This window comes from Oreochromis aureus, linkage group 7, assembly GCF_013358895.1.
Source record: "Oreochromis aureus strain Israel breed Guangdong linkage group 7, ZZ_aureus, whole genome shotgun sequence".
Lineage (NCBI taxonomy): Eukaryota > Metazoa > Chordata > Actinopteri > Cichliformes > Cichlidae > Oreochromis > Oreochromis aureus.
The window spans coordinates 25,229,406-25,477,859 of record NC_052948.1 but is presented as its reverse complement, the minus strand read 5'-3'; the positions used below and the strand labels follow the sequence as shown (position 1 = coordinate 25,477,859).

Genomic DNA, 248,454 nt, shown 5'->3' with positions numbered 1-248,454 from the left:
TGACATTTCTAGGGTATCTTTCCGATACATCCCAAAGTTAGCATCCAGGTTTCTCCTGCATGTTTACATGAAAGGAGTGTTCTTGGGTTTAAGTGATACCACAAAACATAAAAGTTGGAAATGCAAAGTGAGCTCTATGGGTTATTGGTGCAAGAAGTAGGATAGAAGTACAGCTCAAAAGATAGGGAGGGTGGTATGAGAACTGCAATAAGCTGTGGAATAGAAGATTTGTCTCCTGAAAAACCTGATACTGAAGAAAATGAATATATTTCTTACGGATAAGGGAAATAGAAAAACATTAGATGATACTGAAAAACCCTCCTACTATATGGACCAAAAAGGTCTATAATATGTGCTGTTTTTCAAGTTTCTGTGTCAAGTTTCCAAAAATGTTATTAAGATAACCTAAATCCAAGTGAGTAGTTCTGCTCGCTAAATCTGAACGAACTGCAACTGAAAAATGTTGAAAAGCAACAGCATCTTTGAGCTTCTTTGTTTTTGCCAGAAAACCTCTCCCAGCTTTGCAAAAACTTTATTTTGCAAAGCTATGTGTTCACGGCAAAGTGATTGGACAGTTTAAGTGTTCCTTGTGGAACAACATTAATTAAATCATAAATAGACTGTTTTCTATGTAGTTTTCCTATGCAAAACTTGTTTCATTCACCCATTCAAACACATTCATACAAGCACTATCCCTTATTTTCTCTCTCCACTGAAATGCTTTCTATCAAGGATACTTGGCATGCAGACTGAATCAGCCAGGTATAGAACCACCAACATTCCAACTAGTAGAAGACGTCCTGATACGCTACAGGCACTCGATAAATAATGATGTTAGGTAAATATAAATAATTATGATATTGAAACACAAACACATACACTGCAAAGCTGTGTGTATGCATGGACAGGTCAGCAGTCCACCACAAGGTAACGGAAAGTAAAGCTCTATAACAGTTTTATCAGTGTCAGTTCAACACTAAACACTAGAAACAAGGCAGTTTCTGGAACAGTTTGGTCCACAGCACCTACATTTATTGTGAACACGTTTTTCTGTGTCATGATCCCTGAGTCTCTCTCACTTGCCTGCTTCTCTGTGTCGGTGTTTGTGCACATTGTACTTCATTTTGGGTCTTTCTGTCTCTCTGTCTCCCTGTCAGCAGCTCACCTGTCAGTAATCAGCTGTCCTGACTCACCTGCTGCTCATCGTCTATTCGGCTGGCTACTCAAGGCTAGAACAAAGATTTAGTCATTGCCAGTTCCTTACGTCAGCCAGTTCTCTCTGTGATTCCCAAGCCTGTGAGCCCTTGGAAGCCTGTGATTCCCTGATCACCTCTCTTAGATCTCAAACATCTTACAGACACAGAAACAAAACCTAACAACTAGAAATCACCGAAACACTAAAGGATGACTAAATGAGCAAGAAATACAAACTAAACCATGAAAAACCACTAAATCACAGAATTCTAATAATCAGAACACATAGACACTGGGTCTCCAGACCCAGCATCATGACAGTAATGGTTTAAGCATTGGCACTTTAAAGGCCTGTGGTACATAGCCCTGTAATGAGGATAGACTCATCATATTTGTAAATTAATATGATCAGTCCTACCATTAATTCATGGTAGGACTTCTTTGAGTAGTCTTCTTTGAGCAGTGGGGGGGGGGCTGCCCTGTACACAACCATTTTATGGACTTAACACCCTCCTAGACAGGGTGTGAACATCCAGTACACAGCAATGACTGCACTTTATCTTTGAATCTGTTTTTGGCAAGCTTCAGCTCTCATTTCACTTGTTTTTGCAGCTCTCTGCTGTGAAAAATATCACCACTGTTAAACGCAACAGTCCTCTGGTTTATAATTTTTTTTCAAAGTTTTACACATCCAAGGTTTGATATTTGAAAATACGTGCATTTCCTCCTTTGGGATTAATAGGTCCTCACACATATGCTGTGACAGCCTGTTATTTCATTCAAGTCATAGCAAACATTTTAGAATAAGGCTCAGTCAATACAAGAAAAACATACGTATCTAGATACCCTCTGCTGACCACACCAGAACCAAGTGGACTTAAAACCATTGATTTCCAAGTCAGATTTTAAGCCCTCATTTTAAGTCCTTCCATCAGGGTAATGAGGCTGACACTCTTGTGCTTTGTTAAAAAACTGACATTTGCCTGAAGACATACAGTTTTATTGCGTAAAGATTGTGCATTGACATGGATGATTGTGACAAGAGGGATCCTCCAATGACCTTGCCATTGAAGTCTCTGTCTCACTCCGTGTCTGCCCCTCTTCCATTGATTTAGTTCTCCAACACCTAAGAAATCGTACCAAAAAATGTTGCTGGCTAAGGTCACTGTGTGCTCCATGTCTGACGTTGGGGTCCCATAGGAACAAAAGGGACTCTATATCAGAGAAACTAAGGATATCTACCTCTCAAAAAGTGATAAATCAGTGTCAGGATGAGGAGGATGTCAAACTAAAATGAGCCACAGAAAAAAGAAATCCCCCCAAAACAAAACAAAATATCATTTGCGCACATACATCTGTATGTGCGCAAATACTGGTGCTGCGTGTTGTCACATTACTCCCCCAGTGGTTTATTGTTTTTTGTGTTTCCTTACGTTCATAAGGTTTGTGATTATCACTCTCATCTTGGGTATTTGTTTTCTGTGGTTTAATTATTTGTGCCTTTAATCTTAGTTCCTTGGCTTATGAGTCCTCTTGGTGCTTCCTTTCTGTGCCCTTAGTCTTGTCTGCGTCCCAGTCTCCATGGTTGTCTTTCTGTGTCGAGTTCATATGTTTGAGTCCTTGTCTCTATTCATTTTTTCACGTTTTATTTTGGTAATACGTTTCCTATATGTTTAGTGCCCTGTTTTACTTACTACAGTATTTAGTAATCCTTGCTCCTGTGAACTCTTCTTGGATTATTAGTCTCCAATAAAAAGTTTTTGAGAGCAATCTTGGAGTAATTTTTTAAGTAAAATATGCCCTTCAATGTGCATATCAAATGAATGTGTAGGACTGCTTTCTTACATTTGTGCAATATCTCTAAAATGAGAAACTGGAACGATGCTGGAAAAAGTAGCTCATGCATTTACTAGTGCTAGGCTTGACTGCTGTTCATTATTACCAGGTTGTAATTTAGGCTGCCTGAAAGGCTTTCAGTTGATCCAGAATTCTGCAGTTTGAGTACTGACAGGGACAAGAAAGAGAGAGTATATTTCTCCCATATTATTATCCCATCTCTTTATTGGCTCCCTGTTAAATCCAGAACACCACTTAGGACCATATCATCCTAATAGAGTACTTTGTTCTTGGACTACAGGCATACTTGTGGTTCATGCAGTATTTAACAATAGAATGGAAGGCAGATGCAGCAAAGGGATTGGACTCAAACCTAGGTCACTGCATTTCAGCCATGTTGGCACGTCTTCACCTGCTCACACACTAAATAATGCTTCAATCGAGTTATTCCAGAATTCCTCTTGGCATCCAGCTTCTGGGGCATATGCTCCAAAAGAATTCAACATCAATCCATCCAGTTTCAATCTATCTAACAATCTTTTCACTTCTAAAAAACTCTTCATTAAAGATTACACTTCCTATCTGCACCATGGTCTGAATCAACCTCTGATGCCCCTGGCTCTGCTTCCCTTCCACCTGCTGTCATAATATATCTACCTTCCTTCTCTCCATCATATCTACCAGGTTACTCCTTTTCCCAGTCATAGTCACTATAATTAAAATCATGAGTCTCAAATCCACATTCCTACATGTTCCTCTCTTGTTGCCTTTGAACATGCCTTCCCCTTCCCCTGTCCTCTGTCTTCAGGCGACAATAGCCACAGTCCTGGTTTCCTGCCATTTCTCTCTCATTGTATTTGTGTTGGTTCTTTCTCCTTTTGAATTAATCTTGTTGTTTTAACTTCTGATGCATTATCTTTTGTTACATTAACTGTTTTGTTTGCTCAACTTGCCAAGCTCTGCCCTGTTCTGCATTCCGGTCTACTTTAAACCACTCATAACATGCTTCTTATATAAGACTCCTTTTGCACAAATAGCATTCTCAAATGAAGGCACAACTTATATGAACCTAATATACTGCAGAGCAGTTTTGTACATAACTGTATCCTAAAATAAACTCCTCCATCAGCAGTGGCAGATATTCCATGTTGGGGTTAGCAAAAAGTTATCTGGACTGTCAATAAATTACACTAAAATACAATCAATGCTTTTTTATTATGATGCTCAAGATGATGATGGCTATTAGCTTGAGCGATATTAACTTAGGCCTCAGTAAACATGGTACATTGTACCATTGTTTATACATTGTAGTTTACTGTGTAGTCTCCAACTGGCGATTAAACCCTTATAAAGGGTCTTCATTAAAAACAAACAAACAAATCAACTGTAAATACAAAAGTCTGCTGCAGGTAGTATTTTCAGCTTATTCAGACAACAGGATTAGAAGAACAGTAAAATGCTGCTTTTGTCCACAGCCATGCCAGCAGTTTGTATGCTCACATTTATTCTCCTTTAAGGTGAATACAACACATTAAGCCTGGTTTGATGAAGGTTTTATTCTCTCCTTAGGAAGTTGAATAAAATGAAGACATCAGTAAGACAACTTCACAGTGGATGGGGTAAACATAGTTCAGCCTCCTTACAGCATGGTGAATAAAGCTGTTCAACAGTGTAATGGTGCAAGCACTGAGCCTCTGATATCTCCTCCCTGAGGGCAGGAGGCTGAAGGTGAGGGGGTTGCCAGCATTGCTGATGGCTCTGCTGATGAGGCTGGTTTCAAAAATGTATATTAAGGAGGACAGAGGGACACCGATAATCTTGCAGACTGAGCCTTCTTCACTAGTGATGTTGTGTCGTTGGACCAGGAGAGGTTCTGAAAGATGTGCACCGCCAGGAACTTTGTGCTGCTCATTGTCTCCACAGCAGCACCGTGGATGTCATTGGGGGATGTTGGACATGTCTTCTCTCTATTGATTATCTACCATAATCTTTTTGGCCTTCTCCATATTCAGGAAAAGATTGGTTTTTTTACGCCACTGGAGAGGATGACTAATTTTATTCCTGTAGTTGCCTTCATCACTAACAGTTGTGCCATCAGCAAACTTGATAATGTTATTGGCGCTGTAGGTTGGTACACGGTCATGGGTCAGAAGGGGAAATAGCAGTGGGCTGAGCACGTAACTGTATAGGGCCGCAGTGTTCAGTGTGATGGCCCCGGAGGTCCAGTATCCAATTATAGACAGAGGTGTTGAGTCCAAGTATCAGAGTCTTTGTATTAGTTGCTGCAGAATGATTGTGTTGAATGCTGAAATCTAAGAACAGCATCAGCACATAAGAGTCCTTTGTGTCCAGGTGGGTGACGGCTGGATGGAGAGCAGCAGAGATGGCATCCTCTGTGGACCTGTTTACCTGTATCAGTATTTGCTCTCAGGGCCCCTCACCTTTGAAACAACTTGCCTAAGGCTCACAGAATGAGGGAGTTCCTTAAATTCTCCTTTAAAACTAATATCTAGGGACTTGCCTTTATTTAGGTCTATCACACGTGATGTCTTATTTTTTGATTATCATCTTTAAGTTGCCATGCCAGCTGGCTGCTTCTAGTCTTTCATTAATTTTGAAATATGTTTTAGTCTTTTAGTTTTATGCATGTGTATATCTGGGTTTGTGTAACTTTATGTGACTTTCTATGTCTGGCTTTCTGTTCTTTTCTTTTCCCCAACCATAAGTGAGTTCTTTCTCCCCACTCTCACTATTGCTTCCTCCATTGCTGGGGGTTGACTGTTCTCTTTATCACATTGTAGGGACTTTAATACAAGGCATATTGTTACAAGTGAGTCTGGGACTCTCCACCTTCTGACCCTAGAACTGAAGAAGCTTCTCGGATGAGGGGTGAAACGTCTTCAAGAAAACTTAAAGAAGTTCAGACGCTTTTCTTTCCAAGCTCCTTAGACTACGATGACCTGGATGACTGAGAGCCTTCACAGACACGCCAGTAAAAGCACTTATTCAACCTTTTTACTCAAGTGAAAGTGAAAAAGTACAGGCTCTGAAATGCACTCAGAGTAAGTAAGCAAAAAGTAACTCTTAGGAATACATTTCTTTGAGCAAAACTAAATGAACCATGTGCTATATTAATGTAAAAATAAAATACAAATTTTACTTCAGTTTACATTTTTATTCTAATCAGTATACTTAGCTTGAATAACTGAAGTAGAAAAAAGGCAGAGAAAAAAAGGAAAACAAAATAGCTCTTATTTCTGTTGCCTACATTGTAGAGAGTGAATTTGTACAGTTAGGGGTTAATGTGGAAGTCAACAGGTGGCAGAACCCTGAAACAGGTTGTAGTGGCTCAGCATGTGCAAAAGAATCAATTTCTATTATGGGCTCCAGCAGATTTTCTTTGTGTACATGCTGTGATCAGCTGAACTGGACTACCGTGCTGCTACTGCAGCTCTACTGCTCTTTGTGAATTTAACAAGATGTAAGCAGGTGTTATATGAGATGTCCTGTTCCATCTGCTACACTGACAGTACACTGTTCATGCTGCCTTTATACCAAACAGTATGAAGTGGAATTCAGTGAATGAATCTAAGCACCATCAGCTTGACTTCAAATTCATCTCTACTATACTTAATGTGATCCAACTCGGACCATGAGCACCACAGCCACTGTGCACCAGTCCAACACAGTGCTGCTTAAAAAAACATCATTCCCTTTATGCTTTATCCACTTTTGCAGCGCTAGCTAGATACTGGAGTATGGCAACTGCAACTCATGGACATCTGGACTCTTAGCAGAGTAAACCAGCAACAGTTTGGAGTAGCATTACCTCCACTGAATAGTCAGTGTTGTGAAATTGTTCTGTCATACTCAGTAATGGTTTTCAGGCTAATAAATCCACGTAGGTGAGATGCCAATGACTTGGAAAAGGGGATTTTTTCTGACTTGCTTGTGACAATTGTTTTAACAAAAGGCTTGATTTTAATATATGTAGACGACATGATGGAGTTCAGCTCTTCCATCTTAGCATGAAGTGAAGACAACATGTTAGATGACAGCAGGAGAGGACTGATGACTAATAACTGAACTAAAGGCTCCGGTGCAGCTCCAGGCTTCATCTGCACTGACAGATTCAGGACAGCAACTTCGCAGCATATCGTAATCTTCATTAGTAATACTCGGAAAAAAAATAACAACAACAAGAACTGCATGTTTTATTTTTGGTATTGAAGAGTTCAGGTTGTGAATAATCACATTTCATAATCTGTTTTGTCAGCTATAAAAAGGTAAAGGAGCTCTTGGTAATGCTATGAAAACATCATCTTTGCCCTGATAATTATCAAACAGGTATCTTAGCAAAGAGATAATGTCTTCATATTTTTATATATTAAATACTTTTATAGAGAGTTTGGTGGATTTAGAAAAGGCATATATAGGGACAGTTTGCAGCTTCGTATTGATAGTTGTCAGGATGACAGTTGTTATATTAGTTGTCAACACGTTCTGATCCCAACGTGTAACATACCGACGAATGTGACAAACTGTCAGTATGTTTGGAGGCAATGAATTTGATTCTAAAAAGAAAATTAGTACAGTTAGAGGTTAATGTGGAAGTCAACAGGTGGCACAACCTGAAACAGGTTGTAGTGGCTCGGTGTGTGCAAAAGAATCAATTTCTATTATGGGCTCCAGTAGATTTTCGTTGTGTTCATGCTGTGATCAGCTGATCTGGACTACTGCTGCTCTACTGCTCTTTGTAAATTTAACAAGATGCAAGCAGGTGTTTTATGAGTTCTCCTGTTCCATCTGCTACACTGACAGTACACTGTTCATGCTGCCTTTATACCAAACAGTATGAAGTGGAATTCAGTGAATGAATCTAAGCACCATCAGCTTGACTTCAAATTCATCTCTACTATACATAATGTGATCCAACTCTGACCATGAGCACCACAGCCGCTGTGCCCCATTGAAACCTTACTTTTTGAAACTAACCTGTCTTCTTCCTGTCCTGTGCTGTCTTTCCTATCTTTCTTCATCTCTGAGTGCAGTCTCATTCACTCTTCACTTTGCTAAGAGTCTCATTCTTTGCTAAGAGAAAACCCCAACAGTCATATGACCCCCTATAAGCAAGCAACAGTGGGAAACACTCCCTTTTAACAGGCAGAAACCTGGGCTCAGGAAGGGGTGGCCATCTGCCATGACTGGTTGGGGTGATGGGAGGAAGACAAGACAAAAGACTGAAGAAGAAATAGTCAATACATCATGTGAATCTCTAGCAGCCAACACCTAAATATAGTTCTGTCTTTTTTTTTCCCTTTTTCCTTTCCTCTCCTCCATTTATTGGCATAAACATAGCTAATTTTTAGTTCTACTGACTTTTCTGAAAAAGAAATACAAACAAAAAAACATGAGGCTATATTTAGTAACTCAAATCCTGGTTTAGGCATATGAACACAACAAGATACTAAATGTATCTTTTGTTTGAAGGTGTAACACAAGCAAGTTGGTGTCATCCCACCATCCTACCTGTGTTCCGCTGGTAAATTTCTGAACAATCAAAAATTTGCTGAACCTGTTTAGGTGTTACTCATCACACTTATCTGTCTGCAGCATATGTTATTCCTGGCTTCTGCCTCTTTCTGAATTCATTACTCAAAAAGGTATTCATCCCCTGTCAAACAGTATACCTGTATGCCCAGATACACTTCACTGTTTCCTTTCTATCCCTGCTCTATTTACATGGCCCACACTGTTTGTCTGATGAGGAAGGCCTTCAGCCAAGAAAGACTTAAAGTCTGTGCTGCTAAACATTCCTTAACATAGAAATATCATTAAAAAGAAAGATGTTTAAAGGTAAAGCATCAGTGTTAAGTTGCAAACTCAAGTTTATTGCTTCCTCTAATGAGTGTACCCACCAGCTGCAGCAGGAGTATTAAGGTAACAAAATATTTACAACCACCTACCCCCCAAAAACAACTCATACTAAGCAGAAAGCAGGAACTCATTAACTAACCATTATGGCAGAAACACAGAAAACACATCAAGAGGGAAAACTTAATAAAACTCAGTAAAACACCGCTTTCCCCTCCTGAGTCACTTGACAGTTTGTCAGAATTGTTTCGAGGCTGTTCGAAAGTCTTTTACCATGGCCTCACCAAACTCCTCCCAAACCACTGCCCAAGCCACATTCTGCGTAAGTGTCCAGAACATATGGTGGCACCTCTCATGATACAATTACAAAATTGATCATCGACCTGTGACCTAGGGTGTTTTGGTGCCATGTGCACTTATGGACACAAACATGGTTTTCATTATACAAAGTGTGGTTTGCACAGAAGTCCAATAACAGAAGAGGTCAGGCAGGCTGTGCCTCTCAATCACAACCCTTCAACTGTCGTTGCCCATTTGAACGTTGAAGTCTCCCAGTACAACGACAGAGTCTCCAAGTGGAGCACCCTCAAGCACCCCATCCACGGTCAACAACAAGGATGGGTACTGTGAATGGTCGTTTGGCGCAAAAGTGCAGACGACAGTCAGGACCTCCTCCCTGACCCAAAGGCGCGGGTAACAAACCCACTAATCCACTGGGAATAACTCCAACATACAGGCACAAACCTGAGGGGATACCCAGCCCACCGCCTCTCACCAAAGGCAACTGCAGACTGGGACAGAGTCTAGCCCCTCTCCAAGAAACTGGTTCCAGAGCCTAAGTCATGCTCTGGACACTTGTGAACTTTCCAAGTAGGAAGGATGCAAGTACAAACTGAAAAAACTGTACTCCACTATACTGAAATAAACAGGCTATTACTGAAATATAATCAACAGACTTAACATATCAGTAACATACAAGTGCTATATAAACTATGATTATAAACTATGACAATGACCACTTTTAATCTTCTCTTTAGATCTAAAGAACACTTTCCTTCTTTTCCAGTCTTATTCACCTTGTTGGTTCTCTTCTAAAATCCAGAGATCTGTAATGTGTTTCATAATGTCTGATAAGCCTTACATGACTGAAACACAAACATCATCTCTTTTAATGAAGATTATTCGTGTATACAGAGGTTGTGACGTGTTCATTTTTTTCTTAAGGAGGTACAGGAGAAATAATTTAATTGGCTTCAGCAGCTGAAATGACAAGTTAAAGCGCTGGACCTCGATGTGAAATCAATGTTCTGCTTTCAGAAAAAGGATGACCCTCAGAGTAGGCCGTACTGTTTTATACACAAAAAAACACGTATTATTATGACTTCTTCTTCCGGAAGCGACGTGGCAGTCCTGCCGTCTCCCTGCGGATCTTCTTTTCCCTCTTTTCACGTCTGACCTCACCTCGCGTCTGCTCCTCTTCCTGGAAAAACAGAAAAACACCTCTCTGGCTAGCCTTGATTATTAATATTATCTATTAGTCCTAAGCCTACTGATTCTACTTATCATCTAAGTTCGGGAGATTCTGTTCCACATGTCAATCACGATAATTCAATTCAGTCATAGTGCTGAATGAAGCTTTCAACTCTCATTTCATTCAGTGCGAACTCTTTATTGAGCACATAGCAATGTGTATATAAAAATGATTAAAAAAACAGCTTTATTGAATTATTTTATTCCTAATAGTCGCACTGATTTTTGAACAAAAAGCACAAAAATTAGATGTTGATCTGATTTTGTTGTTATCTTAAAATTCCAAATCTTACAACATACAGCTGGTGTTTAGAATGCAAATTAATAAATATTAAAAAATACTGGTGGTGGTCAGTGGTACCCCTCAGCCTCCCAGTAGATACACCTATGCTATAATTTCAAAACCCTACACCGCTTTGTTCTCCAGTTATTCACAAGGGAAGTAAAAGTCATGAACTCAGACTACTCTGTCAGTTGACAGTTAGCGAAGCTAGCCGGTTGCTAGACCAGCGGAAACAGACATCTCCGAAAATGTCACTCTCCTTTGCAACTAGGCTGTATCTTGATAAATTGACCAAAGAGATGTATCCACAATGTTTACTGCCACTAGCATTCAAAAGGGAATAAAATAGAACTTCCTTCCTATTTCTGTTATATTTCTTTTATTTTGTTAACCCCTTGTCTTATGTGTTTGGTATTTTGTTTTACTTTCTACAAACTCATTTCCCTGATTGTTTGCAACTGTGTGTTGTCCACAGATGGGATTACTTCCCTTGCATTGCCCCATGTATATAAGTAGCCTCGGTTTTCCCTCATTCTTTGTCACTGCATTTGTTATTCTTTCCCAGTTAGATTTGTGTGTGTTTTCCAGCTCTTGTAGTTTTATTGGAATGTGAAATTCGTTACCTTTTAGAATGCGTTTTCCTTTGAATGTGTGTTAGGCAGATGAAGTGTTGTGTAGCTTTGAGGCTTCTTCCTGATTGTACTGAAAAAAGATTTGAAGCCTCAAAGACTGACCCTACCAGTGACATCTAGTGGTTAGCTGCAATTATTGGAGTCATGAATCGTGTTGATTCCACTTCCAACACAAAAGCAATAAATTCAATCACAAATAGCTAGGTCTTCATTCTGAGACTGTCCACAGATGCAAGTGGAATTACTTGAAAAAAATCAGTTTAAAATTTGACTAAATGTTGTGCTGTTTAGTATGTATAATTACTTGAAACACAATTTAGACTGATATGACAGTCATCTCACTGTGAAGTGAGATGACTGGTTTTCTGACATCAGTTATTTGGAGCAATGACTGAAGGTTTGTGAGATGTTCGTATTCAGTGGAAACCACTAATAGTGGTATCTGCAGTTCAGTTCAGTTTTATTTATATAGTGCCAAGTCACAATAATAGTCTTCTCAAAGTGCTTAATATTTTAAGGTAAAGACCAAACAATAACAGTGGGAATAATAGTAGTCGACAGTGGGAAGGAAAAACTCCTTTCTGTCCTGATTTTCATTAAGAGAACATTATTGTAATGTAACACATAATATGATAAGATTAAAATTCAACATTGTAGAAGTACTTTTGTGGGAATGAAGGACTGCAAATGAAAATGAAATGAAATGATAATTTCTATCACAGTTGAAGGTCGCTGGAAAGTATTTTTGCACCTTTTTATAACAAATGAAACAGCACAAATGATTTAAATCAGTACCTTTATTTCCCTACTGCCTTCCTGGCAGTAGGGCGTGCCTCCTACTGCCAAGGAACTATATATATATATATATATATATATATATATATATATATATATATATATATATATATATATATATATATATACATACAGATGTGTTACCTTGACCAATCTGTCATGTTTTCTTCTGTGTTTTGAGTCAATACTTGTGTACTGAATAAATATCTGTGGTGTAAGAATACTGACTGTAACTTAGGAACTAAGGGAGTCATAGTAGAACACTTGGCAGCTTGAATGAAGGCCCAAGATTAAGATGCTAAGTGGGATGCAGATCTCAGTTGGTGGAAGACAACACATGCTCACATTTTTGTACATATTGTGTTCTCAGAGATCTCATAGTAAAAAAAATAAATATAATAGCATTCAGAGATTGTGACTAGCTGTCTTTTGCAATTTGAACTTTCATATTGGGTAGGTGCACAGATCCTTGAGATTTGTAATCTTTCCTGGGCAAAAATTCCTGCATGTCGTCACCACCCTAATACGCAAAGATATCAATGAATCAAGAGAAGGCAATTCTTTGTCGGCTAGTTCAGGCTCAACCAAAAACACAAATTTGGAAAAGATCTCTGAGTAGGAAAGATTCGGATGTGAATTTAACACAGCTTGTGCCCATCTTAGTGCGTGACCTTGCACCATGTTGAAAGCGATCTTTGCTCCATCCAAAGTATAGGTGCATCACTTTTGCCGAAACACAAGCAAGCACTGGGTCAGAAATTCTCCAACTGGCAGGGATCCTCACCAGGCTGTTCAGCCTCTCTCTGACTCATGCCACCGTTCCCACCTGTGTGAAGGCCTCCACCATCATTCCCATCCCTAAATAGACTGGAATAGACAGCCTCAGTGTCTACAGACCTGTAGTCTGTAGACATGAAGTGTTTTAAGCAAATAGTGTCAGCTTAAAACACTTCTCCACCGATCTCTGCCAATCTCATCTGGACCCACATAACCAACGCCCTGGTAAAGAAGGCCCAGCAGTGGCTGCACTTCCTCCGTGTCCTGAGGAAGAATAACCTGGACCAGAAGCTGCCTCTGACCTTCTACCACTCTTCAGTGGAGAGCGTGCCCTCCTACTGCCAAGAAGGCAGTAGGGTAATTAACACTGCTCACTGGTTGTTCTATGTCACCTCTGGAGGCTATTGCCAGCTGTCTCAGGAAAACCAGGGCCATCACAGGTGACCCCTTGCACCCTACCCACTACCTGTTTGACCCCCTGCCCTCTGGTCAGTGCCTCAGGTGAATCAGGTCCCACACCTCCAGACTTACAAACAGCTTCTTCCTATTGGCCATTCTGACTGTTAACAAACACTATTCCTCCACAACCCACCCTTGCCCACTCACCTCACCAATTTGAGCCATGGTCTGAGTAACCTCAATTTCTCAGGCCACTCACACACAGACTCTATTCAGACCAAGTCTTTTTTCTTTGAACTACTTCCAAGCACTTTGCAACTTGTTCTCTATTGTGTGCCTTTCTCTTGCTTTTGTATACATTTCTCTTGATTTGTGTACATATCCCTCCGGTGGGAGAAGCTGAAGCAAGAGGGGCTGGGTTAGCAGATGGATTCACCGTACCTTTAACTGAAGCGAGTTGCTTCATCAACTCATCTTGTTGGGCGGACATGTGGAGCAGCATGGCCTCAAGTTTGTGAAAAGTTTGAGCCCTGACCTATTTGCAGAATTTGTAGCACTGAACTCCCTATAATGACGTCTGCAGACAGGTGGTAGGATGGAAAGAAAGAAAATGAAAAGGACCTACAGCTATCATCACTGACGTGTCCTTGGTTCCTGAGCAGGTTTCTGTCTCCCACAGTCCTCGGGGTGTATTTCTGAATAAGCACGCTGCCTGGGAGCTATGCCTTAATGAAGAAAAATACGGCATTTCCTCCACAGCCAGAGCTAATGGTAAATAATAACAGGACAGCATGTGGCTCATTAATTTCAAGCGTCAACGATGGGTCATCTATGCCTGTAGGGAGCCCAGGGGGCCAGAGCTAATTATAGCCACTGCCCAGGAGGGAGATGAAGAGGAGGTTGTTAAAGCAAGAGAGTGTTTCCATCATGTATCGGCTTTATTATTCCTGAATGTGCAGGTGTACATCAGTGAGTGTGATTGCATGTGTCGTGCGCATTCAGCAAATAAATACATTTTTAGTTTAGTTTGTCTTACTGTGAATAATCTACTGGGTATCATTAACAATACAGTAATTTATTTGGCTTGAAACGGATGACTCTTTGACACACACACACACACACACACACACACACACACACACACACACACACACACACACACACACAGTGAAACAAAAACAAAAAACCAACTTTTTTTGGATTTAATTGGCACACTCTTGGTGTCAGAAATATTGTGCTGTTTAACAAAAATAGCTTAGAAGTTGATTAAATCACTGTTTCATAAAAAATGTATTCGTTTGCAAGATGGTGAATATGTTCTGCCTTGTTTCAAATTTAGTCTTTGACTCAGCCATTACATAACACCCCCATTTTTAAGTCATTTGTTGTGGATATGCTTGTGTGATTATTATCATGTTGAAAGGTCAGCTTTCAATTAAACAGCATTTTAGTACAAAGGATCTCACATTGTCTCTAATTTACTAATATGTGTGTGTAAATATTCTTATCCTAAAATAACAAGGACAGGCTAAAAGACTACAAAAAACCCCAAAACAAACAACCCCCCCCAAAAAAAAAAAAAAAACAGGCAAAGGACGAGATCTGCCAGCTCAGATGAGAAACTCAGTAATGGCAAACAAGAGAAAAAAAAAAGACCCAGATTCTTCAGCCTCTATGAGATAGTGTGTGACTGTGTGATCGTGAACAATGATTAGGCTTGGACGTTATAGTATTACTGTATACTAGGGTAATTAGAAAATCTGACAGTGAGATCAAAACCACCAAAAACAAACAAAACTGAAATGGAGATCACAGTTAGCTGACATCACTGAGCTAGGTGATGTCAAGTACTAGTAAACAAAGGTCAGTAAACTAAAAGTATTTCAAGTTTAGTCCCAGGGATAAAGGTGAGCCAACAGCATGACTCATCCTTTTTTGTAGTTTGTCATTTTCAGTGGCTCAAAAATAAGTGGTCAAACTAACATAGTTTTAAATATATAAGGATTGTTTTTATTAATAACATTATCAATTTGCACTGTCAAGTGCTGTGTGGTTTCCCAGCATTCGGCTGAATCTGACTATTGAGTACAAGAGTACACGTATACAATTCAAGAAACACTACTGGCTCAGTTCCATTGGCAGCAATATGTGTGCCCATACCATAACATTGCTTCTGCCATGTTTGACAGATGATGTGATGTGCTTCCAATTATGAAACATTCCTCTCCTTCTTCATACTTTCTTTTCCAATCATTCTGGTTCAAGTTAATCTTGGTTTCTTTTGTCCAAAATTTTTGTTTTTCAGAACTGCTTTCTTAGTTGTTTTCTGGCTAAATCTAATCTGACCTTCCTGATCAGAAAAGTGTTTTTAAGTCAACTGTTCAATTTCTTTTGAGTGTCTGAAAAAGGGGAACTATGTTGTAACTATCTTTAATTCCAAAGCGTGCACAAAGTTTGGTAAACCCCTTGAATTAAAGTTGAATGTCTATACTTCAATAATATATTAATGTAGTGTGGTGTGCAGAGGCAAAACTGCAAAAATTGTGTCTCATACAAATTATGGAGCTAATTGCCACCGCAGTCATATGCAGTTGTACATATGATTCTAAGCTGATCCATTTATCCAACACACACTTGAGGGATCACTATGGTCTTTTTCTGCTGTCTGTATGTAAAGAAATGAGTTGCTGTGTTTCTGCTTTCTGCACACTCATATATATGCATTAAAAAAAATTATTTCTTGAAGCAGTTTTCCATTCTGTGGTTTATAAATAGGCAACTCAGATGCCTGTGTGATGCCAGTGGCAGATTTCTCATGCTAATCATGAATTTGATTTACATGCTGATATGACGAGAATACCAGTGAATGATCTGTGACCAGCCTTATCTGAGTATGAATACGTCAGTTTATGTTTGCACTGGTATTATGTTCAGTTCTATTCTGTTCCAAGACTAATTTTCAAAGCCATTTCTATTAAAAAAAAAGTTGCTGATGGTGAGACTTAAAAAGATTATTTCTGTTACTTTAGACACTTCTGCTACTTCACTAAAGATGACATTTTGGGTTCAATTAAAACATATTTTATTCCATACAGGCTCAAGTCATAAATCAAGAATATTTCTGGGTTCCACCTTGAAAAATCCACAACTTAAAAGTTCTCTGTTCAGACTCATTTATTCAAAAATAAAAAAATACCTAGTCAAGGAAGACAATTTGAATTATTTATTGTGATGTACACTTTCACTTACATGCACTACCAGTTTCATAATATGATTTAGAGCATTTACCCAGCTGATGGCAGAAACTGGTAGAGAATTTTGCAGAAAATCTATAAGGCAAGATTTCAGGATGTCCTAAAAACTTCCTGAAAAGGCTGCGTTGGTCCAAATGCGGCAGCAGTGACTATAAAGAGAGCGTATTTCTCCTATACTTTTTTTTCCCATTAGTGTTAAATTAGGTTTAAACCTTTCCTTTTTGACAATGCTTATAGCTAGGGGTGGATCAGGTGACCCTGAAAGCTCTCTTAGTTACATTGCAATAGGTTTATTGAGTGTTTCTTCTTCAGTCACCTTTTTAACTTACTATATGTTGTTAGTACACAACTCTGCATGTAGTCAGTAGTTATTGTTAACGTCTGGCTCTCTTCCACAGTGTGTTTTGTCCTGTCATCCTCCCATCACCCCCAACTGGTCACAGTAGATGGCTTCCCCTGCCTGACTGGAGGTTCCTTTCTGTTAAAAGGGAGTATTTCAAAGTAGTATTTCTAAGGGGTCCAAATTATACCAAGAAAGTGTTCCACACATCTATACATTATCTGCACCAGTCTGAACTGTTAATACAATGCACGAGGCATCCATGTTGTTTATCCCAAGTTCGGACCCTACCATCTGAATGTTGCAGCCATTGCCAAAACTCCACAGACCAGGCAATGTTTTATTTCCAGTGTTCTATTGTCCAATTTTTGTGACCCCATGCAAACTGTAGCCTCAGTTTCCTGTTCTTAGCTCACAGCAGTGGGACTCAATGTGGTCTTTTGCTGGTGTAGCCTTTTTGCTTTTTTTCTTTTCTTCTTTTGCAATTTATTTGACTGTTGATATAAAATTCCCACTAAAGCTACTGCCTACTGATATCGCCTTTCTCCCTCTCTCACTGTGCGTGGAGTTTCCTGCACTGTCTGCCAATGGAGAGTTTTCTAAAACTTATGTCCCCACCTCACACATTTACAATGGACTGTTTGTCTTTGTAAACAATAGCCTCTGTTAGTGTTCAAAGAGTCAACAAATGAATAGGTTGATGGTAGGTGTTTTATTCTCTGCAATACAGCTTTAATGATTATGTCTGATTGCAAGCTCAAAATAAAATGACTACTACTAGCCTCAAGACAGGCTATATTTATTACAAGCACCATTATTACTAAAGGAAGCCGAGAAGTAACTAAACATCTTAGACACTGAGCAGGAAGGTGCAGAAGGGACAGGTGAAGAGGCCATGCTGCTAGCAAGTTGGCTATGAATTAAGCTAAGCTAGCGAACCCTAAAGACAGTGAATGAATATTGTGAATATTGTATAATATTGTTGATGGTGACCCTAGATTTTGCATGTTTGGCACTTGATTATTAACAGTCCACTGGCATAATGTAGCTTGAAATTACAATTGACCCCAGTGGATAGTTTGCCTGAGGCAAGCTAGAGTTTGCCTCAGATTATGTTTGGAATGACCTAGTGCAATGGCAAATGTACTGATTCTTGTATAATGCTCTTCTACTCTACCTGAGGTTAGTTCATAGACTGCAGACTGTTACACTTGATGGATAGCATTCACAACCCGCTAGCTGCAAATAATCATGTGCAGTTCTGAAAGCGGTCTATGAGCAAACCTCAGCGAACACCAGCTAACAATGATAGCTCGGTGGCGAGTAGCCTTCAGTAATAGTAAGAAATCACAGGGCAATAGTACATTCATGTAGTTGTAAAAAGCATTACAATATATTAAGTAATCCAATGTATTCAGAATACGTTACTCACAGTGAGTAACTTAACGGAATACGTTACAAACTAAATTTTGGGGAATGTATTCTGTAATATGTAGTGGAATACATTTGAAAAGTAATCTTCCTAACACTGCCTGAGCACTCACCACCAACCCCCCGGTTAGTAGATGGCCTGCTAACCCTCCTGAGCTACAGCCACCTCAGATAGTTCCAAATAGAAAAGATGGTGAGAGCAGTAAGTTGCAGTTACCGGTTTCAAACCAGCCTCAACTTAACCATTACTGCATCTTGTTATGTTAAGTATGTGGTAGGTTAAAGACAAACTGTAGTTCTTCGTTAAATGAACTGAATGTGAATATCTCAAAGCAGGAAATACAATCTCTAAAGTATGTGTGAGCAGCCGAGCCTGGGAGCAAACGCCTGATCAAACAGGAAATACTAAAACAGAACCTGTATAGAAAATTAGCTGAGCTGTTTCATCTTTAGTATTATCTTCATTGTAGTTCTGTTCTTTCAGTTGGCTGCAAATGCAAGAAATGAGAGACATCCGGGGAAAGTAGAGTCTGGATGCTTCATCACTCAGACTCTGCTTGTTCTTTTTTCCTGCCAGTACATGCAGAAATATTCATTACATGCACGAGGAGTTCTCTCCAGCAGCATGTATTGATTCCCCCTCTCTGATTCCACAGAATGTATTGATCCCACTGACTGTCTTTTTTTGTATTGAGATGCACACTGTGCTGAATTTCCTGCCAGGTTTGTAAGATGTTAAAGGTCAAATCCAGTGTAGATAAAGTTACTGTTTCTTTCCTACTAAAAGATAATAGAATTTTTTTTTTTTAATCTTATGTGGATCTTGTGGTGTTGGCTGATTTCTCACATTTCCTCTATCGTATATCACATGGAAGTTATTCTCTCTTGTTAATGGAGAACTCTCCTTTACATGACCTTCTTCTAGTGAGTCTCTGGACAAATGCCCAGCAGGTGTTGCAGACAGGAACAATTTCAGTGATCTGCATGAGCAACTTCACTTAACTCATATTCAATAGAATGAATGATTTCATACGATCTCTGTGTAAATACTACCAGCTGGTCTTTGTTACTAGAAGACAGCATAAATTGATTACTTTTTTCTAATGTCTTGTGGAAGCACTACTCTTTTTATCTTTGGGAGTACAACACTGAAACAACAACAAGGCTTCTGTGAGAGGCCCCAGTATCAGTATGGTATAAATATGGACCCAGCTTTAATGTCAGAAAATGTAAATCAGTGCAGTTTTTTAACCCTGACAAAATATCCACTATACTATTACTACCATTAGTAGAGCACTGCATTGCTGGAATATAAATTTAACTAACGAGATGCAGCATTTCCAGTATGAAAGATTACACTAAACCTTAGCAATTGAGCTTGCTAACTGGGGGAATTTTTATCGATTTTAAAGACTAGAAAAATATCTGTAACAAATTTTTTGTACAAGACAAATAATGAGCGCATGCAGGCCCACCACCCGCAGGAGGCTTGCTGCCTGCACATTAAAGTTTTCGTCAACAGGGTTGTTTACTTGCGCCTTTGGGCCGCAAACAGGTTGTGACTGTGGTTTACGCTGTAGCCAGCCTTCTCAGAGTCCCTGGCTTTAATGGTCAGGTGGGCAATGGGGCAGTGAGACCTGGAGAGGTGTGATTGTATTTAATTTTGTAAATAAAATTTTTTACTGGCTAGCCGCATTGAAAAAAGAGAATCCACCTGTTTGCTGTAATGCCCAGGTTTTTAGAGCACTTTATAAATGAGGTTTGTGTTGAGAAGAATCTGTTTAAGTTGAGAGTCTTGATTTTTCCTTGTTGGGTCAGGTGAACAGACTCAGTGGCACAATCAGCTGGCAGAGCAGATGTCCACAAGATATGGTGAGCACTATTTTATGCAATAAAAGTCTTTTTCCCAAGCACATACAAACACTTTATACATTCAGATTACCATATATGTCACAAACATAACTAAATTTCTTACTGAACCATGTTAGGAATCCTAACATCCATCAGCAGGTCTTTAGGGACAATAGGTTGATGTGTGTGTGACAGACCAAAAAATAAAAGAAGCCTCCAGAGAAGAGATGACATACTTTTTGGAGGCCTTATTCACATGCTTGGTTAAGAATTTCTTATCTCACTCTGTCTTACTGAGTGGATTACTTCATAATAAAAGGGAGGAGAATTGAAGCCCAAATGTAAATAAAGGAGACTTTGTAGAGTAGGGTTCCATGTTTCAAATTAACCTTGCATGTCCACTTTAAAGACTCTTTCTTTTGCTAACAAGTTGCCCCTATTGGTCTTTAGAAAGAGATGTTTAGGACATTAATTGTATTTACTTTTGAATCTACAACCACCTTAATATACACTTATTTTATTCACTAGCATTTCCCTAACACCAGGTTGCATGTTGACATAAGAAATCAACCCGGCTTCTCTATCAAGAACATTAAGAAAATGCATCCCTGAAGCCTTGCACTTAGCCTAGCAGTGTTTCCATAACATAAACTTTTTGTCACTGCGATGACAACGGCAGTTTGAAATAAATGGGAAATCAAAAAGTTGCCACAGCCATTATGAAAGAAAGAGTTTTAATTTTGTCCATTTCTGTCTTTTTCAAACAATGTCTTTTTCAGACTTCCCCCTTCAAATAGAACAAACAATGGCTACGACTTGAGAAACATTCTTTTATTATAAATAGAGGCTTTGTATAAAAAGTGCATGCGTTAGTTAAACCATGGCATTTAAACATATCACAACCAAAACCTGCCAACCAGTTAGTCAAAAACAGTGACAGCATCATCTCAAAATGCACGTCAATGGACACACAACATCAGACAAAATCAGAATTTTCACAACCACTATTAAGTTGTTTTTGTTGTCAACATACAATTAGCAACAAACACAGTTGGTCCCCACAATGTTTTTCAGAAGATTTTTTAAAAATGTATTTAAACAAAAATTTTGCTTGAGTCTCCAGTTACCATCTTCTCGTTTCCTTAATGGTTTTCGGATGGATTTTACTTCTGATTATCATAGGTTTTTTGCTCCGCTGAGGTCTGTTCCCTGCTGTCTGTAAACAGAAAAAACCAAACAAACAAAAAACCTCCACAGATTTCCTCTGATCTTGAAATTGTTCAGAGTACCTCGTTTCTGTCATAGCCTGTGGTGGTGTCCTTTCCTCAAAATCTGACAAAAAATGTGCATATTAAATGTCCCAAAAGGTCTGTGTGCCAAAGTTGTTATATCTTCACATGGCATGGTTGGTGTAGCTCACATAGGTCGTTTTTGGAGGTGGCACTAACAAAAGGATAGAAAACAGCAGGTTTATGAGTTGAGATATTAGAACAGCAACAGACAACTCTCACTCTTCTCTATTGGTATTTTTTTGTCTCTTATGGTTACATCACTCTTGTTTAGCCACAGTTCCGCTGTGTATACCTATATGGTAAGATTATGATTACAATAATTCTAACATAATTCTTGGATTCTGCTGAAGGAGACCATGAGTTGTGGCTGAAACAAGCAAAAAAATGACTGATTATTATATTCGGTATACCACCTTAATTCTTATTTCTCTTGGAAAAACTGCAAATTGAATGTTTATTACTTCTGCAGGATAAAAGACAACCTCTTTTATGTGTAAGAACATCAGCCTTCTATAAGGCAGAGAAATTAAAAGTGATGTGGAAGCTCCTGCTTGTTAAATAAAGAAGAGCAATTCAGTCAGTACATCTCGAATGAGTAAACAATCTGACGTCTCATGAATTTCTGCTGATGGACTAAGAAGTAGCTTTGAAGTGTAACTCTGAGCTATAAGCAGTTTTGACTTCAAATCCAGTCTCAGGTGACGTCTAAATAAACTCCAGCCACTTCATGTTAAATGCTTATTACTGAAGAGAAGAAAGAAACTCATTCTGCCTCTGACATCACCTCATTAACAAAATATATATTTTCTTGCACATCTGTCCTTTCCATCTGATTCTAACAATAATACTTTTACCATAATTTAAAGGATAATGTTTAGATTTAACTAGATCATCTTGTTCCCCGTCTCTTCCTGATCTTTTAATGCCAGCTATCCAACATCTCCTGGTCGCACTCACCACTAGCTTCCATACCCTCGCAAAGCTCAGTCTTCACTTCGCCATTGGGCCGCTCAGCTGCCAGGTGTGACAGCTTGCTGGTCATAGTGGCAGCGGTGACAATGGCCTTGAAGCTGCGTTTACGTTTGGGGACGTTCCGCTCGGGGTGGAAGATGATGATGTACACCTTTGGCATATAGAGCATGCCCAGAGAGACAGAAGCACTGAGGCTCAGAGACACTGTCAGTGTGGCCGTCTGGATGTACATCTGTGGATAAGACAGAAGGAATGACTGGTTGAGAATAAGATTCAAAGAGGCAGTAAAATGACCAAGACATCGACCTCCTAATAAAGCTAAACTACGGTGCAAAGAAACTATGAAACATCTGGTGCTTTTAGTGACCTATAATAATTCCAAGGATTTAGGATACAATCATATAAAATGAAGTTTTCTCTTTTGCAATTCATTTCACTAAAGTAGCTACGTTTAAACAAAGTTTATATTAAAAATGGATCTTTAATTTCAGTGATCTAGTAGCTCATCCAGCTCATAATCATTCACAATTCAGAGATTAATGTCATGTGTTAAATACAGAAAGAATTTGATCTGATTTTTTGTTATTTATTGGCTGTATTGCACAAACCAATGAGAAGCCAAGAAGGCACGCAAAAAGAAACATCCAGGACAAATTAATCTAATTCAACACTAGATTAAAGTGTTTGTATTATGTATTATGAGTAAGTAAGTATAATGATTACTGTAGTAACTGTCATTATTGTCCCCTGTTTCTCTCTGTTCACTGACAAATCAAATTCTTCTGATCCTCACAGTTTTGGCTGTAGAGTCAGGATAGGAGGAAAAGGTGTTAATTGCGCTACCATCCCCTCAAGGACCATTTGAAGAATAAAAGACACCCCAGGAATGAGTTTTTTTAGAAGAGCTAATTGTTCTGGCTGTTATAATAGATATTTTTCCCAAGGCCTTTTCTATACAGCCTCACAGTGCGGCCTGTTATTAGAATAATTTCATAGACCATATTTTCTTATTTATTATATGGGTTAAACTTAAACATAATTTTAACATACCTGATTCTATTCTGATCAGTATTAAACAATATTTAACTATTAGCAAAATTACATATGAATTGTGATTCTGTGTAACCATTAGACTACCATTTCTTTTTTTCAAAATCATGTATAACAATGGATTGGCAACATTTCTTATCTTTTTCACATTTTTATTTTGATTTGTCTTTGATTGAGAATAAAGGGGATTTACTACTAGCAAATAAGGAATAGCACTATTTTAGCACTCTGATCATTTTAACAGATAAGGCTGGATGTTGAAACCTTTCACCACCTCTCAGATGTGATGACAGGGGAAAGTCAGGGGGACTTCAATCTCTCTCTGGCCCACTTCTCTCGACAGTACTTAGTTATTCACAGGACTGCATTGACTCCTGTGAAAATGTTCTTTTTCACATAATGTATGTTTCATGCTCATATGCAAAAAATAGCCAAAACGTCCAGTGATGATGTCAGTGTATGTAGAAGTATTGCTGAATGACGATGATCTAGAAACTCACGCTTCAGAGTGGTGTAAATAGTTTTTCTACTTGTTGAACTGTATGATGTCAGTGAAAGGTGATATCTTTAGTATAAGACCTCAGTCACACAGGCATAGAGATGGCTGCCAGGGAGACGTGTGTAATCCTTGACTAGTTGAAAAATGAGGTGAAGATGTTAGAGGGTGCTGGCTGTTGCTCTGTGAAATCAGTTGGAACAAGGGCACTCTTTGTGTTTACTTGGTTGCTCACTAGGTTGCTGCATTGACCTGTGTTCTGGCATTAGCTGCACTGAAGCAGTCAACTTTTCTCTAACTAAACACTAACTGGAAGAAACCAGAGGCTGTTCAGCTTCAAACTAAAAGCCTTATTGGTTTAAGTGATAAGGCATACATTTTACTTTGAATGGGAATTCTTCAGTTTCACAACTGCTTAATAATTAGTCGTTGAGTAGTTGCAGACATGTTGTCATCTCCTTGCAAACAACAAGTGACAGTGACCAAGTCAATAGTACGTTTTTTGATGTAGCATCCTTTTTGCAACCAATTCCACCCAGCAACAAACAACCTGAGAGTGGATAAACTGGTTGAAATACATAAGATAAATAAAAATTATTTTGAACTGCTAAGAAGCTTCTCTACTAGCGACAATAAAAACATGGAGCTGAAAATGAAAACTATGAGTGAAGTAAGTAGCATGCAAAGTTAAACATACACAATACTAACTTAAACAAGACTTGTGCTTCTAAAACTTTGGCCAGAAGGGGTGAAAGAAACAAAAACCTATCTGGTTTTATTGTGAAAATGTACAAAATGTACAGAAAATGTACAAAAACCAAACAATGAATTATTTTGCACCAGAGAGTACTAATTTTGAGTCAGCTATTGAGAAAAACAGTAACTTCTGTACATTCAGGTGGATTTTATGCAGCGGAGACATGAGCTGCTGCATGAATAAAATAGGGATAGCTGAGCAGGAAAACCAGTGCAAGTGAAACAATGAAGTCACAGATCAGGTGGATATCACTGCAGCAAATATTCTCCAACTGCTTTAACTGAACCAAAATGAAACTTAGCATCATTTAGCATCGGGTTTAAATGGAGAGCATCTTTGTGGTCTCAACTGAAACAGGAAGTTTTAAAGTGTTTGTCTTCTCTGTCAGCTGACAGTTGTGCTGCAGTCTGTTTTGGGATGAAAACCAACTGCCTGATGCAGCAAGGAAATTGTCTACTCAGTTAAGAGAGTGAAAGAGAGAGAGAACAGTTTTCAACCTGACTCAAGCCCACGCACAACACACACACACACACGCACACGTGCGCACACACACACCACACATGCACACACGTGCACGTGCACACACACACACACACACACACACACACACACACACACACACACACACACGTGGGGAGCTCAACCAGGCACCACAAAGCTCATACCTGCCTTGCAACATCTGTCACAGCACACCTTCGCTCATGCTCCCAAAACAGAACGCCACCTGCTGTTACGGACTGTTTTGACACCAACTTCATTACCATGACAACCGCCTCAAGGAAGCACAGCCAGGTTAATGGCCCTTTTAACCGACTGTTAAATTGACAGCTGGATTCCTCAGTGGTGCTCTGCTCAGCCACCAGGAAAGAGAGGAAGTAAAGGGGAGGAAGGAACATTGGCGACAGATGGTGAGTTCCGTATTTAAAAGCCCAAAACAAGTAGGTGGCAGGGATTCCAGTGATGCATTAAGGAATCGTTATGAAAATGCACGACACAATTAAAGTATAGGGAAAAACAAGTTCTTAAGTAATTTATGTGGCTTCTTAGATATAAACTGTTACTATAAAACCAGTGTTTGAAGGTCACAGTAGTCTAATAATAAGTGTTAGGAAACATAGAGAAGAAAGGTAAGCCAGCAGCGTACTCATAGTTACACACTGGTTTTTAAAGGAACATTTTAACGTGAAATGGCATGACAATTATACCCTCAAATATAGTCTTAGTCTACCAAACTTCAGATTTGTGCAAAAAGGATATAGGTTATCCTATAGGTTATCCTATATAACAGAAATAGCCAATTTTCAGGATCAAATGCTCCCTGAGTTTTTCAAATCAAACTGAACTTGAGGTGCTGAACGGTAGAAAGGTCTCAAATTCTTTAAAAACTCCAAAAAAAGTGATGAGTGTAGTATTTCTTGTTGTTGATAAGATCAATTGTAGCATTTGGACAAAAGAGGTCTTACAAGTTGAGCAGATTTAGAAGTTAGCAGTAAGCTACATAGTTAACATCCTAAAGACCTTACTGTTTGCAGGTCATCTACTAATAGGAAGGTTAGTGGTTGACTGCTCCAGGCTGCATGCCAAAGTATTCTTAGATATGATACTCAACCCGGTTGTTCTCCAATATGTTCATTGGAAGATGTGTGAATGGGAGAATGAGGCATGTTACATAAGGGTCTTTGAGTTTTCAAAGCAGAGTAGAAAAACTCTACATAAGAACCAGTCCATTCACCACTGCTATTACTTTGGATTTTGGAGTATCTGTGAAATCATGCTAGTTCACATGATCTGCCACTCCAATGGCAAACTACAGATACATTCCTAAGCTATTTCCACACTGGAAGTAATTTGCTTGTCGCACATTGCTTTGAAGCTGAAGGCTGGTCACATACAGACAGTCCTGACTCCAGCTACCTGGGTAGCATTGTAATGTACTATACCATACATGCCATACCAACTTCATTTTTAAAGCACTTTGGGCATTTTCTTTGGCCTTCAGACAATAACTCTGATTGCTACAGTGCCGGACAGGACAGGCAAAAAAAAGCACTTTAGCAAAAAGTAGAAATTAACACCAATTAAAAAAAACTATAATAAAAACAAAAACAAGCAACTATAAAACAACAAAACAAAATTGAAACAAGTAAGATCAATGTCTCATGCTGGGTTGAAAAGCCAGAGAGTTTTAAGATTAGTTTCAAAATGGACAATGTAGGTGATTGTGTAATGTGCAAAGACAATTTATTCTATAATCTGGGGTCAACAAAAGAAAATACCCTCCAAACCTCCGCTTTTTGTGCACGTATGAGCAGCTGGTCAGATTACTTGACCTTGGACATGTATGTGTGTATGTGTATGAGTAAAGCAGCTCAGAGAGGCACCACAGGGCAAAACTATTTAAGGATTTAAATAATTTGAGGATTTAAAAACAAAAGAACTTGAGGAGGGATTCTAAAGTGCACAGGCAGCCAATGGAGTGTGGCCATAATAGGCTTAAGGTTCACTTCTCTACACCCTGCAGTCAAAAGCGGCATTTTGAACCAACTGGAGATGTGAGAGGGAAAACTGTCTAACTCCAACATAACCTCCTGAGGCCCTGCCTATTCATGTCCTCTGTATGGACATTTGTCTTTGGTCAATATCTTGTGACTTATTTGAGGTATCTTACTAAGTCCTGATGTATTAAATAGAGGACATCTTGGGCTTTCCACTGATATCTCATGTGTTTGAGTAGCCTCTTTTAGCTCCAAAAAGGCAGCAAATCGTAAATAACGTTAAATGGGAATATTCTTTTTTCCTTGGTTTATATAGCACATTACAGTAATCCCACTGAGACATAATGCCACATTACGGGGTCTGGGACCCAGTGTTTTGTGTTTCTTGATTAACTGATATTCTTTATTTTAGTGTTATTCATGGTTTTGGTTCTCTTTATTGATCTCTGTGTGTTATAGGGTTTTTTTCTTAGTTTTTCTTTGGACATTGGCTCCTTTTTCACTCATTTTAAATCCAGTCCAGAGGAATGCCTTTTTGTTAGGCCACTTAACTCACTGTCTTTCCATGCTTCAATGAATCATTAAAGCATGAAAGGACAGTGAACAAGTATTGTATTTACACATAGCAGAAAAATTAGAAAACATTTGAATTCTATCTTTAGTTACAGCCTGTTGAATCTAAGAAAATAACAAAGATAACGAATTTATCTTGAAAGACATAAAATAGCATTCTTGCACCAACAAAGAACTATTAGCCAAAACTGGGCATATCTCACTATATTTCCCATTTTTTAACCAAAATATAATTAAATGAAAGGTGACTCATGGTAAAATGGCCTATAATTTCAGATGATGAGGTCAGTAGATATGCAAGCAGATCCTGTAAACCAACAGCAAAAGCTCTAAGCACTCTGTTTCAAACTGTGTTTTTTTATGGTGGATTGGAGATATCCTTATGATCATCTCAGGCACAGAACACTTACCTGGTATTCTGTCATTTTGTTTTTAAGTTGAAATAAAGGCAGGTGGGAAAAGAGCTTGTTACATTCAGTGGATGAACTAACAAGTTTTTATCTAAGCCCAATATAAGATATATTATGATTTTCTATGAACTTGTCTTGTGTCATTTGTCATTTGCCTACACACAGTATGTGTGAGAGGATATTTAGATGTTGCTGATTTGTTTAGTTTCTATTTGGAAACGCTGTTAGATGGGTAAATATTACATAAATATGAAGGTGAATTATGCTGATGTGCACCCACCCGCTCTGCTGACTGTGCTGTGCCAAAGAAGATAGGGATGAAGGCAAGCCAGATAATACAGGTGGTGTACATTGTAAATCCAATGGGTTTGGCTTCATTGAAGGTCTCTGGCACACTTCGGGTCTTGATAGCATAAACAGTGCATGTGACCATCAGGAGAATGCTATATCCCAAGGAGCAGATAAGTGATAGGTCAGAAATGTCACACTTCAGGACACCCCGTGCATTCTCAGGATCCTGTGTGCGCTGCTCCCCGTAGTCCACAAAGGTATGTGGTGGGTCAGCAGCAAACCACAGGAGGACACCCAGAAGCTGAACTGAGATGAGTGAGAAAGTAATAACTAGCTGCGAGGCTGGCGAGATGAAGCGTGGTGCTGTCACTGCCTTCTTTCCCTGTTCGAAGATGCGGTGGATACGGTTAGTCTTGGTGAGCAGCGCGGCATAACTGAAGCACATTCCAAGGCCCAGGAAAATGCGGCGGAAGGAGCAGACGACAATATCAGGAGCAGCAATCATGGGGAAGGTGATGATATAACACAGGAAAATACCTGTCAGCAGGACATAGCTCACTTCCCGACCTGAGGCACGCACGATGGGTGTGTCATTGTAGCGAATAAAGGTGACGATGATGAAGGTTGTAGCGATAATGCCTAGGACAGAGATGAAGACAGGCACCACTGCCCAGGGTGAGTGCCACTCTAGCTTGATGATGGGGATTGGTTGGCAGCCAGTACGGTTTTGGTTGGGTCTCTTTTCGTAGGAACAGAGCTCGCAGGTGAACTCACTGGCCTGGAAGTGGTATCCCTCGCAGCGCTCACAATGCCAGCAACACGGCACACCCTTTACTACTTTCTTCCTCTCACCAGTGCGGCAGGGCAGGCTGCATACTGAAGCCGGAAGGGACAAGTCCCCAGTTGCCCACTGTAAGGCCTCCATCTAAAGAGAAGGAATAGGAAACTAAGCACTCTGTACCATCATAGTTGGGTCTAAATCAAAGTTGAAATATATTATAGAATTGCACACAGCAACAGGTTTTAGATAGAGCTAAACAGAGCAAAATCAAATAAAATACTGATTCTTCACACTGCCACAGTGTGAAGAATCAAATTGAGAAACACAAAACTGTTTCTTTTCGCTTGACTGGGGAGCATATTTGTTATTTTCATGTTTTATACCCCTTGCAAGTTAGCGGCCCTTACATTTAGATGCAACTGATTGGTCCAGTGCCCGATGACCTTGTACTCTGCCACCGACCTGTTGTTGATCTGATATTGGAAGATGTCATAGCGTCCGGGAGCATCCCCATTCTCATTAAAGATGACCGGAGTCCCTGCACTTCCTGAACAAAGCAACAAAGCAACAAAAAAGAGCAGAACAATCTGTTTTCAGAAATTGATGGAAAAGAAGGGGAAACACAAGATAACGAGTTATCCTAATACGTGGAAGGAGAGGTAAATGTGGAAAGAGAGAGATGTCCGATTAAATTTAAAAAAGGGGTATTGATAAAAAAGTGCTAGAAAATACTCAAGTTTAAAATTAAAACTGTATATTTATTTTATAACTTATATGCATGTTTTAAGGAATTTGGAGTTTAATGTTCTCCAGATGTCCTGATTGATGATTTGCTGATGCTCACAAAGTAATCTATTGTAACAGGAATTCGAATACCACTAATTATTAGCAAAAATTAAACTAAAATCTTAGTAGCCTATTTTTATGTCAAAAGATTTTGTTTAATCAAATGTAATTAATCTAATTCTTGAGTGCAAATCACTGGAGGTCACCGTCTGATGAAGCCAACAGAACAACATCATCAACAAAAAGAAAAAATGCAATCTTGAGACGACTATACCATTTGGCTATGCCTAGATATTCTATCCATAAAAACTATGAACAGAATCAAAACAAAGAGCAGTCCCCTCTGCCAGACATTCCCAGCACACCCTCACTATACGTTTGGGTACACCGGGTCTGTCCAGCATCTTGCCTGACCACCTAATCCAACTCACCACCAGGTGGTAATTAGTTGACGGCTCAGCACCTCTCTTCACCTGAGTGTCTAAGACATACAGCTGCAGATCTGCAGAGCTGCCGTCAGTCCTTCAGACAAATGATGTTCTCCGGGGGACCATCAAACTCAGACTTACATTGTACATAGTCCACCGGATTTCCAGACAAAGAAGCGTGATTTGTCACTCTCAAGAGTAAGTCCCAGTGGTTTAGAGTCTAATGGCATTGTGCTTTACAACACTGCACCACTTTGCATTGTGCTTGGTCATGTAAGGTTTGGATGCAGCTGCTGGGCCATGAAAACCTTTTCCATGAACCTCTTTATACACTGTTTTGGAGCTAATCTGAAGGCTACGTGAAGTTTGGAGGTTTATAGCGACTGACTTTGGAGATTGTACCTCAGCATCCACTGACCCTATTCTGTTATTTTGCAGGCCAATTCATAGCTGAGTTGTTGCCATTCATAGTTGTTTGTAATATGAATATAAAAGTATAAAGAAAAAAAACTGTTTTGACTGGCATATTAAAGCACAATTTGTAAACCCAAATGCTAGATGCCAATGTTTATACATAAGGAAGAGCATTCAGAGTCTTGGTTAATCTTGCTAAACTCCTAAATGGATTCATTCTATTTTTCTTTCAGCTGCTATATTTACTGTATTGTGGTGTTAGCATACAGTTGAGCTGGATTACTTGCTGTGGGGTAAATAATACTGGGGACTCGAGGCACATTAGTTTAGATGTGGAATAAGGATGGGCAGAAGATAGAAGCTAATTTGCAGAACATCAACAACAAAAGAATTCACATTCATAATAAAGTGAGTGGGTGGCAGTTTGATTCGATGCTGCCCTGATTTCTTTCTTCAGCATGAATAAAAGTAGTCCAAAACACATCACTATGGAGATGAATCAGCACAGCTTGCCTCAAGATGTACAAACTCCCCTCCACCACCTCCTATCTCCTACCCCACTTCACTTCACTTCACTTCACAGACTCTGCATTGATACAGAATTAACATCCTGACTTCACATCACTTCAAAACATGATAATCACAGTAACTCACTGGGGACACATGCTGAATCTATGTCATTTAACACAATAAGAAGAAACACACTACAAATAAACATTCTGTGAACAAACAAAAACAACTTGTTCTATTGGTTACAAATCAAATAAGACCGTTTTAATACTAGAATGTTGGGTCCAGATTTGTTTTATATGAGTTTTGGTAAGTTTTTATCAAGTGACAACTAACTAAGGTTTTAGATCTCAGCATTTAGCTATTACTTTGAATCAGGTATACCTGTAATGGCGGAAAGTTCAAAATTGTTGATGTATCAGCTCTATTATACATTCAATAGAAATCAGTCCATCATATCAACACCAAAGTGTTGATGGGCATTGACACATGTAACAAGATTGTTTTTTAATAAATTCATCTCTGGAGAATTTGGCCATAAATGTTCATTAAAGAGGTCAGACAGCAACAGACCTGATACTTTATTAATTCTCCTGTTCAACCTGGATCCAACAGGACCACATTTTTTAGTACGCTGCCAGGAGTGCAGCAAGGTCTCTGGATTTTATGGAACCGCTACAGCTGAAGCTTGCCAGGTCGTCCATTCATCTGTGTGATAATGACTCTGAACCTACATATTCACTCTGCTCGTATTTCTACATCCTTGCTCTGACTCTAATGTGTACTCGTCTGCAGCTTTCACATTTCTTCTGCTACCTTCACGCGACATCCTGAACCACATCCACTTCAGGGATGCCCATGGCTCAGGTGGTAAAGCAGGATGACCACTAATCACTGATCAGCTTAACCTGTTTTTTCCTGTTAGTCTTTTCAGATGTCATGAGCAAAGCAGAGTATAACGCATTGTATTTTAGCTTATTAAAACTGAAGAGAAGCTGATGTCTGTCTCAACAACGTCTGTTGTTGAGATTAAAAGTCCACTAAAACAGCTGAATTATTTGTTTCCTCCTTATGCCTTGCTTTGCACTTTTTTGTGAAATCACAGCAGGAAATGCACTTGTCACATATTCATCAGTTCACTCACTTAAAACATCTCCTCATCCCTCCCCAATCCAATCTGATAGCTGCTCCACAGGGTCAGTCACACTGCTTTAAAACATCAGAAAGGTCTTACTGATTTTTAACAAGCATCCAATTTCCAAGTAAATCTGAGGGAATCTCCCTGACCTCTCCCTCTTTCTCCCTCACCCACTGCTCTACTTTGTTTAGCTAAGCGTGTTCAAACAGAACATTGGTACAAAGGCCTCATACAGATGGCTACATTGCACCGAGCGCTAACATTAGGACAAGTTTTCCGATTAGCCTTCTGACGCTCCTCTAAAAATAAGCACGATGAGCAGACGGCTGAATTGGCGATTAGCCCTCTGGCTTCTGCCTGGCCACAAAACACCACTTTGTCCTGGATTGTAGCATGGATAGGCAGCACTGCATACATGGAATTATGACTAACCACTCTCCAATATGTTAAGAGATGTGAAGCATGAAGAAAAACATAGAGGGAGATCAAATTTGATTCATGTCAGTTCAGCTGAGTATACTGCTAACAAAATCATACCTGAAAGCCTCAGACATGTGTGACATGAGTGTTTGTGTGTGTCTATACTGCAATAACAAGAAACTCAATGAGGCACAAAGCACACATGGGCCATATACTGGTGAGCCAGGATTAATTGGTGGTGCATAATTGATGCTGCAAAGCTAAGCTGAGTTGATGTTTTCAGAGGCTGCAGATTAATTCACAGTTAACCTATTCAGTTCAACACTTAGGATTGCCAATTTGGGGCTTGACCAACAGCTTAAAGATGCAAAAAGATTTAATTTAGATTTAAAGATTTAACAAATTTTAATTAGATGAAACAGAACAGTACCTTAACCAGATAAAAGTTGGAAATATTTGCTTCATCACTGAACTGACTGGTTTATGTTTAACAGGTTTAGTTAAACTGATATTACCCATGTAAACCTGTCTGAAATGACATCTACAAGTTTTCTGAAGTTTTCTGAGTCCCCTCCTCGATCACCGTCAAGCCATGGAGAAGGCGTGTTCTCGATAGTCTGGGGCACAACCTCAGAAGATCACCGGCACCAGTTCAAGGGGTGCTCGATCGAGGCAAAGGATCACCCCGTCGCCAATGCTCAGAGGGTCAGGGATGCAGCAGCCAGGCGGATGCAGCCAGGCCCTGGGGAGGAGGAAAGGTGGCTGTTGGAGCTTATTGTCTTGAAACAGCTCAGGAGGTAGGTACAGTTGCCAGTGGAAATGAACCAGTGCTGGCCGGAAAAGGCTCCTCAGTCCACCTCCGGTGTCACAGACTGCCACGGAGCCTTACTAACTCATTTTTATCTGTTTCCCCTCCTCAGGTGCTGGTGGCTACAGGCCCTTCGCGCAGTTCATGGGGAGTCACACAGATGCTGGGGCAGGAGTGCTGGAGGTGGGGGTGTCTGGGATATCTCTGCAGGGAGTGCTCACTGAGAGAGGTGGGGCAGGTGTTTTACATCTTCAGCATCCCAGCATGTTCCCCCGGTCTGGGAGGGACATGCAATGTTGAACCCGAGAAATTTTTGGAGGTATAGCGTGTGGAGATTCTTTGTGTGCACGGGAATGTTGGGGGCAGTTGTTAAAACCTGTTGGGAACTAATATTCCAGGTGGCTCATAAAAACCCTATGGCTGGAAATACTCTGGAGGAAATAACGGCAACATTTTATGGGTGGGCATCCAGGGAGAGGCTCGCTGATAGTGCACATCCTGCCCAGAATGTCAGCTGGTGGGCCAGCAGCCATTGCGCCATTGCACTCAACCTTTAGTAAATGTCCATTGTGCATTGGCACCTCAGTGCTGCATCACTGCAAAAGGTGTAGCACAGGTGCTGTTTCAGGTCATCTCTCCAAGTCCTGAAAGAGATACTAACTGACCAGGGCACCTTGTTCATGTGTCGCACATTAAAAGAGCCATATGAATTTCTGGGTGTTAAATCTGTTCGGACCAGCATCTATCACCCTCAGACTGATCATCTTACTAAGACATTAAAATCCATGATTTGTAAGTTCATTACGAATCATGAGGTGGCTGTAGCTCAGGATGTAGGTCAGGTCATCTACAAATTGGAAGGTTGGTGGTTTGATCTGCAAGCCAAATATCCTTCGGCAAGATAAGTTCCGGAAGTTGCTCTTATGAATGTATGTGATTGTTAGACAGAAAGCATTTAGGTAGAAAAAGAAGAGACAAAAGTGCTTGTGGGTGTGAATAGGTGAATGAGGTATTAGTATATTATAGGGCTATATGGTATAAAGAGCTTTGAGTACTCAGAGTAGAAAAGCGCTGTTTAAGAACCAGTCCACCCATGAGGAAATGGGACCACTGGTTAGCCCCTATTTTGCTGGCTGTATGAGAGGTGCCCAAGGTGGTCCAGTTGGCCAGGTCTACTATTGGCCAGGTCTCTCTTGGAAATGAGATTTAAATCGCAATGAGACTTTTCACCTGGATAAATAAAGCATGAGTTGAAGCCACCATGTTGTCCTGCTGTTTTGAATACAGTGGCCATGATGGACACCACTTTTCTGGCTAATCAGACTTTATGTACATGGCTAGAGACCAGCCAAATATGTAATATGTAGTAGTATTGTCGCAGTTACTTATTATCAACAGATTAGACCCTGCTGTGTCCAGACAGCTGACAATAAGTCAGCTAAACAAGTGGATGGATTTTTTGTCATTATTTTTATCACTCAATTAGATATTTCACAGTACTTTTTTGTAGGTCCTAGCACACACATGGATATGTTGTTTGATTGAAAAACATAAGATAGAAAGACAGTAAGCAATTTAAATATCACTTTCCGTTTGAAGAAAAACAGTTTTTCGCTTTAAGAGAACCTCTGTTCACCTAATGGACATAAATTACTTTACCATGAAATGACATAGTACTTAAAATAACTTAAGGTGTATGTAAAATTACTTAGGTCATACTTAAAACTTCTTAGGCTGTACTTAAAATAATGTATGCCACGCTTAAAATTACTTGCAGTACAATTTGTGTCTTCTTCCCTGTAAAATACTTAGATTTAAGAAAGATTAAGTCACCCCATAATACAGCCTCCACCCCAAAAAGTACAGGGTACCTATGATGTAAGATGGAAAAATATTTGTTTTTCTAGTAATTACCATGAATTTAAAATGTTGTTAAAATTACTTAGACAGCACTTAAAATTACTTAAGGCGTGTATCTCTTTTCCTGTAAAATACCTGAAATTTCAAATAAAGTGCCTTGAAATTACGTGAATTACAGGCTAACTATGCCCTTCGTCATGGATCGCATTATAAATTGTTACCCTAAAATAACTTTAACATAATAATACTTGATGTTCAAAGTGATGAATTGCAAAACATAAGCAAAGGTTTTATGATAAATGTCCTTAAAAGGGAAACACCAAAACTGGTGCTCAAAAAGATATGTAGATGTACACATAAATGCATTATTTCCTGAATATGCTTTATTGTCCTGAATTTCTCCACTGCTAAATTTTTTCTCTGGGTTTTAATCTAAAAGATAATTGATTTATGTTCCTACCATTAACCTGTTTCTGCTTCTGTCCTTATTTGCCCTAATTTACTGAACATCGTAACGAACTGTTTAGCATTTAAAAATGACATGCAGCCTTCAGTTCAGCCTTCACTGAGCTCAGATTAACTGTTTTGGCCCTAAGGGTGAAATTCATGACTGTTTATTTATGTTTAATTTCTTTGCTTCTGCTGTGGAAATAACAGCAGCCTTGCACATTCATCAGACCCAGTACAGAAAAAATGAGTCCCAGTGAGCTTAGCACATCAGCCACAGGATCTGCTATGGTTCCTCCTCTCGCTGTTTCAGATTTGCGTCTCAGCTTTGCAGAAAAGGCAGATAGGAAAATTATTCAACTTAAAACCCTCGTCTTCCAGGCGGGGGCTACAAAGAAGGGAAAAGAGCATTAAGAAGATAGGTGCTATGTAAATTTTGCATAAGAGATCAGCTTCTGTCTTAAAATTTAATTTAGAGGCGGATGTAGGATAAGGAAGAGATACCAAAAAGAGAGAAAATATTTTTGTTTAAATCCATATAGAAATTTATTGAGCGATCTTATTCGGATTCAGTGTTGTAATAGCAGAACACTTATCAGAACAATTATCAGCAAATAAAAATTTTAAACAAATATAAATAAACAGCCATGGTTCAATAGCTTGTGAACTGAAGCAATTGGAGTAAATATATTTTGTTTCAATTTCATATCTCTCTTTGTCAGTTGCTCACATTGTTCAGATACATTTTGGCACTCTCTTCTTTACAGTGTTGCTTTAGTTCACCAAGGTTTGCAAGCATTTGTTTATGCACAGCTCTCTTAAGGTCCTACCACAGCATTTTATATGGGTTCAAGTATTGATTTTGCCTCAACGCTACATCATTGTGTCACTCTAATCATAATTTGGTGCAAATACCCTACAAGGATGAATGCTGCCCCTGGATAATCAGCAAATTATTTGATAAATTTAGGTCTTTGTTAAAAAACAAACACAAACACAAACCAACAAACAATTTAAATGAGCGCAGACCTAGGTCATTTTACTAAATCTGACTGCAGTATTTGACACAGCTGACCACACTATTCTTCTCAACAGATGCTAGCCTAGGAGGAGGGTTACTCAAATTGTGCTCTTCCTAGTTATTTAACAGAATATTCATTCACTTCGGACAACTTTATCTTAACTGCCCCGACAGGGCTCCTTAGATCTATGTTGATTAATTTATATCACTTGCCACTTGACCATATAACCTAATTACAAACACGTCTTACAATTGATATGTTAGTGACTGCCAGTTGTATGTTTTGTTTAGACCAGGAAAACAGAAAAAGTCTAGACTCTCAGCCTCACTGCCATTAAGGATGAATTACTAATCATTTCTTCCAACTGAACTCCAGTCCTTTTAATTGTTCCTGATCATATTATTGATTGCGTCACTTTGCACCTTGGACAACGATCGACATCTGAAATCTGCAACAATCTGGGCATTATTTTGGATTCATCAAGCATATGAAAGATTAAAAATAAGGTCAGACTGAATAACATAAGTGAACACCTTCTCCATACCTTCATGTCCTCCCACCTAGATTATTAGAACTCATTGTACACATGCCTAAATGATGCGACTATGTCCCACTTAGGTACATCATTTAGACATGATGTAAAATTAGTATATCTTTGTACTCATTGTACTGCCATTATACTGCCTTATTTGGTACAAAACCTAGTATAAAACATGGCAGCAAGATTACTGACAAACACTTTGTCAGGGGTGTCATGTGTGGATGCGAGGAAATGAGGACCCAAACGCTGGACTCACAGGTAGGTGAAGGCTGGTGTTTATTATAACGAGCAGATGAGCTGGACATAAGATGACTGGCTGAACTGAACACACGTACGGAGTAGACAACATTAACATTAACAATGACACGACAATGAACTGGATGAAACTGAAGACTTAAATACACCGGCTGAATAATGACTGATAGGAGACTGGTGACTGAACAGGTGAACACAACTGAACTAATACACAGGGAGTGGAAACAGAATAAACCGAACATGAAACAAACTGAAAATGCTGGGTCAATGACCCAGGAACCCTGACACACTTGGCACAATCAAAAACATTACTCCAGTTCTCACAGAATTACACTGGAGTCCATTCACTGCAGAATCCAATTTAAGATTTTACTGATTACTCTAAAATTAGTCCACAGGTTACAACGTCTTATCCCACCCCCAAGCCCCTTACATGGGAGAATCGGTTACAGGTTCCTTACAGTTTCCACAGTCCAGAGAACCTTTGGGATGTGGTGGAATGATAGATTTGAATTACAGATAGAATTGTTGGATAGTATCATTATAAAATGGACCAAAATATCTGAAAAATGTTTCCAGCACCCCATTGAATCTGTGTCACAAAAAATTAAAGCAAAAGTGGATCCGGCACAGTGCTAGCAAGGTGTGCCTACCATAGTTTCCAGTGTATTTGAGACTTTATGTCAAGTTAAAGAATATGAAAAAAATCACATTTTTTAAGAAATTTGTGTGCAATTTAGAGAAAGTTTATCTTGTTATTAAGGTTAGGAAAATAAGTCTATATTATGCGCTTGTGTTTTGTATTCAACAGTTACTGTGGAAGATGAAAACTTCACCTTGAAAAAAGAAAATAACTTGTCACATTTAGCTCCAGCTTTCAGCAGGAGGAAGGAAAATAATAATAATAAAAAATATCTGTGTACTCGAATTTTTGTGCTTTTAAATGAGAGAAATTCTCTTTATCAAATGATAAAAAGCAAGCCAGCCTTGGCAATAAATGTTGGTTTTAGAACTGAGAAAGGAAAAAAGCAGTTCTGTTAAAGTTTCTGTGAAGTGTGTATAAAAGTAATTCAACTAGAGAGAAAGTTTGTTAGGCTTCTCCACTCTCCAGTTATGTATTCTACTGACTTTAATAGAGCTCAAGTATAAAAATATAGAGCTGCAACTAAGCAGAATAGGTCTTTTTTAAAATTCAAAAATTAATATGTAATCACAATAGCAGAACACATTTAATACTGCAGTAAATAAACTGGTGACAGTAGCCTACAGTTATGATTACAGTCTCACTTCTCAGTTAACAGTGATATTCTTCTCTTTCATTAATGATCTTTCAGTAATTACTACAATGAAACTTTTCCCCACACAAGTAACACCAGTTTGACACCACACCTGTGAATATGCAATGGTACTTCTGGGTATCCTCAGCAGTGCTGAGTCATATCCTCAGCAGTGTTGCAAGTGTGGGATTAAACTCTCATTTTATAGGTCTGGGCAGGTTAACCCAGTCTCACCAAAATATAAACAGATCTTCTCCAAATTGTGTGGTGCCTTTCTGTGATTATGTTTATTGCTCCATATTAATGTGAAAATGTTACCAAATCTTGGATATATAATACAATTGATACATAATACAATCTCATTATTAATGTTTGAAACATTAATAATGAGCTGTCCAGGGAGTACCCCGCCTCCCCCCCTATGACAGCTGGGATAGGCTCCAGCGCCCCCCGTGACCCTGAAAAAGGATAAGTGGAAGCGAATGGATGGATGGATGTTTGAAACACTGAAAAAGTAAAACTCAATCAGCACTTTTTCTAAAATGACTAAAAAACACAACAGTACAAAAATGCATCATTTTCTATATTTTCTGTGACATGTAAAATGTATAAGATTAAAACTAAAGCACTCATGCAGAGAAGTGAGTAATTTAATAAGTTTTCTGTTTACTAAGTTGTGTAAAAGCAGACAGCAACTCATCACACTGCAGTAACTCCCAGCGAGCTGAAAACAATGAGTCTGGAATCAGGGGGAAATAAATGCTGTGACCATATTTTGTGTGTAATAATGAGCAAAGGATTCCCAGATGATGGCATCAGCATTCATATCTCCTGCTGTCAAAGGCCTGTAATGATGAGGAAGAGAGAAAATGAAAGATAAAATGAAGTAGAAGGGGAGAATGAATGAAGGGTCAATGAGGGAGTGATGAATTCTCCTGTTGGGTGCTGGGAGCTGGAGATGCCAGTGCATGCCAATATGACCAATGAGAGGTTTTATCACTTTCTCATTTATTAATATTGTCAATCTAACACAGCGTAAAATCATGGGGATACGAATCTCAGAAAGATACAGGAGGAATAATAGATGACAAATGGAGGTTATGGAGACCTCTTATCATGGTCCCTGTGTCAGCCCAGCCGGCTCAAATAGGCTACAGGTATTTGTTATTGTTTTTTCTCCCTTGCTCTGTCTCTCCTGTCTCCTCTTCACCTGGGTGGAGCTCATTGTGGGCCCTCGCTCTTGGCCAACACACATGCGGCTCATTATCCTGCCACTCCCGGCCACCATTTAAGACAGTGGCTCAGTGCTTCTGAACGCTGGAACATTAAACTACTCTCGTTAGTTTTGCCCGGCTCTAAAACCTTCTCTCGTGTTTTCCTTGTGATATTCCTGGTCCTGATCTCTCGTCTTTCTTTGTATATAGCTTCCCTGGTCCCGTCCTCGATTCCTGTTCTTGGCTTTCCTGAATGTGAGTGTGAATCGCAAGAGTGGAGTGGTGTGAAGAGGAGCATGTTGTGTGGCAGGAGCAGAGTGTGTGCGGCATGGCCGAAGAGAAGCATGAGTGAAATTCCCCTCACCAGTCCCCGAGGAGCCCTGGGACCCCTGTCCTTCCCTTACATTCTGTATATAGTCACTTGGTGTTTTGTAAATAAATCTTTTGCACTTTTTCCCCAGAGTCTGAGCTTGAGTCCGTTCAGTCCTCCGTGACATCTCTCTTTCAAGAGGTCGAGTGCAATAAGAGAGAGAACTATTCTTTTTCCAGGCTTTCTTGTAAAATAACACTTTTTAACCTCATCAAGACTTTTATTGGTTTAAAAAGCCACAGCCATACCTCATATAAAAAAAGATGGACATATCCTCAAAATCTAAGAAAGGGAAGCCATTGTGGAAGTACTTTAAAGCTCGAACCTGCATTCTTCCCAAAACAATCAGATTGCAAATAAATTTATGAAGAGCAGATGAACATCAAAGCCAGCAGAATTTAGCACAGGTTTTATATTGAGGACCTAAAGAAAGGGTAGTGGTTTTAATAAGGCATCATCATTTTGATCCTCTTGCTGTAGCAGCTTCCCTGTGTGTTTGCTCATCATCAAGACAAAAAATATTGTCCCAATGAAGCACGGCTTGAAATTTTAGAGGCATTTTTGAGATCATCAGGTCTCAAGAATGAATTGTGTTCACCTTTGGCTATGGAAATTTGAATCACTTCAAAGTCTCACCATTGAAGTTGATGGCATGGATATGGGTCAGCAGCTCTTTGCCATCAATGTTGGTCATATGAGGGCACAGGCCAAGGTACCCTGGGCAGAGCTCACGGTGCATGTGGTGCAGAGCATGGGCCATTGCGTAGACGGCGTCCATCACAAACTGCACCTTCCCCTCTTGTTCATAGATGGAGTCACGGCCAACTTTCTCCAATCCTGAAACAAATACAAACTTGATTGACTTAAAAGACCAAACATATAAAATATATTATAGGCTGAAAGTTCAGTGAACCCACTATGGTCAATTGGGAACTCAGCTGTGGTCTATTTTGGACCTTCTAATGGTTGCTTAAAGTAATATATACACGAATGACTTAATAATTATCATCCAATAATATAATATATAAAAAAGAGAACATTCTGCATAATTAATACTTTGACTTTAGGATCCTTAAGGTTTATTTTAATACAAAACCATAAATATGATTAAGCAGAATTATGACTTTCTTAAGTAAGAAGTAAAAAAATAAATTCACCACTTGCAAAATAGTTACGATGTTAAAAAAATGTATAGTGTCACTTTTTCTTTTTTAGAGCACAGAGCTGCACATGAGCCTAAAAACTGTCCAGGGTTTCTCTACTGTGTGCCAGCTGTACATATTTGTGATTAAATGGTTTCCTTGGCAATGTTCTTGGTCTTTTTGGTACCACTCCATTGAAAAAAATCAAGCAAGTTAAAAGTGCCATGGAAAATGCCTTAAAAGGAGTTGTTTACTGAGGACCACAAAGATCACTGTGGGTTTCATTCAGCCAGCAACATTAAAATGACTAAGAAACTAAAGCAAAGAAAGAAGAAAAAGAAAAACACCACACATTCAGATAGCAAAGCAATAAGCACAATACTATTCAGCTAACTTTGCTAACATAGATGTGAGTCAATCTCTTCCCAGCTCTTTATTTTATCTCTTTTTTTAACCCAAAGGTTACGGCACTCATCCTTTCCGTTAGGCAAGAAGTTACTAACAAAGATCATGGGAATATGAAATGAGCAACATTTCCTCTAATAACCCATTGACATAAAAAGAAGCCGGATCTCATTAGTTGATTTAAAAATAAATTGGAGAAGACATTGTGCAAAGTTTTTTCCAAATTTTCTACAGAATTATTGGTGTTACTAGAGGCACGCTGCACCATGATGTTGGTGCATGCCAAAAAGGAAAAGCGAAAGACAGAAGGGGAAGACTAACTATTGGACTGGACCCTCCATAGACAAGAGACAAGGCTTTGTTGGATTAATAGGAGCTTCAAAAATCCAATTTAATTTTGATGGCAGACAAGAGAGGAGGGATCTGTCCAAATGGAGACATTTGCTCTGACTAATTACAGATAAAGAGTGATTACATATCTATATGGCTGAACCATGGTGAGCAGACAGCATAGGATGTCAAACAACCGAGGCTGACAGAATGTAGTACCAATTGTACTCAAGTAGCACTGCATCAACATAGTTTTACTCAAGTAAAAGTAAAAAGTAGCCGTCCAAGAAATTGCTCAAGACTAAGAAAGTATTTAGGAAAAAAGGCTATTTGAGTACTGAGTTACTGATCATAATGTCTGATTTAATGTTTAAAAACGAGATAACATGTGATTAACAAGTCAATGAAAATGGCAACAATGAGCATGCTCTTCTAAAGGCTTCATAAAGGCACCTCACAGACCAAAGGTCCATCTTTCAAAGAGTCTATGATTCAACAACAAAACAGTGAAGGCGAGAGTCCACAACAAAATCTCATGGTTAACTTCTAAGTTGAGTTGATAGTCATAAATATGGTTTTTGACAATAAAGCTGACTATGACAGTAATGAGAAAATCAGCAAATGTTGGTCCAGGGTTGAGATGAGCTCCAGGGCCAGAGCAATAAACGGAGATGCATGAGTGCTAATTCAAGTGATGATTCCACACCAAAAAGTTAAGAATAAATGAAGTCTGCATGTTCTAGCAGTGTGAAGCCAGCACTTTCTTCAGGTGCTGGCTCCATAGCATAACAGACTACCATGTTAAAATAAAAAGAGATAAACATGTTAAAATGTTTAACAGCCTGCTAGAAAACCTCCATTGGCTGGTGTAAATAGTTTCCTCATTTAAAACAACTGCAGGGAGGTAAATTATTTCTTTCTTTGTATATTTCACCTGTTTAAGTTGTATTTAGCTAGAGGTCTGTTAGGCTCTGTTAGTGGATGACTCACTCGTTTTATGTGTTCATACTTTATGCAGCACTAACAGTATAGCTTAACGTAGTTTATTCTATACTACTAACCTATCCACTTTTCTAATGTTTTATTTGTATGTTTGCACTAATTAGCAGCTCTCTGTGTCAGTTCAGTGTATTCATATAGTTCAGAGATGCACCTTGCTAACTAAGCTTGCTAAAACTACCTTATAACTAAGCACCCCATCCTGTTATCCAAATATTAGTAACATGGCCATAGCCAAGGCTATGAGGTGGCACTTTACAATAAAGTCAGTTTTCATCATCTTTATGCACTGTTGACATTGGCAACTTGTTCACAGTCTACCCACTGTTACATTGTTAAATTTTGACTGAATAGTCTGTTAAGAAAACAGACAGTTTAGTGTCAAGAAAGGTAAATTAAAATAGTTTACCAGTGTCAAAGGTAGCATCAGCAAATTACAAATAATGAATGGTTCAAATATTAAAGGACAAACAAAGACTGAACATAAACACTGGAGGGTTGAGATCACACAGGTCGGAGGAAACATATAGTTTTATTGTTAGATAAAAAATCTATATACGACATACACAAAAAACTAGTCAACAGTCTTTGCTTTGCAGTTCCACATCCCCTCATACCAATATTATCATTGAGAAGCAAGATGAAAGCTTCTCACAATGACATACAGAAGCTGAGACACCGTCACACACTAAGACGAACACACACACATTTTGAAAAGCATTTCTGAGTGGTGCTAAATACTAAACAGCTGCTTTACCCCTTCAGACATTGTTGCTGCTTTCAAACAAAGAAAGGAAAGAGGGAAAGACACTGAGTCTGTGTCTAGGTACATCAGTTCATCTGGTTATGTCCCTAACCAAGCAAACTGCAGCACAAACAGAAACATGCACACAAGAAAACACAAGGCATTCAAATGCAATCTCTCATCTGTAATTAGCCGCAGCTGTGCTTCTGTTCCCTTTCCCGCCGTTACACTGGGTGTATATATTGTTTCAGTCTTCCTTTTGCTCTTGGTCATGTTCTCCCTTCTGGCTGTGTCCTTCTTGTTGTGTATTTTCTAAGAAGAGTTTTTGGTTATATACTTTTGCTTCTGACCTGTTTTGCTTTTCATTGTGTTTTTTTAAGGCCTTTGCAATAAAACAATTTTTGAGTTTTATGCCTTGTCCTCCGGGTCCTGTCTGTCTGCCACACAGAAAATCTTGACAGTTTGTCCACTAGGAGTTTTGAACTTTTGTTCGAAAAAACTTTTGTTACTTTAAAATTCAACACATTTTTTTTTTGTTTTTGTTTTTTTTACCTATCCGATTAACTAGGAACAGTTACACATCTGTAAAGCTATAGTTATCCAAAATGATGTTTTTAGTGCCCGAAGTTATCATTTAAGTCTATCAAAGTTGATGAACAGCACTTAATTTAATATTTGCGACTTCAATATAATATGTGTACACTAAGTAAAAGCACAGCAGCAGCTTTTTTATGTTACCCTACAAATGGCCAAAGTGTTGAGTTTGTCCTTAAAAGGTGCATTAGGATAACATTAGGATTCACTCTCTTACTCTGATGTGCATCTCACAACCTGAATGAGAAAACAACATGGTCATTCCCATTATCTAAACAAGCTTCTCTGTCAGCTGCTTCAGCTCGCACACAAAAACAAACAGAATGGTAATTCTAGACTGCAATCAATGACAGGCAGACAGAGAATCCATGCACTGGAGGCTACAGAGATCAGAGACAACTGTGGGGCAGCAAAGGTTCAGCTCTGAACCGTCAGAGAAGAAGACAAGCTCACCTGTGAAAAGCATCTGTCAGGTAATTTGGCTGAAAGCTGCTTTTATCTGAGCATGTGTGTGTGATGTGTTCCTGTTGCAGCGCTACACTTCAAACAGAAGCCTTTCATTTTCATTAAACCCCCTAATTTATCCATTAACAAAAGATTATTGATGTATTTTTAAATCATATTATAGTGGAGTGGAAAGATTAAAGGAGTTCAATATATGCACATTTTTACTGGATAGCATGCACAGTTTAAGGGCTGTTTAGAATTTTTAACAGAATGAAATTAATGAAATATCATTTCTTCATTTGGACTTTAAAAACTTCCTTCATATTCCTATGGAATTAGACAAATTAACAGATTCATCAATATATACAGGGTTGGTTTAGGTGGTTTAATGGTGTATTTGAAAAAACAAACAAACAAACAAACAAAAACAGCACCTCTGCTAAATCACTGACTATGGCAACTTTATTCAAAGAACAGAAATATTTCATATTTTAAGACACATTATGAATCCACGTAATTTTACAAATATGATTAAAGAACTGAAAAACATGTTCTCCTATTAAATTCCTACCTTACAATGACCCCGTTGTTATTTTTCCTTCAGCTGTAATTAAATTCCATAAAGAAGGTATTTCTTCTTTTTAAGTCATCGCAAAACAGCAATCAGCGTGATTTTCAAATAATTGTTTTATGATATTTTAAACACAATTGTTATCTTCTTAGAATTACATTTACAATTTAAGTATCATTTTTATGAGAAAATCCAGTCAGCAAACTTATCTTAGCTAATTACATACTGAATGGTAAAAAATAATAAAGTGTCATAAATTAAGTTTATTAAAGGTATTTCAAGGATAATTGTTTTATCCAATGTGTAAACTCAAGTAAAAGATGGGATAGAAAGAAGATTCGCCCATCCAATCAGGCTGGGGAAAAGATGCTTTGCTTTTGAATGAATTTCTTTTTAAGAGCGACACACTTGACCACATGAGTTGAGCTCAGAGGAGGTGGTGACAGACATAACAGATTATTCCTAATTACCCCAGTTAATTACAGTTAATAAGCAAATCCTCTCACAGAACATATCACACGGACACTGAAGTTTTGAACAAACTTCAGGCATGAAAGACATTTCCCCTCAAGTGATCTCATTTAGGATTTCACAAAAATGAAGACCTGGCTAGAGATTACACAGAAATACACATTTACAAGTTGTTATATCAAAACAAAGAGCAAAGCTGTGAGCAAACTTCACTACATATTAGAAAAAGGAATAGAAGTTGAGTCTCCTTTAGTTTGTGCAGTTATTTTGCAGTTAGTCTGGTTGTGAGACAGAAACCAGTTAGTAGCTGTTAACTGAGAAGAATCAATGCATTGAAAGCAGCTGATGGTGAAGTCATTTTTTCTTTCAGTCTCCTGACACAGACGGATGCAACCACAAAGACCATAAAGCTCCTGATTTCAGCTGATTTGCATCCGCAGGATTACTGAGATCAATGTCCACTGAGTGACAACCCCCCAAAAAGGAGTGTTTCTTGGTTTGGATCAGAAACACAGCTTTGCGGAGGGTACGGGAGGATTCCCCCCCTCTGGTCTTCATGTCCCAGGCTCTGTTAACTAGTTTTTATCTTCTGACTTTTAGCAACACATTTGGAAACAGTCTACAGTGTGCACATGAAATCCAATCATAAACTGATTTCACTTTCAGCACAAGCAATCCTGTTATAGAAGACATCACAGTTCAGGGGAAATTGGAGGCCAAGTCAACAACTCAAACTCATTGCTGTGCTACTAAAACCATTGCTGGAGCATTTTGCTGGAGCTGGTTCAGAAGAAAAATGCTGTGACTGCTATGATCAGGATTGTAAACGAGAATTCAGGAGAGTTATCTCTCTCGCCAGCTTGGCTCTCAGTGTGAGGATGGATTAAATTTTGTTCCGTATTCCAGAATCAAGCAAATGCAATGCCTCACTACCAAAATAGCTTAATACCTATCTATAATTACTAATTACACAAGGCTAAATCATTAAATCACTGCATGATTCAGTGTTGTCCCTCTGGTAAAGCTAAAGTTACTTTTTCCTCTCCTCAAAGTCGGAAATAAAGTCCCTGGTGTCTTTCTCATCAGCCTGTACAAGTGAGAACTGCACCTACGCAGTTCTGCTCTTTCATCTGTGCCACACAGCATGTGTTATAGTGGATAGATAGTGCCAAATTAATGAAGTGCAAAGATGACACCCATCCCCTTGGGCTTTACCACTGTAAGGTAGCAAGGCTTTTTGCATTTTCATTATACATCAATACAGTTCCATCAGTCTTTAGAATAACAAGGTTTGATACTCACATACCACTCAACACTCATGTTGGTACACACAGTCTTTACAGTTTAGTCTTTCAGCACTTTACAGCACTGACAAAGATACTACACACACACACACACACACACACACACACACACACACACACACACACAAATAAGACTGCTGACCTGCCAACTCAGCTGTTTTGTCTGTGTGATGATGCAGCTCCAAAACTCAATCTGGAACTTCTAATAAAATCTTTTGAGATCTGCCCGACAGCAGCAGCCTGATCAAAGCTCAGGTAACATTATCAGGGAAGCAGTTGGAACACTGCAGCTTTTTCTAGAGTGCTGACATTGCCTTCTGCTCTTTTACTTCTATCTCCAGCTGGAGGTACTCTGTTTGTTTGTACTTAGCCAAACACCTCCACAAATGCTGTTTTGCGTATCAGACAAGTTTTTGAAGGATTTAGCCCATAGTGCACCTCTGCTGAGTGTCTCCCTGCTTATTAAGTCCTGATTCAGGGCTTCTCATGTAACAGACAGCTGCACGAGACATGAAATGAGAACAAAAGCTCATTTCAGATCAGATTCACTGTCAGTTAATGAGTCCAAATTAATTTTATGCAATCATTTTGTTTGTCTTCAGAACCTAAAATAATTTCCCTTATTCTTAATTTTTGGGTGAGAGTTTAGCTCACTGGGTGAGCAGGTAAAAAAGATTTCCATGATGTGACTTTAGGCTGCCACTTCAGGGAGAAGATTAAAGTGACTGCATGTGTGCTGGTATGAAGAAACAAGCGTTTATAAGGCACAAATGTGTTTTCTTTAATTTGTGTATTGAGAACATCATAGAGGAAGTAAATTCTTATTTTTTCTCAGTCAAATTAGCTTTGGCTAAAAATCATACATCAGCTTCAACCTACTTAAGTATTAAAAAAAAGGAAAAGATATGGCTTCAACCCATAGCTGGGTCACAGAGATAAATGAAAATATATGATTAAGAAGGAAAGGAAAGCAAGAAGTGGAGAAAGAAAAGAAAAGCAGCAGATAGAAATGTCTTGATGACTTTTGATTTGTGTATCCTATCTATTAATGTCACACATGATGGTGTTCTCATGTAATAGTGTTATGGGTTATTGCTGCACTGGTGTCTTGTGCAAATAACTGTCATCGTAAGGAAAGCACCTAATCTCGTTACATTTCATGCATTTATAATGAGAATAAAGATTAAGATACCTGTACATTTCTTGGGGCTGCCAGGTCTCTTGCCATGCATGCCCAGCTTACAGCCAAAGTTTTCCTCCCAGAACTCAGCAAACCATATGTTCCTGCGGTTATTGGACAAAGAGCGACTCTTGAAGTAACGGTCAAACGCTACCAAAAGAAGGAAAACATCATTAAAATCAGAATTTCTTTCAAAACATCCTAAAAATCTGGTCAAGTCAAGGTTGTTTCTGGCCTCACCATCCACAGATGCCCTCTTAGGAAGGATGGTGATGGCGCCTTCAGCTACCCGCTCCTGCTGGACTACCGGAGAGATCTTGGACCCCCAGCTGTCGGAGCCCACCCACAGGAAGTGACCTGTCAGATTGTTGCGTTTTGCTGCATCCAGAATTCTCCTTTTAGCATCACAGGTGACAGATGAGACAGTCAAAGGGGAGAAGAGGGGGTCAATTCTCATTCAATATCTTGTAGCATTAATATGTAGCATAAAGACAACAAGAAAGTATACACATGAGATATACACAACACACGCAGCACAAAACAAGACACTGCAGATCTTTCATGCTTGATGCCTAAAAACTGTCTTCATCTAAACTAAAACTATTCCCTCTATTGGGAAATAAAAGAATTTCCTAGATGAAGCTGTTTGTTCAATAACCACTGTTATTAATGTAATTTACTGTTTTTTTAAATTGTCATTTTACAAAGAAATGAGGAAATAATGTTTGTAGTTGATGATTAACAGAATAATTTAAGTTTATTTATTTTAGTTCTTTGAGTAATAAAATAATTGCTTTATGAATTATTAAATATATGACAGCTGGTAAGTAACAACAATAGTGAGTATTTTTCTCACTCCAAACCCTTTTACCATACTAGATAGCATACATCCTCCATACATCCAATAACTGCTTATTTAGTTCAGATTTGTGCTGGAGTCTACTCCAGCCCCCACAGCATCTAGTGTCCCATCTTTCTTAGACTGGTAACTGGTCCATGGTGTACTTTTCATTCCACACTATCACAAGGTAGACAAGCATGGTTATCTACTGTGCAAACTGCAAACCAGCAGCAGCCAATTATGCCCTACAAGGATTTGTGAAGCCTGGCAGCACAACCCAATCTCCTCTGAAAAAGACCAGCATACTCACGCCAGGTAAAAAGGATGCAAATGCTGGCAGGCCTCAGGAAAGACCTGGTCTTTATGAGAAAGGTCTTCACAACCACTCTCTGATCTGATTTCGCCATGTGGTACATAGTGGAGAAGAGGGTCCTGCTCATTGAGCTGACCATCAGTTGGGAGGGGGGAGTGACAGCAGCCCATGAAAGGAAACATCTGAAGTACTCCGAGCTGGAAGCGGAGTGCCAAGAGGCTGGCTGTGAAGCCAGCATTTACCCTGTGCAAACTGGGTGCCGGGGCTTCGTGGGCAAGACAGTCTGGATACTGCAATGTGCAGGAGTAACAGCTCAAGTCTGAGGACGACCACAAAGGCACTGGGAGGAGAATCAGAGAAAGGAAGCTTCTCGATCTGGCTTAAGTTCCAAAAGTGTTTTTCTCTATTCTGTATTCCCAGGTCAGTTATTTCACTAGAGGTTTTAATGCTGCTGAATAGCAACATAGGATTCCTGTTCCATCCATCAGTTTTTGGCGGTATGCCTCTTTCATGCATCATTTCGATAGAGGATACACACGTGCATCCTCAATGATAGCTCTTCCATTAAGCTTTTGTCTCTTTTTATAAGTTTTAGACTCTTCCAGTACTTTTGTTTTTCATGTTTGTCCTGAATCAGCTTAAAATTAAACCTGACTTTTTGTTTGTTATTCCTGCTTATCAAAAAGACAAGCTTCAGGCTCTTATTAAGATTTAGATCTGCAATTAGTAAATGGGTTGGACATTTTCATGTCCTACTCATGTTAGTGGAAATGTAAAAATAGTTTATTTTATACTAGTGGCTGCCAGTTATGTGAACACATTCCTACAGTCATATTCAAGTCTTTCATCGTGTATAAGTAAAGAAATTCTTTGAACATTCACAGTATAGTTTTTTCCACTTTGTTGTACTAGTAGTACTTTTTTCTACTTACTCATAATCGACTAGTAAATCATATAATCATAATAAATTACAAATTAAATAGGATCTTGCAATACATGTTAGATGCACAAGAAATAACTTTTTTTTACCGAATGTCGTCTTCATTGGCGAACATGATGACAGCGCGGGCATTGGGAGTCTCCACTAAACGGAGGATTATCTTATCAAACTCTCCAGGTCTCGGCTCACGAGGAATTTTCAGAGATTGAGCAATGCACACCCCACCTGACAGTGACAGAGGGAGAAAAAATGAATATTAAATAAACAAGACTGAGACTGCTAGGGCTAGCCTCAAGTTCATTTTAACCTTCTGAGGTGGTAATTATTACAAAACAATTCTATTCCAGTCTTAAACTCTACTCATGTAAGGAAATGATGTTTTTTTTTTCAACTCTGTCCTGTCTGGCAGCTTTTGCAATTAGAATTATGATCTGAATACACTATTGTGTACACTTTGCTTTTCCAGGATGAGCTCAACAAATTCTATAACTCCTCTTGTTCATGTGTTACTTTTATCTGTTTAGTTAATCATTTCTTTTTAGTGTTATTTCATTTATTACATTATATTTGTTGTATCACATTGTGAACAAAATGAAAAAGAAAAGAATAATAATAGGAAGGGGAGAGAAAATAGGGGAAAATATAATAAAAACAAAGGAGCACAAACAGAAAAGAATGATGATTCGCCAACTATCACACCTATACAATCCAAATTTATCTTGGTCAAATATTTACTCTGATACTCACACAGCACATGAATCATCACACTTTTATCTGCTGTCAGTGAAACAAAGGTCAGCTGTGCTCATCGAGCCATCAAGGCATTAAGATAAGATTATTAATAACATCTAATTCACGATAATGCACCAGTGTGATTCTGCATCTCCTTTTATTAATATATCTTTGCTTATTTGTGAATCATTTACAGCCAAAAATATCCCTTGAATCATCCTTAAAATTTGATTAAAGATTTCTTACATTTATTTTCCCTGTATGATTTTTAATTTGTTTTTTAAATCTTCCAGTCTGGATACTGCAGGGGGGAAGACCTGGGTCATGAATAGGTCTTCCCGCATGACAGTGACCCCAAACCCACTGCCAAGGCAACAAAGGAATGGCTATAGAAGAAGCACATTAAGGGCACTGAGTGGCCTAGTCAGTCTCCAGGCCTTAGTCCTATAATAATCTGTGGAGGGAACTGAAGCTTGGAGTTGCTAAGTGGCAGCCAAGAAAACGAAACGATATTTTTGCTAGATTACTCAGTGATTAATTCCAGCTCAGTCGGGGTGCAATGATCAGCTGCATATGTGATACTGTGAGGTTTATCTACAGCCAAGCAAACAAATATTTAGAATAAATAATAAACTCACTTGAATGTATCAGTTCTTTCAAATCAATACTATCTGTACTTTAAATTAAATTAAATAGTTGTTTCCCATACCCTCTTAGACAAAGACTTGTTAATCAGTCTCTCTGAAGAGAGAAGAACAGTGTCACCTGTTAAAGCTAAGCTCAGAGGCTGCAGAGAGAAAGGTGGAGATAAAACATTTAAGGCCCTGCTGCCATTATCGTTACCAACAGGTTGAAAAGGATTTACTCTTACTCCCAAGACACTGCTTCAATCAGACTAAAACCTCCATTCTTAACTCAGTTCTGCACTACACAGACCCATCAGCGCACCAGATTGGAGCTGCTGCCGCTAATTTAAGGAATTATGTTTTCGAGGGTTTAAAGGTCATGGTACTGAGAGTGTGATTGCAGATGCTCCATCTCACATTTTAGTGAGAGCACATCTTGTCATTCAACTAAAATCTGCTTTTCTTCACACTTGAAGAAAATTGAGGATTTGTCAACAACAGTTGTTTTTGTTTCCAATTTTTCCTTTACATGTAATCTGCTTTCTTCTGCCATGATAACTACAGAAATGACATTTTAAGTTCAAAGAACTATTCAGCATGCTGTTCAGTAAAGTTAACTAGTGCTCATTTGAATGCAAAAAACAAGAGCTGGTATGAGCATGTAATAATGTTCATTACATTGTAAGCTACTAATATTTCAATGTGAAAATTTAGATAAGACACCGATTCTGTTCATAATTTTTATGGACAGGATATCTAGGCGTAGCCAAGTGGCGGAAGGCTTTCGCTTGGGTGGTCTCAGGATCTCATCTCTGCTTTTCGCAGATGATGTGGTTCTGTTGGCTTCATCGGGTGATGGCCTCCAGCTCGCACCGGAACGGTTCGCAGCCGAGTGTGAAGCGGTGGGAATGAGAATCAACACCTCCAAATCTGAGGATCATGGTCCTCAGCCGGAAAAGGGTGGAGTGCCCACTCCGGGTTGGGGATGAATTCCTGCCCCAAGTGGAGGAGTTTAAGTATCTAGGGGTTTTGTTCATGAGTGACGGGAGAAGGGAGCGGGAGATCGACAGATTGTTGCTGCGGCCGCAGTGATGCGGACGCTGCACCAGTCTGGTGTGGTGAAGAGAGAGCTGAGCATAAAAGCGAAGGTCTCAATTTACCAGTCGATCTACGTCTCTACAATCACCTATGGCCACAAGCTTTGAGTAGTTGCCAAAAGAACGAGTTTGCAGATACAAGCGGCAGAAATGAGCTTCCTCCGATGGGTGACTGACTCTCCCTTAGAGATAAGGTGAGAAGTTCGACCATCCGGGAGGGGCTCAGAGTAGAGCCGCTGCTCCTTCACATCGAAAGGAGCCAGTTGAGGTGGTTCGGGGATCTGACAAGGATGCCTCCTGGGTGAGGTGGTCCGACATGCCCCACCGGGAGGAGGCCCCGGGGCAGACCCAAAACACGCTGGAGAGATTATATCTCTCGGCTGGCCTGAGAACGCCTTGGTGTTCCCCCGGACAAGCTGTAGGAGGTGGCTGGGGAGAGGGAGGTCTGGGCCTCTCTGCTTAGGCTGCTGCCCCCACAACCCGGCCCCGGATAAGCGGAAGAAGATGGATGGATGGAAGGAAGGAAGGAAGGAAAATTGAAGTAGGGCTCCATGCTGTAAATTTACCTTTACACGTTTCATGTCTACTTGAAGTCTCTCAAAAACTCAGTTTTTATTGTCTGTTCTTTACACTTAAGTATTAATATTCTACTTTATGACAGAATAAAAAGGGGCTCTTTAGATAACACAACACTGAGATCATTGCATCATGTATCGTTGTAAACTTTATTGGGGGTGTTAAATGCAACTGAGCTCCCGTTAAAACCCATCAATCATCTGGCTGTAAAACAATAATGATCCCCTTTAAAATGTTTATAATAACATATCCAAGCCAACAATGCGTTGCGCTCAGTACTTAACACTCAGGACTTGATGTCTTTACATAGTTTAGATATCTCTACTGAGCTGCACATAAGGCTTTAACACTATATTTTGCCATTTTAGAGCATAATTAGTGTGGTAAATTCAGTTGACTGGATATGATTTGAAAAGTCACACACCAGTTTATATATGTCAGAGAGTGTATGTCAGACCATAAAACAAGCCATGAAATCCAAGAAATTGTCTCTACACCTCTGAGACAGAATTATATCAAGACACAGATCAGGGGAACCGTACAGAAACATTTCTGCAGCACTGAAAGTCTGAAAAGCACAGTTGCCACTATCACCTGTGAATCTGGAAGAAGTTTGGAACCAAGAGGACTCTTTCTAATGAATCTGAGCAATTGGGGTAGATTGGGGCATTAGCCAGGGAGATGGCCAAGAACCTGGTGGTCACTCTGACAGAGCTACACTGTTGCTTTGTGGAGAGAAGAGAACCTTCTAGAAGGACAAGCCTTTCTGCAGCACTCTACCAATCAGGCTTGTATGGTTGAGTGGCCAGACAGATGTCACTTGTAAAGGGGACATGACTCCAGCCCACCTGGAGTTTGTCAAAAGGCAACCGAAGGACTCTAAGGCGATGAAAAACAAAATTCTCTGGTCTGATGAAACAAAGGCTGAACTTTTTGGCCTGAAAACCAAGTGTCATGTCTGGAGGAAACCAGGCAGTGCTCATCATCTGGCCAATGCCATCCCTACAGTGAAGCATAATGGTGGTGACAGCATCATGCTGTGGGGATGTTTTTGGCAGCAAGAACTGGTCAGTGTCATGGGAATGATGAATGCAGTAATGTACAGAGACATCCTTGACGATAACCTGCTCCAGACTCCTCTGGACCTTGGACTGGGGTGACGGTTCATCTTCCAGCAGGACAATGACCCTGAGCACACAGCTAAGATAATAAACGAGTGGCTTCAGGACCACTCTGGAACATCAGCCTGATGGAGCTTCTGCAAAGAAAATGGGAGCTTCGAGGCTGTAATTGCTGCCAAAGGTGCTTCAACAAAGTAATGAGCAAAGGCTGTGTTTACTTATCTACATGTTATATTTTTATTTTTAATTTTTATTAAATTTGCTAGAATATTAATTTTCATTTCCTGCATAACAGGAAGAACTAGTACATTAATTGGGACTACCTTCATTAATCTACAGTTGACGCTGTGAACATTCTTATCAACAATAGCTGCATGGGAGTAAAAAAAACAACAACAGCATGTGTGTTCATGATGAGAAAAAGAGAATTATTTAATTCATGTCTGAGTTTTGAAAATTATAACTTCAGATATCACTTAAATCTTTTTCATTTTTTGCTGCTCCTTGCATTCTAGATACTGAAATATTAATTGTGATATGTGAAAAACAACATGCTAATTGCATCTAATATCAGTAGTCACTGTAAACAGTAATCGCTATTGCCATAGTTTGTCTTTACATTACAGCTACTGTGTGTAATGTAATATGACGTTGTAAGATGCTCATCAGTGTTGGATTTATAAGAATGTGAAGGCATTTCACATTATTCTCTACAGACATCAGTAATGAACAGAGGTGACCTTCACTCTCCTGAATCTTTCAATAAACCTCTGAGCTGATTTTATCTCTCAACACAAGAGAAACCCAAACTCTAACATGAACAGAATATATGTGGCCAGGGCCTTTCATTGCTTCCAGTCTTTTTTATCCGCCTCTTTTCTTTATGAAATGGTGAACGAGCTGCATTCATGTAACACTTCTAGTCTAATTAATTGCTGAAAGTTCTTTATACTACAAAGACAATTCACCCATTTATGTGCGCAATTGCTTTTTCCTTAGGGTCATGCTCTGATGGTGAATTAGGAGCAAGTTTTGGGTTCAGTACCTTTCACAGAATGTGATGCAGCCCTGAATAGTTTAATAATAACAGAAGTTTACAATAGCAGCAAAAACAAAGATGAAATGTAACTGACTGTCAACACTTATGCAAAACGCATGTTTTGGATTTATTAGTTATAGTCACACTATCTAACTCTATTACTTAGGATCTTATCACTACTGATAAGAGCACCAGAAATATGTTAATTTTTTAGTACTGTATAGATACAGTAACTACAGCACTATTGAGTTCTTCGTGGTTTACTTAAATGTAAAAAGTTTTCCTCAACCCAGTCATTTTTAGAAGTGTATATGTGAATACACATATATTGGAAAAAGCTTTTAACCTTTTTCCAATATATCATTCAGGTTATTTGAGGGAGTATGACATTTCAGATTATTTCACAGTCATTAATCATTAGTTAAACTCTGGTTCTCTTCCACAGTGTGTCTTTTGTTGTGGCTTACTCCAGTCAGCCCCAACTAGTCATAGCAGATGGCAGCCCGTCCTTGAGCCTGGTTCTACTGGAGTTAATTATTCTGTTAAAAGGAGGTTTTTCCTTCCCACTGTCACCAAGTGCTTACTCATAGGGCTCATCTGACTGTTGACATTTTCTCTCTATTATTGTATTGTTACAATATAAAGCACTTTGAAGTGACATCTAGATAGAATTAAACTGAATTGTATTGAATGAGTCACAGTGATGTAGAGTTGCTATGTAAGTAGCAGCTGTCTAGTGCAAACTGATCAGTTTTAATGTGCTGAGAGTGAGATTTCATGTAGCTGTACACACTTTGAAGCTGTGCTGAGTCCAACAGGCATTCACCGTTACATGAACTCCACTGGGGAGTTAGCTTTCAAAATGAGCATGGTACATTAAAAGCTATGTGACCTGTCATGCTGCAATGAGATGTTAAATTATCTGTTGTGACGTTTAACCCTAACCCTGGCAATTGCCCTAATGTGGTAGCAGATTCAAAGGCAGTTACAGAGTTAATGTGGTTATGCCTCTTTACAGCAGTTGTGTTTTCTGAACAGGCTTGTTCATATGAAAATATAAACAGGCCTTTTACTTTGTGATGTTTGTTATGCGCTAGACGAGTTATTGAGCCAGTGACACTGGAAGTTCTAATTAAGCTTTGGTTAGTTCGCCTGCACACTTGTGTGTATTTTTTTCTTCTTTTTCCCCATTATTGTCTCAGCGAGCAGACAAGATGGTCTGCTCGTTGGATGCTATGATTCACCAGATGCTACACTGTTCCAGGCGAGCTATAGGAACAAATTTAAGGACCCTAATGTTGCATATTATTGAACTGCTAAATATACATACATGAGAGAACCAAAGAACCAATCTGAAATAATGAAACAGGTGGAAGTATTGTACTGGTGCAATGTATGACATTCTTTTGTATAATAATTCGTTGTCTTTCTAAAAAAATGTTTTTTTTATTCTTAAATCAGTGTTTGTGGTGTTCATTGTGAGCTGAAGGGCTTGATGCTCTTATGATGGAGCAGCTACGACCACACGACTTTTTAAATCTAAGTTATGATGGGACACAGATATTTGGGCCAAATTAAAATTTTTTGTAATCTTTTGTCAATGAAACTGTATGATTCTGGGACTGAATACTGGATAATTTATTATTGGATAATAAAAATATTAAGTGAACTGCCAAAGAGCACAAGTGTTCTTCTTACTGAATAAGAAGAACAGAGTTGTTAGGCAACTGTAGCAGCCTCCTGAGGGGCTGACATACAAACATGATCCTAATCTCAAGAAACTGTCACGGTCCCCGTGCCTCACCGGCTGATTCCGTGTTAGGCAACATGTGTTTTGTTCTTGTGCTCTCTCCCTCTTTCCCCGGCCACAGCGGTGCTCACTGTGGGCTCCGCCCCTGGCCCACACACCTGTGCTCATCATCACACCTGGCGCTGGTTACTACAATCAGAAGGGCTTTTTAAGATGGCAGACCTACACTACTCGTCGCTGGAACGTTGAGTCACCCGCGTTAGTGCTTCAGCAATCTGCCTAGTCTGTGAGTTTCCTTGTGATCTAGTGCTAATTGGATTTTCTTTGTGTGTGTGCGTAGATTCCCCCCCGGACCCGTCCTTGTACCCCCGAGTGAGCGAGAGGAGCGACTGGAGTGGAAAAGAGTGGGATTGTTGGTTGAAAGAGCAGAGTGTGGTTTTGGACCCTTCCCCCCCTGGAGCCCCGGACCCCTTCCCCGAGCACCTTGTATATATATAATCACCCGGTGACACCACTGTAAATAAACGCACTATCAGTTTCTGCAAAGGTCTCCTGGTCTGCGCCTGAGTCCGTTTACAAAACCGTGTCAGAAACAAGCCAAATGATAGAAACACACTTTCACATTATAATCTGCCATGAGAATGTCTGAGTAAAATCTGATGGGTTTACATGCCTGAAGAAGCATGTTGCAGTCTTATCAAATGAGATGTAGCTTCTGTAGAGAATTAATTTCATTGTCTCATCAACTACAGTATACTGAGTCCTCTTACTGTGTGTAACTTGACACTTATCTGTATGAAGGAAAAGGATTCTGGAAAAACTGGGAAGGATTCTGGAGTTCCAGAGGGACCGAGGGACCCACTCAACACAGATGTGAGAATGTGTTGCCCCCCTTTTTTCTTTGTTGCTTCTAACGGGCAGAGGAGATACCTTAAATTGTGCAGTGAACATTTCTGATGTAAGCTACAATGAGCTAAATGAGCTAATTCCCTGAAAAATAGGGACACACATTTGTATCCACAAAAATAAAATATATAATTTACACCTGGAGATTGTCACTATCTTGATTTAAATTGCCTCATCTTGTTCCTTTATGTACACTTACTGCTGCTTAGATTCAAGTCAATAAATCTGTTGTTAAATTTGTTGAATTATTGCTTCTGAAACAGTGTAGAATGTCTGACTGACTCATTGTTCAACATTCAAAATTCCCTGCAAATCTGAATCTGACGACAAACATAACTTTGGAAGCTCAGTTTTCACTCTTCTGTGTCTCGCCATTTTTTACAATTAAGAAAGTGCATTATCTTCAGATGTTATTCAACAGGAACACACTGGTCAAAAAAATAACAATATTGTAGGTAGAAGACTCAGTCCCCCCGGCTGCCCCTTGTCATCACAGCTGAGAGGGGGTCAAAGGTCTTAACATCCAGCTTTATGTGACTGCTAAAAAAGAGCTTTTCTCTGTTTACTAATAATAAAGCATTTTTATTCTTAATCAAAGATAAATTACATGATCATATTATAATAACATTATTTTTGATCAATATATAAATGAGAAATGTAGTTTGAGTAAGTAAAATGACTATTCTAATGGCCCTGTTGTGTGTGTGTATGTGTGTGTGCGTGCGTGCGTGCGTGCGTGCGTGCGTGTGTGTGTGTGTGTTTGTGGTGAATGCATAAATGGTGGTTGACAAACACAGAGTTTAAGTATTCCCCTGGATCTGAATTAAAAAGTGAATGTTATGTGCTAAAGATTAATAGATAAATAAAGATAAATAAATAAAGTGGAATTACATAAACTGAAACATTAAGTGAATTATATCCATATGTGATTCAGTGCTTAAATGTGATAGAATTTCTGTGTTAAGAATGAAAAAAGGAACTTTTAATTAATGGATTAAAGTAGTTTAAAGTTGAAATTTTGTCTTAAATCATGTAAGTCAGATCGATAGAGAGAGCATAATAAAGTGTGAGTGGACATCAGATGATTAGATGTTAATAATGTGATTGGATGTCCCCATGGGTGAAGTTAAAAAGATGTGACAACCAGTGGGAGAGGGAGGAGAACAGGTGAGCAATATAAAAGTGAGGTGACGAAGAGTTTTGCGTTTCTTCTCTTTTGTCGTCTGTGAGACGAGCAGTTCAGAAGATGAGATTTAAGAGGTTCACAGTTTAAAATGACAGTAGAGACGCTAAAGGGATCGACCCAGGCCGACCTGTGAACCTGCAAATTGGTTGTATATCTTTTTAAGAAGAATAAACTTGTTGCTTCGAAAGGAATGTATAGGAAAGTCTCACATATCTTTTCTCAGATTTAGTGTGTGACTAGAAAAATGTATAAAAAGGATCAACAGGATCGCCTAGATGAGCACGCGCATAGACTTTCACTGTGTATGATGTTGCTCCCCTGCAAGTAAATAAACACATTAAACTTGCTGCTCATTAAAGTATCTGCTCTGTGTGTCTCACTCTATAAGAACATTTTTGTGACAGCTATCCTCAACGCTCATTTTTACTATGTTAGATGGTCAATTCAGAAGGATTTTGATTTACTTCCACTGAATGCCCAGGGGATGCTGCTTTCCTGTTGGGTGATTATCATGGACTTGGAACAAGAGGATGAGTGCATCTTTGGATCCAGTCGTGCTCCCACCTCTCCTCATGAAAGATAAGGAAAATGCTCAGCGTTAGCTAGATAAGTATAGTTTAAGTGATTTAATTATTGTTTAGTGACTTTTTACTATTTTATTTTCCTTTTGCATTGCTCCTGCTAAATTGCTTTGATAAAATTTCCTGTTCCTTAAAGTCTACATTGCTGACATTCACTTTTTTAGTCTTCAAGGAGCAGTTAAGGTAACAGTCCCTTGGGTTTACGGTATGGGCCTCTAAAACCAGTCCAGATTAACAAGTGCCACGACTGAGAGGGGAGCTGCCATAACAACTGTGACTGATGCAATGTGACCTGCAAGGCTACACAGGTTTTCTCGTATCAGGGCAGGCAGGGAAGACACCTGGACATCAGGCAGTCAGGCTGGGCGAGTCCCTTCACCCACATTGGCTCTGCATTACCTGAGAGGGGGGTGGCTGTAGCTCAGGTGGTAGAGCAGAGCCCCATCTGCTCCAATCTGCATGGCAAGATGCTCTGATTCATCACAGTGTGAATGTTAGGTAGAAAGAGAACAGAAAAAAAGTGCTTGTGTTATTTAATCAGCACTGAAAACTGACTTAGTACTGGAAGGTTTCATTTCTGGTGTCATTAGGATTCTTTTGCTTTTTTCAAGTCAAGTGCACCAAAAATAAATATATTCCTCATAAAGGTTTTTTTACTGCTGTAATTTTCCAAAATGCTTGCATAAAAAGGCAAATTACACATAATTTTACTGATTGAGAGGAAGTGTTAGTGTGAAAGGAGGACTGCATTTCTCTGATGTACATAAGTATGTATGTCAGGGACTGTGACACTTATGCTTAGTCCTCAAGTCTCATGTGCCAGGCTTTTGGGTTTTCATGAATTTATGATTCCTTTTGGGTTCAAAAGTCATTTATAATGGAGTTTTGTTCCTTATTTCTTTTGTAATAAAGGTAAAATAGGTTGTATCATATTTATATATATTGTTTATTTCCCCAGTGACCGTTGTATATGCTTAGCCCATTATCTGAGTCTTCTGAATGGAGTTATATGTAAGTCTGGATTCTATATTTTTTCTTAGTTTTTTTTTAAAGTTGTTGTTCATTCTTAAGGGTTTATTTATAATCTTGTTATCTGAATCTTCTGGTCTTAGTTTTAGTTGCTCTGTCTTTCAGGTTGTATTTGGCTAGTTTTGCTTCCATTCGGTTCTCGAGTCACATCTGTTTTGCCTTTCAGTGATCGCTTGTGTCGAGTTAATCTTGTTCCCCCATTTAGATGTTTAATTTCCAATTTACTTTATTAGTGGTTTGATATTCTGTATCTTCTCTAGCTTAAGTTCATGTCCCTCCCATTATTGATTCCCTGATTGTTTTTAGCTGTGAATTAATCTCCCTGCACTTCTTCCCTCATTACCACGTGTATATATTGTCTCAGTCTTCCTCTGTCATGTTGTCAAGGGAAGACTTAGCTCTGTTTTCCTAGTTTTATGTTTCTAGCGTTCTCTATATATTCTGGGGCTTCGCTCTCAGTTATTATCTATCTCGTGTTCACGATAATCAGCTCATAAGTTAGGTTTTCATGTAACAGAACTCAAATTCAATTTGATTTATATAGAGCCAATTCACAACATTAGTCACCTCAAGGTGCTTTGTACTCGAAGGTAAAGACCCTGCAATTATAAGCTTACAACCCAGTCTCCCATCCAAGTACCAACCCTCCCCCAGTGGGATTAATACAATTTTTAACTGAGGAAGCATACATTTAAAGGCAGTAATATTAATGATAATAATAGCAACAACAACAACAACAAGAAGTTACGACTAAACTGAAGTGTCTTAGATGGAAAAATTATTTCGGTATTTTTTAAAAATAAACTGTAAAAAAAAGTTTTTAAAAAGAATATTAAACGGCAACACCAGCAGACTGTAAAATCCAAAACAGTATAGCTCTGTAGTAGAAACTGAATTACTGCTAATAAAGAGAACATAATCAAGATAAGTCAAGAAACGGTACATAATCACATACATACATCACAAGCAAGTAACGTAAAATGTATTTCTGTCTATAGAAAAATACAACACCAACTTGGTTTTTTGATATTTACTTTAAAATGTGTATATAACACATTTCACCATTCAGAAATTCACATCCTGTTTTCTATAAAAACAAGTACGGTTTATATTTGTCAAAGTGTTTTAAGTTCAAGTTAAAACACGAGCAAAACTAAGTCAATCACATAAAAGCAAGCATGCTAGAAAACAGTAACACCAGAGCCAAATGACATGGAGGGAAAGAGACTCGATGAATCCTCATGATACACATGAGGGTGATTAGGAGAAGTGGAAACACATGTGAACACAGCTGGAGCAAACAAGACATAATGAGACGGGGGAAGCAAAACTAAACATAATGCACACGGGACAGGAGACTATCACAATATAACAGGAAACAGACTGAGACCAGCCACAGGAAACAAGGGAAACACATACTGAGACTCAGACTGACTAAATACAGGGAAGGAGACAGAGACAAGAGTTGGAAGAGAGTGGGGGACAGAGAGGGAGACAGAGGCAGAGAGAGAGAGAGAGAGCGCGAATGGGCGAGAGACAGAGAGTGACACCGAACTTGACATTCATAAACAGACACAATAGACTACACACTGGGGACACAGGGGAGGACACAGCAAGGACAGACTAAGACAGACTGGACACATACCTGGGACAAAGACCCAGGCCCATGAAACTAAACTAATACACCAAGGAGCTAATCATCCCCAGTTCTTAACTTTCAGGGCTGGCAGGTGGACTGCCAGAGCTAAAAATGTTTCTTCAGCCATCTAAAATTTCACTGGTACATGTTTGGCAACAGACTCAGATGTTAAAAAACATATTGGAGATGGGATTTCACAACGGGGCATCCCACTTTATTACTCAGCATGGATCAGATGCAGTCAAACCCAGAAAGTTTGGACCAGAACTTCACATATTTATAAAAGAGAAGACAAAAATGAATTGGTCAAAATTGGGACACTTTCATTTGCAGTATGAAAGGTTTTTTTTAGCCTCACTTTGGGCTTGTTGTTCAGAGAAGCAGAAATTTTGGCACAAGCTTTGGCTCTGTCTCATGTACCCGCATAAAAAAAAAAAACAGCTTACAGTGCTATGTATAGCCTCTGAATAAAGTCTAAAGTGGCCTCATCTGCCAAAATTTCATAAAGTGGGCACCATGTCTTTAAAATGCAAATGAGGATAAAAGAAGAGTGTCTCAGTTGCAGGAATCATTCAAACAGAGCTTGTCTTGCAATGGTTAAGTTTATGGGGTGTTTCCAGTCACTGCAGTATGTGTAGGAGACAGACAGGGCATCATCAGAAGTCTTTTAGACACCATGTCTTTAGGTTTTGATGCTATTGTTAGGTGCTCAAAAGACCAACAGCATATTTTGCTGATGTGATCAAAATGTTTTGACATGTCAGAAATATCACAGAGAAATTTGTTCTAAGCACATTGGTTGGTGAAAATAGAGCATAACTTGGTGGCTTTCAGTGTTCTTTGCATTCAGTTGGCAAATATCAGCAAGCAGCTTGACTCTATATCACACTTATTCAGTAGAATAAAATAATAACTGTTGTCAGTGATGCCTGCTCCGATCTGTCTTGGGTCTCTTGGAGGTCCCAGAACAGAGCCATAGTACCAAATAAATAAATAAAAATAGCTGAAGACAGAATCTGCAGATGGTCCTGACTGAAATTAAGTTAACCTTTTTACACCAAATATTCTTGTTGTACAGATATAGACAAAACGTGCTTTGGAATTAATCTGTAATCATTATTATACCAAGACAAATCTAGGAATAGTTCTCACATGACATCATGCAAATTTTGGATTTGTCAAACTGTGTTCATCCCTCAGTTTAACTTTTCTATAGGTTTCAGTTTCACCGAAAAACTTCATCATACTATAACTAGTTTAGCAAATGATGAATATGCTGATAGACCATATGGCTGCCAACTCTGGTTGCGCTTTGCAGTTTGCCTCCACATCTGTCTGCAAACAAAATGAAGGAAATGAATTAATAGGAAAAACCCATTAGACTCTCAGCCTTTTCCTAAAATGAGTATGTGTACCAGGATACTAAAGAAAGTCAGTGAAAAATAACTAAAAAACCACAGTGAGGTGGCTTGCAGAGGTGGCGAGATCCTCTCTTGTGAGGGCAATATGTTCAAAATATGTCTACTGAGGTTTCTGTCTGCTTCAACCAGCTCTGATGATAAGCACAAGAAGCAGCCGTTACTGAATCAAATGGAAACAGACAGAGAAAATAAAGGTGGTAATAATAATTTAAAAAATACCTTGTACCTAGGCTCCTGTAGAGGTAAGGTGAGTAACATAGTCCTGATGACATTAGAGGGATAGAATAAGGTGGGTAATATGCCTGTGAATATGTTAATGTGACTTGTAGCAAAACACTATGAGTGCTCAGTAAGAGGACAAAAATAAAGTCCATAAAGAAGACTGTATGAGATCTTTTGCCCAGTTTAAAATTCTTTACATCCACCAGATCACCAGTGAACCTGGGTATGGTTAGGTTGCATTGTAACTACATGCTAAACAACTGTGGTTTCAGAAATTAGGAACTGTTACCTATCAAGTTTCTTATTTGGATTATGGCCTTCACATCATTCTGATTTCTATTTAATTATGCTACAATACTGTACAAAAGTTTTGAGCCACCCATTAGTTATTTATATTCTGCTACCACAAAGATGCAGCAGTTTCTTGAAACTAGACTATAAAGAGACAGATTCGACATATTTCTCCTATATTGGCTTCCCTTCACTGGCTCTCTGATAAATCCTGAATCGAATTTAAATACTTCTCATCACATACAAGGTCTTGAATCAGGTCCCATCTTGTCTTAAAGACCTTATAGTACTGTTTGGTCTGATGGTTGGGGTTACTATATGGTATTGTAGGGTCTTTACCTTACAATAGTAAGTTCCTTGAGGGGAATCTTGTTGTGATTTGGTGCAATATAAACAAAACTGAACAGAATTGAAACAACAATAAATGGAAAAACAGTAAATACAAAAAGGCAAAAACAGGGTTTGTACAGTTCTAACAAGTTTGAAAGTCAGTATTTGCTGACCACAGTTATTCTTCATCATCATCAGCCTGAATTTTCTTGTGCAGGCTTTCTGGTCATTTCTTTACTTTAGTCTATTCACTTGTTCCATTGTGTGTGTTTTTCTATCCAGGTATGCTTTTTCTGCAATTGTGGTTGGCATCACTGTCATGCTCAAAACTGAAGCTGGCTTTTGTCTGTTGGATGTTTTCCAGATGGTATTTCATGGTCAAAATCTATTCGAATTAGAAACGCAGAAAAGTACCATCAGTCTGGGCAATTATCAACACCACTGGCTGAAATGCAGCCCCGAACCACAACAGAGCCTTTATTATGTTACAGGTAGCCGTTGACACCCACTGCTGCTCTCATCGACCTCTTTTGAACATACTGAAAACAATTTGAACCAAAAACCTCAAGTTTGCATTTGTCACTCCAGAAGACCTACTGCCGCTACTTTTCACTCCAGAAAAATTTAATTTGACATAACTATGCCTTATCTCACTGTGTCCCTTCCTGAAGAATGGCTTTTTTACAACCCGCTTCCACTGAGGCCTTTTCTGATGAGGTTTTGGTAAACAGCAGATGTGTCTTGGTTCAAGCTGGATCTTCTAGGCCGGCCACTGCCAGAAGGCTAGTAATAATAAAGTGACAAAAGTTACAGTTTAAAATTGTTTCTTTGCTAAATTGTCTGTCATGTATAGATGTGATATAGATGTTCACCACTTGGGTTCAGTACATTTTTATGCTTGAATAATTCATAGATCAGTGGTGAGTGGCTTAAGCAAAACAACAAACAAAAAGATAATTTTCTCCTTTGAAAATGACTATGGACAAGGGCAAGACTCAAAACCAGCAAAGCCGGCATTACTTTAGTTCAGTATATAACCCTATACAGTGGTAAGGTTTGAGGATTAGTTAGCAGTAGTCTATAAAATGTTGCCAGTTAATGTTACAGATTGCTGCTAGAGCTAACCTATGCTCCATTGGGTGACATCATTTTATTTTATTTTGTTATGTTTGTGCATTCTTCAGTATTGGTGAATAAATTGGCTGCTCTACACCTCACCTCTGTCTCATGTCGTCTACTTTTATCCATTTGCTATTGTTCATCAACATCCTAACAAGAAATAAGCAAAACTCAGTCTTTATCTCAAACAAGTCACTGGTGACCTGCTGTTTGTTGTGACTTTAAAAATGCTTTGATGGTCTTAAACCTGTAAAGCCTGCACCAGTGTCTATTGAAAAACATAATATTTTATTGCTTGTGCAAGTTATTTGGCCTTTTCAAATGAAAAAATTACACTGATTATGTAGAAGTCTCAATACAAATACTCATGTATCAAATTTGATGCACAAGGCTTTAAGAGGTTGACTGAAACAGAGTCAAAGCCTGAAAGAAAAATCTTTACACAAGGTTTGTACAAAGACTGACAAACAACAGACACTAATAAGCAACTCTATCTTAAAGCCTAAACCCAGCATTAGCAAAGCCCTTATTTTAGGGCCTACTAGACATGTGCTCAGTCTGCTCATTGGTACTAGATAACATATTTGGAGACATTTTCAAGCTGTCCCTTTCCCAGGCCACTGTGCCCACTTCAATCCCACCACTATTGTGTCCTTTCTAACACTTTTCACTGTTTGCATTTGTTACTTGTACTTTAGCTGTATTTTTATTATATATTTTTTCATTTTATCTCATTTATTTTAATATTGTTAGAAGTTTTATTTCATGTTATTTATTATATTAGTTTGTTTTTATGTGCGCTGTGTGAAGGAACTCCAGTAAAATAAGAATTTCATTATACAGTATAAACTCAAACTCTGCATGTGCATATGACAATAAAACTACCCTTTTTTACTTCTACCAACAAAAGCTTTTTGTACTTCCAGAAAAAAAAGCAACTTGTTATTTCTAACATAGCTCTCCTGGAGATTATCAATGGGCTGGAGGTTTCCAGATGTTAACCAAGGACAGTCAAAAGGCAGCACGTGAACAAGACATTCCATCGCTAAGGACAGATAAACTATTCATAAGATTACTCTAACATCTGATTGTGAAGTCAGTTATATTCAACCAATATAGGCAAACTTAACATTGTAGGAACAGTGGTTACAAACTTGGAAATCATTTTGTGAACACAACTTTAGTGTTTTGTGGTATTCCAGAAACCTGCAGTATGTTTCTGTTGGTATGATCCTTTGATGGTAGAACTAGGTGATAGTCATGTTTAATTCCTACATAGCTGAGCTCTCGTTTTACTTCTAGTGTCTTCCTTTTTCCTTTCAAACACTGCAGCTGCTTACTCAAGCATCACGATGACATTGGTTTGGTCCTTTCAGTGCAAGCATAAGCTGTGATGAAATCTATAGCAACAGTTCATCACTGTGACTCAGTCAGGACCTGTGTGATACCTCTCATGGTTGTTCTATATGTCTGAAAAAGAAGAAAAAACGCTGCTTTATTGAAATGCGAGGACGCTACAAGTTTCTTCTAATCCAATGTCCTTTTTTAAGAAGCACATTCTGGGATTCTTATCTGAGCTGCATCTATGTCCGATATTATACCTCAATATGATAAATGGATTGGTTCTCACATAGTACCTTTCTACACCTTCTGAGCTCGCAAAGCACTTTACACAACTTGTCTCATTCACACAAGCACATTTTTTTCTAAATTATTTTTTAACTGCTTGTCTGTGTTTGTCTGTGTCTGTCCTCTGTCTAACATTCACACTCCGATGGATGCATAAGAGAGCAACTTAGGGTTAGTATCTTGCCCAATGGTATTTGGCATGCAGACTGCAGTAGCCAGGGATCAAACCTGCTCTACCTCTTGAGCTGCAGCCACCCCCACTGATTTTGTTTTTCCTTGAGATTGTTTTATGTCCCTTTGCAGCTGATTTATGAATTCAGAGGACTGTTTTTATATCTTTATTTACTATGAGTCTTTTCCCTAGTTTTGCATTTTAATTTTTTTTCTGCATTATTCTGTAGTTTATCTGAGCTATGCAACTTCCCCCAAAGGCCACTGTGCCAATTTGGTCTGTGATGACATTCTATAATTCAGCTTTGTCTATTAATGTTCTAACATTTGATTTCTTGAGAGCAAATGATATCCAGCTGCAAATTCCTACCGGTAAGCTGCAGCTATCAAAGCTAATTTAGCTTCCACCTGACCTGTAAAAGCCCCAAAGTTCCATCTAAAGGGAAAGAATCCACCTCCCCAAATCACAAGCTGTCTGATTTACATGTTGTGCGTTTTTTAGCTAAGAGTACTTGGGATTTCCTGAAAATGATGGTGTATTTAATGAAATTTCTAACATCCTGGACTTGGATGCACAAAGAAAAATGCCTCTGTGGCATTGTGGTTTGTGGCTCAGCTGCAGGGGAGCAGTGGAGCAGTAGGTTCAGGGTGTGTTGTCTGGAGGCGTGGTGTGGAGTCATGCCTTCCCTACTTCAGTAGGATGCAGGGACCTGACAGGGGTTGTTGTAAGTGGTGTGGTGCAGGGAAGGCAGCTGGAAAGCTGCTCTCATAAAAGCAAAAAAAAAAAACCCTGAGACTAAAGACCACTCTGCTTGCTGTGTTCTTCAGGTCCTTTGGTTACAGCCACACAATGGGATTCTTGTTTGACTTTCATTGCTTTAAGTTTGTACCACAAGCGGCTGTAATTATTCCAGAAATAGAATTTACTCTTATCAAAACAAAAAACGGACATCACTTTCCCACTTATTTGTTTAATATGCACATTGAAGGACAAAGATTTCCAGTTCACATCACTAAATTTGCTGTTCCTGTTTTTGTTCTTAATTTTTTTTTTCTTTGGCGTCCTGAAAAATTCTGCTGTAAACAGTCCTGTTATTTCAGCAGCAGCCTCTTACTGAAATCCTGGGACTTAGCTCCCAAATGACACACCCTTCCTTCTTAGTGCAAATGACTTTCACCTCCCCCTCACCTCACTGTGTTCGACTGGTTGCCACTAATGGACTGTTTTATGTGTTGGAGGAAAGGTTAGTTACTAACTGCAGATGCTCTCCTCTCAAGGGAGGAAAGGTGGAGGAATCCCTGCCCATGAAATATTCATCCACTCCTTTGACTGCATGCAGAGCATAAGGATGAAAAAAATCTCCTCTTCAGGAAAAAGGGAAAATAAATAAATGAGTGATAACAAGAAAATAGGGAAAAAGTCAGAAACCACATTTCTTCCATGATTGTTCAACAGCAAATGTGAAAACCACATATTTAACAGGGGGACAGTTAACAGAAAGCATGTATGCTGTACAGTAGAATGGGAAAAAAAGAAAAAGTTTAAGGGATAAAGAAATACAGATGAGAAGACAGAAGAAAATGAGGAACTGAGAGAAACATTATCTTCTACAGGATTTTACACTTCAGAAGAAGAAAAACGACAGCAGAGTTTTTCCACAGCTGATCCAACAGAAAGCCAGTGGAAATACAAACAACCAGTTTCTCCAGTTAATCTGCTGCAAACACACAAATACACAGAGGACTGTACTATATCTGACTGAAAACTGAAGAAGGGGGAACTTCTGCAGCTATTCAAAAAATAATATTTTCTTGTAACAGTTTTTCATTATTAAAATGCTAAACTTTCACCCTGAGTCAAGGAACAAACAGCAGATAAATCTGCATCTTTGCTTCCTCGATAGATGACTGAAGCTGCTGGATATTTAGTCATTACATTTACATCATTACGCCTAGTGAAAAATTTAGAATACATTACAGAACTTTTGTAAAGGTGTACTCATTTTATAGCGAGATCACCCTGAAGCAAAACCTTTGTCAAATTTGACATCCAAGTGTCAAGATCTGGATCGATTTAGATCTGGTCAATTTGTGGAGAAATTTTTAAGTCTTGAAGGTTTAACAACCACTGATTTTTCTGATTCCAGGTCACAAAAAGCTCAGTTATCATGAAAGGCCCAACTTCAAGATGACAATAAACTGTGAGAGACAAACAATGATGCAGATGAGACATGTTACAACAGACACACACAGCAGAATCTTTTTAAGCCAACATCTGTTTGCAGGTTTTGAACATGAACACATAATTAACAGCTTTTGAGCTGGATGTCATTTTGGAGGCAGTTGGTGTCATCTCAGTCTGATATAAGTTCAAATAGGACTCAGTCTGCTGACAGCTATGATTTCCCACTGAAAGAAAGCAGGAAGATCACACTTCTCCTGGTGGGGAGGCTCCAGGATTAACTGAACGGTGGTGAGACAGTGACAGACTGAAGAAAGCACAACAGCTTTTCACTGTCAGTGATCAAAACAGTTCTGTTGTTCTCTCAATATCTTTACTAAATGATGTGGTAATATCCTCAGCAAAACACTGAAATACTGAAAATTACAGCCTTAGCAGAGCATTTATTCTACCATTACACTCAACTGGCTTTTTACAAAATGCAAAAGAACCCACTGATCACTTTCATCACTCTCTAGATCTGCTTCTGATATATGGTATAGAAACTGCACATTTAACGGTATTCCTTAAAAACCCTGTTTTGTCTGATCATTTCCTAATAACATTTAAATTCACAGTAATGGATTACACAGCAATGGGGAATACATTTTATCACAGCAGATGTCTTTTTGAAAGTGCTTTAAATAAGTTTAAGGATTGCTCCACTGTTATCTTCTTCCATGCTATGTGCCAACACAGTGCAGAGCAGCTACCTGAATGCTACTCCCACAGAGGTCGATTATCTTATTAATAGTTTTGCATGTTCACTACGTATAACTCTGGATATTGTGGCTTCTCCGACAAAGAAAGTATTTGACTCCCTGGTATGATTCTCAAATGTGCATCTTAAAGCACAGATAGCAAAGATGGAAGCAAAGATAACTAGTAAGCTGCAGAGGAAATCTCACTAATTTAGTGACCACCTCTAGTCATAGTCATAGGTTATTTGTATTCTGTTTCTTTTAGTTTCCATGTCTGATGTTTAGATACTTCCTGTCTTATTTTTGTCAGTCTCTCATCTTGTGTGCGCTTTGTTTCATTTGCTCCCCTTGTTTTGTCCGCTATGATTAGTTTCAGGTTCAGTGTTCCCCACTTGTTTCCAATATCCGTGTTATCTCTGTGTATTTAAGCCTTTTCCCTGGTTCCTTGTTATGTCATACTGTTTATTCTCTATGCGTTACCAGTGTGTTTTCCCATGCTTTGATTTATGAACTCTGTTTACTGCCACTTCCCATTTGGATTTTTGGACTTTGTTTTCCCCTGTCGCCTTGATTTTGTGTTGCTTCTTTATGCTACTCTATCTTAGAGTCTCTATTTGGGTCCGCATTTGACACATCGTGTGACATCTGTGGGTAGCTTGCTCTGGTGGTGACAATGAGCAGTCAGGCTGCAGCAGCAACAGACAGCTGTCAGGATGCAGAGGTGAAAATTCAGCATTGGGTTGCAGGACAGAGGAAGAAGCACATTCTCAGCTGCCTGTTAGGTTTAGTTCATATTGCAAATTTTTCCTTTGCTGAGAGTTTGTCATTGAAGCTGAGAGAAGTAGAGCCAGACGCCAAGACCTTGATTAAAATGTAATGATCTATAAAAACTAGTTGCTTCAGCCTCTTATATGAATTACAGGATTCCATTACAGACACATGACAAAGGACAAGGGTCGGCTGTAAACATCTGAACCTTTCCTAGCAAAGCTCCAAAGCAACAATGACTTTTTAGCGAGCTTTACACATCCAGGGATGGAGTATCCAAGACCAACTTTGTGATTTCTAACCAAACTCCAAAAAAGGAGTAAGCCATTTCTTGGTGGGGAGTTTAACAGTGTTGGGTCGACCTGTTTACACTAAGATGCTCTGAGAAAGAAGAAACATTTGAGAATTTGCCCAACTCCACCGATCAAGGATATTGCGAGACATCAGGAACTTCACTTGAAAAACAAAGCGGACAATAAAATTAAAACTGAGTTCATCTTATTGCTCTGGCCTTCTACAACAGTTCCAGTTTCTCATGTGGCCCCTTGGGAAAATTAGCTGCTTACTCCTGTCTTAGAGTCATGTAATATCATTCATTGAAGTGGAAGCACCTCTCAGCAGCCCAGGAGAGCAGCTGGTGGCCTTACAGATGGGAAGAGTCTCTCTCCATCTGCCAGCTGTCCCACTTTTACAAAGATGAAGAAGATAGAAGGAAATGTTTTAATTTAAAGATTTTCTGTATTTTGAAGGTTTTCATTTTTTTCTAACCATACAATGAAATATGTATTCATTTATTATCTGTGTAAAATTTGCAATATTATCATCAGCTTGCTTTTTTGTTAATTACTTCATGATAAAATTCAAACCAGACACTTGTGATTTTCTTAACATATATTCTGTTGCATTGTCCAACATTCATATCTTCAATTTAGCATATTGAATTAGTGTTAAATAACAGCATAACTGAGTAACTTCCCAGAGGCCTGATCTCAATATCAAGTGCCAAAAACTGCAGTTCTTCTTCAAATGATCACTTTGGGATGTTCCCAAAAGTGAGTAAATCTGAACAGACTGCCACTTTAAAATGCCCAACTTTACAGCAGAAAAGCACGTTTACAGCTTGCTACAAAAAGTATTTTTCTCTCTAACGTTCCCCAAGCTTAAAGTTTACATTTTAAGATCGTTTTATACTGGCTGGCTGGATGCTGACACCGGCAGCTGTAACTGCTAACTGTCTGCTAGGTTTCACTACAAACTTGAGTCACTACTATGGAGCCTATAAGTCCATATAACTTAGCACTTCACCCTCTGATCTAAATATAGTCACTACTGTTGTGTCATAGCAAGAAGGTCCAAGTTTTTAAATGTGGCAAGACCCTTCTGTTTGAAGGTTGCATGTTTTTCCCAAGGCTGTGCAGATTTTCTCTTTCAATAAAGAATTTGGGAGTTTTCTGGTTAGAAGGAAAGTTAAATAATCGAGGCTTGAAAATAGTTCATTGTGGCTAGATTAATCTTTTATAGGTACTGTAGAAAAGACAAAAGACACTGAGATAGCCTAAACCCATATCATTTTTAAATTTTCTGTTTTTGTTAAATAACAATTATTCAAGTATCCTCACTTGATGAGTGTTTGGTAAAGGGATCGACTCAAGGGGGAGATGGGGGTTACATAAATCTGGCCCTGAACTGCTCACCACGCTACAGTCAGAGCTGCAGTTGTTGTCATGGAGACAAACTACATAAGGTGGTTGTGGCAGCAATCCTGTGTTATGTTGTAGTTGAGCAGGTCTCTATGGGCCTCAAGTTACCCACATTAGTAACATCTGGCAATATCTCAGAAGTTGGATCATCAAATCACAGAGAAAACCACATTATAGGGTGCAGGGAGTTACCTCGGCGATAAACCTCTTTCCACTTTTATATAACCACTTTTACCACCTTCATTGTCTTTTCTCTTTTTCCTTTCAACAGACACTTCTTTCCTCTCCTCTTTCATAGTGGCTAAGGTGAAAAGGCACGTCGCTCAATACATGAGCAGGGCCCAGAAAGGAATTGGCATAGAAACCAGGGGGCAAAACACCAGCTACTGGTAGATAGAGGAGTCAGTCAACCCTGTAGGACCAGACTGGTCCAAGTTAGCATTGCTTGGATTGACTACAAGAAAGGCTGTGAAATAATGCCTCACACATGGATCTTGGAAAACCTATAACTATACAAGATCAACAAGATAAGAGCCTTCACTAGAGAAATGAACATTTTTATGGTAGTTTAATTTTAATGGACAGACAAAAAATATCAATTAAAAATCCAAAAACCAAACATTTTCATAAAAGTTATAAATTGATTTGCAAGTTATTGAGTAAAATGAGTATAATAATGAGCTATTTTGATTAAGATTAACATTGCTCCCATTAATATCTCAATAACAAGCTGTGTTGTTAAAGCAGCTGGGACCACAGTCACCAAGAACACCATTATTAACACAATACACTGAATGGGTTTAAATCTTGCACTGTCCATCTCCTTTCTCATGAAAGCACACGTACAGACCCATCTTAGGTTTGTAAGTGAACCCCTAAATAATTCAGAGAAAGCATGGGAGAAACTCCTGAGTTCAAAATTGAGATAAAATCAAAATTGAGCTCTTTGGCACCAACTTGATCCCCCATGATTGGAGGAAACTTTATGCTTTAGCAGAGAATCTTTAGCTGTTTCTCTGCTAAAGGTACAGAACGACTTCACCACATTGACGGGCCGAGGGATGTGACCATGTACTGTAACAATTTGGAAGAGAACCTCCCTCCCTCATCCAGAACACTAAAGATAGGTTGTGTGGGTCTTCCAGCATGACAACAACCCAAAACAGACAACCATGCCAACAAAGGAGTGGAACCACGTTAAGGTCATGGAGTGTCCAACCAAGTCTCCAGACAGTCTTATTGAAAGTCTGTTGAAGGAAGTGAAGCTTCAAGGTGCCAAGTTCCCGCCAAAATACTTAAAGGATTTAGAGAGTTTCTGCTAAGAGCAGTGGGTTCAATTTCCTCCTGAGATGTGTGCAAACCTCATGACAAGAATCATTTTACCACTGTACTTGCCACCGAGGGTTATTCCACCAATTCATGTTTTGCTTGGGGATCAAATACTTATTTCACTCAATGGCATGCAAATTCATTTCTAAATTTTACTTTCTGGATCTGTGGTTGATATTCTCTCTTCGTTAAAATGAAACTACCATAAAAATTAGAGATTGTTCATTTCTTTGCAAGTGATCAGACTTACAAATTCAGTAGGGGATCAAATAATTGTTTCACCCACGATATAAAACAATTTCCCTCAAAAAGTCCTGTGACTGTTGAAAAGTAGGCTCCTAACAAATACCGTCCCTATTATAATAATTATGCAATAAGATGTAGCAAACATGCAAAGAACTGCATGTTGAGCATTATTCTAGAAGCCTGGAGAACTATTCTAGAACTAAGACTAGTCAAAGAAATTACGAGCAAGCTTTCTTGAAATTTCAGGTTGACCTTAAAACATAAAGGTGGTCATACCAGTTACTGAGATTCAGGCTTGTTACAAACTGTTCTTGTCCTTCTAGTCCTGTATTTCTACTCATGTCTGCACATTTCAATAAACAGCTGCATCCATTTTCTTTTTTCCAAACAAAAAATAAAGAAATCAGGGGAAGCAAGAGACTTTTGCACAGTATGGTAAATACATATTCACTCTGTTAATAAAGCCATTTCCATGTGCAGCATCGTGTGTTTGCACAGTGACAACAGCAGCATAGATGACACTTCACTGAGCCCACACAGGAGCCACAGCTGCTCTCTGCACAGTTATTAATCAGATGCTTTTAAAAGCCTCCATCGCAGCCATTTTTCATCATTACTACTGCTGCCGTCATTTGCGCAGAGATTACAGCAGTGTTGCAAAGCCAGGTAAATGTGTCAGCAATAAAGCAACAAGGTGATAAAGCAGAATACATGACAGATGGGAAATGAAAAATGTAATTACATTTAAATTAACTTTTTCTAGTCATAGTTCTTTTTTTTACTGTAAGTCATGCACAGAGAAATAGCCTTTTCTCTTATAATCTGAAGTAATTCTGCACTTGCTAGAATATCATATCATCAATATCAGCAAAGTATGTTTGTGACAGTTTGGATATATAATAAATAGAATGGCCTTTCTTACGAGTCTAGGTTTTGCACCCAGTGTTTTCAGTTTTGGACTCTCAGTTTCTGTTTCTGTCAAACAGAAAATGTCAATATTCCCCATGCCCAATCTGTTAGGTCTTCCATGTTCATAGTCACTTTTGTCTTTGTTTACTTTGGTCTGTCAAGTTTATGTGTTTTAGTCTCCGTCTCAGTGTTTAGGCTTCCTGTGTTATTTTAATAGCCTCTTATCTCATGTGCATTATGTTCAGTTTTGCTTCCCTTCTTGCTTGTTAATTGATTCTATTCACCTACGCCTTGTTTTCCCCAGCTGTGTCTCTTCCCCTGATTACCTTGTGTGTATATTTAACCCTTAGTTTTCCTTAGTTCTTTGTCATGTTGTACTGTTTGTCTGCCTGCATGATTTCCCACGTTTTACCTGCTTCAGATTACTTTTGAATCCTGTTTGCTTCAGCCACCTGGATCTGCTGCCTGACCTGAATAAAGGTGACTTCTTTTGTTTGTTCAAACCTGTCTTGGAGTCTGCATTTTGGGTGCAAATTCTACATAAACGATGACACCCCTTCCTTCTCAAAATAAGATACAAATAGAACAAAGAAGAACAATATAAGTTCACTGAAGACCCTACAGCTTTGAGTTGAAAACCCTTTAATAAAACAGAGTTGTTACTTTACTGCCAAATAAAAAAGAATATAGTAAAAAAAAAGTTCTTTTGTTGGTTTTTACCATGTAGATACACTTGAATTAACTATGTGTGTCGTCACTTTAATCCTCCAGATTTATCATATATGATGAAAAACCCAAGAGTTTTCAACTTAAATTCACTTACACTGCATCTGGAAAATGTTTACAGTGCTTCACGTCTTTCTCATTTTGTCATGTTATAGCCTTATTCCAAAATGCATTAAATTCATTTTTCACTTCGTTTTGCACACAAAAAAATATTACAGAGTGAAAAATGTTTGCTTGAATTTCTTGCAAGACAAAAACAAAAACAACAACGAAAAAGAAACGGTTACATAGTTACATAAGTATTCACAGCCTTTGCCATTTCTCTCCTGTGGGCCCACCACCTGCATGATCCACCATAGTGTATATATGAACACATGTACAGTGTGGGTGGGGTATTCTGTGGGAGGTTTTTAGGGAATATGGAGTGTCTAGTCCATTGGTATTAGCTGTTCAGTCCCTGTATAAACATTGTAGGAGCTCGTTCTGCACTGCCGGCAATAAGTCGGGAATAATTTGTTGTTCCAAGTTGTTCCCAGTACATGCTGAACTCCGGCAGGGCTGCCCTGATTCTGTTCATAGTTGCTATGGACAGAATATCTTGGCGTAGCCATGTGGTGTAAGGCTTCCACTTTGGTGGCTTCAGAATCTCTCTGCTTTTTGAAGATGATATGGTTCTATATGCTTCATCAGATGGTAGCATCCAGCTCAGATTTGAGTGGTGCACAGCCGAATGTGAAGCGGTGGAAATGAGAATCAGTACCTCCAAGTCTGAGTCCTCAACCATGAAGGGGTTGAGTGCCTAATCCAAGTCAAGGATGAGTTGCTGCCAACAGTGGAGGAGTTTAAGTAACTCAGGGTTTTGTTCATGAGTAAGTGGAGAAGGGAGTGGGAGATCGACAGATGGATTCAGGTCATGGCTGCAGAGAAGTGGTTGTTGCATTATTCCATTGTGATAAAAAGAGCATGAAAGCAAAGATGTCAGTTTACTGGTTGATGTATCTCTCTGGTCTCACCTATTATCACAAGTTCTGGGTAGTTACTATTAGAATCAGACTGTGGATACAAAGTGGCAAGGCCATCCACCCTTTTCTGAAGGGTGGATGGAGATACGGTGAGGAGTTTATCCATCCGGAGGGGCTCAAAGCAGAGCAGCAACTCCCCTACATTGAAAGGAGCAGATTGAGGTGGTTGGGGCATCTGAAAGGATACCTTCTGGGTGCCTCCTGGGTGAGATGTTACAGGAATGTCCCACCAGAAGGAGGCCCCCGTGTAGACTCAGGACATGCTGGAGAGATTACATCTCTCGGCTGGCCTAGGAACACCTCTGTGTTTCCCCGGACAAGCAGGAAGAGGTGGCTAGGAAGAGGAAAGTGCATCCTATTTCCACTAATCATCTGTCATATGTTTCTAGAACTTGATCGGAATCTACCTGTGGTAAATTATGTTTTTCAGTAAATACAGATACAGTTTGAAAAGGCCGACAGTATGTCAGAGCACAAACCAAGCCATGAGGTGCAGGGAATTCTCTCTATATTTTTGAGACAGGATTATATCAAGGCACAGATCTGGGAAAGGATACCGAAACATTTCGTCATTTTTCAATGAGCATAGTGGCCCCATCATTTATCATCCATAAATGGAAGAAGTTTGGAAACACCAAGACCTCCTAAAGCTGGCTGCCCAGCATTGCAAGCTCATCTGTTTAAATCATATCATAACCCATCATCCTTTAAAGTGTGATAGAGCCAGTCCCAGCCTCTGATTAATTTAAGAAACAAAACAGAACAGAATCAATGAAATTGAACTGAACAACTACATACAAACAAAATGCTAATCTCTATCAAACCTGTGGTCACTGATTAATTTCAAACGTCTCTATTAGTTAAGGGCTTAACTCCATGTGATAACATTTTAATCAGTAAGCGACAAACCTGATTACCTCACAGTGACCAGTCAAGGAGAAATGTGTCAACTTCTGGCATAATAAGATCAATAATCAGTTATAAGACATCTTCTGTTCATTCATCAATAGAGTGCAGCACATTTATCAGATCAATAGCTTTTGGTCCCATTTCACTCAATTAGTTTTAAAAGTTCAATATTTAATTAATCTCTCTCGAGTTCCAAAGTATAACAAACTTTTAAATCTCACTTTGACTTGAATTAACTGTATATCTGTTTACAGTTTCCTACCCAACTCTCTGGAGATCTGGACAAAGGCATCAACGCCGCTCTCGCCGTAGTTTCCCTCTGAGGCAAGGGTGGACACGTAGTTCCAGCCCATCGCTGTCACAATGTCTAGCATGGCCTGAGCCTGATAGGAGTCGGGAGGAACCACACGGGAGAAGAAGTCATAGCGTGTGTTGTCACTGAGCTCTGGAGCTGTCGAGGCATAGCTGATCTGAGGAATCTGTGGAGAAACAGCAAGGTTAAAACCACTAGACCAATATAAGTACAGATAATGCAGGCATGTTAGATCACACTGTAAATCAGTCTTATTCTGAGTAACTACCACTGATTTAACTGCTGATTGATACTTTTGCAAAGATGTTTCTCTAGTCAACAGCACTGCAACAACATTTAAGCTACAGCAAGGCTGATGTATAAGCCAGTTTTAGGTTATTGCAACTTTCCATCATATCAATAATAATGTATACTTTATCAATCCCGTAGGAAATTGCTTAGTCCTCTGCATTTAACCCATTCACTCAGTGAAGCAGTGGGCAGCTACCAATCCAGAGCCCAGGGAGCAGTGTGTAGAGATGGTACCTTGCTCAAGGGTACCTCAGGGTAGCCGTTCAGTGGATTTGAACCCCTGACATTCTGATCATAGGGCGAACGCTCTACCTACTGACCTATCCAACCATCATGAGACGCTCAAAATTCCACAGCAAAAAGCCAACTAATAAAACAGACAATAACATATCTTATAATTTTAGGATGATGTACAAATCTAATAAATGCAAAACAGTTAAACTTTAACCATAAAATGTGATGCTTAAGCACCTTGATCAAATGAAACAAACAACAATTAGTGGGGGTTTTTATACATTTTTTAAACCATTTTTCTAATGTGCTTTTCCCAGCTGAAACTATAACAGATCTGATAGAAAAAGATATGCAACATGTTAATTCATTTGCATGTAAAATAAATAAATAAATACACATATATAAATAAAGAATAATAATTAAGATATATAGAAAATATTTTCAGTGCAAAGTCTAAAAAAATATTTCAGGAAAAGAAGATCCAAACTGACAAACAATCTCAAAAACAGAAATACTGTAGCTCACAAAAACATGCAAAAGTTAACCTATCAAAATGATCAAAAGAGTAGTGGTGAAAATATATATATGTATATAAGAGAGTCATATAGATAAATGTATATGACTCTCTCAATCAGGAAAAAAACAGCTCACATGCATTTCCCCTCCTCTTCTTATTATGACTTTGAATAGTGACCAGAAACATTTTTCTAAATTGAATGACTTCTTCATTTTATCATAGCCAAAGAACCAACTGATCTTTTATAAAAATGAATTTACAAGCAAAGAAGAGACACCACAATATCTATGAAAAAACAGGTGAAAGTGGTACTGGCAATTTATTTTACTGCTCAAGAATGTAACTTATAGGACTGATTGTAAAAACAGAAGATTGGGTATTCAGGCCAGAGAAATAGTTTGGATGTGTGTTTTTGTTTATTTACTTATTTTTATTGAAGTCATCTGAAGTCATACAAACCAAACTATGAACTAAAAAGATATGGAGGATTAAAGTAGTGATTTTACTCACACTGTTAAATATTGTCCACATTCATTTTCAAACATTTAACAGTTGATTTGTTAAGATTTAAACAAACTTCCAACTCCTGTCAGATTCAAATTAGTGAGCTTTGCGGTGTGAAAAAGAGAAGTGGATCAAGTCATAGATCCTGCTGTAGGCAGGCCAACAGGCCTGCCGGGGCTGGATAATGGTCCTTTAGAGAAAGATTGAAGAGCTGATTGATTTCAACTTCAGTGTGTTGAACAGAGCACCACTGGACACCTCATCGGGATTCACAGAGGGAAAGGAAGAGGGAGGAAGATAGACAGCTGGGGGCCTAACAGCAATACAAATGTCACTCAGCCTGACTTGCTCAGTGACAGTCGACAAATTAAACACTGTACTGTAAATGCAACCCTGTCTGAGAGCTGACACTATCAGAGCACTGCAGGTTTAACACATCAGAGAGAAGCTGAAGTTTATTTCCTACAGAACTACAGATCCTACATTTCAAGCAGAAATGAAGAACATGCCTGAGGTTCTGCTCATATGGAAAAGAAACTGAAAAAAGGAAGGGAGAATCTAAAAAAGAAATGCAGTTACTTTTATTTAAGTTACAACTCTGATAGAAGCCATCCAATATAGTTTATTAGAAATTATAATAGGCATGTTTTAATTGCTGATATGAATCATAAAAAGTACAACACATAAAAAATAAAAAATAAAAAACTTTTTTTGTATTTTCCATATCAGTGATCCTACAGCTGGATTTACATTTTCTCCTCTGGAGTTACTTGTGGAGATCCACATTTTCCATTCAACAAGGAATTAATTAATTTCTGGGGGAAATGTCAGCAATTCAGAAACTCAGAAAAACAACCTGTCACGTTAAGGACACAGCGACTCCAAGACATTATTTAAAACATAAATCGTTCCGCATCATGTTTTCCTTCAGACTTTGGGAAATGAAATATTTTCTATGTTGGTACTGCACAAAAATCATACATTTTAAATCAAGACTGACAAATACCAATGCATAAAATAAAACTAATATGCATAAATGTTTCACAGGCCCTACAGTATGTTGCAAAATTCTTAACCAAGTTTTCATTTTGAGGCTCAAACAATGCAGGATTTAAAAGATTCAAGAAAATAGATGTCAAAGAAAGAAACCATTATTAGCTAAAAACAATAACACGCTCCAGAGAGAAGTAAAACATCTTGTAATTGGGGACCAAGAAACAAAGCTGCATAGGAGCCCCTAGTATGTCTAGTCTTTTATGTTTGATTCTACTATTATTAACATCAGCACTAGTTACACTAATACCTGCTTTAAAGGGCCTTTTCACTTTGATTTAAAGTTTCTCTCCTGGTATTGCTTAAATTCCTTAAACTTTCTTGTTTTTATTAAAATGACACAGCACAGAGGCACTAATCATGGCACCATATTAATGAGCTCTAAGCACAAAATCCATAAAGACTGGGGTCTACCACACCAGGCTGTGCCCCTGAGACAATCCAGCACATAACTGCAGTGTCACGATCCTGGGTCTTTTGACCCAGCGTTTTGAGTTTTAGTTTATTTTGATGTTTATGTTTAAGTTCATTAGGTTATCTAAGTTCATTTGCTTATTAGTTTCCCCTTCTGTTTTCAACCCCTGTTAAGTCTCCCTTGCCCTTCATGTGTTTCATGTCTGTGTGTCTTATGATGTCAAGTTCATGTTCTCATGTCTGCGTCTCGTTATGTTTCCTGTTTTGAAGAGGTCTTGTGTTCTGTGGGCGTTTATCAATATGCGTACTTGTGCGTACTTGCGTTCTCGTGTACTCGTGATACGTCATCAGTCGGAGACCAAGTACTGTTCCAATTCGAAGTGCGCATCACGCCGAGAACGCGAAAAAGTCCCGGATGTGTTCTCGATCCGCCCGTTTTATCGAGCATGCATCGGTGTAGACTTGGGACAGCTAAATATCCCAGAATGCATTTCGTCCAAAACTCAACAGCGGACTCCCGGCACATCGTTTCCAACCCCCCCAAACCGCTCGCGGACTTCTCACTACTCAGGTTAAAGAAACCCCAGCAGCTGTCTATAGTATTGAGTGTCCACTAGAATAGAAATAAAAGCGTTCTAACATCTCACCTGCTTGTTTTTATTAAGGTATGTACACGTATGTACATGTACACTATTTTTATTAATAGAGGTTTCACTACTGAGGTTAACAATGATATATAAGTCACTTAGATCACTTCTAAATGTTAATGTTTGGTTTATTTCAGTGTTTTATTTGTTCCTGAGTAAACCGGTTTGGCTGTGATTAAAGTTAAGCTTCATAACATGTTACTTACAGTTAAATTAAGAGGGGACGGCAGTAAAAACTCCGGCCCTGTGACATCATCACGTACGCTGGTGTTCCGACTGTACAAATCACGAGTCCGTGCTCGCGTTCTCGGCGGGTACGTACTCCCGTGCGTTCTCGGCGGGTACGTACTCACCGAGAACGCGAGTACGTACTCGCGTACTTGGGCATTGATAAACGGCCTGTGTTTTGTTTTACTCTTCCCCTGTGACATCGTTATGTTCATGTGTGTCAGCTGTTTTCCCATGTGTTTCCACTTGACTCATTATCCTCCTGTGTGTATTTAGTCCATGTGTTTTCAGTCATTCTTTGTCAGGTCGTCTGTTATTTCATGTCGTGTTTTCAGGTATCCATGCCAGTTCTCCATGTGTAAGGTTTTTCATGTTTTAATTTTAGTTCACCCAGTTTAGGTTATTGTTTAGTTTCACCTATGCCCTTTCTGTATTTATTTTGCCAGCCTTAATAAACGGCTCGCTTTCTCTTAACAGTCAAGTTTTGTCCACGTTCCTTGGTGTCTCCATTTTGGGTCCTCGTTGCAAATTCATACAGTGTGCTGCGGCATACTGTGACATGCAGGGTTCAAGATGTTAGCAGGGAGGGCATACATTGAACGCCACAATCAAGAGGCTGGCATAGTATACCCAGTAACATCCCAGTATAGTTTGGAAGTCCCAAGATCAAAACAGGATACACCCCCTATAAGTGGGTGGTTGAGAATGACCCTGCTAAGGTCCTGTGGGACTTTCAGATACATACGGAAAAATTGGTCAACCAGACATAGTAGTGGTGGACAAGCAGAGGAAGACAGCCGCAGTGATAGATGTAGCTATACCAAAGGAACTTTAGAAGCTAGCAGCAAAAGATACTGGGCGTTTCTCAGTATGCGTACTTGTGCGTACTTGTGTTCTCGTGTACTCGTGATACGTCATCAGTCGGAGACCAAGTACTGTTCCAATTCGAAGTACGCATCAAGCCGAGAACGCGAAAAAGTCCCGGATGTGTTCTCGCTCCGCCCGTTTTATCGAGCATGCATCGGTGTGGACTTGGTACAGCTAAATATCCCAGAATGCATTTCGTCCAAAACTCAACAGCGGACTCCCGGCACATCGTTTTCAACCCCCCCTGCTCGCGGTCTTCTCACTACTCAGGTTAAAGAAACCCCAGCAGCTGTCTATAGTATTGAGTGTCCACTAAAATAGAAATAAAAGCGTTCTAACATCTCACCTGTTTGTTTTTATTAAGGTATGTACACGTATGTACATGTACACTATTTTTATTAATAGAGGTTTCACTACTGAGGTTAAAAATGATATATAAGTCACTTAGATCACTTCTAAATGTTAATGTTTGGTTTATTTCAGTGTTTTATTTGTTCCTGAGTAAACCGGTTTGGCTGTGATTAAAGTTAAGCTTCATAACATGTTACTCACAGTTAAATTAAGAGGGACGGCAGTAAAAACTCCGGACCTGTGACATCATCACGTACGCAGGTGTTCCAGTTGTACAAATCGCGAGTCCGTGCTCGCGTTCTCGGCGGGTACGTACTCCTGTGCGTTCTCGGTGAGTACGCACTCACCGAGTACGCGAGTACGTACTCGCGTACTTGAGAATTGAGAAACGGCCATTGTGCATTGTACCCTCAAGTTCCCAGGCCTCCGGTAGAGGACCTGGGCTTGATAGAAAAAATATACAGTCCCGATCAAAAGTTTAAGACCACTTGAAAAATAGAAAAAAATCATATATGACATGATTGGATCTTAACAAGGTTCCAAGTAGAGTTTCAACATGCAACAAGAAGAAATGGGAGTGAGACAAAACATTTTGTTGAGCATGAAATTCTCACTCCCATTTCTTCTTGTTGCATGTTGAAACTCTACTTGGAACCTTGTTAAGATCCAATCATGTCATATATGATTTTTTTCTATTTTTCAAGTGGTCTTAAACTTTTGATCGGGACTGTATGTACAGAATTAGTCAAAAGTTTTAGAACACCCCCAAATTTCCAGTTTTGCATTGAAAATTATGCAGTTTAATGTCTCATTGTGCTGTTTAACTGATCCTCATGAAGGTATGGTATCACAGCACTGCTTTTATGCAAATTGAGGGAGTTTTGTAAGTAATGACGAAAAGTTGGAACACCTGTAGGAATTAGTAACACCAGCTCTCAAGGCTTGATCAGCCTCCAATGCTGCAGAACAGCTTTAAACTGTTAACACATTTTGCGTTCCCTGAAAAAGACTTTTTTTTTTAAATTCTGAAATGTACAATATTTTTCAGTTTTGGGTAACCTTTTTTTTTAACCTCTGGCCATTCACCACTTACCTTTGTACCATTTCAAGCTATTCATAAGACTTGAACGACTTGAATTGCAATAAATAACTGGAAAAATTGGGGTGTTCTAAATCTTTTGACCTGTAGTGTATATATATTGTGTGTGTGTGTGTGTGTGTGTGTGTGTGTTTGTTTTGGGGTTTTTGTGCAGATTGATGAATATAGAATATTAAAGAATATACAAATTGCTCTCTACCAGCAGCTCCTCCTGCTACATTCCCTCTGCACCTGTGTACCCCAATTACTCAAATTTACCTTGTTAGGTGCAGGGTGAGTAGAGCAGTTTCAAAGGAAAACAGGTGGTCCATGAGAGTGTTCTTTCTTGAATCTTTCATGAAAGCATCAAGAAATTCAACTGGCATCGCACATGTAAGCACAGCGTTTTTGCTTTTACAAAAACATAATAACAAGATCTCTACAGGGTGAAAAAAATTGATCAAGATTTGTGGGGAATAAAACTGACTTATAAGAATAATTACAATGATAATAACAATAATAGTAATAATGATTACTGTGTTATAGTTAGTGAAATAAGAGGCCCCTTCCAAATGTGTATTAAATAATGTGCAGTGACTCACAGAGAAAAAACTCTGTCCTTTTGGTGGCTTTTGGAGGACTCCTTGCTTTGCTGAAGGGCTGTAATTTTAGTTAGTAGCTTATTTGGAAACCCTGCTGGTCAGTTCCAAGCACTCACTGCTCCTTCCACACAGAACTGTAATCATCAGTTTTAACAAAGCATCACAATACTACAGCTGACTTTATTGCATTGGCCCTGGATGACTTGAAGTCATTAATATCTGATACAACTTTCTGACCTTACTGATATCCAATCCAAATATCTTATTGCTCCATCTATCTATATGATCTTATTTTAAGTTCATGACTTTGATTTTATATAATATTTTAGAATCGTGGTGAATTCTCCCACTAGTTTGATTGATGGCAACAATCATTACCCTCCACACCAGAATATTACTATGGCTGAACAGGAACAGATCCATCTGACACTGAGCTCATATGTTCTTTTTAGGATATCTCTACACATTTTAACCGTATGTGGACATGTTTGCTGTTTTCTGTCATTTCGGGCTGCTTTCTGTCACAGAGACTGATGCTTGTCATTCTGTGACAGCTAAAAGCGTTCTGCTTGACTGAACAATAAAAGAAGGGATCCATCAGTGGTGACAGCTCTCATCCATCATCTTGCATTCTGTGCTCTGATTTTTATGATTTAAGCTGTTTAGTATCAACTGCCTCTGCCCTGGACAAGAAACAGCTTTCCCCTAGAGGTGAAATTCTGCATGGTTCCTGCTGTTGCATGTTTTTCATGTTTAATGTTTCTTTCTAGCAGTGATCAAAATAAATTCAGGGTAGATTCAGAACGACTGACTATCTCAGAAAATTCTCCCTTCTGGAAAGGCACAAAAAAGTCAATAACTAGAATATTAACTACTGGGTCCTTTCATTTCCAAAGAATTCTCAGAGCTTACTGTCTAAATATACCCAGATCAACCAGTTTGTAGGCTTTGACACTAAGTCAACCCATCTTCACATGACATTTGGCGTCCTGCAGTGGCGGCTGGCCCATAGGGGGCGCTCGGGCTCCGCCCCCCCAAATGTGGAGGAGTAAAAATATATATTTTTAAAAAATTCATCAATGATAGTTTTACTATGTGTGTGCCCATATACAGCCAGGCGTATTTTAACATTTTCACCAGCTGACTCATTAAAGTTCAACCAACAAACGGTGTTTTTTTTCTTCTTCTGGGCGCTCGTCAAAGCGCCCTTGATATGCAGCGAAATAGCCTATCATTAAATGGTTGCCAGGGAAAATAATAAATATTTGACCTATCAGCGTCGCTGAATTAAATGGTTTGGGGCGCTTAAAATTGCGCCCCTGCAGAAAACGCAGCAAAAAGATTTGCTGTTCTAGAATTTTACCTCAGTCAGTAGCCTAAGTGAGCTATAAGGTCAGAGAGAGACGATGGCAGCGGTATTGTTAACGGTTGAGGCACAGCCTCCCCAAATTCGGTTAGATCGCTTCTAACCTACCCTTTTGCCAGAAGGACAATGGCAGAAAAACTGCAAGTTAAAGAGTTGGGACCTGACAAGCCCGAAATTCAACTAACCCAGGCAACGAAGGAGAAGTCAAAAGCATACAACAGGACTTTTTGTCGGAGTTGGTTCCAGCGCAAGTCGTGGCTGACAGGCTGTGGAACAGCTAATGCACTTTTTTGTTTCCCGTGCATACTGTTCAAAAGTGACAAGTGTGATTTGACGTGGACACAATCTGGACAAACCGACTTAAAGCACCTCTCCGAACGAATCAAGAAACATGAAAGCTCACGAGTTCATATGGACAACAGTGTAAAGCTAGCTGTGCTAGGAAAACTAGCATAGCGGCGCAGCTAGATGATGGACATCGGATTGCTTTAAGAAGGCACAACGAAGAGGTAGATAAAACCGTCATATTTTATCTAAAATCATCGATTGTATTAAGTTTTGTGGTGCTTTTGAGCTAGCAATGCGGGGACATGATGAAAGTGATTCCTCAGACAATCCAGGGATTTTTAGAGGTTTAGTCGACTTGATGGCATCAATTGATCACGACTTGAGGCAACACCTTGAAAATGCTACTGTATTTAAAGGCACCTCGAAAACAGTCCAGAACGAGATCCTGGATTGCATGTTGGCAGTTCTGAGAGAAAGGATCGTGGAAGAAGTAAAGGCAGCGAAGTTTTTAGCCCACCCCCCCAATCAGTTTACAGTTGTTGTTTTCAATAGTTATTTTTCATTCATTCAAAAAAAAAAAAAAAATCTGTTCATGTTCATTTTTACAAATCTATACAAATGGCCAGAATATGGTTGTTCATTTTAAATTTAAATTAAAATTGTGTTGTTTGATGTACTCATTAAATGGGTCATTTTAGTCGATATCATAAAAATTGCCCCCCCTGAGATTTTTTTCAGGAGCCGCCACTGGCGTCCTGTTATTTAAAAGTGAGCTTAAATCTATAATCAAACAATCAAAAGAACAGTTTGAGGTTGAACTGAAACAAAGTTAGTAGAAGATAATATTTTGGCATGAAATTCCCTCTGCTCTCACAATGCTGCAGTACACCACATCATAAAATATGAAATTATTAAAAAGGTGTGCTAATTTACTCATTCATTAATTTTTATATTTAAGTGCCTGACCTAATAGTATTTGGGATATTGTGACAATCTTTCTGTCAAACAGAAGTGACATGAGAGAGATTCCCAATCACATGAAAACACTTTGCATTTGTAATCCTTTCAAAAATCTACACAATTTTTGCACAAAAGTTTTTTTTCTAGGTTTTGCAGTATAACTAATTTGAAACTTTTTTAAAGTATCTATGTTTCATATTCATCTCACAACTGGTGGATTTAGACCTGTGTTATTCTCCCAGCTCAGAGGCCACAGTGATGAGAGCATTAGCAGTTTTACTTATATCAGCAGGTGGTGGTAAAGGTGAACTAAATAGTGGAAGAAAAGATTCAAGGATAATTTCTTTGCTGGATTTACAATACTGTACACAAAACGATGTCAAATATATTCCATAATTTGTTCCCTTTGATGAACAATTTTTAGTGGGTCCAAAGTGTAGTTGTTTATACATTCAGCCAAAGATTACTGGTTTGTTTCAAGCTGGAGATACAAACACTCTCAGGGGTCATCAAGGACATCTGGCATAAAATTCTGCTAAATCAAACTAAAGCTACCTGCTGCGGTGACCCCTTCTAACGAGTGAGCAGCCAAAAGTAGCTTTCATAAGCCCTAAAAAACGCAAGTTGGTTGATCCCTAATTAGTACGATATAAATATAATTTGTACGGGAGAAGCAGGACCACAAGCTGATCAGAATTTTAATCACAGTAATAAGAATAAACATTTTTCTTCCACTGAATGAAATATTCATATTCCAAGACTTTTAAATGCAAATGTACTGTTTCAGACACATCTTTCCTGAATTGAGCCTGACAGTTTTGGCATCTTTGAAATGCTGAAATTTCCACTAGTATTTCTGTGGGGTTCCTTTCAGTTTGAATAAACAACATAAGTTTGTAAAAATTCAAAACATGTCACATATTTGCTTTTATTGATTATTCTCCAAATTATAAAAATCCCATCTTCTTTATTTGTCTGAGACTAACACCAGAACTAATATTCGAATATTGTTTTCTTTTGGGGGGTTTTTTGTTTGTTTTTTGCTCACTGGCATGTTATTCATCTAAGGAACAGAAAACAGCTGACAGCAAGAAATTGATCTGACTGTAAGCTCTATCCAGTCCTACACTTGCTCGTTGTGAAATCCAGCTGTTAAAGGTGGGCAGGCAAGCAGGCAAACGCACGATTACCTCACTTTATGGCCTTGCTTGATGTCATTGAAGAGATCTGGAGCCATCACAAAAAAATGTGGTAACTAATATCTCAGCCAGCCAATCACATCAATTTTCCCAACAAGGTAAACAAACAAAAACAAAAGGTTGATGCTGAGAAGTCCTCTTAACTTGATCGCCTTAGCTATCACTTATATTCTCTCAATGTCTCTGTGGAAGATGCGTGTTTATCTCATCTCCACCCTGAGAGTATTTTGTAACATATTCAACTTTAAGGATGGTCCTTCAGCTCAGTTACATACTTGTGTTCAACACACCAGTTCAGTGGAGTGTGACGAGAAGCTGTTACATTATGGACATATAGTCAGATATTTCAGGTATGTATGTAGGTGTTTCTAACCCTCAGACAGTGGAGAGAGGACACGGTCTGAACAAACAGTGTTTAAGTAAAACAGACAGCGAAATACACAATACACAAGAAACTGTTTGCATTTCATGACTTAACAGCTTTTTTGTAGGATTTCACTGTGTTTACATTTTAATTCTGTGTAGATTTTACAAAGGAGATTTTTAGTTCTTCAATGATATAAAAACTATGAGGACAAACTCACCCAGTCCAAAGAGGATCATTTCAGTAGTATTGTCACAGGGAGGGCCTGGGTCTAGGTCGCAAGGGCAGCAGTCTAATCAGAGGAGCCCAGACCTCCCTCTCCCTATCCACCTCTTCTAGCTCTTCCAAGGAAACACCAAGGAGTTCCCAGGCCAGCTGAGAGATATAATCTCTCCAGCATGTCCTGGGTCTCCCCAGGGCCTCCTCCCAGTTGGACATGTCTGGAAGACCTCACTCAGGAGGCGCCCAAGAGGCATCCTTGTCAGATGCCCGAACCATCTCAACTGGCTCCTTTCATCGTGGAAGAGTAGTGACTCTACTCAGAGCCGCTCCCAGATGGATGAACTCCTCACCCTATCTCTAAGGGAGAGACCAGACACCCTTCAAAGAAAGCTCATTTCTGCCACTTGTATCCGTGATCTCATTCTTTCGTTCACTACCCAGAGGTAGTGATCATAGGTGAGGGTAGGGATGAAGATCGACCAGTAAATTGAGAGATTAACTTTTACATTCAGCTCCAATCCGTCTGTTGAGCTCCTGCTTCCCTCTACCCTAACTCTTAAAGAAGACCCTGAGATACTTAAACTCCTAAACTACTTCCACCATTTGGCTATGCCTAGAAATTCCTACCATAAAAATCATGAACAGAATTGGTGACAAAGGGCAGCCATGGCAGAGTTCAACACCCACTGGGAATGAGTCCAACTTATTTTACACCACTCTGGTCAAGATATGTATGAGATTCAAAATATGAAGTATTCAAAGTATGAAGAGTCAATTTACTTCACCCAACAAGCTTTTAGTTGTTTGGACATAGTTTTCATAATCAACCATAAAATGTCTTCTGTTTGGCTTTTCATGTTCAATTATAAACCATGCATTATCGATATTCTCACTGCCAGCATCACAGCCAACATGATACAGGAGTCCAAAGACAATGGATATGGATATGGAATAGTTGCATAGCAACTGATGCTCTGTTGTATGTGCAACACCTGAGGTAGGAAATACAGTAACTATAGCCATCGACTGTTAAACTGTGAAACACAAGTCTCTATGAAATTAACTTGTGTCAGTATGTTAAAAAAGAAATGCATTATGAAGATGACACTGAATGTACATAAAAACTTACATGAAAAATTATTATATTAATGAAAAGACATAAATGAAGACAGGAAAGTAAACAGCAGTTGTGTTTTGTAGGGTTACTGAAGTTGGGCTAGCTGGTATATAATGATGTGCTACGTGGTGGCTAACAACACGCCTATGGTTGGCATAATATAAACACACTGAAGCTGGAGGATGAATGCTAACTTTTTTCCACTCGATATAAGTTAACGTGAGGTTCCCGATGGTTAGGGACAAATGCAATTGCATGGCGGGATGCTGTAAATGGACCAAACTTCAGTCAGGAGAACAACTGAGATACAACACAATACGAGGTCATTAATTTACTGCTGCATGGGCTGGGCTGTAGTTACATCGTAAGGTTTTAAAATCTGAAGTTTAAAATGAACAGTTGTAATAAAAACCGAGAGGGGCGACATCTTCTATTCATAATCCTATTTGTTGCCTTTTGATTGCGGCATCAAAAAAGTTACGTGTACATTTGTTTCCATTTGTATCACCTACCGTGGCCTTCCTCTTTGAGATATACAATAATATGGTGTCCCACACAATGTGGTTCATCTTATACTTTTGTAATCTCAGTTGACATTTCCATCAGTGATTCATCCATTAGTCAAGTCCAAAAGTTGTACAAAATCTTCTCTTGTACGTGAACTTTTAAAGTAAAACATGATAATTGTGATAATACAAATAAAATTGTAGAGTTTGCACGTTCTCCCTGTGGCTGCATGGATTCTCTTCAGGTGGTCTGGCTTCATTCTGCAGTCCAAAGACATGCATAACAGGTTAACTGGGAAATTGGAAGTGGCCATAGGTGTGAATGTGAAGGGTTGTCCATTTCTCTGTGTTAGCCCAGTGACAGACTGGCGACCTGTCTGCCTTTTACCCTTTGACAGCTGGGATAGATAGATGGAGTCCTGGGAAAACTCTGCAAGTCTAAGCTATATCTTATTTTAATAATTAACTGAAATATGATTTAAAAGCATTTTGGAAAAGAGAAGGGAACTCTTCTTCTGTAAATTTTTGCCCAATTCTTTACAAATTTGTTTTAAATCATTGAGGGTTGGTGGTTTTGTTTTGTTGCTTTTAAACTCCTCCTGTCCGGCAGTTGTAGCTAGCATAATCATGGTCTAAAGCTTTGTTGTGACAAACACATTGGCTTTCCCAAGAGGAGCACCTTGAGCAACTATAGGCTCATCTTGTTGATGTGTTTGTTGTATTTATTTATTTTATTTTATTATTCGTTTTATTAGCTGTGTGGATATTATGCTGGAGTGGGCATGGGTTGAAGGCCAGATTGGCAAAAGATAGAAGAAAGCAAAGGAACGGATAAAGAAAAGGGACAGACATAAAGAGAGAAAAGAATGGGGGGGGGGGTAGGATGAGGCTAACAGACATGCTGGGTCTCCAACTGCTGCATCTGTAACACAGCACACTCAAACAATACAAAGCACCACACAGACAAAACAGAGGGAAGTACACAAACAACTATACAGTTTCGCTGTGTGTGTTTGTGTGCATGTGTCTGTGTGTGTGAAAGACAGAGTCTGTGTATTAGCATTTATCATGAAACATACTTGAAAAATGAGGTTGAGCGACTGCAACAATACCCCCCAGGCCCCAGAACCACTTGACACCTGGCATCTCCATCATGTGACAAAGACGCCCAAGCCACCCTGGACCACAACCCTCAAGGAAGCAGGCCAGCAACCATGCCAAAACCCCCAGTCAAGTACTCCAGAGGCCCTAACCGCCCAAGTTCCAAGGCCGGGGGGAGGCGGCACCGACGACCAGTGGGCAACAAGCCAAGGAGGGCAATCCCCCACCCTTAAAAACAGTTTCCCACAGGGACCAAGGCTTAGCGACCCACAGACCCAGGTCTAGCCACACAGACACAGGTGCCCCCCATAGCAAGCAGCATTCCGACACTACTTCATATTTAAAGAAGATAGGGATGGGTGAAATATGACCATTCAATGCAAACTCTATTTGCCAGCAACCAAGCTGCTCTCACCATCAAAAGACAACAACCTAAAGAAACATCTGGAAGCTTTTTTAAAAAGCTAACGTTAGCCTACTGCAACTACCTTGTTTTAGTTGTGGTAGCTACCTGGGTCATGTGCCACTTCAGTATCTTCGATGTACTATTGCTGTGTTATTTATTACTATTACTGAAGGCTACTCGCCACCGAGATAACACTGTTAGCTGGCATTAGCTGAGGTTAGTTCATAGACTGCAGACTGTTACACTTGATGGATAGCATTCACAACCTGCTAGCTCCAAATAATCATGTGCAGTTCTGAAAGCAGTCAATGAACTAGCCTTAGCTAACACCAGCAAACAAAGTTAGCTCGGTGGCGAGTAGCCTTCAGTAATAGTAATAAATCATAGGGCAATAGTACATTCATGTAGTTCTAAAATGCATGATAATATATTAAGTAGCAACTGTGGCCTATGTACCTCATGTTCCCCCCAAGACCCTCCATGTGTGAGTGATGTGTTGTTGGAGGACGTGGGGGGAGAAGAAGGCTAGAGATCATCAAGAACGGGAGATAGAGGACCACCCCCAGAAGGAGAGTCCCAGCAAAGCTTGTTTAGTAAGCACCCAAATTTCCTACATCCCACTGCAGAGTGAGGAAAAGTGGACCTGGGCCCCTTGTCAAACCCAACCCAGGGCAATGCCGCACCAAAGGCCAGCACCCATCATCCCCACTGCAAAGGGTAGACCGGCTGGTCCACTCAGAGGCCCAGCACCAACACCTCACTCACCCAACAATGAAGATGAAAAAGAACAAGACAGATTAGCTAAAATGATAAGATTATCTGATAAGTATGAGACAAGGCAGAGCTCTAGGCGACCCAAACAATCTCAGCTGCTCCCTCTCCTGAAGGTCCCCGCTCTCACCCCCCACAAGGGGCCAACGGGCACTGTAGACTCCCAGTTCCTTTGGCTTACTGCTGTACTGAACCTGTCAATTTCTGGATTAATATGGCGACGCCTCTTTGTTTTGAGTTGTAACAGGCTGAATACGTGTGAGAGAACTGTGGAGAAGTGAGTGTGTGTGCAGATGTTTTGGACACATGAGTTTCCTGTAGAAAGAATATATGTGCATGTAAGTCATTTAACTAATTAGTCATTTTAAATCTCTTTTACCTGAAACCAACTCCACATACATTTCATGTGACAAACTTTAGTGTGATCATGTTTAAACTAACCAGTCGAGTGTTCAATGTTCACTAAAGTGTGTGTGTGTGTGTGTGTGTGTGTGTGTGTGTGTGTGTGTGTGTGTGTGTGTGTGTGTGTGTGTGTGTGCACGAGCGGCTGCCTGTCTGTCTTGTATGTAACTGTATTGTATGTTAGTGTGTGCAGTATGAATATGTGTATGTTTCTGTGCTGTATGTCATAAATTATAAATTGCAGCAGACGCAATGAGTACCGAAAGAGAAAAGAAGAGACATGAAAAGTGGCAAGCTTTCTCAAGACCCCACCACAACATTTGAGTTGGGATCAATGTGTGTTACATTGGCTCCCTGTTGAATATCGTATCAATTTAAAAATTCTCTTCCTTACCTTTAAAATTTTAAACAATTTGGCTCCCAACAATCTGTGCAAACTCCTCCATTTGTATATCCCTAATAAGGCACTTAGATCTTCCAATCAAATGTTCCTGACGCAACCGAGGTCTCGCCTGAAGTCCAGAGGTGATCAGGCATTTGCTGTCGTAGCTCCCAGGCTCTGGAATAACCTCCCTCCTTATATTCGTTCCTCCGGGTCCATCCAGTCTTTTAAATTGCGTCTTAAAACTTATTATTTTAGTCTGGCTTTTGATTCAAACTAGCATGTTATTTCGTGGCTAGTTATGTTTTTTTTACCCATATTGTTCATATTGTTTCCTGCCCTCCTTTTAACTGTTTCTTTTTTATTCTGTCTTATGCTATTGCTCTGACCGATTGTGAAGCACTTTGGTCAACTTTGTTGTATTATTATGTGCTATAGAAATAAATTTTGATTTGATTTTGATTTGATGAGGTCAGCATTTTTACTTGCCTGTTGTGACACCTTGATTCTTTTCATCTTCTATTTTTAGCCTACTGTTGTACATTTGCTGCTCTGCTTTAGTATTGTTGTTTGACACAGTAACAGCCAAGCTTTAGAAGTAGGACAAATTGCCTCACATTTGACCCTCGAATAGTCTGATATGCAGTGGAGTTCGTGGCTGACTCAATGACTCAATGTGAGGTGCTCGGGTCTTGAGGTTGCAAAACATGCCGAAATCATCACCCCTCCTCCAACATGTTTAACACTTGGTGTGAGGTGTTTGATATGATGGGTTTGGTTTTCACCAAACATGGCATCATATATCATGTCCAAAAATCTCCATTTTGATCTCATCTCTCCACAGGAGATTGTTTCAGGCTTATAATTTTTGTTCAGACGCAATTTTTTTGCTTGAAAGTTCTGAACACCACTAGAGTTAAATCTGAAAGAAGCATGGAAGTTGGGGGTTGAGAGAGACAAAGCATCTATCCTGCAGAGTGTAATGACTACAGAGTCAGCATGTAGGAAAAAGCAGCATTCAGATCAATGTGTTGAATTAAAGTTCTAGGAACACGGAACTTCTTACACTGTGAGACAGTTCATCAGAATATAGACTATTGACAGATAAGGACAAAGAAGGCCTCTGACTTTTTGTTTCTTTGTCAGATAAATGTGCCAACTTTCCAAGATCTAATTGAAAAAAAAGAACAGAGCATAAAACCATATGAAAGGATGAGCTGTCAGTGCTGAGGTAAAACATCAAAACAGTTTAACTGTTTGCAGCAGTGTTCAAGGTTTCCATTCACAGCAAACAGATGTGATTGTGGCACAGCCTAAATGAGATGTTCGCTTTTCTATCAGTTCAGTCTGACATAAGCAGGAATGTTTACAACATTTATCTTTATTGTTGCGATTCATTAGCTCCTATGTTAGTATCCATTAGTATCCACCTTTAATTTATGACTCTGTGAAGCAATAATTATGCTTGTCATTCTCTCACTGTTTTTCTTGAAAACCATTCGTCATTCCCGCTGTGTGAAACCTCACTCTTTCATGTTGGATCATCACTCTGTTTTAATGATAACATAATACTGCTTCAGCTCCTATAAGCATGACAGCAGTGGGCAATTTTTAAATCCTTCTTCTTTTGATAAATGTGAGCTGTGCAGAAAAAGTCCTTCGCGATGTGTCTTGCTATTAAAAGGATCATTACAGGCTTTGATTCTGCATATGTAATACAGATCATGCACTTTTAATGTTCAGTCCCTGAAAAATAGGAATTTTTTCACAGACTACCATTACAGCTAAAGACTGGCACTGCTGCTAGGTCTACCAGTGATTATCATGAATGAATATTTAGACTTTAGGACTCAAACATTTCAAAAAGTAATGCAATCAGATCACTTGCATACCTTGATAAATGGCACACCCTAATTTTGCATCATCACTGTTAGTTGTTGAGTCTATGATTTTCCTTCCATTGCTTATTTATTAAAGTGTGTGCATTTAAAAGATGTGAAAGAGAGTTTATAGTATTTGGACATTTTTAGTGAGTCTCCCGTTCAACACTGAAATCTGATCCAGAATCATTTCATCTCATTTCTAAAATAAGTAGCCTAGCTACTTCTCAAATACACTTGGCCTGAATAACCATTCACATTCAGTGCTAATTTAAATGTCTTCATTTCAGTCTGTTAGACAGGTCAAGCTGTGATGATTGTCTCTGAGTAAAGCTTTCAATGAAAGCACACATTAGGCCAATAGCTCAGTAACTTATTAACAAGGAAGCACTTCAAGTTCAAAACAGTTTCAACAAACTCTCAAACAACTTTTAAAATGAATTTGATGCAAAATTGCAAAATATAAATAAAATAGACAATTATCTTGCACTGTAAAATGTAATATTGTGTTTAATTAAAAATATTAAATAGGCTGAACTCAATTATTATCAATTTGTTATTAGAACTCAATTTAAATAAGTTACCAGTACTTTTTATGCAAAAACGCTGATAAACTCCATTTATTTAAGTTGTCTTAAGTTAATAAAACTAAGTAAGCTGGAAGTTTTGCTTCTCAGTGCGGAAGGATGAAAGATGTGTTTTGAAAATGCCACGTGACTACCGTCCTCCTCCCTCTCGGATCAGTCCGCATGTTCACGGTGCATTTTTTATGGAATATGTTGAGCAAACCTGGAGAAGCGTCAGCTCAAGATATTATTGTTGTCATTGCTGTGGATCTTTACCTGATACACTGACTTGGTGAGTAAATGTTTACTCTTATTCAAACTGATTTTGTGGCTTCTCTTAGTTTAGCACCAGGTTTAAAATCTTGCTAGCTAGTTAGTGTTAGCCTAGCGTTGCTGCTGCGCTGGGCTCATGTTACTTAAAAATTAACACCACAGCCTTAAATACCTTACATAAAGCTATGTGGTGAAATTCTCTGTTGATTGTTTGAAATAAATAAGTGAGATAAGAGCCCAGACAAAATTCTTCGGGAGGTGCAGCCGTTAGGGGTGGGGTAGGTGTGGGATGTGGGGGGTGGATAACAGAGCTCTCCGAAAACGTGGAAGCACTTTTGCAAATATGTGATATTTTGATAAATTAAGTAGATATTTGAGCATTACACAGCTACATTGTCGCCTGAAAATATCTTAAAAGGTTATTTTGTGACCCAGAAAGGGTAATCCGGGGAAAAGGAGGATCGCATTTGTCGGCCACGGTTTTCGGAGCCTGTGCGTACTTGTAAGCGCTGCAATGGCGGAGGAGCGCCGCTGAAAAACTTATTACTTTTTCTGGGTCACAAAATAAACTTTTAAGATATTTTCAGGCGAGAATGTAGCTGTGTAAATTTCAAATATCTGTTCGATTTATCAAGACATCACATATTTGCAAAAATGTCCGACGTTTTCAGTGAGATGTCTATTTTTTTTTCATGCTTTGTGGCAGCTTTAGAACATCTGTGGCATCTATTAATGTCAAATCTAGCCTTTATTTAACAACATAAGCAAACTCTATGTTACAATGATTGCACAGCCATTAAGGATCAAATCAGTTTCTGAAAAATGTTCTGTTTTTTCTCCCTCTGCTGGCTTCTTACTGTCTTTGAGGCTCGGGACCAGCACTCCTGTTGTTGGACAGAAAGACATCAGTAAGTATTTTGGTTTTCCAATATATTAGCAACTGTCGGTGACATTTATATTAATCAGGCTGAACTATAATCATACTTTAGATCAGCCTGTTTTACTTATTGTTTTATTTGTGCTTTGGTTTGGGGAAGTTGTTTCTTTACTGATCTTTTCCTGTCTTCTGTTATTAGACTTGAGATATGACTGCACTGTGCTGTTGCTGGTGACCACAGTTAATTCTACAAGACATGCTGTGTAAGTAAACAAACAACAACAGTTTGGTCTGCATTTCTTGAAAGATCACATCCCCCAAACTTAGTTTAGAGGGTCTACACTGTATATAGTGTAGTCTGCAAGTTTTCTAACAGCAAAATCTGTTTTGTGCCCAAAATCATTTTGCACATCATTAGAATGAAAGTTATTGACCATGTTTGCATAGCCTTTTTAAAATGATGCTTTCATGACATTATTGTGTGTTGGGTGGTGGTCAGGGCTATGCAGACTGACAATTTGGGACATTGAATGTCACCTCTCCGGTGGGAGGGGGCCTGAGATCGCCTAAATTGGAGTCTGTTCTATACCGAATGCAGAAAAAAAATGTTTTAAGAAAGCAATTAAGTTCATGCTCCAAAAATATGATTGTTTGCTTGCAGGACAACAGGAGAGATGAGTCCTCCGTCACAGATGGTGTGGTCAGTGAAGATGGTCGCCTGCAGGTTCAAGCTCATTGCATCTTCAACCCACATCCACTGCCACTGTACTTAAGGGAAGTTAAAGACTTTCTTCTGCACCTACATTTGGATCACCTCGATCCATGACAGTCATTCAGGCAGTAATGCCTGGACTGGAAACAAGCCATCCTTAAAATAATACAACATTCCAGCTCATGTGTTGGAATAGAAAACAAATGTGTTGTTTAAATCAGAGACTGCACTTGTGACAGAACAATAAATATTTTATTTTGATTATATAAGTAAGTACAAAACAAACTGTGGTAGACCTAAACTTATTTTCAGAATAATTACATCTGAGACTTTGTTTCATTGTAAGATTAAAACAGTGATGGCAATATAATTGTTTGTTGTTCAGCAGAACAGTGTCCAGTATGTTGGCTGTTGTACTTTGTTGTGTTTGAAAATAAAAGTTGGGCTGATTTTTAACATCATTACAAAAAGTGTTGTTAATTATTTTTAATCACATTCAGGTTACACAAATTGTTTTTTCATTTAGTTAAACTTGAAATGTTTGTCAGTAGGTAAACAAATAGTATTGTACAGTCAGAAATATCAAGTTATTCTTAATACTGCATACTTGCAATGTATAAGTTGTCCTAACAGTAAGCTTTACTTAGTTTTTTTGAGGCAACGAGTTTCCATAATTTTTTTGAGTTCTGGGAACTAACAAGGCTGTACAGTGTACTCAAAATGAGTAAGTTGCCCTAACTTGGTCATCTTACGTAAACTTGATCCAATTTTTTTTTGAGTTCTGGGAACAAATGAGCTTGTACAGAGTACTCAAAGTAAATAAGTTGTCCTAACTTAGTCATTTTTAGCTAAGCTTTACTCAATTTTTTTGAGGCAACGAGTTTCCATAATTTTTTTGAGTTCTGGGAACTAATTAGATTTTACAGTGTGTCTACCACATAGCTCTATGATAAAGCAGCTGGTATTCTTGACTGTTCTAAATGTTGTTGCAAACGATGATGCTAAAACCTCCTCCTCCGATTTACCTTCACATTCATACCTGTATGCGTGTGTGTGTGTGTGTGTGTGTGTGTAGGTGTGTGCGCGCGTGTGTGTGTGTGTGTATGTGTGTGCGTGCGTGTGTGTGTGTGTGTGTGTGTGTGTGCGTGCGTGTTAGGACCATTTCATAACTTTTGTTTGTGTTAAATATCAAGGCGGGGTACAACTGTTATTCTCAAACAATCATAAGGCTACTTTTTGAAGTACCCCACACACAGCTGGACACAGATAGGATTTTGGTTTCTACTGTGTTCAGCGTTATCTTTAGCAATGAGGTAAGTCTCTTTTGGCAGAGGAAACATGCAGTTCCTCTGAGAGCTTGGCTCAACACAGCTAATTACTAACCATTCTTGAAATAACAATAGGCAGACAGATTTAATTGCTGGGTTTTTTAGGGGTGACTGTGGAGGCGAGAGCTGCAGCTCATTACGTATGGGTAAGTGCAGAATTTCAGCAGGTTTGGAGGATTTATAGATGGGGGTGAAGAAGAAAATTACCACCTTTTAGAATGAAGCAAAGAAATGTTAAGTGTAGCTGTTAGGCTTTTTATTTCTTAAAGTGAAGAGGATATACTGAGAAACTTTTACTAAAACACCTATTTACTTTTTTTAAAATTTAAATTAGAGTGTGCTTTTTTTCTCCCAACACACAAAAAAAATTTGTTGTATTGTTTTTCCTACATTTCTAAATCCTCTGATGATACTTCCACCAAGCGAAAAACTGTGAGAGGGACATTATGTTCTCACACAACAGATTTAAATTCCAAGTTAGCTTCCAGTCTGACCAGTTTCACACTTTACAAAGTCTCCATGTTTCTGCAGCCAGTCTCCATCTGATCTAAAACACCCCAGTTTAACAGGATTTCTGACATACCTTCTGTCCTGCCAATTGTTATTGGCCAACTTGATATCTTTCTGAAACTGGAGTTTCTGCTCCATAGGGGTCCTTTGAGGTTGGTTCTCTATCTCCCATTACTTTATAAAAATCAGGGAGGATTCAGGGGGGAAAAAAATCAACTGATGCTGTCCTACAGTATATCCAACTAGATGATCAGGTGAAGAAACTTTACCAAGACAAGAATTACAGTTTCTGTGTGTTTAATTATTATTTGCTGTCACTATAGGATTATAACGTATTCATGAATACTCGTGGCCAATTAAATTCTGATGAATAATCAATGAATTTTGAGTTTAATTGAAGGTTATTTTTAGTGAGAGGCATGCTAACACCAGTCAAAACACAAACTAGTACTGTGGTGTGTAGGTAAACTTATGCAGAGGAAAAAAAGAAGAGATACATACATAGATATTAAATCTACATGGCACTTTCTTCTCAAACCCTATGTTATGTCGAATCACTTTATTTCTTTAGGAATAATGTTTCACATACCCACTAAGCTGACCCGAGTGACTGCACAATGTTGTAGCTATGAAAAAGGTTTGAATTGAACACGACACAGTGCTTCACACTACTGAAGTCGAATAATTTACAGCTTCCAAATCGCTACAAATACAATGAGTCATAAAAGGTAATTCTTATCAAAGTTCAGAGGTTATATTTAAATACCAGCAAACAGCACATCAACAAAACATTCAACAGCACAATTTTTGAAATATATTTTGGGAGTTTTTAGCCTTTTGGGTTTGTTTTTGTTAGGACAGTGGAGAGAAGACATGAAAGCTGGGGGGAAAGACAGAGCGAGTGGCCTCAGGGCAGATTTAAACACTCTGTATGAGCCTTGCAGCATAAGATTCATCTGCTCAACCCTGTGAGCTAAACTGGCATGTGAAAGGCACAGGGTGGGTTTTAAACTAGTGTACCAATTTACTTCATCAACTGAATTCAATATTTGCATTGTTTTTCTGCTTTTTTAAAGAACTGGCTGTGTTTACTAGAAAAAAAAAATAGCAGATCATCACAAAGTGCGCATTGTTGTTTTTTGTATCATGCCCAAATCTATCATGATCTGTGTAGTATCTTTTTGTTTTTAGTTGTCTTTAGTATTTGGTTTTTGTCTTTGTGTGTTTATCTTTATTTATGGAAGCCCGTTTCCACCACTTTAAAAAAAAAGTAAGAAAGATAACTCAAAATTTAGAGTTATCTTTCTCAAAATTAGTTACTTTGCCAGAGAGAGTTATCTCTGCCAAGTAATCTACATGGAATGCGCTCTCAAAACCGGATTGCAACAAATTGGCGCTTTCGAGAGTACATTTGCTGATAGTAACGCCATGTGATTCAGCTAATAAGATTTCATCATTTGTGAAGCAACGTGGAAAATAATCAGCAATTTGTGCATTCAAGACTGGCTATAACACTGGTAGCTTAGCTGTAGCATTTGTAGGTGAGGGCTTCAGCTTCCGGGTCGAAATTTTGATTACTTTTCTTGAAATTTCAAGTTAATAATTCTAAATTTTGAGAAAATAACTCGAAATGTCGAGAAAGATAACTCAAAATTTCGAGTTATGGATACTTTCTTTTTTCTTTTTTTTTTTAGTGGTGGAAACGGGCTTCCATACTTATTAGTGCAGTACAATCAGCCCTGTTTGTTGTTATGTCTCTCCCCTGTCAGTTGTGAGTTTATCTTAGACCCCAGGAAGACAGGGCTAGAAGTCTGTCAATAACCCCCTAACATTGTCAGGGTCAAATGGAAGACGTCAACTTGTCAGCAAACACTTGGCAAATGCTGGCTAAACAGAAATGAAACTGTGAAATGTGTGACAGAAACCCAAAATGATATGAACTATAAAATGGAAACTAAGTAGCTGCTGCTTCTTTTACCACTATGAAGCAGTGAAAATAGAAATCCATGACAAATGTCACAAATCTTACCATCAGAAGCTGCAAAGCACTTAAAGATAATCTACCTTCAGATAGGCTGTCAGGTTTTCGTTAAACTGATGATTTCACTTTAGACAGAGAGAAAGAATCAAAGGAGCACTTTTTAAATCAGAGTATGGCATCAAATCAATTACACTTCTGAATTATTATTCGGGTTAATTAAAGCCAAGTGGGGTGTTAATCAGTTTCAGCTGCTTTGATGTTAATGAAATTAACAACAGGTGCTCTTGACGAGCAACAATGACACAAACAACAAAACAGGAATAGTTTCAAACGTAGAGGCCAGAGACATTTTTCCCTCCTCATCTTTTCTCTTTTTTCACTAGTTTTGCATTTGGCTACAGGTCAGAGTCCCTGCTGGTAGCTTGAGGCATACCTAGACCCTACAGAATGGCACATCAACACATGCCATTGCCAGTAGGTTTGCTTTGTATCTCAGCACGATCTTAAATGCATGGAGAAGATTCTAGGAGACAGGCAGTTACTCTAGGAGAGCTGGTCAGGGCCATCTGCTCCTTTGTGCAAGGAGGAACAGGATATGTGCTGTGAGAGCACTACAAAATGACCTCCAGGAGGCCACTGAATTTTAGATTGCACATTAATTTAAATATATACACATTACTAAAGATTCCAACTTATCATTAAAGAGTGATGTTAAAAGCACAATTTTAGAGTCTTTCTCTACTCCATGAATCAGAAACAGACTTCTAGAGGGTGGCCTCAGAGGCCAATCCCCTCTAGTGCCATTGAATACCATAACTGGCATCCTGTGGTTTTAAGAGCAGGGTCAGGGAGGCAAGTAGGTTTCACCTGAATAAATGGGAGAGAAGGGAAGGGGTCTGGAAAAGCCACGGAGGATGTTAAGCTGCTTAAAATATTGTTTAACATGACCGGTTTGGTTGTGGGCCATTCATGGGCTAGGGATGCATATCCATGGAAGGATGCACATACCTCTACAGGCAAGGCAACAGCACCCTGAATGCCATTAGGGGTCAGGATGAAATCCTGGACCTATTGTCAGACTCTAAGCTTGTGCAGTGGATCTTCAGTTGCTCCTGGTGTGCAACAATGCCCAACCTCATCCAGTAAGCAGTTTTTGAAGGATAAGGAAATTGTTACCACTGACTGGCCCACATGCTTGCCTGACCTAAATCCAACAGAGCACCTCTAGCACATTATGTTTTGGGCCATCCAACACCACCAGCTAACACGCCAGATTGTCCAGAAGTTCCGATCTGGGAGGAGACTCCTTGTACATAATACAAACTACTGAATACTATTTTGAGTTACTGCTATGAAATTTTGGGAAAATAGACTATTCTGCCCTCATTTTTTCACTTTGATTTTTGAGGTGTTTTTCATTTCAGCCCCGTGTAAGTTGATCACAAGGGCCACTACTGAGAACAGGAAGGCTGCGCAGAGAGTCATTAACACCGACCAAAAAATCATTCGCTGCCCTCTGCCACACCTGGAGGCTATTACCAGCTCCTCCTGTCTCAGGAAAACCAGGGCCATCACAGGTGACTCCTTGCACCCTGCCTACCACCTGTTTGATCTGCTGCCCTCTGCTCAACACCTCAGGTCAATCAGGTCCCACACCTCCAGACTCACAAACAGCTTCTTTCCCTAGACCATTCGGACTGTTACCAATCATTATCCCCCCACACCCCACCCCTGCCCACTCACCTCACCAATCTGAGCCATGGTCTAAGTAACTCTCGTCACTCAGACCACTCACACATGGACTCAGACAAAATCCTTTTGCACTGCTTCCAAGCACTTTGCGCTCCAATGTGTGCCTTTCTCTTGTTTTATATATATTCCTCTTAACTGTATATATTTCTCCTGTTTGTTATTTATTCCTGCTGTCTTACTAGTTATATTTTATTCCTGCAAAGTTAGTGTGGAGCACCCAAGATTTTGTTGTAAATGTACAATGACAATAAAGGGCTATTCTATTCTATTCTATTCTATTGGGTCTGAAACAAGGTATTTCTGTTTTAGTCATTTATTCAGCAAACTTTTCAATAAATTTATAGAAATCATGTGTTTTGACATATTTCCATGTATTTAAGAATCATCTTATTAACTTATCAAAAAATGTATCATTTCAACTGACTCAATTTCAGAGTGTTTCTCTACTCTATGATTTCTTATATACAATACTGTTTTACTTGAGGGAGCTGATGTTGTAATTTGATCTATTTGCTGTCTGGATTAAATTGTTCTACATTGTCTCATGATGTGTATTTTCTTATTCATTGTTTTTTTTCTGACCTGCCAGGGACATTTACATATTCTCATTAATATGCACTGTCCCTTTAAAGTGAATAAGTAAATATCAAGATTTAAGCCAGCTACAGCAATATTTACCTGCTCCATTTGACATTTGACAGGAGCATTGTTTTCTTTTTATCATACCAGCATAATAAAAAAAAAAAACAACGCCATGAATGTGAGCTGTTTGTACTTTCAGCTTCTTTCTCCCCTGACAATAACAGTGTGATGACAGGAAGCAGGTTTTCTGCTGATCTGGAGTGAGGCAGGAGGATTTGCCCTGAGGATGGAAAAGGACAGGGTGAGCTGGGGAGTTAGGGTTGGTATACTAATCAGTACTAAGAAGCTGTCAGGACCAATAAGTACTGTATCAGTGCTAAGGGAAAGGCTGCAGAAGATGATGTGACAAATAACAGATCAGGAGTTAATTCTCATCACCAGTGTTTTCATAAAAAGAAGAGATAACAGCTAGCTTGATTGCTACAAGTTCTCACTCCTCACTCTTCACATTCTCGAAAGAAACTTGACAAAGTTTTTTTGTAAAGACAAATTGACAAGTAAGAAAAGAAAAGCATGTCAGGAAAACTGGGTCTGATTAGTAGAGGAACCCTTTATTATTAGTTATACAGGACATAAGATTTTCATCACTTGCGGGGACCAGTCTCAAGGAGGATTTCAAGGTTATGTAAAGCATGGTCAGTGATTTTTCTTGGCCAACATGACATCAAATTGTTTGTTTTTACCTCCAAACACAAAATTACTGAGTTTTCTATCCCAGAGAACAAAAAAATAAACTTGAAGATTTTCTGTGTATTTGATTTGGATAAAGGACTTCACAGTTTTTGTTTACTTTACTGCTGACTATTGGTTTCATTTCAAATATGTCTGTCTGACTCCTGAAATTTGATGTTTTGAGATACAAAAAAGCTGCAAACTGTTGTCAAGTGAAAGCAGTAAGCAGTTTTGTCCAGTCATATACTGTAGCTCAGTTTGATGGTTGAACATTGGCTGTGTGTCACCACACACGTGTCAGTAGGGATCACATCCTTTGGCAGGCAGTGAGCACCGCCCTCCCACAGCTTAACCCAAAAACGTCATGGTTACGCTGGGCTGCTGTGGCGAGAGGTGAGGAGATGAATCTGAAGAAACATTTGATGATAATCTGAAACAACAATGTTAGCAACGACATGCTGTGACATCATTATCCTAAGGCTTTGAGAGAACTAATGCAACACATCTTTGTGTTGACCCAGCATCCCATCTGAAGCCTGCAGCTGGAAACATCAGGATGCATGTTCGGAGTAACTTAGTCCATTACACACATAGCTGTGTGACCAGTGACACATTCAGCATTAAACGTAAGCCAGCTTTTTAATTCTACTTCTATAAAAGGAGGTCTAGAAAAATAGAAGAATTGATTGAAAATGTCTTTGTGTTCACATTCAATTATATTTTATTTCAATAACAGTCTGACTGACTGTGCTGCCAACTCACGTCACGCACACATATATATAAAAATTACACGTTTACACAAATCTGAAAGGAAGATTTAGAGGTACAACAGGAACACAACAAAACTGAGCTTGACAACTAGCTTGAGGAAATCTACTGTTATTTATTGTAGCAGTTTTCTTACAGCACCTTCAACTTCAATGCTTTAGACAAATCTCTCTACCCTCTGACCTGTAGGCTCAAAAAAAGCACACAAATAAAATAAAAATAAAAGGTCAATAAAAGACCACATATTATTATTACCTTTTCGCTTTCTTGTTTTGTTTTAACTAATGTGATCTCTTTTATAATACTGATGGAACAGCAGAGCTGGTAGGTGCAGATCTGATTAGTCCTTCTGCACAGTCACTGTTGCTGATAAAAAGAGGGAGAGACACAGGATTTTATCCCACATAAAGCATGAAGCAAAAGTAGCACAGTCTTTGCTGGTGGGACAGAACGGATCAATGATAAAAGATTTAGCTTACTATAAATGGTGAACACAAACATATAGATCTAAGTTGAACAACACAATATAAATTGTATTAAGGCATGATTTTTCACGATTCTTTTCCTGAATGCAGAACTGTTCAAAAACTGCGTCTTTCATGACTCTTTGAATTTTTTAAAATAGATATCAAATAATTTCATAACCCTGAAGAACCATGTTCTTCAAGAACTATCTTTATTATTATAGCATATTATCTTTATGCTCCAAGTATTCCAGCAAAAATGATATTAATGTTTCACATCAATGTAAACATTGAGACATTGTCCAGTTAATCGTCTCGGTGCGAATTATGACTTCTGACATTAAAAACTGGGAGAGATATAGAGAGAGCAATATTAACACACAGAGCAAGAGAGAGAGCGAGTGAAAGAGAGAGAGAGCTTTAGCTGAAAGCTAGAAGCACAGTGGGGTGTGTAGTGAATTGTTTGGTTGCTTGAAAAAAATACTGTTAAAGGTTTTGTCTCTGTTGTCAAAGCACATTGTATTTCCTCTCCACAGGCATTTGAAATAAGTCAGAAACTCAGAAAGTGAAGTGGCGGGTTGGGGGGGCTTGGGTGGAGGGGGAGGGGGGAGGGGGAGGGGTATCAGTTCAGATTTGGAATTTAACAAACGTGGAATATTTAGTAAAGGCACATAAGTCCTGACGTCCTGTAGCGCAGTTCAAACTTGCAGCTGTTCACTTCAGTTTTAGGTGTTAACACATGCTCACTATTTCTTGAAGCTCCCACACAGGAAGAAGCTCATTTCATCTGAAAGAAAACAGCAGGGACTTGTGCCTCAAATCTGCCACCAGCTAACATCAAGATATGATGGAATGACGAAGAAGGTCAGAATGAATGACCATAAACTGTATTTATGTAGTCAGCATTTTGTCATAAAAACAGACTGAAGTGATCTGCTACCTGTGGTGCTAAAAAAATGAGCAAATTAATACAACTGAATGTCTACATAGGAGATGAATATGGGAGTAAGCTTGATCACGGGTATACCTTGCAAGTTATCTCAATAACTATTGACACCCTTTTTTATTTTGACTGTTGTGCTGCTGAGAGGATGCAATTGATTTCATTTTCAGTTTTATTTGTACAGCGCCAAATCAAAACAACAGTTGCCTCAACAATAATACAATAATACAAAGAAAACAGAGAAAACCCCAACAATCACATAAACCCCTATAAGCAAGTGCTTTGGTGACAATGGGAAGGGAAAAAAAACCCTTTTAACAGGGAGAAACCTCCGGCAGAACCAGGCTCAGGGAGGGGGGCATCTGCCACGACTAGGGATGGGTATCGTTTAGGTTTTATCCGATACCGGTGCCAAATCGGTACTTTTGAAACGGTGCCGGTGCTTAAACGGTGCTCGAACGGGTGCTTAAAGAATGGAGAACACAAACTTTGTCCAAAAACCTCTTATGTTTTTATTTTTAGCAGTCTCTTTTTTTCTGCAAAATGATAAGAACCGTACCAACATAAAAACATCATCTGTGCAAAGATTTGTTTTTAAAGTGAAACAGTGAAAAATTACAGTGCTGTCAATACATGAATATCCAGATGTTGTACAAAAATGTCCAATTTTGGCACACAATTGGACACCACGCCAGTTGAATTTTTTAGGCATTTAAGAGCAGAAATTAATTAATTTTATTAACATGCCTAAAAATGTTTTTTTTTAAATACATTTTTGAAGAATTAACCACACATTTACATGGTAATGGGCCTTTTCTGCGCATGGAGCGCTTAATTGGCCTCTGGCCCTTTAAACTCTGAGGGGCTGTAACTTTGGTTTCTTTTGGTCAATTTGCATGATTGAAACCTCTTTTTAATTGTTTGAGCCAATAGAGTCACAGTAACGATGCCACGTTCACGTTACTTCAACCAATCAGACGTTCCAAGGCCAAACCCCACGTGGGCCCAAAATTACTGCATGTGACGTCTGTCCAGTCAAGTGTCTATAGGTGGGTCTAAAATGGAGGTTGTTGACGGAAAACGGCTCTGATGCGGCTAGGTAGGCGTGGTAACTGCTGATAATCACGTGGCTACCGGCTACTGGCAAAAATAACGGAGGAAATCTGGACGGTAACCCAATTTCTGTTAGCGCATTTGCGGCGCTGTGTTTTTGTGGTCTTCTTTTGCGGCTCATTCAGTGAATTTTGGTCAGAGTGTGGTGAAACTTGGTGTTTGGAATTAGGGATAGCTCTGGAAGATAACCAGCTTTTCTTTAGAGGGTTACATGAAGTCTGGAGAATTTCTTGTTCGGTTTTGTTTGTTTAGCGGACTTGTGCGCATTTACATAACTGCTCGTTTAATCATGGCTTGTTTTCGTTGAGTTTGGTGGTTGTAGAAATGGTTTATATGACATTTTAGCTGCGATTCAGAGGTTTCTGTGGATACCACACATGTCTGGACTTATATTTCTCACCCCATGTTATAACTGATTAAACGTGATCTTCTCCTTTTTGCTCGCGGTACCGGGGGCGTGGGGCTTAAAGCACTTGTTGCAGGCTGCTGAGTTTGCATCTTTTGCTGTGAAGTACAGCCAGACTTTTGACCGCTTCGCCTTGGGCATTTTTAATCTGTAGCTCTACTCTAAAAGAATGTACGTACCTGGGCCCGCCTACTACGCTTGCAAAGGTAAAATGACTGGCTAGAATCCAAAGTGTATGACATCTCAGTAAAAAAAAAAACAGCACCGAAATAAAAACTAACTAGCTGCCGCCATTGTTGGAAACTGAGCAGGGCCGCGATGGGTCGCGCTATGAATTCTGGGACAGTTTCTTCTTCTTCGGGGTTTAACGGCAGCTGGCATCCTTGTGCATGCAGTGCCGCCATCTTCTGTTTCAGTCTGTTATTACACTCTTAAATCCTACTACTTATTCCTGCGTCTTTTGCGATCTTACAAAGCTTCAAACGACGTGTCGACTATTAAATTAGTCGTCGACGATTTTGATAGTCGACGTAATCGTGACTAGTCGACTAATCGTGGCAGCCCTATTATAAAGGGGTGTGGGGTACTTCTTTAACCGTGTCTCCATACCTGATTTACAAAATTACAGAATTACAGTCATGTTTTATCTTACACTATATTTAAAGTAAATTGTAATTAGGACATTATACCTTAGTGGCTTATTATCTTAGTGGCCCTCTTTTAGTGCCTGTGTGGTGCCACATTTGCCTAATTTATGAAAGATCCATTCTTTGGCTTGATTCTAGAAGGAGACAAAAACTCAAACTCAAGGCGTAACGAGCTAGTGTACTTCTCAAGCACTGGTCCAAAGCTTGGATAAGTGGGATGTTTTTTCCAAGGAGGAGTATCTAACAAAACACCTCTTGAGGTTGTGAAGGCCCAGCAGTGTCTACACTTTCTGAGGAGCCTTAGCGGGATCAACCTGAAGAGGGAGCCGCTGACCATCTTCTTCCTCTGCCACACCGAGAGTGTGCTGACGTATTGCATCTCTTTGTGGTTCTCGAGCTGCACCATGACACGCACAAAAGCATTACAAAGGGTTATTAACATGGCCCAGAAAATCATTGGACAGTCTCTTCCATCCCCAGGACAGCTTTTACAGCAGGGCTAAAGCCCTAATCAATGCTGATACCTGATGTTATTTTTGCACATACATTTTCGTACCTGCACATACTGTGCATTTCATCTCGGCACATATTGTATATAGTTTGTTTTGTATAAATGGTATTGATTTATTGTGCTTTCTTTGTCTTTCTTTATCACCGATGTGGGACAATACTACAATTTTTTTGTACTATTTAAATTTAAACTTAAAAGTTGTACTAATGCAAACATGAAGATCCTTTTACTGTGGCAACCCGTTGGGAAAAAAGTGGACTACACAAAGTGCCTCTATACGGTATAGTGTCCTGTAAAATCAAACATATTTTTAAAAAGTACCCGAAAGAGCTAAGAATCAACTACAAAAATTGCTGATCAAAATTAATGTATGTAACGTGATGTAATTTAATGTGGCTGGGAGAAGATTTGCTCCTTCTCTTGGTTTCATATCATCGTAAACTAATTATATTTAGCCAGAGAGACATTTTAAAACATCAACTAGGCCTTTTAGAAACTTGAATTAGGATGTTTCTATAAATTATGATATGTTCTAGACATACTAATTACTCAGTTAATCAAAAAAAAAAAATCTCATTCCTGTTCCATAGCTGAGGTACAACTGGCAACACTGAGTGGACTATAGAAAGCCTCTCCCACAGCAGTTAGAGCTACTAACACATTCAGACATGACGGCCGAACAGCAGAGAGGAAGAGACGAGCATGGGAGTGTGTCAGAAACACAAATGAAGCATGAAGTGTGTACAAAGACAGAAGAAGAAGATGGCTCCTCCATTTATGACAGAGTCTCCCAAGATGACAGCCCATCCCTCCCCATTTGACCGACTTATTCAAGCATAAAAACCCTCAGCGTTCCAATAAATGTCTTGTTACTGTTTGATCTCATCAGTGTCACTTCCAACCCTGACTCAACACCAATGCAACCCTGACTCATCACCAATGCATTTTAAAACATGTCCGTGGTGATGGGGAGGGTGGAACCAAACCCTTGAGCTTATCTGATAAATCAGGTAGCACAGTGAATGACAAATAACCAATCGCCACAACAACAACTGCACAGGAACATCTGAGCACTTCAGATATTGAGGAAAAAACGATTTATAGCAGACTGTTTAACTCAAACACAAATTCACATCTTCTGTGTGACTCAGAGCACTTAAAGGAGACCATCAAAGTCAGGGGTTTTTCAAGGCAAAAGGAGACACAAAAATTTCTCCTTTTCATTTTTTAAACAAATAATGGATTCATCATCACTTAGTTATAGAAGTCCAATGGAAAAACAAATGGACAAAGACTTCCCCCAAAAAAACATCTGCTGAGTGGGTGGACGCCTGAAGGACATAGTTTAAAGAAGTTTGATTGAGAAAAAAATGAAACTTTAAAATAAAATCTAAACATATGAAAATACACTTTATCTTCAGTCAATAAATGTCAGAAAATATAATTTTCTCTGACTGATCTTTTGTCACTACAACATGACTAAAATTACTTTATTTTTTAAAGTGTATAATGACAGGGTACAGAGTAGTGGAGGTAGTATCACTATTGAAAGGGGCAACTGTATTTTCTAGGAGTGACTGCAATTCATTCAGTGGGTAGAAAATTCACCACATTCACTTTGCAAACCCTGCAGCCAAGCTAGAAAATGATAAGTGGTGGAGCCTAGGAAAACCTTAGAAATACAACATTGACAGAGCTGCTTTGTTTTATTACTTCCTGCAACACAGAAACATGTCAGTGATAGAATTCAGTGTAGCAATATCTCAACTGACTGGAAACACATACACGCATGCAGAGCAGATCTATAAGGTGAAGTGAAAAGATTGGAGATAGATTGGTTGGTGGTTATGAATGAGTTGCAGTTGCATTGACATTCAGAAGGTCTATAGACAATGCATGTTCAATTCCAACAGGAGAGGTAAAAGAGTCATGTTAATTGAAATTCTCTGAGATGGACAGGAGGGGAGTGAGAAAGGCAAAGAAGTGCTCGAGTGGGGAAATAAGGCTGAATGAAAACCTCCAGAGTAAGAAATAATTAACTGGAAGGTATTTTAGCAATTTCAAAGTCAAACTACGTGTAAATGTCCAGGCTAAGACTCGACATTAATTGAAATAGTTACATGTTCCTTTCTTTGAGTCAACTTACACTGCTAAAAGAATCAAAGGAACTCTTTGAAAACACACATGTCAATGGGAAGAAAAAATCATCCTGGATACTTATACTGAACTGAGTAATGTGGTTGAAATGAAAGGATGCCATGTTATTTGATGGAAATGAAAATTATCAACCTACAGAGGGTTGTATTCAAATACACTCTAAAAATCAAAATGAATAAATGATATACCAGGGTAGTCCATTTTGCTAAAATTTTATTACAGCAATTAAAAATGGAAAAAAAACTCGATAGTTTGTATTCATGCCTAACAACACTCTGGCATGCTCCTAATGACACGACAGATGATGGCTCCTTCCAGATCTGGACAGGGGCATCACTGAGCTTCTAGACAGTCTGAAGTGTAAACCTGGCAGACTTGGACCGACACATAATGAGGTGTTTAACTGGATTAAGGTCAAGTGACCATGGAGTCCAGTCAATGGTATCAAATCATTCATCCTTCAAGAAATGCCTGCATACTCTCATCACATGAAGTCATGCACTAGGAGAAACCCAGGCTGGTCATGCTGAATGGTGTTACAGGGAGCATCTCATTCTTCAGGGCGTCTCCAGATTAATTCACACCTGTCACGTGTGCTCAGGGAAAATTTGTTCTCATCTGTGAAAAGGACAGTGCGCCAGTGTTGTTCTGTTAGTCTATGGCAAATGCAAATCGAGCTTCACTGTCCCAGGCAGTGAGCACAGAGCCTACTAAAGGATGTCAGGCCCTCAGGCAAATTCAACTCAATTCTGTTTTATTTATATACCGCCAAATCACAACAACATTTGCCTCAAGGCATTTTTTTATTGTAGTGTAAAGATGCTAAAATAATCCAATCCAAGATTCCTAACAGTGTTACTAAAGGCCAAGTTAATGCCATTCAGATCAAGTATCTGGTTAGACACTGTTTCCAAGATTTTTAGGGCCAAGTACATACCCTCAGTTTAATTTGAATTTAGATAAAACTAAATTCAAGATTAGAGATTAGAGATCATCCAGGTTTTTATGTCTTTAAGACATTCCTGCACTTTAACTAAATGGCGTTTGTTATCTGGCTTCTGCATAGCAAGGAAAATGTAGGCTATGCATTCGAATGATACTGCCCAGGTGAAGCATCTATAATGTAAATTGATCTGGTCCTAGCACAGAAACCTTTCGAACTCCATTATTAATTTTTGTGTGTGAAGCAGACTATTACCTGGATCAGTCGTCCAGGTAAGTAAATCCCAAAAGGGTGATTCTGTTCATCTGGATGTAGCATTTTCAGTGGGAGAAACATTTTGTCACTCATCCACTGATTTACTTGGATAAGTGATGAAACGTTTCTCCTACTAAAAATGCTACATCTAGATGAACAGAATCAACCTTTTGGGGTATGATTTTTGTCATAATGAAAAATGACACAGGGAAAAAGTAATTGAAGACATGAAGAAAAGGAAGTACAAAAAGGCACGGGACATCATGACACAAGCTGAAATCTATCAGTAATTAGAAAGCAATCCTGCCACTTGGTGCAAATTAAAAGAAAACAATAAGTAATGCACTCAAACGCCATGGCCTGTATGTACGCTGACCATATAAGACTCCACAGCTGAAGAGAAAGCATTTTGCATCATGTTTAAAGTTTACAGAACAACATTTAGACAAGCCTTTGAAATACTGGGAGAATATAGTCTGGTCAAATGAGACCAAATTTGAACTCTTTGGATGCCATAAAACACACAATATTTGGAGGTCAAAAGGCACTGCAAAAACCAATACCAATAGTGAAGTTTGGAGGTAGGAACATCATGGTGTGGGGCTGTTTTTCAGCATATGATACTGGCACGTTTCATATAATTGAAGGAAGGATGAATGGAAAATAGATAAATAGAAAAGAGAAATTCTTCACAAAAAATCTGCTAACATCTACTAGGTTGATGAAGATGAATGAGTGCAGTTGTTGACATCTGGTGAGAATTTGATTGTAATACCACCTTTAGAAATACATTTACTTAGAAAACTGGTGACATGTTCAATACTTATTTTAATCCCTGTATAACTGAAACTTGTGCTATGCAGTACCTTTAATACCCAACTGATACTACTTAAAAGGACATTGCTCTGCAAATGATCAGTTAGCTGTTTTACAACCTTCAGAGGCCACCCTCATGAAGTTCGTTTCCGATTGTTTGGTCAGACACATTCACACCAGTAACCTGCTGGAGGTTATTTTGTAGGTTACTTTGTCACACAAAGCTGCAGATACTGGTTCTGCTGAAGAATTAAAGACTTTCTAGAGGTTTCCAGGTCTCCTACAGTAACTCTGTCTGAATCCTGGAATGTCCTCTTGACAGTGGGAGACACAGCAAACCATTTCAATGTGCAAAAAATGTGTGGGTTGACAGACCATTTTTCAAAAAATTATATCTTGAAAAGTTTTCATTTCTTTGATATATGAAGCGCTCATTGAAACACTAATTTTATATGTTCAAAATTTGGACCACATAATTGTAATTCAAATCAGATGGTCAAGCTTATGGGTCATTCCATTTAAGATTGAATGACCCATGAGTCAAAACTTCAAATGACATCACACTTCACTTACACTGGGTTAGATTGTCTCTAAGCAGTAATAAAGTGTTGAGAGAATGATAAAGAGTGGGTCAGTGGTCAACAAACCAGTTGCAGTTGTGACTCACCGTAGGGGGTTTCTCTTCCTTGAGCATGTCTTGATCCAAATCTAAAATAACAATTTGAGGAGACAGAAGAGGAGTCACACTTATTCCTGTTGCGTAAGCAGTTGCCTGTAGGGCTCCCATCCACCAATCAAGAGCTGAGAACTTCCTCTCCATCTTTTAGTAATGCTTCAGTTCACACAGCCAGCTAGGCAGTGATGCAATATTATCACATGATAGGTTCCCAGTTTTTCCCAGTCCTTTCTGAAGCATCCCGTCACATCCTGCCTTTTACCAAAACTGGTTTCTAGCTACAGCATAGACTGATGGTAGGAAACAGGTCTGCATAGAATGACCATTTTATTATGCTGATTTTTCTCCATTATTATTTTTTTCCCCATCAAGAAAAAAATAAAATAAAATAAAATAAAATGTGACTCAGTTATCTGGGACTAGCTGATCATTATTATTATTATTATCATTATTATTATTATTATCATTATTATTATTTGGCTAAATAAAAACAAGAAACCTCTGTCATGAAAAAGAAAGCTCACCCTCTTTAAATTCTAAGATTTTATGTTTGAAGACATAAGAATAGGGCAGGACGGTGGCACGGTAGTTAGCACTGTTGCCGCACAGCAAGAAGGTCCTGAGTTCAATTCCACCATCAGGCCGGGGTCTTTCTGTGTGGAGTTTGCATGTTCTCCCCGTGTTTGCGTGGGTTCCCTCTGGGTACTCCGGCTTCCTCCCACCGTCCAAAGACATGCAGCTTGTGGGGATAGGTTAATTGGATAATCGAAATTGTCACTAGGTGTGAGTGTGAATGGTTGTCTGTCCCTGTGTGTTGGCCCTGTGACAGACTGGCGACCTGTCCAGGGTGTACCCCGCCTCTCGCCCTATGACAGCTGGGATAGGCTCCAGCGCACCCCGCGACCCTGAAAAGGATAAGCGGAAGCGGATGGATGGATGGATAGATGGACATAAAAATATCTGGTCCTTACTAGGTTCTAAGAGTATATAAATAAAACTGCATATGTACAGTATCACATGATGTAATACACTGGCTTGTAGAACCACTTTTATCAGTAATAACCAAGTAACTTGAAGCAGTCGTCTTCTGTATGACTTGTGCAGCCTCTCACATCATTGTGGAGGAATTTTGACCCACTTTTCTTTACAATGTTGTTTCATTTCACTAAAGTGTGCTGACATTTACGCACAGCTCTTTTAAGGTCCTGCCACAGCATTTCACTTGGCTTGAGGTCTGGACTTTGACTGGACCACTGAAACACCTTGGCTACTTTCTTATTCAGCCATTCTGTTGTATTATCTTTGGACAGGGGATTTTTGTTTTTATTTTGTCCTGTTGAGTACAACTTAAGAAAAAAAAACAGAGGGTGCACGTTGGGTGTGTATACTGTAAATTTTAGTATTTTCTACATCAGTTAGTTTCATTCAAAGCCACAAATGAGTCAATTCAAGTGTACAGGCAGAAAGCATTGCACTTTTCATTAAAGACAATTTCACCATTTTATTTAAATTAAAAAGCTTAACCATAATTTTACTGAACAGGAAGAAATGACTATAAGAAAGAAGTGGCTTACGTGATGCAATGTCCAACTACAAACAGTAGTTTATCTTATTCTGCATCTGTGTTGAAGTTATGTCAATTTACCAAAGAGCCCTCTAAATTGGAGTTTAAGTTTCACACCTACAGGTTGTAATTGTGTGAAGTCAACATGACTTACTAATCTAATTTTCCCAAACACCATCACACCACTTTGCTCAACTATCATTCTGAAATGATGTGGCTCTGAATCAAAGATGAAATCTGTGTAACAAAATTTAATTTGCGCATGCTTAAATATGAGTCTTTTCTTAAAACAAGCAGACCTCTGACCGTTATAACTGTTCAGCTGATCATAGATGATCTCTGCAGGTCATACTGACCACCAACAGCAGCTTGGTATTTCAGAGCATTAACTCCACCCTACTCGGGGCTGTTTTATTCCTAAATGGCTCAGATTTGGTACCCAGAGGAAGAATAATGGCCTTTTTATACATTTAAGAAAGGCTGAGAAAAAACAACAGAAAGTGCAATACATTTACACAGAGATGGTAAAGATCTGAGGAAAACAATATTGATATAACAGTGCAAAACTAAAAATAATCACTTTGCAGACTTCCACAGAAAGTGAAAAATTAACATTGTCTTTATTAGCAAACTCGAGTTCAATAATAAGATAAAAACAAATTTAATTTTACTGAGAAAGTTAAATCTTAAGTGGAGACTTTTACAAACCTTTTGTTATTGTGAATGCTTTTATTAATTGATTGATTAGTGATATTAATTGCAACATTTTCTGGTACTTTTACCTTTTTTTAGTGTTCACATTGTGCAGCTTTTGTTTTGACCACTATAACTGGGATGAGAATATCTCCATGTATTACCTTGCATGACACACAGTATGTCTGTCTGGTTAAAGTCTGACAGTTTACAAATTGTTTCATCACAAACTGGATGAATTACAAATTGAAACCATAAAAATAACTTTATTAACACTGACAAAAAGAGAGGATGACAGCTTCAGACAGCATAATGAGGTTGTCATTATCAACTAAACACTAATGAATTGCTACTACAATGAGCAAATTCTCCCTTCAATTCTGTCCACCCTCTCCTATATTTCTTTCCTCTCAGTTTCATTTGTTATCAAACAACAGAGTGATTAGGTAATCACGACAGAATAGCCAGAGGACACCTCCAGTGTGCAGAGGCAGGAGTGATTTCACCCTCACATTCACAGTTTTAGGACGTTATTAAGAGATGGTATTGTGTGATTGTGCCACTAAGAGGCCACACTGTTAGATATTCAACGATGTCATTAACAAACAAACCTGCAGTGCCACCTGCTCTTGGTTATCAGCCAGTATTCAGTTCAGGTCAAGATGGTTGTGTCACTCCATAAGAATGTTTACCATATAAATGCTCTCACTGGTACTGTATTTGGTACAACTTGACGAAAAGGTTTGGATTCCCTTTGCCTTCAAAGGTGCTTTAATTCTTCATGGTACATATTTCCAATAAAGTCCTGAAAAAATTCCTCATAGATTTCGGTCCATATTGACATGATAGCATCGTGCATTTGCACATGCATCTGCACATCAATGATGCGAATCTTCCATTCCACCATATCACAAAGGGGCTCTATGCAGAGGCCGTGTGAGTACAGTAAACTCATTGTCATATTCAAGAAAACATTTTGAGATGTTTCAAACTCCTTGACATGCCACAATGCCCTTCTCAAAGCAGCCAACAGACGATAAAGGGACATACCAGCCCAAAGTCCCAGCAAAACCTGTAGGAGACGTGCCGGCCCACAATGTTCACTTCACATTTTGAAGAGGCAGAGTGTGAAATGAACCCGGAAATGGTCGTTTGGTAAGGGTAGGATAATACCATTTTTTGCGCATCTGTCACACTTTCATATTTTAGCTCATCAAACAAATTAGGTAGTTAAGCTATCAAAACCTACGTCACCTTATGTGAAAACGCAATGTCCTTCCGATTGACAGAGGTGTCAATCTGTAAAGTTACAAGAGCAAGGTCACCAAGTGACTAAGTGACTTCTCTTAACTACTAAAAGAAATCTACTGCTTTTGCTATAAATTCTTCTCTTGTTTGATACAATGTCCTCAACTGGCTTTTAGGTGAACCCTTCTTAAATGCTTTAGTATGCATGCTATTGACCAACAATAGAAAGTAGCAGTAGAAAGTGCCCCATTATTTAAAACGACCTGCATATTGAGTAAATGTATTTTATCTTTGCTAAAGTCACAAGTAAACTGAAGATTGTTCGTAAACACATTTAGAACATGTATAAAAAAAATATGTCATCAGTGAAACTATGAAATTTAACATAACAGGAACCATGACAACAATCTTGTAGCTCAGGATAAATATCCATACTGTTAAAACCCAACAATGTATTTCCTATAGTAGTTAGCTTCTGAACCCCACTGGATCCAGATGCGATGAATCTCCTGATAATTACTTTTAGCAGCACTGGAATGGATTTGGTGGTTTGTTTACATTTGATATTACCATGCTGTCGTAGCGCTGGGAGACTGATGGCCACTGAATATCCAGTCATGACACTGGAGGCTCAGATCTTCTTCTTCGTCAGACTGTTCAAATAGAAGGGTATAAGAAGGTTCCTTCTGTTTTCATTGCTCTTTCTGGTATTTTCTCACCTGAGTCCTTTTTTATTTTGTGTTTTTGGCTAAACCTGCAGCAGATTCAAAACACAGACACCATGGTTGAGTTCCTCCCACACAGACAGCAGAGATGGAAATATAACGCAGCAGCATGAAGGAATGTAGCAGCAGAGTGTCCTGAACACAAGACTGTGCTCACGCTGTGTGTTACAGTGTGAAAAGGATGTGCAAATATTATGCAAATGGACTTAGAGGATATCACAGTTTCAGATGGAATATCTCACCCCTTATATCCTCAGTGAAGTGTCTGAAGAGGAAGAAAAATGCTTTTATTAAAAGCAAATCTCTTTGCAATCAAGACTGGAAATATTAATATTTTTTACTGATGGAGGAAATGAAATTGTCACATTTCACCTCAGGAGTAAAAGGTTGAAAAAGAAGAAAGGCTGTAAAGTCATCAAAAGGTTCATCCTCTGGAGAGAAGGAACGAGATCAGAACATTTCATGACAATCCCATTAACAGCAATTAAGACACTATGGATGACTGATTATTGACATTACTGATTATCACTTACTGCTGTGTGTTTTAGTAATATCATATCTTGGAAAATTAAGCCCCAAATTCTTTACCATATAAACACATTATGACCATGACCTGTATAAAGAAGACCACTAATTTTACATAAAAAATAAAGTCACAATAAAGTGTTTCATAGTAGTGATTCTGTTTTCCCCAAGTAATCTGTAAAATGATATTACTGATAACAAGACCTTTCTTACACCTGCATTTTTTTCTAATTGCCAAAAAGTTGTGGTTTGAAAAGAATGATGGTTGTACAGGGTCACGTGATGTTTGACTTCAGTAAACAATTTCCATGAGTTTAAGCTGGTGGTTCTGAAGCCATACTGAATACAATTTCAATAAGTTGTATCCCTTTTATAAAGTTGCCACTGTGAATGTATAGTGCATTTTATTATCAAGACTGGTTTCAAAACATCAAGTGGTTGATGGGGAAAAACCCCCCACTAAACACAGGGCTTCACAACAGCGCATAACTAACAAATGGGTCATGTCATGGAAATTAATTTATATACAGTCCATGATTGTATTGAGAATGTTCATTTTGTGAACTAGCACACTCATTAAAAATATGAGTCAAGTGCTTAAAAACAATTCAACTCTATCTGGATCCAGAATCTGGATATGGATATGTGGTTACACTATTTTTATTTAGTTATTACCAAATGGGGTATAAGTGGGATGCCTATCATAGTATCTTTACTCAGAGTATCCTCAACTAAAAAGAGCCTTTTCAATAAGCCTTGTTATCTGTCAGTGTTGTGACTATAACTGAAGGCTGTGACAGCACTGGTGAGGAAACCTCTGCGTCAGCATTATCTGGCTATTCCCATCACCACCACCACCCCCTCCTCCACTGCCCCCGGAGGCATCTCTGGCTAATTTTAGATAAGCGATGTTGTTGGGCCTTTCCGTCCTCATTAAGCTGTTAGGGTTCTAAAACACACACACACACACACACACACACACACACACACACACACACACACACACACACACACACACACACACACACACACACACACACACACACACACACACACACATTAAAATCATACAGTTCATGACTAATTTAACGCAGTGGAGTATGTCTGCTGCTGTTCACAGCAACTCGCTGCCTTCAGACACAGTTTGTCTGTGCAGAGAATGAGGCAACAGCTGAGATCAACGTTTTGTCAGTGGTAAACACGCCATCTGTATCCAGCTGAGAGAAGAATAAAACTAAAACTACATCCTCAATGGAAGCCATTAGCATTGGAGATCATAGAAAGTCAAGAACATTCAGGAACTTTGAGTGATTATGGGAAAAACAACCAGTGGTGACATGAAGTGGGTGGTATATGAAGTAAAGGTTTTTGAAATTTCAGACCAGCAACTCCAGTGGCTGCCAAAGAGAGAGCAGGATATTATTGACTGGCATATGGTTATGGTTGTAAGGTTACCAATGCAACTAGAATATCCATGAGCAACCAGCTGTCAGCTTTAGAGCAAGGCAATAAGTGCTTGCCGTGTCAAATCTAAAAACAAACAAATTAAAACGTGTTCCTTCATATCAGAACATGCTGTTATAAGCTCCTCACCTTTTGGAATCAATCCTGTACATTACTGACATCTGGTGGCCGCAGTCAGCTATTGTTGCTGAAAGCGCTGCTTGTTTCATAGTCATAGGAAAATAGGCTAGCTTAGATTAGTCTCCATTTTAAGGGTGTTAACAATGACGGAAACAGGGCAAGCTGGAAAACCCAGAGTTTTTTTTCTGGTGGTTTATGCATGCACACTGTTGATAAACCTCTGATCTTTCATGGCAAACCGATGCAAGACTAGCATACAAGTCAAGCTGTCTCCGACTCCCTGATGTATGGAAACCTAATTTGCATTAGCAAGTAAACAATCGTGATTTATCATGGGGACAGACGAGTTTCATCTTGCTAACCACCTTAGCTAACATGTGTAATTTAGAGAAGATGGAATGTAAAAATTTTGTTAATTAGTACAATTAGCAATAACTTATCATTAATGATTTGAGTCCCCCTGTAGATATTGACAGTTAAACATATCATACCACATCACACACAGCTCAGTGTTTTTGATTCAGCTAATTTTCTTTTGTTATTAATATATTTAATATATTACACTTTAAAACAAACAAAAAAATCAAGATGTAGGCCTGTGTCTCATTAACTTTTTTTGTGGGGGGTTTTTGATAGAGATATGTGGTCCAGAATATGTTGCTGGACATTCAACAGAATGTTAAGTATTTAAAACAAGCTCAAACTTAAACATATGCAGCAGTATTATTAATCCATTTAACAGCGCTTGGGAACATTTTTCTGTAGAATAATTATTCTTTGATACTTTATGTACAATTTTCCAATAATACGGGTATATGTTTAATGAGGGTTTTTTTATGTCGTGATGCATGCTCAATAATCCAGGGAAGGAAATCCCAAAAGGTTGATTCTGTTCATCTAGACGTAGTGTTTTCAGTAGGAGAAATGTTTCATCACTCATCCAAGTGACTTCTTCTGTCTCAGCTGACTGCAGGTTTCCCCAACCTTATAAACAGTACATTTGCACAATGACTAAAACTAGCCCCACTGAATGAACAATGGGCTGTGAGGTCAGTTCCCTGATCATTAATATGCAAATTCTCATGACCATTGATCAACAACTACTGATCAAAGACCACTCATCAATGGCCATGAGTACCATTCACAGATAGTTGGGGAATGGAATCACAGCATTGTAAGATGGTGAAAGCATTTGACAGGCATGTCAAATAAAATGTATCTTTGTAAATTGCCAAACAGTAGAGGAAAATGTCTCCTACTTCATTGTCAAGTTAATTTACAAACTTGACTTTCCACCACATACATGTTACACAATGGATCATGACTGAACAGAAGATGATTGCAATATCACAGAATTAAACTGTACTTTGATGTCTTAAATTGAGATTTTTGCAAAGAGAAATCTTTAGTAGATACAGAAGTGTGCAAAAGTTATGACTCCTTTCTTTGCCTTGTTTCTTAATATTTTGGCCCCAAGGAGTCAGATTTTCTTGTGCTTTTCAAACATGATTGGTTGAACAACTCAAAGATGCTTTCTGCATTTACTACACATCACTATGGTTTAGATCCAAGGACAGGCACATCACTAATGTTTATTCATATACTCAGCGCATCGTCTCAAATGAAAATATGTTCACCTTACTTGACTCAAGCAGCTTGGAGATTTTTTGAATCCACAGCTGCTGACAAGTCGATTTTTCTTCACACTGTGAATCTTTTCACACTGCGGAGGTCAACAGAAGATTTAACCAGGCTGTGAAAACACCCAGTAATCTGCTTCTCACACCGAGTTTAGACCTGTCCCTCTGTTTTGGGTTAAAGATGCTTTTGTCAGCATATTCTAATGTTTTGCAGGATAAACTCCCAGAAGTTTTCCCAAAGATGAAGATGTTGTGATATTATAATATCTGGTTAACAAAAAAAAACAAAAAAACAAAAAAAAGGTGTCTGACAGATAATTTATATACACTGTAAGACCAAAGGCTGTACATAAAAGATCCCATGCTAAGTATCTTGTTTTTTCATAGTGGACATGATAAGCAAGTGCTGAATCTTATTATATTAGGAACCATGACACTACAAATGGTAGCAACTCATCAGTCACAGGGCAGCCATCCCCAGTAGCATACCCTGATTAACTGTGGATTTAACTTTAGATGGATTCACAATTTATGAAAATAAATGTCATTATTTGTTAGATAGGACCTGAAGCTAGTGATGGAGGCCATAAACCTATCAAAGTATTTACTGAGATCATAGTGTACAGTGTGTACAACCTGACTTTTGTGTTTTGCAATGTTTACATCTTAAAATACACTTCAGATTGATTGAGACAATAAATCTCGCTACATGTAAATATTTACATACTTTCAACAAGTACATTTAGCATTAAACTGACATACAGAAGATTCTGTATCTCGCTTGTACATACAGATTATTTACTTTATCAACTTAATGGGTATAAATGTTCTTTCAGTTAAAAAGTCACTAGTAAAAATAACGATTCTAAACATTATTTTGAGTTAACAATATTAGCTTTCTAACTATTGGAGTTAGTGACAGTGTATGAAGCTGTTAAATATTAATTAACTGACAGCTGATTATTCATATAAGTATTTATCGACATATATATTTAGAATTTACGGCTTTGGAGACTGGTCCTTACAAGTACTCGGACTACCAAGCATATAGTGAGGTGAGATAAAGTACTCCAACAACCACAAACTTCTGTTGACTGACCCAACCTAACACCAACAACCGATACACAAACCTAACCTAGCCACTCCTCGAATCACTGCTATAATCAAGCATTATTCTTAAAAACAAACAAAAAAAACTTCTAGGAATCACACAGCATTCTTATACCTTGAACAGTCGCAGGATGTTCGCCACCATGATCGATACAGAGCTGGCCGATGCGCCGATGACTCCCACAACTTTATCTGGCTTCGCAAAGATGGGAGGATCACCATTAGCGCAGCGAACATCAGAGCCATCCCTCTCAATTAGTGCCTGGACAAAAGTAAGGGACTGCTCCAGGGCATAGGTGTCACGTGAACATGTGTCCAAGATTCGTGCCCCAAGTGTCACATTGGGCAGCAGGTCTGGGTCTTTGTTGATGAGGTCGATGGCAAATAGCATGGCCTCCAGTCGATGGATGCCTTTCTCCTTCTTCAGTTCACCACATGGCAACCCCCTCTCACCACGGGCATGCACGGGGAACAACCCACCCAGAATGATGTCGCCATCCAGGCGGATTGAATGGGTATACTCCTGTGAGCCCTGCTGGGAGTCTGCTAACACAGCAGGCTTCTGGGAGGTGGAACCTTGCAGCCAGCAGCTCTTTAGCATCAGCACAGAGAGAAAGCAGTGACTGTAAAGAGTCAGGGGCTTTGACCCCCTCACCATTTTTGCAGTGAGAAGAGGTGTGGAAAAAGTAAGTGTTGATATTATCACACAATCAACAGTCAAAAGACAGTGCAGGCTGTGTGATAACGGAAGTCTGGGCCAGAACATGGAAAATCCCTTCACCTGGGGCAGGGTTGACCATTGCAGGCAGGTCCACTTTGGAGCAGTGAACTTGAAGATTTCCTGTAGTACAGGTTCCTCTGGCAAGAACACCTTTCTTGTCTCTACAGCTCCAGCTTCACATTCTTTCAGAGACCTGCTTGAGAGAAAAATAAATCCAGATAAATTAAAAAAAAAAAAAAAACCTTTAAACAAGAGATTGCACCAGTTGTTCTGAGCAAAGGCATGCCATGGTGTTTCTTTCTTATTCTGCTTTACAACCCTTACATATTTGTGCTGCCAAATACCAGAACAACTTTTCTGTTCAATAATAACAACAAAGAGTCCTACGGGAGTGGAATTTCTGTCTCAGTGTTTAAAAAGCAAAGATGTGATTACATCCCCATGGCTCTACTCTCAGGGTTTAGAAAGTACATATGGGAAACACTGGCCAATTAAAGGTCTTATGAGAGTAAAATGGCATTCCTACTCTCTGATTTGTGACTCCAGATGTAAGCACATCTTCCTTCAGAAAACCCTGCTTCAACTCACAAAAGGTTAAGTTGAACATCTGTCTAAGCTGCAAAGATTAGCTGAGCGTTATGATATAAATTGTAATTCCACAAAACGTTTGCTGTGAATGCTAGATACCCCATTTGATTATTTTTGTGGATCATGTCAGTCCATTTCTGCGCAGCAAAGCTGGTCACAAGTTTTTACTGATGATGATGTCTGCATCAATTATGTTTGCTGAGGCAGTTCTAACAAGAATAAGTACGGTTTCTGTAGTGGTAAAGGCTTTAGTAAAGTTTTTTTTTTTTTTTTTTTACATTTTTGGCCTTCTAACAGTTGTACAAACAGATCAAGGCACCAACTTACAATACCGGATCTCTGCACAGGTGATTAATCAGCTCAGCATCTCTCAGCATTATTGCAGCGCATACCACCCTGAAAGCCAGCGCACGCTCAGGAGGTTTCATCAAACACGTTCCAAGGATACAGTCTTGAGTTTGATAAAGACTGGAAACAGGAGGTTCATTTTATTGCTGAACGGGAGGTCATTCAACTCATTTGGCTTTAGCTCAGCTAAGTGTGTTTGCTCATAATGTGCATCGGCCTTTGAAACTCCTGCAAGAAAAATGGCTTAACAATGATAAACTACAAAATATCCTGGGTAGTGTCAGTGCTTTCCATTTTAAACACCACTGGGCCTGCAAGATTGCAAAAGAAAATCTGGCTGCAGTCCCAAAAAGGATGAAAAATTGGTTTAACAAAAAAAAGGCAAAGCCAGGTCGTTCCCATTTCCAGTACTAGTCTGTTGGCACATTACAGCAGCATTTTTGCTTGACGTCTGCTTTGACGTTATTTTCTCGCCACCAACCTGCATGTGATGTGCTGGCATTTCTGCTGGCATAGCAGCAGATAACAAAATCTGTGATGCTGATGGACCATCTATGGCAATGGTATAGGGCAACTGAAACAATTCTCAGATTCTGGCAAAGCTTGACTCAAGTTTTAAACATTTGAGTGGGTCACAGCAAACTGACATGATCAGTCTTATTTATTCACACGGGTCTCTGTTCTCTGACATGTAATCCCAAACTCATGTGTTAACATCTGAAGTTGATTTGGCGGTTTCTTACTCCATAAAACAACATCCCTATACAGTGAACTAAGAGAAGCGACTACATTTACAAAAGGAAGACAGCTATATGTTGGCACATAGTATTGCAGAATTTAGCTGTAGCTCATGGAGTTCCTCCTGCCTACTAGCCAATAAGTCTTATAGCTTTGGCCATTTTTGTACAGACTATAGGAACAGGAACAGTGTCTCAAAGTCACCCTCTTCCACAATTGGAGGATTGTGTGAACAGTGTTGGCTTGCAGCTTTTGTGATTAAGCTGGACCTCTTAAAAGGCTCTTGGCAGGTGGCACTGACTCCCCAGGCCACAGAAAGATCTCCATTTCTGATGCCAGAAGGTTCTCTACAATACACAGTTATACCCTTTGGAGTCCACAAAGCACCTGCCACATCCTGGTTTTGACTACGGTGCCAGGCTGTGAAACATATATAGATGATATGGTGATTTTTTCGGGTTTGTGGGTTTGAGTATGTTGAACAGCTGAGTAGTGTTTGGGAGGGTGACAGATGCTAACTTGACCATAAACTTGTGCAGTTCGAGTTTTGGTGGTGTACATGGGTAAAATAGTGGGTAGTGGTGAGTGGACAAGGAAACCCATCAAGTTATTGTTATTTTCCCATCGCCTTCATCCAGGTTTGAGTTGCAGCACTTCTTGGGGATGGTGGGTTATTATAGATATTTCTGCAAAAACTTTTCCCCTGTTGCTCCACTCATTTAACGGTTAAGTCCCCCCAAAAAGTTCACCTAGATTGTCATCATGCATTAGAAAATATTAAAATTAGTGGCATTCCGTCAGATTCAGTAAAGGACTAGATGTTACAATCCCGAACAATGCATTGCTTTTAATGGAGAAAATCTTGAAGGATGGCTGTTATGAGAAAAAGCACAAAAACTTTACCAGCAGCACACATCGTTGTGTGCCTCAACTTTTGTTCTTTTACCCAAGCTAACCTGCCATTTTATCTGGTTAGGTTTAGGGATTAGAGATCTGATCTAAAGGACAAGCAAGGCAAGTGCTTTCCCTGTCATATCTAAAAATATAGATACACTAAAATTTACCAAAGTAAAGCAGTCTCTCTTCTTTCATCACAGACAACACTGGCATAAAGCTACTTGCCTGTTTGTATCTATCCTGTAAATTACTGCCATCTTGTGGCCAAAGTTGCAATTGCCACTAAAATTTCTGCTCGTTTTTCTTACGTGTAGCTAACTCTGTTTTAGCCACCCATCTCTGGTTAACAATAACTGGACCTGGGCAAGCTGAGAGGCCAGCAGATTTCTTTCTGGGGGATAAACCTATAAATAAGACAATAGTACGTATACAAAGATAAGCACCGGTTTGAGTAGTCTTCATCTTCATTTAGGAGCCCTTGTGACAGTGACGGACACTGTTGTTGTTCTAAGGCCAATAAAGTACACCACCTTCTGAGTATAGAGAAAAGAACAACACCAGTTTGGAAAATCTGACAAATCTGTATTTGAAGAACAACAGATTATACAATCGTCATATTAGGATTGTCAAAAAATGATTCTCAGATACTAACCACTACTAAAATGTAACAGATATCAGATTAGGTAGATACTTTTAGGTATATACTTTTTCATAACATAATCAATACCAATAGTGCTGTCTTTTCTTACTCCAGGTGAGACAAATGCAACACTGGTGTAGACAGCCAGGGACACAGCACCTCTCGCTAACAGTAGTTGGCATTCACAATTATGAACAACACTTTAGAAGGAATTTTGAGAGGTCAGTAAAGCTCCTGTTTCAACAATAAGTGCTTAACAGTTGTCACGAATGTTTACCTGGCCAGCATACAAATTAATGGTAGCCACTTAACTATTAGAGGTTACCATGTAGCCATAACTCAGCCCCAGGGATCACAAGCTAATGTACTCCTAATGCCAGTGCCAAGCCCAAATAATTGGGAGGACTGTATCAGGAAGCCTATCCAGCATAAAATCTTTGCCAAATCAAGCAGTCATGTGCTGTGGCAACCACTATGAAAAAAAATAAATAAAAATAAGGTAGCCTTTATTAGTCCAAAAGTGGTTTTTATTTACTTTGTTTTGGTTTGTTTTTTGTTTTGTTTATTGGCACTATAATAAATGAATTTATATATATATATATATATATATATATATATATATATATATATATATATATATATATATATAGAGAGAGAGAGAGACAGAGAGAGAGATACATATATATATATACATATATATATATATATATATATATATATATATATATATATATATATATATATATATATATATATATATATATATATATATATATATATATATATATATATATATATATATATATATATATATATATATATATATATATATATATACACACACATATATATATATATATATATATATATATATATATATATATATATATATACACATATATATATATATATATATATATATATATATATATATATATACATATATATATATATATATATATATATATATATATATATATATATATATATATATATATATATACACACATATACATATATATATATATACACATATATATATATATATATATATATATATATATATATATATATATATATATATATATATATATATATATATAGATAGATAGATAGATAGATAGATAGATAGATAGATAGATAGATAGATAGATAGATACATATATATATATGATATACACACTTTACTGGTATCTTAACATATTTTTGCTCTACACCAGTCACCTTTAAAATAGTGTTGTGACAGATTTATTATTATTATTATTTGTATTGTTCTGAGCTTTATTTTTAAATATGCTTCTTTGCTGTTTTCCCCAGGGATCAACACTGAGCTGGAAATCCTAGTATTGCAACAACCCTTCCTCATATACCAAAGTGTGTTCAAGTTCATACATACACATGGCTATAAGTGTATTTAAACAGTGGTTGAAATGTGAGTTTCTACCTGCCTTATGAACTTTGCTGATGATGGCTAATGATGATGATTCCAGGTAAATAGATAAAGTCAGCAACTTCTTATTGGATGCTGCACAATGGAAAAAATATATACACGCATTGTCTCTGTGAGCTGCACTTTGTTTCTGTGCAGCTCGCCGACTTCTTTTTATCCTTTCCTTCAGTTAATTCTTTTCTTGTTTGTTTTGCCCCTTTTTCTACGCCTGTTTGCCATGAAGACACACACTTAGTGAACCTTGCACACGCAAACTCATCATCATCATCCTAAGCAAACTTGGATACGCACACACTGGCCAAAGAGCGTGAACGTACAGTATAGATTCTTAAACTGAGCGCACTCACACGTGCCTGAACATTTTCCCAGTGGGAACATGCAGAACACGCAAGCATTTTTCAGGTATGCGCACGAAGTCACCAAGACGGGTACATAAAGGGGGGGAGGCGTAAAAGCGTGCCAGCACGGTACACTGTGGGCTCATGTGCACGATTGAGTCAATTGTAGAACTAGCTACTGTCACAAAATCTATAAATAAATATAAATAAATAATAAATACATCAATAAAATAAATAAATAATCTAAAAATTTTGTCAATTACATGCGACGTACTTTGTAGCTACATTTACAGAAAATGTAAATGTAATGTAATTAAAATGTACCTGTTAAATATCACCGGTAAATCTTCAGGAATCTTTTTTTTCCTAGTAAGAAGAGTTTTTCTCGTCAGCTTCGCAAGTCAGCCGGTTGTCTTGTGTCTCCAGCAGTTAGTAACATCACATTAAACATGTTCTGTCAAATTCCTCCACTGGGATTCGATCCAGAATCCACAAACAAAACAAGTGATGTGAAAATCCACCTTTTCCTCGGTGTCTTTGGTTAGAGATCAGCGCTGATCATAGTTCTGTCAGAGAAATTGTGATTTCCGTTTAACAGACAGGTTAATGTCAACCCTTATCGCCTGCAGGTGTAGGTTCGACTCACACGGGAAAATCCCAGGACCCTCCCCCTCCAGCCCTGATTGGTCTCATATCAAAGTGTCCGACAATTCAGAGAAAATACCTTATAAGAGCAGCCGGTTGCATCCACAAGAGAGAAGCGCACGCTTTTCTTCGCCTTTCGCAGCTCCCTAAAGTGCAGTGCGGTGCGGCTGGCCTACGTCACAGGAAACACTGGCGGCTCTCGTGCGACTCGCGCTCACACGAAGCTGATGAGAGTTTTATATCAAGCTCCCCCGTAACAGAACCAGTGACAGACTTGTGCGGGGACTGCACGATCCTGGACCAAACTGAAATGATGTCAGTCACATCATAGAAGACAAGGAAAAGAAGCCCGACTGGTGCTGTCACACATAAGGTTAATAAGCTAAGAGAATACTGCACAGGGAGAGGGATTTCCGAAGTTAAAGCAGCAGAGATGGAGAAAAGACGCCACCTAGCGGATATAAGCCGTAGTTACAACTAGATGCTGGTTCTCCAATATAGAATTGATGAGACACATTCCTTTACTGACCTTGCTTTTTTTGTTCTCCAGATTCTTTTAAATGTATGCATCTATGGCTTGATTTTGAATATTAAATCTGTAATTGTATAGTCTTACATTTTTTACATCTTTATTCGGGTATAAAACCCCTTTTATACACAAAGACAGATTTATTTAGTTAAATTACATTCAATTCATTATATGTCTATAATAAATAAAGTCACAATAGTCACTTTAAGGTACGTTATACTATAAGGTAAAGAGATGATTAGATCCTATTATTGTGGCAGAACCAGGCTCAGAGAGAGGGAGCCATCTGCCCCGACTGGCTGGGATTGAGTGGAAAGAGAAGAGAAAATGAGTTCATAGGTAGAGAGGACAAAACACAAAATATGGAAATGAAGACAAAGTATACATACAACTTCAAAATAGAAAATGAGTTTTGTTTTTTTTAGTATTGCTATTTCAAAAAACGAAAAAACATTTCATCCATCAGAAACACTTATAAACTTGGCACCTAAAACCTCGTTTTAAAAATGTGTGTAAGGCATAGAAATGCAAAATGCATGCAGACAAAAACATACAAAATCCAATTTTTAATTATTCCATGCAGGACAACATGTGTCTTTATATTTTCTTGTTTGTTTGTTTGTTTTTTGCTTTTTGTTGTGGGGGAGAGGTGTTTATTTGCTACAAGAATACATACATAATGTCAGCTGTTTGCAAACAAACACACAGATCTCTTGATTTCTTAATGAAGTGAAATGCAGTGAGTAAAAAGTAACACTATAACTAAATAACTAAAAAGCCTCTTAGGAAGGTTTTTGTTATGATCACCTGCATCTTGGTTTTTGCGATCATAATGATGTATAGGATTCGGTTGTAATCTACCTGCAACAAAACTAGCTGGACATAAAATATAACTCTGTGTGCCACAATTCATTTTGCCTGCCAGGACAAAAAGCAAGACGTGATGATGCCAATCACTTGTTGAAAACAAGACCAATAGTTTTTGCTCTTGTTTTGCTCCTACAGTGTTGTGAAAAAGTTTTTGCCCCCTTCCTGATTTCCTATTGCTTTGTATGTTTGTCACACTTCAATGTTTCCAATCATGAAACAAATTTAAATATTAGACAAAGATAACACAAGTAAACACAAAATGCAGTTTCTAAATGAAGGTGTTTATCATTATTTGGGAAAAAATCCAAACCTACATGGCCCTGTGTGAAAAAGAGATTGCCCTATAAACATATTAACTGGTTGAGCGAAGCTTACCAGAAATGCAACCAAGCATTTGCAATAACTGCCCATGAGTCTTCACACCTCTGTGGAGGATTTTTTTGGCCCACTCATCTTTGTAGAATTGTAATTCAGCACAAACCTACATGGCCCTGTGTGAAAAAGTGCTTGTCTCAGTTTTGCCAGAAAACATCTGACTTTTAGGAAAATACTCTGTGGACTGACTAGAAAAAAGTTGAACTTTTTGGAAGGTATGTGTCCTATTACATCTGGTGTAAAAGTAACACAGAATTTCAGAAAAGGAACATCATACCAACTATTTCAGGTCCTCAGTTTGTTTTTTCAGCTCTTCATTGTGTCACTGAAGGCCTGAATTTTTTTGGTGTCCCAATACAGCCAGTTGGTTTTATTGACAGACTTTCTGGCTGTGTCTACATATAGTCACACTCTGGGTGCAGAAGGGCTTGTATTGTTACTGAACAGCCAAGAAGTTATTTCTCACTTCTTCTAGATAGTCAGTGTCTGATTTCTCATTTTCTGACTGTTAAAATGTCCTTTCTGCTTTGCTACATTTCTAAAGTGGAAATTATAACAATACAACAGCTGTTTTAGAATTCTGGTGATTCCGTGTTGTGATATCACCAAAAGATGTTATCCCTGTTCTAGTGATATAATGTCATAACAGGAATTCCATGTCTTAATGCTGGTTTTGTAATGAAGGATAAACAATTTCTCCAACACTGGGAACATGTCCTGGGAATACTTGTACTGCCCAGCAGTCTAGTGTCCTGCAGCTTTTCTTTAATGTGATGGAGCAACGCACCTTCTGATTGGTAGATAACCTACTCTACCACCTGAGCCAAAGCTGCCACAAACATATTGTGGCGAGCTCAGACAAGGAGGAGACAGAGGTGTCGTTTGGTCTTGCTTCCCCCGAGTTAGCCAGGGAGCACAGCCGTTTATTAGCATTCAGCAGCAACAACAACAAAAAAACGGCGCTCTCTCACCCCACACAGAAAAAACACAGACGCAGAGAGAGCGTCACATGGTAACCATGGCAACATAACGCTGCCTCCTGAAACAACAGAACACAGCTGTCAAACAAAACCCAAACAGCCTTGACCCGCTACATAGCCCCCACCTAAGGGGTCAGTCGTCCCCGACAACCCCATTACCCAACACAAAGTCCTGCAAATGTCCAGGTGTCTTCTTTCGACGCGCAGGCAGATCTCGACCGGCTGGGGAAGAGTCACTCGGATCAGAACATGGGGTGCCACCAGCATCCCCTGCCCCGGCGACTGCTAGAGCGAGCGGTCGGTACGGTGAGAGTCTGTCCTGATGCAACACCACCATGTGTCCCGGGCCCGGCATGCGGATCCGGTACACCACTTCTGTCAGCCGCTCCACGACCTCCGCCGACCCCTGCCAGTGACTGCACAGCTTGGGGGACACTCCTCTCTTATGAACAGGGCAGTACACCCAAACCTTGTCGCCAGGCACGAAAGCTTGAAAGCTAACCCTCGGCACCTGGTGTCGTAGGCTCTTTTCTGTCATACTCTGGCGCTGGCCTGGGCCTGGCGGGTGTAGTCATGAACCACCTGCAGCCGCTCCCTCAGCCTCCTGTAGTAGTCCATCTCTGGCCCACTATCAATCTCCGGCTCAGGGGGGGACCCGACCACCAAATCCACGGGCATCCGGAGCTCCTGCCCTAACATCAATGCGGCAGGCATGCACTGGCTGGACTCCTGGACTGGACTGCAACCAGAGGACCAGGGGCAGATGTCGGTCCCATTCCCGCTGGTGGCGGCTGGTGAGAATGGCGAGCTTGGTGGCCAGCGTGCGGTTAAAGCACTCGACCAAGCTGTTGCTCTGCGGGTGGAGCGGTGTGGTTCTCCACCCCCAGCCACCGACAGATCTCCCCGAAGACCTTCGATTTGAAGTTACGCCCCTGGTCACTGTGGAGCTCAGTCGGGACCCCAAAACGGGTGAACATCTCCTCCACCAGTTTCTCCGCCGTCGTGGTCGCACTATGTTCTGGCACCGCGTAGGCCTCCGGCCACTTCGTGAAATAGTCCATGGCCACCAACACATATTGGTTCCCTGACTCGGTGACGGGGAAAGGCCCTAGGACGTCCACTCCCACTCGCTCCATCGGGCCCCCACCAAGTACTGCTGCAGGGGGGCAGTGGAGAGCTGAGTTGGGCCCTTCTGTGCCGTGCAGGTGTCACAGCAGTGCACATGAAGTTCCACATCTCGTCGACAACCAGGCCAGTAGAACCGTCCCCTGAGACGACGGAGAGTTTTGGCATTCCCGTAGTGGCTGGCCCCCACCTAGCCGTGGACAAGCTCAAGCACCTGCAACCAGGGCACCAACAGCTGCAGGAGGTCTTTGCCCTGACCGGGGGCCCGCCATCTCCGGTATAGGAGGCCGTCGTGGGTCTCCAGATTGTTGTACTGGGAGTGGCAGGCCTTCACTTCAGGCCCCTGTCCTGACACCCCCGTCCAGTCCGGGCGTGGCGCCGCCTCCAGCCAGGCCCCACCTGAACCAACGTCGCATCAGCCTCCTGCTCCTGCTTCAGCTGCTGCGTGGTCAACAGGAGCCATCCCCCTCTGCTGGCTGTGACCTGAGCAGTAGCCACGCCCAGTGCCACCTGGGCCCGCTGCTCCTTCCGCCAACAGTAGCGGCACTCGACGGCCATGCAGGGCCGTCTGGAGAGGGCATCAGCGTTGCCATGCTGCCGACCTGCCTGATGCTGGGTCTCGAAGTCGTAGCCCTGAAGAACCTCCAGCCAGCGGGCCACCTGACCTTCTGGGTGTTTGAAGTTAAGGAGCCAAGTGAGAGACGCATGGTCAGTGCGCATGAGGAAATGGCAGCCATGTAGGTATGGCCGGAAGTGCCGCACCGCCAATACTACGGCGAGCAGCTCACGCAGAGTCACGCAGTAGTTCCTGAACTGCCACAACCCCTGTCCGATGGTGAATGCAGTCTTAGGCCTTCCGCCGGGGGCTAGCTCCACCTGCCAGTAACTGCTGTGTAGGTTGAGGGAGCTGAACCAGCTGGAGCCGGCAATGTAATCCAGGGCCTTGTCTATCTGTGGAAGCGGGTACGAGTCCTTCTTGGTGACCACATTGAGACGGCAAAAATCCACGCAGAATCTCAGGCTGCCATCCTTTTTTCCCACCAGGACCACGGGCACTGCCTGTGGGCTGTCCGACGGCTCGATCACCCCAGCCGCAGCCATCTCGTGGATCTTTTCCTCTGCCACCTGCCGTTTCGAGATGGGCAGCCGGTGTGGGCACAGATGAATGCGTTGAGCAGAGCCGGTGTCGATGGTGTGCTGAACCAGCCCCGTCTGCCTGCAGTCTTTGTCGCTAGCGGCAAAGATGTCCACGTTCTCGTCCAGGAGGCACCTCAACCGCTGGCGCTGGTCAACGGTGAGACCTACGCTGCTGCGAAGCCACAGGTCATCAACAGCTTGGGTTGTCTCGGTTGAGGGGGATTTATCAGGCCTAGAGGCTGGGGCTGAGGCGAGTAGAGATGATCCAGAGCCACTGGCGCCCGAAGTCTGTTGAGCAGCAGCTGCCTGAAGCCCGGCTTGTCTGTCTCTGGTCCCCTCCGTTCCCTGCTTTTGACCGCACTGGAGGGCCAGAGTCTCTGTACCAAGAGTGATGGCCAGCTTCACGGTGTCAACGCAGGCCCCCTAACGGGTCAGCAGATCAAGGTCGATGATGCACTGTCTTGGATGTCAGCAAGCCAGAAGTCATGCATCAGCCCCAGATCCTTCACTCGGATCCGCAATGGTTTCTTCCCCCGCATGTCAGTCCTCTCCCCCGTCACCGTCATCAGCTGGGTGTCGGTGGGTGACCAACTCATCACAAGCGGCCCGGACATTCCGGGAAGTACACCAGGTCATATTAGGGAAATGGTAGACCCCATATCCAACAGGGCAGGGCTGGTCCTCAACACAGCAGCTCAGGGGCAGTTGTGCGCCACGTGGCCAGGCTCATCGCACCGGTAGCAGCGGTCAGTCAGTCGACGAGGATGCCTTCGGGGCACCGAGGGCTGCAGTTGGCATATCTCCGCGACCTCCCCGTCACAGTCTGCAGCTCTGATTTGGGGGTAGTTTGGGGGGGTCACCTGGTTAGGTCGCGAGGCCAGCACCAGCTCGGCCCTTTCAGCCTCAAGGAGCGCCTCACGGAGAGTTCAAGGCATGGCCTGGCGGACGTGTTGGCGCAGAAGCTCTGGAGAAAGTCCACACAGAAAAGCATGCAGGCTAAGCTCCTCACGGGCTGCTGCTGGGAACTCCGGGTAGCCACGACGAGCATACAGCAACACATCCGCTGCAAAAGTGCCCAGGCTCTCCCCCGCCTGACGGCTCCGGTTGGTCAGCTGCTCCCTGCTCTGATCAGTGGAGTGCCACTGCCCAAATCGCCTCTCAAGTGCCATGGTGAGGGCCTGGAGCTCATGCTGCTCTGCCAGGGCTAGGTCAAGGAGTACCTGCAGTGCATCTCCTTCCAATGCTAGCGCTAGGTGCGTAGCAGCCTCTTTGTCGCTCCAGCCACTATGCACCACTGCCAGCCGGACTTGTGAGAGGTAGGGCTCTAGCGGGGTTAGCCCGTTGTATTTCGGTACCTTAGCTGCCGTTGTAGGCATTACTGCACGCTGTCGGGGGCTCGGCGTATCTGTCAACAGAGGCAGCCGACGAAGCATTGTCCTAGCGTCTGTCGCTGCTCCCCTGCTCTCCCGGCTGTGGCGGGCTGATGTCGCCGCGGTGCGCTCGCGCTGTCAGGACCCGTCGGGGGACTTACATGCACTATTAGCACTGGTGAACCAATGTGTGTGTCACTATTTCACTTGAGTAAGAACAGTTGCTTGGTTCCTGTATTTTCAGAGACAGATATTGATACATACTTTGAGCATGTAGCTATTGTGCTACATTGGCCACGCAACTAATTTAGCCACAAACCGAGTGTTTTAGTTTTTATTTAAATGGACTAAGGGTATCTACTTTGCAGCAGGCTGACACATTAGGACATGAGTATGTCTTGGCTCACAACACGAATGCTGCAGAGTACATCATGAGCCACACAGGAGATCTGGTGATGCACAGTCACACAACTCTGTCATACCATACCAGCTCAAACATCGCCCGGAATAACAAGGTGGGTGTCAGGTGTTGAGGACCTAAGGCACCCTGATAAGAAGTGGGCTACTGGAACAAGACAGCATCGGTGGGCAAGAGACAAAAATAGGACACTGTTGGAATGCCCCAGCCAAAGGGGTTGCATGAATAGGATGAGGGACCTATGGTATCTCCGATACCCAGCATCAACATTGACAGCGAAACAACTAGTAGCTCAGTGTTCCAATATTCAGAAGAAGAGGTTGCTCTCACGGCTAGAGATTGATAAGGTACAAAACATATGCTACGGCAAGGGGGAGCCAGGATGATAGGTCAGAGGGGATATATCATCATCCCAACTCAAAATTGGGTATCAAGCTGCAAGTGCGATGGAAGAAGGAACGTTGAATGCAAGAGGAACTGACCCGAAAGGTAGGATCATGGTGAAGCTTGAAACCTGGATCCTCTGTAGCCGGTTACCAAGATTACATGAAGTACCCTCAGAAGATCTATTAGATGATGTGAATGCAGCACTACGGACAATACCTACCGCCACCATTACTGAGACTAACCAGCTGATCTACACCACTGTTGCAGTGATCAGTGAGATGCTTGGCTATAAGTTGAACAGCCACAAGGACCAATACCCTCCATGGAGAAGTAGACCAGAGGCCACGATCAAGGTAGCATGGAGGGAGGTTAGCCAACTATTGGAGCTGCAGAAAGGTGCAATGAAGAAGGTGCCTAATGTAGAATTATAGGAATTATTTTAGGGTTACTGTTCATAACCATCATCTTTATCATTGCATTAATTATCATTTCATCCAAGCATTTATTGAAGTTGTTGGCATTATGTTATAATTTGTATTACAGGGGTTATCATAATCTAATATTAACATGTTTATTACAGGTGCAGTTACAACCACTTAAATCGTTGAGTTAAATCTATAATCTTAAAAGCTTATAGGCTGAGTATATTGTTACAGTAAAATAGTAGCTGAGTAAAGGCCTGAATGTATTCAGCTTCTTGTGGTATTTGAGTTTGCCTAGTTACAGGTGACGGAAGGATGTCCAGTCCAGGGTGACCTCAAAGGCCTTAGGTCATCACCATATTCGGAAGAGTATGCCACAAGGAGGAACCTCTATGTTGCATTTAATTCTTAAAATACATGAATGTTCTGTACATGCAAATTATGTGCTTGTAAACGCAAGAAGGGCGTTACAATACCCTGATGTTATAAAAGCAATCTAGAGTGTATTTTGGGCAGAGATGTACAACTGTTCTGCAGTTTGCACCTCTCCACGCTGCGTGCATTCATTAAAAATCAATTGTTTGATTGACCTCTTCTGGACCATCATTGTTTTACTCTCATCCTCAATTTCGAACCCGTAACATTTGGTGCATTGGCCGAGGTTGAGTAGAGAGAGTTGGAGGTTGAGACTGAGAGGGTCCAAGGTGCTCAAACAGGCAGACACGAGTCAGTGGTCGAAGTGAGTGGACATAAGCCGGCTTATTCAAAGGTAAGGCACTACCTGTTGAATTATTTCCAAACAGTGCTGAATTGGTTCTGACAAAATTGAAAGTCTACTCACTGAAAATTACTGGTAAAGGTCTGTTTTGATTTTGGTGAAAATCTCATGAGAATTGAAGTTGAAGTAATGATAATGTAAGGTTAAGTGACAGTACTGATTAAAGGAAAAGCAGTTGGACTGCTACGAGGATTTAAATGCAGTTGGACTGCTAAGGAAAGAGAATTTAAACTAGTTGGACTACTGAATTTAGGATTATAGGTAATTTGGAAACTGTGTATGGTAATACAGTCATAATTGAATATAAAGCTGGGCTTGGACATCAATAAAGTCGGTTTGGTGGTTTCATAGGATGTCTTTAAAATACAAGTAAATTTCTGTAGAACGGAACTGTGGGATGTTCTAGGAAGTGCATTGTCGGAAGGTGACGCTTCCAATTTGTCGGTGACGATCGACATCTTCCTCTGGGAGGGATAGTTCACTTGGCAAGTGTGGAGAACAACGACGCTCCTAAATAGCTACTGATTGGATCAGTTTGCCGTTTGGAACGGTTTATGCACTTTTTTGGGCAGTAAAGCTTGGAGCTTGGGCGTTGGACGCTTTTAAATTTACTTAGGATATTTAGGATTAGAGCAGATACAGTTTGGAACTGAGACTGTCATTGATGATCAAAACTTGGAGTTTGTCCCTTGGAGGGTTAATTCAAATTTTGTCTAAATTATGTAGGTTGTGCAATTTAAGGCCTTGTAAATATTATTTAATTTATCAGACGTCTCTGTGTTATAATTTCTATGTTTGTATATAGGCTCTGTCTGCCACGGGCACTGCAGCAGGCTGGTTATTTTGAGAGTGTGTCTGTGTCTATGTAAATGAGATGCCTGTGACTTATTTAGAGTGACATTTCCTGTTTACTAATGAGTGGCTAATGACTGACTGCAGAGCCAGGGTTAAGGACGACTTCAATCTGTGTTTTAAGGGAAGAAATGCAGTTTATGTTTATTATATTTGTGTGACTGTTGTTGATTATGATAAGTATTTCATGATAACTGTAGAATATGAGTATGGGGTTTGCTTGACACGTGTCTGTACTAGGTAAAACTGTGTAAGACTGATAGGAAGTTTATAGAGACTGCTACACATGGCTGATGCCTGTATTTAAGACGCTGGTTTTGTTTATTACAAGACTGTAAGTAAAGTTTTATTTCTTGCCATGACTGTATGAATTTTTGCTGGGTTTTGAGATAGGATACATAAACTGTTGATACTTAAGACCGTTATCTGGGTTCTAAGAACTGAAATTGAATTTGAGATAATTTAATTAAAAAAGATGTCTGTAAGCGATGTGTGTTTTGGGGTGTCGAAGTAAGATGTTTTAGGATTTTTAGATGGGTTCTGTTTCAGTTTGAGATAATATATACAGTTACATTTTCTGTGTGTGTGTTGTTGAGTGACAACATGCGCAGTTTAAATTGGGCGCTGTTCCTTCCTCTTTTTAGTTTCAAAACACAAAGGCTGTTAGATTAAAAATTACTGTGAGTAACGGTTTGACTTTTGACTAGGGAAATAATATGCTTACTTTTGGGTCTATGAAGATATTTGACCTTGACTGATGTTATGAGAGGTTGAGTTTATTTTTCTGTTTAAAAACACATAAGTATATGCACTTAGTACACCCACTCAAGAAATGATTGTGTGACTGATGCTACAAAACTGACCTAAAGAATGGTGATGTGTGTGAGAAGTCTTAGTTGTCCTGATGTGTGAAAGAGCGCTATTAAAATGTGTGTGAGTGAAATGAAGGCATATTGCTTTTTAGATAAAGATTTAGTAGAATTACTGATTATTTGTAGACTGTGAAATTAAAAGGAAGTCTCTGCAGAAGCTGTAGAAACAGGAAACCGTGTGTGTGTCTGCGACAGGAAATGCATGCCCATAAAAGGGAAGCTCACGGTGACAAGTGTGCACCCAGAGTAGAGAGAGAGATTTAACTCTGGGCAGATGAAGCAAATCGAGGTTTTAAGATAAAAAATGAATATAATACTAATTGTATGCTTTAGTGTGCCAATACAGGTGGAATTCTCTCAACATTGAACCTTGAGTAACCGGCAGAAAGTATAGAGGAACAATTGGGAAAAACAGGCCACTTTTTGGCTGAAATTCTACAGCTTCACCTGTCACTTTGTCCCTAAACTGAGAAGAAGTTCAAAGGACAGTCAATCGCCTGATGAAGACCGACAGAACATCGCGGACTCGAATACAGCAGGCAAACGACAGTGCCCCCGATCCATTAACACTGATGACGACTGACGACCAGCAGCAGCATGTAAGAGTAATGCAACATGTACTGTGAAAATACAGGCTGGGCAGTTGAACAGTGGGATAAAGAATTGTGGAAGAGCACTGGACATTGAGTGTCATATTTGCCATGCTTGAAGTAATCTTGGAAGAGAAGACTGAAAAGCCGGACGGGAACTTAATGTCGAAGAAGAATACGGAAAGATCAAAACAGAGAAGAAACAGACTGTGTTTGCTGGAGCTTTGAAGCCCGAACAGGGCACTGTGAGAAAGGGATAGGGTCCAGTCTCAGGTGAAGCTGGACGAGTTGGACTGCGAGAATATAGGATATAATTGGATTGAAAGTTGAAAGCCTGAACTCATGACTGTTTAGGGATGTCCACCACAGCATAACAAAGAGGTAAACACTAGAAAAGGTGAGAATAATGAAAGAAATAATTGTCATTACCTTAAGGAATAGAAAACACACATACAAATTGTTACATGTGAGATTATTTTTGAAATGAATTAGAAGTGAGATAGTTTGAATCTAAAGCTCAGTGGTGAAATGCATAAATTAAATATGAATATATAGGATGCAATGAAGAAGCAGTTTACACTCAATTAACATAAAATGCAAGGAAGAACACGCTTACATGCATGGCATAATTGGTGTTTCTGATCAGAGATAGAGAAATGGGTTATTTAGGCACTTGTGATAATAATGAAAATGTCTTAGTTTTGTTATTTTCAGGAGTGAAGCAGAACCGGACAAATTCTCCACAGCAGCAGTCGGAAGAAAATTATAGGTTAACATCAATGGATATGTTAAGGCAAGTTTCTGGTTGAATTGTTCACAGAATGATGTGTCCAGGAACCTGAAAAGTAAGCCCCAACTCCTGGCTGAAGACCAGGAGTGCTTTTATTTAAGGTGGGAGATCAAAAGTTTGGGCTAGTAATTCGGGAAAGAAAAAACTGACTGCTTAACTGGAGAATTGGGAAGGAGTCTGGGAGACTGCGGCCATAGATGCAAAATACCACACACAAACAGAAAATGCATTAACCTTACAAAGACAAGCTCATGAAGCTTGTCTAATCAAAGCTTGATGCATAGAGACATTGATTGAAAACCCGCTAAGAACACAAGTGTATGCAATGAAGATCAGCTTGCTGGTTGTATGAGTGAGAGAATGGTGTGAATGTTTAATAAAATAAATGGAAATTAACAGAAGAAAAGTGATTAAAGCAGTTTTATAAGAGTGAGTTAGGAGTGCTTTTGCACTGATTGATAAAAGTAAGTGATTAGTATAGAAAGAAAATGAAAATAATTCAATAAGGTGTTAAGGTTTCAACATGCATTTCTGTTGAAGGTGCAGATTTGGACAAGAAATTTATAATTTAGTGTTGACACATTGTTATAACGTGTTTATATTTTAGGCTGAATCTAAGTATGGTGAAGTGTCTAAGGGGACATGGTTGTGTGTAAAACGGTGCAGTTTGGACAAGGTTTTCAGTGCGTTGAATGGGTGAAATTTAAGATGGTTTAAGATTTTTGGGGCTGTTGTTTTCATTTTAATAGAGGGAGTTTTGATAAACATGGACATGTCTAAAAGGGCCCATAGTTTTTATAACAGTGCACTTAGAAAAAACCTGTCAGGTGATTTTGTTTTGTACTTTGATGAGCTAACAATCAGCTCTCTTTTTCTCATTTTTGCTCTAAGCAGGCCTGGAAGAGAGTGAACTGACGGCGCGGACAAATTACCAAGTAAGGATTGCAGCGAGTCAATCCAGTCAAAAGTATAGAGAACTATTTTCCTAAAAAGGAAAACGAAATAAAACAAATGATTGAGCTCATTTTGCTGATGTGGAGCATCTGATGACGTATGCAGAAGGCTGCAGTATCAGCAAAAATATCATGTGTGAATGCATGTGAGTGAATGCGGTGATCGGACCAAGAGGGGAAATAAATAAAAGGTTGACAAACAGGAGGAGTGGAAGACTTAATTCTGGGGATGTTGATGTTTGTTTTGAGAAAATTATTTACTGGGGTTGGATTATGTTATTACATTATAGAATGCCAAATGCTAAAAGGGAAACATTGTTTGAGGTAACTCAAGTTACCATTAACTGAGGTAACACATGATTAATAACTGTTCTGTTTAAGTTTATTTTGTGTTATAACACAGGTTGGATCATAAGTGGGGAAATTGAGTATGAAATGTGAAGTTCTGGTTAACACACAGGTTTTTGTTTCTAGGACGTTCCAAGGATGCAGGCTGTGGATGGAGCCAAGAAAAGATTTGACATGATGATTAATTTGATTTCATTCCTTAAAAACAGGTTTGAAGGTCCGGAGCATGTAGACTTAATATGATATGACTAACCTTTTCTTTTAATGCCCTAACCTGAGTGAAGGATTTTGAGTTTGTAACACATGAGATGTGTCACAAAAAAGGGGAGTTACAGGATTTAAGGTTTAATTTGAAAGGGGTTTTAGGATTACTTGATGATGTTTAGGTTTTTGATAATTTAGGTATGGTAAAACTGAGGCAGAAAGTGTTATTTTCAGGTTATTTTTGATTTCTAGAATAAGAGGTTATAATTTAGGCGTGCACATACAGATATGTCAAAGGAAAATTGTATATATGTTATTAGCTACATGAAATGTGTCTACGTGACTTTTACCTAATAACTTATGTGATGATAAAGTTGTTTACCGACTAGCAGCTTGCTCTCTTCTTGAACATACAGACTTAGAAAAGGGAACTTCAGCTCTGAGTTCTGAGAATAACTCTGGTATTTTTGTAAGTAGACAGGAAACACGTCGAGACCGCCAGATAGGGCAAATGTGTTAGAGCTTGTAATTAAATGTGGGCTTGAAAAGAGGAAGCAAATTTGGTACAGGACGTGCTTGAGATGATCAGATGAGAGAAGGGAAGGTCAGGAATAGTTTAAACTAAGATTGAGAAATTAAATTGGGTGAAAGGGGGTGTAGCAAGTAGATTCAGGGCAGCTCACAGCCTGGCGTAAACGCAAGGTGCCGTCACACAGCTTAAGTTATTTGTTTGATTTATTTTATGACAAAATAATAAGGAAACATTGAAAACATACAACCCGTTGAGGAGACAGATAGGGTTGGGGAATTGAAAGGGTTGGTTTGTTTAGCATAATGCACTACAAAGTATACAAAGTTTATATAACATGATGCAAACACACGAATCAGAGACACGTAATGAGAAAACTGATTAGAATGTTCCTTACAACTACATGTTTATTGTATGCAATGATATTAACTATGGCTGTGTTGTTTATTGTCTATATTTTGCAGGGCACTCCGAACCACTTGTCTGAACACGGAGGCCAGTCCAGCCCAGCACTTCCTGAGACTGTAGTTGCTAAAACAGGATCGGTAAAAAAGACAAAAGCGCGAGGGGTCAGGTAAAGGTGATGAGTGTCTCAGCAGGAATAAGGGCATAGGGTTGAATTATGGTAAAGGGTCTACCAGCTCATTCACATTTGATTTGTGTGACGTCATTAAGTGTACAGGAGCTAGTAGTAGCTGGAGAGCGTATGATGTACGGGTCTGCAATCACCCCATGATATGCTTAGGGTAAATTTAGTTGATGCAAAGTCTAAGCCGCTCGCAGAAAGCTTAATCACCATTCTGACTGATCAGATGGTAACTTCGGGAACAGTAGCTCAAAAGGAACAGGAACCAAAAGGGAGAGTACTTCTGACAACAGATTACTTTAGACTGAAGCTTAAAGAGTTGATAAAGCGCCACGGGTTTCAAGGACAGTAACCTCTGGCTTGATTGGGTGGCTCAAGATGCTAGAGAACAACATGTATCTGACTGTGTTGCCTGTGCTTCAGCTAGGTCACGGTTGTTTACAGAGCCCGCACCATTGCATTAGAGGATGAGTGGGGCTATGATTGTATGTTACAGTTAACTAGAAGTGAAGTGACTACTGGCAACTGTACTTTGTTGTCCAGACTTTTCCTGCCATTTCAAAGCAGACAGCAGTGGGACCATTTATGCTAAAATAAGATAATTACATGTTTCAAGTTTTCTACAGATAATGAAAAGTACAAGGTGGGAGAGATCGACCCAACTAGGTGTGCTGTCACACTCACAGGACGAACCACCAACAATGTAAGCGACCCTACCACGGTAATTGGAACATGGGCAAGAAGTGGGCTCTACTAATACTGTGGGGAAGATATTCGTGTTCCTATGGGAAGCGTGGGGACATATGCGATGGTGCGATTGGGAGCTCGATCATGCTTATTGGAAACCAGGTAAAGGCTATTCCACAACATAACACGTGAACTTTAGCTGCCATACGTAAGAGATACATTTTGGCCAAAGAGGGACCCAGACTACCCATGCATATGATCCTCGTTTGAACTCGCCGACCTGGATAGACTCCATAGGAGTGCCCAGGGAGTTCCTAATGAGTGCAAGCTGGTAAGTCAGGTAGTTGCAGGATTGGAGAGTATATTTTTTGGGTAACGCCTAAGAAAAATGTTGGCCGTATTATGTTCATTACAACCTGCTGAGACTCTCTAACCAAACCAGGGACGCCATGATGGGGTTCGCAGAACAATTAGGTCCGAGTTCACTGACGGAGAGCAAAATCGAATTATCTAAAACCATGCATGAGCACTCAGGTATCGAAAATCTGCTGGCGTCCTGGATGACATCTGTGTTTGGACAATGGAAAGGTGTGGCTAAGTAAACTTGGCAAGTGTCAGTGATGTTTTCTTTGACTGTACTTTTGGGAATATTGGTCATCGCTAGTTGTGGTATCATTCCTTGTGTCAGAGGATGGTTGGTAAAGATAATGGCGAGGGTTGCGAACCCTGCCTGGGTTGAGGGAAATTCTTTATTCCTATTATATAATCTGCATTATTATGATTGCATTAAGAACATGTTTTACAGCATTGTTTACCAGTAATATTGTTTACAGGGTTCATATTGCATTGAATAGGTTTGTCATCACATTCATTCTATTCACAGGTTTAGTTCATTTTATACACATTGCATATCTGTGCTTGTTTAGAGTTGATGTTCCGTCCGTCCAAAGGGTTTTAAGCTTCACTGGTGAGAGTGTCCAGGTGATACATGTTGAGGGAAGATGAGAACATAGCAGGTTAATTGCATGCATGCTTACAATACACATAAATCTAGTAGCAGGCCTGAGCGAAGGCCCAAGTGTCTTCTACTTCTTATTTGAGACCTGCGCCAATTCAGTTTACTTAGTGATTGATGACGAGGGTCCATTCCACTAGATTTCCACTAGAGAGGGACCCAGGAAAGGAGCAGAGACCACTTAAGCATGAAGTGTTTTCAAGTGGGAGCTGGCGTTTATTACTGGACCACCTAGATGACGTGAGGTTATTGTCTGGTTTGCTGAGTCAGGGGACAGCTAGAGAGGGTCAGAGCGAAGGCAGTAGACCTGGGAATGGTGGTTTCGGGGCCCATGATGCCATTAATGGATCTAGAGGTGACAGAGTGGGTCAGGAGTGACGTCTCTGGAAGAGACGTCAAGAGAGGGAATTGTAGAATTATAGGAATTATTTTAGGGTTACTGTTCATAACCATCATCTTTATCATTGCATTAATTATCATTTCATCCAAGCATTTATTGAAGTTGTTGGCATTATGTTATAATTTGTATTACAGGGGTTATCATAATCTAATATTAACATGTTTATTACAGGTGCAGTTACAACCACTTAAATCGTTGAGTTAAATCTATAATCTTAAAAGCTTATAGGCTGAGTATATTGTTACAGTAAAATAGTAGCTGAGTAAAGGCCTGAATGTATTCAGCTTCTTGTGGTATTTGAGTTTGCCTAGTTACAGGTGACGGAAGGATGTCCAGTCCAGGGTGACCTCAAAGGCCTTAGGTCATCACCATATTCGGAAGAGTATGCCACAAGGAGGAACCTCTATGTTGCATTTAATTCTTAAAATACATGAATGTTCTGTACATGCAAATTATGTGCTTGTAAACGCAAGAAGGGGCGTTACAATACCCTGATGTTATAAAAGCAATCTAGAGTGTATTTTGGGCAGAGATGTACAACTGTTCTGCAGTTTGCACCTCTCCACGCTGCGTGCATTCATTAAAAATCAATTGTTTGATTGACCTCTTCTGGACCATCATTGTTTTACTCTCATCCTCAATTTCGAACCCGTAACACTAAGAAGTACAGCAAGCTGTCCATACCTGAGGCCTTGGAAACTGCCAAGAAAAGACTCACAGTCTTGGCCAGCCACTTGAAGAGATGCACAAGAGAGATAGAAGGCAGGAGAATAAACTAGCTGTTCTCCACGAAACCAACCAAAGTGTACTCTCAGTGTCAGGGAAACAATATGAGAATGTAACGGAGGGAAGGTGATTTTAGCACAGGTGTTATTAAAGGAGGGAAACCTTCCTCAAAACGGACGGAGCAGTGGAGCAGCCAAGGGAATGCACACTAATTTAAAAACTGTAAGGCTAAAATATAATTTATTATATTTAAACAGCTAAAAATATAAAATGAATTAAAACAGCCCTGGCCAGGGAACAGCACAATAAAAATCAATAAAACACAACATTAAAAATCCAGTGGCGTCCGCCACGATATAAAAGTCACTAAAAATTAAAAATCCCGGCAAGCGGTGCAGAAGGGGGAAACCCGGCGGCGTCCTCGCCATCCTATCCGTATTCTCCGCTCCGGCACGCTAAACAAAACAAAAAAAAGGGCAGCGACAGTCACTACTCTTTTAGGGGGTACCGTTAGTTAGAGTGGGACTAGTCAGAGGACTTACCCCGGGTGGGCAGAGCTCTCAACTCTGCCCGCCGCTTCCTTGAACACGCCAATCGGCACCGGCCCGTCTCGCCGCGGAGGTAGAGCACTGTCTCGCCACCTCTAATTCCCCACAGAAGCGTGATCTGGCCTCCAATAACTCCAGCAGCCGGACTGCTCCCTCTGCTTCCCTGCTCACTGGCGTCATATCCTGCTGCCCGCTTGACGCCAAGCTCCACCAGTCTCATGTGTCACTGAGCACTCTCTGTAAATTACCGCCGCCAACCTACACCAGCCCGTCTACGGGCTTGCAGGCGCCGCCGCCTGACCCCATTCACTGAGCCATCTCTGCCGCTCTGTCTCACAGGCCTCCTCGAGCCTCCCTCCCAGTAGTCTGGCAGGCTCTCTTATCCACCTCTGTGCCCTTCCAGGTGTATTGGATTTGTGATTAATATATTCAATAAAACATGCAACATAAATAAAACACTCCACAAAAATATAACCAAAACATGCAAGACAAAAATATAAATAAAAACACTTCACGTTGAAACACAGTAAAACACAGTAAACATGCAAAGCAAAACACTTCAAAATAAAGTCGGTCCTTCCATGGATGACAAGAACAGCACCACCAAGGCTGGAGACTGAGCAATACTGGAAGTGCATCTGGGAGAGGGACGCAACCCATAACGGCAATGCTTAATGGCTAGTGGATCTGAGAGCAGACCACAGCAACCTCCCTGAACAGGGTCCAGTAACCATCACGTGGCAGACATCCAAGAAAGGGTCTCCAGTATGAAGAGCTGGACAGCATCAGGCCCCGACATGGTTCATGCATGGTTCTGAAAAGGCTGACTGCACTCCACAAGCGTCTGGCAGCACAAATGAACCAGCTGCTAGACGATGAGAGACACTTAGAATGGCTAACCAAAAGCCAAAAAGTTCTGATCCCCAAGGACCCCCAAAAGGGACTGGTCCCTTCCAAATACCGACCAATAACCTGCCTCAGTACCACATGGAAGCTCCTGTCAGGCATCGTAGCATCTAAGATGAATAGAAACATGGATCAAAGAGCCTTCACCAGGAACTCAATGGAGATGTGGCATACAAAACTAGAGGCCACCTTCAGGCCCATAGTACAAGTCACCATCAAGTGTGGGATCTGCTCTGTCCCCACTGCTGTTCTGCTTAGGTCTGAACCCCCTCAGTGAGATCATCAACAAGACTGGCTATGGATACCGACTACAGAAATGAGCCACTTCCTGTACACAGATGACATCAAGTTGCATGGCAAGAGGGAACGAGACATCAATTCACTGATCCACACCACCAGGATATACAGCAATGACACTGGAATGTTGTTCAGACTGGAGAAGTGTAGTCGAATGATAACAAAGAGAGGGAAGGTTGGATGATAAAAAAAGAGAGGGAAGGTAGTCGGAACTCAGGGAATCACCAGAAGGCAACATTGGAGATATAGAGGACAGCTACAATTACCTGGGGATCCTACAGGCAAATGGGAACCATGAAGAGGTCGCTAGGAAAGGTGCAACCACCAAGTACCTGCAGAGGGTCAGGCAAGTCCTGAGGAATCAGCTTAATGGTTAAAACAAGATCCGGGCTATCACCACCTATGCCCTGACCGTGATCAGGTACCCTGCTGGGATAATAAGCTGGCCAAAGGAGGAGATAGAAGCTACTGACATTGAGACGAGGAAGCTCCTTGCCATGCATGGAGGGTTTCACCCCAAGTCCAGTACCCTGAGGCTGTATGCTACACGGAAGGAAGGAGGCTGGGGACTGGTGAGTGTCAGTATCACAGTCCAGAATTAGACAACAAACGAATACATCAGGACAACAGCAACAACCAACCACATGCTCAGTGAATACCTCAGATAGCAGAAACTCAAGAAAGAGGAGAAACCATCATGGAAGGATAGGGCCCTGCACGGTATGAACCACCGGCAGATAGAGGAAGTGGCTGACATCCAGAAGTCCCGCCAGTGGCTGGACAAAGCTGGACTGAAAGACAGAAGCACTAATCATGGCAGCACAGGAGCAAGCTCTGAGCACAAGATCCATAAAGGCTGGGGTCTATCACACCAGGCAAGACCCCAGGTGCAGGCTGTGTAAAGATGCCCCTGACACAATCCAGCAGATAACGGCAGGATGCAAAATGCTAGCAGGCAGGGCATACATGGAACTCCACAACCATTGGCAGCATAGTATACAGAAACATCTGTGCTGAGTATGTACCAGAAGTCCCGAGCTCAAAATGGCAGACGCCCCCTAGGGTGGTAGAGAATGACCAAGCTAAGATCCTGTGGGACTTCCAGATGTTTCTTCCACTATACTACTTCCACCACTTTCTAAATGGTTGTGGCTAACCAACCAGACATATCTGTGGTAGAAAAGCAAAAGAACATGGCTGTAGTGATAGACGTAGCGATACTGAACAACAGAAACATCAGGAAGAAGGAACACAAGAAGTTCGAGAAGTACCAAGGGCTCAGACAAAAGCTTGAGAAGATGCTGAGGGTGAAGGTGACAGTGGTCCCAGTGGTAATCAGAGCATAGGTGAAATGACTCCCAAGCTAGGTGAGTGGCTTCAGAAGATCCCAGGAAAAACATTCGAGATCTCTGTTAAGAAGAGTGCAGTCCTAGGAACAGCTAAGATACTGCACAGGACCCCTAAGCTCCCAGGCCTCTGGTAGAGGACCCGAGCTTGAAGGATAGACTGCCCGCAGGGGTGAGAGGGAGTTTTTTTTTTATGGGCCTTTGGTATTTTACTTTGAACAATGCTGTTTTTATTTTAATTTTTGGTCTTGGTGTTGTAACACAGTAGCACCTCCCTTAAATAACCAGATTTGACAGAAATACAGATATTAGTGTTGAAAGATACTCTTAGTACTCCTAAGTACTGATTTAACTTCTTTACCCAAGTAAAAGTGAAAAAACACTGGCTGTGTGTGTCAAAGTAAAAAGTAGTTTTTGTACAAAGCTAACTGAACCTTGCGCTCTATTAATGTAATAATAAAATAGTATTAATACATGAGATTACAAACTTTTCTTCAGTTTAAATTTTAATTCTAATAAATGCACTTAGCTTGAATCAGGTAAGTAGAATATGAGCAAAGAAAAATAAGGATTTTTTTTTAAAGCTCTATTTTATGTTGCCTATATTGTAAAGGGTGACTATGCCTTGAAACAGAAAACGAGTACAGACACAGGTTAAAATGGGATACAGAAGGTGGCGGAACTGTAAAATCAGTTGTAGTGGCTCAGTGTGGGGAATAGAATCACAATTCCTCCTGTAGGCTCAGTAGATTTTATTAGTGTAGAGGCTGTGATCAGCTGATTGGCTACTAAGTTTCACTGCTCTTTGTGGATTTACACAACTGAGCAAGATGTAAGCAGGCATTTTATGAGTTGTTCTGTTCCATCCTCTACACGGACAGTACACTGTTTATGCTGTCTTTATACCACACAGTATGAAGGTGGAATTCAGTGAACTAATCTAAGCATCATCAGCTTGACTTCAAATTCATCTTTTTATTGAATTTAGCATAAATCTGACCATGATCACCAAATCCACTGTGCAGCAGTCCCACACAATGCTTTATATTAAATATGTCACATTACTGCAAGCTAACCTGTTTATCTTGCACTAAACTGCAGAGTATTTTCTTGCAACTTTAAAATAACAGTGTACCTCAGTTTGTTTTGCAGCATGTTTTACAATATTAAAAAAATATGATGTCACATGTACAGCCAAATATGTGAGTTAAAAACATGATGCCATGGTACTGGGTCTGCGACCCACCAGTCATCGATTATTGTTATTCATGTGTTTTGGTTCCACTTCTTATATATTTAGTCCTTGGATTTTGGTTTCTGGGTTTTTTTTTTGTTTTTTTTTTTGCCTTTCTCATCTTCCTCATCGTGTCATGTCTTGTCTGCTTGTTCCCTCTGTCTCCCCTGTCAGCCAGGTCTCTATGTTCAGTGTCTAGTCGTGGCTCAAGAGTTGGGAGTTCGCCTTGTAATCGGAAGGTTGCCGGTTCGAGCCCCGGCTTGGACAGTCTTGGTCGTTGTGTCCTTGGGCAAGACACTTCACCCGTTGCCTACTGGTGGTGGTCAGAGGGCCCGGTGGCGCCATTGTTCGGCAGCCTCGCCTCTGTCAGTGTGCCCCAGGGTGGCTGTGGCTACTATGTAGCTTGCCATCGCCAGTGTGTGAATGTGTGTGTGAATGGGTGGATGTCTGGATATGTAAAGCGCTTTGGGGTCCTTAGGGACTAGAAAGCGCTATATAAATACAGGCCATTTACCATTTACCATTTTTTGTGACTGTTGTGTGCTTCCTGTTTTATTTTGATAGTCCTTGTCCTGTGTGCAGTGTGTCAGGTTTTCCTTCCCCTTGTGTCGTTAGCTCTGATTTCTCCCAGCTGTGTTTCCCTCCTGTCTCCCATTCCCTGATTGCTCCAGTGTTTATTTAAGCCCTGTGTTTTCCTTGCTCTGTGACGTGTTACCGCCTCATGTGTGTAGGTCTCTCTGTGTTCCACGTTTCTAGTTTCCTTGAGTTTTAGTCCCAGTTTCCCAGTGTTCTTTTCCTAGTTTTCAAGTTGAGGATTTTAGTTTGTTTTTTTGTGGTTATATTTTGGACATTTTCCCTAGCAATAAAGCTGCCGCCTTAAGTTCATCTTTTTGTCTAAGTCCTGCATTTGGGTCCACCTCCTGCCTGCCACAGCCTCACATGACACATGAGGACTTGCGTGTAAGCTTTAATTCTCCAGTTTATGAAATCCCACTGAGCAGTCCTTACCTTTAAAACTAACCTCTCTTCTTCCTCTACTTTCCTTTCTTTCTTATCTTTCTCCATCTCTAAGTAAAGTTAGCTCTCTTTCTTTTCTCTACCTGTTAAAAACAGCAGCTGTATCTTTAGCTAGCAGATGCAGTGCAACAAATTGCACGCAGTTTGCATGATAGAAACACCACATTTGAAAATACCTGCTACTTAAAAAACATTACTTTTTTATGCTTCCCTCACTTCTCTTTTGTAGTGCTATCTAGATGCTGAAGTACAGCAACCGCAAATGGTAAACATCTCCACTCATTCTGGTGTTGTGCCAAAACATAAAACAAAAAAAGACACCAGCCTACTTTGACCCTTAACTATGGCACACTGTTTCACTTCTTTCTCTTTTTTTGCTACATCCTCTGGTGATTAATACATGAATAGGATTGTCTTTCATGTGTTACTGTTTAGACTGAAATTGGTTGGATGTTTGAAGCCTCGAAGGGACATGGAAACAAAAAAAACTTTTACACTTCACATTGATTCATTCATATTTTAATTCTCTCTGTAGATATTGACAGTTAAACATGTCACACGCTGATCATGCCTTTTAATTCAGCTGGGGTTTTTTTTATTAATAATGTAAAAATTTTAATACACTTTCTAAAAACTAAAGATGTAGGTCTGTGTTTCTAAATTTGATGCTGGACATTAAACTTAAACATCTAAAACACATGCAGCAATAATATTAATCAATTTAACACTGATGCGGAATAGTTATTTATAGTTTTGATACTTTATGCACAATTTTCCAATAATAAAGTTTTATGTGTATTGATGTGTTTTCAGTATTTTATTGCTTCTTTTCCTAAAGGAATGGTTTAAAAAAATTCCTTCACCACTTGCCATTTTCAGTTAACAGTAAATAATGTTTGGTAATATAATAGATATTTATTTAATTATAGTAGTAAAGACATTTTACAGTTCTTCAGTCAGGAAGGAGTACAGATGGGCAGCACAAATGGTATGGTTTAACCTGATCCAATTTATCCTGTTAAATGGGTATAGTGCAAGAAGATGGGGTTTTTTGTGAGTATTTGGTTGGGAAACAATTGTCTCTGCTTGTCTTTCTGTAAAAGTGGTTTCTGATTGAATGACCACATTAAGTGGCAGAAAGCTTCCTACTGCAAAAGCCATTACACCTGTTGGCTATTTCTATTAAAAAGATAACAATTTTTCATTAGTAATCCAACATAATCCAAAGGCCATAATCAATATCTTTATAGCAATGCATTGCATAGTGATTGCCAGAGAGAGCTTCCATTGTCGCCTCACCTAACTATGTCTTAGACAAATATTTTCACCTTGGATTCACTTTGGAACTCAATCATGTTGTCATTTTGATTACAGGTGAGAAAATAAGGTAGGGTTTCTGTCACCATACAGATTCTCCCGGAGAAAAACCAGGATCTTTTTCCAGGCATCCTCCTGAGCTCGAGAATGTTCCACCGTTTGTCCACCCCATAGACACATCACTGCAAAAACAAAACAGACATCAGGACTCACCACAAAACCGCTGTTCCCAAAACGGGTACCAAAAGAAATTCACTGATAATTTGCATGTGTAGTCCAGTTTTTTTCAGAATCATTTTCTTGCCACAAAATTACTTGAACATCAACTACATATAACAATCAGTTATCAAACCTGCCAAAATGTGGACTGGTCCTCAAAGAACAACTGAGATAGTCTATAACCTTGCAGTGTGAACGTGGACTTGCCTTTTTCAGGCATTCCAGCTGGCCTGAAATTGCTAGATCTGGTATGTGGTGTGTAAGGAGGCTCGATCAGGTGACCTGCGTTTGGGTACGACAGGACAGTGAGCAGATGACTGTTCCCCGCTTGTGCCATCATTTCCTTAATCTGGAAAATATTAATTAAAAATGTTCTTTTTATTTTTGAAATAGTTTCATTGTGTATTTTTTTATCTGAAACGCTTTAATTGTCGCATAACTTCCTCTTTACGGAGACAAACGTGAAAATATTTTATTTCAAATAAAATATGCTCATTCTTACTAGCTGGAGAATCAAAAAAAAATTATGGAAATGATAATCTAATGATCTTCAGTAATTCAGTAACTCATTATCTCAAATTGGTTCAGAATCAGAGTACTTTATTAATCCGTAAGGAAATTATGTACACTCAGTCTTAAACTGGCCACCCAGGTCAGTGTCCTGGGGGACTCTTGGAGCTGCCCCAGGGTCCCCTGGGGCATCAGCTGTCCTGGGAGGCCCTTGCGGCAGACCCTTGGGTGGTTTCTAATATGATGCAGGGTTATCGTTCATAGTTCCTGTGTTGGCCATCAATGATGGTGTCATCAACTTTTTCAATGGTGACAGATCCTCAGAACATGAAATTTCAGGCATTGGAAAGCTCCACTTTTCTGACAAGGAAGGCTGTCAGGGAGATGCCAATCACCAGGCTGGGTCCTACTCATTATTTCCTCATTCACAAGAAGGACTGGAATCTCAGATCACTTTTGGACCTAAGGGCGAACAGCAACTGGTTTGGCACAATTAGCCTGGAGGAGATGCAAACCGTTAGGTGACTCAGGAGAGGAAAGTGGTGTTCTACTCACACGGTGTACATTGGAGGTAGGGTGCTGCTGACTACAACTGAGGATATAGCTGGGCAGTGGAAAGAATACTCCTTAATCCCACTGGCATACCTTCTGTAAAAGAAGCAGACTTTGGGGATGAGGGGGATGACTTGCCCATCACTAGAAAGATGATTGAGTTAGTAAAACAACTCCAACTCCTGGCATGGACCAGGTTCACCCTGACTTGCTAAAGGCTCTGGATGTTGTAGGACTGTCTTGGTTTACATCTCTGCAACATCGCTTGGAAATCTGGGGCAGTGCCTAGAACACCTAGGCCTGCACCTCAACTGGAGGTTGACAGATTACCCCATTCTGTGGTTACTACTCTGTTAGAAGTCCATAATTCATCAACAAGGGCAGAATTCTGCAGAATGTTCCAAGCAATACAGGTAGATTTTCATTTTATCACTCCTTAACAATGATGACTTGTTGTCCCTCCATGGGATTTGATGTGAGGCTGACTGACTTAGGGTTCTTTACCCCAATCTTGCATTCCAGATTACTGTATTTTTCGTAACATAAAGCACACCGAATTATAAGGCGCACTGTCAATGAACGGGTCTGTTTTCATACATAAGGCGCACCAGATTATAAGACGCACTAAGCATAACAAAACAATCAGACAAAACTTTACTCAACTCATTCTTCTTGCTTCCTCCACTTCTGTACCATTGATTCACTAATGTTAAATTCTCTCCTCACTGCTCTATTCCCATGTTGCTGCAGTATATTAATGACTAACCTTGTATTGTGGATAGATTATCTCACTTGTTCTCCTGACTGAAGTTTGGTCCTTTTACAGCAGGGGTGTCCAAAGTCCGGCCCGCGGGCGTCCATTTTTAATTGGCCCTCAAGTAATTTTATAAATAGAATAGAATATGGCCCGCACTTCAACTTTTGCTTGAGTGTATTGCACTTCTTAGTTTTAACACCAGGGGGAGCTACTGTTGATCAAGGCAGTTGGTCTACCAAAAAGGACAATCACAGAAGAATTTTACCCCAAGTTACTAAACATGGCACAACCAAAGAAGCAAAAGGTAGAAAGTGAGTGCAGAAAATTTCAGACACGGTGGGAGAGTGAATATTTCTTCAAAGAATTCAAGGGGACGTGTGTCTGTTTGATCTGCACTGAAACTGTGGCAGTTATGAAAGAGTATAATGTACGACGTCATTATGAAACCAAACATCAGGCCTATGCATCCTACACTGGTGCTGAGCGAGAGCAGAAATTAAAGCAAATGGTAGCTGTCAGCAACAGTATTTTTTCGTGCTCAAATTGTCCAGGAAAAGGCTCCAATCCGGTTGTTCAGTCTGACGTCACTGGCCGTGTCTGGGCCTAAACTCCGCTGCAGGTCCATATATCAAACGATCACTGTGGCATTACTGAGAGTTGAAAAACTGTCTAAAGTCTTTCATCTTTAATAAAATGATCAGTGTTCTGCTCTACCAGGTGTAACAATTGAGTTTAACATCCAGGCATCCATGAAAATGGAATTTATGACATTTAACGGCGTTAGAAGTTTGCTCGCTAGCTTCTATCTAAATACAATATAGCATGTCCTGACTACGGGGTTTTGGAAAAAAATTCAAACGTACAGCTCTGCTATAACTTCCAACATAAATGAAGACAGAAAACTAAACAGCAGTGACGTTTGTAGGGTTACTGAAGTTTGGCTAGCTGGTATATAATGATGTGCTACGTGACCGCTAGCGACACAGCTATGTTAGCATAACATAAACAAGCTAACTTTTTTTCCACTCGATAAAAGTTAACGTTAAGTTTCTCGGTGGTCAGGAACAAATGTAATCGCATGGCAGGATGCTGTAAAAGGACTAAACTTCAGCCAGGAGAACAAGTGAGATAATCCATCCACAATACGAGGTTAGTCATTCATATACTGCTGCATGGGCTGTGCTGTAGTTACATCGTAAGGTTTTAAAAACTGAGCTTAAATAAATGATTAGCAGTAATAAAAGCCGAGGGAGGTCAACAGTGATCACTGACTGTTTTAGGAGCTTTTTGAGATTAAATAGAAGAAAATACAAAACATTAAAACATGTTAACAACACAAAAGCCATATTAAACGCAGACTACTTTAGGCCCGGAAGTAGGATTCGTCACGTCATCACTGAACAACCGGATAGCCAGCTATGAGGTCGCCCAACTCATCGCAAGACATGGCAAGCCTTTTTCAGATGGAGACCTCGTAAAACACGGCCTCGTTAAAGTCACCGAAATAATATGCTCGAAAAAAGTGCAGGACTTCAACAATGTCAGCATGTCCAGAAATCCAGTTGTGCGACGCATTGAAGACTCGCCAGCCAACATTAAACTGCAACTGTCTGATAAAGCTGTGCTTTTGATTTTTACTCCATCGCATGCGATGAGAGCACCGATGCCACAGACACCGCACAGCTGCTAATTTTTTTTGCGGGAAGTGGACGAGAGCACGAGTGCTTTAGGTGAGTAAAAATATATTCCACAGTACCCGTGTGTTAATAAGCATGCATGTGCAGGTACACATGCTTCAAATATCAATAATGCGCATCAATTCTGTCACTACCCTGCTTTTGCGCACCACTTTCTTATATGCGTTTTTCTTGTTAACACACAGAGTACACACCACTGTGCACAGCGCACGCACACGCAAAGTCAGCTGATCTCATCTGATGCAGATTTGCTCCTTGATCAAGTGACATTTGTCCGGATTTTTGGCACGAGTGGTGTACGATCAGCACCGCAGCTGGATGGCCCGATTTACATACCCAGCGCAGCTGATACTCACCAGAATAATTCACTAAATAACAGGAGTGCATATGTTACACCGCTGAAATGATGGGCCAACTCATCTCCCGTGCAACATATTTATTTTTACAGAAAAACTGTAAAAACAGAAAAATGTCTGATTAATCAGTTCTTTCGGTGCGCGGGCCGTACACTGCCTCTTCACCGCTGACACTACTTCTTCTAGTGTAGCAAACATTACTTTATACAAGTAACTTATACAGTTCCATATTCATATGCACCACTTGATAAACTGCTTAAATCACAAAAATACATTTCACTGTATGCACAAGCACCATAGTGAACTCTCCTTACAGTCTTATCTTGTTTTTAATTCTGTTTTAATCTATTTATGAACCTGTCTTCTTAACTGTATTTATTAAACTAGATTTCTTTCAAATAAATGTTTTTCTTAACAATTTTTTTACAACATTCACTCTTCATGAACTAAACATACATCAATTCACATTTTCTCTTATTGTGCAAAACATATGTATTGTGACTTTAACCCAAAAATACCTGCACCGAGCTCACAGAGTTTCGGTACAGTCTAACACTTGGATCGGCACAGGCTAACAACTGGACCAACTTGGAAATTAGCTCTTTAGCTTAACATTCGCCATACACAAGACATTTATTATTAATCGCCACTGCTGTCTGTCACTTTTAGAACCTCTGTTTCCTATTCTCAACCACCCAGCTTACCTGTAAAAACAGAAAAATGTCTGATTAATCAGTTCTTTCGGTGCGCGGGCCGTACGCTGCCTCTTCACCAGCAGTAGCAGTTTGAGAAGCCACTGTGTACGCCTCCTGCATTCTCTTTTTCCAGCAGCTAACATAGTCATCATAGTCCACATGAGCTTCATCCCTTTTCAGGTCGAAGAGCAAGTCGATGGGCAGGCGTGGGGAACGTCCGAAGATGAGGTAATATGGGGCGTAGCCTGTTGCCTCATTCTTCGTACAGTTGTACGTGTGGACGACTTTAGCTAGCGACTCTTTCCAATCATCCTTCTCCTTGTCCTCCAGGGTCCGCAACATGGACAGCAGGGTGCGGTTGAATCTCTCCACCTGTCCATTACTCTGTGGGTGGTAGGGTGTCATGTGGGAGCCCTGGATACCAGAGAGTTCTTTCAATCTTGCCATGAGTTTGTTTTCAAACTCCTTGCCCATGTCGTGGTGTAGTCTGGTCGGGAAGCCGAACTTGAGTGCAAAGTCATTGAAGAGCTTGTCAGCGACTGTTTTAGCTGCTTTGTTCTTCGTTGCATAGGCTTGGGCAAACCTCGTGAAGTGATCCATGACAACAAGTATATACTCGTAGCCCTGCTTACACTTTTCCAGGTGAAGGAAGTCTATGGACACCAGCAGGAATGGGTAAGTGGACTGGATCGGGGACAAAGGTGCACGGGTCTGCTTACTCGGTTTCTTCTTCTTAAGACACTCACATTCTTCTGTAACAAAGTGTTCAACCTCTTTCGCCATCTGCGGCCAGTAGAACCTGTCTCGAATCAGGTCGAGCGTCCTTTCCACCCCTAAGTGGCCCATGTCTTGGTGGAGTTCTTTAAAAACCAGGGGACGATAGGCTTTAGGGACCAGTAGCTGCTCTCCACGTGATGTTTGGCGACGCAGGACACCATTCTGGTCGACGTGAAGCTTCAACCACTGCTTGAGTAGTGCAGCTACTGCAGGATGCTCTGACTTCACCTCAGTTCTACTCAGTCTTCTACCCAGCGACTTATACCAGAGCACTCTTGCCAGAACTTCATCTGCTTCCTGGCCTCTGCGTATCTGGTCTGGTGTAAAAGACTGGGTAGTGTCAGAATCTTTGATTAATTTCAGAGCACTAACCTGGATAACTCCAACACCTTGGCAAGGGTCTCTCTCCTCCACCGTTACAGACTCCATTGATGCGCTTATGGCTTCCTGTCCAACTTCAGCTGTACAGCTCTTCATGTAGCTGTCAATGTCCAGCGGCATTCGCGACAGCCCATCAGCATCTGCGTTGGTCTTGCCTGGACGGTAGCGGATGATGAAGTTGTAGCTGGCCAGCTCCGCGACCCATCTGTGACCTGTGGCATTAAGCTTTGCAGTAGTGAGCACATATGTTAGTGGGTTATTATCAGTGTACACCACGAACGATGGGGCATGGTACAGATAATCCCGGAAACGTTCACAAATCGCCCACTTCATAGCCAAAAACTCTAATTTGCCAGAGTGCAGGTGGTACTTTTTCTCTGCTGGACTCAGAGTGCGGGAGCCATATGCTATGACTCTCATCTTGCCTTGCTGCCGCTGGTACAAAACAGCACCTAGCCCAACCTGTGATGCATCACAATGTAACACAAAAGGCTCTGTGAAGTCGGGGTACCCGAGAATGGGGGGTCTTGTAAGTGCATCTACAAGCTGGTTCAATGTCTCTTGGTGGGAGGTCGTCCACTGAATGGGCGCCCCTGATGGTAAGTGGCCTTTACTTTTCTTCACCTCCTTTTTGGACTTGTCGGCTGAGACTGGAGCAGAGTTCTCAGAAGATGGAGGGCTGAGCAGGCTGTACAGTGGATGGGCTACACGGGAGAAGTTGGGGATGAAAGGCCTGTAATAAGAGAGGAAACCAAGCATCTGACGTACCTCTCCGACGGTTGCAGGTGTCTTTTCCTTTAACGCCATCACCGGGGCCAACTCTGCCGGGTCCATTGTGTAGCCTTCACCTGTTACCAGCTTTCCCAGAAACTTGACACTTCGCCTGAACAGTTCACATTTCTTTGGGGTCAGCTTAACACCATGCTCTCTGTAACGCTGGAGGACAAGGCGGATATGTTCCAAATGTTCATCAAAGCTGCTGCTGTGCACAAGGTTGTCGTCCAGGTATGGGAGGCAGATAGTGTCTCTGAGGCCTGCCATACAGTGCTCCATGCTTCTCTGGAACTCAGCGGGTGCGGAGCTCAGGCCAAAGGGAATGCGTACCCACTGATAGAGCCCCCAGGGTGTGATGAAGGCGGTTAAGGGGCGGCTTTCTTCATCCAAGAAACCCTGGTGGTACGCCTTACCCTGGTCTAACACGGAAAACCAGGAGCTCCCACCCAGAGCATCCAACATGTCTTGGATCCTTGGGATTGGATGGCGGTCTGGGACTGACTTGCGGTTGAGCTCCCTAAAGTCACAACAAAGGCGGAGGGTGCCGTCTTTCTTGCGGACACACACCACAGGTGATGAGTAGGGGGACCGCGATGGTGTGATCCAGACCTTTGTTAAGCAGGTCTTGCAAATACTCTTTGACTTCATTGTGCAGGGGTTTTGGGATGGACATGTAAGTCTTTTTCACAGGAGTTGTGTCATGGAGGCTTATATGCATCCTCAGGGATGGTATGCAGCCAACATCGTCACTGTCATATGCAAACGCCTCACATTCCTCTCGCAACATCTTCCTCGCAGCCACTCGCTGATTTTCATCCAGATGCTGGAGATCCACCGGTGGGTCCCATGACTTTGGTCTCTGTTGGTTCTCTCGTGTCTGTGTGTTACTCGGGTTGTGTGACTTTAACTCTGTACCACTTTTGTTCTCTTGTGTCAGCTCGTTTACTTTAGTCTGGATGCCAGCTGCGTATACAGTCTTTACTGGTTCAAGGTATCCAATCACTTTACGGCTGTCCAGATAAATGGTGTGGTCTGTAGTGTTAGTCACGGGGATGGGCACATATGGTACTTTTCTGTCTGGGATTTTCACCAGTACATCATTGACTATTACGCCCTCTGGTGGTGGGTCAGCCCCATCAGGTAGAAAGAGCATGTCTTGGCCCCGGGCATGTGAACTAACGTGTGCCCGTACATAAACTGTGGTGACTTGGTTTGCTGACAAAGGCACTCTTCTTACACCAGTTCTTACCACACCTGTCTCTGGGCCTTCACTGCTGTTCTGCACAAGCTTGACAACATTATGTGCAGTGCGTACAGTTATTTCAAATGCTTTACTCACATAGTGTGCTAGTTGTTTTCTTCCTCCTTTGGTTTTTACTTCTTCCTGGTTCACGATAGCTTCAATGACGCCAGCCCAATGATGGGATCACTGGCCACAGCCGGGTCACTGGATACCAATATTGGAACTTGCAGCTCACTGGTTGGAGACAAATCACTGCCTAGTCTGAAGCTGACTTCTATCCAGCCAATGTAGGGAATGGGTGTGTCATTTGCAGCAAACACTGTGAGCGCCTCATTGTCTAACAGTTTGAAACGGGTCTGACGACCGTGTGGGGGAGGTGGTTTTGCCGCCAGTTTTCATTTACTATGCTGGACTGTGCCCCTGAATCCCACAACACCTTAGCTGGGCGATTGTCCATAAAACAGTTCACAGTACATCTGTTCCCCACTAGGCTTACTAACCGTGACTTTCGTTGAGGGGTAGATAGTGAACCTCAGTTACCGCTGATGGGACACTAGCTGCAGTTTCTTTGGAGGATATTGGTGGGCTTGGCTGTTCGTTATGGGACCGTGGGCTTTGGACTACTGTTGGTCCCATCTCAGTAGTCCCTCCCCGTTTCCCGATGACAGTCTCGGTGCTCGGCATCCACGGGAGTAGTGGGCCTCTCGCCCACATTTGAAACAGTGCAGGCAGTTCTCTCCTTTCCCCTCTTCTTTGCACTTTTTACAGCCTTTTTCTTGTTGCTTTGGTGCCATGGTGCGGGGACTGGTTTCCATAGCAGCCATAAACATTTGTTTCATCTCTTTACGTAGTTCTTCTATAATCTGCTGCGTGTCTGACTTAGTCTCTTTATTTTTCACTGTTGTCATGGCCACCGTAGCGGGGGATTCTCTGGGTTTGGAGGGGCTCTGAGCAGATGTCAGGGCTGTTTGGCATTCTGTTTGGAGCTCTTGGACCTTGGGAATCTTGGCTGCAGTGGACCTTTTCCGTTTCTCAAATCTTTCATTTTCTAGCTTTGAAGCTTCATTGACTTTCTCAGTCAGTTCTTCATCTGTTATGGTTATGTCGTTTAGGAGGGACAGTAGCTGATACTTGATAGAGTCACTGAGCAGCCCAGTTTCAATGGAGCGGAGGAATTTGCGCTGGATGGTGGCTCTGCTATACAGTTCATCTGTCTCCTCATTTGCCGCTTTCCATAACAACTTCTCTTTAAGTTCAATGGCACGAAATACAAAGTTTAAGGCAGTTTCTTTGGGCTCTTGGGAGATATTGAGGAGCTGATGGTAGAGCTCAGTGGGGCTGTCTACCCTATAGTGTCCCTTTAATATGGTGAGCAGTTTGCTAAGTGTTAACCCACGTTTAATCTCCAACATGTCTCTTAGGGGCGTTCCTGGACTAATGGCCCTAATTACTGCTTCCACTATTTCAGTCTCCGAGTGCCCTTTTTCACTCCCATTCTCAATCTGGCGAATCAGGCTGAGATAGGATAGCTTATCCTTCTGCCCATGCTCTCCAATCTGCCCACAAATTTTAAACTCCCTCCTCAATGTTACCTCTTGAAGAGTTCGCATCGCCTCTGGTCGGGCTCTGGGTGGAAAATCTGCAATCTGTGTTGGAGTAGCACATGTGGTGTCCTCAAGATCTTTCTTTTGCCCAGACTCTGTGCCATGGAGTTCCCTTTCTAACTGACACTCTCCTTTGCTTAGTCTCTGGATGTATACAGCAATGTCTTTATAAAACTGTTTCACTTGATCCTCTTCCTCATTTTTCTCCACATCATCAAACATGCCCTCTGCCAACCTGATGAGTGTCCTCTTGGTCTTGCTGTGAGACTGCGCTGTCCAGGCCGGAACATTTCAGTCGCCTGCAGACGTCCACAAGATGCTCTCTCTCCAACTGCCACAAGGCTGCACTCACTTCGTCACGCAGAGGTTGCAGGGATTCCATTTCTTTTGATTGAAGGTTCGTCTCCTGGGAAAGAAGGTGGGTGGTGATGGTGTTGACTCACTAGCGCCACCTCCTGCCTGGCTCGCCAAAATATGTTACACCGCTGAAATGATGGGCCAACTCATCTCCCGTGCAACATATTTATTTTTACAGAAAAACTGTAAAAACAGAAAAATGTCTGATTAATCAGTTCTTTCGGTGCGCGGGCCGTACGCTGCCTCTTCACCGCTGACACTACTTCTTCTAGTGTAGCAAACATTACTTTATACAAGTAACTTATACAGTTCCATATTCATATGCACTACTTGATAAACTGCTTAAATCACAAAAATACATTTCACTGTATGCACAAGCGCCATAGTGAACTCTCCTTACAGTCTTATCTTGTTTTTAATTCTGTTTTAATCTATTTATGAACCTGTCTTCTTAACTGTCCCAGATAGCAAGACGACATTGAATCTATGTTGATTTTTCATCCGAACCGTCGTATATGGTCGGGGTTGAAATGCCAATGTTGTAACAACATTGAAATACTGTGGTAAACCGACGGTCTTACTATAGAGACGTTGTAACGATGTTGATTCACCGTTGTTTTTTTGTCATTGATATTTGATCTATTTATATAGTCGACCAGGTGACAACAACAACGCCGAGAAAACGCTCTATTTATAGTTGACAATCATTCGCTCCGGTCACCATCAAAACCATCGATTTGTAGTTGAGCATTAAATTGCATTGCAACTGATCGGGTATAAAGTACCAGAGAAAGTAGATTTATTGTTCATTTGTTATCAATGACTTGGTCTAGTTCACCAGCTTTAAAAAAAATCGTGTCTACATGCAATTTATGTATAGTTGACCGGGAAATTAAAGCAGCGATCACTTGGACTATTCCGCAGCACCCCTCTCACATTGGTACATCCCCCCAGGTATTCATTGTCTTCTACAGTAGAGCGGGACATTTGATTTACTCTCAGCGGAATTGACCGGAGAAGGCATCAGTTCATGCACTGCACTGGCCTGCACCACGATTAGTATAAGGTAAGAATGAATGATTTTTTTTTCCTACTCGTTATTTCCATGTTTGCATTTGAATAATAGTAAAAACTCGTTAATGTTGTACATTAACGAGTTTTTTTACTGTTATTTACGTTGCTCCCACAAAATGTGGGAGCCCGAAATTGTGTCTACTTCTTACAATCCGGCAACAAATAAATTGCACTGCGAACAAAGTATATCAACAAAGAAAACATTTTTGTTTCATAATTTCTTCGTTATATTCCCTTACAAAGCTAGCTTTAACGCTTCGAGGTTTCCTTTGTTCTTGCCGTCGCCTCGGCGCTTGACCCAGACTTTCGCTCTGTAGAATCAGATCAGAATCAGAATCAGAATCGTGTTTATTGGCCAAGTATATGTGCAGACAAATACAAGGAATTTGGTTCCGGTAGATGGTGGCTCTCGAGCACAGCAATGTAAATCACACACACACACACACACACACACGCACCCACACACACACACGTATCTATATATACATTACACATGCATACACATACATACACAAAGCTGTGTAAACCAACTATAAATAACTAATCTAAACGTATATACATAAAATACAGAAATGAAATGAGGTGGAATGAATACTACAGAATGTACATAAGGTGCAGTTGCAGTCTGGCAGTGGGAGCAGTGTGACAGTTCAACTGTTTACAAGGGAGATGGCGAGGGGAAAGAAACTGTTCCTGTGTCGGGTGGTCCTGGTCTGCAGGCTTCTGTACCGTCTGCCAGAGGGCAGCAGATCAAAAAGTCTGTGTCCAGGGTGTGAGGGGTCTGTGATGATTTTCCCTGCCCGTTTCCTGGTTCTTGAGAGGTACAGATCCTGGATGGAGGGCAGGGGGCGCCGATGATCCTTTCTGCTGCCCAGTACAGTCCGCTGCAGTCTGCACCTGTCCTGTTTAGTGGCTGCACCATACCAGACTGTGATGGAGGAGCACAGGACAGACTCAATGACTGCAGTGTAGAACTGGATCAGCAGCTCCTGTGGAAGACTGTACTTCCCCAGTTGTCTCAGGAAGTACATCCTCTGCTGGGTCTTTTTGAGGATGGAGTTGATGTTGGTCTCCCACTTCAGGTCCTGGGAGATGGTGGTACCCAGGAACTTGAAGATCTCCACAGTCGACACAGGGCTGTCTGATATGATGAGGGGGGGCAGAGTTGAGGGATGTCTCCTGAAGTCCACTGTCATCTCTACAGTAGTTGCTTAGTACTACAAAAAATTCTAAATCTGTGATATATGATTGATAAACATAAAGTTTACTGTATAAACGTGTTCAATGACTTTGTTACTTTTGATGATTGGAGAGCACTCGCTTCAATTCGCACACGAAAACTTTAGACTCAGTTTGAATGCTCACGCAGCATGCCCACGTGACTGTACGCTGCACGCTCACCTAACTTTACGCTGCACGCGCACATGACTTTCCGTTTGTGCCTTGAATAATGAATAAGGCTACGTCCCACACGCACCAGCGTATTTTTGAAACCGCTGATTTTTTCTATGCGTTGCACCTTTTGTCCACACGTAATGTATGTCTGGCCGCACATTGTGTTTGTATTTCAGGCACATTTCACGAAGCAGAACGCAGTCTTCAGAGATATCCACGTGAACGCTGTGATACGCCTGACCTTCAGTCCGAAGAAGAAACCCAGACCAGTCTTAAAAAGAAAGCACAAGTAAAACCTTTTTATTCACAAACATATCTTTGATTGTTAAGAATTTATGATCTTGTATTTTATACATATCTGTGGTGCATGCATAATGCAATATCACCACATAATATAGTCCAAAAAGTGGAAGTTTGTAAACTTTTTAAAAATGCAAAGCCGTGTACACTTGTGCACTTCAAAAATTCATTGTATACTGTACCTTCTTGCACGTCTCTGTTTCCTGTGTGTGTTGTTAGAAATCAAACTAACTTTAGGAAACAATATGCCAAAAGCATATTTACAATTACTTAAGACCGTTTTTAATTTCTTTTCTTTAGACCAAATCCCCTGTACACATATACGGACTCAGAGGATGAGCAGCCTACAAAAAAACGGTTTCCCCAGGCCCCTCGAGTGAAAATACCAGGTAATAAAATACTGTCTAGTGTCTGTGTACATATCTGTGTCTGACACGAGGAAACTTTTTGACAAGTTGTCTGTATTCTTAAATACTTAAAAATTATTTTTTTCTAAACAGCCCTCATCACTCCGCAGTCTGCCCCCGCCCACTGATAGCAACCATCATAATGCCCCACCCAGCTTCCGCACCTTTCGCCACTCCGGCACAAACCGACACAGCTTTGCGATCTCGCCAGCATGCAGAGTCTGATGTCTTCCCTATAGATGGTATGCTTTTTAAAAAGCTTTAAAGCTGCATCACAATGTCATTGTACTCTTATCTAAAAAAAACCCAATTTATACTCCTGAATGTCATCTTGTTGTGATTTTTTTTTTTCTGTAGATTCCAGAGACTCTGTGAGGCCACTATTACAAGTTTGAAAATCTTGGAATTTCACAGTTTACATGGTATAACAAATATATGTGACAGGCAAAAACTAGTAAACACTTTTAGCAGTTACAAGAACTAACAAATGAATATCCAACAAAAGGGAATAGAAATACATTGTACTGCCAATACTTTGGTTTATTCTTTGTATGACTTGAAAATCAGGCTTTAAGGAAAACTAAATGACATGTTTCTATCATCAGTTACATGAAGTAAACACACAAGCACTTGCATACACATTTAAGACATAAGACAATTCCATCTCATAAAATGTGTCTATAGGTGAGACGCTTTGCGTTGATTGGTGCTGCTGGACCACACTGGAGGTGCGAGTCCGCCGTGTAATGGTTTATGCCATTACAAAGGAGTTGGCCTCTGTACTCAACTGGGCAGGGGAAAAAAAACCAAGGACCAGACAAAGCAAAAAAGGGCATTTAAAGAGACAGCGCTGTGCAGATGCATATTTGGTAAGTTTTAACATTTATTGTAGTTTTATGAGCCTAAAGTGAACAATAAAGGGATCAATTGATGTGCTGGGTGCGTTTCACATTTCCTATGTCTGTTTTTTTTTGCTATATTACTTTGTCTTTCTTAATAACAAGACTTTCATGTCCGGTTAATCTGGAGATGGAGTCTTTGGTCTTCGACTTATTTTGTCCTCGGGTTGTACACTTTGTACAGCCCGAGGACCCCATGTTTTGTTTTTCTCTTTTTAAAGGATACACGGCACACCATGCTAAGACATATCACATTTTCAGCTTATAGCTCTTTGGGAATCAAATGCGGCAGTTTGCTGATTTCCGCCTGGTGACTTTCATGTTTATCAGCCTAGGAGTTTACATACTTTCTCCCTGCTGAAGACAATTAACAAGAGCTTATTCATGTGCTCTAATTCCCTTTTTGTCTTTGTTTTTTGTGTGTGTGTCTATTTTTGTCCTAGATGGCCTGGCGCAGCAGGTGAGGGCGAACTCTATGTCTGAGTTGGTCTTTGCTCAAGCAGTCCAGAAATGGCTCAGATATGCTCCAGATCGTGCGGGTGGCGCCAAGCAGGACGCACATCATCCATCCCCATCCCGGAGTAAATAATAAAAAGTGACGTGAAACATAGAAATGTAAATAGGAAACTTTGTCTTTTAATAAAGTATTTTGCAAATGATACATGTCTATTGACCTTTTTTGTTTTTTTGTTTTTTTCAATAAAAAGCAACTGTGCGAAAGAGGTGGAAAATCAATACCATAGCCCAACAGTGTTTCAATATCAGAATCTGACATTGTTTCAATGTCAACAGTGTCAGAAAATATAACGTCGAATCAATGTCAGGTTTCAACATTGATTCAACATCAAAACCTGACGTTGTTTCAACGTTAAAAATGGGTGCAAGAGTGATGTTGGGTCAACGTCACACTTCAACGTTGCTTCAATGACGTGATATTGACTCAACATCGTTTCAATGTTTCCTTGCTATCTGGGGTATTTATTAAACTAGATCTCTTTCAAATAAATGTTTTTCTTAACAATTTTTTTTACAACATTCACTCTTCATGAACTAAACATAAATAAATTCACATTTTCTCTTATTGTGCAAAACATATATATTGTGACTTTAACCCAAAAATACCTGCACCGAGCTCACAGAGTTTCGGTACAGTCTAACACTTGGATCGGCACAGGCTAACAACTGGACCAACTTGGAAATTAGCTCTTTAGCTTAACATTCGCCATACACAAGACATTTATCATTAATCACCACTGCTGTCTGTCACTTTTATAACCTCTGTTTCCTATTCTCAACCACCCAGCTTACCTGTAAAAACAGAAAAATGTCTGATTAATCAGTTCTTTCGGTGCGCGGGCCGTAAGCTGCCTCTTCACCGCTGACACTACTTCTTCTAGTGTAGCGTCAGCTACCGATGCGTACAGGACTGAGCGCCCTCTGCTGGTGAAACTTGTACAACAGTAAAACTGACATTGCAGTGGCCTTAACTAAAAGAAAGTGTCTCTGAGCATAAAATAAAATGGGGGGGTACTATATGTCTCTATCCTTAACATAGTGCCACACATATAATTTAAGTCCAGTTCAGTCTGTTAATGTTGATAATCGTTTCAAACGAACGTTAACAGGTGTGTTGCTAAGCCTAAGAACTTAAATAACAAACTTGAAATGTACCCGTCCCATTTTCCCCTTTATTGTTTTTTCTCTGTGCTGTAAATCTTCTGTCCAAGAGGAAATCTGCTGCTGTTCTGAGAATGAGCTACCAAAGCTTTTTCTGAATAAATTAATAAAGATCCATTTATGGAAAGCTGTGATGAAGGCAGTTTTGTCTTTAATTATATTCAACAATATAACACATTTGACCACTTTTAAATGATTTTTCTAACTTTAATACGCTACAGTTAAGGTTATATACCTAATTTCTAGTAAGTGGCCCAGCCCCTCCTATATTTTTATGTATGTGGCCCTCAGTGAAAAAAGTTTGGACACCCCTGTTTTACAGCATCCTGCCATGCGATTGCATTTGTCCCTAACATTCGGGAACTCTCATGTTAACTTTTATCAAGTGGAAAAAAGTTAGCATTCATCCTCCAGCTTCACTGTGTTTATGTTATGCTAACATAGCTGTGTCGCTAGCGATCACGTAGCACATCATTATATACCAGCTAGTCCAACTTCAGTAACCCTACAAAAGTCACTACTGTTTAGTTTTCTGTCTGCATTTATGTTGGAAGTGATAGCAGAGCTGTACATTTGAATTTTTTCAGAAATCTCTCAGTCAGAACATGGTATATCATGTTTAGGTGGAAACTAGCGACCTAACTTCCTGCTAACTTCTAACTCCGTTAAATGTAATAAATTCTGTTTTCATGGATGCCTGGATGTTAAACTTAATTGTTATACCTGGAAAAGCAGAAACGCTGATCATTTTATTAAAGATGAAAGAATTTAGAGAGTTTTTAAACTCTCAGTGATGGTGACTTTGGGACCTTAAACGGAGGGAGTTTTGGACCCAGATTACTCCGCGAGGCTCCTGACTACAGTAGCCGTAATGCTCCGACAATCCATTAAGCGGTGCGGCTTCGTAGCTTACCAAAGTCATACTAAAACATTTTTTTGAACGCTGTGTACCACATAAAATCAGTTTGAGGTCAGTAAGCACAACCAGAATTCATACATAAGGCGCACCGGATTATAAGGCGCACTGTCGATTTTTGTGAAAATGAAAGCATTTTAGGTACAGAAAATACAGTGTGTCAGAATTCCATGCCAGCCAGTCTGTCAAGCTGTGTCCCTTTTGCACTCCTCAGAAATTGCAAATGAAGGCTGGTGGGTCAGTATTGTGCCCTGCCAGGTCCTTGAGGGTATATCTTCTTGAGACACAGCCCCACAGAGGAACAGACGAGCTGTTTGTCTTTGTCTATTGCAGAGCTAATTGACTTGTCACTAAGACAAGGCTCTCTTATTGCATAATGAAGACATATGAAAAGGCAGGTAGGCTAGCCTCTGCAGGGGTGCATGCACATTCCACAGAGAATCTTGCAACCTCATGAGCTTTATGCAAGGCGCATCTCCGTCAGAGATCTGTGCAGTGGCCCTTTTGGATTAATCAATTCACTTTTATCAGTTCTACTTCATGAATTGCAGTTCATTTAGTAAACACGTTCTGAGGACAGTTCAGCTGGACATGGTCTGACCATATATGCCTCAGATGGCTTAGAGTGATGCTAGCTTGGCATAATGGTTTGCTAGTTAGGTAGCTTTCAACTCATTAGCAGCTAGCCTTAGTATTTTGCAGGGTCAGCTAGGACTTGGTAGCATATTGTGCCATCTTAGGCCTTGTATTTGTATATAATTATATATAGTTCTTACAATGATGGGCACATTAGTGACCACACATTAGTGACCAATGAACACACTCTGTGTCATGATCTGGAGGTATGACGTGAAAATTCCAACAGGCACCTCCATCCCTGAGCGGAGCCATCATCCCTCCTGCAGTCCTGCACACCTGAAGCCGATTCTGGGTAATTAGGTTGAGGATTTAAGCTCCACAGAGACTCTCTTTCATCACCAGTTACACAGATTCTGCACAAAGATGTAAACACAAAGCGCGGACCTGACGCTTTCGCACCCGACTGCATATACACGGACACGCCGTTGGGGCTGAAATCCGACAGCTCACTCATTTTGATGCGTCGGCGTGTCCGCACTTTGTGTTTACGTCTTTTTTTACGCTAGATTCTGAAGCTGCAGATTCCATCTTTCTCCAGCCAAAATCGACTGAACCAGCAGCAAAAGTGGGGCCAAACTACGCTTCACATAAACATCGTCATGAATTCCCTCTTATTTGCTGTTTTGCCTCCACCACGATAAAATCACACTTCATGGACAGCTCTCTCTCTCTCAGTGTACTTCAAGAACAGTTTCCCATTCGCTTGCTTATTACCTACCAGTCTACCGTTGTTTACAGTGCTGTCGGCCACTGTGTTTTTTTTTTCTTTTTTACTTAAATGACTTCCGACAAGAAAGCCGCATTTCTGGTGTTCAATACTGAAGAAATGTAAACTTTTTAAAATTGTGCAAAATTGCACAACGCTTAGCTGTATCCCTAATAAAAACCTCTGTAACTTAGCTCTGCTTCACTTCAGCAGCATCGAGTAATGTTCATATGTTGATTCATGGTTTTCTTCAGTTTTTGTTCTATTGCAGAATATTTTTAAAGTTATCTGCTATAAAAAGCAAGGCCAGGAATATCGCCTTCATGTTTTTCTGTTTTATTCTCAGTTACTTTGACACAAAGACATCTGCTGTGATGCTTACACCTTTGATAAAGTCTCACAACTGTCAGCTTTCTTTTTATAGATATAAAAATATGGATATGTACTCATAAATGATAAGAAATTTTTGAAATAGAAATTAGAAAATTGAAAATTTTCTAATTAAATTAGAAATTTCTGACTGTCTGAGGCTAAAACAATTGAATCAAATCATCGATCGAATCGATTCGGGACCTTGTGAATCGGAATCGAATTGATTCTAGAAATCAGTGACGATACCCAGCCCTAAAGGGAACACCAAGGCATTCCCAGGCCAGCCTGGGTCTGCCCGAGGGCATCCTCCCGGTGGGACATGCCCAGAACACCTCCCCCAGGAGGCATCCTTGTCAGATGCCCGAAACACCTCAACTGGCTCCTTTCAATGTGGAGGAGCAGCAGCTCTACTCTGAGCCCCTCCCGGATGGCTGAACTTCTCACCCTATCTCTAAGGGAGAGTCCAGCCACCCTTCGGCGGAAGCTCATTTCCGCCTCTTGTATCTTGTTCTTTCAGTCACTACCCACAGGGATCGACAGGGATGTGGATCAACCGATAAATTGAGAGCTTCGCTTTGATGCTCACTTCTCTGTCTTCACCATGACCGCCCGGTGCAGCGTCCGCATCACCGCAGCAGCAGCACCAATCTGTCTGTCAATCTCCTGCTCCCTTCTCCTGTCACTTGTGAACAAGACCCTGAGATACTTAAACTCCTCCACTTGGGGCAGGAACTCGTCCCCGACCCAGAGTGGACATTCCACCCCTTTCCGGCTGAGAAGCATGGCCTCAGATTTGGAAGTGCTGATCCTCATTCCCGCCGCTTCACACTTGGCTGCGAACCGTTCCAGTGCGAGCTGGAGGCCACCATCCGATGAAGCCAACAGAACCACACCATCTGCGAAAAGCAGAGATGAGATTCTAAGACCACCCAAGTGAAAGCCTTCTGCCACTTGGCTACGCCTAGAAATTCTGTCCATAAAAATTATGAACAGAATCGGTGACAAAGGGCAGCCCTGGCAGAGCCCATGACCCACCGGGAACAAGTCCGACTTATTGCCAGCAATGCGGACCAAGCTCTTGCAACAGTTGTATAGGGATCGAATGGTCCGTAGCAATGAGCCAGACACCCCATACTCCCACAACACCTCCCACAGGACGCCACGAGGGACACGGTCGAGTGCCTACTCCAAGTCCACAAAACACATGTAGACTGGTTGGGCAAACTCCCACGCGCCCTCAAGTATCCTCGAGAGGATAAAGAGCTGGTCCAGTGTTCTGTGACCAGGACGAAAACCACAGTGTTCCTCCAATATCCCTAACCCAGGTTCGACTAACGGACGGACCCTCCTTTCCAGCACCCTGGCATAGACTTTCCCAGGGAGGCTGAGGAGTGTGATCCCCCTGTAGTTGGAACACACCCTCCGGTCCTCCTTAAAAATGGGGACCACCACCCCAGTCTGTCAGTCCAGGGGTACCGCCCCTGATCTCCAACATTGCAGAGGCCTGTCAAACAGGACAGCCCTACAACATCCAGAGCCTTCAGGAGTATTCCTTCCACCGCCCAACAATTTTCTCAGTTGAAGTCAGCAGCGCTCCATCTGCACTATACACAGTGCAGGTCGAGCAGCGCTTTCCCCTCCCGAGTTGCCTGATGTTTTGCCAGAATCTCTTTGAGGTAGTCCGAAAGTCTTTTTCCATGGCCTCTCCAAACTCCTCCCACACCCGAGTTTTTGCTTCAGCCACTGCCCGAGCCGCGTTCCACTTGGCCTGTCGGTATCTATCAGCTGCCTCCAGAGTCCCACAGCCTAACCAAGCCCGATAGGACTCCTTTATCAGCCTGGTGGCTCCCTTCACCTCTGGCGTCCACTGTTTGGTTTGGAGGTTACCACCACAACGGGCACAAACCACCTTGCGGCCGCAGCTCAGTACAGCAGCTTTGGTAATGGAGGAGCTGAACATGGTCCATTCGGACTCAATGTTTGACATGCAGCTCAAAATTGACATGCAGTTGTTCGCACTAAAGGAAACCACCATCATTTCATGCGGCTACCATATCGGCACCAGCTGTGGTCTCAAGGCTGGAGCTGAACTACAAAAAACTCACAGGCGTAATCACAGGCCAAGCCAAGTCTTTTTAATCTCATTTCTAATCTTACTTCAACCACCTTGTTCACATAGGAAGTCATGTCAGGAAACTTACATTGAGTGCTGACTCTTGGGTTGGCCAGTTCTGATCATCCTCACCTACAAGCAGCAACAGAGGACACTGTAGTCGTCCCACCTGAACAGACAAAAACAGTAAAAGTTTTGTTTTTTCACCTTTTTCAGTGATGGCAGTTTCATTAAATTATGCATAGCTTTCTATCATCTCTTGCTGGCATGGTCCTACAGGTTTCTGTTGTTCATTTCTGTTCTCTTGTTATGAGTTTTGAATTCTTGGTTAAAGATTTTAGCTGTGTCATAAGAGGCCTTGATCTGTAGGTGAAAGGCAGCGGTCATCACCGCCTTAACTGGGCAGAGCTGGAGTTGGAGTCCCACACTTGAGTCCAACTAAGTAAGGTGCAAGACAGGACACTTTGGTCTTTTGGTCGTTAACACTTTTGCCTCACAGCACGAAGGTCCTGAGTTCAACTGAGGATGTAGTTGGGCAGTGGAAAGAATACTCCTTAATCCCACTGACATGCCTTGTCTAAAGTAAGCAGACTTGGGGATGAGGGGGATGACTTGCCCATCACTGGGAGAAAAATGGTTGAATTAGTTCAACAACTCTTAGTGGCTAAAGGCTCTGGATGTTGTAGGTCCGTCTTAGTTGACACAACTCTGCAACATCGCTTGGAAATCTGGGGCAGTGCCTTGGGATTGGCAGACTGGTGTGATGATTCCCATTTTTAACCCCAAGGTGTGCTCCAACAATAGGGGAATCACACTTCTCAGCCTCCGTGGGAAGGTCTATGCTAGGGTGCTGGAACGGAGAGTTTGTCCCTAGTCAAACTTTGAATACATGAGGAACAATACAGTTTTCATCCTGGTCATGTAACACTGTATCAGCTCTTTATCTGTTCAAGGATATTTGAGGGAATATGGAAGTTTGCTCAACCAGTCTACATGTGCTTTGTGGACTTTCAAGACATACAACTGCACCCTTCGGCATGTCCTGTGGTCCTGGTGTGTGTTGGACTCCACTAGGGGTGCCTTTGTCACCAATTTCTAGGTATAGCCACATGGTAGGTTTCCACTTTGGTCACCTCAATGTTCTACTCTTTGCAGATAGTGTGTGGTCCCATTAGCTTCATCGGGTGGTGGCTTCCAGGTCACACTGGAGTGGTTCGCAGCTGAGTGTGAAGTGACGAAAATGAAAATTAGCACCTCCAAATCTGAGACCATGGTCCTCAGTTGGAAAAAGGTGAAGTGCTTACACCTGGTCAAGGACAAGTTGCTGCCCTTAGTGGACAAGTTAAAGTAACTTGGAATCTTGTTCACGAGTGGGGCTGGGTATCGTCACTGGTTTCTAGAATTGATTCGATTCCAATTCACAAGGTTGCGTTCGATTCGATCCACGATGCGATTTGATTTGATTCAATTTTGACAGTCAGAAATATTATTTATCTGATCATTTATTAACAGTGTTGGGCAAATTACTTAAAAAATAATTAATTATAGTTTTAATTACTTCTTCAAAAAGTAACTGAGTTAGTAACTGAGTTACAAGATTCTAAAAGTAATTAATTACTAGGAAAAGTAACTATTGCGTTACATTAAAAAAAAAATGTTTAAAGCTCTGGGGTCCAGGGTATAATTGGCCATTTTTGACTACTTCTACATTTCACCTTTAAAAACTATTTACTTTGCCTAGCTTGTAGTGATGTGTCGGTCGCAAACGAAACGGCTCTGTTTTTTTTTTCCTTTCTCTCACCCTCTCTCTCGCACTTTTTTTTGCTTCACTCTGCATGTGAGCGTTGTGCTTGCGCTGAGCAGAGGGGGGAGGGGCAGTAGTTACACTAGCAGTAGCACAGGAACAGAGCGGGAGGGAAAGAGAGAGAAAGAGAGCCAGAGACAACAACAAGAAACAACATCGTCACATTAGAAAGGTATAGTAATTATCCACAATTATTTTCAGTTGCGGATAATAAAGGATTCAGAAAGTTTATTCATGCAGTGAATCCTATGTATGCAATTCCAAGCAGGAAAACACTCTCCCAAAAAATCATCCCAGGCCTATATGACAGAGAAAGTGGATCTTCTTTTTGTTTTGCATATTATAATTTATATTTTATTGTGTTGTGGTTTGCAGTGTTTTGTGTTGTTTCAGAGTTTGTACGTGTTTTGGAGTTTGTACGTGCTTTGGAGTTTGCACATGCTTTGGAGTTTGTACGTGTTTTGGAGTTTGTACATGCTTTGTCTCTAGGGGCCACCGTAAATATACTTTTATTTATTCACTCCACATAAAATCTAATAAATAAATTATAAGTTCAAAACCAACTATTTAAATTTCAACTTTTAACTATTAAAATTTTCAGCTTATTCCTTTTAAACAAATTTAAAGTGAAACAACACAAAACACTGCAAACCACAACACAATAAAATATAAATTAAAATATGCAAAATAAAAAGAAGCTGCACGTTCTCTGTCAAATAAGCCTGGGATGATTTACTGCTTGGAATTGCATACATAGGATTCACTGCATAGATAAACTTTCTGAATCCTTTATAACCCGCAACTGAAAATAATTGTGGAGGATTACTATACCTTTCTAATATGACGATGTTGTCTCTTGTTGTTGTCCCTGGCTCTCTTTCTCTCTCTGCTTTGTCTCTAGGGGCCACCGTATATATTTATATATAAACATATATAAGTAAAACCACGTCTTTTTTACATTAGTAATTCCTTTTGTGCATAATTTTATATTGTTGTTGATAATAAATTAATTAAAGCAACAAAACAACCTGAAGATCCGTTTGGGAGCCGAAAGAGCCTGCTCTTTTTAGTGAGCCGAGCCGAAAGAGCCGGTTCTCTAAAAAGAGCCGGAATTCCCATCACTACTAGCTTGGTATCATTCTTTTCAGCTCAACCTCTGATGTCTGAATTTACAGTTATGTTTTCATTTTGACATACTGTATTAACACAAGTGATCTAAAATCAGACAAAAAAACATAAACAACACAAAATGCAAATTCTTCTGCTCCAAACTGTTGTGTTTAGAGCTGTATATATGTGTATAATTCATACAGTGTCTTACAAAAGTGAGTACACACCTCACATTTTTGTTAATATTTTAATCTATCTTTTCATGGGACGACATTGAAGATATGACACTTTGACACAATGTAAATTAGTCAATGTACAGCTTTTATAACAGAGTAGTGATGCGCGAATCATGAACGAATCGTTCAGTATTCGAGAATCACTTTACTGACTCATGAATCATGATTCACAAGCCCAACTGACTCACTGACTCATCCCTGTTGCTGTTAGCAGCAATATATCCAGCTTATAATTAAAATTGTGGAGAAAAACACAACATCCAGTATCTTAACAAAAACATTTCTGCTCTGAACTGGAAGAAAAAACCCTGAGTAGAAGCTCACATCAAGACAATAGCTCCTCGGTTCACAGTAGCATCGCTCTGCTAACATGCTAACAGCACATTTAAGCTACTCACCCCCTCCTTTCCTGTGCTGAATCGTAGGGTTAGCAAATCACTCAGGACTCGCTCACCCCCTCCTTTCCTGTGCTGAATCGTAGGGTTAGCAAATCACTCAGGACTCGCTCACCCCCTCCCTCCTGTGCTGAATCATAGAGCGAACGAATCACTCACTCACTGACTCACTCACCCCCTCCCTCCTGTGCTGAATCATAGAGCGAACGAATCACTCAGGACTCGCTCACCCCCTCCCTCCTGTGCTGAATCATAGAGCGAACGAATCACTCACTCACTCACCCCCTCCCTCCTGGCTCACAGCTTCTTCTTCTTCTTGGTTGGCAACCAATGTTAAGGCGCATTACCGCCCCCTGGCTCACAGCTCAGTGGACATTTAGATGAGAAAACATATTTGACACATTTAAGGAAAATACTAATAAAATAAAAATAAACAAAATAAATGTTCCCTTTAGAAATTTTTTTGCTCTTTTTTTGCTCTATAAAATAGTTGTTTTCTTTTAGAATCACTCATCTTAGCAGTAGGATATACATGAAAAGAGAAAAGAAATTAAGTTTGATTGAAAATGTACATTTTTTGCGCTCTCTGGTCAACTGACTCAGTGAATCAAATGACTCAAAAAACCCGATTCACTTTGGTGAGTGACTCATTAAAACTCGATTCAGTAAAAAGAATTAAATTTACCATCACTATAACAGAGTAAATTTGCCGTCACCTCAAAATAACTCAACATACAGCCATTACTGTCTAAACCTCAGGCAACAAAAGCGAGTACACCTCTAAGTGAAAATGTCCCCACACTGTCAATATTTTGTGTGGCCACCATTATTTTCCAACACTGCCTTAACTCTGTTGGTCGTGGAGTTCACTAGAGCTTCACAGGGTGCCATTGCAATCCTCTTCCACTCCTCAATGATGACATCATGGAGGTGGTGGATGTTAGAGACCTTGTGCTCCCCCACCTTCCATTTGACGATGCCCCACAGATGCTCAATAAGGTTTAAGTCTGGAGACATGCTTGGCCATTCAAGTACCTTTACCCTCAGTTTATTTGGCAAGTCACTGGTCTTTTTGGAGGTGTTTGGGGTTGTTATCATGTTGGAATACTGTCCTGTTTCCCAGTTCCTGAAGGGATGGGATCATGGTCTGCTTGAGTGTGTCACAATACAAGTTGGCATTCATGGTTCCCTCAATTAACTGTAGCTCCTCAGTGCCAGCAGCACTCATGCAGCCCCAAACAATGACATCCCACCAACATGCTTGACTGTAGGTAAGACACACTTGTCTTTGTACTCCTCACCTGGTTGCCACCACACATCCCTGACACCATCTGAACCAAATAAGCTTATCTTGGTCTCATCAGACCACAGGTAATCCATGCCCTTAGTCTGCTTGTCTTCAACAGACTGTTTGCAGACTTTTGTGTGCACTATGTTTAGAAGAACCTTCCTTCTGGGATGACAGCCATTTGATGCAGTGTGTGGCCTATAGTGTGAGCACTGACAGACTGACCCTCCACGCCTTCAACCTCTGCAGCAATGCTGGCAGCCCTCATACATCTATGTTTAAAAGACAACCTCTGGATATGACGCTGAGCATATGTACTCAACTTCTTTGGTCAACCATGGCGAGGTTTGTTCTGAGTGGAACCTGTCCTGTTAAACTGCTGTTTGGTCTTGGACACCGTGCTGCAGCTCAGTTTCAGGGTGTTGGCAATATTCTTGTAGCCTAGGCCATCTTTATGTAGAGTAACAATTTTTTTTTTTCAGATCCTCAGAGAATTCTTTGCTATGATGTGCCATGTTAGACTTTGAGTGACCAGTATGAGAGAGTGTGAGAGCAACAACACCAAATTCAACACACTTCTTCCCAATTTGCACCTAAGACCTTGTAACACTAACGAGTCACATAACACCAGTGAGGGAAAATGGCTAATTGGGCACAATTTGGACATTTTCACTTAGGGGTATGCTCAGTTTTGTTGCCTGTATATCCATCGCATGCACTGCTTTTTTGTGGAAAATTCATTCTCCAAATTGGGTGTTGTGAAAGAAATAAAGTCAAGTGATGATGAGTTTTTCTTGATGTTTTTAAAGAACAAAGGGAAGAAACAGAGCTTCTGGCTTCATCCAATTCTCAAGAGAAGGCAGCAGCAGTGAGAATTACGTGGTCGGTGTGAATGGCTAAATTAGGTGTCCAAAAGTGATTTTTAATGCAAAAACATAAGCATGGATTTAAAGGGCCTTAAGACTGAATGTGTAAGGGCCTTAAGACTGAGATATGCTTTAGCTGGTGGTACCCACATCGGCTTTGAGTGAAGGGTCGGTGGGGATGGGCAACATTAGATCTCGGCAGATCACCTCGTCTTTTTCACTGAAGCGAGTCTTGCCAACATTTCTGATGTGACAAAAAATTAAAAGGAATAATTAAGGATTATTCTGACATACTGTATTTCTATATATTAGCTTTCCAATTTGGCTTTAAATAAAAAGTAACTGAAAACGGCTCAACTTACTTGTAAGGGAACCTCAGTATTTCCTCCACGGATCCATCAACTGGCTGCACATGAGTCCCACTGATGCACACTGCAGCACTGAGCTGGAAAAAAACAATACACAGATTTTATTAACTGACAAAAAGACCAGATTACACAGCCAGTTACACAGCCAAAACACAGCCAGTGGTGAACCTATGTCTTCATCCAGAGCATGCGTTATAACTGAAAACAGACTGATGCTGATTTTCCAGCTCCAGTGTCACTTTAAAAATGTCATGTCTTACTTTTATAATTTCAGAGTAAATAGCCATCTTGAGGGTGATACTGGTGCCAAAGGAAAGACCTATCATGGCTATCCTGCTCTTGCAGACCTGAGGATGTTGCTGCAGGACTCTGTAGGCTGTCTGTAGGTGGAAAGATATGTCGTACAACAGGTAAAATGCCAAAACCAGGACTCAAACAATTTCTCATGTTGAACTAACTAACTTTTTTTTGGTCACATTTCTACAAAATACCTGTCATGATGTCTTGGCACACCGAACATTAGAAGTGATGTAAAACATAACCTTTATGTTTTACTGTGAGCGCTGAGTACCAAAGTGGTAGCTACCGAAGTGCTGTACATTCATTTAGCTTGAAACACATCTCTCATTTTGTCTATAAAAACATGAAGGTCAAAAAAAGAACTCACAGACAAAAAACAAGTTAGCAGTACCCTCCATGGAGAAGGAGACCAAGATCAAGGTAGCACAGAGGGAGCTTGAACAGATACACAAGAGAGATAGAAGGCACTATAATAAACCAGCTGTTCTCCACGGAACCAGCCAAAGTGTCCTCTCAGTGGCAGGGGAACAATATGAGAACAGCACCTCCAAGGCTAGAAACAAAGCAATACTGGGAGAGCATCTGGGAGATGGACGCAAGCCACAACAGCAATGCTCAGTGGCTAGTGGATCTGAGACCAGACCACAGCAATCTCCCTGAACAGGGTCCAGTAACCATTACAGTGGCAGACATTCAAGAAAGGGTCTTCAGTATGAAGAATTACACAACACCAGGCCTTGACATGGTTCACGCCTACTGGCTAAAGAAGCTGACTGCATTCCACGGGCATCTGGCAGCACAGATGAACCAGCTGCTAGTTGATGAGAGACACTTAGAATGGCTAACTGAAGGCTGGACAGTTCTGATCCTCAAGGACCCCCTGAAGGGACCAGTCCCATCCAAATACCTACCAATAACCTGCCTGGTTATCAAGTTCAATAGACCCTAAGAACCTTCATCAGGAACTCAATGGGGATGTGGTGTACAACACTAGAGGCCAACTTCAGGCCCATAGTACAAGTCACCATCAAGTGTAAGATCTACCAAGAAGATGCTCTGTCCCTACTGCTGTTCTGCATATGCTTGAACCCCCTCAGTGAGATCATCAACAAGACTGGCTATGGATACCGACTACGGAATGGAGCAATCGTCAGCCACCTCCTGTAAATAGATGACATCAAGTCTTATGCCAAGAGTGAACGAGACATCGATTCATTGATCCACACAGCAGGATATAATCAGAATGTTGAGTCAGCTAAAGGAGGAGGAGGAGTCAGCTAAACGGAAATAACAAGATCCAGGCTACCAACAACTAGGCCCTGCCCATGATCAGGTACACTGCTGGGATAATAAGCTAGCCAAAGGAGGAGATAAAAGCCACTGACATTGAGGCATGGAAGCTCTTTGCCATGCATGGAGGGTTTCACCCCAAGTCCAGTACCCTGAGGCTGTATGCTGTATGGCAGGAAGGAGGCTGGGGACTGGTGAGTGTCAGTATCGTAGTCCAGGATGAGACAACAAATATCCACGAATACATCAGGAAGATGGCCTCAATCTGAAAACCTCAGACAGCAGAAACCCAGAAAGTGGGTGCAGTGACTTAGCCTAGCTTGGGAGTCACTGCACCTTGTGTTCCGATTATCACTGGGACCACTGTTACCTTCACCCTCTACATCTTCTCCAGCTCTTCTCTGAGTCTTTGATGCTTCCCAAGCTTCTTGGGTTCCTTCTTCCTGATGTTTCTATCATTCGGAACCGCTACATCAATTAGAACAGCCGTCTTCTTCTGTTTGTCTACCACCACTGTGTCGGGTTGGTTAGACACCACCATTTTGCCATTTTGTCCGTCTGTATCTGGAAGTCCCACAGGATCTTAGCTCGGTCATATATATATATACATATATATATATATATAGATAGATAGATAGATAGATAGATATAGATATAAAAATCCCCACTCGCCCCTGCGGGCGGTCTATCCTTCAAGCTCAGGTCCTCTACCAGACCAGAGGCCTGGGAGCTTGGGGATCCTGCGCAGTATCTTTGCTGTTCCTAGGACTGCGCTCTTCTGGACAGAGATCTCCAGTGTTGTTCCTGGGATCTGCTGGAGCCACTCGCCTAGTTTGGGAGTCACCACACCTAGTGCTCCAATTACCACTGGGACCACTGATTACCTTCACCTTCCACATTTTCTCGAGCTCTTCTCTGAGCCCTTGGTATTTCTCTTATTCAGCTGAGTAGCATAGAGGACTATATGCCTTCGGAGCGGAGAATCGCAAGTTTGATTCCCGCCTGGGGTGTCTGTATCCAGTAAGGGTTCCAAGGCTAGACCCCCCCATGCTAAGCGAGCCTACTGCAGACATGAGCGAGACAGATAAATATGAAGGCATGCTGGCTCAGACGTCGCTCAGATCAACAAGGTCCGCGTCAGGTGTTGAGGAACCAGGGCACCCTGACGAGAAGTGGACTACTGGAACAAGAAGGCATAGTTGGGCTATATATGTGTGTGTGTATATATATATATATATATATATATATATATATATATATATATATATATATATATATATATATATATATATATTCTTCAAATCTTTATTCAGCAAAGCATATGCATATGGAGATCACCCACGTCAAACTCTAGGCCGCACAGAGTATGCTCTAAGGATGATCTGAAACATTTACTTTTATACTTTTTTCACTACCCCCCTCCTGCCATTGGGTACCCTTTCATCCTTTTGTTCTTTCTTTTCATCTTCCACTTATGATGCATACTTTCTGACCGTATCCCATAACTTCTCAAGCACCCCTCTTTCATCCATCATTAAATTGGTTCCTTTAGTCATTTAAGAGTTAACTGACAAAGACGGCAGTAAAGAGTTAATCAGTTTGCCAATTTTGTCGGGTGTGCATGCCAGACGTGAACTGCTATCTATGCTAAGTAAGGCTTTTTCTTGCCTTCAGGCGACTGAGGCGAGAACCACAATCTCAGGTGCATGCCCAGCAGGGCCGGGTTTGTTTACCGTATAGGCATTGAAGGGGCTGGACACAATGTGGGACAGTACAGATAAACACAGATGAATGCCGAGAAAGGATCCTATGTGCATACTTCAGCAGTGCCAAGCTGAATTAACCCTATGTTGGACTAGTCACTGTTGGCCATAACACAATTAAAGGTTACTTATTGATCCTAATTATTACGTCTTCAAACAGTATTGATCAGCATGTGTTCATACAACAAGTAGCACAAACGTTTTCATTAATATAATGGTAGATATATTTGACCTAAATATATGGGTCATGTGATTTGAACATGCAGGTTAAAAGCTTAACACAGCGACTCCACAATATAAGACACTTCATTGTAAGTGTGCATAGTATAGATGAGTACATATGGTTACACAGAATTTATGTGAGTAATTATGATTACATATCTAGTGTATACAGGTACATATGTCATAATAAAATCCACTTGTCTCCCTAACCTTTGAGCAACAACACCTAGCTTGCATACAGAATATTTCCCCACTGAACCACCTCCTTTTTTTTGTGTTGTTTCCTTGTAACCAAAACATTAAATTCGTTAGATATACCTCAAAATACTGGCGGTCCACCATCTTTCCAGTTTCTATGGTGAATTTAGAAGTCAGGTAGTCGATGGCCATACTAGCGAAGCCATGGGAGGCCAAGAGTGCTGCACGGTACTCCACCAACTCCCCTCCAAGCCCATATAGATCCAGGAGGCCAGGAAAAGGTCCAGGTCCTTAAGACAAGTTAACAAACCCAAAGAAGGTGTGCATTACATTAGTATGATAACATTTTGTGTCTGTGAGCTGTCTGCAACTTTTTAATGTTTCCTCTCTATGGCATTTGTTTGGTTATTTAAACCGTACTAACTAGTTGCAAAAGCATTCACAAGATTTCCTCCTCCCTGCTCACTACCCTGGCTCTCTTCAGCAGCTTATCTCCAGTTCAACACACATGCTGATCTAATTTACACCCACGGGATATCTCACTGTGGACTCTTCAGGTCTTACCCAAGGGCAAAAAAAGGGCTGCGGTGAGTCCACCTTCTGTAACTGGAATCCTGCGCACACCAGGTGCCATATACCAGCGCTCCACCACCACACCAGAGAGTGGCACCAGATCTGCGAAGCCCTCTGTCTGGTGACCCTGGTAAACCGAAATTGTGACCTCCATGGGAGTCTGGATGTTTTTCTTTCGCATCCTGAGGAGTGATGGGAGAATTATCTATGGTGCCAATAATGGATTCTGTATTGGTGTCATCTACACAAAAAGCCTACCTCAGCCCAGGTTTGCTGCCTGGAATTGGTCTGAGGCTCCACAGTAGACCCATCTGTTCGACTCCGGAATATGTCCCACGTATACTGGGATCCTCTGAAACTACAAAAAAATAAAACACAATCTGTTAGATACTTGAGCATATTTCTACATTTTCTTCTCTTATTTTTCCAGGTCTCAGTACTGAACAACGTACCATTGATGGTCCCTGTGGTATCGGCAGTGTAGTGACCAAACGCTTCCCAGCTGTGTCCATCTTCACACTGGTGCAAGGCACGGATGGTCAGTTGGGAACCAGGCAGGGCATTCTGGACGAGGACAATGAATTTCTCATCCATGAGCCCTCTGGATGGCTGAACCGACAGCTTCACACAACATTGCTTCCTGTCCATCCTGAATTCAATGTACAAGCATATTATTTGATTTGGATTTAGAAAATCTTGAATTTGGAATTGATTTATTCAAGCATTGTGCGCATTTGTATTTGTAATTAAAGGTCAGAAAATAGAGCAAGTGCAATCATATAAATATCTTTGGACCATAATGAAAAATTGAACTTTGATGTGAACTGTAAATCTGTCTGCAAAAGGGGTCACCAGTGCGTTTACTGCCTTAGGAAACTTGCTCATTTCACATTGACTGAACTATTTTTACTTTGCTTTATCTTTTGTTTGGTGGCATGGTTCGGTCAAACCTCTGTCACAGGGAAAACTTACTGAATTAGATAGTGAGATGGTCCAGTCATCTGATAGGTGGGTCATAGCCCTGTCTAGGTTCCTGTACTCTAAACAGGTACAGAGGATGGCTTTATCAATTCTTAATAATGGCTTCTCTACAGGCTGAATTTCAGCTTTTTCCCTCTGGATGGAGGTTTCTAGTCCCAAGGTATAGGACAAGGCGTCATAAAAACAGCTTTGTCCCTGCTGCCATCACTGAAGTCAGTACTTGTTGTTGTTGTTACTTGTTTCATCTTGATTTATTTATATATAATATATTATATTATTTAAATTGTATCACTTGTCTAATTATCAAATATGTGTTTGTCAAGTTTAATGGGTGTGTGTGTGTTTTGTGAGGGAATGCCAAATGCTATCATTTATTCTGTAAAGCAAAATTACCTACAGATATAAATAAAGTAACCTTAAACCAGAGGTTCCCAAAGTGTGGGGCCCGCCCCCTAGGGGGGGCGCAGAGCCATTGCAGGGGGCGGTATGAAAAGAAAAAAGAAAAAAAAGAGCGCTTGGACACTGTGGACAGGTTTTTGACGGGGCTCCCACATAAACAAACCAGGAGATGAAGCATCGCCAAATATGTTTCCAAACCAACTTCCTTCCAAGCCAAAGACAGGAAAATATGGTGAAGCATATCTTCCCTTTGGCTTCACCTGCACAAGTGCATAGGTAGGTCTCCCCTGCAAAATTAGTTTTCCCTGCGTCGGGAGCAGCGCTGGGCTCTCCAAATTACGGACAAACAGGATCCCACATTCTTGATTTTTAGTTCACAAACACTTCTTGTAATAACTAACTACTCCTGAGATTTTGGACATGTTAGCTCTTTATGCAGTAAAGTTACAGTGGGATACAAATAATATCAGGCTGATCCTGCCGTAATTTGTTCCCCCTGTTCAAATCACGGACAAACAGTATCCCACAGCTGTTTATGTGTTTAAATCCATTTTGCACAGAGAGGCATTTTTTGAAAAATGTATTGACAGCAATGTTGAAAATTATTACACAGGAAAAAAAAACAACTACACGTAAAATAATTACACCGTGACGCCTCTGCCTTTCTAAATGGAGGGACAGTAACTGCGTGTGTATATGTAAGCGTGTAAAACCTGAAGATAGTCAGATTAACAGTATTTTGTCTCTATCTGCCATTCTGCAATTCATCTCATTTAAACAATAACGTGGCGCACAGCGTGACGTGAGAAGAGGCACATACCTTTGACGTTGCGTGACGAACTCTGTATTCCTCGTCCACACGTAAACGCAAAAAAGGAGTTTTAAATAATCTCCGTTTTCGGTGAATCGCAACGCCGTTTACTGTTGACGAAAAGCCCAAACGCATAGAAACAGCTGAGTTTTCAAAAATACCCGTGTAGGTGTGGACTTAGCGTAAAAGAGTTGGTAGTATATTTTATTACTACCTGTAATTTATTGCCGTTTACTTGTATTTGCTTAATTGTTTACTAAATGTTTGAGGTGTGAAATAAACCGCAATGGAGATTGTAAACAAAATATGGTGTGTGTGTTTGGAGGATGTGTTTGTGCGGGGGGGTGTTAGGTGGTGGGGGTCGCGAACATTTTTCTTGTGAAAAAGGGTGGCCTGGCAAAAAAAGTTTGGGAACCACTGCCTTAAACCATTTAATAGTTTGAAATAACATGAAAATGCATTTTTCTACCAAATAAGATAATAGAAATGCATTGTGTTAAATGAAAGCAGGCTGGTACTGTACTAGTTATATGTAGTTAAATATTTTTTTTTAGTATAGTAAAAACATGATGACAGTACAGATATATAAACTTGTGAAGTAGCGAGGCAAATTTGCATATGCATTACACCAGTGATTTTTAATCTGGATAAGAGATCAGCGTTAAGATGCGGTTCAGGGTAGGAATATCTATATGTATCTTTGGCATCAATTTGTATATGTGTAACATCCACTCAGTAACATTAACGGGGGGGGGTGAAAGTGCAATGCTGTAGCCCAGTGATGTCAGAGTGACTTTAATAATTAGCCACAGATAGCACAACTTGTACTGTAAAGTTGACAGAATAAGAACTGGCTAATGTCCAGGTAACTTAGCGATTGCTAGAACAGTTTGTTCCTGCAGTGCATATTTAAGAGAAGTGTTGACCAGTGTTTGTCAAACTAGCACACATGAACATCATGTCTGGCAAAACACTGGTCTTGTGGAGGACCTCACTGTTTGACTGCAGAGGTGAGACAGTGATGACAACAGCATTCGTCCTCCAGAACGTGTGTGCGTATGTGTGTGGTCGTACTTGTTTTCATGACATGTTTGGACATTTTTATGATAACACATCAACAACATGCTCCCAGACCGAAAATCTCGAATGTCCTGACACATCACAATTTTAGGAAAAAAAAGTGTGCAAGTGTGCTTAGCCTTTTTGCTCACTTTCGGTTTCGCCGCCTAGTGGCCGGTTTTGGAACTTAACACACTGTTAACACACTTTCAGTGACATCACTCTTGTTAGTGTGTCAGACACAATAACATACATAAACACCTCAGACCTGAGTTATTGACCTTCAAAAGCATAATCCTGTAGTCTAGAGATTGTGTAACTAAACACGTTTTTGGAATGATACAGAATAAAATTCAAACAGTTAAGTCTTCACATCAGTGCAATAATGCTGACATCACCTTTAATGAAACAGAAGAAAATTTTATTTATTCACAGACATCATCTGCAATTGAACGGACTGGACCTTTAGCATGTTTGACACCTCTACTGTAGAATGTGGTCGTTAACAAGAACAACTGTTACATTTTTTTTTCTTTTTGCAATTATTCAGTGACCACTCATTACTGTGCTCCACTGATCTACACTGTATACCTTAAAATGCAAAAACTTTGAAATTTTCTCACAAATCATTAAAATACTAGTTTTTGCTGGCTTGAAGCTATATTAATCTTTATTACACATCTATGGGAAGAAATATAATACTGAATGAAGTATAGTGACCTGAATTTAAGTGATATAACAGACTGTGATAGTAGTCTAGCACATCAGTGGAAAAACACATTTGAGTCTCAGTGACAGCTGCATAAACACTGTAGCGAATGTGGAAGACTTCTTACCTTTATTTGTTAAATTACGTGAACCACTTTCTGTTAGCAGGAAACCTCTGAGCTGGGGAGTCTGGCAAAGAGTCTGGCTTTAAAAGTTGGGTCACCACAACAGTTAACTCCACAGAGCTTTCACATAAACTGCTTTAAAACGCTACACGGAACTGCAGTCCTCCCACAGAGATGTGCTTACCACCATGTAGCCTCTGCTTAGACACAAGATGGCGTCATCAAACAGGGAAACACCATGGTGAGCAGTCATAATCTGGGGCACTCAAGGGAAATCTTAAAAATATTCATCATTCAGAACTTCAAGCTTTATAAACAGTTATACTAAACCATTAATAGTCAGTCTTTATAAAGTGGAAAAATTGCTGTAGTCATTTACTCAAACATCTAAAAACATAAAGGTAAATACAGTATAAGGCAAAAACAGAACTTGTACAAATCTAAGTAGCTTAAAAGTCAATATTTGGTATGAACACACACAGACTATATGTGTATATGTATATAGATATGTGTGTATATATGGTCTAATTACCTGCGCAAAAGCTATCTCAGTATGCCTGCAGGTCCTTAACCCAACAGCAGGACCAATATCAGTTCCTTTATGCAAGGACCTCCAGGAGGCCACTTGTGTGAATGTCTCTGACCAATTATAAATGGACTTTATGAGGCTGGCCTGAGGGCATCGTTGTCCTCTTGTGGGTTCTGTGCTCACTACACTCTCTTGGATACTATTGAATTAATCATGGTAACAATTTTATAGCATATAACCCCTTTCAAAATATGTTGCAGTGGACAGTAAACTCTACAAAACCATGAATCAACATATGGACATTGTCTTTGCAAAGACTGATGCTGCTAAAGTAAAACAGAGCAAGTTACAGACGTTTTAGTGAAGACATAGCCAGGTGTTGTGCAATTTGGCACATTTTGGTACAATCTGTGAGAGTTTATATTTCTTAGGTATTGAACAGCAGAAATGATTTAACTTCATTTACATGCCTAAAAATGCATGTTTTTGAATAAGGCCCATTGTATACACATGCTTAATGGGCCTTGCATGAATATAATTTGCACAGCGAAAATAGTCTTTGGAACTTTAAATGCTGACGGGCAGTAACTTCTATTAGCCAATTTACATGATTTAACCCTTTTAATTATTTGAGCCAATAGAATATCGATAACATCAAGTTTATCACAAATTAAAGCTCCAAGCAGTGTTAAGAGGGCCCTCGCACCCCGGCACATCGAGCCACCCCCAACACCTACACCCAGCATGTCCGATCTGATGTCACATTGATGGAATTCATGTGTAGAACCACGAGCTAAAATTCCGTCCCGCTCAATGATGATTATAGTCGTCCCACTAGGTGGCGCTCTAACCATTACTGACATATGGCATATCAAATATTTCCGAGCTTGACTCTTGACTCATACCTGCAACGTTTGGGAGAGATTGGACATTGTGTTTCTGAGTGACAGCAGATTACTGCTTTTGGCGAGTGATTGAAACTCCACGTGCTGGCTGCCGGCAGAGCCTGTGGGCACGTCACTGCAACCCCCTCTGGCCTCTGCTCCGCGGCTGCTGGGTGACCTCTTGTTTGGGGCTCTCCTCAGCTCTTCTCAGGAGGGTGGCACGGTTGCCCCCCGGTGGTCCTCTTTGGGTCCTCGTATTCTGGGGCCTCTGGATGTCTGGGGCCTGGATCTCCTCCATACCTGCTTCATGCCCTGGGGGACGGGGCTATGGCTCCCCACACACCCTAGCAGATCATTACATTGTGAAACCTTTTGAATACAAGCGTGCTGATCCACACAGGTGTGCACACAGGTGTACACATGGGTTTTCACAGACACAAGCTACACCTTTCTTGGCTGCTACCTCAAAGCACATTGTGCGCTGTCGATCTTGCGTACTGCACAATAACATGTAATATTTAGTATCTACTGTTATCTTCTGTTAGCTAGTTTATTGTGATGGTGTTGTATTTATTATGTTGCTCTGTTTTGTTTGTTTTCTCGTCTGTTTTTTCTTATCCCCATACAGGTGATCCAGGTGTTTTGTTTGTTTTTCTTTCTTTTTTTCTCTCTTCCCCTTTCTCACCATCTCTTCTCCCCTCTATTTTTCTTTCTCTCCTCTCTTTCTTTCATTTTTCTCCCTGTCCTATCCCCCAGTCATGTCTGTCCCGTCTGTAACCAGTGTTGGTCAAGTTACTTGAAAAAGTAATCAGTAACTAATTACTGATTACTTCCCCAAAAAATAATCCCATTACTTTACTGATTACTTATTTTCAAAAGTAATTAATTACTTAGTTACTTGGTTACTTAGTTACTTTTTAAAAACACAATTTACAACCTGAATAGGTGATAAAGCGATAGATCTTTCAGCCCAATTCTACTTTTTCTGCATAATCCATCATACACAATGTAATCAAATGGAAATGTCTCTTTTTAAAACTTGTTTTATTAGTTTTAATCTTTTAACTTTATGCATCAAGCAAATTATATGCAACATTCTCTGACTGGAAGAAATTTGTTTAACATTTAAACCTATTTTCTGCACATTCCAGCACATAAAATAAAATATTTTTTTGTGTTTACACTCACTCTTTCAAATAGATGCAAGTAAAACACAGCAGAAAATAAATAAAGTCAAAGGCTAGTTGCTCTATTTTCACCTGTAAAGCAGGACTGGGGTAGGCGGAGGTTTACCCTGGTGCAGGTGTGCCGCAGGGGTCAGTTGAAGACTCCGCGAGTTTCTCTGTGAATTTCCCATTACAGTCGTAGCGCACTCGGCGCTTGCTTGGAAGTTAAGGGGTTTTTTTTTCACTGTAAAAAGAAGTTTTCTTCCCACACAGTGAACAGTGGACACTAATGTTTTTGTCACTTTTTATGGAATCAAACTCAAAATAAGGTCAGTACTTCCACGCTTTAAACGCTGCATGCTCATATTCTCTCCCGTACTTGATATATTATCCATTGTTGATCTGCAGACAGCTGTTGTCACGAACGTCGCAATCGCTTACGTCACTATCAAGAGACATTCTCGCAAAAAACTCACGGTTTTAGTAACGCAGTAACGCAGCGTTCCTACGGGAAAGTACCGGTAATCTAATTACCGGTAATCTAATTACCGTTACTGCAATGGTAATCCCTTACATTACTCGTTACTTGAAAAAAGTAATCGGATTACAGTAACGCGTTACTGCCCATCTCTGTCTGTAACAACCGAAAAATCAAATCAAATAAATACATAATTATAATAAAGGTCAATCAAATGGACCAATATGGCAAGGCCATGGTGATCCAATTGGTAAAGTAAATCTGCTTGGCATCTTTCTTGGCCTTCAGACAACAATTCTGATGGCTAAAGATCCAAATGGGGCAGGACAAAAAAAAAAAAAAAGGAACTCCATGTGCCGCCATGACCACCCTGTTTCCCTGAACGTAAAAAGCTTCGTAATTTAACATCACAAAGGTCTTTAGATTCCCTGCACTGGAGATCGAGTCAATCTGATGAAATCCCTGGGAGGAGTTCGTCAAAGTACGAGACGTGAAAAGAGGGAAAAATGTCACCAAAGCTTTCCAAGCCCCTCAAAGGCCACTTCATCTTTCATGGTGAAACGCCTTGCCACCAGGGTGCGCCGTTCAGTTTAAACTCACAATTTTCTCACAGAAGCATCATGAGGGACTGATGTTAATCTTAACCGCTTTTGAGGTGGATCTGATGAACCTGTAAAATTAAGTATATCAAGGTATAAGACATGACATTTCCTGTTCCCACTAGGTGGCACGCTGCGTATTCCTGACAATGGGCATATCAATCTGTTCAGGGCGGGTCTGTCATCATGGCTGTAACGTCTGGTACTGATCAGACTGGATTTCTTTAAGTTATACTAATTTGTTTCTTCATGGCGAGACATCGATGTTTGCCATGCTGCTGGGGTCACACTGTTTCCCAAAACTCACACTTTTCACTGTAACCCAAGACCAACTCCTTAAGGCTTTCCTGGAGAAGTTTGAGGCTGCACAGGTCACCCACCGCTATACTGTACCCCAAAGTGTAAAACATGACATTTCCTGTTCCCACTAGGTGGCGCTGTCACTGGTGTCAAATATGGCAGTTGAAATGTGTTCAGGGCTGGAGCCTTATCATATGTGTGCTCTTTGGTCCAGATCGGATAATGTATGACAGAATGAGAGCAAATAAGATTTTCATGGCAAATGATCAAAATTTGCCGTGGCTCCAGGGCCACACTGTATCCCAAAAACTCAAAAGCTCCACAATTTAACATGGCCCAGGTGTGTAGTTGACACTGACCAAATATGAAGCTTATACGATCAAATCTCAAGGAGGAGTTCGAAAAAGTACAAGGCCTGGAAATGGAAAAATCAGAGCCAAAATGTCACCTTCAATCCAAAATGGTGGACTTCCTGTTGGGTTTGTGTCAATGGTCCCACTGACTTTTTTGTTTGTCTCAGCATGATACACGTGTGGGCCAAATTTCATTAATGTAGCTCAAACTATGTGTTCGTAGAGTTGCATTTAACAACGCGCTCCAGAGCCATTTTCCAATGCTCATATGTAAAACCATTAAAATACGAAATTTTTCACCATACCTGACACGTGCAAAATTTCATGAGTTTTTGAGCATGTTAAAGCCCTCAAAAAGGCACTTGTTTTGCCTGAATAATAATAAGAAGAAACGGAGCAGATACAACAGGGCCTTCACACTCTCAGTGCTCGGGCCCTAATTTCATGGAGAGAAATACACATGATGGAAAATGCACAACACTTGCGTCGTCCAATCAAATCTCTGTAACTGGGAGGAAAATGGCGATTTTTTTTTTTTTGACAGGAAATGGGTATGAGGCAATGTAGGAGATGGAGTTTTTCAGTAAAATAAACCACAACCACAATTTTCTAAGTTTTGGAAGAAATAAAGCAAGGTAAAACTCAATTCATGTCACTGTTTTTCAAATATGAATCATAATTTTGGTCTTCTCTTGTGGCTCGTTTATTGAATTTTGGTAGAGTGTGACGAAGTTGCAGTTTTGGAATCTGTGAGATGTCAGCCTCTGTAAACCTTTAATTTATTTTACCAGTCATGTCAGTCAACCTTCCTTCAGCACTATTGACAGTTGCATCAATTACTACTGTCAAAGTGAAAATCAGGTTCACCCTATTTTGCATCACTAATTGTTATTTTGACTGTCAGAATTTCACTGACCATAGTCTCCTCCTATCACTATGTTATTATGTCTTCCTGCAGTGGTGCTTGTAGGTGGATTTTGTCCTTTTTTAATGTGCAATCATTTTGCCAGTCTAGCTACGACTGTGGGGCAACAAACTAAAATTATTCTTAGATTAACATATGTTTGTTTGTTTTACTCAGACTGTAAATATGGGCGACCGTGGCTCAGGGGTTGGGGAAGCGCACCTGTAACCGATTCGATCCCCGGCCTTTCTGTCCTGGTCGTTGTGTCCTTGGGCAAGACACTTTACCCTACCGCCTACTGGTGTTGGCCAGAGGGGCCGATGGCGCGATATGGCAGCCTCGCCTCTGTCAGTCTGCCCCAGGGCAGCTGTGGCTACAACTGTAGCTTGCCTCCACCAGTGTATGAATGTGAGCGTGAATGAATAATGGCATTGTAAAGCGCTTTGGGTGCCTTGAAAAGCGCTATATAAATGCAATCCATTATTATTATTATAAATAGGTTCTTTTGCCAATCATGTATAGACTGAAATCATGAATGCTGTATGCAGACTTGCATATGATGTGAAGACAACACTCACCCTTGGGTGGAAGATAAGTGTATAAATGAATGTTTTTACTTTCAAGACCTTCATCATCTCCAAAGAGACCAACTTCTCTGCAAATATCAAAAATTATTCAATTTGTGTGAAATCTATGATGTCACATTATTATTGCAATATTAAGACACTTATTAAAACATCCATTAAATAAAATACTTATTAATCTTAATTACATAATAAAACAACTTTATTTATCAAAAAATGCATGAACTGTAAATTTGAATATGGATTTCACAAATGACAGAGACCAGGTCAGCAAATGCAAGTAAAATATTTCCAAGCATGACCCCATCATCAAAACATTTCAGAAAAACCACCTATTTTAATCAAAGTATTGTGACTGAGGAAAATATTTGCAGCAAAATTCAATTTTAAGGTAAATATGTACTGTCGACATAAAATTGGGCTTTTTCTTCACAAGGCAGAATAGTTAAGCATACAGAGGCTTTGTTAATCTTTCTTTCTTAAACACATTGACCACATAATGCAAGTAATGCTGAAAAGCCCATTTGATAGTTACTTCTACCATATGTGGTGCGTGTTACTGCAAAGGTTGCTAACACTCCAATACCAAGTCATTATAAAGCCAGTATCAGACATACAAAGTACGAATACTTAACCTATACACATTTTAATGACCACTAAATGTCTGTGAATTTTAACTTACAACAAAATCCACCTTTCAGAGTTTTGTGTGTTTTTAAATTAATTTTTTTCCCCGATTATTTTTCTGTAAACATGCTTGCCTAAAAAGTAGATGGTAGTGGATTTTGCAAAAAAAAGATGGAAATGGCTTTGGTGAACACATAATCTAATTCAGTTCACTTCAGTTTTGTTTATATAATCACAACAGCAGTTGCCTCAAGGTGCTTTATATTGTAAGGTACTGTAACCCCACACAATACAGGAAACCCCAACAATCATATAACCCACTTTGAGCAATCACTTGGTGTCAGTGGGAAGGAAAAACAACCTTTTAACAGTAAGAAACCTTGTGTTTTGAAATTGCATCAAGACGTTCCTTCCCTCAGGCTCAGGGAAGGGGACGCATTTTATTCCTCTGTATTATTTTAGGGTCCTTTACAATATAAAGTGCCTTGAGTCAAGTGTTATTGTTATTTTGTGCTATATAAATAAAATTTAACTGAATTGAATATGCTGTGACCGGTTGGAGGTTATGCAAGAGTGAAAGGACAAAAATCAAACTGTGAAAGAGAACCAGAGATTTATAATGACTAATGATTAAATGTAGAGTCTTGTGTAAGCATACAGAGAGTGAAGAAGATGAGCTAACAAGAAACTTTAGGAAGAGGAAAGAACATAAGGTAACATAAGAGGAAGGTCAATTGGTGATTCTAAATTGCCGATAGGTGTCCTGGTTTTCAGCACCAACTGTTGGATCTCGACCAGCCACTCTCAATACAGGAAGGTCTGAAAACGGCACTCTGTTTAAAAAGTCAGAATCTCTGATCCTATAAGCATTACCCAGTTGGCAATGCTGGAGAGGAGACCTGCCCAGCTGTCAATCCTGCTTCCTCTGAAGACGTGCTTGCCAGGGTGTGTCATGGTCCCCGTGTCTTGCCGACTGGCTCTGTGTTAGGCAACATGTTTTGTTTTGTTTTTGTTCTCACTCTCTCTCTCTCTGCTCTGCCTGGGCGGAGCTCATCATGGGCTCCTGCCTCTGGCCCACACCTAATCATCACACCTGCCACTGATCTCCTGCTATCCTGAGCACTATTTAAGATGGTGCTTCTGCGCTGTGATTGTTGAGTAATCTACATTAGTCTGCCCAGCAATTTCTGATCTGAATCTGTGTATTTATCTTAGTCTGTCTCTGAGTTCTTTGTGTGAATAGATATTCCTGGACCTGTCCCTCTAAACCCAAGTGACCTGTGAGGAAGAGTGAGTGCCTGCAGAAGAGAGTGGAGTGGAATTCTGAAGAGTGTGGCATGTGGGAGGACCTCTCTCAGCTCAGTAGGTAGAGTGGTTGCCCCATGATTGGAAGGTCGGGGGTTCGACTCCGCTGAACGGCTACCCTGAGCAAGGTACCGTCCCTACACACTGCTCCCCGGGCACTGCATTGGTGGCTGCCCACTGCTTCACTGGGTGAATGGGTTAAATGCAGAGAAGTAATTTCGCTACAGGGACTAACACACAGAGTTATTCTATCATCTGGACAGTTGGTTTTTCAGTTGATTGGCTTTTCTCTAGCAGGGCTGATTTTATTTAAAATGTGTCCACATCCAGTCTTGCCTTCCCGTTTATTTCATTTCCAGTGTGCTTGACAGGGAATACCTGCAGACAACCTCATCTGTTTGTCAGGGTATAAAATGCACAGTCAGTGCAACTATTGTGTTTTGCATTTTGAAAACATGCATTTTTGTTATATGTATATGCTTCTTTTGTATGCATTTATTCTGTATTTTGTAAAATCTGTTATTTGATGACACTTTGAAATGTAGAATCCTGGAAGGAAAAGTTGATTTTTTTTTATTTTTTTTTTTCTTCATGGACATTTTTCCAATTAAACTTTTTTTTTTTTTTTTTTTTCATATAGAAGCAGACAATATCTGTCTCAATTCTTTTCACTCAAACCTTTCTGTGTGAAGTGTGTGCATATCATCTGCGTGGGTTCCCTCTGGGTACTCGGGCTTCCTCCTACCTTCCAAAGACATGAACTTAGTGGGGTTAGGTTCACTGGTGATTATAAATTGCCCATAGGTGTGCGTGTGAATAGTTGTCTGTAGCTTTTTGTTAGCCCTGTGACAGACTGGTGATGTATTCAGAGTGTACCCTGCATCTCATCCTACAGTAGCTGGGGTAGGCTCCAGCGCTTCCCTGCAACGCTCAAATTGGATACGTGGAGGAGAATGTTTGGATTATTTGTAGAGCTATTTATTACATCTTTTTATCATTTCTCACTCAAGTTTAAATAGGAATAATATTTATACATCTTGCATGACATATTAAATGTAGAATTTTTTTTTTTTTTTTAAAGAAACACAAAAATATAAAAATACTCTGAAGTAGAGTCAAAGTCAAATAAAATAAGATCGAAACTAAGGCATAAAAAAAAAAATGTATCTTCACTCTTTCTTCCTCAAAGGCTTTTGAGTTTTTGTACATGTGTTTCTGCGGGTTTAAGTGTGCAAGTAACGAGTGAGTTTTTGTCTGTAGGCCTTTAAAGCAGAATGTGGTGGCTGCAATGATGACAAGCGAGCACTCAGAGGATTACCCTGTGCTTTGATACAAAGTTTCTGTGTTATGGTTATGGTGGCGTAGATGTTAATCAATATTAACAATAATTGACTGTCCAACCTAAAATCCCTAAAGTCAGTGGCTCGGTTTTACTGGCCCACGTACATTTTTATTCGCTTGTGGAAAAAGCTTTAATTTTTATATATTTTTTTAATATTAGCGCAATTCAGTTGAGACAGTATTTTATATTATTTCACTTTCGATCTGAAAAATGTTATGAAAACCTTGAAATAAATATGATCTAGTACATACCATATGCCCTCCTTTTTGATTCTATGTATAATGGGACAGCTCCCGCCAGCCTTCAACGAGATGTATAATTTAATAAATGAGAATACGAACTTTACTTCAGTTTAAATTTTAATTCTAATAAATGCATTCAGCTTGAATCAGGTAAGTAAAACATGAGCAGAGAAAAAAGGGGAAAATAACTCTCGTTTTTTGTTGCCTACATTATAGAAGGTGACTTTGTATCTAAACAGAAAATGAGCACAGACACAGGTTTAAATTGTGATTCAGCAGGTTGGGGAACCCTAAACTCAGTGTGGTGAACAGAATCACAATTCCTCTTGTGGGCTCAGTAGATTGTCTTAATGTACAGGCTTTGTTTATTTGATCTGGACTACTGCTGCTCTGAGTTTTAACTAACTATGTCTTTAGGCAAATATTTTCACTTTGGAACTCATGTCGTCATTTTGATTACAGGTGAGAAAATGAGGTAGGGTTCCTGCCACCATACAGATTCTCCCTGAGAAACACTAGAATCTTCTTCCAGGCATCCTCCTGAGCTCGAGAATGTTCTACCGTTTGTCCACCCCACAGACACATCACTGCAAAAACAAAACAGACATCAGGACTCACCACAAAACTGCTGTTCCCAAAACTGGTACCACAATTATTAGTAGTCCACAGTTTTTTTTTCACAATCATTTTCTTGCCACAAAATTACCTGAACATCAACTACATAACATTCAGTTATCAAACCTGCCAAAATGTGGACTGGTCCTCAAAGAACAACTGAGACTGTCTACAACCTTGCAGTGTGAAAGTGAACCTACCCTTCTCTTGTATTTCAACGGTCTTGAAGGTGCTAGATCTGGCATGCGGTGTGTAGGGGGGTTCGATCAAGTGACCTGCATTTGGGTACGACAGGACAGTGAGCAGATGACTGTTCCCGCTCGTCGTGCCATCATTTCCTTAATCTGGAAAACATTAAAGTAAAACTTTATCTTATAGTTTTGAAATAGTTTCATTGTGTATTTTTTATGTGAAGCCCTTTAGTTGTCGCATCATTTTTCTTCACAGAGACAAACTTGAAAACATTTTATTTAAAAAAAAATCATGCTGATACTTAATAGCCAGAGAACTCACAAAATTATGCCGAATGATATTCAATAATTTATTACCCATCCCAAATGTAATGCACCAAAAACCTGAGAAATTCTATTAAGATTTGAATTTTATAGTTTTGAGCCCCTGTTTCTCCCTATGGGCTCTATTTTCTGTTTTATTTAGTACAATTTTTAAATATATTGTTTCACTTTTGAGATTTTTGCGAAGTGAAATATTACTCCAATTGGCCGTGGCAGGCAATTATATATTGCCTGCCACAACTGACAATCCAGGAACGGGAGGATAACACAGGTGATGTACCAGTGCCGAGTGGCTAAACTGCTGGGGGATGGATCTGAGATACCATAGAGATGCAGCAGGTCTCCACCTCTCTACTTTTGGTAAAGGTAATGAAGGAGCAGGCAGTGGCAACAAGCAGGCCTATGACCTCCTTCTGGATAGCAAAACACCACCATTATTCTTGTTTCCCATCATGTCAGGGATAACTGCATTCCATTTCAGTACACAAGGAATACTGGCACTGGCAGGTGTGGTACTTGGCCCAAATCTTGCATTTCAGATTATGTAGGAATTTCATGCCAGCCAGTCTGTCAAGCTGTGTCCCTTTTGCCTTCCTCAAAATCACGAATGAAAGGCTGGTGGGCCATTATGGTCCTTGAGGGTATATCTTCTTGAGGCCCAGCCGCACAGGGGAACATACCAGCTGTTTGTCTGTTACCGAGCTAATTGACTAGGGATTCCGGCCACTAAGACAAGGCTCTCTTATTGGATAATGAAGGCAATACAAGGGGCACATGAAAAGGTAGGCAGGCTATACTCCGCAGGGGTTTATCCACATTCCACCAAGAATCTTGCAAACTCATGAGCTTTATGCAAGTCACTTCTTTGTCAGAGGTCTGTGCAGTGGCCTCTTGGATTACTGACCATACATTTATATCAATAACTTAAGTGTTTGTTAAGTCCAAAAAGCCATTTTGAACACCCACAACTTATTCAATTTTTTATAAGTAATCACAGGTCAAGCCAACTCTTTTCAATCCCATTTCTAACCTTATTTCAACCACCTTGTTCACATAAGAAGTCGTCCCAGGAAACTTACATCCAGTGCTGACTCTTGGGCTGGCCAGTTCTGATCATCCTCGCCTACAACCAGCAACAGAGGACACTGTAGCCTTCCCACCTGAACAGACAGAAACAGCAGAAGTTTTGTTTTTTTCACCCATGAAATTATGCATAGCTTTCTATCACCTCTTGCTGGTATGATCCAAAGGGTTTCTGTTGTTAGTTTCTGTTCTGTTGTTATGAGTTTTGAATTCTTAGTTATAGATTTCAGCTTTGGATTTTTAGTGAATATTTGTAAGTTTTGCTTTTTATTGTTGGACAGTGGTAACCACCAGTGGCATGGTTGTTAGCTCTGTTGCCCTCACAGCAAGAAGGTCCTTAGTTTGATTCCACCATCTAGCCTGGGCCCTTCTATGAGGAGTTTTCTCTGGGTACTTCAGCTTCCTCCCACGGTCCAAATACATGCAATTAGTTGGGTTAGATTAACTGGTCCAAAATTGCCCATAGGCCTGACGGTGAGTGGAAATGGTTGTCTGTCTGTGTTAGCCTTGTGACAGACTGGCGATCTATCTAGAATGTACCCTGCCTCTCATCCTGTAGTAGCTGGGTTAGGCTCCAGCACCCTTGCAACACTTAATTGGATAAGTGGAGGAGAATGGATGGATGGATGGTTTTACTGTTTAGTGTTTGAAGGTAAAGTAGTGAGACTGGGGACTGCCTGTCCCTCCATGGGATCTGAAAGTAGGGCTGATGACCTTGCAGCATAAGCTATTAGAAAGCAATTTTCTTCCATCTATTTTGTACTGCTTGCCTGGATTTGAGTAACAGGGGCAACAGTCTGAGGTGAGTCGGTCAGTCTGACTCACCCAGCCACCTCTTCCAGGTCATCTGGAAGACACAATGAGTCATGCCTAAGCCAGCTAAAGAGATGTGATATTCTGGGTCTGCCCGAAGGCCTCCTCCCTTTAGGACATGCCTGAAATATCTCACCTGCGAGGAGGAGGAGGCATCTTATTTAGATGCCCAAAACACCTCAACTGGTTCCTTTTGACGTGGAGGAGCAGTGGCTCTACTCAGAGTCCCTCTGGAATGACTGAGATCCTCACACTATTTCTAAAGCGAGAGCCCAGCCACCCTTCGAATGAAACTCATTTCTCCTGGACACTCAGATGAAGAGAGGAGCCAAACTGTCAACTGATCACCACCCGGTGGTGAGTTGGATGAGGTGGCAGAAGAGGACGCTGGACAGATCTGGCACACCTACAGGTATAGTGAGGTTATGCTGGGAATGCCTGTCGCGCTGAGTTGCTAAAGGGTATGGATGTTGTAGGGCTATCTTGGTTGACATGCCTCAGTAACAATGCTTGGAGAGCTGGGGCAGTGCCTCTGGATTGGCAGACTGGGGTGATGGTTTCCGCCTACATGTACTTTGTAGACTTTGTAGGCATTCATCTGCACCCCTCGGCATGTCCTGTGGAGAATGCTTCGGGAGTATGGGGTGTCTGGTCTGTTGCAACAAGCCATTCGGTCCCTGTACAACTGTTGCAAAAGCTTGGTCCGCATTGCTGGAAATGGTCGGTCTCATTCCCGGTGGGTGCTGGACTCTGCCAGGGCTGCCCTTTGTCACCGATTTCTAGACCTAGAGACATGGCGGAAGGTTTCCACTCAGAAGCTCATTTCTGCTGTTTGCAGATGATGTGGTCCTAGTGTCTTCATCAGGTGGTGGCTTCCAGGTCACACTGGAGCAGTTCGCAGCTGAGTGTGAAGCGGCAACAATGAAAATTAGCACCTCCAAATCAGACGTTGCACCTTTTTCCTCACCTCAAAAAAGGTGGAGTGCTTACGCTGGACAAGTTGCTGCCCCAAGTGGAACGGTTAAAGTAACTTGAGTGAGGAGAAAGGTGAAGGAGAGACTGACAGATGGATTGGGGTGCCCCGGTCCATCATGATGAAGAGCGAGCCAAAAGCGAAGCTGTCCATTTACTGGGCAATCTACCTTCACCTATGATGATCATGAGCTCTGTGATATGTCCAAAAAGTGTCCGACTCCCTCCTTAGAAACATGGTGAAAAGTTTAGTTATTCGAGAGGGGCTCAGAGTAGAGCCGCTACTCTTCCACTTCGAAAGGAACCAGTTGAGGTGGTTTCGGCACCTGATTAAGATGCCTCCAAGGCACCTCCTGGATGACATTTTCCAGGCATGTCCCACCAAAAGAAGGCTCCGGGGCAGACCCAGGACTTGCTAGAGAGATTACATTTCTCAGCTGGCCTGGGAACACGTTGGTGTTCCATTGAATAAGTTATGACCAGGTGGCTGGAGGCCTAGCCATGGGATAACTGGAAGAAAATGGATGGATGGACAGAGGCTATGGGAGAGATTTACTAAGTGGGATAAACTATTGTAATGCTGCAATTGCAGGGTGATCTACTAACAGAAATGATATACAAAGACCCAGCTAGTTTACTTCAGTAATTAACCTGCGCAGTCGTTTCAAAATAACATGACCAATTTAAGCCGACACAGCAACAAGATGCAGTGACCCAGAGTCTCCATTTCAACTTGGGTCGAAAGTACAGACTTCAAACTATATACAAGTTTTTTAATTGTGTTGACAGGCCACGTAAAACCAGAGTTATGATAAAAAATTCACGCAATGTTTTTTTTTCTGAGCAAAACAGTGGTGTTAACAGTGGGAAGAAACGGTAAAAACAGTGTTTTCTGTGGACAGTACTAGCAAACACTATCCACTTGTGAGTGAAAAAAAGAAGAAAAAAAAAAAAACCACCCCTTCCCCAGTAGTGGAAAAACGTACCATGTCAACCAATCAAAAAATGATATGGCAACATGTGGCATTTGGTTATTTGGGAAAGGGGGAAGTTTTAAGAGTGAGAGAGAGAGAGCGAGAGAGAGTGGAAAAAAGAGAGAGAGCGAGTTTTGATATGTGAGAGATTTGCGAAGTTTGGCATGTTTGGAGTGTGTAGTTAGTGTGTAGTGTAGTCGTTGTTTTTTTTGCGTGTCAGTTATACTGATGAATGTCATAGTTGCTCCAGAAAGCCACCAAAGTCAGACTGCAGTGTAAATGCTGTCTCCAGCTAGAAAACGGGAGGAGTGATACACCTCTTGCTGTCAGACCTGCAGAGTTTAGGCCTGTGGTGTTCTCCTCTGTCATACTGGACAAACTATTTTTTTGAAATGGCGGAAATAATTTGTGTGGCATCTTATTTGATGCAGAACACCTGATTGTTCTGCAGATAGTTTTAAATGGTTATATAAAAAAAACGCCTGAGGCCCTGGCTGCATTTTTAGGTAAATAGAAATGTACATTTTCTATTTGCGTTTCAAGTTATGAAAATGATTTGTTAAACATGTTTGTAGTTTTTAGAGTAAAAAATTTAACTTTTCTACTCGGATATTAAGTTATTTATTTATTTATTTACTTATTTAGATCAATTGTGCTAATACAATATGTCAAAATGAAAAAATAACTCCGATTTAAGATATTTGAGGTTGTGCTGAAAAGAATGATACCAAACAAGGCAAGATAAACCATTATACCCTGGACCCCAGAGGGTTAATAACTAACATTCTACGAAGAGAAATGCAAATTAGCAGGTCAAAATCCAAACAAACCCAATAACGGAGCGTGAGTGAGCAAGTTATCTGGGCTACTATAAAAAATAATACAGTGAATGCTCAGAGTTATGTATGTGTTTCTCTTTTATGTTCTGAATTACAGCAAGGAAATTCAGAACATGTTGTGGTGAAGTTTTATTGACCATCTCCTGTAGTTTTAACATGGCAGACATTCAGAGTCACATTGTTAAGCCCGCAAGGTTGTTCAGATTCAATGTTCAGTTTTCATCAAGGTCAAGGAAAAAGAAAAAGAGATGGGGTATGGTACACTACTAGAGATATCAGTTGGAGAACTCTAGAGTCAGGAGTATTTGCTTCTAAAAAGAAGCAAGATAATAGTATTAGAAGAGAAAAACATGGCTGCTGCAAGTGAGGAGGATAAAGCAAAACTGTAAGGTTACATCTGTTCACAGAGTAAGAAAAACAAATGAAATGTTAGGGAAACACATACATACACACGGAGTTTATTAAGACAACATTGTATGTAATATTTATTTCTGCATAGCACTTGGAAGAGATGACACTAGCAATGAGATTCTTAATAGACTAAGTGATCCATTTTTGAAAGAAATATTGGCTCTTTTGAAAAATATATAGAATGAGGAAACTATCCCTAGTTCATGGCATAGAAGGAAGTAGCGCTGCACGATTATGGCCAAAATTATTTACTTTATTCATGTTGGATTCATGTTTATTCAATTGGAATTTTAGTTGCAAATATTTACCCAATAATCTTATACTACATTGATTAAAACTAGGTACTTTTTCTGAAAAATGTTGATGGCGGGCATTTAGGAAATATATTACTTGTACTTACTATCTAGAACCTATTTAAATTATTTCTTGATTCATTAACTCTGGCAGTCATCAGGCCTGGGTATGGCTAGTTAATTCATGATTTACCAAGGTGTGCAATTACCTTTTCACATAGGGCCAGGTAGGTTTGGATAGCCCTTTTGCCTTAATAAATGAAATAACCTTTTAAAAACTACATTTCATATTTTTTCAGGTTATCCATGCTAACATAAAAATTTATTTGATGATCTGAAAAATTAGTGTGACAAATTTACAACATAAATAAAAAAATAAATAAATAAATACAAGAAACTGGGAAAGGGATAAATAAATACTATTTCACAGCACTGTAGCTTTGTGTCACCCTCGTCTCTTGTGCTGTTTGACTAATGTTGACTTTGGACTTTTGGCTCACTGTTGGTTATTTATTTACACAAATCCAACCTTCCTTTTATCTAAAATAAATCTTGAAACAATAGCTGTAAAACAGCTACATGATTATCTGTAACGGAATGGTTTATTGCAGAATCTGAGTCAGGATTTCTCAAAGTACAGAAATAGCATTAGTGAAGGTTATAAATAATTTTGTATGGCCTCTAACAGTGGACTCATCTCTGCAGTATTTGATAATGTTGACCATAAGATTACATGACACAGATCAGTGCATAGTGTAGGTATTAAAACTACTATGCAGCACTGGGTTGAATCACATCTAAGAGACTAAAAGTTGTTCATGTAAATGGGGAGTCTTCCTGACACACTACGGTCACTGCTGGCTCTAGAGGACATGTGTTCATCTGCACTTCAGAGGTTAAGGTGGATATGGAAAGATGTATCTTTGTGCAGTGTGTGTGTTTAGGCCTGGGTCTGAGGCGCTCAGCCCTGCCTACGAGTCGCCTGGCTGGGCGTTTTGGTGTGGTTGCTGGCCTGCTCCCTTGAGGGTTGTGGTCCAGGATGGCTTGTCTTAGCCATGTCTTTCGCCAACCTGGTGTCACCCCTTGTCTGCTCTGGCATAACATCCACTCTGATAATAATATGAATAACAAAATAAAACAAAAAGATTAACAAAAGGAACCTACAGAGAGTCTACAGTGCTCCTCTTTGGAAAGCAAATGTGTTTGGCAAAGCCTTCAGACCACGATTCTGCCAGACAGAACAAGTTAAAAAAAAAACATTCCACAAGGTTCTGCGTTACTTCTGTTTACATTACACATACTTCCCTTAGGCAGTAAGGCATAGCATTCATTTTCAGTTCTATGCAGATGATGTCCAGGTTTATCCATCCATGCATCCGGATGAGATACACCAATTAAGACTTAATTAACCAATAGAGACTAGGAAAAATAAATCACTCCTCGAGATCAAAACAATAATGAGTAACAAGAATCAACAGTTCATAAACACAAAACACTGGGTCAGCGACCCAGAACCATGACAATCTGACTTTAAATGCAGGAAATTAGACTTAATCTAGGTTTTTATGTATTTAAGACATTTCTGCAGTTTACTTAATAATTAATTATAATTAAGAAGACTGGCAAAGTACAAACTTTATACTTTAAACTTTATATACTACTTATAACGCATAATTCCCCCCTATTGGCTTCTCCTTCATTGGCTCCCTGTGAAATCCAGAATCATATTCAAAATTCCTCCCCTCATATACAGCGTCTTTGATATAGTAAGGTCTACAGGTCTTGAAAACCTTATAATAACATATCACCCCAACTGTTGTGATTTGCTGCCATTTGAATTGAATTGAACAAATGTGATTTGTATCAATAAATAATATAATCCATACCACTTGTTAACTCAGGACAGTGGATGCTTTTCATCTTTTAACACTAACAGCTGAGCTGAATTGTGTGCATAGCAAGTCTGGCTTGTGCAGAGTGTGTTGCTATATAGGAAATGTAAATTACAAAAGTAGAATAAAGCAAGCACAACTATACAACATGAAAGTCACTCATAGTCTAGGAGCTCACAACACATCCTATCACAACCACAACCAAAAAGGCACAATATAAATCTGAACACAAACTCCTTTCAAAGATATTAATTGCATGAAACAAAGCATAAACTTTTCTTTTGAATGACATTTAGAAAACTTTTAAAAACTCAAAACTGTAGTAACAAGTACTAAGAGTTAAGGCCTTTACATACCAAGTGCAAAAAAACAACTCCAAATTCTTCTGATCTGAACTTGTTGTGTAGCATAAATACCTACCTACTGAATGCACTGCATTTTTGTGGAAAATTGGGTGTTTAAAGAAATAAGGTCAAGTGATGATGAGTTTATCTTGATGTTTTTAAAGAAGAAAAGAAGGAAACTGGTTTCATCCAATTCTCAAGAGAAGGCAGCAGCAGGAAGACTTATGTGCTTGGTGTGAATGGCTACATTAGGTGAGTCCAAAAATAATTTTTAATGCACAAAATATAAGCATGGATTTATCATCTCTGGTATGTAAGGGCCTTAACGGTGTGTTCACACCGAACGCGATAGACGCGACCAAAAAGCACCAGATGCCCCTAGCCGGTCGCGTGCACATTCGCACCTCGAAGCGCATCCAAAGCGAACTGGTCGCGCTTTAAAATATGCAATTTTCACACACGTGAAGCGGAAATGTGAGAGGAAGTCCTGCCAGATGGTATGTTAAGATGGCAGCTGTCGATCTAGCGTTTGAAGAGAGAGTCTCCCTTCTCTATTCACTGTGGAGAGCAGAGCAGCGGTGAAAAAGACACTTTACACATTAGTCATTACAAAAATTTATTTGAAACAATATTAAGATGCTCAAACAGAAAAACATTAAACATAAATATATAAAATGTAACTATTTACAGAGAGACAGGAATAAAAAGGACTATTAAAGTGGAAGAGCCTCAGGGAGAAGGAGGAGAAAAATAAGAACATTGTTTCTGCCCTGGAGAGCCTACGACTGAACTACTGATTGCTAGAATGAATGGCTTTGGCTGGACCTGCCCCTTTGAACTAGGTCAGAGCATCACGTCACCAGGCTCCTGATTGGTTGTCGCAGCGCGACTTGACGCTGGAGTTCAGATTTTTCCAACTCGAGCAGTAGACGCAATAAGCGCGAATGCACAAAATGCACCACACAAACTACAGCGCGTATTTTACTTCACGCTTCAAACGCATCAGTCGCGCTACTTGGTTGCACGAATCAGGTAGAAAAGCGTTTTCGCCACTCAAAACTGCTTCTGAAGTTTCGCGCTTCATCGCGCTCCTCCATTGACTTTACATGTAAACCTGAAGCTCTGGTCACGTCTATCGCGTTCGGTGTGAACGCATCGTAAGACAGAGAGATGCTTTAGCTGGTGGTACCCACATCGGCTTTGAGTGAAGGGTCGGTGGGGATGGGCAACAGCAGATCTCGCCAGATCGCCTCGTTCTTTTCATTGAAGCGAGTCTTCCCAGCATTTCTGATGTGACAAAAAATTTAAAGCGAAAATTAAAAAGGATTATTCTGACATCTTTCTATATATTAGCTTTCCAATTTGGCTTTAACTAAAAAGTAAATGACAACATGTAAACTTACTTCTGAAAGAATCCCATTATTTCTTCCACAGATCCCTCAACTGGCTGCACATGACTCCCACTGATACAGACTGCAGCACTGAGCTGGAGAAAAACACAAAGTACACAGATGTTATCAACTGACAAAAAGACCTGATTAGGACTAAGATGGGTAGACAAGAATATTCTAAGAAATGATGAAGTAGCAATTTGCCAAAACCAATAACTATAAAAACACAGCCAGTGGTCAACCTATTTCTTTATCTTGAGCATCATTGTTACTGAAAACAGACTGATGCTGATTTTCCAGCTGCAGTTTCACGATAAAAAAATATCATGGCTTACTTTTATAACTTCAGAGTAAATAGCCATCTTGAGGGTCATACTGGTGCCAAAGGAAAGACCTATCATGGCAATCTTGCTGCCGCAGACCTGAGGATGTTGCTGCAGGACTCTGTAGGCTGTCTGCAGGTGGAAAAATATATTGGACAACAGGTAAAACACCAAAACCAGGACTTTCATTTTTGATCTTTAAGGTCAGATAAAAGAATTCTTCAAGAGGATTTTTAGGGCCAGTGTCAAACCCAATTCCTCAAAACATAAAGGTACCAACATAATTACTAAACAAAACACAAAATCTTGTACAAAAGCCAAAAGGTATAAACTCAAACTCAGAAGCACAGAAACCATTGTCCATGGTTTAACATCATCTATATTTTAAAAATCATGCATGCCATAACACCTGAATAACAAATGTAAATTGATTTTAAAGGTTTTAAACTAAAACAACTTCAGCATTTCTCAATCTCATTCCTGCTGTCTGATTAAAGACATGAGTGAAGGCGAATGACACTTTGGGCCGATTTTTCATGGGGCTTTGACCTATAAACACACACACACAGCACAGTGACAGCAGTTTCAAGGGCAGTTTGTATTTCATTATTTGAAATTAAAGAAACTGAAGATCTTTTAAGGCATACATGATCTGAGATGAGAAAACTTTATGTTCCATTTCTTTGTAGCATCTCGTGACATCACCCAAATGTTTTATTCAGGGCGCAAATGCTGTCTTTATCAACCTGACATGAAACATAGTGCATCTAAAAGTCAAGTCATGTGGCTTTTATTGTCATTTCAACCATGTACAGTGGTACAGCACAGAGTGAAATGAGACAGCATTCCTCTGAGACCCTGGTGCTACATATGACATATAATGGACGAACACAAGACTACATAAAGTGCAAGGTGCAAAAACTTGCAAAAATAAACAACACTAGACAGAACAGGACGATACAGACCCAAGACAGTGCAATGGAAAAGCCCAGAGCTTCGTAGCATTCAAAGCATTGTAAGGAAGGCTGTAAACTGTCTCACTGTCGTTCTAACTTCATCTGGTTTACATTGTACAGAGATTTCTGAGCTGTTTTCACACATCAAAAGGGTTAAGAAAATGAAGCTGGGACATATCCTGAAGTTGCTCTTATTTAAGTAAACATGAAATGTGTTCTTATTAGTGGAAATGCTCAGTTTAGTTTCAGCAAGGATAGTGCTTGGGTAGGAAATGCTGGAGGCAGGAGATTCTATGTTGTTCCATGCATGTAATCAGACTTTGCAGAGACTTTGTTTGAGGAAGGTGGCATTGAAGATCATTTAATATCAGATCCAAAAGCGTATAACTATTTCATTTTCAACATAGACTCTATGAAAACCAATTTTATTCACTGGTGTAAGCAACAATGCCAAGAAGTCTAAGTGCATTAAAACATACCTTGTTTTCCATGATCCATATAGTGATTCCTCTGGTTGCAAAAAGATATGTATGGAAGTCTATGGAATGGACCTGAACTCCTTGAATCTATGACATCAGTAAACATTCTCGTTTGGCTTTTATGGGCTTAATTGCTTGTTTCAAGTCTTTTTGAAGACAATATGATCTTCATTTTGTAAACTACGGTCTTCATTAGAGTCAAAAAGAAGGATAACTCAGGTGGAAGCCCACAGTGGTCAACATTGCTCTAGAGGTGAAAGAGACTAACTGAACTATCTCCTTTTTTCATGTTGCTGCCTTGTAACCAAAACATTAAATTCGTTAGATCTACCTCAAAATACTGGTTGTCCACCATCTTTCCAGTTTCCATGGTGAATTTAGAGGTCAGGTAGTCGATGGCCATACTAGCGAAGCCATGGGAGGCCAAGAGCGCTGCACGGTACTCCACCAACTGCGCTCCACCCCCCCATAGATCCAGGAGGCCAGGAAAAGGTCCAGGACCTTAAGACAAGTTAACAAACACATGCTGATCTAATTTACACCCACAGGACATCTCACTGTGGACTCTTCAGGTCTTACCCGAGGGCAGAAAAAGGGTTGCGGTGAGTCCACCTTCTGTAACTGGAATCCTACGCACACCAGGTGCCATATACCAGCGCTCTACCACCACACCAGAGAGTGGCACCAGATCTGCAAAGCCTCTGTCTGGTGACCCTGGTAAACCGAAATTGTGACCTCCATGGGAGTCTGGATGTTTTTCTTTCGCATCCTGAGGAGTGATGGCAGAATTATCTATGGTGCCAATAATGGATTCTGTATTGGTGTCATCTACACAAAAAGCCTACCTCAGCCCAGGTTTGCTGCCTGGAATTGGTCTGAGGCTCCACAGTAGACCCATCTGTTCAACACCGGAATATGTCCCACGTATACTGGGATCCTCTGAAACTACAAAAAAATAAAACACAATCTGTTAGATACTTGCACATATTTCTACATTTTCTTCCCTGAATTTTCCAGGTCTCAGTACTGAACAACGTACCATTGATGGTCCCTGTGGTATCGGCAGTGTAGTGACCAAACGCTTCCCAGCTGTGTCCATCTTCACACTGATGCAGGGCACGGATGGTTAGTTGGGAACCAGGCAGGGCATTCTGGACGAGGACAATGAATTTCTCATCCATGAGCCCTCTGGATGGCTGAACCGACAGCTTCACACAACACTGCTTCCTGTCCATCCTGAACTCGATATAAAAACATATTACTTGATTTGGATTTGGAATTGAATCACTCAAGCATTATATGCATTTCTATTAAATACAGTTCCGATCAAAAGTTTAAGACCACTTGAAAAATGGCAAAAAAATCATATTTTGCATGGTTGGATCTTAACAAGGTTCCAAGTACAGTTTCAACATACAACAAGAAGAAATGGGAGTGAGACAAAACCTTTTTTGAGCATGCAATTTATTGAAAAGAACGCTTAAACTGAAACAGGCTGTTTTACAGCTGATCAAAAGTTTAGGACCACACCTCCATAAAAAACCCTTAACCCCCCACAAAACAAAAATCAAAATTCCAAACATGCACTCAGTAATGAGTAGCTACATCATTATTGTGGATCACTTCAAAAATTTGTTGCAGCATGCTTGATGCAAGAGTTTCTTTGAGATGAGTGGGAACATTTCTCCAAGTGGTGAAGACAGCAGCACGAAGGGCATCTACTGTCTGATGTTGACCTTGCTGCTCTGACCCCTCACCTGAAGAGCTCGATTACTAATCTTGGGTTAAAAATCGACTCTGCACTTACCTTTGATGGCCACGTAAATGGGGTGGTGAAATCGTCATTCTATCACCTCAGGCGTCTGTCGAAGGTTAAACCTTTTCTTTCAAGACGTGACTTGGAGACTGTTATCCATGCTTTTATAACCTCACGCTTGGATTATTGTAACTCCCTTTTAATAGGGGTTGGACTGGGCACTCTGACACGCCTGCAACTAGTACAGAATGCTGCAGCACGGTTTTTATCTGGTAAAAGGAAATTTGAGCACATTACTCCGGTCCTGGCCTCCCTGCACTGGCTTCCAATTGAATTTAGGATTCATTTTAAAGTTCTTTTATTGGTTTTTAAATCTTTAAATGGTCTGGCACCTGCATATTTGTCTGATTTGCTGAAGCCCTATGTCCCCACTCGCTCGCTCCGGTCAGCTGAGCAGTTGTTGCTTTCAGTCCCCAAATCGCGGTTGAAACTGAGAGGAGACCGAGCGTTCTCTATTGTGGCTCCTAAGCTTTGGAATAATCTTCCTCTTCACATTAGGCAATCGACATCGGTGATGGTTTTTAAATCCAGGTTGAAAACGCATTTTTATTTACTGGCTTTTGACTCAGTGGTTGACTGACTTGTATTTACTTATATTTTATTGTTTTTGCTATGTTCATTATTTTATTGTATTTATTATTCTTATGGTATCTATTATGTTTTAATGTTCAGCACTTTGGTCAGCCTTGTGTGTTTTTAAAGTGCTATATAAATAAACGATGATGATGATGATGATGATGATGATACTGTTTGGAACTGTTGTCCATTTTTTTAAACTTCCCTTGCCATCCATCCCCAAAGGTTCTCAGTGGGATTTAGATCAGGGGACCATGCAGGATGGTCCAAAAGAGTGATGTTATTCTCCTGGAAAAAGTCCATTGTCCTGCAGGCATTGTGTACCGTAGCGTTGTCCTGTTGAAAAACCCAGTCGTTACCACACAGACGAGGGCCCTCAGTCATGAGGGATGTTCTCTGCAATATCTGGACATAGCCAGCGGCCATTTAACACCCCTGCATCTACTGAAGGAAAAAGGACCCCAGACCATTATGGTGCCCCCTCTGCTGTGGCGCGTAGAAAACATCTCGGGTGATATCTGCTTGTCATGCTAGTAACGTTGGAAACCATCAAGACCAACATCAAGGTTACATTTTTTTTCTCATCAGAGAATAAAACTTTATTCCATCTTTCAATGTCCCATGTTTGGTGCTCTCTTGCAAAGTCCAAATGGTAAATTCTGTGGCGTTCAAGGAGAGGAGGCCTTTGAATACGTTTTTTGTTTTTGAAGCCCTTCAGTCAGATGCCATCTGATAGTTATGGGGCTGCAGCTGGCACCAGTAACAGCCTTAATTTGGGTCGAGGATCGTCCAGTGTCTTGACTAACAGCCAATGGGATCCTCCGGCTCAGTGCTGGTGAAATTTTTGGGGGTCTTCCACTTGACTTTTTTGTTCCATAACCCTCAGGATCATGTAAGAAATTCCAAATGACTGTCTTCCTGTGTCCCTCAGCAGCAATGGCACGCTGCGAGAGACCCTGCTTATGCAGTTCAACAACCCGACCACGTTCAAAAACTGAACGTCTTTTTGCCTTTGCCATCAGAACATCATGACAGTGTGACTACCTGACAGAAAATTATGATGAATCCACATTTTGCAAAGATTTGGCCTTTTAAAGGCATGTGGTCCTAAACTTTAGATCAGCTGGAATTTCATTGGCTGTAAATAAATCCATTGAACTTGGATTACGAGTGTGCATTTTGAGTCCTTAAAAAAAAAACCCTCAGACCTGAGTTATTGACCTTCAAAAGCATAAAACTGTAGTCTAGAGATTTTGTAACTAAAAACATTTTTGGAATGATACAGAGTAAAATTCAAACAGTTAAGTCTTCACATCAGTGCAGTAATGCTGACATCACATTTCAAGAAACTGAAGTCCAGCTATCTTCATGCAATTGAACGGACTGGACCTTTAGCATGTTTAACACCTCTACTGTAGAATGTGGTCATTAACAAGAACAACTGTTACATTTTTTTTTCTTTTTGCAATTATTCAGTGACCAGTCATTACTGTGCTCCACTGATCTACACTGTATACCTTAAAATGCAAAAACATTTGAAACTTTCTGACACGTCATTAAAATACTAGATTTTGCTGGCGACAACCTGGCTTGAAGCTATATTAATCTTTATTTCACATGTATGGTAAGAAATATAATACTGAATGAAGTATAGTGACCTGAATTTACGTGATATAACAAACCCTGATGGTAGTCTAACACATCAGTGGAAAAACACATTTGAATCTCAATGAAAGCTGCATAAACATTGTAGCGAATGTGGAAGATTTCTTACCTTTATTTGTTAAATCACGTAAACAACTTCCTGTTAGCAGCAGACCTCTGAGCTGGTGTTGCTTCTCCGTCGATTTTTGGTCTGCAAGTTCCCTATAAGGGTCTTAAACTTACCGAAGAATCTAGCTTTAAAAGTTGGGTCAACAAAACTGCGAACTCAAAGCTTCAACACACACTGCGTGAAAGGGAACTACAGTCTCCTCCCACAGGGACGTGCTCACCACCGTGTATACACCGCTGCCTGGACACAAGATGGCGTCATCAGACAGCGGTAAACGGTCATAATCTGGGGCATCCAAGGGAAAACTTAAAAATAGTCATCATTCAGGGTTTCATGTGATCAATAGAGAATTATACTAAAATATTAATAGTCAACCTTTATAAAGTGGAAACACTTCTTTACTGAAACATCTAAAAACATAAAGGTTAATGCAGTATAGGGCAAATACACAACTTGTACAATTTAATTGTCTTAAAAGTCACACACACAAAATCATCTTGGGCAAGCTTGCTTGAAATTTAAATTTTTCCTCAATAGTTCTCAAGGCTTCTTGAAGGGATTTGCAAAGCTCTTTTTTTAGGTGTTTTTACTATTTTACTGCCAAGATGATCCCATGCTGCTTTAAAAACAATGAAGCCACTGTCATGCTGAAAAATGAAGCCAATGATGTACATTCAAGATGCTGTTGCATAGTGGATAAAAAGCTGACTGCTTTGAAAGATCCCAAAACCACTTCCTTTAATGTAGTTGGCTGTAGATATACTGTTGTACCTCTCCCCTGACTTCCAATCTACATATTGATTGAAGGTCCTTAACCCAACAGCAGGACCAATATCAGTTGCTTTATGCAAGGACCTCCAGGAGGCCACTTGTGTGAATGTCTCTGACCAATTATAAATGGACTTCATGAGTGTTGCCTGAGGGCATGGCGTCCTCTTGTGGGCCCTGTGCTCATTGCCTGGCAGAGTGTAAATCATGATTTACCACAGAATACAAGAATTGGCAGATCCAGAACTGGTGCCCTCTGCTTTTCATAGGATACCATCCATCATCTCATTAGGAGTATGTATGTATGTTAGGAGTAGGTCTTATCATGCTTTATTTTTAGCTGTTTATCAACCTACACTCTCTTGGATGCTATCAAGCTAATCATGGTAACAACTATGTGAGGAAAAACAAACATATTGAGACGAGTTAAGAGGTCAAAGGTCAGCAGAGACTGACATGGTGAAAAATGTCTTCAGCCACACCTCTTTTCTGTCCACAGAAACATGCACACAATGCCTGACAACACAGACTAGTTAAAGAGAGTCAGACAGAAAATCTCAGCAACTCATACATTTTATATTCACCCGAGTCACAGATTATTCTGCTGACATGGGTGGGTTGGGTTGGGTTGGGTTGGGTGGGGAGTCTGAAAACCAAAACCAAATGACACAAAGGAGGGAACATCTGTGACCATAGGGACTGATTGTTTTCTCTGAAAAGCGAGACAAGACTGAAATGTAAGTGAAGTGCTTTGGGAAAACATATCATTTATTTTAGATCACAACCACTGATTTTATTTCATTTCTACCAGCTTACGTAAGCTTTAACTGCCATTAATATTTGTCATGTTACCAAATAACTGGCTCCAACTGACTTATGTTGAAAATACAGGCTAGTTGTGTAATGATTGTGGAGAGTGTTTTCTTGGTGTTCATTGGGCCCTATATGGCCAGTTCATGATGATCTGAACTCTAAACTATGTCTGAGTCATAATGCTAATGTGTATCCTGATATGAGTATAGTTTTTGATCTAATAGCTACTTTTAGCATGACAATGCATCATTTTACCAAAGTGAAATCATCTGAGTCTGGCTTCCAAAGCATGACAATTAGTGTCGGTGGATTTTAGGTGCTTCCCCAGTCACCAGATCTTAATGGAATTGAGCATCTTTGGGTTTTAGTAGATGTTGTTATATCATGGTGAAACCACAAAGGAACATAGAGTCCAGAGAGTAATTGCCCACGTCACGTGTTCCTCATGTCAAAACCTCGTTTTCAGCAAATGTTGGATCTCAACCAGGCACTCTCAATCCATTGCACTGAGTCAATCCATGGAAGGAATCATGGGCAGCATGATGGTGTGGTCCTGGGTTCAACTCCACCATCTGGCCAGGGCTTTTCTGTGGTGTGGAGTTTGCATGTTCTGTCTGTATTTACATGGGTACTCTAGCTTTCTCCCATAGTCCAAAGACATGTTACCATAGACATGAATCGTTGTTTGTCTTTTTGTGTTAGCCCTGCAACAACAACCTGTCCAGGCTTTACCATGCCTCTTCCCCTATGTTAGCTGGGAAACGCGGCTTGTTTTCAGTAGCCTTTTATTACCGAAACAAAACAGTTTGTTTTGTTTGTTTAGGTTTGTTGATGTTGTCCTTCACTTAAGTGTGTGTGTCCAAAAACTTGAGATCTGCAGCTTGTATATTAAAGGGTTATTTCCACCTATAAGTAAGTGATATAAGAAGGCGTATTAGGTCAGATCTACTGTGATCTATCATTATTTATTTTATTCTTGGCTTCCACTCATCCACCACGACCTAAGGAATAGTAAGATTTATTTTCTTTTTTCGACTATATGTTACATTTTCTTTACTATTTTAAAATATGTTATAACTTGCATGAAACAAATCAACAATTAATCATTGGCATGAAATAACATGCTCATTTTGTCGTTCATCTTCTGGACATTGTAGTTTTAACATGGTAGGTATATTCTTAAGCTTAGGTTTAGTTAATATTCTCTGAGCACTGTGGTTCTCTTTTCATCAAATGAATCAGTTCATAAGTTGGTTAAAAACTGCTGTTACCTGCATAAAAATCTAAATAAGCTGTTATATTTGACCTCAAAGATCAGCTGGAGTATAAAATAGAAATACTAAAGTAAAGAAGACAGTCTTTTTTATTTTGGTCGTTTAGGTTTTGTTTTTCTTGTTTTGTTTTTTTGTTCAAAGTGTCTAGTAGGATTTGTTCATATGTGCTTCTTGAAACTGTGCAGAGAAGCAGAGCAGACAGAGCATGCCCCCAACACTCATAACAAGATTAATGTCTATAGACAGACGTTCATCCATCACATAGGCTGGGTCCTGGCTTCTGTCCCAGACTAAAGCTGACGGGGGTCACATAGGGCGTCCTCCCTTGTGTGCAGACCAAACATTGGCCTTCCCCTTATTCTTGGTCACATTTACCATTACAGAAGATCTATAAGAAGATGCATCTTATAAGAAGATATAATATTAGGAACAGTCCCAGGGTTGTATTTGACACAATTAGCACTGTTGTTTCTCTCCCACCTCAGCATGCTCTGTTACTCTTTCACATTATTGTTCTCAGTCTTTCTCAAAATAAGGCTGTGTACCTGAGATCCAAAATCAGAATCAGAATACTTTATTAATCCCTAAGGAAATTATGTGGGTTACAGTTGCTCAAAGACAGTAACAGTAACAGACTAAACTACTTAAATAATACAATATGTTACAGAGTTAACAAATTTAAGAAATAGCACTAATATATACAAATCGCTCAATTATACATATCAAGAATATTACAGAGGTGAAATATATATGATTGACATTTACCTCTAACCTGTGAACTTTGTCATTTGCTATTTTACTGTACAAAGGTACTGTGCAAAGGGTGTAACTATTGCAGAGTGTACTGTGCAGTAGATGGAGGAGTTGTACAGGTAGATGGCCACGGGCAGGAATGATTTCCTCTGTCGTTCAGTAGTGCTTTTTGGTCATCTCAGTCTCTCACTGAACGTGCTCCTGTGACTAGCCAGCACGTCATGGTATTATCCAGCATTGAATTTATCTTGGACAACATCTGCCTCCCAGACACTATCCTAAGAGAATCCAGCTCCATCCCCACAACATTACTGGTCTTGCGGATAAGTTAATTTAGTCTGTTGGTATCTGCAATCCTCAACCTGCTGCCCCAGCATGCAGCAGTATAGAGGATGTCACTGGCCACAACAGACTCATAGAAAATCCTGAGCATTGTCAAACAGATGTTGAAGGCCCTCAGCCGCATCAGAAAATAGAGTGGACTCTGGCCCTAGCTGTAGAGTGCAGTGGTGTTTTTAACCCAGTCCAGTTTATTGTCTATGTGTACTCCAAGGTATTTATAGTCCTCCACAATGTCCACATTGACCCCCCGGATTGAAACAAGGGTCAAGGTTTTCCTTCAGTCTCCCCCCTCATTTTTCATCAGACTGGATTGCCTCATATATATTTGATGGGACTTTCTCTGTTAAATCATTGCATTTGTTCCAAGACTCTTGTGCACTGGTAGAAGGCAACGTGCCTTCTACCAGTGCACAAGAGTCTTTTGGACAGGTGTCCATCCTAGTTCAGTGTCAGGCCTGGATAAGTGACTGGTTTTACTCCATGTTTATATTCTGTTTTTCTAAACATATGCATTGATAATAAATAATAAACTAGGAAAATAAATAGCATGTCAGGTATTTTGTGTCCTTTCCCAGTTTGTTATACTTTTATACAGTCTGCTGCTGAGCTGCCCGGGGATGCTGCACTCACTTGGAAATAAGAGTTTACATGTACCATTATCCCATTAACATGAAGAGGAGAAAAATGTTTGGCTGAATTAAGAAAGAAGAAAAAAATAGAAACAATAATCTTAGCTATGGATTAAAAACCAACAACAAATGCATATATATCATATTCAAGCACCACATTTTCATTTTTTTTCTTACAAACAAAAGCCACATGAAAATTATACCAGAACCCTAAATACTAAACTGAGAGTATAACCAAGCAATCTGTTACAAGAGAAATGACGCAAAGCTCAAAACACCATACAAAGGAGATGCAACTCAACTAAAGATAAGGAAATCTGAAGCAGTAACAAGAAAGAGCCACAAAGGAATACATGATAGAGAAAACCTAAACAGCAGACAAACTAAGAATTAAACTAAACAAAATAATAATAAATAGAACTAAAAAGGCCAAAAAACACAAAATGCTGGGTTAAAGAGCAAGGACCGTGACATCAGCAGCAAATGCAGATCTTCTGTTTGCTGTTGATGTGTGCGCCCTTCACATTTTAACTTTAGACACTGAACCTAAATTTAATGCATTTGTTCAAAGCCAAAATAGACTAGATTTCTCTCACTGAACAAGAAAAAGCTGAAAAGCTGCACATGAAGTAATTAAACTCAGAATAGCAAGAGCACCTTGTATAAAATTCAAAGTGTTTCAAATTTTGCAAAAACATACACATTTTGTTCAGTTGTTTTGGGTAATGCTGATAAAATGTTATAGTTTTTACTATGCTTGTTTCACATTTCCATTTTCTAAACATGTACTCTTACTTTTTTTCTCATAAAGAGAAAAAAAATCACTACTGAGCAAAACTGAATTCAGTTTATTGGTCCACAGTCCCAGTTTCTCTCTCATGTGACCCTTTGGGAAAATTAATTGGCAACCCGTGCCAGTGGCCACTCTTTCAATGATGAGGATGTACACATCCTGGACAGGGAGGAACGCTGGTTTCATTTCTGAAATGAGGAGGGGGCCTAAGGGTACATCTTTCACCATCTTACAGTCCTGTGTTAGCAGCCATTCCCCAACTCTCTGGGAATGATAGTCAACTCCCATCGAACATGGATCATGACAATTTGCGTCTTAGCAATGATGAAACTGACCTCAGGGTCTGTTGTTAGTTGTTGGTGCTAGTTTCAGTCATTATGCAAATGTTCTGTTTATAAGGCTGGGGAAAGCTATGGTCAGCTGAGACTGAAAAAGTCACAGATGAAAAGTTTCTCCCAATGAAAACACTACGTCCAGATGAACAGAATCAACTTCCTGGGATTCACTTACCTGGATGATTGAGCATGCATCAAGATATGAATAGTAATATTGCTGTAATAAAAAATATCAAAAAACAACCAAAAACCCATCTCAGTTTAATTTAAATAATACTGATGATCCAAAAAGACAGTGTCACTACTGCAGGCTGAGAGCTTTTGGCAGCTGAAGCAGAAATGTCCACACAGATCCACTTCTTGGGAAACCCTTCACCTGCCGCCTAGGCTTCCAGGTTTTACCTTCCACTATGTATTCTAGAGTCATGCTTCTGTTCAGTGTAAACACAGAGTCCCCTCTTACAACAGCAGTGAATAGTGAATCTCTACTATTGGCGAAGTGTCCAGGCAGGCTTGACCACTGGCCCAAACTCAGATTATAACAGTCTATGAGGCATCTTAGGAAGTCATCAGATGGGCCATTTCTCATGATGAAGAGGTTGTCCCTATGGCCCACCATGCAGTGACCATAGCTTTGGTGCCTGATCAGTGTGGTAACTAGCTGCCACTCATTTTTCCCAGATGCATACTCGTAGATCTCAGTGGTCTCCATTGGCCTCCATAAACACACAAATATCCTGCTCATGGTTTTGGTGCAAGCTGCTCCTGGTGCTGGCCGAGGTAGGTTAGCAGCAAATGACCACTTTCTGTTTTTTACATTGTATATTTCCACAGATGACATTACTGTTTGCTCATACTCCCCTCCTATGGCATATAAATGACCATTGAGACCCATAAGACTAAGATTGTAACGCAGCTGTGCTGGGCTGGGAATCCTGCTCCAGCTGTTGCTTTCAATACTGTAGCAGAAACAAGATTCCACAACTTGTTTATGGATGTCATGAATGCCATCAATTATGAACAGTTTGTTGTCTAAAACAGTCACTCCAGCCATTGAGGTGCTGGCCTCTAGTGGAAGATCTGTTAACACTTTCCAAGTATTGCCAGTTTCATTGAGGTAGCAGATGGTCCTTGAGGCAGCATGTACAGTTTCATCCAAACCACAGGTCACATGGGCTCTTACAGCCATGAAAACATGGGGGGTCAAAGACTCCACATAAGAGATAAGCTCTAATGGTAAGGTTTTCTTGACCTCTAGCTCAAGGTCAGTGTACATGTCTCGAATGAACAGTGCTGCTGCATGGTAAAGATCCATAAGTCCAAAGACTGCAGAGGTGTGATACATCAGCAGACAGTTTTCTGCATCAAGAAGGTCAATAAGATGCCTAGTAAGTGTGGACACCTGCAAGAAAGCTGCACATTCGATGGCTTCCACAATGTCGTCCTCATCCAGAATTGGCTTCTCTCCACGTAAAACTGCTAAAGCTAAAAGGAACCCTTGAGCTCGCAGAGACTTGAGGTGGATTTCTTCCTGCTGACATTCCTTCATACCGGAGCGATACAGAGCTTGAAAATAGTCACAGCTCTGCACCAGTAACATTTTCTCCTCAGAGAACTGTCTGTCTCCAACCACGATAGTTAGTTTAGCTGAGACGAGACCAGAGCCAGCACATGGTAGATACCTTTCACAGTCTGCACCACTGAAGCTGCCATTGTCCTCTGATTCTCCATTGTACACTGACATTATAACTTGCTGGCAGTAACAAATATCCTCTGTAAAAATTACACAAGAGGTAAAAGCATTTCCAAAACTCTTGGAGTAGAGCACAAGAGCAGTGACTCACTCTTTAGAGAGGATCAGTTATTGCACAGCCTTTAAAATAGAAGCAGCTAAATATAGCAGAGTGTGGTGGACCACTAGAGGGCTCCACTCACACCCAGTGTTGAGGAAGTGTGTTCCTCTGTTTTGTGACGCGATATGAGCAGTTAATAGAGAGACGAATAAAGAAGGAGTGAGAACTGAGAGCTCTGTGTCGTTGATGCTTACCTCCACATTGGTGACCCCTGACTCGAGCATGCAACGGGCCGCAGATAACGCAGACTCCGCTATGGAGGCATCAGCGGACGCCGGTCCTCCGCCTCCTGTTGCAGCTACGTTCGCTGTGGCGCTGAAACTGCCGGACTTTTGGCTCCATGACCCCCGTCATGGTTCGTATCACGTGAGGCTCAGTTCGCCTGTGGCGCTGAAACTGCCGGACTTTTGGCGCGGCATCTCGGCTGACGACACTCGGCGACGACACGGTATCACCATGTAGTGGCCTCGCTCGACCCGCTGGCCACCCGTCGCGCGATGACGCTCCTCCGGGACCCACCCGCCCAAGGGAAATACGCCGCCCTTAAAGAGCTGCTTCTTCGGCGCTATGCCCTCTCCGACGCTGAACGAGCCGAAAAGCTCCTCAACCTGTCAGGCTTGGGTGGCGGTACTGCGCTCGAGCTCATGGAGGACATGCTATCGTTGCTCGGGCCGGATGACGGGGGATTCCTCTTCGCCCACCTCTTCCTCCGCCAGCTACCGGCCGCCGTGAGAGCTGTCCTCGCAAACTCCCCGCTTCTGCCTGCGAAGGATTATCGCTCCCTGGCTGAAGAAGCGGATCGCATTCTCCTGGCTAGCCGCACTTTCAACGTTCACGCCCTGGCTACGGACTCGCCGGCAGCGCCTTCCACGCCTCCACCTGCCTCCCCCGGGGCATCCGCCCCCTTGCTGACGGCAGGGATTGCTACACGCCGGCACCGCGGAAAGACCATCTGTTTCTACCATCAGCGTTTTGGCGACAGAGCGCGTCGCTGCCTGCCGCCTTGCGCTTTCACGGCCCAGGGAAACGGACCCGCCAGCGCGCCGTAGCAGCCGCGACCGCTGGCAATACAGAAAAGCTGCTCTTCATAGAGGACTCGCACTCCGGGAGACGTTTTCTCGTGGACTCCGGCTCCCAGAAGAGCCTCCTTCCCCCTACCGCTGCCGACGGACTAGCAGCGAACTGTGGGCCGCAGCTCCTGGCAGCTAATGGCTCTCCCATCAAAACATTTGGGGAAAGGTTGGTGACTGTTTGTTTTCATGGCCGGGATTTCCAGTGGAACTTTGTTGTTGCCGCTAGCTCCGTACCTATTTTAGGTGCTGATTTTCTGTGCGCTCATGGACTGCTTGTCGATGTTGCTAACAGATGTTTAATTGATGCTCTCTCGTTTTCTTCACTACCCTGTTTTACTCGGGCTGCCGAGCCCCTGATTCGGGCTAATGTAGTGACCTCCGGGGATGCTTTTCAGCGTTTGCTTTCAGAGTTTCCATCGCTGTCTGTCCCTGATTTCTCTGGCACGGTAACGAAGCATGGGGTTGAGCATTATATTCCCACGGTCGGGCCCCCGGTGTTCGCGCGCGCCGCCTCGACCCCGCGAAACTGTCCGTCACTCGGGAAGAGTTTGCAGCCATGGAGAGCCTTGGCATTGTACAGCGTTCGAACAGTGCATGGGCCTCTCCGCTTCACATGGTGCCCAAATCGGACGGTCGGTGGCGGCCATGCGGAGATTTCCGCCGTTTAAATAATGCCACGGAGAATGACCGTTACCCCATCCCCCACATTCAGGATTTTTCTGCCAATCTCGCCGGAACGTCGATTTTTTCTAAAATTGACTTGGTGCGGGGGTATCACCAAGTTCCCGTGCGCACCGAAGACGTTCCTAAGACCGCTGTCATTACCCCCTTCGGCTTGTTCGAGTTTTTGCGCATGCCGTTTGGCCTGAAAGGTGCCGCCCAGACCTTTCAGCGGCTGATGGACTCAGTTTTGCGTGGGCTGCCGTTCGTTTTTGTTTATCTGGACGATATATTGGTGGCCAGCTGCTCAGCGAGCCAGCACGAGTCCCATCTGCGCCAGGTTTTCCAGCGTTTGGCAGCGCACGGCCTGATCATCAACCCTTCCAAGTGCCAGTTTGGGTTGCCTGTTCTGGATTTCCTCGGGCACCGCATTTCCGCTGAAGGTGTGGTTCCGTTGCCCGACAGAGTCCAGGCCGTTTCAGCTTTTCCGCGCCCCACGTCGGTTAAAGCGTTGCAGGAGTTCTTGGGGATGATAAATTTTTACAACCGCTTTCTCCCCAGAGCTGCCCACCTGCTACAGCCACTCTATGCTGCCTTAAAAGGTAAAACAGCCAAAGATCCGGTTGACTGGCTGCCGGAACGCGTCCATGCGTTTTCCGCAGCCAAGTCTGCGCTGGCTGACGCCGCCCTGCTGGCACACCCGCTTCCGTCGGCGGAGATCGCGTTGACCACCGACGCATCCGACGTGGCAGTGGGTGGGGTGTTGGAACAGCGGGTTTCAGGTCTCTGGCAACCACTCGCCTTTTTCAGTCGTACGCTCCGGGATGCCGAACGCAAGTACAGTGTTTTTGACAGAGAGTTGCTGGCCCTGCACCTCACCACACGACATTTTCGTTTTTTCCTCGAGGGTCGCAACTTTACTGCGTATGTTGACCACAAACCTTTGACGTTTGCGATGTCCAAGGTCTCTGACCCATGGAGCGCACGCCAGCAGCACCAGTTGGCAGCCATTTCAGAGTTTACCACAGACATTCAGCACGTGGCTGGTAAGTCCAATCACGTCGCTGACTGTCTGTCACGTGTGATAGGTTTGTAGCTTAAACCTATTCGCTGGAACGTTAAAGGCAATGTGGTTACACAGCAAGCAAGACACGAAGTAGGCAAAGTCCTTTGGGTTACTCATGCATGAGGGAGGCCTGCCTGGAGCCAAATGTCGTTCCACCTACTTGACCTCCGTCAGACTCTCAGCCAGGTTCTCCAAGCACTCCTTTTATTGAGGTTACTTGAATATGCATAGGGTCATTAACATATGATGTATACATACACACAAAGAGTACCTTGCCTGTAGTTTTGTAAGAGTGTGTGTGTGTGTGTGTGTGTGACCTCCTGCTGACCAAAGGGTCGTAAACGCAGGAAGCTTACATCAAAAGAAGTAGATCTTCCAGATAGGATGTATCTGCAATAAAACACTATAGCCCCTCACCCAGAACCTCGAGAATCTGGGGAGGGGGACTGAAATTCCTTTCATCCCACAGTTAAACAATATAGGATGGATGGTAAGCATAAAAATGACAAACATTTAACAATTCACTCTGACAACGTGTGTTGGTTTCTCCGGTGTATGTCGGCATCGACTACGCTGCCATGGCCGCCGAGCAACGTGCTGACCCAGACATCCTGGCCCTTCAGTCAATGAAAACGGGCCTCGTGCTGGAGGACACCCCGGTGTGGGACGGCGGTCCGCACCTTCTTTGCGACGTTTCCACCGGCCGCCCCCGCCCGGTGGTTCCCCTTTCGTGGCGTCGTCGTGTTTTTGACTCGGTGCATGCCCTCTCTCATCCCGGCGTCCGGGCCTCGGTCAAGCTTGTCAGCGCCAGGTTCGTTTGGCCGGGCCTTCGCAAGACGGTGAAAGAATGGGCGGCGGTTTGTATCCCATGCCAACGCTCGAAAATCCACCGGCACACACAGGCACCCCTCGAACCTTTCCGTATCCCCGGTAGGCGTTTCGATCACGTTCATGTGGACCTGGTTGGTCCCTTGCCGCAGTCACAGGGTTTCACGCACCTTTTGACTGTGGTGGACCGCACGACCAGGTGGCCGGAGGCGGTACCCCTGGCGTCCACGACAGTGGCGACGGTGGCCAGAGCATTTTTGTCGACGTGGGTTTCACGTTTCGGTTCCCCTGCTGACATTACCTCGGACAGGGGCCCCCAGTTTGTTTCTGAGCTTTGGTCTGCCATGGCTGACGGCCTGGGGGTCAAGGTCCACCGCACCACAGCATACCACCCGCAAGCTAACGGGATGTGCGAACGGTTTCACCGGTCTCTTAGGGCTGCGCTCCGGGCTTCCTTGACAGGTGGCGACTGGGTCGACCGTCTTCCGTGGGTTTTGCTGGGATTGCGTAGCGCGGTTAAAGAAGACCTCGGGGTTTCCCCGGCTGAACTGGTCCTCGGCCAGCCCCTCCGGGTCCCCGGGGAATTCTTGCCTGAGAGCCCTCCCCCATGTTTTGATGCCTCTTTGTTGCCTTTTCGCCCCCCACGAAACTCATTTCCTGGTCCTGGTCCTGTGCACCACTGCCTGCCTGACACTTTTGTTCCGAGTTCGTTGGACTCTGCTCGTTTTGTTTTCGTCAGGCACGATGCCCATAGGACTCCGCTGCGTCCCCCATATGACGGGCCATACAGGGTTCTTAAACCAGGCAACAAACATTTCATTTTGGACTTTGGCGGTCGGCAGGAGGTTGTCTCGGTTGACAGACTTAAGCCTGCACATGTTATGCATGAGGATCAGATGGTCCCGGCCCAGGCCCCTTGCCGCGGCCGCCCACCTGCCACCGGGCTGATGGATTCTGTTTTTTCCCCCAGGAGCGACCCACAATCAACGGAGTCCGAGTCGCCTGCAGCTTTTTCTGACCGCCAGTGCCAGCCTCGCTTCCGGGCTGGGTTGCCCTCTGTCAGTTCCCCACCCCCGGTTCAGCCGCCCGGCCGCTTGCTTAAGCCCCGGGTCCTGGACTAGTTCTGCTGGGTGTTCGGGGGGGGGCATGTGTGGTGGACCACTAGAGGGCTCCACTCACACCCAGTGTTGAGGAAGTGTGTTCCTCTGTTTTGTGGCGCGATATGAGCAGTTAATAGAGGGACGAATAAAGAAGGAGTGAGAACTGAGAGCTCTGTGTCGTTGATGCTTACCTCCACAAGAGAACAAATGATCGGGGTCACATTCATGTAGTGGACAGGACTGAAAGGGGTGAATACAGGGTTAGTGGTTGTTGCTGATACAAAATCAAAAGATCAGTTTGCCCCAAAATTACATTTGCTTTTTAATATAAAACAAATACGCCTTGAGAAATCTTTTTTTTAGTACAATACTTTTATAACTTAAAATTGCTAGTTTATGGTCTTCGACAACAACGATCTTGGGGGTCTATACATAACATGGACAATCAATGGTACAAGAAAATAAAATCTTCACATTGACCCAAAAAGTAACATATGGGTAACTGGAGCTTCCAATACCATATCATCTCTTGTACCAGTCTTTACCCAGATAGCAAGACGACATTGAATCTATGTTGATTTTTCATCCGAACCGTCGTATATGGTCGGGGTTGAAATGCCAATGTTGTAACAACATTGAAATACTGTGGTAAACCGACGGTCTTACTATAGAGACGTTGTAACGATGTTGATTCACCGTTGTTTTTTTGTCATTGATATTTGATCTATTTATAGTCGACCAGGTGACAACAACAACATCGAGAAAACGTCTATTTATAGTTCACGATCATTCGGCTCCGGTCACCATCAAAAACCATCGATTTGTAGTTGAGCATTAAATTGCACTGCAACTGATCGGGTATAAAGTACCAGAGAAAGTAGATTTATTGTTCATTTGTTATCAATGACTTGGTCTAGTTCACCAGCTTTAAAAAATCGTGTCTACGTGCAATTTATGTATAGTTGACCGGGAAATTAAAGCAGCGATCACTTGGACTATTCCGCAGCACCCCTCTCACATTGGTACATCCCCCCAGGTATTCATTGTCTTCTACAGTAGAGCGGGACATTTGATTTACTCTCAGCGGAATTGACCGGAGAAGGCATCAGTTCATGCACTGCACTGGCCTGCACCACGATTAGTATAAGGTAAGAATGAATGATTTTTTTTTTCCTACTCGTTATTTCCATGTTTGCATTTGAATAACAGTAAAAAACTCGTTAATGTTGTACATTAACGAGTTTTTTTTACTGTTATTTACGTTGCTCCCACAAAATGTGGGAGCCCGAAATTGTGTCTACTTCTTACAATCCGGCAACAAATAAATTGCACTGCGAACAAAGTATATCAACAAAGAAAACATTTTCGTTTCATAATTTCTTCGTTATATTCCCTTACAAAGCTAGCTTTAACGCTTCGAGGTTTCCTTTGTTCTTGGAACAAAGGCGCTTGACCCAGACTTTCGCTCTGTAGTTGCTTAGTACTACAAAAAATTCTAAATCTGTGATATATGATTGATAAACGTAAAGTTAACTGTATAAACGTGTTCAATGACTGTTACTTTTGATGATTGGAGAGCACTCGCTTCAATTCGCACACGAAAACTTTAGACTCAGTTTGAATGCTCACGCAGCATGCCCACGTGACTGTACGTTGCACGCGTACGTGACTTTCCGTTTGTTCCTTGAATAATGAATAAGGCTACGTCCACACGTACCAGCGTATTTTTGAAACCGCTGATTTTTCTATGCGTTTGCACCTTTTGTCCACACGTAATGTATGTCTGGCCGTACATTGTGTTTGTATTTCCAGGCACATTTCACGAAGCAGAACGCAGTCTTCAGAGATATCCACGTGAACGCTGTGATACGTCTGACCTTCAGTCCGAAGAAGAAACCCAGACCAGTCTTAAAAGAAAGCACAAGTAAAACCTTTTTATTCACAAACATATCTTTGATTGTTAAGAATTTATAATCTTGTCTTTTGTACATATCTGTGGTGCTTGCATACTGCAACATCACCACATAGTCCAAAAAGTGGAAGTTTGTAAACTTTTTAAAAATGCAAAGCCGTGTACACTTGTGCACTTCAAAAATTCATTGTATACTGTACCTTCTTGCACGTCTCTGTTTCCTGTGTGTGTTGTTAGAAATCAAACTAACTTTAGGAAACAATATGCCAAAAGCATATTTACAATTACTTAAGACCGTTTTTAATTTCTTTTCTTTAGACCAAATCCCTGTACACATATACGGACTCAGGGGATTGAGCAGCCTACAAAAAAACGGTTTCCCCAGGCCCCTCGAGTGAAAATACCAGGTAATAAAATACTGTCTAGTGTCTGTGTACATATCTGTGTCTGACACGAGGAAACTTTTTTGACAAGTTGTCTGTATACTTAAATACTTAAAAAAATGATCTTTTTCTAAACAGCCCTCATCATTCCGCAGTCTGCCCCCCAGCCCACTGATAGCAACCATCATAATGCCCCACCCAGCTTCCGGCACCTTTCGCCACTCCGGCACAAACCGACACAGCTTTGCGATCTCGCCAGCATGCAGTCTGATGTCTTCCCTATAGATGGTATGCTTTTAAAAAAGCTTTAAAGCTGCATCACAATGTCATTGTACTCTTATCTAAAAAAAAACCCCAATTTATACTCCTGAATGTCATCTTGTTGTGATTTTTTTTTTTCTGTAGATTCCAGAGACTCTGTGAGGCCACTATTACAAGGCAAGTTTGAAAATCTTGGAATTTCACAGTTTACATGGTATAACAAATATATGTGACAGGCAAAACTAGTAAACACTTTTAGCAGTTACAAGAACTAACAAATGAATATCCAACAAAGGGAATAGAAATACATTGTACTGCCAGTACTTTGGTTTATTCTTTGTATGACTTGAAAATCAGGCTTTAGGAAAACTAAATGACATGTTTCTATCATCAATTACATGAAGTAAACACACAAGCACTTGCATACACATTTAAGACATGAGACACGCTAATTCCATCTCATAAAATGTGTCTATAGGTGAGACGCTTTATGCTTGATTGGTGCTGCTGGACCACACTGGAGGTGCGAGTCCGCCGTGTAATGGTTTATGCCATTACAAAGGAGCTGGCCTCTGTACTCAACTGGGCAGGGGAAAAAAAACCAAGAACCAGACAAAGCAAAAAAGGGCATTTAAAGAGACAGCGCTGTGCAGATACATATTTGGTAAGTTTTAACATTTATTGTAGTTTTATGAGCCTAAAGTGAACAATAAAGGGATCAATTGATGTGCTGGGTGCGTTTCACATTTCCTATGTCTGTTTTTTGCTATATTACTTTGTCTTTCTTAATAACAAGACTTTCATGTCCGGTTAATCTGGAGATGGAGTCTTTGGTCTTCGGCTTGTTTTGTCCTCGGGTTGTACACTTTGTACAGCCCGAGGACCCCATGTTTTCTTTTTTCTTTTTTTTTAAAGGATACACGGCACACCATGCTAAGACATATCACATTTTCAGCTTATAGCTCTTTGGGAATCAAATGCAGCAGTTTGCTGATTTCCGCCTGGTGACTTTCATGTTTATCAGCCTAGGAGTTTACATACTTTCTCCCTGCTGAAGACAATTAACAGACCTTATTCATGTGCTCTAATTCCCTTTTTTTTGTCTTTGTTTTTTTGTGTGTCTATTTTTGTCCTAGATGGCCTGGCGCAGCAGGTAGGGGCAAACTCTATGTCTGAGTTGGTCTTTCCTCAAGCAGTCCAGAAATGGCTCAGATATGCTCCAGATCGTACGGGTGGCGCGCAGGACGCACATCATCCATCCCCATCCCGGAGTAAATAATAAAAAGTGACGTGAAACATAGAAATGTAAATAGGAAACTTTGTCTTTTAATAAAGTATTTTGCAAATGATACATGTCTATTGACCTTTTTCGTTTTGTTTTTTTTCAATAAAAAGCAACTGTGCGAAAGAGGTGGAAAATCAACACCATAGCTCAACAGTGTTTCAATATCAGAATCTGACATTGTTTCAATGTCAACAGTATTAGAAAATATAACGTAGAATCAATGTCAGGTTTCAACATTGATTCAACATCAAAACCTGACGTTGTTTCAATGTTAAAAATGGGTGCAAGAGTGATGTTGGGTCAACGTCACACTTCAACGTTGCTTCAATGACGTCGCCTGATATCGACTCAACATTGTTTCAATGTTTCCTTGCTATCTGGGTAGCGAATGATGTGGAAAAAAAAATGACATCACGTTAACTTTTTCTCATAATGTCCAACCAACCTTATTACCATAAACAATAATATAATTAATTAATTCAAATATTAAAATTATTGCATTTTTACATTATTTATTTATTGTTGGGGGTAGCTCTTTTTCGTCTTTGATGTGCTGCAGCACTGCACTGGTCACGTAAATAATAAACTAGTCCGTGGGTTTCTCATTGAAACACGACTACATTTTCAAGCAAATTACTTAAAATTTACCGAAAAACTGTACAGTTTGGGGCACCTTTTTTAATTTCAGTGTGTTCGTGTTGTTGTAATGCAGCAGGCTTTGTAGTACAATTTGATGTGTCAGTGGGGGTCAGGCGGAAGGATTTTCTTGTAAATACTGGCAGCGGTGTAGCGAAGAAACCTCGGACTTCTGGGGTTTCGCTCTGTGGAGCACATCCGGAATGGATTTTAGGTTATTATGTTTACCTCTCCCGCGAGAAGAGCCGAGGACTTTGTTTTTTTTCTGAGGATATATAGCGCCAATAATTTTCTCGGTGCGGTTGAATTATTCGGGAGAAGTCAGGAGCAGCATGCTGCTCTCTAAACTGGGCACCCTCTCACACATGTCGTTCAGCATGGACCTGCCGGCGAAGCTTCAGCAAGGTAACAGCCTCGACTTTGCAGCTGGGTCCATTTCACGTCACTTTATTTTACCCGCCACGGTCCAAGTCTTAATCAGAAATGGATTTTTCGAAGCCGGAATTTCGAATCGGGTTGGAAAATCTGGGTCATCTGATACAGTGTTACCTACAAAATACTTATTTTTCTGGACTTACTTATTCATTTAACACTAGGTTTACTATCCTGCGCAAATTCGCGTAACTTCCCTAAACCCAATACCCCCTAGAATTACTGGCTTTTTTATTTTCTGGTGCAAGTCCCGAGGTGTTAAGCACCCCTGCTGAGATTTTCACAGGTCGTCAGCTTGTTTCTCCTACAGCTTTTGTTGTGCAAACCACCCATTGTCCTTGAGGCCTGGCACATTTGCATTTGCTCACTCAGAGTTGCTCAGATCCAAGGCAGGCCAAACCTCTGTGTTACAACTTTCAGAAATGCCTGATAGAAATGCTTCAACTTACTCATGAGATTTTGACCACATTTTTTGCAGAAGTCACAACTATACTGAATGCACGACCGTTGTTGCCAGCTGCAAGAAATGCTTGGTAGGGAACAGCTGTTCCCTACCAAGGTTCGTTTCAAAGTTTGAAAGACTTTGAAATAAAACAGACTTAATACCCATATATTGTGAATGTCTGTCTTTTGTATGTAGGTTGTAACACAGAGGTTTGGCCTGCCTTGGATCTGAGTAAACAAATGCCAATGTTGCACAAACACACACACACACACACACACACACACACACACACACACACACACACACACACACATTTATCTGCATTTATTTGTCCCACAAGTGGAAAATCTGCATTGTCATTGCAAAAAGTGGACAGAGCACGGTATAGAAAGTGCACTATACAAACAATCTGGAAACATAAATATGGACACGTGTATTCAAAAATATTGGTGTATGTATGTATACACACACACACACACACACACACACACACACACACACACACACACATCTATCTATCTACGTGTGTGTGTGTGTACACACACACACACACATATATATATATATATAAATATATGTACAACTCTGTGTATATATGTTTATGGACAGGCATACAGGCAGGTAAGGAAGGAAAGCAGCCTTGCAGGGAAGGAAAAACTTGAATCTCTCATGGTTAGGGGTTGGGGGAGGGTGTGTTTGCACAACAAAAGCAGGAGAACAATGGAGCTGAAGACCTGTGAAAATCTCAGCGGGGTGCCAAGAGGTGTTAAGGTCGGGGGGAATTTACGCAAATCTGCGCAGGCCAGTAAATCTAGTAGTAGGGACTTGCACCAGGGAAAAAAGGCTCAGTAATTCTAGTGTTAACTAACATGTGACTAAATTAAATAAATAAACAATTAAAAAAAGGAAAGTATTGAAATCAACTCAGGCGGAATGGAGCTAGGAAACCTTGACCCCAATCCGAGGGACTTAAACCAATTAAAGTTTCATATATCCGCTGAATAAATAGCGATCATTGTTAAATTAAGACATTTTCAGGCCAGGGATGGGACCATTTTGACATCTAGGTGTCTTGTATAACGTAAAGTGAGTTTTTGTCTTTACTTTAAACGTTGCAAGTGTATTCAGTGATGTGTACGTTTGTATCGACGATTACACGCAGTTCTAATCGCAGGACGTACTATGTTGGAGTTTATTTGTAAAGTTGACATGACTTTGATTAGCCTTGACTTTTTTCCCTGTGCTCTGTAGCCAACGCGGAGAAGCAGTCGCTTGAGAAGCAGTACCGGCTGGGTCCGGTTCTCGGAAATGGGGGATTCGGTACCGTTTACTCGGCTGTTCGCCTCACTGATGGTTTGCCGGTAAGAGCCGAGTAGCGGCTTTGTTTTGGTCGCAGCACATGGCCAACTCTCATTGTCAAGATGCCTTGTAGCAGACAGCTGCGTTTCCTCGTTTCCTGTTTGACCATTCAAAATAAAGCCATTCTTGAATGTTCGAGTTTAAAAACAATAACTCACAATTGCACTTAAATACTTTGTATTAGGCTTCAAGGTTGTTGCATTAAAAAGGAAGAGTTAATTATTGTCTAAATGAAAACAGTGATCTCAAATAAGATAATTAATATACAGTCAGTCATTTTTCAGTCTTTGTTAGTTTGCTCCAGTCTTTCAACAGCCAGCGTTGTTTTATTTAAGACCAGTGTCTACATGACTTGTAGTCTGCTCTGAACTTAAATCTTTTTGTTTTCTCCAGTAAATGTGTCACATTCATATGAATTCACTTAATTATTTTGGTTTGTTTTTTAATGTTGTTTTCAATTACAGTATCTCCTTAGTCTGTTAAAGTATTGGCTATTGGCTACATTATCATTACAATTTTCCGGTTCCAGGCTCAGAGAGAGGGAGCCATCTGCCCCGACTGGCTGGGATTGAGTGGAAAGAGAAGAGAAAATGAGTTCATAGGCAGAGAGGACAAAACACAAAATATGGAAATGAAGACAAAGTATGCATACAACTTCAAAATAGAAAATGAGTTTTGTTTTTTTTAGTATTGCTATTTCAAAAAACGAAAAAACATTTCATCCATCAGAAACACTTATAAACTTGGCACCTAAAACCTCGTTTTAAAAATGTGTCTGCAGGCATAGAAATGCAAAATGCATGCAGACAAAAACATACAAAATCCAATTTTTAATTATTCCATGCAGGACAATATGTGTCTTTATATTTTCTTGTTTGTTTGTTTGTTTGTTTTTTTTTTTTTTTGTTGTGGGGGAGAGGTGTTTATTTGCTACAAGAATACATACATAATGTCAGCTGTTTGCAAACAAACACACAGATCTCTTGATTTCTTAATGAAATGAAATGCAGTGAGTAAAAAGTAACACTATAACTAAATAACTAAAAAGCCTCTTAGGAAGGTTTTTGTTATGATCACCTGCATCTTGGTTTTTGCGATCATAATGATGTATAGGATTCGGTTGTAATCTACCTGCAACAAAACTAGCTGGACATAAAATATAACTCTGTGTGCCACAATTCATTTTGCCTGCCAGGACAAAAAAAAGCAAGACGTGATGATGCCAATCACTTGTTGAAAACAAGACCAATAGTTTTTGCTCTTGTTTTGCTCCTACAGTGTTGTGAAAAAGTTTTTGCCCCCTTCCTGATTTCCTATTGCTTTGTATGTTTGTCACACTTCAATGTTTCCAATCATGAAACAAATTTAAATATTAGACAAAGACAACACAAGTAAACACAAAATGCAGTTTCTAAATGAAGGTGTTTATCATTATTTGGGAAAAAATCCAAACCTACATGGCCCTGTGTGAAAAAGAGATTGCCCTATAAACATATTAACTGGTTGAGCGAAGCTTACCAGAAATGCAACCAAGCATTTGCAATAACTGCCCATGAGTCTTCTACACCTCTGTGGAGGATTTTTTTGGCCCACTCATCTTTGTAGAATTGTAATTCAGCACAAACCTACATGGCCCTGTGTGAAAAAGTGCTTGTCTCAGTTTTGCCAGAAAACATCTGACTTTTAGGAAAATACTCTGTGGACTGACTAGAAAAAAGTTGAACTTTTTGGAAGGTATGTGTCCTATTACATCTGGTGTAAAAGTAACACAGAATTTCAGAAAAGGAACATCATACCAACTATTTCAGGTCCTCAGTTTGTTCTTTCAGCTCTTCATTGTGTCACTGAAGGCCTGAATTTTTTTGGTGTGCCAATACAGCCAGTTGGTTTTATTGACAGACTTTCTGGCTGTGTCTACATATAGTCACACTCTGGGTGCAGAAGGGCTTGTTTTGTTACTGAACAGCCAAGAAGTTATTTCTCACTTCTTCTAGATAGTCAGTGTCTGATTTCTCATTTTCTGACTGTTAAAATGCCCTTTCTGCTTTGCTACATTTCTAAAGTGGAAATTATAACAATACAACAGCTGTTTTAGAATTCTGGTGATTCCGTGTTGTGATATCACCAAAAGATGTTATCCCTGTTCTAGTGATATAATGTCATAACAGGATTCCATGTCTTAATGCTGGTTTTGTAATGAAGGATAAACAATTTCTCCAACACTGGGAACATGTCCTGGGAATACTTGTACTGCCCAGCAGTCTAGTGTCCTGCAGCTTTTCTTTAATGTGATGGAGCAACGCACCTTCTGATTGGTAGATAACCTACTCTACCACCTGAGCCAAAGCTGCCACAAACATATTGTGGCGAGCTCAGACAAGGAGGAGACAGAGGTGTCGTTTGGTCTTGCTTCCCCCGAGTTAGCCAGGGAGCACAGCCGTTTATTAGCATTCAGCAGCAACAACAACAAAAAAACGGCGCTCTCTCACCCCACACAGAAAAAACACACAGACACAGAGAGAGCGTCACATGGTAACCATGGCAACATAACGCTGCCTCCTGAAACAACAGAACACAGCTGTCAAACAAAACCCAAACAGCCCTGACCCGCTACATAGCCCCCACCTAAGGGGTCAGTCGTCCCCGACAACCCCATTATCCAACACAAAGTCCTGCAAATGTCCAGGTGTCTTCTTTCAGCGCACAGGCAGATCTCGACCGGCTGGGGAAGAGTCACTCGGATCAGAACATGGGGTGCCACCAGCATCCCCTGCCCCGGCGACTGCTAGAGCGAGCGGTCGGTACGGTGAGAGTCTGTCCTGATGCAACACCACCATGTGTCCCGGGCCCGGCATGCGGATCCGGTACACCACTTCTGTCAGCCGCTCCACGACCTCCGCCGACCCCTGCCAGTGACTGCACAGCTTGGGGGACACTCATCTCTTATGAACAGGGCAGTACACCCAAACCTTGTCGCCAGGCACGAAAGCTCGAAAGCTAACCCTCGGCACCTGGTGTCGTAGGCTCTTTTTTGTCAGCGTACTCCGGCGCTGGCCTGGGCCTGGCAGGTGTAGTCATGAACCACCTGCAGCTGCTCCCTCAGCCTCCTGTAGTAGTCCATCTCTGGCCCACTATCAATCTCCGGCTCAGGGGGGGACCCGACCACCAAATCCACGGGCATCCGGAGCTCCTGCCCTAACATCAATGCGGCAGGCATGCACTGGCTGGACTGGCTCGACCAGAGGACCAGGGGCAGATGTCGGTCCCATTCCCGCTGGTGGCGGCTGGTGAGAATGGCGAGCTTGGTGGCCAGCGTGCGGTTAAAGCACTCGACCAAGCTGTTGCTCTGCGGGTGGAGCGGTGTGGTTCTCGTCTTCTCCACCCCCAGCCACCGACAGATCTCCCCGAAGACCTTCGATTTGAAGTTACGCCCCTGGTCACTGTGGAGCTCACCCGGGACCCCAAAACGGGTGAACATCTCCTCCACCAGTTTCTCCGCCGTCATGGTCGCACTCTGTTCTGGCACCACGTAGGCCTCCGGCCACTTCGTGAAATAGTCCATGGCCACCAACACATATTGGTTCCCTGACTCGGTGACGGGGAAAGGCCCTAGGACATCCACTCCCACTCGCTCCATCGGGCCCCCACCAAGTACTGCTGCAGGAGGGCAGTGGAGAGCTGAGTTGGGCCCTTCTGTGCCGTGCAGGTGTCACAGCAGTGCACATGAAGTTCCACATCTCGTCGACAACCAGGCCAGTAGAACCGTCCCCTGAGACGACGGAGAGTTTTGGCATTCCCGTAGTGGCCGGCCCCCACCTAGCCGTGGACAAGCTCGAGCACCTGCAACCAGGGCACCAACAGCTGCAGGAGGTCTTTCCCCTGACCGGGGGCCTGCCATCTCCGGTATAGGAGGCCGTCGTGGGTCTCCAGATTGTTGTACTGGGAGTGGCAGGCCTTCACTTCGGGCCCCTGTCCTGACACCCCCGACCAGTCCGGGCGTGGCGCCGCCTCCGGCCAGGCCCCACCTGAACCAACGTCGCGTCAGCCTCCTGCTCCTGCTTCAGCTGCTGCGTGGTCAACAGGAGCCATCCCCCTCTGCTGGCTGTGACCTGAGCAGTAGCCACGCCCAGTGCCACCTGGGCCCGCTGCTCCTTCCGCCAACAGTAGCGGCACTCGACGGCCATGGAGGGCCGGCTGGAGAGGGCATCGGCGTTGCCATGCTGCCGACCTGCCTGATGCTGGGTCTCGAAGTCGTAGCCCTGAAGAACCTCCAGCCAGCGGGCCACCTGACCTTCTGGGTGTTTGAAGTTCAGGAGCCAAGTGAGAGACGCATGGTCAGTGCGCATGAGGAAATGGCAGCCATGTAGGTATGGCCGGAAGTGCCGCACCGCCAATACTACGGCGAGCAGCTTGCGCCGAGTCACGCAGTAGTTCCTCTCAGCTAAAGTATGCCACCACTCATTCTCCGGCCTCATCCTGCTGAAAAAGGACCGCCCCGACTCCTACATTGCTAGCGTCAGTGTCCACAATTAAAGGTCGCCGAGCATTGGGGTAGGCCAGGACTGGAGCTCTGGTGAGGGCCTCCTTCAGCTGTGCGAAAGCTGCAGCGCAGGCATCACCCCAGCCAAACGGCTGGCCCTTATCAGTCAGGCGGTGGAGAGGGCTGGCTATCGTCGTGAACCCCTTGATGAACCGGCGGTAGTAGGAGGCTAGGCCCAGGAATCTCCGCAGTTCTTTGACATTCGAGGGAGTCGGCCAGTCCCGGACCGCAGCCACCTTCACTGGGTCAGTGGCGATGCCTTGAGCGCTGAGCACATGGCCCAGGAATGTGGTCTCTCTCGCCAACAGCCGGCACTTCGCCGCAGCCCAGCTTCTCGGATGGCACCGAAGACCTCGCTCAGGTGGGACAGTATATTGTCAAAGTCGCTTCCGTGCACCAACAGGTCATCCAGGTACACAACACAGCGGCTGCGAGGGATGTTCACGAGCACTCTCTCCATCAGCCTCTCGAACGTCGCTGGCGCATTGCAGAGCCCAAATGGCATGTCTCTGAACTGCCACAACCCCTGTCCGATGGTGAATGCAGTCTTAGGCCTTGCGCCGGGGGCTAGCTCCACCTGCCAGTAACCGCTGTGTAGGTTGAGGGAGCTGAACCAGCTGGAGCCGGCAATGTAATCCAGGGCCTTGTCTATCTGTGGAAGCGGGTACGAGTCCTTCTTGGTGACCACATTGAGACGGCGAAAATCCACGCAGAATCTCAGGCTGCCATCCTTTTTTCCCACCAGGACCACGGGCGCCGCCCGTGGGCTGTCCGATGGCTCGATCACCCCAGCCGCAGCCATCTCGTGGATCTTTTCCTCCGCCACCTGCCGTTTCGAGATGGGCAGCCGGTGTGGGCGCAGATGGATGCGTTGAGCAGAGCCTGTGTCGATGGTGTGCTGAACCAGCCCCGTCTGCCTGCAGTCTTTGTCGCTAGCGGCAAAGATGTCGACGTTCTCGTCCAGGAGGCACCTCAACCGCTGGCGCTGGTCAACGGTGAGACCTACGCTGCTGCGAAGCCACAGGTCATCAACAGCTTGGGTTGTCTCGGTTGAGGGGGATTTATCAGGCCTAGAGGCTGGGGCTGAGGCGAGTAGAGATGATCCAGAGCCACTGGCGCCCGAAGTCTGTTGAGCGGCAGCTGCCTGAAGCCCGGCTTGTCTGTCTCTGGTCCCCTCCATTCCCTGCTTTTGACCGCACTGGAGGGCCAGAGTCTCTGTACCAAGAGTGATGGCCAGCTTCACGGTGTCAACACAGGCCCCCTAGCGGGTCAGCAGATCAAGGTCGATGATGCACTGTCTTGGATGTCAGCAAGCCAGAAGTCATGCATCAGCCCCAGATCCTTCACTCGGATCCGCAACGGTTTCTTCCCCCGCATGTCAGTCCTCTCCCCCGTCACCGTCATCAGCTGGGTGTCAGTGGGTGACCAACTCATCACAAGCGGCCCGGACATTCCGGGAAGTACACCAGGTCATATTAGGGAAATGGTAGACCCCATATCCAACAGGGCAGGGCTGGTCCTCAACACAGCAGCTCAGGGGCAGTAGCAGCGGTCAGTCAGTCGACGAGGATGCCTTCGGGGCACCGAGGGCCGCAGCTGGCATATCTCCACGACCTCCCCGTCGCAGTCTGCAGCTCTGATTTGGGGGTAGTTTGGGGGGGGTCACCTGGTTAGGTCGCGAGGCCAGCACCAGCTCGGCCCTTTCAGCCTCAAGGAGCGCCTCACGGAGAGTTCAAGGCATGGCCAGGTGGACGTGTTGGCGCAGAAGCTCTGGAGAAAGTCCACACAGAAAAGCATGCAGGCTAAGCTCCTCACGGGCTGCTGCTGGGAACTTCGGGTAGCCACGACGAGCATACAGCAACACATCCACTGCAAAAGTGCCCAAGCTCTCCCCCGCCTGACGGCTCCGGTTGGTCAGCTGCTCCCTGCTCTGATCAGTGGAGTGCCGCTGCCCAAATCGCCTCTCAAGTGCCATAGTGAGGGCCTGGAGCTCATGCTGCTCTGCTAGGGCTAGGTCAAGGAGTACCTGCAGTGCATCTCCTTCCAATGCTAGCGCTAGGTGCGTAGCAGCCTCTTTGTCGCTCCAGCCACTATGCACCACTGCCAGCCGGACTTGTGAGAGGTAGGGCTCTAGCGGGGTTAGCCCGTTGTATTTCGGTACCTTAGCTGCCGTTGTAGGCATTACTGCACCCTGTCGGGGGCTCGGCGTATCTGTCAACAGAGGCAGCCCACGAAGCATTGTCCTAGCGTCTGTCGCTGCTCCCCCACTCTCCCGGCTGCGGCGGGCTGATGTCACCGCAGTGCGCTCGCGCTGTCAGGACCCGTCGGGGGACTTACATGCACTATTAGCACTGGTGAACCAATGTGTGTGTCACTATTTCACTTGAGTAAGAACAGTTGCTTGGTTCCTGTATTTTCAGAGACAGATATTGAGACATACTTTGAGCATGTAGCTATTGTGCTACATTGGCCACGCAATGCACTGAGTATAATGTTACAGTTAAAGTTGACAGGTAAGGCTCAGGAGATTTATTCCGCCCTGTCTGTCTGTTAAATAAAAACTCTCTTATGAATTGCTTATCTTACAAATATATGAATTTGTACCAGAACACTACAGGTAGCATTTCAGGGGTCTTAGAAAAACATCTTGCTAAACTTACTGACTTTGCTAGAGAGATGAGAAATTTTTATTTGGTGATATTAAGCGTCCAAGGTGACTAATTTAGCCACAAACCGAGTGTTTTAGTTTTTATTTAAATGGACTAATGGTATCTACTTTGCAGCAGGCTGACACATTAGGACATGAGTATGTCTTGGCTCACAACACGAATGCTGCAGAGTACATCATGAGCCACACAGGAGATCTGGTGATGCACAGTCACACAACTCTGTCATACCATACCAGCTCAAACATCGCCCGGAATAACAAGGTGGGTGTCAGGTGTTGAGGACCTAAGGCACCCTGATAAGAAGTGAGCTACTGGAACAAGACGGCATCGGTGGGCAAGAGACAAAAATAGGACACTGTTGGAATGCCCCAGCCAAAGGGGTTACATGAATAGGATGAGGGACCTATGGTATCTTCGATACCCAGCATCAACATTGACAGCGAAACAACTAGTAGCTCAGTGTTCCAATATTCAGAAGAAGAGGTTGCTCTCATGGCTAGAGATTGATGAGGTACAAAACATATGCTACGGCAAGGGGGAGCCAGGATGATAGGTCAGAGGGGATATATCATCATCCCAACTCAAAATTGGGTATCAAGCTGCAAGTGCGATGGAAGAAGGAACGTTGAATGCAAGAGGAACTGACCCGAAAGGTAGGATCATGGTGAAGCTTGAAACCTGGATCCTCTGTAGCCGGTTACCAAGATTACATGAAGTACCCTCAGAAGATCTATTAGATGATGTGAATGCAGCACTACGGACAATACCTACCGCCACCATTACTGAGACTAACCAGCTGATCTACACCACTGTTGCAGTGATCAGTGAGATGCTTGGCTATAAGTTGAACAGCCACAAGGACCAATACCCTCCATGGAGAAGTAGACCAGAGGCCAAGATCAAGGTAGCATGGAGGGAGGTTAGCCAAGTATTGGAGCTGCAGAAAGGTGCAATGAAGAAGGTGCCTAAGAAGTACAGCAAGCTGTCCATACCTGAGGCCTTGGAAACTGCCAAGAAAAGACTCACAGTCTTGGCCAGCCACTTGAAGAGATGCACAAGAGAGATAGAAGGCAGGAGAATAAATTAGCTGTTCTCCAGGAAGCCAACCAAAGTATACTCTCAGTGGCAGGGAAACAATATGAGAACAGCACCACCAAGGCTGGAGACTGAGCAATACTGGAAGTGCATCTGGGAGAGGGACGCAACCCATAACGGCAATGCTAAATGGCTAATGGATCTGAGAGCAGACCACAGCAATCTCCCTGAACAGGGTCCAGTAACCATCACGTGGCAGAGATCCAAGAAAGGGTCTCCAGTATGAAGAGCTGGACAGCATCAGGCCCCGACATGGTTCATGCATGGTTCTGAAAAGGCTGACTGCACTCCACAAGCGTCTGGCAGCACAAATGAACCAGCTGCTAGACGATGAGAGACACTTAGAATGGCTAACCAAAAGTCAAAAAGTTCTGATCCCCAAGGACCCCCAGAAGGGACCGGTCCCTTCCAAATACCGACCAATAACCTGCCTCAGTACCACATGGAAGCTCCTGTCAGGCATCGTAGCATCTAAGATGAATAGAAACATGTGTCAAAGAGCCTTCATCAGGAACTCAATGGAGATGTGGCATACAAAACTAGAGGCCACCTTCAGGCCCATAGTACAAGTCACCATCAAGTGCGGGATCTGCTCTGTCCCCACTGCTGTTCTGCATAGGTCTGAACCCCCTCAGTGAGATCATCAACAAGACTGGCTATGGATACCGACTACAGAAATGAGCCACTTCCTGTACACAGATGACATCAAGTTGTATGGCAAGAGGGAACGAGACATCGATTCACTGATCCACACCACCAGGATATACAGCAATGACACTGGAATGTTGTTCAGACTGGAGAAGTGTAGTCGAATGATAACAAAGAGAGGGAAGGTTGGATGATAAAAAAGAGAGGGAAGGTAGTCGGAACTCAGGGAATCAAACTACCAGAAGGCAACATTGGAGATATAGAGGACAGCTACAATTACCTGGGGATCCCACAGGCATCCCACTGGGAACCATGAAGAGGTCGCTAGGAAAGGTGCAACCACCAAGTACCTGCAGAGGGTCAGGCAAGTCCTGAGGAATCAGCTTAATGGTTAAAACAAGATCCGGGCTATCACCACCTATGCCCTGACCGTGATCAGGTACCCTGCTGGGATAATAAGCTGGCCAAAGGAGGAGATAGAAGCTACTGACATTGAGACGAGGAAGCTCCTTGCCATGCATGGAGGGTTTCACCCCAAGTCCAGTACCCTGAGGCTGTATGCTATACGGAAGGAAGGAGGCCGGGGACAGGTGAGTGTCAGTATCACAGTCCAGGATTAGACAACAAACGAATACATCAGGACGATAGCAACAACCAACCACATGCTCAGTGAATACCTCAGATAGCAGAAACTCAAGAAAGAGGAGAAACCATCATGGAAGGATAGGGCCCTGCACGGCAGATAGAGGAAGTGGCTGACATCCAGAAGTCCCGCCAGTGGCTGGACAAAGCTGGACTGAAAGACAGAAGCACTAATCATGGCAGCACAGGAGCAAGCTCTGAGCATAAGATCCATAGAGGCTGGGGTCTATCACACCAGGCAAGACCCAAGGTGCAGGCTGTGTAAAGATGCCCCTGACACAATCCAGCAGATAACGGCAGGATGCAAAATGCTAGCAGGCAGGGCATACATGGAACTCCACAACCAACTGGCAGCATAGCATACAGAAACATCTGTGCTGAGTATGTACCAGAAGTCCCGAGCTCAAAATGGCAGATGCCCCCTAGGGTGGTAGAGAATGACCAAGCTAAGATCCTGTGGGACTTCCAGATGTTTCTTCCACCATACTACTTCCACCACTTTCTAAATGGTTGCGGCTAACCAACCAGACATATCTGTGGTAGAAAAGCAAAAGAACATGGCTGTAGTGATAGACGTAGCGATACTGAACAACAGAAACATCAGGAAGAAGGAACACAAGAAGCTCGAGAAGTACCAAGGGCTCAGACAAAAGCTCGAGAAGATGCTGAGGGTGAAGGTGACAGTGGTCCCAGTGGTAATCAGAGCATAGGTGAAATGACTCCCAAGCTAGGTGAGTGGCTTCAGAAGATCCCAGGAAAAACATTCGAGATCTCTGTTAAGAAGAGTGCAGTCCTAGGAACAGCTAAGATACTGCACAGGACCCCTAAGCTCCCAGGCCTCTGGTAGAGGACCTGAGCTTAAAGGATAGACTGCCCGCAGGGGTGAGAGGGAAAAATTTTTTATGGGCCTTTGGTATTTTACTTTGAACAATGCTGTTTTTATTTTAATTTTTGGTCTTGGTGTTGTAACACAGTACACTGTAAAATCTAATTAGTTCCCAGAACTCAAAAAAATTATGGAAACTCATTGCCTCAAAAAAATTGAGTAAAGCTTAGCTAAAAATGACTAAGTTAGGTCAACTTATTTACTTTGAGTACTCTGTACAAGCTCATTTGTTCCCAGAACTCAAAAAAATTGGATCAAGTTTACGTAAGATGACCAAGTTAGGGCAACTTACTCATTTTGAGTACACTGTACAGCCTTGTTAGTTCCCAGAACTCAAAAAAATTATGGAAACTCGTTGCCTCAAAAAAACTAAGTAAAGCTTACTTAAGATGACTGTTAGGACAACTTATACATTGCAAGCAAGGTTATTATCGTTAACGAAAACTAACGAAATAACGAATAAAAAACATTTTCGTTAACGGAAATAAAAATAAAAACGAGACTTTGCAATAAAAGGAAAACTAACTAAAACTGAAATGACCGTTCACAAAACTAACTAAAATTAACTGAATTTATAGAGAAAATGTGTTTAGTTTTCGTTGATGTGTATGTGTCATACGTTAGTCTAGGGTGAGAATGAAGTGTATTTTCCAGGTTATGTTCTTGCTGTGCCTTATTATGCCAGCAGGTGGCAAGTACCTCAGTCGGGTCGTCTGTGTTGCCGCTCCGTCCAGCCAGTAGCATCATGTCAACAAAAGTCGGGAGAAAGCGTCAGAGTCCAATTTGGGATTACTTTGAATATGACTGTGTTTTGGATAAAGCAAGTGTCTTGTAGTGGAACGAGACAAATTATGAGGGACATTTCTAAAAGGAAAAAAATCCCACAAACCTTAAAGTGCACTTGAAAAGCTCACACAAGAAGGCTAACCTAGCTTACCTGGAGAAGGTAAGGGAGCACGCCCAACCCTCATCCCCAGAAACAGAAGCTAACACCAGGCAAGGCAGCGTGATGCATCCCGAGACAACAGGACTGGGATATCTACATAACTGTGTGAGTCAATTGCCTTAACACCCGGTGCTGCAAGAGTTAATAGTCTCATTGGGGCCAAGATATACATTTTATAGTTGCCTGGTATCAATGGTTGTTCATCTGCCTTTATTTATTTATTTAAAGAACCCATAGGTGGGAATGTGAGTTGTCTGTCTCTGCGTGTTAGCCCTGCGACAGACAGGTGACCTGTCCAGGGTGTAGGGTATGGTAGCTGGAATAGCAACATACCCAAGGATAAGCAGAAGAGAATGACTGATATGATGAAACTGGGATTTTGTTAAACTTTATTATTGCAAACACAACTAAAACTATAACTGAAACTAATCAAAACTAAACTGAAACTAAGGATTTTCAAAAAAATAAAAACTAAACTAAACTAGCAAACAATTGGTAAAAACTAATTAAAACTAATATAAAATTGAAAATCTGAAGTCAAAACGAAATAAAAATAAAAACTAATGAAAATTGCAAAACTATTAAAACCCTGATTGCAAGTCTGCAGTATTAACAATAACTTGATATTTCTGACTGTACAATACTAATTGTTTACCTACTGACAAAAATGTTAAGCTCAACTAAATGAAAAAACAATTTGTGGTAACATGAATATGATTAAAAATAATTAACAACAATTTTTGTAATGATGTTAAAATGAGCCCAACTTTTATTTTCAAACACAAAGTACAACAGCCAACATACTGGACACTGTTCTGCTGAACAACAAACAATTATATTTCCATCACTGTTATAATCTTACAATGAAACAAAGTCTCAGATGTAATTATTCTGAAAATAAGTTTAGGCCTACCACAGTTTGTTTTGTACTTACATTACTTATATAATCAGAATAAAATATTTATTGTTCTGTCACAAGTGCAGTCTCTAATTTAAACAACACATTTGTTTTGCATTCCAACACATGAGCTGGAATGTTGTATTATTTTAAGGATGGCTTGTTTCCAGTCCAGGCATTACTGCCTGAATGACTGTCATGGATCGAGGTGATCCAAATGTAGGTGCAGAAGAAAGTCTTTAACTTCCCTTAAGTACACTGGCAGTGGATGTGGGTTGGAGATGCAATGAGCTTGAACCTGCAGGCGACCATCTTCACTGACCACACCATCTGTGACGGAGGACTCATCTCTCCTGGTGTCCTGCAAGCAAACAGTCATATTTTTTGGAACATGAACTTAATTGCTTTCTTAAAACATTTTTTTCTGCATTTGGTATAGAACAGACTCCAATTTAGACGATCTCAGGCTCCCTCCCCACCGGAGAGGTGACATTCAATGTCCCAATTGTCAGTCTGCATAGTGACCACCACCCAGCATACAATAATGTCATGAAAGCATCATTTTAAAAAGGGCTATGCAAACATGGCCAATAACTTTCATTCTAATGATGTGCAAAATGATTTTGGGCCCAAAACAAATTTTGCTGTTAGAAAACTTGCAGACTTCACTATATACAGTGTAGACCCTCTAAACTAAGTTTGGGGGATGTGATCTTTCAAGAAATGCAGACTAAACTGTTGTTGTTTGTTTACTTACACAGCATGTCTTGTAGAATTAACTGGAGTCACCAGCAACAGCATAGTGCAGTCATATCTCAAGTCTAATAACAGAAGACAGGAAAAGATCAGTAAAGAAACAACTTCCCCAAACCAAAGCACAAATAAAACAATAAGTAAAACAGGCTGATCTAAAGTATGATTAAAGTTCAGCCTGATTAATATAAATGTCACTGACAGTTGCTAATATATTGGAAAACCAAAATACTTACCACTGAGTTGATGTCTTTCTGTCCAACAGCAGGAGTGCTGGTCCCGATCGGCCTCAAAGACAGTAAGAAGCAAGCAGAGGGAGAAAAAACAGAACATTTTTCAGAAACTGATTTGATCCTTAATGGCTGTGCAATCATTGTAACATAGAGTTTGCTTATGTTGTTAAATAAAGGCTAGATTTGACATTAATAGATGCCACAGATGTTCTAAAGCTGCCACAAAGCATGAAAAAAAATAGACGTCTCCAGCGTCGGAGCATTTTTGCAAATATGTGATGTCTTGATAAATCGAGCGGATATTTGAGCTTTACACAGCTACATTCTCGCCTGAAAATCTTAAAAGTTTATTTTGTGACCCAGAAAAAGTAATAAGTTTTTCAGCGGCGCTCCTCCGCCATTGCCGTGCTTACAAGTGCGCACAGGCTCCGACAACCGTGGCCGACAAATGCGATCCTCCTTTTCCCCAGACTACCCTTTCTGGGCCACAAAATAACCTTTTAAGATATTTTCAGGCGAGAATGTAGCTGTGTAATGCTCAAATATCTACTTAATTTATCAAAATATCACATATTTGCAAAAGTGCTTCCACGTTTCGGAGAGCTCTGTTATCCACCCCCACATCCCACAC

The 248,454-nt window shown here is 40.9% G+C and overlaps 3 protein-coding genes and 1 pseudogene across 5 annotated transcripts; all 4 read right to left on the bottom strand.

Moving 5' to 3' along the window:
• Positions 1–20,948: 20,948 nt before the first annotated feature.
• Positions 20,949–131,774, bottom strand: LOC116319279 (metabotropic glutamate receptor 8). Its single transcript, XM_031738561.2, has 11 exons — positions 131,690–131,774; positions 125,361–126,159; positions 79,344–79,560; positions 51,175–51,310; positions 49,232–49,386; positions 49,004–49,141; positions 41,440–41,640; positions 29,721–29,860; positions 28,522–29,457; positions 22,446–22,692; positions 20,949–21,639 (listed from the first exon to the last, which is right to left on the bottom strand). Exons 1-11 carry the CDS (start codon positions 131,710–131,712, stop codon positions 21,590–21,592), a joined length of 3,042 nt encoding a protein of 1,013 aa, XP_031594421.2. The 5' UTR covers positions 131,713–131,774; the 3' UTR covers positions 20,949–21,589.
• A 22,630-nt stretch (positions 131,775–154,404) lies between these two features.
• LOC120432737 (acyl-coenzyme A thioesterase 3-like) lies at positions 154,405–190,249 on the bottom strand. Of its 3 annotated transcripts, XM_039614575.1 has the most exons (11): positions 190,138–190,249; positions 186,504–186,700; positions 186,310–186,409; positions 186,043–186,233; positions 185,599–185,768; positions 181,966–182,085; positions 181,700–181,782; positions 181,488–181,581; positions 175,727–175,807; positions 155,645–155,786; positions 154,405–155,400 (listed from the first exon to the last, which is right to left on the bottom strand). In XM_039614575.1, exons 2-11 carry the CDS (start codon positions 186,697–186,699, stop codon positions 155,270–155,272), a joined length of 1,308 nt encoding a protein of 435 aa, XP_039470509.1. In that variant the 5' UTR covers position 186,700; positions 190,138–190,249; the 3' UTR covers positions 154,405–155,269. The 3 variants fall into 3 exon arrangements, with proteins under 3 accessions (XP_039470509.1, XP_039470510.1, XP_039470511.1); XM_039614576.1 differs by lacking the exon at positions 175,727–175,807; XM_039614577.1 differs by lacking the exon at positions 155,645–155,786 and having other exon boundaries at positions 155,371–155,400.
• Positions 190,250–199,551: 9,302 nt separating this feature from the next.
• On the bottom strand, positions 199,552–215,723 carry LOC116319275 (annotated as a pseudogene).
• Positions 215,724–221,521: 5,798 nt separating this feature from the next.
• On the bottom strand, positions 221,522–222,964 carry LOC120440874 (kelch repeat and BTB domain-containing protein 13-like). The gene has a single exon (XM_039614342.1). It carries the CDS (start codon positions 222,962–222,964, stop codon positions 221,522–221,524), a length of 1,443 nt encoding a protein of 480 aa, XP_039470276.1.
• Positions 222,965–248,454: the final 25,490 nt, after the last annotated feature.

What these genes read in the sequence shown, in the direction of transcription:
- LOC116319279 (XM_031738561.2), bottom strand. Translation starts at nt 131,712, where the DNA reads ATGCAACCGGCTGCTCTTATAAG. An exon ending in CCAGATCTCCAGAGAGTTGG is followed by an intron (nt 51,311 to 79,343) that starts GTAGGAAACTGT and finishes TGTCACTGTCAG; the next exon opens with GTGGGGTGTGCATTGCTCAA. An exon ending in TAAGAGGGCATCTGTGGATG is followed by an intron (nt 49,142 to 49,231) that starts GTGAGGCCAGAA and finishes TTCTTTTGGTAG; the next exon opens with CGTTTGACCGTTACTTCAAG.
- LOC120440874 (XM_039614342.1), bottom strand. Translation starts at nt 222,964, where the DNA reads ATGTCAGTGTACAATGGAGAATCAGAGGACAATGGCAGCTTCAGTGGT.
- LOC120432737 (XM_039614575.1), bottom strand. Translation starts at nt 186,699, where the DNA reads ATGGACAGGAAGCAATGTTGTGTGAAGCTGTCGGTTCAGCCATCCAGA. An exon ending in GGCAGCAAACCTGGGCTGAG is followed by an intron (nt 186,234 to 186,309) that starts GTAGGCTTTTTG and finishes ATCACTCCTCAG; the next exon opens with GATGCGAAAGAAAAACATCC. An exon ending in CCCAAGAGTCAGCACTCAAT is followed by an intron (nt 155,787 to 175,726) that starts GTAAGTTTCCTG and finishes AATATTTTCCAG; the next exon opens with ATTAAGGAAATGATGGCACA.